The sequence below is a fragment of the Ranitomeya variabilis genome, chromosome 8, assembly GCF_051348905.1.
Source record: "Ranitomeya variabilis isolate aRanVar5 chromosome 8, aRanVar5.hap1, whole genome shotgun sequence".
NCBI classification, from domain to species: Eukaryota; Metazoa; Chordata; class Amphibia; order Anura; family Dendrobatidae; genus Ranitomeya; species Ranitomeya variabilis.
The window spans coordinates 171,051,289-171,264,628 of record NC_135239.1 but is presented as its reverse complement, the minus strand read 5'-3'; the positions used below and the strand labels follow the sequence as shown (position 1 = coordinate 171,264,628).

General features: G+C 43.7%; 3 protein-coding genes across 8 annotated transcripts; 1 reads left to right on the top strand and 2 right to left on the bottom strand.

Moving 5' to 3' along the window:
* The first annotated feature begins 11,924 nt into the window (after positions 1 to 11,924).
* TMPRSS6 (transmembrane serine protease 6) lies at positions 11,925 to 118,680 on the top strand. Of its 3 annotated transcripts, XM_077277727.1 has the most exons (19): positions 11,925 to 12,111; positions 44,048 to 44,171; positions 48,226 to 48,365; positions 49,179 to 49,246; positions 50,412 to 50,593; positions 51,955 to 51,996; positions 55,178 to 55,382; positions 73,405 to 73,541; positions 92,207 to 92,319; positions 93,897 to 94,006; positions 96,628 to 96,770; positions 96,855 to 96,953; positions 97,044 to 97,154; positions 101,558 to 101,674; positions 102,977 to 103,145; positions 111,962 to 112,236; positions 112,733 to 112,869; positions 115,765 to 115,827; positions 116,362 to 118,680. In XM_077277727.1, the coding sequence occupies exons 1-19, from the start codon at positions 12,040 to 12,042 to the stop codon at positions 116,413 to 116,415; spliced, it is 2,361 nt and encodes a 786-aa protein (XP_077133842.1). In that variant the 5' UTR covers positions 11,925 to 12,039; the 3' UTR covers positions 116,416 to 118,680. The 3 variants fall into 3 exon arrangements, with proteins under 3 accessions (XP_077133842.1, XP_077133840.1, XP_077133841.1); XM_077277725.1 differs by lacking the exon at positions 116,362 to 118,680 and having other exon boundaries at positions 115,765 to 116,244; XM_077277726.1 differs by lacking the exons at positions 51,955 to 51,996; positions 116,362 to 118,680 and having other exon boundaries at positions 115,765 to 116,244.
* A 1-nt stretch (position 118,681) lies between these two features.
* KCTD17 (potassium channel tetramerization domain containing 17) lies at positions 118,682 to 141,012 on the bottom strand. Of its 2 annotated transcripts, XM_077277729.1 has the most exons (7): positions 140,474 to 141,012; positions 140,197 to 140,305; positions 132,221 to 132,306; positions 121,714 to 121,809; positions 120,761 to 120,886; positions 119,121 to 119,212; positions 118,682 to 118,752 (listed from the first exon to the last, which is right to left on the bottom strand). In XM_077277729.1, exons 1-6 carry the CDS (start codon positions 140,660 to 140,662, stop codon positions 119,126 to 119,128), a joined length of 693 nt encoding a protein of 230 aa, XP_077133844.1. In that variant the 5' UTR covers positions 140,663 to 141,012; the 3' UTR covers positions 118,682 to 118,752; positions 119,121 to 119,125. The 2 variants fall into 2 exon arrangements, with proteins under 2 accessions (XP_077133844.1, XP_077133843.1); XM_077277728.1 differs by having other exon boundaries at positions 118,682 to 119,212; positions 140,474 to 141,009.
* Positions 141,013 to 172,232: 31,220 nt separating this feature from the next.
* MPST (mercaptopyruvate sulfurtransferase) lies at positions 172,233 to 199,168 on the bottom strand. Of its 3 annotated transcripts, none has more exons than XM_077277352.1 (3): positions 199,027 to 199,168; positions 175,180 to 175,790; positions 172,233 to 173,059 (listed from the first exon to the last, which is right to left on the bottom strand). In XM_077277352.1, exons 2-3 carry the CDS (start codon positions 175,778 to 175,780, stop codon positions 172,761 to 172,763), a joined length of 900 nt encoding a protein of 299 aa, XP_077133467.1. In that variant the 5' UTR covers positions 175,781 to 175,790; positions 199,027 to 199,168; the 3' UTR covers positions 172,233 to 172,760. The 3 variants fall into 3 exon arrangements, with proteins under 3 accessions (XP_077133467.1, XP_077133466.1, XP_077133465.1); XM_077277351.1 differs by having other exon boundaries at positions 199,058 to 199,153; XM_077277350.1 differs by lacking the exon at positions 199,027 to 199,168 and adding an exon at positions 192,980 to 193,143.
* Between the last annotated feature and the right edge of the window lie 14,172 nt (positions 199,169 to 213,340).

Sequence of the window (213,340 nt, the reverse complement as noted above, 5' to 3'; positions counted from 1 at the left end):
AAATGCTGCCTATGACCCAAAGAACACCATCCCCATTGTCAAGCATGGAGGTGGAAACATTATGCTTTGGGGGTGTTTCTCTGCTAAGGGCACAGGACTACTTCACCGCATCAATGGGAGAATGGATGGAGCCATGTACCTGCCTCGTTGCCAGGCCTCTGTCAGGATCCCACCCCTGACAGGGACCCTACCGAATCTTCCCCCACAACACCCTCTGCCACAAGGTGTTGCGTGGTTCCAACCCAGTCAGATTTCCTCTCTAACTTCCTGCCTGACCCCCAGTTTTACCAGTGTGTGAGGAGTGGCCTAATGAATAGTACCCTTAGCTCCCCCTGGAGGCCCGACTGTGAAATGTATTGGTGTATGTGATACCTGGTCAGATGAACTCCTTCAGTGCCATCAGACGTACCATAGCCCCCCTTAGCGGCAGAGCATCAGTACTGCAACGACCAGGACTCTGGGGCGCTGCACTCCCCCCCGGTTAAATCTAGTACTCCTGGACTGGGAAGAAAACAACAATACATGTCAGCAAAAAGACATACAATTTTGAAAATGCAATAACAATAAGCAAGTTTGAACAGAGCTTCCCTTTATGGGAGGTGAGGACACTTGAACGTTACAAACATGGTTGAATATTATAAGCAACATGCTATAAATAACTTTTCTTACCCAACCGGGTATTCTACTTAGTGCAAACTTCTGAACAATAATTTAACACTGCCTTTAAGGACGTACACGCTTAATCCACTAAAGACCTGCTTATAAAACATTATAATACTAAGCAACTTTTCTGCATTCTCCTACTTTATGTCTGCAGGACCGCCTGTCCTAACCGCTCCAGACCTACTGCCTCTCCTTTCTATGCAGGACCGCCCCTTTCCGCCCGGGTCTACTGCCCTTCCACTACTATACACAGTATAGAACGTATCATACATCTTTCAATTCAGGATCACTGAGCCATTCTTGTATGGCTCCAAGGAGGACTCACTAACTAACCCCGTACGGGTTTTAGCAGCAACATAGCAGAAAACAAACAGTTTGAAGAACTATTTACAAGTAATGCAGTAGGATCTTACTCAGTTTCTGGCAGCCTTGGTCCCTGATCTCCGGCTGATGCGGTGTCTGTACCGGTGGCTGGTCTCTCAGGTGCCGTCAGATCACCCGGTGTCTGGATTTGAAGGCTAACCCTGCTTGCAAGTTCAGTAGCCGCTATAAGGCGTACAGTGGTGATAGTAACAAGATCTGGCAAATCTGGATCAGTCATGATCGGGGCAATAGGGGACGCTCCCTCAGGCTCACATTGATGGACATTCCGAGCGCACCATCCCTGTGCGTTCCGACGACGGGTGTAGGTCACCTGATCCCCCCTTCGCAATGGGTCGCCATCTCGGTTGCAGCAGGGAGTTTTCACGTTGTAGCTAGTAACAAAGACGTCAGTTGGTAGCCCCGGTTCTTGTATGGAGCCCCATCCCCTCTTCGGGTGGAAGGCCAGCACAGTTCCCCGCTTTACCACGTCTTTCCTGCTGTGCGCAGACTTTCTGCGTTGCATATCATGTTGTTCAGCCTCGTCTCGATTTTTCCAATGTTGGATTAAACATTGTTTATACTGTTCCCAAGTGAGTACAGCAAGGGTGAGGCCTTCCCCCTGAGCTCCATCCGGCTCAATACAGGGGGTGTCCCACCGGAGAATCACCCCATCTGGGCCCACGTCTATGGGTTCTCCCATCCTGGTCGGCAGTGGAGGTACCAGCTTCCCCATCATGTCGGGGGTGAGGACCACTTGCTCAACCGTGTAGAGGCGATTACTGTTGGGGTGAGGGTCGGTCACGGGAGCGGGATCGAGCGGGGGAGCAGGGGCGCCTTCCATACCTGCATCTGATGTGATTCCACCGATGTCGATCCGGTCCGTTGACGAGGACGCTGGAATCGGCTGCAGCCCGGACCGTGGCTCCTCCTCGGTGGCCTCCAGATGCGGCTCCGCTCCCCATGGCTCCTCCTCTGCTGGCTCCGAGGTCGGGATAGGTGGGCTCAGCTCCCCTGCTGCCGGCTCCAAGGAGTTCAGATTCTCCCGCTGCGGCGGACGCGGGTCCGCCTCTGGTGGGTGAGGGCAAGCCGGGATCACTTCGTCGTCCCTCGGGCACTTGCTGTCCGACATTCGGTGGCAATGCATGCACCTGGCTCCGCCATTCCTCCGAGGTCGAGCTCCTTCTTCACCTCGTTCCCGCGGTTGCAAATCAGGGGGCAGTTCTCCTCCACTGCTGGGCAGGTCGTCATCTCGCAGCAGGAGTCGGAGGGGGCGGTCGCTACTTTTGGCGCCGCTTTGGTAGTCTCATCCCATGGTACGCCCTCCTTCTTCCTCTGCGCTCCCTCTGGTGCTGCAATGGCGGCGGTTTTTGGCGGGAACTTCTGGCGGCAAGTGGCAATACACAGTCTTTCCAATAAAGCACAGTCCAAGCACTATAAATCACAGTTCCAAGGCACACATGACCTGATTCTTCAGGCTTAAGTAGATCCTGTTCGTGACACCAAGTTTCTGCAGCGCCCCCCCACCGCCGCAGGGCCGAGGGGCACACGGTACCGGGCCTCTGTTCTGAGGGTTGGTTGTCACGGTGGCTAGACCCGATCCGTGGCCCTGCCTGCGCGGGGGAGTCCAGATGGGAAGAGTAGTGAATGGTGGTGTGGTTGTGAAGTGCCGGTCGCAGTAAATAACGAGGACACCAGGTTGCAGTCTCTTTACCTCTTTACTGAAGGTCTCTGGGTCCTCAGTCCGGAATACGGTTAACCAGGCTGCGCAAGTCCGGCCGGTCCAATGGCACCTCCAGAGTTCCCTTTGCAGGTGGAAATCTGTGCCTTCCTGCTAGCGCTATGTGTTGTGGTCCTCCCCTGCTGAGCTTACGGGATAGTCCCCACAACTGTTGTGTCTGTTTCTCGTGTTCCCTCACAACTCGATTAGATGATGTTCTGCTAATCCTCCGTCCCTCCCTGATGTTATGGTTGGGACGCACCCGTATGACGGGTAGGCTCGGAGCTCTTCCGGGACCCTAGAGTCGCCCCTCTCCAAAGGTTGCCCCCTATGTCTGCGTAGGTGATTTAGGTGAGACAGCCCGCCTGTGACTGACTGTCCTGCCGTTGGTTTGAAGTATTGCCTGGAGCTTTATACTTCCTCAGCGTTCCGGTCGCCGGCTGTGCGCCTCAGTAGGATGTTGCCTCGGTCTAACAGCACGACTCCTACTGGTCTGGTATTCTCCTTCTTGCTTTGATCTCGTTTCTCACTCAGCACAATAAATCTCGCTTCTGATCCTTCCTTAGGGCACCGCCGCTATACTGTGCAGGCACGGTCCCGTAACGTTCTCTCTCGTTGCCAGGCCTCTGTCAGGATCCCACCCCTGACAGAGACCCTACCGAATCTTCCCCCACAACACCCTCTGCCACAAGGTGTTGCCTGGTTCCAACCCAGTCAGCTTTCCTCTCTAACTTCCTGCCTGACCCCCAGTTTTACCAGTGTGTGAGGAGTGGCCTAATGAATAGTACCCTTAGCTCCCCCTGGAGGCCCGACTGTGAAATGTATTGGTGTATGTGATACCTGGTCAGATGAACTCCTTCAGTGCCATCAGACGTACCATAGCCCCCCTTAGCGGCAGAGCATCAGTACTGCAACGACCAGGACTCTGGGGCGCTGCATACCATAAAATACTGAGTGACAACCTCCTTCCCTCCAACAGGACAATAAAAATGGGTCGTGGCTGGGTCTTCCAGCAAGACAATGACCCAAAACATACAGCCAAGGCAACAAAGGAGTACCTCAAAAAGAAGCACATTAATGCCATGGAGTGACTTTGCCAGTCTCCAGACCTTAACCCCATAGAAAACTTATAGAGGGAGTTGAAGCTCCGAGTTGTCAAGCTACAGCCTCAAAATCTTAAGGATTTAGAGATGATCTGCAAAGAGGAGTGGACCAAAATTCCTCCTGACATGTGCATAAACTTCATCATCAACTACAAAAAACTGACTGCTGTGCTTGCCAACAAGGGTTTTGCCACCCAGTATTAAGTCTTGTTTGCCAGAGGGATGAAATACTTAGTTCTCACTGCAAAATGCAAATACATTTATATAATTTATACAATGTGATTTTCTGGATTTTATTTTTGATATTCTATTTCTCAATGTTAAAATTAACCTACCCTTAAAATCATAGACTGTTCATGTCTTTGTCAGTGGGCAAACTTACAAAATCAGAAAGGGATCAAATACTTATTTCCCCCACTGTATTTGCCATCGGACTGCACAGGTCTAATCCCTGTCTACAGACTGGATTCTTTCATTCTTCCTGCTCCTGTGACTCTCTCTCCCTCCCTATATGCTAATTGCAGATTGTATGTGATATAAACAGCAAAGCAAACAATTATCCCTCAGAAGAGCTGGTAGTGTGATGGCTCAGCTTCAGCACCAGTATCAGCACTACTGGCCTCTGATTCGTTATAATGTGCACATGTAAGGAGCCAGACCGGGCTGCGGGTACCTGTATTGAGTCAGGTCTGGAACTATCGAGGCTGCGTCCCATGTTGCCTGGGGGAAGGAATAGGGGACCAGTCAGGTCCCATGACCCGGAAGGAGGGGGCCTGTTATGATCCTTAGTGGCTGAGGATCACAGAACTGACCAGCTAAGTAACTGAACATAGGACGAGCTCTAGGGAGGTGGTAACTGGACTGACCGCAATCCTGATCCTAACCGCACACACTAAAGGTAGCCGGTGAACGTGCCTAGAATTCTTAGACGTCTCGACACAGCCTGAGAAACTAGCTACCCCTAGAGAGAAAGTAAAGACCTCACTTGCCTCAGAGAAATAACCCCAAAGATATAGAAATCCCCCCACAAATAATAATGGTGAGGTAAGGGGAAAACACAAACGTAGAAATGAAACAGATTTAGCAAATGAGGCCCGCTAATAACTAGATAGTAGAAGATAGATAGGAAGCTGTGCGGTCAGTAGAAAACCCTATACAAAATATCCACGCTGAGAGTTCAAGAACCCCCACACCAACTAACGGTGTGAGGGGAGAAACCCAGCCTCCCAGAGCTACCAGCAAGCGAGGAAATCACATATTAGCAAGCTGGACAAAACTCATCATTAACAAGAAACATATTGAACACTGATGAGCAAAAAATGAACAAACAGAAACTTAGCTTCTCTTGGAGAGACTGATAACGAATGTAGTCAGGAGAGATCAGAATAGCACTGAATACATCGACAGCAGGCAACAACTGAAGGTCCAGGTGAGCTAAATAGGAAACCAGCTAGCAGATAACGAGACAGCTGATCCCAGCCACAGACCCGCAGAATGACAAAAAGAGCCACCAGAGGGAGCCCAAAGATAGCACTCACACAGTACCACTTGTGACCACAAGAGGGAGCCCAAGAACAGAGTTCACAACAGTACCCCCCCCTTGAGGAGGGGTCACCGAACCCTCATCAAAACCCCCATGGCGATCAGGATGAGCCACATGGAAGGCATGAACCAAATCGGCCGCATGAACATCAGAGGCAACAACCCAGGAATTATCCTCCTGACCATAGCCCTTCCACTTAACCAAATACTGAAGCCTCCGTCTAGAAATACGAGAATCCAAGATCTTCTCCACCACGTACTCCAATTCGCCCTCAACCAGCACCGGAGCAGGAGGCTCAACAGAAGGAACCACAGGCACCACATACCTCCGCAACAAAGACCTATAGAACACATTATGAATGGCAAACGACGTTGGGAGGTCCAAACAAAATGACACAGGGTTAAGGATTTCCAAAATCTTATAAGGACCGATGAAGCGAGGCTTGAGGAGAGGAGACCTTCATAGGAACATAACGAGAAGACAGCCATACCAAATCCCCAACACGAAGTCAGGGACCCACACCGCGACGGCGGTTGGCAAAACTCTGAGCCTTCTCCTGTGACAACTTCAAATTGTCCACCACATGGTTCCAAATCTGCTGCAACCTATCCACCACAGAATCCACCCCAGGACAGTCAGAAGGCTCCACCTGACCCGAGGAAAAATGAGGATGAAAACCAGAATTACAAAAAAAAGGCGAAACCAAGGTAGCAGAACTAGCCCGATTATTAAGGGCAAACTCGGCCAATGGTAAAAAAGTAACCCAATCATCCTGATCAGCAGAAACAAAACATCTTAAATAAGTTTCCAAAGTCTGATTTGGACTCGCTCGGTTTGGCCATTCGTCTGAGGATGGAAGGCCGACGAAAAAGACAAATCAATGCCCATCTTAGCACAAAAGATCCGCCAAAATCTGGACACAAACTGGGATCCTCTGTCAGACACAATGTTTTCAGGGATGCCATGCAAACGAACCACATTCTGAAAAAACAGAGGAACCAAATCAGAGGAGGAAGGCAACTTAGGCAAGGGCACCAAATGGACCATTTTAGAAAAACGATTACACACCACCCAGATGACAGACATTCTCTGAGAGACTGGAAGATCCGAAATAAAATCCATGGAAATGTGCGTCCAAGGCCTCTTCTGGACAGGCAAAGGCAAAAGCAATCCACTGGCACGAGAACAGCAAGGCTTAGCCCGAGCACAAATCCCACAGGACTGCACAAAGGAACGCACATCCCGTGACAAGGAAGGCCACCAGAAGGACCTAGCCACCAAATCTCTGGTACCAAAAATCCCAGGATGACCTGCTAACACCGAAGAATGAACCTCGGAAATAACTCTGCTGGTCCATCTATCTGGGACAAACAGTCTCTTTGGTGGACAACGATCAGGTCTATTGGCCTGAAATTCCTGCAGCACTCGTCGCAAATCTGGGGAAATGGCAGACAAAATCACCCCCTCTCTGAGGATACCAGCCGGCTCTGAAACTCCAGGAGAGTCAGGCACAAAACTCCTAGAAAGAGCATCAGCCTTCACGTTCTTCGAACCAGGCAGGTATGAGACCACGAAGTTGAAACGGGAGAAAAACAACGACCAACGAGCCTGTCTAGGATTCAGCCGCTTGGCAGACTCGAGATAAATCAGATTTTTGTGATCAGTCAAGACCACCACACGATGCTTAGCTCCCTCGAGCCAATGTCGCCACTCCTCAAATGCCCACTTCATAGCCAACAACTCCCGATTACCAACATCATAATTCCCTCGGCAGGCGAAAACTTTCTTGAAAAGAAAGCACAAGTCTTCATCACAGAGCCATCAGAGCTTCTCTGCAACAAAACAGCCCCTGCTCCAATCTCAGAAGCATCAACCTCGACCTGAAAAGGAAAGAGAGATATCTGGCTGACATAAGACTGGAGCCGAAGAAAACCGGCGCTTCAGCTCCCGAAAGGCTTCCATGGCCGTAGGAGACCAATTAGTCACATCAGAACCCTTCTTGGTCAAATCCGTCAAGGGTTTAACCACGCCAGAAAAATTAGCGATGAAGCGACGGTAAAAATTAGCAAAACCCAAGAACTTCTGAAGACTCTTAACAGATGTAGGCTGAGTCCAGTCATGAATAGCCTGGACCTTGACTGGGTCCATCTCAATAGTAGAAGGAGAAAAAATAAAACCCAAAAAGGAAACCTTCTGTACTCCGAAGAGACATTTTGAGCCCTTCACAAATAAGGCATTGGCACGCAGGACCTGAAATACCATCCTGACCTGCTTCACGTGGGACTCCCAATCATCAGAAAAGACCAAAATGTCATCCAGATAAACAATCATAAATTTATCCAGATATTCTCGGAAAAATGTCATGCATGAAGGACTGAAACACAGAAGGAGCATTAGAAAGTCCAAAAGGCATCACCAAGTACTCAAAATGGCCTTCGGGCGTATTAAATGCTGTTTTCCATTCATCACCCTGCTTAATACGCACAAGGTTATACGTACCACGAAGATCTATCTTGGTGAACCAACTGGACCCCTTAATCCGAGCAAACAGATCAGACAATAATAGCAAAGGATACTGAAATTTGACCGTGATTTTATTTAGAAGACGATAATCTATACAAAGTCTCAGAGAACCATCCTTCTTGGCCACAAAAAAGAATCCTGCACCAAGAGGGGAGGAAGACGGGCGAATATGTCCCTTCTCCAAAGACTCCTTTATATAACTCCGCATAGCGGCATGTTCTGGTATAGACAAATTAAAAAGTCGTCCCTTAGGGAACTTACTACCAGGAATCAAATTTATAGCACAATCACAATCCCTATGAGGAGGTAGGGCACTGGATCTGGGCTCATCAAATACATCCTGATAGTCCGACAAAAACTCAGGGATTTCAGAAGGAGTGGAAGAAGCAATCGACACCAAAGGAGCGTCGCAATGAACTCCCTGGCAACCCCAACTTGACACAGACATAGCTTTCCAATCCAGGACTGGATTGTGAGTCTGCAACCATGGCAGACCCAACACGACAACGTCATGCAAATTATGCAGCACAAGAAAGCGAATCACCTCCTGATGTACAGGAGTCATGCACATGGTCACTTGAGTCCAATACTGAGGCTTATTCTCAGCCAATGGCGTAGCATCAATTCCCCTCAGTGGAATAGGGAATTTTAAAGGCTCCAAGATAAAACCACAGCGCCTGGCAAACTTCAAATCCATCAGATTCAGGGCAGCACCTGAATCCACAAAAGCCATAACCGAGTAGGATGACAGAGAGCAAATTAAAGTAACAGACAAAATGAATTTAGGCTGTATAGTACCAACGGTGACAGATTTAGCGATCTTTTTTAAGCGCTTAGAGCATGCTGAGATAACATGAGCAGAATCACCACAGTAAAAGCACAACCCATTTTGACGTCAATGATTTTGCCGTTCAATTCTGGTCAGAATTCTGTCACATTGCATAGACTCAGGTTTCTGTTCAGAAAACACCGCCAGATGGTGCGCAGGTTTGCTCACCCGCAAACGCCGATCAATCTGAATGGCCAAAGCCATTGAGTCATTCAGACCTGCAGGCGTGGGGAACCCCACCATAACATTCTTAATGGCTTCAGAAAGACCTTCTCTGAAATTTGCAGCCAGGGCACACTCATTCCATTGAGTAAGCACCGACCATTTCCTAAATTTTTGACAATACACCTCTGCTTCATCCTGACCCTGAGAGAGGGCCAGCAAAGCCTTTTCTGCCTGGTTCTCAAGATTAGGTTCCTCATAAAGCAGTCCAAGCGCCAGAAAAAACGCATCCACATTCAGCAATGCAGGATCTCCTGGCGCCAGGGAGAATGCCCAATCCCGAGGGTTACCACGCAACAAGGAGATAACAATTTTAACTTGCTGAGCGGAATCACCAGAGGAACGAGGTCTCAAAGAAAGAAATAATTTACAATTATTCTTAAAATTCAGAAACCTAGATCTATCTCCAGAAAACAACTCAGGAATAGGTATTTTTGGCTCTGACATAGGACTGTGAACAACAAAATCCTGAATGCTTTGTACCCTTGCAGCAAGATGATCCATACTAGAAGTCAAACTCTGAATATCCATGTCTGCAGCTGAACTCAAAACCACCCAGAGATTAAGGGGAGAAGAGAAGCTGGACAGACTGCAGCAAAGGAAAAAAAATTGCACTCAGGACTTCTCTTATCCCACTTCTGCGATGCATTAAACACTTTTTGGCCTGCTGTACTGTTATGATCCTTAGTGGCTGAAGATCACAGAACTGACCAGCTAAGTAACTGAACATAGGACGAGCTCTAGGGAGGTGGTAACTGGACTGACCGCAATCCTGATCCTAACCGCACACACTAAAGGTAGCCGGTGAACGTGCCTAGAATTCTTAGACGTCTCGACACAGCCTGAGAAACTAGCTACCCCTAGAGAGAAAGTAAAGACCTCACTTGCCTCAGAGAAATAACCCCAAAGATATAGAAAGCCCCCCACAAATAATAAAGGTGAGGTAAGGGGAAAACACAAACGTAGAAATGAAACAGATTTAGCAAATGAGGCCCGCTAATAACTAGATAGTAGAAGATAGATAGGAAGCTGTGCGGTCAGTAGAAAACCCTATACAAAATATCCACGCTGAGAGTTCAAGAACCCCCACACCAACTAACGGTGTGAGGGGAGAAACCCAGCCTCCTAGAGCTACCAGCAAGCGAGGAAATCACATATTAGCAAGCTGGACAAAACTCATCATTAACAAGAAACATATTGAACACTGATGAGGAAAAAATGAACAAACAGAAACTTAGCTTCTCTTGGAGAGACTGATAACGAATGTAGTCAGGAGAGATCAGAATAGCACTGAATACATCGACAGCAGGCAACAACTGAAGGTCCAGGTGAGCTAAATAGGAAACCAACTAGCAGATAACGAGACAGCTGATCCCAGCCACAGACCCGCAGAATGACAAAAAGAGCCACCAGAGGGAGCCCAAAGATAGCACTCACACAGTACCACTTGTGACCACAAGAGGGAGCCCAAGAACAGAGTTCACAACAGGGGCCCAGATGAACCGGAAGCTAAGGGGAAAGCGCGCAAAATAGCAGAGAATTTCCCGCTGTCATGGAGAGTGCAGGAGGGTGAGCAGTGCGCTTTGCACCCCGAGCCCTGGCGTTGCGACAGACTTCAGCTGACATCTCCTGGTACCACTAGAGGGACAGTGAGTGTAGAGAGAGCCGCGTGCACAGTGACAGTTAATACCGCGCATGTATAGAGAAGCGAGTGTCGGTGACTGGACAGTAGGCCGCAGTCCTTTCTGCCGGACAGTGCATATCAGCCCACGTTTAACCCCTGGATTGCTGCAGCTCTTGTTACTTTAGCTGCACAGGCTCATGGACTAGGGGCTCAACGGATAAAACCGGAGACCACCCTTGCTGCCAGAAGTTGGTCCATTGTCTGTGGGACCCCATCTGTGGATACTACCCTGGCCATCGCCGGTACTACAACCCCCAACGGAACATCTGCGGTGGAGGAACATAAGGACAGGATAAGTTTGATAATCTTTTCAATTTAACTGTTTATCTCCCTGCCAGGAGTTTCTCTTTTGTGTCAGTTAAAGTGTTATATTGTTAACCCCTGCTCTGCCTCCCTTGCGTCACTGAATCCCGCAACCTGCTTACACACACACAGGCCTAAACAAGCACTCTCTCCATCCAATACGAAGTGTCACAGAGCTGTGCAATGGCGTCAGTGTGCCGAGCCAGTCGTCTGCTTTCCTTTTATAACCCCTGATGATGTCACACTGCCAGCCAATCACAGCAATGCCACAACCAATATGGCTACAGCATTATAGTGATGCTCAGGCAATCGTTATTGGTTGAGTAATAGGCTCCAAAGATGCGGGGCAGGGATTTGAGTTTTACATCGAGCACCGCCCATTACTCGCCGAGTAACTAGCACATCCAAGTGTCATCGAGCATGTTCGCTCATCGTTAGTTTGTAGGTTTCAGAAAACCAGCTCCCACCAGCTGCAGTTTAATTTAAAAAAGCAAGCAAAGTTTTACCCACCCTCCCTGGGTCCAGCACTGAGTCTCTGCCACTCCTCCCTGTGTCTGTTATTGTCTTAGTGGCTCATGCAGTCAACTCTGATGAGCTCACTGATTGCCTGCAGCGCTGTCAATATGATGTCAGCACTTCAGAAAATAATAAAAACTTGGGAGAAGTAGTGGAGACTCATCTCTGGACCTGGTGAGGGTGAGTAAAGCTCAATTGTTGTTGTTTTTTTGTTAGTTTTTTTTTTGGGGGGGGGAGGGAGTGAATTTTCTAAAACCGGGCCACCCCTTTAATAATGATCTCTGGTCCTTGTGCTCTTGTCTGTGTTTCATACATTGATTCTGGTGTTCTCTGTGTGTGTTTTGTGCCATGATTGCAGCCTGTTTTGCATGCTGAGTATTCATGTCCCACGGGATTCCTGCTCTTTTCCAAAACAGCCAGAGGGGCAGAGAAGGATTGATCTGTGGGGAGCTTGGGGACGTGTCAACAGCAGCCTCGTGTGTGAGGTGGTGTAAGGTTCGTGTCACTGGCACATAATGTCCCAGCAGCACAACGGTCAGCCGTGTGTCCAGGTGAACTGGAGAAACAAAGAAAATGTCACTAGATCTTCCCCCTCCTGATTGCACCAATGACGTCTCAGAAAAGCCCCCTAATGATCTAAGCCAGGTAAGCAACAGAACAGGTACATGCCGGCTGCAGGATCTGACATGTAACGTATGAGCTGTTGTTACAGATGAACAGACAAAACTGAGTTTGTCGTAAACCTTCAGAATTAGGTGAACGTACTATAGTAAAGTAACGTATAGGTTGTGGTGAATGACAAGATCAGCTCTTCTGTATGGGGACATTTCGGTCAAAGATTCTTGGTTGATATCGAGAAGACCTGTAACAACATGTCCGTAATCTGGTGTTGTGCAACTACATGTTCCAGAATATTCATTTTTACTGACAACCAAAAATAATCCTAAAGCCTAAATAGGTACAATAACAGCCTTGTATCCGGGAATCAGACCTAATATAATATTATTCAGTGTAGTGCAATGTATTGTTTATTGTGTAATAGTCAGTGATAACCAAAGACACCACGGGGCCATGGTCTGGATAAATCACCGGTGAGATTCTAGACCGTTCGAGTGTATTTCCACCTTCACGTGAACAGACCGTCAGCAGTTTCCTCATTTGCTTTAGCGATACAAATCTACAGTAAAAGGAGAGGACACTCACATAGCGAGAGAAATGGCAGTGAGGGTCCCCAAAGTGGTGACAGGTGAACAGTATTGGACTGGCGTGCCAAGGGCCCACCAGTAAAACATCCCCATGGTCCCACTTTTCAGCGACATGCAAATGTGACCAGGCTCGGACTGGCCCACAGGGTAACAGGGCAATCCCCCGGTGGGCCCCCAACCCCACTGTATGTACAGTACTTGGCATAATTCACTTGATTCACTCTGTACAGAAAAAAGCAGCATCTCATCATTCATTAACCACGCTACCCAGTTTATTATTATACAGAGATATAAGTAAATTTGTGAACGAAGGTAGTATAATATTTGTATGCAGGTGAAAAGTGGACCCCCCAAAGTCAGTGTTATTGGTGGGCCCTTATCACCCCAGTCCGACACTGAATGTGACATTATCCTCAATCACAAATTTATATAACAATGAACTGGGTAAATGGTGAAATGAATAATATGCCGCCTTTATCTGTACAGAGTGATTCAAGTATATTGTGCTCATATAATAGAGTGGAGGCTCACTCTTCCACAGGGGCCCACCGGAGGATTTTCCTGCTCTCCCGTGGGCCAGTCCAAGCCTGCAAGTGAAGAGCTGTTCTTGCACTTCCAGTGTTCTCTTTCGCTCACCTTGCCATCATGTGTTCAGAACAAAACACCTCTAAATCTTCTATTTGGTATCCTAAAGTTTCTGACCTGTGCCGAAAATGGGATAGCCACGGATAGTCAAGAGCTGCTAGGAATAAAAAAAAAAAACAGGTCTTCTTTCATAAGGTTCTGTAGAATTTTAGATTTTATTGGTAAGAAATACAACACGTTTTAGGGCCCCTTTGATGGCTCAATACAGCACATACAAATATTACCTGTAGTATGATCCACCAAAAACAGCTTGAAAACAATTCAGCAACATAATCATATATAAAAATCTACAAATAAGCTTAAAAAAAAATCACACTTCATTATGAAAATATGCACTTTATTAATAAACAAGTATTGTACACCCAAATTTATCCAATAGGCAAAACGGACCCCACAAGGCAATACATAAAAAAACATTAAACATCTCTGAGGGTTCCCACAAAAAAACACGTGTTCAGAAAATGCAGCTAAACCTCCACAGGAATCACAAGGTATGGACTATATAGGAATATCACAAAGAATCTATTCTCCTATCAAATAATAACAGAAATCAATGGACAGTAAGATCAATATCTGTGGACGTGACGAGCCAAGTAAACATTGGGGTCACCATAGCAAATACCCCGAAGATACATCTAAACTGAGTATTAAAATACTTAAATACTAGATTTGTATTTACTTGATGAAGGGGCTGGGAAGGTCCTGAAATGCGTTGTATATAATCATTATCTGTTTATGAAGAGTTAGGAAATCTGTCACCAGGTTTTTGCCACCTAATGTAGATACAGAAACCCTGACTCCAGTGATGTGTCTATTATCAGGCTGCTTGCCCTGTTTGCTGTGGTTTTGATAAAATCACAGTTTTATCAGCAGATTATTATGAGAGGACTAGTAAATCTGCTGCCATGTAGTCCTCTTCATGAGCTCTGTATAACTCCGCCCCCACCACTGATTGGCACAGCATACACAGAAAGCTGCCAATCAGTGGTGTGGGCGGGGTTATAGAGAGCTCAGCATTCAGAGAACTGCTAGATCTGCAGCAAATAAAACTGTGATTTTATCAAAACTGATGTGAACAGCCCAGTGAGTGATACATCGCTGGAATCAGGAATTTCTGTCTGTACAGCATGCTGCTCTCCAAGGAGATGGCAAAAACCTTCCAATGGATTCCTTTTAAATAAGTTATATACACCTGTGATATCATGATTACACCCGCTCAGATATGATGCAACAAATGTTAGACTGTGGGGTTTGATTATGTCAGTTAATATATTATGCAGTAATTATGCGAGATGTAATTCTGTTGGTTGATACTTAACATAGTTGTGATTATGCATAATTTGCATAATTTGAATGTAATTTAATATAGTGTGTAGTTATCTTTACATCATTTAATAATTTACCTATTTAAGCAACATGGGCAATTAGTTATTATTCTACCTAGTGAGGTCGTAGTAAATATACTATTTAACGTAATTAATTTTCAGATATTTTATTTTCTGACCATCAGGCACTAAGTCTTCCACATAAAAGATTATATCTAATATGGGCCTTCATGGCTAATTTTAGTAGGCCAGTATTATTGAATTATCATTCTATTCTCATATTTAAAGCTTAAAGGGGTTGTCTCTAGGAGTGAAATTCAAACGTTTAACAGTGTGTGAGTAAGTGAAACCATGTATTTTTTTCAACGATGCCATTTCTGCAAACCTCACCAGGTTACATGCCCCTACCTCTCCCATAAAATTGAAGTTATGGTAACAAAAATTAAACACATGCATATATTTCTAAAGGGAGTGTAATAGATGTTCCTTGCAGTCCTATGTAACACCGGACATAATGCACAGAAATAACTCTTTGAGTACTCATAATGTAGAAGTTGTTATACAAAGATGTCATGATATTATAAAATCTGCACAGATTACAAAGCACACCAAGATAAAATACCCATATTTCTTCATTCCCTTTAAAATGTCAAAAGTTTAAAGCCCCAAACGTAAAGACAGATGCAATCCTTAGCTGTTAATATGGCATAAGATTTTATTAACATAGCCATCTAGTTAAGTATTACTAGATGTGTACAGCACCAGAACCTTCCATCAGTGCCTAAATGCATCACAGAAATCGTCATCAGTAGATGAAAACAAAACTCTAAATGAACATCAGTATAGGTGTTGTGAACTCTGTTTTTGGGCTCCCTCTAGTGGTCACAAGGGGTACTGTGTAGTGTTGTCTTTCTGCAGGTTGGCAGCATCAGCTGGTTCGTTATCCTTGGTTGGGTTTCCTATTTAGTTCACCTGGATACTCAGTTCCTTGCCTGCTCTCAATGTATTCAGTGCTCTTCAGATTCCTTGTGACTACCTTGCTCCCAGTCTCTCCAAGACAAGCTAAGTTTTTGTTTGATCATTTTTTGATTATCAGCATTTATTATGTTTTTAGTCCAGCTCGCTAAAATGTGATTTCCTCGCTTGCTGGTTGCTCTAGGGGACTGAGTTTCTCCCCCCCACACCGTTAGTTGGTGCGGGGGTTCTTGAAATCTCAGTGTGGATATTTTGTAAGGGTTTTTTACTGACCGCACAGACCCTTTACTATTTTCTGCTATCTAGTATTAGTGGGCCTCATTTGCTAAATCTGTTTTCACCCCTGTGTATGTGCCTTCCTCTTACCTCACCGTTATTATATGTTGGGGGCTTATATTTCTTTGGGGATTATTTCTCTGGAGGCAAGAGAGGTCTTTCTTTCTCTCTAGGGGTAGTTAGTTCCTCAGGCTGGCTCGAGACGTCTAGGATTTTTAGGCACGTTCACCGGCTACTTCTAGTGTGTTTGGATAGGTTCAGATTTGCGGTCAGTCCAGTTTGCCACCTCCCTAGAGCTTGTCCTATGTATGTTACTTAGCTGGAGAAATTTGTGATCCTCAACCACTAAGGATCATAACAGTAGAGCAGGCCAACAAAAGTGTTTAATGCATCGCAGAAGTGGGATAAAAAGAAGACCTGAGTACATTTTTTTTTTTTTCCTCCCGCTTTTCCTTTGCTGCAGTCTGTTTAGCTTCTTTCATCCCCTTGAACTCTGGGTGGTTTTGAGCTCAGCTGCAGACATGAATTTTCAGACTCTGACTTCTAGTGTGGATCATCTGACTGCACGGGTGCAAAGTATTCAGGATTTTGTTATTCATAGCCCTATGTCAGAACCAAAGATACCCATTCCTGAATTGTTTTCTGGTGATAGATCTAGGTTTCTAAACTTTAAGAATAATTGTAAGTTATTTCTATCTCTGAGACCTCGTTCCTCTGGTGATTCCGCTCAGCAAGTTAAAATTGTTATCTCCTTGTTGCATGGCGACCCTCAAGATTGGGCTTTCTCTCTGGAACCATCATCAGCACATAAATACAGGACAAAGCTTTATACGGCCATCAATTGCAGTGTCAAGTCAGCTCCAGCCATAAACACGCTTCTCTGACTAGCGTTGTTCTCATCTCTTTCTTCTCCATCTCGTCTAGATGCCATAATGACTTTTCAGATCCACAGCTCATCCATGCAGACTTCCAACTTCTGCAGCACATCTTGACTTATTGACCATAAAAATAATTTGTCATCATAATGCCCCTTAATAAAAATACCCACTCATGATGTAGCCCTGAATAAATAATTGCCACTCTCTGTGCTCCCTGCATAAAAAATTATCCACCCCCACATGGATCCTATTATTATAATATGTGGCCTCCACAATGTCTTCTCCTATCAGATATTGCTTCCACACCATCATCCCTCGTGAACTATAACCTGCACACTGTACTTTATGTTGGATAATAGAATTACATAATGAAACCAGTAGAGACCAATACATTTAAAAAAATGTTCATGTTACATTAAAGTAGGGCCCCACTGGCTCGTGAGACCTTGATATGTGGCTCCTGGCTATCTGCCAGCTTGGAGCATTAGTACCAGGTCTACTAAAAAGCTATCAAACATGTCTACAAATAGTGACTTTTGTGAGTAACCAGAGCAGATCAAGATGCACATATACTGCCCATGGGGGGGTAATAAGGTAAAATTTTAAGCTGAGCATAACATGGTACTGTTATTTAGAGGGGTACTTGAAGCTGGATGCAATAGCGTGGACGGAGTGTCTGATGTGAGAATACTGGATGGAGCACGGTGGTAACCCATAGATGTAAGTAGACTGGGAAGAGCTACACTGCTGTATAACTCGGGCTTGGATCACAACACAATACTCGGACTGTCCATCTGCTCTCCCGATCAGAGCGTGACAGCATGCATTTTTATGCAGCTGTCACATTTGGGTGGGAATAGCTGATGGCCAGTCCGAGCATTGCATTGAGATCCTCATCCAAGTTATACAGCCGTGTGACTTCTCCTTATGGGACAAGGCCACAAGGTATCGGTGCGCTTTCTGCAAGGAAGCTTTAGCTGTCATTATACCGGTAATAGAGGGTTCTGAATGTGACTCATGACCATTTTTCAGTGCTGAATATGACTCTTAAGGCAAGAAAGGTTGGGGACCACTGTATTACTGGACGACGGCCGTTTTATGCACATGCGCTTCTACAGGACCCGAAGAATCGTATTTGCGTGAAACGGTCGTCGTCCTTCACAAGCCACATGGAACCCTCCTGCCTTGAATGTTTTAAATTGCATCAATAAAGTGGACGGTGAGTGCCACCCTTGTTCTTCTATTTTTACATGGATACATATTTTGTTTTTCATTTGGGTTGGCACCCGAGAGCCCGGGCATGGATGCTTACAGCGTTATTGACACCACAGCCAGGTGCATGAACATTGGTGCTGCAGTGGCGTGGATTATTTTGGTGGTGGAGAATGAAAGTGGAGTCTGACTTGTCTACATTGCAGTCCAAAGGTCTCTTCACTTGTAGAGAAAATGGTCAGAATACCTGAATAAGGATGTTTGCTTACTTACTTTCTTATATAGCGCCATTAATTTTCACTTTCCATCATGTTTCTCACTGAAGTCCTATTCCTACCAGTTTCTACATACATGGTTGCTTCATGAAGGAAAGCATAGCTGTGTATGCCCGACACAAGGGTGGTTTAGCTCATATTGCACGGAGCCAGTTGGGTAAAAATTGAAGTGCCCTGACTCAGGAGCAGGTTGCGCACATCTGTCCTCTATTTCTGTCCTAAATATCATCACTTACTATTGCTCATCATCTAGAAATATCTGAACATAACAATACAGGCAAATGTGATTTCATGTGGAGTCCGACATTTGTCAGGTTGTCATGTGTTTGTGCTGAGCAAGCAATCCTTAATCCTTGCTCAACCTTTGTATGGCTCTGGTTAATCATTTTCCACTGTTTAGGAATCGGATCGCAGATATGAATTGGATCCGAAATCTAGGAAACTGGGTTTACACAGTAGCAGCCTTCCACAGATCGTACAGGAAAAACATGATCCTTGAACAATTCGTAAAAACCTAAATATCTATGATACCTGACTGGCAAACCCAAGATTTGAGCACCATAAAAAAAAAACTGTTATACAAGACATTGTATGGTGGTGGTATCATAAGGATATTCTACTGCTTTATATTTTGTAGGGCCATCTCCTTGTTTACGGGGGCCTTTGGTTGACAGAGTTCCTTATCCTTACCTTCCAAGAGCTATGGCTTTTTTATTTTTCAGCTGGGCTTTTTTTTGGCAGCATGAACTGTAGGTTTTATCATTAGCATTTTGGGCAACATATCGCTTTCTGATCTTTTTTTTTCCTTTTTGAAAGGCATAAATATAAATATGAAGGTATTTCTTAGTGGTAATGTCCTCAGATGGGGTCCTTTAAGCTATGGTCCGTCTTCTGGAGGCAGTGGTCTGTCTCCGGTACGGTACCTTCTGCTGAGCCCCTAGTCCATAAGAACGTGCGGCCGAAACAAACAAGGCCGTAGCACTCTCAGACTCAAACGTAAATAGAAGAGAAGCAAGTGGCAGGTTAGGCTGCAAAACTCTGTCCGGTACTCGGCTTTCTCTCCTCTGCATGTATGCGGTACTCACAGTCACTGAGCTCACGGCACTTCTCTCTGCAGCGGTCCTACTGAAGGCGATGGGGACGAAACCAGTCAGCCGTCGCGGCGCCGGTGCTCAGAGGACGGAGCACGCTGCTCACCCATCTGCGCGCTGCTGCCGATTCGCGCCAAACTGCCTGCGGCTGTGCTCGTTTTGCTTTTTATATCCGCCCTCCTACCCAGGTCATGAGGTCGGTCTGGCTCCTCATTCCTTTCCCCAGGCAACAAGGGAGGCAGCCTCAACAATTCCAGACCTGGCTCGGTCCAGGTACCCGCAGCCCCGTCTTCCTCTTTACAGTAATTCCAAATGTATTTATTTTTTAGATTTTTTTTCACATTCCAGGAAAACCAGGGTGCTTTGAATGTTTATATTTTTTATTGTTGAAAAATATTTTTCTTTTTTTTAGTTTTACATCTTTTTTTTGGTCTCCCTGAGGGACTTGACCCTGCGATCCCTTGTACAATGCACTGCAATACTGTAATATTGTAGTGTATGTTCAATTTACTGATCTCTTATGAAGGCCACTGTAGGGTTCACTGGTATACAAATATGGTAGACACAAGAGCCTGTAGTAATGCCATAGGCTACCTTGACAATGCCATCGGCACCCCTGAGCCCACATCATACATGCGGTGAGCACAACCACTCACGGTACATGTAACCTGGGCAAAGTGTTCACAGGGTGCTGCCACTGGACCTAACTGTGTCATTTTCCTGTAATAGTTCTTGAGTTTGTTAAGTATATGGCAGCATTATTAAGGGCACCTGATGGTATTATGGTTTTATATTTGGGCTCTATTTAGCTTATTATAGCTTGCTAATTTGTGCCTTATATGTTGGTATTAATTGGACTATTATGAACAGTGCTGTTGTAAGAGGCACATGGGTCGAAAAACACTTGGGTGACTATTAGTACTAGTGAAAGAGGTCCCTGGATGTGGGTTAGTGATATTACCTTCTTTAAAGGGAATCTGTCACCTACTTTTTTGCATATAAGATGCGGCCACCGCCATTAGGGGCTTATCTACAGCATTCTGTAATGCTGTAGATAAGCCCCTAAAGGCGGTGGCCGCAGCTTACATGCGAAAAATGAGGTGAAAGATTCCCTTTAAACCTCTTTCCCAATGGATGCACATTGGTAGGTGACCCATCTTGTAAAGAAGGAAGGAGACACTCAAGTACAGAAGTTGGTTGACATATCTTCTTTGTTGAAGAGAGGCACACACTTTTAGGTTTCATGTTGGCAGCACATTTCTCATATATTATCTGATGATTACATGGCCAAGCTGGCTTTGGCCCTCCATCTTATAAGTTATTTTTCATCTCTTTTGCTCAGAGCCTACTGCCAGTGCAATTGAAGGAATGGCCAGGGGATGCTAAAGTGGTAGCCATGGCCAACAGTAATCCTTGTATGGCTCCCTGGCCCCTTCCTCATAAAAGTTCACAATTCTTCGCTACATTACCTCTGTGCTGGCTTTCTGCATCTTCTGGACTTGCCCGGTATGGGGATAGTTTCCTCACTTATGGCTCCGGAATAAAAGAGACACACTTCGGATTCACTTCAACGATAACTTCTTTACTTAACACAGCTTGATCAATTACAGGCACTTCGGGTAACGCATACAACACATTCTTCTCTGTCCCTGCTCTGTCCTTTCCTTCTTTGCATTCAGCCCCAGGTCGGACCGCTTCTGACGGAATCGATTCTGTCCGGAATTCTTGCCTCACATGGGGAGTCCTACACTGTTTTGCCCCGGTTCTAAGTACTGCCGCCCAGGCAAAGATCTGCCACATCTCGTGTGCAGTGACCGTGCTGACCTGTCTTCTTGCTCTATAAGGACAGATTTCCTTCAATTGCATCTTCAGCACTTCTGTTCTCTTTTCCTCCTAGAGGAATCGGTTCTTTGTAACTGTTCTATGCTGGGCCCCTTCTTAAACGTTTCGGGGCACAGCAACTTCTGGCTGGGCAGCCCTGTGAGCTGTACGGGCGCTCAGGCCCCGACTCCAACTATCTAATAGCAGGAAGCTGCAATATACTTATGCACTGTGCCCTTCCTACTCTAACTATGTACTATAGTGCCCCCTCTAGTGGCCAACTGTGGACACTATGCCCATATCACTAAGCTAGACCTGGGGACAAACTTTCCCTAACATAAAGCGTGCATGGCAAACATATATATAAATACAGAGCAATACACATGCATTGTGTAGCAGTACTCTTATACACAGTGACAATACACTTTATGTGTAGCAGTGCCACTGTGTACAAACACATTGATCAAATACACATCATATTATACATACTTAAAGGGGTTGGGGAGAAGAGGGAACAATATACGCATTTGCATCCCCTACATTTCCCCCTTTCTTTAATAATGGTTGTCCTCAACCATGGCAACCTGTAATGTAAAAACATAATAACATATTAGAATAAGACTCTATATGAGTCATGTCCTTTACTTTCTTCAAAGGGGAGACAACCCACTTCCTTTAAACATGGTACTCCTGTACCGGGTAACACAGTTCACTGGCGAGTCCTACTTCTCCAGCAGAATGGGCACAACGGGTGCAGCAATAAAGCAAAAAAGAGTCCATAGGCTCTATATGTGGGTTGTTTTGTTGTTTTTTTTATCCGGCTCGCAGTCCTCCAGAACACAACAGACAAACAACAATGTATACAAGTCCTTGTGACCTCCTTTGGTCACCTTACTCTCTTTTCACTGGGAAAACAACAGGGGACTTCTCTTCTGCCCCGACAGGATGCGGAACAGTCCCTTTAATACACGGTGCAACGGCGCCACAAACGTACAGTTCAGTTGCTTCAATTGCACGCCCCTCGCGCCACACCAATTACATCAGGTACCCTTTCTCGGCTTCGGCCTTGCTTCCGGTGTAGGCCCTCATGGACGTACAGCCTCCAGTGGAGGTGAAGGCTTCATCATCCTGGCTGTAGGCCACGCTCCTGTAGGATGGCCCAATCTCGGACCTGGAATCTTCGGTCGGACCACCGCTTGCTCCGCTGGGGCTTGCCGCTGGTCTGTCTTAGGAAGGCACATGGTCTCAAGCAGACATCGAGGTTCTCTGGGTACAGGAAGGGACTCCACTCCCCAAGCAACATTTTTCTGCTGCAAGGACCGGGCCCGCTCTTTCTCCTGCCGCCATTGCCACTCGAAACGGCTCACTCCTCCACCACCACAGGACCGATGCATGTCTGCCGGTGCCAAATCGCATAATGACACCGCGCAGCCACACCCATGATGTTCTTCTGGAACCCACCCGTTCCAAGGTGGGGTCACTTCCAGTCACTCCTCCCAACTAACTAAAAGCATTAAGCTGCACTATTCTTATGCACTGTGCCCCTGCTACTCAAACTATCTACTATAGTGCCCAACTATGGACACTATGCCCTTATCACTACGTTAGACTTGGGGACAAACTTTCCCTAACATAAAGCGTGCATGGCAAACATATATATATAAATACAGAGCAATACACATGCAGTGTGTAGCAGTACTCTTGTACACGGTGACAATACACTTTATGTGTAGCAGTGCCACCGTGTACGAACACATTAATCAAATGCACATCATATTATACATACTTAAAGGGGTTGGGGCGAAGAGGGAACAATTTATGCATTTGCATCCCCTACACAATAACTATGTTTCGCCTGGCAGCCTAAAATTCTTCCTATAACACTCCAAGTACGGCTTACACGTGGCCTCTGTCACCATTGCCTGCCATTCTAGGGTCCCCACTAACCTAAGTCTAACTTTGGCACCTCCACCTCATACCACTGATGTTGGCTCCACTTCTCTTACTCAGCTCCTGTATTCTTCTTTCCCTGTATATATACAATATATATCAATAGATATACACACACTCCTAAGTGGACTGATATGATCTCACACCGCAGATTTAACAAATTTCTATGACTATTTCATTCTACTGGGCAGGTTTTGCAGAAAACTATGCACATGCTGTGTAAACAAACCCTACATAAGTGTATGGAACTGATTTTAAGGGCTTGCTCATACGGACATATATTCTCTCTTGCGAAAATTGGGCTGATTATGCTAATGACACTCAGATCAAACTCTATCTGAGTTTGACCAAGTGTCATCTGAGTGTGAGCAGATTCTCTCCCATGAGAGAATCACAGCACTGGTGCGTAGAAGACAGAGAACTTCATTTCTCCATCTACTCCATTGTCTCTGGGTGCGTACATCGGACTGCACTCAGATGACATCTGAGTACAGTCGGGTGCATAGCAAGCACCCATAGACTTGAATGCGTGCACATGATCAGATTATAGGAAGCACTCGCAGCATGCTGCGATTATTTTCTGATGCCGAATCCGCATGAGAAAATAAATGCAGATCTGCACTGCCCAATAGTATAACATTGGGCCAAGTGCTATCCAATAAAACATCATATAGCATTCGGCTGTGTTATATGACAGTGTGAGCGAACCCTGAGTCTCAGAAATTTCTGAAATAAATCTGCCAGGTGGGAACATACCCCACGTCATAGGAGTCAAACTTAAGACCGGTGGGCTAAATCCGGCCTGCCATATTATTCTATGTGGCCCAAAATGTCAGGACAAACTTCAACACTGCTCCAACCAGCTCTCCTAATGGGAAAAGTGGAGAGCCGGTTGGAGCAGTTTTCAAGTGTGCACCGGAGCTCCCAGGGACAGCTCTGTTAGCCCTACTACCCAAGGACAGCTCTCTTAGCCCCACTACCCAGGGACAGCTCTCTTAGTCCTACTACACAGGAATAGCTTTATTAGCTTTACTACTCAGGGACAGGTCTGTTAGACCCACTACCCAGGGACAGCTCTCTTAGCCCTACTTCTCAGGGACAGTGCTCTTAGCCCGACTAAACAGAAACAGCTCTTTTAGCCCTTCTACCCAGCGGAAGCATTATTAGCCCTACCACTCAGAGACAATGCTCTTAGCCCTACTGCCCAGGAACAGCTTTATTATCGCTACTACCCAGGGACAGATCTATTAGCCCTAATATCCAGGGGCAGCGCTCTTAGCCCTACTACCCAGGCACATCTGTCTTAGCTGTATTACCCAGGAACAGCTCTCTTACCCTACTACTCAGTGACAATGCTATTAGCCCAACTATGCAGGAACAACTCGCTTAGCCATACTACACAGAGACAAATGTCTTATAGCTCTACTGCCAAGGGACTGCTGTCTCGTAGTCCTACTACCCAAGGACAGCTGTTTTATAGCTCTACTACACAGAGAAAGCTCTGTGCATTGCAGTCTATGCTCGAACCATGTTGCACGGTCGTTTGCGTGAACCTCACAATTACAAGTGGCCCTTTCAAGTCAACCTTAATAATGATGTGTCCCTTGCTGAAAATGAGTGACACCCCTGCCCTAAGTGGTAATGTTTCCTAGCTATACCGTCCCCACTCCATATTTGATCTTAGGTAATCTGACAACTTGTCTAAATTCTGAATTTTTCACTCAGTTTTTCTCAAAAAGGTGAGCTTTACATTAACATCCCATTTAAAGGGAGCCATGACCATTGTGCCTGCTCCATTTTCAATCAGCTATTGATGAGTCAGGATGGACCACGTTGACTCATACTATGGCACGTTAAGACTCATGTATTTTTGATGGCACAGAAGCCCAGACAGCTGTTGAAAAACATTAGTGTTAACACCAGAACTTACATCTGAGGCTTTCTGACTGCAAAATGAATTGCTTGTTCTTGACCAGGACTGATACGAAGTGAACTGGAAGAATAGATAATTTGTTTTTGTAATTCATTATTTAATCAAAAGTTTCAGAAGCTTTTATTGACCATATGGGGTGACTTTTCTGGAGGAAATCCCTGAGAACGTCAGAGTAACACTGTATTAGGTCAATTCCCAGTTGCACAATCCATGACAAAAGTGATAGTTTAATAACACGCACAGTTCCAGGAGCAGCTGCCTATTGCCTCAGGGAACAATATGAGAATGAAGAGCAGATCTTAATGCTGAATGCACAGATGAGTGAGCGGATCTGATTCACAATAACAATGTCATTTGGTTTGCAACATGTCATAGAGATTACAAGTATTACTCATAGATTCAGTCAAAATAATATTCTTGCCTTTAAGGAGGATAATCTATAAAAAAATGTATCTGTGTCATTGGTAACAAGTATAATTAGAAGCAGCAATTTATTCAATAAACTTCATGGCCTTGGAGACTACAGAGGTTTAATATGACTCGATGTGAAGAGGCAGAAGGTATTGGTCCAATATACTCTGTTACTGGGGTTTGCTAGCCTCCAGTTAGTGCTATTGGAGTGTTGTAGAGATGATTGAATTTTTCAAAATGTGAACTCAATAGGTTTGACGACGTTTTAAAAAACATTTGCTGCATAGCTAATCAATTTTTCTTGATTCACAATACTGCAAATCCTCCAATTGCCGTGAAATTATGTTTTTAACACTCTGAGATATCAAAGGACTGTCCCAAACCCCTTTCAAGTTCTTTAACACAAACACAGCCTTAGTAATGTCAGTGACCTTACCATAGAAATGGATGGTAACCAAGAGATAATTAATAGCAATGTGCACTGACAGACTATTCATTATTTTTTTTTAAAGTAAAAATGGTCCAAAAATGATCCCTCTTACTCATTTGTAAGCAGGCAGACTTTGCAGGACACAGTGTCAAACAGATGGTGTCACTGTCAGAGGTAACATCATTCTGCTATGACTGAGGCAAATAATGTGCCTCATATTTCACAACTTCTCTACTAACTCCCCACAAATTTTCTTCCGAAGGCAAAAGACGGCCTGTGCTTGGTAGTACTATTTCCTAAACAGCTAGTACTAATAGTGGTGGTGTTGGTACTTCCGCTACTGCTCTTGGCTCATACATTCTTAGCTTTACGTTTTTTTTTCTTTTACACTTCCCCAACCATCTCCATTGACACTTTTTCTTGTACTATACATTTTGTACAATGCTATAATTAAATGTTGACAATCTTTTTAACCATAATTATTCAATCTTTGCCTAAAAGGATGTAAAAAGAAATGCTTGGTAGGTACACATATAGAAAGCAGAATGTGGCTGCAGGGGACCGATGGAGGTAAGAATTTTTCTCACAAGGATGCTGGCCTCTTGGGAAAATTATTCTTACAACCATCGGTTCCATGATGAACCATGAGATTAACAGGGGGAAACATGTCGGGATGAGGGAATAACATACAGTGCCTTGCGAAAGTATTCGGCTCCCTGGAACTTTTCAACCTTTTCCCACATATCATGCTTCAAACATAAAGATACCAATTGTAAATTTTTGGTGATGAATCAACAACAAGTGGAACACAATTCTGAAGTTGAATTAAATTTATTGGTTATTTTTAATTTTTGTGGAAAATCAAAAACTGAAAAGTAGGGCGTGCAATATTATTCTGCCCCTTTAACTTAATACTTTGTTGCGCCACCTTTTGCTGCAATTACATCTTCAAGTCGCTTGGGGTATGTTTCTATCAGTTTTGTACATCGAGAGACTGAAATTCTTGCCCATTCTTCCTTGGCAAACAGCTCGAGCTCAGTGAGGTTTGATGGAGATCGTTTGTGAACAGTAGTTTTCAGCTCTTTCCACAGATTCTCGATTGGATTGAGGTCGGGACTTTGACTTGCCATTCTAACTCCTGGATACGTTTATTTGTGGATCATTCCATTGTAGATTTTGCTTTATGTTTGGGATCATTGTCTTGTTGGAAGACAAATCTCCGTCCCAGTCTAAGGTCTTTTGCAGACTCCAACAGGTTTTCTTCAAGAATGGTCCTGTATTTGGCTCCATCCATCTTCCCATCAATTTTAACCATCTTCCCTGTCCCTGCTGAAGAAAACCAGGCCCAAACCATGATACTTCCACCACCATGTTTGACAGTGGGGATGGTGTGTTCAAGGTGATGAGCTGTGTTGCCTTTACGCCAAACATATCGTTTGGCATTGTTGACAACAAGTTCGATTTTGGTTTCATCTGACCAGAGCACCTTCTTCCACATGTTTGGTGTGTCTCCCAGGTGGCTTGTTGCAAACTTTAAACGACACTTTTTATGGATATCTTTGAGAAATGGCTTTCTTCTTGCCACTCTTCCATAAAGGCCAGATTTGTGCAGTGTGCGACTGATTGTTGTCCTATGGACAGACTGTCCCACCTCAGCTGTAGATCTCTGCAGTTCATCCAGAGTGATCATGGGCCTCTTGGCTGCATCTCTGATCAGTCTTCTCCTTGTTTGAGATGAAAGTTTAGAGGGACAGCCGGGTCTTGGTAGATTTGCAGTGGTATGATACTCCTTCCATTTCAATATGATCGCTTGCACAGTGCTCCTTGGGATGTTTAAAGTTTTGGAAATCATTTTGTATCCAAATCTGGCTTTAAACTTCTCCACAACAGTATGACGGACCTGCCTGTTGTGTTCCTTGGTCTTCATGATGCTCTCTGTGCTTCAAACAGAACCCTGAGACTATCACAGAGCAGGTGCATTTATACGGAGACTCGATTACACACAGGTGGATTATATTTATCATCATTAGGCATTTAGGACAACATTGGATCATTCAGAGATCCACAATGAACTTCTGGAGTGAGTTTGCTGCACTGAAAGTAAAGGGGCTGAATAATATTGCAAGCCCCACTTTTCAGTTTTTGATTTTCCACAAAAATTTAAAATAACCAATAAATTTCGTTCAACTTCACAATTGTGTTCCACTTGTTGTTGATTCTTCACCAAAAATTTACATTTGCTATCTTTATGTTTGAAGCATGATATGTGGGAAAAGGTTGAAAAGTTCCAGGGAGCCGAATACTTTCACAAGGCACTGTATGTGAATCATCTTGGCTGACAAATATCATATTGTGTAATCTATTCCATACTGATGTTTTTTTCTGATATGTGTTCCACATGGTGGGATATGAGTGGTCTTTATATTTTTTCTGATTGTGGTACATGACTAGCTCTTCATATGTTTATAGGTTGGTATTTGGAAGGGTGTATTTAATTATATGCTGTTGTTAGCAAAATATATGTTGTTTAAAATTGTGCTTATTGTGGAATCCCAGCTAAGCCAGTGATTGGAGAGGGATAATTTTTGTGATATTATGCTATGTATACAGCTCTAGCAAAAATTAAGAGACCACCACATCAAAACCCTGTCGTGGGCAGCCCAATCTCCAGACCTGAACCCCATTGAAAACCTCTGGAATATAATCAAGAGGATGATGGATAGTCACAAGCCATAAAACAAAGAAGAACTGCTTAGATTTATGCACCAGAAGCAGTGTGAAAGACTGGAGGAAAGCATGCCAAGACGCATGAAAGCTGTGATTAACAATCATGGTTATTCCACAAAATATTGATTCCTGAACTCTTCCTGAGTTAAAACATTAGTATTGTTGTTTCTAAATTATTATGAACTTGTTTTCTTTGCATTATTTGAGGTCTGAAAGCACTGGTTATTTTGTAATTTTGACCCGTTCTCTTTTTCAGAAAAAAAATACAAAATGTATTGCTTGGAAATTCGGAGACATGTCAGAAGTTTATAGAATAAAAGAACAATTTACATTTTACTCAAAAATATACCTATAAAGAGAAAACTCAGACAAACTGAACATTTTGCAGTGGTCTCTTAATTTTTCCCAGAGCTGTAGTTGCGAACATGTAATAGAGATTGGTGGAAAAAGTAGACAGCACATAAGTGCAGAATGGGCTGTCTAATATCCCGACGTCATAATTCCAGTGAAAGCCTCAGGATTATTGTTTTTGTCTTTTGTACGTTACTGATACAGTAAGGTCTTGGCAGACCCCTGAGATGCATACTGTATATCATGTGTATATATATATATATATATATATATATATATATATATATATATATATATATTGTTACCAATGTCCAGTATTCATGTCAAATGGCAGAAACAAACCGCAGTCAGCAATATACAAGGATTATTCTGCATTGCTAATTCAATCTTGTCATATTCTCTTCTCAAACCAGGCTTATCATTATAATAAGCTTTCATCAAATGTGAACCTATTTTAGGCAATTTTCATGATTGCAATTAAAATAGTCACATAATGCGTCTCATCAAGTCACAATCACTGTTGATTTATGATGCTCAATATTTACATTTTCCCGAGCGCTATTTCCTCCATGCTGAGTGATCAGGAAATTAGACAGTTGTTGTAAACGGGGCATTTTGGGGAAAAGTCATTTTTGTACAATAGTCCTGATCAGAAGTTGTTTAGCTGTTAGGAAAATGTTGATAAAAGTTTTCGGGTCTGATTCATCATGAAGTTTTTGCCAGTATTCTGCTGTAATACTGCTTGAAATGTTACCAATTTTTTATGCAGCTTCATTGCTTCTCTTTTGGCATTTTTACGCTAGTTCCGGACAATTTTTAGAAAAGAAGCTGCAGCTGTGGTGGGTCATGGAATGGCCAAGCTCCCATTATAAATTTTTCTAACCAAACAGGAAAAAGAGCAGTAATTCCCGGGTGCTGTCACAGAGTGAAGACATGAGTGTATGTTCTCTGGATCTTTATTCATTCATACAACGTGTTTTGAAGTCAAGTTGGCTCCTTCATCATAAAAAGTATGTAGGGAAGAGAGAACCCTAACTGTGAAGTTCGGGGTTCGTACCGGACACCAAGTGTCTGGTACCGAACTCCAAACACAGACTTTTTCCCTGAAGTCCATTTTGATGTTCAAGTTCGGTGCCAAATAAAGTTTGTTGAAAGGCTGCAATGCAGCCAATCAACAAGCTTTTAGACTGTGGACACTTCCGAAGCCATCACAGCCTTGGCAATTATTAGCATAGTTGTGATTGGCCAATGCAACACCAGACTCGACATGGATAAAACACAGAATTACAGTGGTGCCACCATTGTGCTCTGACTAGAGTAGGGACAGTGCTAAATAAATGAAAAAAACTTTGTGGGGTCCCTCTATATTTAGTAACCATCCAAGGGAAAGCAGAGAGTTATGAGCTGGACTTATTAAGCTAGGTAAGTGCCAATTTCCGTGGACCTTCTCAGCCTATAAATATCAGCCCCCAGTTGTCTGCTTTGCCTTTGTTGGTTATAAAAATGGGGGGACCCCAAAAAAATGATGTGGGGTACCCTTAATTTTATTAAGCAGCTAAGGAAAAGCAAACAACTGGGGGCTGGTATTAATCGGCTGGGAAGGTCTTCCCAGCCTAATAAGACCTGCCATCAGCCGTTCCAGAAATGGCTCATCCAATAGATAAGCCAAGTCTGTCGTCTAGCCTCTGCTCTTCCCGATTGCCCTGGTGCGGTGGCAATTGGGGTAATAGTTTTTTGGGTTGAGGTCAGCTGTGTAATGTGAGGTGGCACCAAGGCCAGGCATTAGTATCAGAGTTGTCCATCAGACACCCCCTTTACTAATCCCGTATTTTAAAAAAAACACAGGATAAAAATAAAGTTTATTTGATTGAAAACTCATCGACCCTGGTCCACCCATTTATTATTAAAAAATAATCCCAGCAGCTTCGGCGTAATCCATGGTAGTAACAAAGATGTCCAGTGATTCTCCCCTGCAACCTATAGAGCGTAATTCTGAACTTCATAAGTTACTCGCTGTTATGTCTCACGAGCGATGACATCAGTAACGTCATCGCCCATGAAACATGACCTGGGGTGACCTATGGAGCTTCATTCTCGAGGCTGCATAGGTCACTCGCGGTCATGTCTCATGGAGTATGATGTTACTGACATCATCACTTGTGAGACATGACTGTTATGAACTATACTTTTGGGCTCCCTCTTGTGGTCACTCGCGGTATGGCTCTTGTATACTTTTTCCCCAGGTTGGTAGTCACCTGGTTCGTTAACACTCTGGGTGTTTCTATTTAAACTTCCTGGAGTCTTAGTCCATTGCCTGGCATCCATGTAATCAGTCCTTGTCTGGTTGCTCTTGTCTACTGGTCCTGATTTTTGCAACATAAGCTAAGTCCTGCTTTCTTGTTTATTTTGTTATTTGTATTATTCTGTTTTTTGTCCAGCTTGTTCATAATGTGATTCCTGATTTTGCTGGAAGCTCTAAGGGGGCTGATATTCTCCCCCCATACCGTTAGTCGGTACGGGGGTTCTTGGATATTCAGCATGGATATTTTTGTAGGGTTTTTCGCTGACCACATAAGTCCGCTTTCTATATTTCTGCTATTATTTAGTGGGCCTCTCTTTGCTGAATCTAGTTCATACTTACGTTTGTCCTTTCCTCTTACCTCACCGTTATTATTTGTTGGGGGCCTGTATCTACTTTGGGGTACCTTTCTCTGGAGGCAAGTGAGGTCTGTATTTTCTCTGAAAGGGTTAGTTAGATCTCCGGCTGGCGCGAGACGTCTAGAAGCAACGTAGGTACGTTCCCCGGCTGCTATTAGTTGTGGGCTAGGATCAGGTATGTGGTCAGCTCAGTTACCACCTCCCTAAGAGCTAGTTTTTATGTTTGCAGACTTTGCTGAAGACCCTGAGATCCTCTGCCATTAGGATCACAACAGTATGCCAGGCCAGTGAATAGTTAATGCATTGCAGAAGTGGGATTAAAAGAAAAGAAGTTCTGAGTTTTTTTTTGTTTTTTTTTCTTCCTTCCCCTTTATCTCTGAATGGCTTGAAACTCTGCTGCAGACATGAATGTGCAAACTCTGATTACTAGTGTGGATCAGCTTGCTGCTCGTGTGCAGGGCATTCAGGATTTTGTTACTAGCAGTCCTATGTCAGAACCTAAGATTCCTATTCCTGAGCTGTTCTCTGGAGATCGATTTATATTTAGGAATTTTAGGAATAATTGTAAATTGTTTCTGTCTTTGAGACCTCGTTCGTCTGGAGACTCAGCTCAGCAAGTTAAAATTGTTATCTCCTTCTTGCGGGGCGACCCTCAGGATTGGGCTTTCTCATTGGCGCCAGGAGATCCGGCATTGGCGAATATTGATGCGTTTTTTCTGGCGCTCGGATTGCTTTATGAGGAGCCCAATCTTGAAATTCAGGCAGAGAAGGCTTTGCTGGCTATTTCTCAGGGCCAGGATGAAGCCGAAGTGTATTGCCAAAAATTTCGGAAATGGTCCGTGCTTACTCAGTGGAATGAGTGTGCTCTGGCCGCAAATTTCAGAAATGGCCTTTCTGAAACCATTAAGAATGTGAAGGTGGGCTTTCCCATTCCTACAAGTCTGAATGATTCTATGACGCTGGCCATTCAGATTGATCGGCGTTTGCGGGAGCGCAAATCCGCTAATCCTTTGGCGGTGTTGTCTGAACAGACGCCCGATTTAATGCAATGTGATAGAATTCAGACTAGAACTGAACGGCAAAATCATAGACGTCAGAATGGGTTGTGTTTTTACTGTGGTGATTCTACACATGTTATATCAGCATGCTCTAAACGCCTAACAAAGTTTGTTAGTCCTGTCGCCGTTGGTAACTTGCAGCCTAAATTTATTTTGTCTGTGACTTTGATTTGCTCATTGTCTTCCTACCCTGTTATGGCGTTTGTGGACTCAGGCGCTGCCCTGAGTCTTATGGACTTGACGTTTGCCAGGCGCTGTGGTTTTGTCCTGGAGCCTTTAGAAAATCCTATTCCTCTTAGAGGAATTGATGCTACGCCATTGGTGGAGAATAAACCGCAGTATTGGACACAAGTGACCATGTGCATGACTCCTGAACATCGGGAGGTGATTCCTTTTCTTGTTCTGCATAAGATGCATGATTTGGTCGTTTTGGGTCTGCCATGGTTACAGGCTCATAATCCTGTTCTGGATTGGAGGGCTATGTCTGTGTCAAGTTGGGGTTGTCAGGGAATTCATTGCGATTCCCCGTCGGTGTCTATTGCTTCCTCCACTCCTTCAGAAGTTCCTGAGTATTTGCTTGACTATCAGGATGTGTTCAGTGAGTCCAGGTCCAGTGCTCTTCCTCCTCATAGGGACTGTGACTGCGCTATAGATTTGATTCCTGGTAGTAAGTTTCCTAAGGGACGATTATTTAATCTGTCGGTACCTGAGCATGCTGCGATGCGTTCTTATATAAAGGAGTCTTTGGAGAAAGGACATATTCATCCATCCTCTTCCCCTCTTGGTGCAGGATTCTTTTTTGTGGCCAAGAAAGACGGATCTTTGAGACCTTGTATAGACTATCGGCTTCTGAATAAAATCACGGTTAAATTTCAATACCCTCTGCCATTATTGTCGGACTTGTTTGCTCGGATTAAGGGTGCCTGTTGGTTCACCAAGATAGATCTTCGTGGTGCGTACAACCTTGTGCGCATTAGGCAGGGAGATGAATGGAAAACTGCATTTAATACGCCCGAAGGTCATTTTGAGTACTTGGTGATGCCTTTTGGGCTCTCTAATGCTCCTTCAGTGTTTCAATCCTTTATGCATGACATCTTCCGGAAGTATCTAGATAAATTTGTGATTGTTTATCTGGATGACATTTTAGTTTTTTCAGATGATTGGGTGACCTTCTTGCCATTGGCTGAGTTTGCCCTCAATAATCGGGCTAGTTCCGCTACTTTGGTTTCGCCATTTTTCTGCAACTCTGGTTTTCATCCTCGTTTCTCCTCGGGTCATGTTGAGCCTTCTGACTGTCCTGGGGTGGATTCCGTGGTTGATAGGTTGCAGCGGACTTGGAATCATGTGGTGGACAACTTGAAGTTGTCACAGGAGAAGGCTCAGCGTTTTGCCAACCGCCGCCGCGGTGTGGGTCCCCGACTTCGTGTTGGGGAGTTTCCTCTCCTAAGTTTAAGCCTCGCTTTATTGGTCCTTATAGAATTTTGGAGGTCCTTTGGAGGTCTTTTCGTTTGGATCTTCCTGTGTCGTTTGCCATTCACAATGTGTTCCATAGGTCTTTGTTGCGGCGGTACATTGTGCCTGTGGTTCCTGCTGTTGACCCTCCTGCTCCAGTCTTGGTTGAGGGCGAGTTGGAGTATGTGGTGGAGAAGATCTTAGATTCTCGTCTTTCTAGACGGAGGCTTCAGTATCTGGTCAAATGGAAGGGCTATGGTCAGGAGGATAATTCCTGGGTGGTCGCCTCTGATGTTCATGCGGCCGATTTGGTTCGTGCCTTTCACGCTGCCCATCCTGATCGCCCTGGTGGTCGTAGTGAGGGTTCGGTGACCCCTCCTTAAAGGGGGGGTTGTTGTGAATTTGGATTCTGGGCTCCCCCGGTGGCTACTGGTGGAATTGAACTTGTGTCATCATCTTCCCTGTTCACCTGTTCTCATCAGATCTGGGTGTCGCTATATAACCTGGCTTCTCTGTTAGTTGCTTGCCGGTCAACAATGTTATCAGAAGCCTCTCTGTGCTTGTTCCTGCTCCCAGACATCTCCTAGATAAGTTGGACCTTCGTCCATGTTTGTTTTTGTGTTTTGGTTCCAGTTCACAGCTGCAGTTTCGTTACTGTGTCTGGAAAGCTCTTGTTGATCAGGAATTGCCACTCTGGTATTATGAGTTAATGCCAGAGTCCTAAAGTAATTTCTGGATGGTGTTTTGTTAGGGTTTTCTACTGACCATGAAAGTGTGCTTTCTGTCTTCTGCTATCTAGAAAGCGGACCTCAAATTTGCTAAAATCTATTTTCCTGCTGCGTTTGTTATTTCTTCTAAAATCACCGCCAATATATGTGGGGGGCCTCTGTCTCCTTTTTGGGCATTTCTCTAGAGGTGAGTCAGGTCTTATATTTCCCTCTGCTAGCATTATTTAGTTCTCCGGCCGGCGCTGGGCATATAGGGATAAAAAGTAGGACATGCTACCTGGCTACTTCTAGTTGTGCGGTAGGTTTAGTTCATGGTCAGTACAGTTACCATCTTCCAAGAGCTTGTTCCTATATAGGCTTATGCTATGTTCTCTGGCCATGGAGATCATGACAGTTTGACCGGCCCGTAAAGGGTTAAAATCCTTGGCTGAGAAAGGAGAGAAATAAGAAGTCTGCTGAGAGTTTTTTTTTTTTTTTTTTTTTTTTTGTGCTCTTGATTGGATCACTTGCCAGTCTGTCTATGCTGCAGTCTTTCTTTTTTTTTCTCTCTCCTTCTAATCTTTGAATGGCTCTGTGTTCACCTGTTTATAATGGATCTTCAGAGTGTAACTGCAGGTTTGAATAATCTCGCCACGAAAGTACAAAGTTTGCAAGATTTTGTTGTTCATGCTCCGGTATCTGAGCCGAGAATTCCTTTGCCGGAATTTTTCTCGGGGAATAGATCTGGCTTTCAGAATTTTAGAAATAATTGTAAGTTATTTTTGTCCCTGAAATCTCGTTCTGCTGGAGACCCTGCACAGCAGGTTGGGATTGTGATTTCCTTGCTCCGTGGCGACCCTCAAGACTGGGCTTTTTCATTGGCACCAGGGGATCCTGCGTTGCGCAATGTGGATGCGTTTTTTCTGGCCTTGGGGCTGCTCTATGAGGAACCTCATTTGGAACTTCAGGCAGAAAAAACTTTGATGTCCCTATCGCAGGGGCAAGATGAAGCTGAAATTTACTGCCAAAGATTCCGTAAATGGTCTGTGCTTACTCAGTGGAATGAGTGTGCCTTGGCGGCTACTTTCAGAGAGGGTCTCTCTGATGCCATTAAGGATGTTATGGTGGGGTTCCCTGTGCCTGCGGGTCTGAATGAGTCCATGACAATGGCCATTCAGATCGATAGGCGCCTGCGGGAGCGCAAACCAGTGCACCATCTGGCGGTGTCCACTGAGAAGACGCCAGAAAGCATGCAGTGTGATAGAATTCTGTCCAGAAGCGAGCGGCAGAATTTTAGACGGAAAAATGGGTTGTGTTTCTATTGTGGGGATTCTACTCATGTTATATCAGCATGCTCTAAGCGTACTAAAAAGCTTGATAAATCTGTTTCCATTGGCACTTTACAGTCTAAATTTATTTTGTCTGTGACCCTGATTTGCTCTTTGTCATCTATTACCACGGACGCCTATATCGACTCTGGCGCCGCTTTGAGTCTTATGGATTGGTCATTTGCCAATCGTTGTGGGTATGATTTAGAGCCTTTGGAGACTCCTATTCCTCTGAAGGGGATTGACTCCACCCCATTGGCTAATAATAAACCACAATACTGGACACAAGTAACTATGCGTATTAATCCGGATCACCAGGAGATTATTCGTTTTCTGGTGCTGTATAATCTACATGATGATTTGGTGCTAGGATTGCCATGGCTGCAGTCTCACAACCCAGTCCTTGACTGGAGAGCTATGTCTGTGTTGAGCTGGGGATGTAGGGGGACTCATGGGGACGTACCTTTGGTTTCCATTTCATCATCTATTCCCTCTGAAATCCCTGAGTTCCTGTCTGAGTATCGTGACGTCTTTGAAGAACCCAAGCTGGGTTCACTACCTCCGCACCGTGAGTGCGATTGTGCTATAGATTTAATTCCGGGTAGTAAATATCCAAAGGGTCGTTTATTTAATCTGTCTGTGCCTGAACATGCTGCTATGCGAGAATATATAAAGGAGTCCTTGGAAAAGGGACATATTCGTCCATCGTCATCTCCCTTAGGAGCCGGTTTTTTCTTTGTGTCAAAAAAAGACGGCTCTTTGAGACCATGTATTGATTATCGGCTTTTGAATAAAATCACGGTTAAATATCAATACCCATTGCCGTTGCTGACTGATTTGTTTGCTCGCATAAAGGGGGCCAAGTGGTTCTCTAAGATTGATCTCCGTGGGGCGTATAATTTGGTGCGGATCAGGCAGGGGGATGAGTGGAAAACCGCATTTAATACGCCCGAGGGCCACTTTGAGTATTTGGTGATGCCTTTTGGTCTTTCTAATGCCCCTTCAGTCTTCCAGTCCTTTATGCATGATATTTTCCGCGATTTTTTGGATAAATTTATGATAGTGTATCTGGATGATATTCTGATTTTTTCGGATGACTGGGACTCTCATGTCCAGCAAGTCAAGAGGGTTTTTCAGGTTTTGCGGTCTAATTCTCTGTGTGTCAAGGGTTCTAAGTGCGTTTTTGGGGTTCAGAGAATTTCCTTTTTGGGATATATTTTTTCTCCCTCTTCCATTGAGATGGATCCTGTCAAGGTTCAAGCTATTTGTGATTGGACGCAGCCCTCTTCTCTTAAAAGTCTTCAGAAATTTTTGGGCTTTGCCAACTTTTATCGTCGATTTATTTCTGGTTTTTCGGATGTCGTTAAGCCATTGACCGATTTGACTAGACAGGGTGCTGATGTTGCTAATTGGTCTCCTGATGCTGTGGAGGCCTTTCAGGAGCTTAAGCGCCGTTTTTCTTCTGCCCCTGTGTTGCGTCAGCCTGATGTGGCTCTTCCTTTTCAGGTTGAGGTCGACGCTTCTGAGATCGGAGCTGGGGCAGTGTTGTCGCAGAAAAGTTCTGACTGCTCCGTGATGAGGCCTTGTGCCTTCTTTTCCCGTAAATTTTCGCCCGCTGAGCGGAATTATGATGTTGGGAATCGGGAGCTTTTGGCCATGAAGTGGGCGTTTGAGGAATGGCGCCATTGGCTTGAGGGGGCCAGACATCAGGTGGTGGTATTGACTGACCACAAAAATTTGATTTATCTTGAGACCGCCAGGCGCCTGAATCCTAGACAGGCGCGCTGGTCATTATTTTTTTCTCGCTTTAATTTTGTGGTGTCATACCTACCGGGTTCTAAGAATGTTAAGGCGGATGCCCTTTCTAGGAGTTTTGAGCCTGATTCACCCGGCAACTCTGAGGCCACAGGTATCCTTAAGGATGGAGTTATTTTGTCAGCCGTTTCTCCAGACCTGCGGCGGGCCTTGCAGGAGTTTCAGGCGGATAGACCGGAGCGTTGTCCGCCTGATAGGCTGTTTGTTCCTGATGATTGGACCAGTAGAGTCATCTCTGAGGTGCATTCTTCTGCATTGGCAGGTCATCCTGGAATTTTTGGTACCAGGGATTTGGTGGCAAGATCCTTCTGGTGGCCTTCCCTGTCACGTGATGTGCGAGGCTTTGTGCAGTCTTGTGACGTTTGTGCTCGGGCCAAGCCTTGTTGTTCTCGGGCTAGTGGATTGTTGTTGCCCTTGCCTATTCCTAAGAGGCCTTGGACGCACATCTCGATGGATTTTATTTCAGATCTGCCTGTTTCCCAGAAGATGTCTGTCATCTGGGTGGTGTGTGACCGTTTTTCTAAGATGGTCCATTTGGTTCCCCTGCCCAAATTGCCTTCTTCTTCCGAGTTGGTTCCCCTGTTTTTTCAAAATGTTGTTCGTTTGCATGGTATTCCTGAGAATATCGTTTCTGACAGAGGAACCCAATTTGTGTCTAGATTTTGGCGGGCATTCTGTGCTAGGATGGGCATAGATTTGTCTTTTTCGTCTGCTTTTCACCCTCAGACTAATGGCCAGACCGAGCGGACTAATCAGACCCTGGAGACATATCTGAGGTGTTTTGTGTCTGCTGACCAGGATGATTGGGTTGCTTTTTTGCCATTGGCGGAGTTCGCCCTCAATAATCGGGCCAGCTCTGCCACCTTGGTGTCCCCGTTTTTCTGTAATTCGGGGTTCCATCCTCGATTTTCCTCCGGTCAGGTGGAATCCTCGGATTGTCCTGGAGTGGATGCGGTGGTGGAGAGATTGCATCATATCTGGGGGCAGGTGATGGACAATTTGAAGTTGTCCCAGGAGAAGACTCAGCTTTTTGCCAACCGTCACCGTCGTGTTGGTCCTCGGCTTTGTGTTGGAGATTTGGTGTGGTTGTCTTCTCGTTTTGTCCCTATGAGGGTCTCTTCTCCTAAGTTTAAGCCTCGGTTCATCGGTCCGTATAAAATATTGGAGATTCTTAACCCTGTTTCCTTCCGTTTAGATCTCCCTGCATCCTTTTCTATTCATAACGTTTTTCATCGGTCGTTATTGCGCAGGTATGAGGCACCGGTTGTGCCTTCCGTTGAGCCCCCTGCTCCGGTGTTGGTGGAGGGTGAGTTGGAGTATGTTGTGGAGAAAATCCTAGACTCCCGTGTTTCCAGACGGAGACTCCAGTATCTGGTCAAGTGGAAGGGATACGGCCAGGAGGATAATTCTTGGGTCACTGCATCTGATGTTCATGCCTCCGATCTGGTTCGTGCCTTTCATAGGGCCCATCCTGATCGCCCTGGTGGTTCTGGTGAGGGTTCGGTGCCCCCTCCTTGAGGGGGGGGTACTGTTGTGAATTTGGATTCTGGGCTCCCCCGGTGGCTACTGGTGGAATTGAACTTGTGTCATCATCTTCCCTGTTCACCTGTTCTCATCAGATCTGGGTGTCGCTATATAACCTGGCTTCTCTGTTAGTTGCTTGCCGGTCAACAATGTTATCAGAAGCCTCTCTGTGCTTGTTCCTGCTCCCAGACATCTCCTAGATAAGTTGGACCTTCGTCCATGTTTGTTTTTGTGTTTTGGTTCCAGTTCACAGCTGCAGTTTCGTTACTGTGTCTGGAAAGCTCTTGTTGATCAGGAATTGCCACTCTGGTATTATGAGTTAATGCCAGAGTCCTAAAGTAATTTCTGGATGGTGTTTTGTTAGGGTTTTCTACTGACCATGAAAGTGTGCTTTCTGTCTTCTGCTATCTAGAAAGCGGACCTCAAATTTGCTAAAATCTATTTTCCTGCTGCGTTTGTTATTTCTTCTAAAATCACCGCCAATATATGTGGGGGGCCTCTGTCTCCTTTTTGGGCATTTCTCTAGAGGTGAGTCAGGTCTTATATTTCCCTCTGCTAGCATTATTTAGTTCTCCGGCCGGCGCTGGGCATATAGGGATAAAAAGTAGGACATGCTACCTGGCTACTTCTAGTTGTGCGGTAGGTTTAGTTCATGGTCAGTACAGTTACCATCTTCCAAGAGCTTGTTCCTATATAGGCTTATGCTATGTTCTCTGGCCATGGAGATCATGACAGGGGGTACTGTTATGAACTATACTTTTGGGCTCCCTCTTGTGGTCACTCGCGGTATGGCTCTTGTATACTCTTTCCCCAGGTTGGTAGTCACCTGGTTCGTTAACACTCTGGGTGTTTCTATTTAAACTTCCTGGAGTCTTAGTCCATTGCCTGGCATCCATGTAATCAGTCCTTGTCTGGTTGCTCTTGTCTACTGGTCCTGATTTTTGCAACATAAGCTAAGTCCTGCTTTCTTGTTTTTTTTGTTATTTGTATTATTCTGTTTTTTGTCCAGCTTGTTCATAATGTGATTCCTGATTTTGCTGGAAGCTCTAAGGGGGCTGATATTCTCCCCCCATACCGTTAGTCGGTACGGGGGTTCTTGGATATTCAGCGTGGATATTTTTGTAGGGTTTTTCGCTGACCACATAAGACCGCTTTCTATATTTCTGCTATTATTTAGTGGGCCTCTCTTTTGCTGAATCTAGTTCATACTTACGTTTGTCCTTTCCTCTTACCTCACCGTTATTATTTGTTGGGGGCCTGTATCTACTTTGGGGTACCTTTCTCTGGAGGCAAGTGAGGTCTGTATTTTCTCTGAAAGGGTTAGTTAGATCTCCGGCTGGCGCGAGACGTCTAGAAGCAACGTAGGTACGTTCCCCGGCTGCTATTAGTTGTGGGCTAGGATCAGGTATGTGGTCAGCTCAGTTACCACCTCCCTAAGAGCTAGTTTTTATGTTTGCAGACTTTGCTGAAGACCCTGAGATCCTCTGCCATTAGGATCACAACACATGACCCTGAGTAACCTACCGGCGCTCCATAGGTTGCAGGAGAGAATCGTTGGATGTCACGGGAAACACAATGGATTACTTCGCAGCTGCTCGGATAATTTTTTAATATTAAATGGATAAACTAAGCAATGTGTGGGGGAGTCTTATTCAAATAAACTTTTTTTTCCTGTGTGTGATTTTTCTTATTTTTAAATACGTTTTATTAGAAATATTACCAGAAAATTCCCACCTGAATAAAGTGAATGAAGTGCTATAGAAGATAGTTTATGCTTAGTTAATATCACAAACAAATCTAATGATATAAATAAGGTCAACTTATTGTGAAAAAACAACTGAAAAAGACCCTTTAAAAATGAACTTTTAATGTAATTCACTAAAAAAAGTGTTTAGTAGTTAGCTGAAACCCATTAAAAAGGGGAACTTGACTACAAGGACAAATAATTGACATGCAAGTGGGGACGAAACTGGCATGCTGAACTTAGGTTGTCAATCTCTACGGACAGGAAGGGTGAGATTAGGGGACTTTAAGAACAATTTTTTTCCTCTATTTACTTGGGTATTTGTTATATGGTTCCGACAGTGGTAGTAACTAAGCATAAACTATGTTCTATAGCACTTTATTCACTATATTTAGGTGGGAATTTTCTGATTGAGAACTATTTTAATAATATTTCTAATAAAATGTAATTTTAGGGGGTTAAGTGTGTAAATTGTTAGGTCTATACCATGCTCTATATTTAATTCTTTAAGCAGCTTCTAGAAATGGCGCCACACCAGTGCAATCGGGAAAAGCCGAGGCTAAGCATCAGAATTGGCGCATCTAATTGGTGCGCCATTTCTGGAGCAGCTGAGGGCTGGACTTATTAGGCTGGGAAGGGATGAATAGCCATGGACTTTCCCAGCCTATTAATATTAACCTACAGCAGTCTGCTTTGCCTTAACTGGTTATTAAAAATAGGTGTGATTCCCACATAATGTTTGAGAGGTCCCCCCATTTTTTAATAACCAGCAAAGGCAAAAAAGACAGCTGGGGGCTGATATTTATAGGCTGGGAAGGTTCATGGAAATTGGCCCTTTCCAGCATCAGACCAGCTAACAGCTGCCTGCTTTCCTTTGGCTGGCTATTAAATATAGGAGGGACTCCACATCACTTTTTCATTTATTTATTTAACAAGTACAGTAAACTAGACACACAAAGCACTGCTCCACTCCTCCATTTGGACTTCCACCACAAGGAGGCAGAGGTCCAAGTGGAGCAGTGCCTTGGGTGTGTAGTTTGCTTTACTTGTTAATAAATAAATTTAAACAAATTTAAACAGAAAGCAGCAGTGGTCGGTCTCCTAGGCAACGAGCTGTAAATAAAACAAAAGAAAAGTGTTGAAGGTAATCTGCTATGAAGTTTTTGCTACCTAATCTGATAGGAGCATGACATAGGGCCAGAGAGCCTGATTTCAGTGATTTGTCACTTATTGGACTGCTTGCTATAGTTTTAATAAAATTACTGTATTATTAGCAGTGGGCTAGTAAACCTGCTTCCATGCAGTCCTCCATATTTGTGAGCTCTCTATAGCCCTGCTACTATCACTTCTTGTCAGATTTCTGCCTATTCATAGTGGACAGAGAAAGCTGACAATCAGGGGTATGAACCGGGTTAACAGAGCTCATTATGTAGATAACTGCGAGATCTGCAGCAAATAAAACAGCTTTTATCAAAACTGAAGCAAGTAGCCCAGTAAGTGATACATTGCTCAAATCAGGGTCATTGCCCCTACATCAATCATGCTGCTCTTAGCTGGTGGGGCAAAAACCTTGTGTCAGATTCTTTTAATATCTCAAGAACAGCTGCAATTTTTAATGAGCAGTAAATTGCAAAAGTGCTTGTTTTTACAAACACTATTCAACAATATCCATCTATGAAGAGGGGAACAATCCTTTAATAAAGCAATGTGTGGAACTATTATGTGTGCATTCTGCAGCAAAATACTATACAGCACTACGTGTTGGTACTATTGAGACAATATACTGTATGATAAAAAGTATTGGAGCATGGTATTGAGCGATGATGTGACCAATGTATGGAATATTTATTGAGCCATTCATTTTATTGTAGTTCTAAGTGGACATTGGATGTTAGGAATCGGATTACGGTAATCTGTTATTATGATATTATTTTATATATGTCATTTAGAGGACACAAGCTAGCATGTGGAAGAAGGTGCTGTGGTCAGAAGAGACCACAGATTTTTGGGGCTAAATGCAAAACGTGTGGCAGAAAATTAACACTGCACATCACCCTGAAAACACCATCCCCACAGTCAAACATGGTGGTGGCAACATCATGCTGTGAGGATGCCTTTCTTCAACAGGCACAAGGAAGCTGGTCAGAGTTGATGGAAAGATGAATGGAGCTAAATACAGTGCAATCCTGGAGGAAAACCTGTTAGAGGATTCAAAACACTTGCGAATGGGGCATAGGTTAATCTTACAGCACGACAATGACCCTAAAGATACTGTCAGAGCTATGATGAAATGGTTTAGATAAAAGTCATTCATGCGTGTGAATGGCCCATTCAAGGTCCATTCAATCTCACTGAGCTAGAGCGAGTGCACAAAGGAGAATGGGCAAAAATGTCAGCCTCTAGATGTGCAGCTGATGGACTCATACCTCAAAAAGACCACAAAGCTAGTCCTACAAAGTGTTGACTCAGGGGGCTGAATACAAATGCATGTCACAATTTTCAGATTTATATTTTTAAAATATTTAGAAAACCATATTTCATTTATATTACACCTCAGAAAAACTTGTTGTTTTCTGCACATAAATTCCAATAAAATATATTTAAGTTTTTAAGTGTAACATGAAAAAATGTGGAAAAGTTCACGAGGTATGAATACTTTTTCAAGGAAGTGTATGTCTTATTTGAAGATATAGCAGAATATGTTGCGGATTTTCTCATAAATGACTTTTTTTCTAATTTTAGGTTTATCGCATCTATTGGAACTTACTCAGTTTTGTATCTTTCTGGCAGGATTCAGAGTCTCTGGTCGAGAATCAGAAGACTTCATGGACATCCTGGGACTGGCTGAGATGTGCTCCTCTCTGGTTGATTGTGATTGTATTTGCTGCAGCTGGAATTACATGGTTCCTTTTAGGTACCATAGTTATATCTGTCACCTAGATTAATATCTACAGGAAAATATACTCATTAGTTATATTATTGTTCCATTATTGCACAACCAGCTATTTTAGTGCATTCTTCTACATCTTGACCTGTCAATGCTGACTCGGCAAATTACAGAAAAACTGACAATTTTTCTCAGCACTCTAATTAACGTTTTATAGAAGTAATACTTTGCTTTTTTTAATGGCAGTAAGAGTTTCTGTCATACCAAATGATCACTCTATCTGTATCTAATTACTAGTCTACTTTTGTAATAGAGAGAGCAGTACATATGTTTTCCCATAAAAAAATTTCGCTAAGTATAGTACAGCTTTCCTGTATCCCCATGTTAATTATACAGGCACAGATAGTACTTGCTTGCTACAGTATCTCCATGTAATTTATATAGGCACAGATAGTACTTTCTTACTTCACCTCCCTGTAAATTTTATAGGCACAGATAGAACTTACTTACTATATCTCCATATAATTTATATAGGCACAGATAGTACTTTCTTACTTCATCTCCCTGTAAATTTTATAGGCACAGCACAGATAGTACTTTCTTACTATATCTCCATGTAATTTATATAGGCACAGATAGTACTTTCTTACTTCATCTCCCTGTAAATTTTATAGGCACAGATAGTACTTTCTAACTTCATCTCCCTGTAAATTTTATAGGCACAGATAGTACTTTCTTACTCCATCTCCCTGTAAATTTTATAGGCACAGATAGTACTTTCTTACTTCATCTCCCTGTAAATTTTATAGGCACAGATAGTACTTTCTTACTTCATCTCCCTGTAAATTTTATAGGCACAGATAGTACTTTCTTACTCCATCTCCCTGTAAATTTTATAGGCACAGATAGTACTTTCTTACTTCATCTCCCTGTAAATTTTATAGGCACAGATAGTACTTTCTTACTTCATCTCCCTGTATATTTTATAGGCACAGATAGTACTTTCTTACTATATCTCCATATAATTTATATAGGCACAGATAGTACTTTCTTACTTTAGCTCCTTGTAAATTTTATAGGCACAGATAGTACTTTCTTACTATATCTCCATATAATTTATATAGGCACAGATAGTACTTTCTTACTTTAGCTCCTTGTAAATTTTATAGGCACAGATAGTACTTTCTTACTATATCTCCATATAATTTATATAGGCACAGATAGTACTTTCTTACTTCATCTCCCTGTAAATTTTATAGGCACAGATATTACTTTCTAACTCCATCTCCCTGTAAATTTTATAGGCACAGATAGTACTTTCTTACTATATCTCCATGTAATTTATATAGGCACAGATAGTACTTTCTTACTTCATCTCCCTGTAAATTTTATAAGCACAGATAGTATTTTCTTACTTCATCTCCCTGTAAATTTTATAGGCACAGATAGTACTTTCTTACTATATCTCTATGTAATTTATATAGGCACAGATAGTACTTTCTTACTTCATCTCCCTGTACATTTTATAGGCACAGATAGTACTTTCTTACTATATCTCTATGTAATTTATATAGGCACAGATAGTACTTTCTTACTTCATCTCCCTGTAAATTTTATAGGCACAGATAGTACTTTCTTACTCCATCTCCCTGTAAATTTTATAGGCACAGATAGTACTTTCTTACTTCATCTCCCTGTAAATTTTATAGGCACAGATAGTACTTTCTTACTTTAGCTCCTTGTAAATTTTATAGGCACAGATAGTACTTGCTTAGCGTATTTCCATGTAAATCATGAAAGCAGAGATAATACTGACTCCCATTCTCCCCTTGTAAGTAGTGGAAATATCTATCTATCTATCTATCTATCTATCTATCTATCTATTTCTAAATATAAATGCATGGAATGTACTGGCTTCTTGATTTGTTTTTTTTTGTCAATGTACATTATATAGGCACACATAGTACTTCCTCCAGGTATCTACATGAAAATAATATGAGCACAGATAGTACTAATTGCATGTTAATCTTCTTTATTTCTGAAAAAGCTCCTGGTGTATATGTTCAACATATCCATAAGGCTTTTTTTACCTGATGGAGACCAAACAGAGTCGTTTTGGCCTTCATCAGTCAACTATGTATTGCCATTTTTTTTTCTTTTCATTTTATAGAAAAGCAAAGTAAACTGCACTTAACTTTATGGAGGGCCACAACTAAACAAGTACCGGTATACTTATTCTAACAATAAGTCACACTAGAGGATGCCATACATCAGCGTTAACTGTCGGAGGGATAGATTAGGAAATCTGCCCAATATATACCTCTGCATTCAAACTCAAGTTAAGTCAAACAAATATATACCTGCAGCTCCAAGGCCCATAAAGATCTGCGATGCTTAGATTCATTAGATCTCAGTTGGGTCCATATGATGTTCCACTCAATTTGGGTGCCATGTAAAAAGATCCTTTGGCCGTGTTCAGACGCAGCGAATACACTGGAACTTTTCCACCCTGATTTTTAGGGCAGAAATTCTGTAGTGTATTATAGTAACAAAAAATATTTAATTAGAAAATATTAGTAGAGAAAAAATTAAAATAAAAAAGTAGAAACTGACTTGTGATGTTAAATGTAATATACACTCACCGGCCACTTTATTAGGTACACCATGCTAGTAACGGGTTGGACCCCCTTTTGCCTTCAGAACTGCCTCAATTCTTCGTGGCATAGATTCAACAAGGTGCTGGAAGCATTCCTCAGAGATTTTGGTCCATATTGACATGATGGCATCACACAGTTGCCGCAGATTTGTCGGCTGCACATCCCAAAGATGCTCCATACAAGGCAGGATGGATCCATGCTTTCATGTTGTTTACGCCAAATTCTGACCCTACCATCCGAATGTCGCAGCAGAAATCGAGACTCATCAGACCAAGCAACGTTTTTCCAATCTTCTACTGTCCAATTTTGATGAGCTTGTACAAATTGTAGCCTCAGTTTCCTGTTCTTAGCTGAAAGGAGTGGTACCCGGTGTGGTCTTCTGCTGCTGTAGCCCATCTGCCTCAAAGTTCGACGCACTGTGCGTTCAGAGATGCTCTTAGGCCTACCTTGGTTGTAACGGGTGACGATTTGAGTCACTGTTGCCTTTCTATCAGCTCGAACCAGTCTGCCCATTCTCCTCTGACCTCTGGCATCAACAAGGCATTTCCACCCACAGAACTGCCGCTCACTGGATTTTTTTTCTTTTTCGGACCATTCTCTGTAAACCCTAGAGATGGTTGTGCGTGAAAATCCCAGTAGATCAGCAGTTTCTGAAATACTCAGACCAGCCCTTCTGGCACCAACAACCATGCCACGTTCAAAGGCACTCAAATCACCTTTCTTCCCCATACTGATGCTCGGTTTGAACTGCAGGAGATTGTCTTGACCATGTCTACATGCCTAAATGCACTGAGTTGCCGCCATGTGATTGGCTGATTAGAAATTAAGTGTTAACAAGAAGTTGGACAGGTGTACCTAATAAAGTGGCCGGTGAGTGTACGTTGTAGGTCAGTTGTGGATTTGCTGTTCATTAAACTCAGTAGGGAAGTCGAAATTCGCAACAAACTCCATTTTTTCAATCTTTTGCTGTGAATTATATCTAGATCAAAATTCAAAACTGCTAAAAAAGAACTTTGCAAATTTTAAAATAAAAAAATAAAATGCTGTACTCCCTTTTCCTTATACATATGCAATTCTTTTCCTACTCTTCCAGTTTCTCTAAAACCAAATAACATTTTTTTTTCTCTGCGATGACATAGTAGGAGGCTGACAAAGGAAAGATAGCTCGGAAAGAGGAGATTAAAGTGTTTGTTTTTTTAGTTTTGCTGTATTCATAAAGGACAAATCGGCACCAAAATCTACCGAGTTTGGTGTTTATTTGTCGCTGCGATTGTCTAAGCATTTCAGGCAAAATTACCGCTGAAATTTTCAACAATTGCGCCTCTTGTCAACATACCCCAATGCATTGCTTTGTTTTCCATTGTGACTGTTGTTATTGTCACCATTTTCCTTTCTCACAAATATATGTCTCTTTCTTACTGCAGAAGTGGACTTCACACCAGAAATGACAACCAATAAAATATTTGCCTGTAACCTGCGAATTGTGAGCCATGAATTTACAAGGGAACTCGGCCAGCCTGAAAGCAATATATTTAAGAGGGAAGCATCTCACCTGAATAAACTGGTAAAGTGTTATCTGTCCTGTGGAAAATCTATTTTTTTAATCATACAGAGGAGCAGTTTTTTATTGCACAATAATATCGGGTGTTACGTCCTAGGGCATTTTTGTAATTACTAGTGATGAGCGAACGTGCCCAAAAAATGTCTTATCCGAGCATGCTTGGGTGTTATCCGAGTATCTTGGGTGTGCTCGTATATTATGTTCGAGTCCCTGCGGCTGCATGATTTGAGGCTGTTAGACAGACACAACACATGGGGGATTTCCTGTCTGTTAGGCATTCCCTCCATGTGTTGCAGCTGTCTAACACCCGAAAAATAATATTCAAGCATGCCCATATACTATTCGTCTTTTTCTGAGCTCCTCTGAGCTGATTTATGACTACAGACCACATCAAAGATACATGTGTATTGAAACAAAGGGCCTGACCAAAGAGCAATCCGATGCCAAAAAATTTTAAGAAACCCAATTGCATGAATGATACTTTTAACCACAAATGCATGCTGTACTAATATGTACTAGCGCAGCTGTAGCATGCAAAAACAAATAATAACCATACATTTTAGCAAAATAGCAACACCCCCTAAGAGCTATTGTGGCCCACGACAAGCAACTTCTTGATCACCACTGCAGTCCTATGCATTTGTTGCTGTCAATATAGCTATTACTCTGCCCTATACTGTCTGATTTGCACATTTAGTTTAACAGAACATCAGGCTAGAGAATTTTGAATGGGTTTATGTTCAGATTTTTTTGTCTTATATTATGTTTTTTAGATTCTATATTTGTAATTCTCTTACCATTGCTTTCTGTCTTTAGGTAACTGCTCTTGTCTTGGCTTCAGAATTGGCTGCATATCACAACTCCAGCATGGTCTATACTTTTGGGTGAGATAAACAGAAGGAGATTGATTTTTGACAAATAAATAAAAGGGTTGTGCACAGTGGTGTAACTAGTGTCCGATGGGCCCAATTGCAAAATTTGGACCTGTGACCCCTGCACACACCCACGCCCGCAAGCCCAATCCACCTCCACTTGCCCAGATACGAGTGCATTTGTTTCAGCAAATTTCTAAAAATTGTACATTTTCCTAGTTCTGCACAACCCTTGTATACAGTGGCATAACTAGAGTCCGATGGGCCGAGGTGCAAAATTTGGACTTAGGCCCCCACCTGCATGTTTGTCATCGGTATGGGACCTTGTAGCATTCTACATCCTATAAAGACATACGTGTTTACCCTTCATTCAATAGTGTCCCCATCCTGACACCTTCCTGTAATAATGTACACCATCCTGTCCCCTTCTTGCAATAATGTCATCCATTCTGGTCCCCATCCTGGTATAATGTCCATAATCCTGTGCCTTTTCTTGTTATAATGTCGTCTGTCCTGGATTTCTTCCTGGACCCCCTCTTGGTGTAATATACCCTTCCTGGTATAATGTTCCCCGTCCTGGGCCCCTTGCTTTAATAATGTTCCCCTTTCTGCCCCCCAAAAAATAAATGATTCTTCATAACTTCCTCCACTTTCATGTATCCTCTTCTACAGCCTGCAGCTGACTTAACTGTGCTGGCCATGGGCAGAGCATGACATCACTGCAATGCACCGCCCTTCACAAATAGGCTGATGCCAGTTCAGTTGCCGGCCTCTGATTGGCCGGCGGTATGTACTGAAGTGCAGGGAGCCACCGGATAATACACTTCAGATGAAAGTGCATCATCAGTTGCACATCCAGTTGAAGTAGGCATTGGCATTTGTGGGCCTCTCTCCTGCATGCGCCTGGTCGTGCTTGTAATTTCTATAACAGCAATTGTTCCGCCACTGCTTGTATAGATTCTTAACAATTTGGGTCAATCTACCCTATATTCTAAGCCCTGAGACCCTAGTTAGGCAACGTTTGTATTTTTTTCATAGTGTTGTTGTATGTGCCATGAGTATACACTGGGGTGCTATATTTTCTTTAGGCTTTAATTTCCGAATGCTATTATTATATATGTTGAGTCAATGTTGGCCAGTGTCTTATGCTGTACTTACCATTTATCTTTTTCTTTAGAGAGGGCAGCTTGAAAGTTTATTTTTGGGTTATCCTGGATGTGCCTAATTCTCATAGCAAAGATGTTACTGTGGACTCAGTGAAGGCAGCACTCACTAGTGTCATGCAACGTAAGTCTAAAGCCACGGGGACCTACATATATGATCAGTACCATGTGGATCCAAATTCAATGGATATATTAGGTAAGTACGTGATTTAGATTATACGGTGGCCTGAAAACGTTTGGGCACCTCCGGTCAAAATTACTGTTATTGTGAACAATTAAGCAAGTTGAAGATTAAATTATCTCTAAAAGGCCTAAAGTTAATTAAAGATGACACATTTCCTTTGTATTTTAGGCAACACAATTATATATTGTCATCTTTAACATTTAAAAAATTACAAAAAAGGAAAATGGGCTGATGCTAAAGTTTGGACAAAACCTTGGAGATTTGTGGGCTCAGATAACTTTGACCAAGGTTTCAGAGCTTAATCAGCCCAGTAGGGTTATGGCTTGCTCACTATATTAGTTAGGAAAGGCCTGGTGATACAAGTTTGCAGCTTAATATAAACCCAGCCTCCTCTAACCTTGTGCCACAACACAGCGCCATGGGTTCTTCTAAGCAGCTGCCTAGCATTCTGGAAATGGTGAAGGCTCACATGCAGGAGAAGACTATATGAAGATAGCTAAGCGTTTTCAAGCTGCCCTTTCCTCAGTTCGAAATGTAATTAAGAAATGTCAGTTAACAGGAACAGTGGAGGTCAAGATAAGGTCTGGTAGACCAAGCAAAATTTTAGTAAGATCTGCTCATAGGATGGACAGAGAAACAAATCAGAACCCCCACTTTACTGCAAAAACCTTCAGAAAGAATTAGCACACTCTGCAAAGCCCCATAGAATAACATTGGTCCGAGTGTGATACTATTTTTTGTTGGATGGCATGCAGACCGAAAATACAGTCGTTCACAAGATCTCTTACCTATATTTTCCTAAGTATGGCGTATTCACTTCTGAAAAAGTAATGTACATTGCAAAATGTTCCCCACTATACGCTATTTTGTTCAACTTTGGGGACAAGTTTATATTTTTACGTAAATGTACTTATTTGGGGCTAAAAGTCATTTTAACAATTAGGTTTTATAAAAAAAAAAAATTGCATCATTTGGCTTTTACAGGCTCTTTATTTTTCTGAACATTCATTTTTGTGTGGTCTTTGGTCATAAATCAGCTGAGAGAAGCCCAGAAAAAGACAGATAAAAGTTACAAACTCTCTCATCAGAATGTCATAAGGAGCTCAATGACAGATTCTGAGATAACTTAGAATGAGTTATCTCGTTCTGCATCCACCAATAGATAAGTACAACACAGAGATTATAGAAGGCAAATAGTGCGCAATTTGTAACGAAACCCAATTGCGAAAATGATTTTTTAGCCCTGTTCCCATGGACAACCTATGCAGCTTTCATAGGAAGCATGCCAGTGTTTCGTTCTTTACTTTGTATATTCCTTTTGGTTGGTTATAGATGTTTCACCTTATTTTATTTCCTTTGATTTATGTTTCCAGAAGGCACAATACAGAACAAGCAGCTGCTCTCCTCCAGCACTGGTAGGGTTGTCCGCCTCATCTGCTGCTTACAAAGGGTTTCCATTAATGAATATAAAATGAAACATCGTAAAAATAAAAATCATTAAGTGTCTGCTGGGAAATTACTTTGTTCATGAAAGCTCCTCCTGTTCTTTCAACATTTGTGACTGTCACAATTTCCACTCAAAACCACTATAACCACTTCCACACTACTTTTAAAGAGGTTCTCTAGTTAGCTGATGTTGGCAAAGTTTTACTTAAGTTTCAAATATACTTCTAGTGAATCCGAAGAGAACCATGGAGAAAGCATGATCTACTAGTACAAGCAGCTGGATTCTCTTCTGCGCTCTTGCGTAAAACAATATGTGCAGAATTATTAGGCAATTAGTATTTTAGATGATTAATTTTATTATTGACCAACTACAACGCTGGTGGTCAATCCAAAAGGATAATAAACCTGAAACCTGAATTTCTAAGAAAGTAAAAGTGAGGTTTCGTCTCTCTTAGGAGAACATCTATGTGTGCGGAATTATTGGGCAACCAAATGAAAAATCTAAATTTTACTATCTCAATTGTTTATTTTCATCTGTTAATTAAAGTAACAATAATAACCAAACTACTCAAAATGTACAAAAATATATTTCGGATATTGAAAAAAAAAATATCAGTGACCCATATTTCCTCCCCTTTTTTTCGAAAACAGTCCTAAGCCTTACATTGATGGAGTCAATCGGTTTCTTAATCTGTTGATGATTAAGTTTTTGGGCAGCACCAACCACATTCTCCCTGACATTGATCAGATAGGTAACAGTTCACGTTCACTGTAAATCTCCTGTTTAAGAAAGGCTCCCAAGTTCTCAGTAGGGTTTAGGTCCGGTGAGGAAGGGGCAGTGCCATTATTCTATCATCTTTAAGGCTTTTACTGGCAGTCGAGCAGTGGAGACTTCAATGCTACGATGGAGCATTGTCCTGCAGAAAAAGCATGGTTTTCTTGAAAGATGCAGACTTTTTCTCTCTGGCATTTACTAAGCCTCACCATCAGGCTATGATGTCATATCACTAGCTGGACCGGATCAATACAGAGAAAATCTTTTTGTCAACTCCAGTTTATACCCCTACCTGCACATTTAGACAGTTTTAAAGCCCTCTTCCATGTCCTCTTGGACCCGACTTCTACTAACATTGTGACCTTTTCACTTAATTTCTGGTTTAATTTGCCCCAATTTCTTTTTTAATTTTTTTTTTCATTAATTAGTTATTTTATTAATTAATTTGCTTTGCCTGCTTCTTGTACAGCATTGTTACAAATGTACAGCTTATTGCCTTGGGAATGATTATATACAGAAGGAAGCTACGTTGTACATTTCAATGTGTATGAGCCATGCCGGGTATGGACACATAATCTATCCTTTAGGTGAGATAACTTATAATATTAAAGAAAAGATTTCATAAAATGGGTAGTAAATATTTGAGATAGATTTTTATTTCAGGGGCATACAGTAAAGGAAATAAATATTTGATCCATTGCTGATTTTGTACGTTTGCTCACTGACAATATATTGACCTATAATTTTAAGGGTAAGTTAATTTTAATATTGAAATATAGAATATCAAAAATAAAATCCAGAAAATCACATTGTATAAATTTTGCATTTTGCAGTGAGAAATAAGTATTTGATCCATCTGGCAAACAAGAATTAATACTTGGTGGCAAAACCCTTCTTGGCAAGCACAGCAGTTTTCTATGGGAATAAGGTCTGTAGACTGGCTATGTCACTCCATGAGCTTAATGTGCTTCTTTTTGAGCCACTCCTTTGTTGCCTTGGCTGTATGTTTTGGGTCATTGTCTTGCTGGAAGACCCAGCCACGACCCATTTTTAATGTCCTGGCGGAAGAAAGGCGGTTGTCACTCAGGATTTTACGGTACATGGCTCCATCCATTCTCATTGATGCAGTGAAGTAGTCCTATGCCCATAGCAGAGAAACACCCCCAAAACATAATGTTTCCACCTCCATGCTTGGCAGTGGGGATGGTGATCTTTGGGTCATAGGCAGCATTTCTCCTCCTCCAAATACGGCGAGTTGAGTTAATGCCAAAGACCTCAATTTTTGTCTCATCTGACCACAACATCTTCTCCCAGTTACTCACAGAATCATACAGGTGTTCATTGGCAAACTTCAGATGGCCTGCACATGTGCCTTTTTGAGCAGGGGACCTTGCGGGCATTGCAGGATTTTAAACCTTCACAGAGTAATGTGTTAGCAATGGTTTTCTTGGTGACTGTGGTCCCAGCTGCCTTGAGATCATTAACAAGTTACCCCTGTGTAGTTTTAGGCTGATCTCTCATCTTCCTCATGATCATGGATACCCCACGAGGTGAGATTTTGCATGGTGCCCCAGATCGATGTGGATTGACAGTCATTTTGTATTTCTTCCATTTTCTTACTATTGCACCAACAGTTGTCTCCTTCTCACTCTTCTGGTTTTGTAGCCCATTCCACCTTTGTGTAGGTCTATGACCTTGTCCCTGACATCCTTAGAAAGCTCTTTGGTCTTGCCCATGTTGTAGAGGTTAGAGTCTGACTGATTGATTGAGTCTGTGGACAGGAGTCTTTTATAAAGGTGACTATGTAAGACAGCTGTCTTTAATGCAGGTAACGAGTTGATTAGGAGCATCTATCTGGTCTGTAGGAGCCAGAACTCTTAATGGTTGGTAGGGGATCAAATACTCATTTCTCACTGCAAAATGCAAATACATTTATATAATTTATACAATGTGATTTTCTGGATGTTATTATTGATATTCTATCTCTCAATGTTAAAATTAACCCACCCTTAAAATTATAGACTGTTCATGTCTTTGTCAGTAGACAAACTTACAAAATCAGCAAGGGATCAAATACTTATTTCCTTCAGTGTAGTATGGCAGAGTCTGACTGGGGCACTAACAAACCCCTTTACCTTTACCCCTTTACCCTTTACTTTGGCCATGGTATTTAGATACAGGACCAACATTTCGGTAATTTGAATCTTTGCTCTGGAAGAAAAACTCAGATTCAAAATTGTTATTTGTATGCACCACTTCTGTTAAAGTTGGTTGTTAAACTTCTTATTTTTGTACTATTATATGTTGACTCTGTTTTATTCCTTTCTCCTATTCTTCTGTCATTGTATTGTCCTCTCTGCATCCATATCCTGCAGCCTGCTACAGGTACAGCTATGTACGGGCTGGCCAAGAATTACGATTATCAGGTCCTGATTACATCTCTCCGACCTGTGTATGGCAAATACAGGGTCCTCCTGGTTACCTGTTGAAACTTCGACTCAAGTGGACACGTCCCGACTGCAGGGACCGTCTGGCCATGTATGATGCAGCTGCCCCACTTGACACTCACATCATCACTTCGTAAGTTTTGCTTTATACAAATGTTGGTAATGTCCGTGGTAATGTTTATAATTCAATGTATTACTTTTACCCCTTTAACCTTAATTGGACCAAGAATAATCAGTTAGATAATGGGCCATAGCTGATGATCTCTTGTTATGGCTGTAAAGATAAAACATTTATATTTGCTCAATATTAAATGTGAATCAGTCAGTAGTTTTTTTCTATGCAATCTGAGAGCAGGACGATGTAGAAATAGAGACACTGATTCCAGTGACGTGTCACTTAGTTTACTGGGTGCAGCAGTTGTGACAGCATCACACTTTCATCTGCTGCAGATCTAGCAGAGCTCTGAATGCTGAGCTGTGTATAACCCCGCTTTCTGTATACATTGTATAGTGACAGAAAGCGGCTAATCAGTTCCAGGGACATGGATGGACCACGAGGCACGAAGCTAGTTGTCCTGTAGTGATAAACTCCTGGTGATAAAATACTTTATTTAAACTGAAAAACTGAGCCTGGTAAGTGACACATCGCTGGAATCAGGATCTCTGCTACTACATTGTGCTGCTTTCATATTACATAGCAAAATCCTAATTTTTAAAGATGAAGGTAGACTTGAGTCCATCGAGTGCAAATTATAGCCCAATATGTTGATCCAGGGGAAGGCAAAATCCTCATGAAGCAAACACTAATAGCTCCATATTAGGGGAAAAATTCCTTTCCGACTCCACAGACGGCAGTCAGACGAGTTCACTGGATCAACGCCCCATCACAGAATCCAGTGCCCAGAACCTGTAATATTATGTTTTTCAAGAAAGGCGTCCAGGCCCTCCGTGAAATTTAGTAGTGAATCAGCCATTAGAGAATCATGTGGCAGGGAGATCAAGTCACAGCCATAAGATAGGTCATCATCAATATAAGATTGTGGGGGTACGATCAGTTATTCAGGACATACCTATACTGTGGAAAACACCTGAGCAGAGTACCCCACTGATCAACAACCACCAGATGTATGCATGTATTGGAAAGCATAAATGAAAAATCTCAGTGATGTAGTTAACAGGCCCTATATATGCAGCAGACGTGGCAAACAATACTGACATTTTCAGTAGGCACCAATGACTGTTCGATTCCCTACTGAAGACCATCACAGCCTAGACATTACAGCTAGGCAACACGAGATCTTACCGACTGAAAGGTGGATGAGTATAGTGATTAATAGGCAAAAACTATTATAAAGTGAATTTCCCTTTAAAGGAAATTGTTCAGCACATATCTATATTTTGGAAGACACCCGAGCAGCGTTTGGTAAGAAAACTGAACTTTACATCTATAAAGCGGTTCAGAGGAAACTACGTTGGTGTGAGAAATGAAATTTTCTTAACCACAATTGCCGTGACAAAGAAAGTTCCTAAAGTAAAACCTAAGAACTTTCTGTTCACCAGAAACATGAATGTAAAGTGGAATTGATGTTACATTACTAACTATACTCACCTAATTGTTCATGTAGCATCGCTGCTTACAATATTATTTCACTATTATTCTTATTTCTTAGCAAATCCAATAGGTTTCTAATGCATACATTTTTATCTTTCTCTAATTACTAATTTGCAAGTTCTTTCTTCAAAGTCTGTTGCAGTTTTCTGATGCTGGTAGAATATTTATTTCTTTTTTATCTCCTAATTTGTTATATTTATTATACTTGCTTTCTGCTATGTTGTATCTAGTGGCGTAACTTGTAAAATCTCCAATAGGGCTCCAACAATCAAGTATTGGTCTTGAGTTAAAGGGATGTTTCGGGCCCCTCCAACTTTCAAATCTACTGCAACCTGCACTGCTTATAGTTACACTCGTGGGCCTAACAGCTTTTGCTTTCTATATTTGCCAGGACAATTAGCCTGGTGATTGACTGCAGCAGTCATGTGCATTTTGACTGTTGCCTCACCGGAAGCAGTGGCAAATATTGCAAAGTCATTCCTTTCCCTAAAAGTTTATTAATCATTAAAAACCCAATTTCCACTGAATTTCAGTCCTATCACAAAATGGCCTGCTTGCATTGTTTCATTGATCTTCTGACTAGCTCAGGAGAAAGTGTTAATGAGGACAAGGCAGCGGATATTACTATGTCATGCTGATTGAATTATAAGACCAGACTTGTAGCTTTAAAATCGGAAATTGGGCTTGAAATTGTTGTCTTCTTCTATTAACCATGGTTACCTCCAAAGAAATATGAGCAGTCATCATTGTTTTGCACCAAAAGGGCTTCACAAGCAAGGACATTGCTGTTTGTAAGATTTGCCCTAAATAAACCATTTATGGGATCTTCAAGAACTTCAAAGAAAAAGGTTAAATTGTTGTGAAGAAGGCTTTAGGACTCCAAAGAAAGTCCAGCAAGCGCTAGCACCTTATCCTGAGAGGATTCAGCTATGGGATCAGTTCAACACCAGTTCACAGTTTACTCAAAAATATCATCAGGCAGGTGTCAGTGCATATTATTATTATTTATCATTATTATTTATTATTATTTATTATTATAGCACCATTTCTTCCATGGCGTTTTACATGTGAGGAGGGGTATATATAATAAAAACAAGTACAATAATCTTGAACAATACAAGTCACAACTGGTACAAGAGGAGAGAGGACCCTGCCCGCGAGGGCTCACAATCTACAAGGGAAGGGTGAGGACACAGTAGGTGAGGATAGAGCTAGTCGTGCAGTGGTTTGGTCGATCAGTGGTTACTGCAGGTTCTAGGCTTACCGGAAGAGGTAGGTGTTCAGGTTCTTTTTGAAGGTTTCGTTGGTAGGCGAGTCTGATATGTTGTGGTAGAGAGTTCCAGAGTAGGGGTGATGCGCGAGAGAAATCTTGTATGCGATTGTGGGAAGGAGAGATAAGGGGGAGTAGAGAAGGAGATCTTGTGAGGATCGGAGGTTGCGTGCAGGAAAGTACCGGGACACGAGGTCACAGATGTATGGAGGAGACAGGTTGTGGATGGCTTTGTATGTCATGGTTAGGCTTTTGTACTGGAGTCTCTGGGTAATGGGGAGCCAGTGAAGGGTTGACAGAGGGGAGAGGCCAGGGAATAGCGGGGGGACAGGTGGATTTGTCAGGCAGCTGAGTTTAGAATAGATTGGAGGGGTGCGAGAGTGTTAGAGGGGAGGCCACAGAGCAGGAGGTTACAGTAGTCGAGGCGGGAGATGATGAGGGCATGGACTAGGGTTTTTGCAGATTTTTGGTTTAGGAATGTACGGATCCATGAAATATTTCTGAGTTGAAGGCGGCAGGAAGAGGAAAGGGCTTGGATATGCGGTTTGAAGGAGAGATCAGTGTCAAGGATTACCCCGAGACAGTGAGCTTGTGGGACTGGGGAGAGTGGGCAGCCATTTACTGTAATGGATAGGTTCGTTGGGGGGATCGCGTGAGATGGGGGAAAGACGATGAATTCAGTTTTGTTCATGTTAAGTTTTAGAAATCTAGCGGAGAAGAAGGATGAAATAGCGGATAGATATTGATTCTGGTTAGTATGGTGGTGATATCTGGTCCAGAGATGTAGATTTGTGTGTCATCAGCATAGAGATGATACTGAAAACCGTGAGATTCTATGAGCTGTCCCAGGCCAAAAGTGTAAATGGAGAAGAGCAGGGGCCCTAGAACTGAACCTTGCGGGGCTCCGACAGATAGGTGGCGAGGTGAGGAGGTGGTTTGTGAGTGGGAGACGCTGAATGACTGGTCAATTAGGTATGACGAGATCCAGGATAGGGCCAAGTCTGTGATGCCAAGGGATGAGAGGGTCCGCAGCAACAGGGAATGGTCCACTGTGTCAAAGGCAGAGGACAGGTCCAGGAGGAGGAGGATAGAGTAGTGTCGCTTGCTCTTGGCGGTTAATAGGTCATTGGTGACCTTAGTTAGGGCAGTTTCAGTGGAGTGGTGTGACCGGAAGCCTGATTGTAAGCGGTCGAAGAGGGAGCAGGAAGATAGCTGTGAGGACAGTTCAAGATGGACGTGTTGTTCCAGTAGTTTTGAGACATAGGGGAGAAGTGATATAGGGCGATAGCTCAATACAGAGGATTGGTCAAGAGAGGGCTTTTTGAGGATAGGTGTGATTGAGATGAAAGCTTGAGGGAAAAACACCAGTTGTTAGTGATAGGTTGAAGAGATGGGTTAGGGTTGGGATGAAGACTGTGGCAAGGTTTGGGATGAAGCGGGAAAGGATCGGGTCAAGTGCACAGGTGGTGAGATGCGATCTTGAGAGTAGAGTGGAGAGTCGATCTTCTGTAATGGTGGAGAAGTTGGTTTTGGAGGTGGAGGGCTGGGTAGTTCGGAGGAAGGGCTCTGGGGGTTGTCTGCTAAACCCGTCTCTGATGTCCTCAATCTTCTGCTTGAAAAATGAGGCAAAGTCTTCAGCTGAGATGAGTGGGGAGGGAGGAGGTGCTGGGGGATGGAGGAGAGAGTTGAAGGTGTTGAATAACTGTTTAGGGTTGTGAGACAGGGAGGATATGAGAGATGAGAAGTAGGTTTGTTTTGCTGTGGCGAGTGTGGCCTTGAAAGTAGTGAGGGACTGTTTGAATGCGATGAAGTGCTCGTTGGAGTGGGATATTTTCCATCTCCGCTCAGCAGCCCTGGAAGCTCACTTCCGTTCTTTGGTCAGGCTGGTGTGCCAGGGCTGTCTGTTGATTTTGCGAGCTTTGGTATGTGTGAGAGGAGCAAGAGATTCCAAAGCTACAGCTATTGTGGTGTTATATAGAGCGGCAGCGTCATCCGCATTGTGTAGGGAACTTATGTCAGTGAGAGGGAGGAGGCATTCAGAGAGTGAGTGTAGATCAAGGTGTTTAAGATTTCTGCAAGGGTGTGCAAGTTTGTGGGGTGGGGATTGTAGACAAGGAGTGGAGAGGGAAGAGAATGTGAGTAGATTGTGGTCAGAAAGAGGAAGAGGTGAGTTAGAGAGGTTAGATAGGGAGCAGAGGTAGGTGAAGATGAGGTCCAGTGTCTGACCATCTTTGTGAGTGGCTGCAGAAAACCATTGAGTGAGGCCGAAGCAGGAAATGAGAGATAGAAGTTTAGTGGCAGCTGAGAGGGAAGTGTCAATGGGTATGTTGAAGTCGCCCATGATGATAGTGGGGATGTCCGCAGAAAGGAAATGAAGTAGCCAGGTGGTGAAGTGGTCAAAGACGGTGGTGGCTGGCCCTGGGGGGTGGTAAATGACAGCCAGTTGGAGGTTGGAGGGGGAGTAGATGCGCGCAGAGTGGACCTCAAAGGAAGGGAGGGTAACAGCGGGTGGAAGTGGGTTTGGGGTGAAGGAGCAGTTATCTGACAGGAGAAAACCAACTCCTCCGCCATGCTTGCTGCTGGGGCAGGGTGTGTGAGAAAGGTGGAAGCCACCATACGAAAGTGCAGCAGGAGAGGCTGTGTCAGAAGGGGTGAGCCAGGTCTCGGTGATGGCGAGGAAGGAAAGTTTGTGAGTAATAAAAATATCATGGATGTAGGAAAGCTTGTTGCAGACAGAGCGAGCATTCCATAGAGCTCCTGTTAGTGGGACCGGGGAAGTGGGGGCTGGGCGAAAGGGTATAAGGTTAGAGAGGTTACCGAAATTTGTGATGGAGCGTGGATGGGAGGTAGAACTGACTGTGGGGATGTGGTGAGGAGGACCAGGATTTGGAGAGATATCACCAACAGTGAGAAGGAACAGAGAAAGTATTAGCAGGTGGGAGCAGGAGAGGGCGTGAGGTGGCTGTCTGTGCTTGGAGACAGGATTGTATGTTGAGGAACAGTTCTGAGGAGGAGGTGAGATGGATGGGGAGGATTGAGGAAGAGATGAACAGTTCCTTACTAGGTGTAGGGATTAGGGGAGTTAGCAGAAAATGAAGGATTATAGGGGTGAAAGTGAAAATAAACAGAAACATTGTTTACAGTGCCTGGCCAGTTACCTTCAGTTCCCTTCTGGTTCTATTCTGGTTTTAATTCTACATAATCTTCACACTTCTAGGACACACTTATAGGAATCACACTGCAGACTAAAGGAATTGCAGACTTGTGCTATGCAATATATGTACTACTGAGTGCAATTCAGGTGTGAAGCAGAGAGGAGTGGTCTCTGTTCATCTTGGTCATAGAATTAAGAGTGGACCAGATGCATACAATCAAGCCAAAGTAAACAAGATCATAAATGACACTGGGGTAAGCTGGGGTTATGCATTTCATAGACAGACAAGGCAGGAGAGCAGGCTGGAGAGCTGAGTGCATGAATATACCATGTGAATGCTAGGAGCAGAGGAAAGTCTGTGTGGAGAGTTGGGTGGTGTACTATATGCACTTCATAGACAGACAAGGCAGGAGAGCAGGCTGGAGAGCTGGGTGCATGAACATACCATGTGAATGCTAGGAGCAGAGGAAAGTCTGTGTGGAGAGCTGGGTGGTGTACTATATGCACTTCATAGACAGACAAGGCAGGAGAGCAGGCTGGAGAGCTGGGTGCTCAAATATCATGGCAAACGCTTTTGGGGGCTGGCCTAGTGTCAAGAAGTGCAGCATAGAAGCCACTTCTTTCCAAGAAAAATATCAAAAACAGGCAAACATTCTGCAGGAAGTACAGGGATTGGGCTGCAGAGGACTGGGATAAAGATATTTTCTTTGGTGAGGCCCCTTTCGGACTGTTTGGGACATCTGAAAGAATGATTGTCTGGAGAACAGTGAGCACTACCGTGAGTCATATGTCGTGCCAACAGTAATGCCTTCTGAGACCATTCATGTAGAGGCTTTTCATCCATGGAGGAGGCTCATTTACAATTTTTCTTAAGAACAAAGCCATGAATAAAGAATGGGATCTAAACATTATCCAAGAACAACATCTACTGTACAGCTTGATGGGCCACCATGTCACAAGCCAAACGTGATAAGTGGTTTGTTGACCAAAACACTTACATTTTAGGTCTGTGGTTTCAAACTCTCCAAATCTTAATCCCATCAATAAAAGTTTTAAAATTTATGAAATGCTCATAATTGTACTGTACTGTAGTGACCATAGAAACATCTGACTAAAAAATCTAAAGACACTGAAGCAGTGTAGGAAGATGGACCGGTAATACCTCTCTTGTGTTGGTTCCGGAACTATCGGGGCTGTCACCATTGTTGCTGGGGCGAAAGCTTTCTGACCTAGACAGACCTTTGCACTCTACTGTAGAGGGCGTGTCAGGGATAAAAGGGACGGTGTGCGGGAAAGCGAAAGACTTGGTGGGAAGATAAAGTGCGCAGCAGGAGAAGGTTGATTCACTCTCTGTGGGGCGACGCGATTATCCAGTCCTGCGCTGCAGCTCCCCAGCCCATGCGCACACTGACTGTGTGGAACTTATATCTGAGTGCCCGCTAACCCCTGTGACTGAGAATCCGTCCCGCACTGTTCTGCTGACTGCCTAAAGCTTACCAGGTGAATGATACAGAGCCGGGTAGCTTAACCCTCGCCTCCGCCACTGAACTGAGTCACACTCCGGTGGTACCACAGACTACTTTTCAGTAGAGCAGACTAGGAGAGCCGGGATACGCCGCTTCCGTCAGGAGACAGTGCATCAACTTTCTTCAGGCTCAGGCCAGAGACTTCAGGCGTCACTGGCGACGCCACCGTGGGATTTCAAGCTTCCACAGCCCGGAAACCATCAGACTGATAAGTTTACTTGTTTCATAAACATTTGTTCTTACCCTGATACAAGATTCAGTTTAACTCCCCTCATAACCCTTTCTTTCCCTGCATGGAGTATCCCCTGGAATAAACCCTTTAACTCTTGTTCTGCCTCCTGCTCGTCACTCCATCCCACGTCCCTGCAATTCTACAGCAGCAAACTTCGTGAAAAACTAAATTTTAGTCAGTCTCAAAACATTTTGACCAAGACTGTATACCTGCCAAACAATCCTGGAAAATTAGGGTATGTCCAAGGCTAAAAGAAGGACAGGAATAACATAAACCCAGCCAAAAAGTGGATCATAAATCACGGACAGCTAAAAATATTTAATGAAGGTATCCACAATAATGAAAAAAGAGTTTCACAGGGAAATCCACCTCACTAAAAGGGTGTAATACAAAGGAAGGTATTAATATCGGAGTATAATCATTATATACATACAATAAGTTCCTTACAGTGGAGCATCAGGTCAGCAAAATAGGGCTCAGTAAACATATTTGAATGAAAAGTCATGTGGGGCTTTAAAGAGCCCCTTTAAAGAATGGTCAATCTGCATTTATGTTGGTTATGCACAAGTTAAAAGGGTTGTCTGGTCTAAAACGAAAAGTCTGCAGTCTCACAGAGTGTGAATCCTCCGTTCGAAAACACTGGGATTCAATATCCTTACTCCCAGGTAGAACCCGCCTAGTGAGTGCGGCCTTGCTGAAACGCTAATTTTGGACCTGACAACCCCTTTAAGCCTTGACATGCCCAGTGAGAATCTGTGTCAGTAATATACAGGGTAAACCTTGATCCATCTCATCATAGACACAGATTATAAGAGGGGCGGACATGTCATTGGTGCAACCTGTGCAGACGCACAGGGGCCCAAGAGGTCAGAGGGCACATTTCAACGTCCAAAGCTGGTGAAAGTGTGCATTATGATGAGCAGTTGGGCTGCAAAGGACCCATGTACTGTTCTTACACAGGAGCCTTCCCTAGTATATACTTTGTCAGTCTTCCCAAATGTTTGCAGCTCAGATGCAATGTACACCACTTACAGAGGAGACCATGAGTGAGCCTCTAATCAGAGTGCTTCTTGGATTCCCTGTGGATCCCACTGAAACAGATAGACCTAAATATTATGGGCCTAATACATCAACGCATTCACGCAAGAAATCTGGCATAAAAGCTTTCAAAAGTCAGAAAATGTAGGCGCAACTCAGATTGGCCAGTATAAATGCCCCTTTATAGTATTACTGTCATCATTCATTCCTTTGTGCATGCTGATCCCCATCATGTCATCACTGGAGAATACGTGTTTTCTACGTAGGGCTTTCATTGAGCTTTCATTTAAGATCATTCAGAATATCCTTTATTTTCTGCAATGTTCAGATCTTCTCTTGTGACTCATCTGCTCAAACCTTTTAAAGTCATAGTCGTCCATTTTATACAAATGAAGAGAGTGGTATGAAATGAGGGGATGAGATTGCGGCTCGGTTGGCTATATATAACCATTGTATGGCCACACAATGCGCGGCCCATTACGCATCCTTCCATTATCTATTGTGAAGTGGTCGTAGGCTCGCTAATTGTATTCATAAACTGAACGAAAACTTCTTACTAACAAGACTGATTTGATTCTGTACTTAAAGGAATATTCACATCCCCAATATCCTATCCCAATATGTAGTAGGTGTAGAAATAATATTATTAGCAAATACCTGCAATTAGAAATGTAGTATAGTTTTTCTGATTCGCTATGTCACTTTCCTTATGTGCAGGCATTGCAGGACCTTCAGTATCCATGGTTATGACCGCTAGCAACTAGCTAAGTGTCACTGTATCAGTGGTCGTAATTATTGATGAGCGAGTATACTCGTTGCTCGGGTTTTCCCAAGCACGCTCGGGTGATCTCCGAGTATTTGTTAGTGTTCGGAGATTTCGTTTTCATCACCACAGCTGAATGATTTACAGCTATTAGCCAGGCTGAGTACATGTGGGGGTTGCCTGGTTGCTAGGGAATCCCCACATGTAATCAAGCTGGCTAATATCTGTAAATCATTCAGCTGCGGCGATGATGTCCGAACACTAACAAATACTCAGAGACCAGCCGAGCGTGAAACCCGAGCAACGAGTATATTCGCTCATCACTAGTTGTAACCATGGATACCTAAGGTCCTGCAATGCCTGCACATGAAGATCGGAAGAACTATACTACATTTCTAATTGGAGGAATTTGCTAATAGCATTATTATTACACCTACCATATATTGTAATAGGATCTTGTAAATGGAAATACCCTTTTAATTCAGAAAATGTTGACACATCCCTGATGGCGAGAGGCAGCTTCACTACCCACTAGCCATAATCCAAGTTACACTATGTGGGCAAAAGTCCTGGGACTCGTCATAATTATTGAATTCAGAGGTTTCATCCATTCCTATTGCCGCCTGTGTATTATAATTAGTCCTGTAATAGGACGCCCCATAGTACATGATGCTCAGGGTTGACAACTCCAGATTTTTTACGGACAGATTGAAAAACCATAACAAATCATTAAGAGTATAATTCGTGCGCGTCTACAGCCCATAATTGTCGGGTGAAATGATTCATGGATGGACATTTGTTGCCGATCACATTGATACTCTAGAACGATCGCATTAACAATCATTCTGTGCCAATAAATGTGCGGTTGGCCTTTCTTTTGGCCTTCAATGTGGCTGATCGGCATTACCGTGGGTCAGACAGTCAAAATGCACCCCTAGACAGAAGGAAGGGAGTACAATTGCAGGCTCGGGCTAATATATTCTGTAATCATGGAGATACACAAGACAATGTTAATGAAGACTGCAAAAAATGTTTTACTTTTCAAGTGCAATGCAGATTCATTGCAAAGATTAAAATATAATTTAAAGGCCACGAATGCACAAAGTTTTATTCATTATTTTATTCTATTATTATTTTATACTGTTTAGACTGACAACTTTACAGAAATGTATTCCATTCGATTTTTATCCATTTATATTATTTAAATGAAATTCAATTGATTCACCACCTTAAAAAGCCACATTTAGAACATTGTGAATGTAAAAGCGACATTATGTTTTAATGACTAATAGAAGAATTGTAAAATAATTGCAAACAACAGGCAGCGCAGGCGTCCTGGGAGGAGGCCCACCTGTATGTAGCTATATGACACACACGCTCAGAATTCCCGGCACACGCTGTTCTTGTCTTTGATGATATTCATGACTATAATAGAACAAGGTTACATATGTAATGGCCGCAGTAACAATACGTGACGTTCCCACTCTTATAGAATTAGGTGACACTCTTGCTCCCCCTACTGTACACAATAAAATAAGCCCAGGATGGCCCAATTTACCGTAGAGCCGTCCATCATGAACAGACAACTGCAGCGTTCGTTTTATAAATTCATTTGTTGCTTTTTTGTGTGTTGCATCAGGAAGTCAGAAAATCTTAAAGTCAGAGTGAAGCTGAAATTGGACTAATTTTTTCATGCATTTATAATATTATTAATATTATTATTATTATTATTACAAACACTCACCTGCCACCCAGAGTTACCCTATAAGGGTATGTCTACAAGTGGCAGATTTGTTCCCGAAATGCCTCTGACTGCTCCATAAGTCTGAATACATCTTGTAAAAACTCAGGCAAGTGGTGCAGAAATAAACCCATTTGGATACAAACAGCAGTTTTTTCTGGTATTTCTGCAGCAAATTTGTTTTGTGTTAATATATTCTAAGGTTATGCTCACTTTTTTTTCCTCAGGCAAAACCTGTTCTCTAGGCAGTAAAGAAGCTGCTTACAAAAGTCAGGTTTTGCTGCCTTTTTATTGCGACTTTTATGTTGTCTCTTGTGCATGTTGATAAAGTTTAGTCGCCAAAAAAAACATGATTTAACTTGCTTAGCAGTAATGGGTGAGCTCAAACACCTAGTGTCTGTGCACGGACCCCGAACACGGACTTCTCCATGAAGTATGGGGTTAGTAATGGGGGTGTCATATAGACTGCACTGGTTATCAAAAATGGAGGGGACCCACTCCATTTTTTTTATTTGTTTATTTACCTATTGCACAGACGATAGCTGATGAATACTCTCATTACCTTCACCTGCTCTCCCTGCTATCAGTGAGAGCAGGTGTAGGATGATGAGAGTAGTATTCTCAGCAGTTGATGCCTGTGACCAGCGGTAACCTTTTTACTGCTGGTCACTGCTGCTGGCTCAAACAGTCACTGCCCATTGTTTGCACTCTGTCAGATGACAAATAGAATGGTATTTGACTGGAAGAAATACAAGATTCTATATCTGGGCAAGAAAAATGAAAATTACATCTACAGAATGGGAGGAATAGAACTAAGCAACAGCACATGTGAAAAATACTTGGATATACTAATAGATCACAGACTGCACATGAGTCAACAGTGAGATGCAGCAGCCAAAAAGGCAAACACAGTTCTAGGATGTCTTAAGATCACGTGAAGTATTTATCCCACACTACTCCTCCTTGGTCAGGCCTCATCTGGAATACTGTGTCCAGTTCTGGGCTCCACATTTTAAAAAAGACATTGCAAAACTGGATCAAGTTCAGAGAAGAGCTACCAGAATGGTGAGCGGACTTCAAAGTATGTCCTACAAGGAACGGTTAAAGGATCTGGGAATGTTTAGCTGGTAAAAAAAAGAAGGCTAAGAGGAGACTTAATAGCTGTCTCCAAATATCTGAAGTGATGTCACAGTGTAGAGGGATCATCATTATTCTCATTTGCACATGGAAACAAGAGAAGCAATGGAATGAAACTGAAAGAAAGAAGATATAGATTAGATATTAGAATAAACTTTTTGACAGTTAGGGTGATCAATGAGTGGAACAGGCTGACACGAGAGGTGGTGAGTTCTCCTTCAATGGAAGACTTCACACAGAGGCTGGACAGGCATCTGTCTGGGATGGTTTAGTGAATCCTGCATTGAGCGGGGGGGTTGAATATGATGACCCCGGAGGTGTCTCCCAACTCTAACATTCTATGATTTTATGAACCGCAGCCCTCTAATGAATTTGTCACCAATCAGAGTCACCGGTGTTTCTCACTCTATCATACAGATGACAGTGTGGGAAACATTGGATGTTCAGGCCCCCATTCATCTGAATGGGGTTTGGGTTTGAGTTCAGATACCATTTTGATAAATAAAACAAACTTTTCTTCTACACGCCAGACCCAAACATCCACACATTCACCCATCACTATTCCTTTTCCGCCAAAAACAAAGCAAAAACTGATATCTGTGATTTTTGCACTTACCCATTGTTTCCTATGGATGAAAAAACACTGAAAGAAGTGACGTGCTGCAGTTTACAAAATAGCAGCAGTTTTCCAAATCAGTCAGGAAAATTAACTAATGTGTGTGCATGAGTTTTCTGAAATCTCATAGACTTTGCTGGTACTGCAAAACGCAGCTTAAAATTTGCATTAAAAAACGCTATGTGTGAACATAGCCTTAAAATTCCTGCAATTTCCTCCAGCCCCAGAAATGCCAGCATGAACAATACAAAATTGCCACAAATATTATATGCAGAGATTTAAAAAAAATGTGGGATTTTCATCACTTTGTAATATCTCAGTATTGAGCCACAGTTCCGCGTGCGTTGCTATATGGTGCCAGTGCCATACATACTATTTCTATGCTATGAAATTGAAAGTGAGAAATATCGCCTTTATGACTAACAAATTGTTTTACTAAACCAGAATAACTAGTATTTCCATACTAATGTTGGGTAAATGTTGATCGCAAATTGCAGGTTTTACACACAATACAATAACCACAATACGGTGCCCCGATGGGATCAAAATTTTCCCCACCTTTAGCAACTTTGTTTATGGCATTGCAGGAGAAGGCTTTTAATTTCAGCACTAGAAATCCTTTCTTTCCCATATATTCCGGTCCCATGATTCTTTGCACATCCTATGATTACACCAGAAACGCGTCGGGATTCAATTTGTACAGAGGGTCCCTCTGCTGTCAAAGATTTTTTTAATGATTCTTTAATAAAGACTCTTTGTTATCGATTGGATGGAAGTGCCGTTTTCCTTTTTTCATAGCAATTTCTTTACTGGCTGTTCTACACCAGCAGGATCGGCACCCATTCACCATCGGTCCGGCGTGTTTTGAATGTTGACAGCATGGTGAGCTTGTTTTCCTCTTTTTTTCCGTAAAAAAAGTGTACTCAATGGAACAGCGGGAATTAAATAAGTTCAAAAACTGGTGACTTTTGACCGTGTCACAGGTCCTCCTTAAATCTATAACCATGTCTAAAGTAAAGGAGTGTAAGATGCGCAAGCGAGGTAGTCATGGGTGAGCTTCAGTCCCCATTCGCTTTGGCATCCTACAGACAACTCGTGTCCCAGTCCTGGTGTGCTGCTATGTGTGACACTTACTTTGGGGCTGCAGGCCTCTTCTTCTCCTGAGTCCAGGCATCACTCTTCTGGAATCAGGGCAGCAATTAAACAAGGAGATATGAGGTTCATAAAAACAACCAAACTTTTACTTGGTGAATGGATATGTAAGTACAGTATTTACAGTCAGATGTAGTCAGATGTAGAGGATAAGGCCCAATATGTTGTCATTTTTCCCAGATACAATTTCAGCCTTCTCGGTATAGGTAGAATGTCCCTCTCACTGGCTTTTCTAGCACTAGGGAGTCTTCTCCACCACTGGCAGTATATTCGGATTGCAATACCTTCTGCCCCATGTAGTCTGAGTCCATCTTTCCCTGTAGCCCCAGGCCCCCAACGTCCATCTCTAGGTTGCCTCAGGCCATTACACGGAATTACATGGAAGGGTATTTTCAGCAATCCACTGCCCTGAGTATTATGCCCACGCTGTCCCTAGCAGCCTCTTGTCCTAGGCATGCTGCTTCACTCACTGCTGTCACTTCCTGGACCTGCTACCAACTCTCAGTTCCCCCTTCTAAACTGAGCCATCCACTACAGTTAACCCTGTCTCAGCTGACTGCAGCCCAAGTGTGTATCATCCTGTCATAACATTCATGAACATCAGGGGTGGATTAAGGGTAGCCAGGGCCCCGGGCTGTTCAGAAACTGTGGGCCCCCCGGTCATGTGACGGGGTCATCATATACCTGAACCAGATTATTCCAGAAAAAGAGTTGCTGTGTGAAACTATAACCTGTCAAACTTCCATTGGTCTAGTCAATTTACCCTTCAGTTAGGAACAAAGAAAAAAACACAATACTATCAACTTAAGTGCCAGTATTCACAGGAGATCTGTACTTAGTATGCAGTGTCTGTGTAAAGGTAATACAGTGATCACTGGTGACTTTATACACAGGAGCTCTGTATATAGTATACAGTGTATAGTGTCAGTGTATAGGTAACACTGACTCACCAGTGACGTCTCTAGGTGAAGTCCTTCATCTTTCATCCAGCACAGTCCGCCATCACTTCATCCAGCCAGGACTCGTCTCTGCAGGAAATAACAGTTATCTCGAGCTCCGCTTGCAGAACACATTACTTAATTTTTCCCAACTTCTACATTACACCACATGAAGAAAAAGAGGCGACATAGTGTCACTCTACACAGTAACAGGAATGCCCCCCCATTTAAAACAGTGTCCTCAAAAAATAAAATAAATACATCACTGCAGTAATAATATCCCTTAATTAGCCCCTATGGTAATAATATCCCCCATCCTGGCCCATGTATCTCATTCCTGGCTTCAGCCATATGTTCTCCCATCCTGCCCTCATGAGTATCCATTCTGCCCCATATGACCTCCCCATCCTGCCCCATCAGTCTCCATCGTATCCATCCTGCCAAATGATCCTGCACGATCTGTCTCCAATCCTGCCCCATGTCTTTCATTCTGCCCCATGTCTCCAATCCTGCCCCATCTGTCTCCAGTCCTGCCCCCAGTGTGTCCAGCATCTCTGCCCCCAATGTCCAGCATCTCTGCCCCCAGTGTCCAGCATCTCTGCCCCCAGTGTCAAGCATCTCTGCCCCCAGTGTCCAGCATCTCTGCCCCCAGTGTCCAGCATCTCTGCCCCCAGTGTCCAGCATCTCTGCCCCCAATGTGTCCAGCATCCTGCCCCCAGTGTGTCCAGCATCTTGCCCCCAGTGTGTCCAGCATCTCTGCCCCCAGTGTCCAGCATCTCTGCCCCCAGTGTCCAGCATCTCTGCCCCCAGTGTCCCGCATCTCTGCCCCCAATGTCCAGCATCTCTGCCCCAGTGTGTCCAGCATCCTGCCCCCAGTGTGTCCAGCATCCTGCCCCCAGTGTGTCCAGCATATTGCCCCCAGTTTGTCCAGCATATTGCACCCAGTGTGTCCAGCATCTCTGCCCCAGTGTGTCCAGCATATTGCCCCAGTGTGTCCAGCATATTGCCCATAGTGTATCCAGCATCTCTGCCCCAGTGTGTCCAGCATATTGCCCCCAGTATGTCCAGCATATTGCCTCCAGTGTGTCCAGCATCTCTGCCCCCAGTGTGTCCAGCATATTGCCCCCAGAGTGTCCAGCATATTGCCCCCAGTGTGTCCAGCATATTGCCCCCAGTGTGTTCAGCATCTCTGCCCCCAGTGTGTCCAGCATATTGCCCCCAGTGTGTCCAGTGTTGTGAACTCTATTTTTGGGCTCCCTCTAGTGGTCACAAGCGGTACTGTGTAGTGTTGTCTTTCTGCAGGTTGGCTTCATCACCTGGTTCGTTATCCTTGGTTGGTTTCCTATTTAGCTCACCTGGATACTCAGTTCCTTGCCTGCTATCAATGTATTCAGTGCTCTTCAGATTCCTGGTGACTACCTTGCTCCCAGTCTCTCCAAGACAAGCTAAGTTTTTGTTTGTTCAGTTTCTGATTATTAGCGTTCATCATGTTTTTTGTCCAGCTTGTTAAAATGTGATTTCTTACTTGCTGGTTGCTCTAGGGGACTGAGTTTCTCCCCTGACACCGTTAGTTGGTGTGGGGGTTCTTGAAATCTCAGTGTGGATATTTTGTAAGGGTTTTTTACTGACCGCATAGACCCCTTTTCTATTTTCTGCTATCTAGAATTAGTGGGCCTCTTTTGCTGAATCTGCTTTCACCCCTGTGTATGTGCGTTCCTCTTACCTCACCGTTATTATCTGTTGGGGGCTTCTATATCTTTTGGGGATTATTTCTCTGGAGGCAAGAGAGGTCTTTCTTTCTCTCTAGGGGTAGTTAGTTCCTCAGGCTGGCTCGAGACGTCTAGGATTTTAGACACGTTCACCGGCTGCCTCTAGTGTGGTTGGATAGGTTCAGTTTTGCGGTCAGTCCAGTTTTCCACCTCCCTAGAGCTTGTCCTATGTTTAGTCACCTTGCTGGAGTAATTTGTGATCCTCAACCACTAAGGATCATAACAGTCCAGCATCTCTGCCCCCAGTGTGTCCAGCATATTGCCCCCAGTGTGTCCAGTATTCTGGCCCGGGCCCCCCGGATTGCCGTTCACAATAAAAAAAAACAAAACCTAGTTCTCCTCACCTGTCTGCGCTCCTTTGGCGATGCTCCCTCCAGCAGCGCGCACTTGCTGGCGACTGACAATGACATCAGATGCCGGCGACGTGCGCGCTGCGGCTGACTTCAGCTGCCAGCCTCCAATTGGCTGGTGGCTGTCAACTATTGACATGCGGGCGCGCGCCCGCTTGTCAATAGCGTTAAACTGCCGCAGTGCCGGTAGGGGCCCGGTGAGCAGATGAGGGCCCCCTCTGCCCACCGGGCCCTTATGCCAGTCAGGGCAGTAATGCCCTTATGACGGCGGTCAATTTGAGCGGTTGCCCAGGGCCCCCCACACCACTGGGCCCTGAGCTACCGCCCAGATTGACCTCATTATAATCTGCCACTGATGAACATCAAATGCATTTAACCCTTGGAGTGCCAGGGAGCAATCCATCAGCCCCACCACTGACAAAAATTGGTGGCTTTTGACTCTGTCACAGGTTCTCCTTAAATCTATAACCTTGTCTAAAGTAATGGAGTATAAAGTAAAAAATAATTAAATTGAAAGTAAAGGAAAAGTACAACTAGCCTTGCAAAAAAAAACAAAGGTTCTTATAACTAAGTTGAGGAAATAAAAAAAAATAATAACTTTTTGGGATGGTCTCAAGGGGTTCAAAACTATCAAACATAAGTTGGTAACATCATTAGTGTTTAAGTTACTAATTATTGTGTATGATTTCACGTTAGTTTTACTATTTAGAGTTGTGTCTGTTTTAGCTCCTTTTATTCTGTCATCCACTTGTTATTGTAGCATTGTTTTCTTGCGATGGGTTTTATCCACTGGCGTGATATGAAATGAGTAGTGACATGGAAAATGTGACATGTGCTTCTCTGCTCCTCTCTTACAGACACTACGGCTGCAGTCGACAGGAGCCTGTGTCTGAAGTGTTGTCATCTGGGAGTGCGATGCTGGTTGTCTGGAGGCAGGGAATGTACAGTTACTATGATCCGTTTATGCTCACGGTGCTGCCTCTGCCGATCACAAGTGAGGAAGACCGGGGAGTATATACTGGTGGGAGGACGAGTAAAAATGAAACGTTATACTGGGAAACTGTTATTGAGTTACATGTGAAACCTAGGCTTATCGAGACCAGTGGATAGAAGGAAACGTAATGATGACTAAAGTAACAACATCCCCCAGTGCAGCCGAAGATGGCTGACAATTAAACGAGCGGACGGAGGGCACAATTTCATAATTAAAACACTGCCAGGCATATTTAAAATTCATCATGTCCTGCTTTGCATTTGATAAACAGATGCTCGGTGAAGGCCACATCGCCCGCCCCATGCCGGCCAAAAATGTCATCAATAGATTGTGCAATGCAAGAGAAAGCTCCAGGGCAGCTGGGGCAATTTGTGAAAACTAGAGCATTAAGAAGAGATGATGCCCGGAGCAAGAAGTCAGGGAAATGATTCCATTTCGAGATGAGATGCTCATTCTGATTGTTTGCAGCAAATTTATTTTTGTGTGCTCCTGTGTATCAAAGACAAGCAGCATTACTAGTTCTGGTAACCAGGGATGGAGAATTACAAGATCTCAAATAGTTCTAGTCTCAAAATTAGGTCACGCTCACACGAGCGTAGATTCTCTCCTCCGACAGGATTGGATTGATTAACTTAATGACATTCTGATCTAACTCTGTCAGAGTTCTCTGTGTCAGTTTAATGTGATCCGATTCTCTCGCATGATAAGATAATAAGAGCACACTATGAGGATAAGAAGAACAAAATTTCTCCATTAGGTGAGTCGGCGGAAATCAGACTGTACTCGTATGTCATCCCAGTGCACTCCAATGTTTTCCACGCCCCCATAGACTTCCAATGTTTTGAACGCACCCACAGACTCCCAGTGTTTTCCACACACCCATAGACTTCCAATGTTTTCCACACACTCATAGATTTCCAATGTTTTCCACACACCCATAGACTTCCAATGTTTTCCGTGCACCCATAGACTCCCAATGTTTTCCATGCACCCATAGACTTCCAATGTTTTCCACACACTCATAGATTTCCAATGTTTTCCACGCACCCATAGACTTCCAATGTTTTCCACACACTCATAGATTTCCAATGTTTTCCACACACCCATAGACTTCCAATGTTTTCCGTGCACCCATAGACTCCCAATGTTTTCCATGCACCCATAGACTTCCAATGTTTTCCACACACTCATAGATTTCCAATGTTTTCCATGCACCCATAGACTTCCAATGTTTTCCACACACCCATAGACTCCCAATGTTTTCCACACACCCATAGACTCCCAATGTTTTCCATGCACCCATAGACTTCCAATGTTTTCCACGCACCCATAGACTTCCAATGTTTTCCACGCACCCATAGACTTCCAATGTTTTCCACGCACCCATAGACTTCCAATGTTTTCACGCATCCATAGACTTCCAATGTTTTCCATGCACCCATTGACTTCCAATGTTTTCCACGCACCCATAGACTTCCAATGTTTTCCATGCACCCATAGACTTCCAATGTTTTCCACGCACCCATAGACTTCCAATGTTTTCACGCATCCATAGACTTCCAATGTTTTCCATGCACCCATTGACTTCCAATGTTTTCCACGCACCCATAGACTTCCAATGTTTTCACGCATCCATAGACTTCCAATGTTTTCCATGCACCCATTGACTTCCAATGTTTTCCACGCACCCATAGACTTCCAATGTTTTCCACGCATCCATAGACTTCCAATGTTTTCCACGCACCCATAGACTTCCAATGTTTTCCACGCACCCATTGACTTCCAATGTTTTCCATGCACCCATAGACTTCCAATGTTTTCCACGCACCCATTGACTTCCAATGTTTTCCACGCACCCATAGACTTCCAATGTTTTCCATGCATCCATAGACTTCCAATGTTTTCCACGCACCCATAGACTTCCAATGTTTTCCACGAACCCATTGACTTCCAATGTTTTCCACACACCCATAGACTTCCAATGTTTTCCACGCACCCATAGACTTCCAATGTTTTCCACGCACCCATAGACTCCCAATGTTTTCCACGCACCCATTGACTTGAATTGATGAGTGGCATCCTATTTTTGCCGCAGGTAACACCATGCTGTGATTTTTGTTCTCATGTCTAATCAGTATGACTCTGATCAGCGCTACCCCGCAGTATAACATTGGTCCGAGTGCTAGCTGATAAGAGATTGCATAGCACTCGTTCAATGTATTTGGAGCGCCCCCAGATGCAAGGCCGCGGGGTACTCAGTACCGGGCCTCTCAGTCTCAGTCCTGGGGTTGTCACGGTGGCTAGACCCGGTCCGTGACCCTGCTAAGGGGCGTCCAATGAAAGGTGATGAGGTGTGGTGCGAGGCGCGATGAATAACGAAGACACAGGGTTGCAGTCTCTTTACCTCTTTACTGAAGGCTTCGGGATCCACAACCCAGAATACTGCTAACAGGGCTGGCTGAGACCGGCCGGTCCGAAGGCACATCCAGAGTTCCCTTTGCAGGTGGAAATCAGTGCCTACCTACTAGCGCCTGTGTGTTGTAGTACTTCCCTGCTGAGCACCACGGGATAGTCCTCACAACTGTTGTGTCTGTTTCTGATGTTCTTTCTCTGATGTTCTTTCTCACAACTATTCTGATGTTCTTCTCCGTCCCCCAGATGATATGGCTAGGATGCACCCGTATGACGGGTAGGCCTGGAGTTATTCTGGGACCCTAGAGACGCCCCTCTCCCACAGTTGCCCCCTATGTCTGCTTAGGTGATTTAGGTGAGACAGTCAACCTATAATCAACTGTCCTGCCGCTGTTTGAAGTAAATGCTTGGCGCTCAATACTTCCTCGGCGTTCCGGCCACCGGCTACGCGCCTCAGTAGGATGTTGCTGATCTCGGGGCACGACTCCTACTGGCTTTATCTCCTTTTTGCTGCGATCTCGTTTCTCACTTCTCCACAATATATCTTGCTTCGTTTCCTCTCTTAAGATGCCGCTGCATTCAAGTGCAGGCGCGGCTCCGCAACGTTCTGTTCACTAGGTCACTGCCAGGATCCCACCCCTGACAGAGACCCCCTGAATCTTCCCCCACAACACCCTCTGCCACAGGGTGCTGCCTGGATCGAACCCAGTCAGATTCTCCCTAACTTCCTCCCCAGCCCCCAGTTTTACCAGATTGTGAGGAGTGGCCTAATACATAGAACCCTTTGCTCCCCCTGGTGGCTGGAGTGTGAAATGTAGTGTGTGACTGTGATACCTGGTCAGGTGAACTCCTTAAGTGCCATCAGACGTAACATCACTCCCCTTAGTGGCGGAGCGTCAGTACTGCAACGACCAGGACTCTGGGGCGCTGCATATACGTTCGTGTGAGCGAGCCCTTACTAGAAGTATTGTCACAGAATGTCACCTTTGTTAATTATTGTGTTGGAGGTACAAACTGATCAATAAGTAAAGATTGCATTGGCATTTGTGTGTTTCTGCTGCAGAAGCGCATTAAAAATGAATGTATTCCGCACATGATGGTATCAATAAAATGTTATCAAAATGCAAATGCCAGGAAGTATCAAAACCAAAGCAGCTTTATTTAAAATGGAACATGCCAACAAGAAACAAAAAATGCTTAATACACGCAAACGTAATAGAGATGCATGTAAAAAAACGCACACAAAAACACAATGAAAAAACTCAAGTAACCTAATTTACATAATAGGTGTCAAAATGGTGCAGAAAATCTGAATCTTAATGGGGTATTCCCATCTTTAAGATTCTCTCACAATATGTAGTAGGTGTAATAATAATGTTAGCAAATTCCTCCAATTATAAATGTATTATAGTTCTTCTGATTCGCTATGTCTCTTTTCTCATGTGCAGGGATTGCAGGACATTAGGTATCCAAGGTTACGACTACTAGTAGAGTGACAGTTAGATAGTTGCTAGTGGTCGTAACCATAGACACCTAAGGCCCTGCAATGCCTGCACATGAGAAAAGAGACATAGCGAATCAGAAGAACTATACTACATTTCTAATTGGAGGTAGTTGCTAATATTATTATTATTACACCTACTACACATTGGGATAGGATCTTGGAGATGGGACTATCCCTGTACGGTCTAGATCCTCATACACTAAAAGGTGCCATTCCATGCCTCATAGCAGTGCCTACTACTCATGGGGGAAGGAGTTACCAGACTGACCATCAATGATAAAGGCTCTCCCAAAAGCTCAGCTGCAAAGTCATATACACATAAAGGAGTACAAGCCAAATTGTAAAAATTATTATCTTTATTAAACAATTATCAAACAAATAATCAAAAGAGTTTTGTTTAAAAGGAGAGTATGAGACATATGCAAATGGAGCGCCCCCACACCGCCGCAGGGCCGAGGGGTACCCGGAGCCGGGCCTCTGGGTCTCAGTCCTGGGGTTATCACGGTGGCTAGACCCGGTCCGTGGCCCTGTCTGTCAGTGGGGGACGTCCGGTGCAGTAAGTGGTGTTGTAACGGTGCAGTTGTGGGGTGCAGGTCGCGGTAAATAACGAGGACACCAGGTTGCAGTCTCTTTACCTCTTTACTGGAGATCTCTGAGTCCTCAGTCCAGAATACGGTTCTCCAGGCTGCGCAAGTCCGACCGGTCCAATGGCACCACCAGAGTTCACTTCACAGGTGGAAATCGGTGCCTTCTGTCATGATTCTCAATGGCGAGAGAACATAGCCCAGCATATATGAGAACTAGCTCTTGGAAGATGGAAACTATACTGACCATGAACTAAACCTGCCGCACAACTAGAAGTGGCTGGGTAGCATGCCTACGTTTTTTAACCCTAGATGCCCAGCGCCAGCCGGAGAACTACCTAATCCTAGCAGAGGAAAAGACAGTCCTGGCTCACCTCTAGAGAAATTTTCCCAAAAGGCAGACAGAGGACCCCACATATATTGGCGGTGATATTAGATGAAATGACAAACGTAGTATGAAAATAGGTTTAGCAAAATCGAGGTCCGCTTTCTAGATAGCAGGAAGACAGAAAGGACACTTTCATGGTCAGCAGAAAACCCTATCAAAACACCATCCAGAAATTCCTTTAAGACTCTAGCATTAACTCATAACACCAGAGTGGCAATTTCCGATCACAAGAGCTTTCCAGACACAGTAACGAAACAGCAGCTGTGAACAGGAACAAAATGCAAAAACACACAAGGACAAAAGTCCAACTTAGCTGGGAGTTGTCTAGTAGCAGGAACAAGCACAGAAGGCTTCTGATTACATTGTTGACCGGCAAGAAACTGACAGAGGAGCAAGGTTATATAGCGACTCCCACATCCTGATAGGAGCAGGTGAACAGAGGGGATGATGCACACAAGTTCAATTCCACAAGTGGCCACCGGGGGAGCCCAGAATCCAATTTCACAACAGTACCCCCCCCTCAAGGAGGGGGCACCGAACCCTCACCAGAACCACCAGGGCGATCAGGATGAGCCCTATGAAAGGCACGGACAAGATCGGAGGCATGAACATCAGAGGCAGTGACCCAAGAATTATCCTCCTGACCGTATCCCTTCCATTTGACCAGATACTGGAGTCTCCGTCTGGAAACACGAGAGTCTAAGATCTTTTCCACAACGTACTCCAACTCACCCTCAACCAACACCGGAGCAGGAGGCTCAACGGAAGGCACAACCGGTACCTCATACCTGCGCAACAATGACCGATGAAAAACATTATGAATCGAAAAGGATGCAGGGAGGTCCAAACGGAAGGACACAGGGTTAAGAATCTCCAATATCTTGTACGGGCCGATGAACCGAGGCTTAAACTTAGGAGAAGAAACCCTCATAGGGACAAAACGAGAAGACAACCACACCAAGTCCCCAACACAAAGCCGAGGACCAACACGACGACGGGGTTGGCAAAAAGCTGAGTCTTCTCCTGGGACAACTTCAAATTGTCCACCACCTGCCCCCAAATCTGATGCAACCTCTCCACCACAGCATCCACCTTGAGCAACGCAGGATCCCCTGGTGCCAATGCAAAAGCCCAGTCTTGAGGGTCGCCCCGGAGCAAGGAAATTACAATCCTGACCTGCTGTGCAGGGTCTCCGGCAGAGCGAGACTTCAGGGACAAAAACAATTTGCAATTATTTTTAAAATTTTGAAAGTGAGATCTATTCCCCGAGAAGAATTCAGGCAAAGGAATTCTAGGCTCAGACATAGGTGCATGAACAACAAAATCTTGCAAATTTTGTACCTTTGTGGCGAGATTATTCAAACCTGTAGCTACACTCTGAAGATCCATTTGAAACAGGTGAACACAGAGCCATTCAAGGATTAGAAGGAGAGAAAGAGAGGAAGGCTGCAGTATAGGCAGACTAGCAAGTGATTCAATTAAGAGCACACTCAGAACTAGAGGAAAAAAAAAAAAAAAAAAAAAAATTGTAGCAGACTTCTTTTTTCTCTCCTTTCTCAGCCAGTAATTTAACCCTTTTTTGGGCCGGTCAAACTGTCATGATTCTCAATGGCGAGAGAACATAGCCCAGCATATATGAGAACTAGCTCTTGGAAGATGGAAACTATACTGACCATGAACTAAACCTGCCGCACAACTAGAAGTGGCCGGGTAGCATGCCTACGTTTTTTAACCCTAGATGCCCAGCGCCAGCCGGAGAACTACCTAATCCTAGCAGAGGAAAAGACAGTCCTGGCTCACCTCTAGAGAAATTTTCCCAAAAGGCAGACAGAGGACCCCACATATATTGGCGGTGATATTAGATGAAATGACAAACGTAGTATGAAAATAGGTTTAGCAAAATCGAGGTCCGCTTTCTAGATAGCAGGAAGACAGAAAGGACACTTTCATGGTCAGCAGAAAACCCTATCAAAACACCATCCAGAAATTCCTTTAAGACTCTAGCATTAACTCATAACACCAGAGTGGCAATTTCCGATCACAAGAGCTTTCCAGACACAGTAACGAAACAGCAGCTGTGAACAGGAACAAAATGCAAAAACACACAAGGACAAAAGTCCAACTTAGCTGGGAGTTGTCTAGTAGCAGGAACAAACACAGAAGGCTTCTGATTACATTGTTGACCGGCAAGAAACTGACAGAGGAGCAAGGTTATATAGCGACTCCCACATCCTGATAGGAGCAGGTGAACAGAGGGGATGATGCACACAAGTTCAATTCCACAAGTGGCCACCGGGGGAGCCCAGAATCCAATTTCACAACAGCCTTCCTTCTTAGCGCTATGTGTTGTAGTCCTCCCCTGCTGTGCTTACGGAAAGTACCCCACAACCGTTGTGTCTGTTTCTTAAGTTCCCTCACAACTCGATTAAATGATGTTCTTCTAATCTTCCGTCCCTTCCTGATGTTACAGTTAGAACGGCACCCGTTTGTCAGATAGGCCTGGAGTTCTTCCGGGACCCTAGAGACGCCCCTCTCCCGCAATTGCCTCCCAAGACTTCATAGGTGATATGTGTTAGACAGCCCGCCTTAAACTGACTGTCCTGCCGCTGTTTAGAGTATTGCTTGAAGCTGAATCTTATAATACTCCCTCGGCGTTCCGGCCACCGGTAGTGCGCCTCAGTAGGGTGTTGCTCCGGTCTTACAGCACGACCCCTACTGGAATTCTCCTATTGCTTGATCTCGTTTCTCACTCAGCACAATCTATCTCGCTTCTAGTCCTTTCTTGGGTCCCGCCGCTTCCCGGAGCTGGCGCGGACCCGTTACGTTCTCTTCAATGCCAAGCCTCTGTCAGGATCCCACCCCTGACAGAGACCCTACTGTCTCTTCCCCTACAACACCCTCTGCCACAAGGTGTTGCCTGGTTCCGACCCAGTCAGCTTCTGATCTAACTTCCTGCCTGACCCCCAGTTTACCCACTATGGTGGGGAGTGGCCTAATGAATAGAACCCTTAGCTCCCCCCGGAGGCCCGGCTGTGAAATGTATTGGTGTCTGTGATACCTGGTCAGATGAACTCCTTCAGTGCCATCAGACGCACCATGGCTCCCCATAGTGGCGGAGCCACAGTACTGCAACGACCAGGACTCTGGGGCGCTGCACTCCCCCCTGGTTAAACACAGTACTCCGGGACTGGGAAGAAAACTACAATACAAGTTAGCAAAAAGACATACAATTTTGTTGAGTGCAATGACAATAAGTATACTTGAACAGGTTTCCCTTTATGGGAGGTGAGGACACTTGAACGTTACAAACATGGCAAAAATATCATAGCAACATGCTATAATTAACTTTTCTTACCCAACCGGGTATTCTACTAAGTGCAAACATTACTGAACAATAATTTAACTTTGCCTTTAAGGACATACACTCTTTATCCACTAAAGACCTTCCTATAATCACATTATAAGGCATTTTAACTTTCTCATTCTCCTACTTTGGATCTGCAGGACCGCCTGTCCTATTGGCACCAGACCTACTGCCTCTCCTTTCTGCTACAGGACCGTCCCGTTCAGCCAGGACCTACTGCATTTTCAACTGCTATACATGGTATAGAACATAACATACTTTCTGTTTAAGAGCACTGAGCCATCTACGTATAGCTCCTATGAGGACTCACTACCTAACCCCTACGGGTTCACTTTCTGTCCTCTGTAACACATTACTAACTCTTTCTCTACATCAACTGACTTACTATGGAGGACTCAGGGTTTACCTTCTATCCCCATTTCTTATCAACATTATTAACTATTTCCTTATATCATCAACCTTCATTAATACTTTCTTACTTCCGACTATGCAGGACACTCTGTCTACCCCTACGGGCCTACTGCATCTTTCTTCTAGCTCTCACACTTTCTTCTAAGGAACATTATCAACATTTCTTTCTACAGTTAACCATTTCAATACACATAACTTTTACATGTAAGCATTATCATTTTTACTTTAGGCATTGTCATCGCATTACTGTTCTGAAACAGTATCACTCATAAGTACACTTTCGACATCCCCTTTAAGAGGGGATCAAATCTTTCTGAGGTAGTTCGTCTTCTCAGACTACCAGTCCATACTCAGCAAAAGCTCCGGTACGGTATCTTCGCAAAGAGTCTTTAAGTAAAACCAGTAGGAAAGGTATCTTCGCAAAGAGTCTTTAAGTAAGTAGGAAACACCCTTAAGAAGGTGTAAACTATATACAAAAGAGTTCGGATCATGCACTGTTCATGATTCAGCAGTTTTTAAAACTTGTGGAACAAAAAAGCAAAAATGAAAGTGAAAGCAAAAATAAAAAGCAATAGGGATCCCGGGTAAACAAAGGGATCCCTTTAAGAGTTAACCCAGGACGGGTTTTAGCAGCAAAACAGCAAGGAAATAAACAGTTAACTATTTACAGTTTCAGGTTTCCGAGGCTTAGTTGAACGGCTTCCAGGGCTGCACCTGGCACTTAACCCCTCTTGGCCCGGGAAGGGTGAAGTCCAGGGTTGCACCTAGTGCTGGACACACGCCGTTAATCCGTCTCTCATGTACAGTTAAATCATGCGCAGCGATGGAGGTCTGCGCAGCTTGAGTATGGGCATTTGCTGCAGCAGAGGTAGCGGCTGCTGCAAGATCAGTCACTGGAACGGAGTCAGCAGCTGTGGCACTAGCAGTCGCTGGAGTGGTGTCGGTCGTCAGGGCAGGGTCGTCCTTCATACCTGCTTCAGATGCGGTCCCTCCGGTGCCGGTCTGCTCCGCCTCCGCTGGGGTCTGGAACGCTGGTTGCGGGGCCTTGTGCTGCAGCGTTGTCATCTCTGCTTGCAGCATCTCGCTTTCCGGCAGGGCCCTGCTTTCTGGCTTCGGAGCGCTGGAACTTCTTTCTTGCTCCGGACCAGACGAGGCTGCCGACAGACGTCTGGCGAGGCTCCCGATGATGGTCTTCTTCCACCCGGCCTCAGTGCTCAGCTGCATCCGCCGGGGTTGGTGGATCAGCTCGTCCGCTCCGGTCTGCAGGAGGTCAGCGTCAACTGTGGAGGTCTGGCTGCGGTGCCTCTCCGGGTAGCTGGGGGAGTCCTCGGCTCCGACCCCACACTCTGGCTCCGGGCGGCTGGCCATGGCGTCCTCCATGTTGCTCGCTTCTTCTTCCTGGTCCTTTTCCCGCTCTCTCCTTCGTGGGCGGTTCCGTTTTCTCGGTCTCTGCCCACCATTGAGGATCAGGAGGCGGATCTCGGCTGCTGACGGACACGTCCTCAAGGGGCCGAGATATTTAGACTGGGCGGCCATTGTCTTTCGCGCTCTTCAGCTTGTTCACGCCCACTTCCACGCCCTTCTTCTTCTCCTGCGCTCTCCTTAGCGCTGTAATGGCGGCGGTTTTGGCGGGAACTTCTGGCGGCAAGCGGCAATACACGGCCCTTCTAATAAAGTACAGTCCAAGCACTATAAATCACAGTTCCAAGGCACACATGACCTGATTCTTCAGGCTTAAGTAGATCCTGTTCGTGACGCCAAGTTTGGAGCGCCCCCACACCGCCGCAGGGCCGAGGGGTACCCGGAGCCGGGCCGAGGGGTACCCGGAGCCGGGCCTCTAGGTCTCAGTCCTGGGGTTATCACGGTGGCTAGACCCGGTCCGTGGCCCTGTCTGTCAGTGGGGGACGTCCGGTGCAGTAAGTGGTGTTGTAACGGTGCAGTTGTGGGGTGCAGGTCGCGGTAAATAACGAGGACACCAGGTTGCAGTCTCTTTACCTCTTTACTGGAGATCTCTGAGTCCTCAGTCCAGAATACGGTTCTCCAGGCTGCGCAAGTCCGGTCGGTCCAATGGCACCTCCAGAGTTCACTTCACAGGTGGAAAACGGTGCCTTCCTTCTTAGCGCTATGTGTTCTAGTCCTCCCCTGCTGTGCTTACGGAAAGTACCCCACAACCGTTGTGTCTGTTTCTTAAGTTCCCTCACAACTCGATTAAATGATGTTCTTCTAATCTTCCGTCCCTTCCTGATGTTACAGTTAGAACGGCACCCGTTTGTCGGATAGGCCTGGAGTTCTTCCGGGACCCTAGAGACGCCCCTCTCCCGCAATTGCCTCCCAAGACTTCATAGGTGATATGTGTTAGACAGCCCGCCTTAAACTGACTGTCCTGCCGCTGTTTAGAGTATTGCTTGAAGCTGAATCTTATAATACTCCCTCGGCGTTCCGGCCACCGGTAGTGCGCCTCAGTAGGGTGTTGCTCCGGTCTTACAGCAAGACCCCTACTGGAATTCTCCTATTGCTTGATCTCGTTTCTCACTCAGCACAATCTATCTCGCTTCTAGTCCTTTCTTGGGTCCCGCCGCTTCCCGGAGCTGGCGCGGACCCGTTACGTTCTCTTCAATGCCAAGCCTCTGTCAGGATCCCACCCCTGACAGAGACCCTACTGTCTCTTCCCCTACAACACCCTCTGCCACAAGGTGTTGCCTGGTTCCGACCCAGTCAGCTTCTGATCTAACTTCCTGCCTGACCCCCAGTTTACCCACTATGGTGGGGAGTGGCCTAATGAATAGAACCCTTAGCTCCCCCCGGAGGCCCGGCTGTGAAATGTATTGGTGTCTGTGATACCTGGTCAGATGAACTCCTTCAGTGCCATCGGACGCACCATGGCTCCCCATAGTGGCGGAGCCACAGTACTGCAACGACCAGGACTCTGGGGCGCTGCACAAAACCACAGCAGAAAAAACTTTCCTTCATGAACAAAAAAAGTTCATAATTCATTGGAGGTAAAAACTTCGTTAAAAAGATTTCCATATTTCCTAGAGGCATGTATCATAGAAATAGAACACACAATGGAACAAAGTCCTGCCAAATTCTACCAGGTGCAAAAAACGCTACATCAACCTCAGTATACTTTTTTTCAAGAATTATATATTAATAAACAAAAGTAAGAATGGTGGAATAAAGTGCATTCCGATTGGCACACAATAATCCAAATAAAAAAATAAAGGGGAATCTCTTATATGTCTACTAGATGATACTGATCATATGCCAAATAAAAGGCTACTGCACCTGGGATCAATGTGGACCCATGCACATGATTGTAAGGATCCAGCCAAAATAAGGCATGTAAATGATCCTAATAAAGGAAGGTATAAAGACAAGGGGTATATACCTAGAATTCCCAAAATATAAAAATTAAATATAGTAAGGTAGAATAAACCTATGTGGCCATCAAAAGGAGTACCCCGACGCGCGTTTCGCATATGGCTTCCTACCATGGGGGAAAAGTATTGGCAGCTAGCATTCCTCATGCCATTTAGTAGTTGCAATAGCTCATTGTAAGATTCCCTATTTTGTTTTTTTGTTTTTTCTAATCTGATTTGTATTCCATGATTGTAGATTTTGTTATTCTATTACCTGTACAGAATTATAGGGAAGACATCTTGCCATATCTACTGTTAACAGCATTTAGAGACATGCGTCACAGCAGCTGCATAGGGCAAAGAAAGTAATCGTGGGCACGGAGTTACAGGGAAAGGGCCACAAGTCATAAAATTAGTAGTGTTCACCCATGCTCGTTGTCCTCCCCCTCTTGTTTCAATTGTTTCCCAGTAATAGACCAATCAGGAAGGAGTTTTGGCCGTTCCCAGTCATACCTAGACACTTTTCATAATCTCACAGAATGACCCCTTTTCCTTTCCCTACGGATCTGGGGTGGTTGGTTCCTGGAGTCTCCGCAGTATAATCAGATTCTCAAGGTATGACTTCTATAAGAGAGTTTTCTAGGCATGATCCATGATCTGTGCAGAGGTCATTGTGCAGAGAAGAGGAGGAGATAATCTTACATTACCTATTGTGAATGATGAATCCTGTGTCATCTATACTGTTTATAGGTGATATCTGCCATTATAATTCTGTCTGTGATAATAATGAGACCGCTGAAAAGTGACCTCTACAGCACAGGAAGTATCGGACTAATACTAAATTGGTGACTAGACTGAAAATTGCAATATTTTAAGATTTTTTCATATAGAAGGTAATGTGAAAAAATAAAAAAAATTGCCCCAAATTTTTTACAAAACAATTTATTATAAAAACTTGATTTAAACAATGACATATTTCATTTTAAAGAGGTGTTCTCAAGTTACTAAATTGCTTTAGTTAGTTAAATAATAAAAATAAGCAAGTTTGCAAGGGACTTGATTTTCCTATCTGCTGTCATTCTCCTGCAAAGAGATCTTTTATCTTTTCTGGTGTACAGCTAGTTTCTATGGAGCTCAGCCACTTGTGCCTGCCCTGACCATGGCCAACAGTGCACAGTAGCTACATTCCAGGAGAGGAATTAACTTCTAGCATCCCAGTCAGCTCTCCAGCCCATTGATTTCTATATAGCAGATAGCTATTAATCTCTCTCCCAGTCCCTCTCAGCTCCTGACAAGCTGCTGTTATAAATCTTTCAAAATCACCAATCTGCAGAATCATTTTTTCCCAATACAGGTTTCCTAATTGCTGTTCCCATTTCCTGAGCCATGTGTTTATTCAAATGCCCAGAGATCTCAATTTGAAAATAAAGTGGTAAAAGTGTAGACTCAGAAGAAACACTGATAGCTGAATGTGTTACAGCAGAATTTGTGATGAGCTTTATAATACTCCTAAAATTACAACTCTGCTCCTCACAGATCTCACTGTCCTAAGCTGCATGCTTGTTCAAATGTCCTTTTATATGTGTATGCTAATACAGTTATAACAGTGTAGACTCCAGAACAAATCACTAAATGTTTTACAGCAGAACGTCTGCCAAGCTTTATAATACTACTAAAACTACAACTCTGCTCCTCACAGATCTCAGTGTCCTAAGCCGTGTGCTTGTTCAAGTGTCCTTTTCTATGTGTATGCAAATATAGTGATAACAGTGTAGATTCCCGAACAAATCACTAAATGTGTTACAGCAGAACTTGTGCCGAGCTTTATAATACTACTAAAACTACAACTCTGCTCCTCAAGGATCTCACTGTCCTAAGCTGTGAGCTTGTTCAAATGTCCTTCTCTATGTGTATGCAAATACAGTGATAACAGTGTAGACTCCCGAACAAATCACTAAATGTGTTACAGCAGAACTTGCGCCGAGCTTTATAATACTACTGAAACTACAACTCTGCTCCTTATAAATCTCACTGTCCTAAGCTATGTGCTTGTGTGCTTGTTCAAATGTCTTTTTATATGTGTATGCAAATACAGTTAAAACAGTGTAGACTCCAGAACAAACCACTAAATGTGTTACAGCAGATTTTGTGCTGAGCTTTATAGTTCTACTAATAACATAGCTCTGCTAATCACCAGAATTGTCACTCAATGAGTAGAGGCCTCCCTTCCAGAAACCAGTAAGTAAGGAGACTGTATTGATCTGAAGTGTTCATGATACAACTTAAGAATACCTCTTTAAGGAACCAACATATTGTGTGTAAGGCAGAATTTTGTTTTCAGCATTTAGGACATTGCTACATGTGCAGCATTTTGATTGCTAATGCTCAGTAAATAAAACAATTTAGTGAAAAGGAATAGCTGGATTTTTTAGCTGATGTTTTTATTGCCATGCTATTGATCCCTATTAAAAAAAAGAACCTTTCCAGGTATGAAAAGTGCCAAGAACATTTCCTGGAAGGCAGTGAAATATGATAACAATGTATTACGGAATCTTAAACAGTGGACTGGCTTCTATTCAGGCAAAGAAATAACAGAAGTGTAGAAAGTAATTGCAATTGTCCCCTGTATACATGATATTCAATGCAAAACAATACAACACGACGTCGCACCTCGATGTAACGGATGAAGGGGTAATTAGGAAGCGTTCTTGTGATTCCTGATGGCTGCACTCTGAGATTCTTTGAGGATACAAATAGTTTATTCACCTTACGTTTACAAAAGGCCGTTATGGAAGACAATATTGCATCTGTTAGCGGCAACCATGAAATATTGCCATCCTAGCCTTTCAATCAATGATATATTAACGTTTTCAATATTCTGTTACATGGATACTTTTGGGTTTGGACATTCAGTTTATCTTTTTCATTTTAGGAACAAACAAAAGGAATTAATGTCCAAAACGGATGCGAACAGAATCAGGAGGACCCCATAAATCATTATATATCAGTTTTTGGAAAAAGAAAGTGAATAAAAAGCACACAATGCCAAAATGTTTCTTCCGTTCTAAAAACGGACATTTAACAGACCCCATAATAATCAGTGGGGACCCTCTGCTTCCGTTTACATCAGTTATACACCAGATCAGTTTTTGGACATTTATTTCTTTTTGTTTGTTGCTAAAATAGAAGAGACAAATAGAACTTCAAAACAGCCGTGTGAACAGAGCTTTAAAGCCCCCATACACATTAGACTACTGGCAGCCAAACCCATCGATATCGGCGGGCTCAGACAACAGCTGTCTACTGTATATGGGGCCCCTTACCGTTCAGGCATATTGGGTATTCTTCAGCAATTGCAGAAATGTATGCGAGGGCCACCATGTGTACCTCCTATGGCATGTTTCCCGGTATAGAACCTGCAAGAAGCGGAGAGACATTGAAAAAGGGATAGTCCATGTTAAACATTACATTTAGATTTGTTCCTAACATAACAATATAGAACTTAAAGGGAACTTGTCTCTTTGGAAAATGCTTTTTTCCTGCTGATATAGGGTTAATCTGCAGGTAAATGGCGTTACATTGCTGCCCAGCCACCGCAGTGAATGTGGGCTACCAGTAAAAAAATTATCCTATTTGCCACCGGGAGCCGCCGGCTTTCAGTCATGGGGGCGTGCATGCACAATCACCGCACACAGAACCACTCACTATCCTGTGAGCACCGGTTGGCACTTTGACTGACAGCCGGCTCTGCAGTGCATCTGTGTAGAGCGAGCTGTCAATCAAATCATGACTGAAAGCCAGAGAGGAACCTGCCAATATCTGCAGTGCATCTGTGTAGAGCAAGCTGTCAATCAAATAATGACTGAAAGCCAGAGAGGAACCTGCCGATATCAATGGGATCAGACAGTCTAATGTGCATAGGGGCCCCAAGCTGATGATTTGTAAGCGAAGGAACAGCACTAGGGATGAGCGGACCCGGGTTCTGGTGCTTGACCCAAACTTTACTCCAAAATCGAACCCCATTGAAAACAATGGGGACCCAATCTTTTGAGTCAGTCTGTCTATGTATAGAGAGTTTTTCGTCTTGGCACCTGATTAGTACTATGTGTAAAGGGGGCTGGCTGACTGCTCATTAGAATAACCCAGCCCCATTTTATGTCTATACATCCACGTGACATAAAAGGGGTGTGGCTTAGCAACTCAAGTAACTCGAGCCAATCAGCCAGCTTCTTTTACGCACAGCACAGGTCACATGAAGAGTGAGTCAGAAGTGGAACTGCTGAGACCTAGAACCGTATTGATACAGATAAAATGAAAACTAGTACATCCTATATCATTGTATTAGGAACACATCTAAAGTAAAAAAAAAAAATCACAAGTATAACCTATTTATACTATATGTGAAATAAAAAAAATAACCCTACTCTATAGAAATATATCATAAAATAATTCAGCATAGAATTTGGGCCAGAAAAACATTAACTTTTAGACATGCTTAGGGCAGGTGCAGACGGCAAGAGATTCTCTCATGAGCGTGAATTGGGCTAATTATTCAAAGAACACTCTGATCAACGTTCGATCAGAGTGTGATCATAGTGTGATCCGATTCTCTCAGATGAGGAGAAGATGGAGAAAAAAAATCTCCATTTTCTCCATTGTGTCAGTGCATGGAAATCGAACTGCACTCAGACGTCATCCGAGTGCTGTCCGATGTTTCTCATGCACTCATTGACTTGAATGGTCAAGTGCGATCCGAATATCACATTACACTCAGGCATGCTGATATTTTTTTCCTCGGACAGGATCTGCCCCAGGAAAAAATGTGGTCAAGTGCGTGAGACGTTGTGTTTTTTGCAAAGCAAAAATATGCAGCGTCAAAAACTCAGCAAAATCCCATTATGTGTACTTAACTTAATAGGGCGTTAGGAGTTCTGTGCTTACCCTCTCAGAAGAGCTGGAAGGAACATACATAGCATACACTTGTAGTCTAGGAACACAGATGTAAGGGACACATTTATACCAAATCCAGAACAGGTTCTTTTAACAAGATTTCAGATTGTAAAGCGCAATCCACTGCCCGTCAGGTGGGTAAAGTGTGCCCCAGAAGAACCTGTTCAGCTCACACTATGTGACCCCTTATAAAACAAGGCTATTCCTGCTGAACCGGTCTAGTTTTGCCCTTTCACAACTAATGTTCCAGTCGATTGCCTTTAAAATCATCAATAAAATGTATATATGACCTTTAACGAGACCAATCTGCGTTCTTCATCGAGACATTCCATGTCTGACACTGGTTAACTTCATGTAAAAAGCCGTCTATTCCATTGCACCTTGCAAAGCAGAAAAATACCTGAAATTACGCTAACGTGTGGTCTCATCCCATCTACTGTATTAGATGCAGTAAAAGTATATTTGGGGTATGTCCATCTGTAAACACCGTTTTATAGCCCGTGCACACGTATTTTGCATATTTAATAATATTGGACCAATATTGATGTCGCCTCCATTATACTCTAGCCTCGGTTTTGATGGATAATTCTGAAGCCTGAGGAATTGCGAATTCCGCTCTAAATTATAATACTCATCATCAGTCAACTTTGTGTTAATTAATATATTAGCAAAGATGCTACTAATAATCTGATTGTCCCCATAATCAGCTAATATCTGCTCCGGCAGTGACTATATTCGGATAGGAGTATTTAGGCTCACCTTGGAGAGATGAATCCTCTAAGCCACTGGTCTGGGTGGGCACACGGACCTTTGGCGTGTGTGCGGCAAGCAGGTGGTAAGCGAGGTCTTGGCACACTCAGGGATTTTGGGAGCAGCAGGATGGATGATGTGGAACCCAGTGGGAATAGAAGCAAGTTAAAGCACGGTGTAAAAGGGCAAAAGACAAAGTTGCATGTCCTCATGGGCTTTAAATAAAATTAGAGAGATGTCGTCATTGAGCCAAAGCCGGGCAACCTGTAAAATATGATGTGGAGCACAGCAGAGGGCAGCAGACCGAGGAGAAGGAAGCAGAGCCTGAGATATCAGGGACAGGTGTGTAATAAAGAGTAAACTTGCAGTATTTGGCAGTGGCCACTAAACAATATACAGAGCTGCTGTGTTATACTCCATACATTGCTTACATTCAGCCACTGCTAGAACAGATATCAGCTGATCGGTGGAGATGACAGGTGACAAAACCCCACCAATCTCATATTGATGACTTTTCCTATGGATGGATCACCATTGTCCCTGACAGCCCCTTCAATTTTATAAGCGAGCGCATAGATCTGCATAAGAGCTGTAGACACAAAAGTAGTCTTTGTGTAACAAAAACTGATCAAAAAATTGCTTAGATTTTTAATTTTTAATTAATTGAAGCAATTAAAAATAAGTTCCCTAAATGCATACCCGGTATCAGGGAGTACTTTATGCCTTTTAAACATTTCACCCTCTCCACCTCCGCCTTTTCTGTTTAATAGTACTACTGTATGGTGATATTACCAAGTTACATGAAACTTATGTCCAGGCAAATTTTTCATTTCATTATTCTAACCTGATTTTATCGCAGAGGAAAGTACTTTTTGGTTTTATTAAATTTCTGAATAAGTTCTGTTCTGTAATGGTAAATTCGGACATTTATTTTTGCTAACAGCCTGTGAAAAGGGCGTTGTATTGAAGGAAGGATTCCATGTCCAGGGTCACCTGAGGACACCGTATTACCCCTTCTACTACCCACCTTATCCATACTGCACCTGGAACATAACAGTGAGTATAGGACTTACAGCGGTATTACTTTTCCTGCAGGGAACAGTAAGCGCGTTTTTACCTGTTACATGAGTTGGTATTGTTTCTTTCTGATCATTTATTCTTAGAAGGGAAAATTTATTTTCATACCTAAAGAAAATAATAAAGACCTGGTCAAACTTGACGGACTTGTGTCTTTTTTCCACTTTCCCAGCTGTAAACTAGAATATTTACAAGAGATTATTTTTTCCATACTGTCAAATACAAAACCATGGAGAATGTTTCTTCCCAACGAAAGGAGTGATCCCATCTGGCAACTTCTCAATGTAGCCATATCATTGGTTCTATCAATAACTGTATTCAAGTTTTGTTTTCCGGTTTCAAAAATAAAAACAAACTGCATTTTACTCACTGTCCACGGGTTCAGCGCAAGTCTCTGATACTGCTCCTGGTCTCTCTTATTGCTTTCAACACTGACATCGTGTCAACAGCACAGCAATCAGTTAGTAAGCTCAACAGCTCATAATGTCAATTCAGACAGATCGGCTAAGCTCACCGATTGGCTGCAGTGTTGCCAATGTGATGTCAGACAATGACAGATACTGGGAAAAGTGGTGAAGACTCAGCACTGGTGTCACGAGCCTGTTGCCTGGTGTCCCATGACCAGGGGCTCCTGCCCTGTCCCTAAAGCTAGGGGTGCCCTACCTCGCCCTGTTCCCCGGATTACTTCTGATGGTGAAGATGTCGGGGCCACGTTCTTTGCCTTAGCTCCTGAATCTGCCATCAGTCTGTACTCCTCCCCCACCCAGGGAAGAGGGGAATAGTAGCATACCGTTATACACCAACCAGACTAACAAGTCAATAGGAGCAGGGGTAATGAAAAATACCAAACATACAAATATAGACTCACATATAACAGAGGAATGCACCAGGGAGTGGAGGATGGGGTTAAACCAAAGTAGGAGAAGAAAGGGAATTATCACACGCTCAAAACCTAACAGCAGTCACAGATAAATCCACCAAATCCACCTTCTCCAATAACCACCAACAACCACTAGCCATGCAGCATAAGCTAACTTTGACAATGAGTGCTAGCCATGGTCAGGATTATATAGGAGATGGGAGTGGAGTGGCTAACAGTGCACATCTGGGAGCCTTAAGGCTCCAGGAGCTCTCAACAAAGCAGATTAACCCCTGCACTGGCAAAAGAAATTTACACTGTTTAATAAGAAGGTTAAGTGCTTCTAATCAGTACAGGAATAGGAGAAATCAGATGCTGCGGTCTTCTGGCTCCTCTCTGTCGCGGTAACCCGTGACAGGTGAACAAAGGGAGGGTGAGTATAGCTCAGTAAGTTTTTTTTTTAAACAAACTGCCACTGTAGAAAAAGAGTTTTCTGGAATGCGAAAACCCCTTTAAAGTACCAAATAGATCTCAAAAAATTAGTTAAAGGGAACTTGTCACATGAAAAAACGATCTCAGTGGACTGATCTCCCTATAAGATGGTATGATATACTGTATATCAGACATTATGACCTTTTTGCCCTCTACTCTTTGATTAATATATATGCTATAATTTGGTCTCCTATTATCATGACAGGTCCCCTCTTCAGAGTATGGGGTTGCTCTGAGGTTCGAAGGCTATAAGCTTACAGGACAGTACACATTTGCCCCTTGTATGCAAGGACAGTGGACCATCCAAAATCGGAGGTACGACTTCTTTTACTACTTTTAGTTTGTATTTAATGTACACATAAGCAACATAGTTGTAAGGCTGTCGCTAATCAGTAAAAGCAGCATCTTAGCTTAAATCCAGTGAAATAAGAGCATTACAGTTAAAGGGGTTCTACAGTAAAAGGAAAAAATAGAGAAATACGAATGAGTTGCCCAACAGGGCCATAGGGTACCCGGTACCGGGTCCGGTGTTCACAGGGGGATGTCACGGTGGCGACCCGGTCCGTGGCCCTGGGCGCCCATGTAATAGGGGAAAATGAATAAAGTTTATGTTTGTGATGCCACCTGTGGTATTCGGTCAGTGGTGACCGACGCTGCTTTAAGGGGTCCTCTGGGGTGATGTTATGGCAGCTAGATGATATAACTTCCCACAGGTGAAATGTATCCCCAGGGCTTCCGGTGTGTAGATGGAAGATGGTGAATGGTGCAGTAAAGAACGAAGACACAGGTTTGCAGTCTCTTTACCTGGTTTACTGAAGGCTTCAGGCAGCCACAGTCCAGGGCACCATATCACAGGGCAGGCAGGGTCCGGCCGGCTTGGAAGAAAATCCAGAGTCCCCTTTACCAGGTGAAGTTAAAAGCCTTCCTCTAGTGTGGTGGTGTTGTAGTCCCTTACTGCCTATGGCTTCAGATAAGGTCCTCACAGTTCTTCTCTCTGTCTCCCATATAGTATAGGACAATACCTGCATGACAGGTAACTCGAGCCTTTTTACGGGGACTCTATCACGCCCCAGGCTCTATGTGTTACTGTGTCTTAGGTGTGTGTGACGAACAGGTAACTTGCAGTTCAGCTGTCCTGCCGGTCTCTGCTGTAAGTTGTAGAGTCCCTTACAACCTCAGTGGTCCGGCTACCGGTTATCTGCGCCTCAGAGGGAGGTAGCCTTCTCTTAGCTGGTCTCCCCTGATGTTACTCTCCTGTGCTTCGCTCTCCTTCATGCTCACCGAACAATGTTCGACTTTCTGTATGTCTCTTTCCAGGAGCTGTAGTACTTCAGACTACACGACCCCTTCAGACCTTCTGGCACTCTATGTCGGTCTGCTCTCTTCTTTGTTTGTAACTTTCTGAACCCTTTCCCTCCAGATCAGAATGTATTTATAGGGGAGTTCACCCTATACTAGGCTTAGAGCTCCCCCTTCTGGCCTGGAGTGTGAATATGTTGTATGCATTGTGATTACCTGATAAAACATATCCTTCATCGCTTCCAAATGTAACATCACTCTCCCCGTGAGGAAAGCAATGCTACTGTGAAGACCAGGACCCTGGGGCGCCACACAAATATGTTATTATAAATATATTCCAAAATACCTATAATTAGCAAATCACATTTGTTTTGTCCAGGTAGGTCGTCACTGTAGAACATTATTGCTGACACTTTTTACACTTGAGAGAAGCCTGACCTAGAATGTTAATAGGCATCTGTGACCATGTGCAGTAGGAAGTACCACTACTACTTTGACCTGGAGATAAATTATACCATCAAATGTCAAGCTGTCGAGGCTTAAAACTTGGCTCTAAGGGTAAGGTTTCTTCTTTTGGAGAGTGACATACCACGCCTGGCATGTCCGAGTGAGAAGACATATATGCTATGCATGCGCCTCTGGGAAATTAAATATGCAAATTGCCTCTTCATAGAGGAAGAGGACTTGAACTCTAGTGCCACCTATTGGTTTGTCCCTCTCCACAAGGAGAAACCTTACCCCTTAGATCCAAGTCTTAAGCCTCTCACCTAGGCAAATCAAATCTCATACTTTGCACTGAGGAGCGGTAGCACCACGAAACACCGTGTCTGCAAATTGAGATTTTGGTTTGGCTTTTTATCCTAAATCCTATGCCAAGGCTCGATAAAGGGTCGATAGTGACTTTTAGAATTGGCTCTAGAGTTCTAGTCCTCTTCCTCTCTGAAGAGACAATTTGCATATTAATTTCCCAGAGAAGCATGCATAGTGTATACAGTAAGTCTTCTCACTCTAACATGCCAGGTCTGGCTTGTCACTCTCCACTAGGAAAAACCTTACCCCTTAGATACGACTCTTAAGCCTCTCACCCAGCCAAATCAAATCTCATACTTTGCACTGAGAAACGGTAGCACCACGAAACAACGTGCCTGCAAATTGAGATTTTGGGGTTTGGCTTTTATCCTAATCATATGCCAAGGCTCTTTAAAGGGTCGATAGAGACTTTTAGGATTGCTGCTTCCAATAGTTGGCACTACAGAGTTCTAGTCCTCTTCCTCTCTGAAGAGACAGTTTGCATATTTAATTTCCCAGAGGAGCATGCATGGCGTATACAGTAAGTCTTCTCACCCTGACAGGCCAGATCTGGCCTGTCACTCTCCACTAGGAGAAACCTTACTCCTTAGATGCCAAAATTTTAAGGAAACCCAAATGCAAATAAGATTTTTAAGCCCAAATATATTCAAGTAATAAAAAAAAAATGTCTCTAAAGGTACAACACAACCCTTTAAGTTACCAAATCATTTTTTATACTTCATAAATCTTGAACTACTCCATCTCCACTAAATTGTAGATGATATGTAGATTGTATACACATAGCATATAGCATGATCAGAGTTATTATGACATGTTACTTCCTACAGGATGTGTGGATTGAGGATGCTCCAACCTTACACGGAGAGAGTAGAAGGAGTAACTAATAACATCACCATTACATTTTCCTGTCCCCGATCACTAACTGGACCAGGGATCCAAGTTTCTTACCGCCTCTACAACAAGACAGATCGTGAGTTACATAATTAAGCATTTTCTCTAAAACATAACAAACGTATTCTTTCCTGAACATCTCTAAAGTTATATTTTTTTACAGCCTGTCCTGGAGAATTCTTGTGCATGCTAGATGGGATGTGTGTCCCACTATGTGATGGGATTAAGGACTGCCCCAATGGCTTGGACGAGAGGAACTGTGGTCGGTATAATTACGGCAATCACTTTAGACATTCTTTTATTTGGCAGTTAGTATACCAGCCTCTGTAAGATATTAATTTATTTACCCTAGTTTGTCCTGCTGAATACCAGTGCCCAGGAGGGCAGTGTATCCCCGCCAAGCAGATCTGTGATGGCAACAATGACTGTGTGAACGGTACAGATGAAGAGCAATGCCATGAAGGTAACATCTCTACCATACTATCACCTAGGGGGCCTCAAAGTATCTTCTGTTCTCCGTCCTATGGTTTTGTTTTTGTTTGTTTTTTTTAAAACACATGAGTATTTTCGGTCTGCTTGAAAAAATGGCCGAGTCGCCATGGCTGTATGTCTCGCGGCAGTTCAACAGCCACAACACATGCAGGGATAGATAGACTACCAAACAGACATCCCTGCATGTGTTGCGGCTGTCAAACAGCCGTGAGACATGCAGTCTGGTGACTTAAGGCTACTTTCACACTAGCGTCGCTTGCTGAACGTCGCAATGCGTCGTTTTGGAGAAAAAACGCATCCTGCAAAGTTGCCCGCAGGATGCGTTTTTTCTCCATAGGCTTGCATTAGCGACGCATTATGACGTATGGCCACACGTCGCATCCGTCGTGCGACGGATGCGTCGTGTTTTGGTGGACCGTCGGCACAAAAAAGTTACATATAACTTTTTTTGTGCCTCGTGTCCGCCATTTCCGACCGCGCATGAGTGGCGGAACTCCGCCCCCTCCTCCCCGGACATTACAATGGGGCAGCGGATGCGTTGAAAACCTGCATCCGCTGCCTCCGTTGTGCTACTTAACACACTGTCCGTCGGTACGTCTGGCCGACGGTTTGCGACGGCCCGTACCGATGGACTAGTGTGAAAGTAGCCTAAGTTTATTTTTCAAGCAAGCGGAAATACTCGATTAGGACAATGGCCTGCTCAGATAACACCTTATCTGAGCACGCTCGCTCATTACTAAAATCTACATAAACCCATTTATGCCCAAAAAAAGACAATAATCCTTTTATTGGATAACCCAAAAAAATAAATTTGCAGGCTTTCAGATGAAATATACTTTTTCTGCTAAGTCAATAAAAGTATCCCTTTTATAATAGTTTTGTGTTGTTTGGGCTTAAAAGTATTTACATCAATTTTCCTGCCTAAAATGGTAACACAATGACATTTTTATTGTATGCCATAATACCACAAGGAAATACATGAAATATCTTTAATTTAGTTGGTTTGTAATTGACATCCCTCTTCAATTGGGCATAGTCATACAGTGGGTATGGAAAGTATTCATACCCCTTTTAATTTTTCACTCTTTGTTTCATTGCAGCCCTTTAGTAATTTCAAAAAAGTTATTTTTTTCCTCATTAATATACACTCTGCACCCCATCTTGACTGAAAAATAAACAGAAATGTAGAAATTGCAGGTTTGACACTTCAAGCAACAGGCCCTGCAATTGTTTGGCAAGGACTGCAATGGGATCCAAACCAACGTACAAAATGTGGGGCAGTGAAAATGTCACACTGTGATGGTCTTAGGTAGAGGAGTAGGTCCTCAAAGTGTCCCTGGAACTGGGACCCTAACTTTCCCTGTCCCGGGGGTACTCTTGATGGTAGAGAGGCCCGAGTCTCCAACTTCACTATGCTCCTGTTAATCCATGGTCTGTCCCCCCCCACCCCATGGAGCTTGGGACAGAAATGTAATGTGAACAAGATACAGAAGATAATGTGTGCAAACTGTAAAGCGCTGCGGAATATGTTAGCGCTATATATAAAAAAAAGATTATTATAATTATAAGACAAAACAGGGATATCAGAAACCCTCTATCATACAAAAGCACCCACCAATAATAGGAAGGAGGAAAGAGACAGGGAGGATTAAACTAAGCAGGAAAAGGGACCAGTAGATAAACACACACGTAAAACAGAACACCTCTACAACAACTTCTCTACAAAACACTTAGCTTAAGCATACAACACAACAAGAGGAATCTCCAATAGCAACAACGAACACCTATTCAGCACAGCGTCTCCTAAAAGCAAGGACGCAAAGACTTCCCTGGCAGGACAGAGAAGGTCTGGCCAGGTTTTATGGGAAGAGTTAACAACCAGATCAGACGTAGCTGAAATGGAGCTGCATGTTTCTGACAAGCATAGAAGGGGTCATTACCCTCTTCAGTACCACACGAAACCAAACTCATTTAATATGGGATCCAAATACTCAGGCTAAATGGAAGATCTACGATTCACAATCTGCCCCCAGATCTCCCAGGTTGACGTATCACACTTGTGACACAAACCCTTTAGTTCCTGAAAATAATCTGGTAAAAAAAACACACCCGTCAATTCACAAAAAAGCTTGGTCCTGTCATGTAACTTTTCAAGGATGAGGCGTAGATTTATTGTGCCTTGGTGACAGATATTTGGATGAAGTTGCAAAAGAATGATTTGGGTAAAAGTAATAGTTTAAAAAAATGTCAAAAACTGCTTCATAAAATGTATTAGAACTGGAAACCGTGTTGTATAACAATATGGATTTTTTATGTAAATTCATGATTATACCCTTAGACAAAAATATGTATGGAAAATCACAGTTTTTGAAACTGTTAGATAATAAAAAATGAGAAGAAACTGATGCAGTCATTGGAAACCAAAATTCTAAATCTCTCCAAAAATCTAAATAAATAATTTACATCACAGGTAGACCCAGTTTGGGTACATTTTATCATGGCAACTCACAATGTGACTCAGTAGTATGTTTGCCTATAAGCAGTCCTGGGAAGGCCTGAGCATGCTACTGATGAGATAACAACAAATGGCGTCCTGTGGTCTCCTCCCAGATCTGGATAAAGGCACCAGTGAGCTTCTGGACACTCTTGGCACTACTTGGTGGCATCAAGTGTATTAATACATGAACTGCCAGAAGTTCTCAATAGGCCTCAGGTATTGGGACTGTGAGGGCCAGTTAATGGCTTCAATGCTTTCCTAGCTGCCCACATACTCTGGCCATGTGAGACGAGGCACTGTCCTGCACAAACAGGAATCCAGGACTCATTGCACCAGTGTAAGGTCAGACACTGGCTACCAAACATCAGTCAAAGTGACAGTGGCTATCATATGGAGGATTATGTGAGCCTGCAAGGCACATTCCTCTACAGACTGATCCACCGCTAAACTGGTTATGCTGGTTGATGTTACAGGTAGTATAATGTTCACCACAGCGACTCCAGTCTCCTTCACTTGTTCAGCATAAACCTGCTCTCATCTGTGAAGAGAATGGGGCGCCAAGGGCGGAGCAGGGAAGCTGCATGGTGCTGGGTTGTGAACAAAAGTCCCAACACAGGACATTCAGTCCTCATGCCTGAAACATAAACACTAGTAACCTGCTGGAGGTCAATTTGTACGTGTCTAGCATTGTAAATCCTATTTCTCCTTGCACAAATGAGAAATTAACAGTTAATGGTTGATACCATCCTATGTCCCTGTCCAACTCTTTGTGTAAAGACCAATGTTCTGGTGTCTGTTCCATGCTCTTGAGACTGTGCCAGAAGACACAAAAAACCTTCTTGTGATGGCACTTTTTTCTGTGCTGTCCAGGAGGAGCTGGACTATCTGTGCAACCTGAATGGGCTGCAGGAATCACCTCATTCTACCAGTAGTGACACCAGCAAAACACAAAACTAGAGAAGAATGAGTCAGGAAACATAAGGAAAGAGTGATTGTCGGAGGCCACCACCTGCACAACCATTCTCTTTTTGGGGGTGTATTGCTGTTCCTCTCCAGTGCTCGTGTTGTCACTTTCACTTGCAACAAAGCAGATAAAAGATATTCACAGTCGTTGGTGTTTTCTAACTGGACAGATTGTGATACCTCTGAAGTTTCATTGATTTGAAGTTATTCTGTCACATGCAAGTGTTCCCTTCATTTGTTGGAGCAGTATGAATACTATTAATAATAATAATAGTAAGAGGAAAAGCAATAATAATAGTAATAATAATAGTAATAATAATAATAGTAATAATAATAGTAATAATAGTAGTAATAATAATAACAATTAACAATAATAATAGTAATAATAATAATAAAAGTAATAATAATAGCAATAATAATAGTAATAATAATAGTAATAATAATAGCACTAATAGTAATAATAATAATAATAGTAATAATAATAGAAATAATAATAATAGTAGTAATAATGATAGCAATTAACAATAATAATAGTAATAATAGTAATAAAAGTTATAATAATAGCAATAATAATAATAGTAATAATGATAATTAGTAATAATATAATAATTATTATTATTATTATGTGCCAAAAGTTTTGATACAGTTTTGAACAGACCAAAACTAATATAAGGAATAATGGTTGGAAACATTGTGCAGTATCTTGGCTCCACATCAACACATCCACATTCTCAGCATATGGACTCTTTACTTAAGTGTGTAGACCTGTTTGCTCTACTTTACGACACTTCTTTGCTCTCCTTTATGGTCAGTTTGGTTATATTCTGTGGCGTTGATGCTCAAACATTAGCGAGCACTTAGGATGCCCATGTGATTCTGATTTGCAGTGTTATTTTTTTCCGCCTCTTACATAGCTGTTCCTTGTGGCGCCTTCAACTACAGATGTGCGGATGGGAGCTGTGTGAAAAAGACTAATCCACAATGTGACTCTGTAATGGACTGTGCGGACCACTCTGACGAACAGAACTGTGGTGAGAACTCATCAAGAACGAAGACCTATAACAGAATCCTCCGACATATTAACTTATGAATCCCAGGCTTATTACAGTGTAGGGCTGATTTATTCAGTATTTCGTTACATTTACTTATTTATTTCTTTTTTCAAGATGAGGTGGTCTTTTAATCACTTGCCATTTCTGAGCCAAAAGTAGCCAGAAAAGTTAATTTTTAACAACATCCTTGTCATGCTGCAGAGTTTAATTAAAAACAGATCTAAATGTAGCAAATGACAAATTAACTCTTCATAATAAAATAACAAAGCATGAATGGCGGTAAGTGACCCAATGACAGAGTAGGCCCCAGTGCTTTAACTGTAAGTGAGCTCATTGTTGTCTCCAACCCCTCAAAGATGAAAGGATACCTTACTAATGACCTCCCTTACAATCCCCATACAAACTAGTCTGAGGTCAGCTGAATTCTCCCAAATCGGCAATCTCGGCCAACACTCTGATGTGTATGGGGGCCTACAGGCTCTACTATGACAGATGGGGAGATAAGGATCCGGCTTGTACAATTTGGAATTGCTGATTCTTCTATTCTCGGTCTGCCAAAGGATGCAGTAGAGGTTGGGCGATTGAGTGCTCTTGTATATGGAAGAGTCGCTATTCATAGGTGTCGGCCGAACAGCAGTCTACAGTGTATGGTGGTCTTTATAATGGAGCAACAATGGTTGCAGTAGGATGTCAGTGGATCAAGGACAGTAAGCTTGCTTGTGCCTTTAATGACCTGTTTTATATGGTCATACATAGTACAATCTTTTCGAGAAATCGATACCCTAAAGCTGAAGAACCACAGAACTCTAAAATGATGCTACACAAGTAATATGTCTGTCCTAGACTACTGGTTTTAATGGACTTATTAATCTCGTAAAGAAATGACAACAGGTTCCATTAGTAATTAAAGAGGACAGGCGGTCACATAACAGTTTGCTGCAAATATATTATTTGGTCTCATTTTTTTTCCCAGTGTTTTCCTGAATCTGAAATTGTCTATCGTTTTTTCTTGTGCTTCTCCATTCCTGAGATATAGTCCCCTATTCCCTATATATAAATCTAGTCTTTTTAGCCAAGTGGGTCCGATCGTCAATTCTTCTGTGTGAGTGTCCATGAGTGTCATCAATATTACCTCTGAGGTTCCAAACTAATAAAGAGGATTGTGCTCAGGAGATCTGCAGAGCCCCTCATTCTACAGTGAAGTCCAAAGTCATACAAATCTGCAGAAAACATGAGTTTGTAAAAGCCCACGTGACATTGACCTCCTATTTCCCTCCTTAGACTGCGGTTTACAGGTCCTGCAGAACCGTATTATTGGAGGAACTTGGGCATCAGAAGGAGAATGGCCATGGCAGGCGAGTTTACAAGTAGGAGGATCACATATTTGTGGAGGATCCTTAGTGGCAGACCAGTGGATCCTGACTGCGGCTCATTGCTTTGCTCTCGAGAGGTAATATACAGAGTGTTTGTTGTGTTCCCATAAGAGGAAGCATTACGGACTGGTTATTGTCGCAACTCATCTCAAGGTTTACAATTACAATATAGATCTTTTATGGGTGGGTTAGTATTGGCTTGTACCAGAATAACATATTTATCCATCTCTCAGTGGCAAAACGACCTTGAACTTTACTCAGTGGAGCTCTGTTTCCAGCTTTATCGGTTATTTCCATTGTTGTAGTCCATCAGAGGAGCAGAAACTGGAATATAACCTAAACCTTACTGTGTATGAAGGACAGTCATGTTTCAAATATTAGAGCTCAGCAAAAAAAAGCCTGCAAAGAAGTTTTTAACCTTGGCTCCTAATGGCGGCTCAAATTTACAGTCATGGACAAAAACTAGACTGACGGAAATTTTCATTTTCACACAGTTTGCTGCTTTGATGTTGATGTTTTTAGATCTATTAGTTGGATATTTCTATGGTTACTGAAGTACAATTTTCAGCGTTTTTAAACTTTTATTGACAAATATCTTAAGTTTATTGCAAGCCTCAATATTACCAGTGTAGACCCTTATTTTTCAAGACTTCTGCCCTTCGTCCTGGCAGCTCCATATAAGCTTCTGAGCCAAACTCTGACTTATGACCACCCATTCTTGGCTTATCAGTGCATGCAGTTTTTCACAATTTATGTGTTCTTTTTTGTCCACCTACTTTTTGAGAATTGACCACAGGTTCTCAATAGAATTGAGATCAGGGCAATTTCCTGGCCATTGAATAAAAATGTACGCTTTGTTCACCGAGCCACTTATTTATAACTTTTGCCTTGTGACGTTGCCTCCATCATGTTAGAAATAGCAATGTTCATCATCAAATTTCTCCTGGATGTTGGGACAATTTGCTCTTGGAGGATGTTTAGATCCCATTCTTTATTCCTGACAGTGATCTTAGGAAAAAATTGTGGGAAAGTCCTCTCCAAAGATGAAAAGCTGCCACACAGGAATGGTCTCAGGAGGCTTTACTGTTGGCAGACACAGGACTCCTGGTAACCCTCAACTTTTCTTCTCCGGACAATCATTCTTCCAGATGTCCCAAACAGTCTGAAGGAAGCTTCATCAGTGAAAATAACTTTGTAGAAAGTAAAGGGATTCAACTGCAGAAGAATTGGGTAAAGCTATTTTCTCTGATGAAGCCCGTCAAACTATTTGGAAGGAAGATAATGTGAGCACTACCATGGGTCCTATGTCTGCCTATAGTAAAGCATCATGTGTGGGGGCTTCACATCCATGGAGGAGGCTCACTCACAATTTTGCCTAAGATCACTACCATGAATAAAGAATGGAATCTAAACATCCTCCAAGACCAACTTCTCCCAACCATCCAGGAGAAATCTTGTGATAGTAATAGACTACATATTTATAAAAAAAAATGATAGCAGCTCATTTTCTGATCACAAATTCCACTTTAATCATTTGCAGATTTTGCCTTTTATTTCATTTTTTTTGCTGCATTTAAATGTAGAAAGAGAAAGGTCTAATTTAAAGATTCAATGCATTGTAATGATCATGAAATGGACACATTCATAACATTTTGGCTTTACTATCCAGCTCCGAGCTGTGTCTCATAATCAGGGTGACATTTTAGAAAAATAGAAACGGATAACTGAATACAGATGATAGCAAAAGACATTCTTTCCCTCAGACCATGTTTTCTTGTGGCTAAAGGTGAAGTCCAATTTCTATTCAGTAGAATATTTAATGTAACGACCTAGGAACTTTCTGATGACAGTTATCAAAAATGAATGAACGTGTTAAATATTTATAAGATAGACAGTAACTAAAAAGTCAAAAGTCATGAACTGCATCGTCACATAAAGTACCACCCAAGAACACGGTGATGAAGACTGAGGACTACCAATTATCACAGATAGCTCGCACACCGGGCGTCATACATTTGACTTGGCATAGAAGTGTTTTCAACATTAGAAAGTGGAAAGGACAACCAAACGTCTAGCTGCAAGTCATAACTAATGAGGGAAAAGGTTCAGATCCTGGTATTTCAACAGATCCAATATTTTTCTTCTATCAGAAAAGTTGTCTGGCAGCATCTTAACCTCCCATTGCATAAAAGCAGTTTTGTGCACTTGACCACCCTAATAAAACTGCTAACCATTACCAATTGGCTAAATGTATTCCCTTACTGCATCACTCAACACCATCCATCAACATGTCCTACAATACTGGAGGTAGAATATAACGTTGTGCTCAAAAGTTTACATACCCCAGCAGAATTTTTGCTTTCTTGGCCTTTTATAAGAGAATAACAATGATGATAAAAACTTTTTCTCCACTCATGATTAGTGGTTGGGTGAAGCCATTTATTGTCAAACTACTGGGTTTTCTCTTTTTAAATGATAATGACAACCCAAAACACCCAAATGACCCTGATCAAAAGTTCACATACTCTGGTGATTGTGGCCTGATAACATGCACAGATGTTGACACAAATGGGTTTGAATGGCTACTAAAGGTAACATCCTCACCTGTGACCTGTTTGCTTGTAATCAGTGTGTGCATAAAAGCTGAGTGACTTTCTGGGATCCAGACAGACTCTTGCATCTTTCATCTAGCCACTGATGTTTCTGGATTGTGAGTCATGGGGAAAGCAAAAGAATTGTCAATGGATCTATGGGTACCGTCACACAGTGAAATTTTCATCGCTACGACGGCACGATTCGTGACGTTCTAGCGATATCATTACGATATCGCTGTGTCTGACACGCTACTGCGATCAGACACCACGCTGAGAATCGTACGTCGTAGCAGATCGTTTGGAACTTTCTTTCGTCGCTTGATCACCCGCTGACATCGCTGGATCGTTGTGTGTGACAGCGATCCAGCGATGCGTTCGCTTGTAACCAGGGTAAACATCGGGTAACTAAGCGCAGGGCCGCGCTTAGTAACCCGATGTTTACCCTGGTTACCAGCGTAAACGTAAAAAAACCAAACAGTACATACTCACATTCCGGTGTCTGTCCTCCGGCGTCTCAGCTTCTCTGCACTGTGAGCGCCTGCCGGCCGGAAAGCGAGCACAGCGGTGACGTCACCGCTCTGCTTTCCGGCTATGGTGCTTACACAGTGCAGAGAAGCAGAACGCTGGGGGACAGACACTGGAATGTGAGTATGTACTGTTTGTTTTTTTTACGTTTACGCTGGTAACCAGGGTAAACATCGGGTTACTAAGCGCGGCCCTGCGCTTAGTAACCCGATGTTTACCCTGGTTACCCGGGGACTTCGGCATCGCTCCAGCGCCGTGATTGCAAAGTGTGACCGCAGTCTACGACGCTGGAGCGATAATCATACGACGCTGCGACATCACGGATCGTGCCGTCGTAGCGATGAAAATGGCACTGTGTGATGGTACCCTATGGGAAAAGGTAGTTGAACTGTATAAAACAGAAAAGGGATACAAAAAGATATTCAAGGAATTGATAATGCCAATCAGGAGCATTCAGACTGTGATTAACAAATGGAAAATCAGGGGCTTTGTAAAAGCAAAAACACGGTCAGGTAGACCAACAAAAGTGTCATCCACAACTGCCAGGAAAATTGTTCTGGATGTCAAGAAAAACCAACAAATAACATCAGCTGAAATACTGGACTCTCTGAAAACTAGCGATGTGCCTGTTTCAAGAAGCACAATAAGAAGGAACTTGAAGAAAAATGGGCTGCATGGTCGAGTTGCCAGAAGAAAGCGATTACTGCACAAATTCCACAAAGTATCTCGCCTACAATACACAAAACAGCACAGAGACAAGACTTAACACTTCTGGAACAAGGTAATTTGGAGTGATGAGACCAAAATTGAACTTTTTGGCCACAACCATAAACGTTTCATTTGGAGAGAAGTCAACAAGGCCTATGATGAAGGGAGCACCATTCCTACTGTAAAGCATGGAGGTGGATCGCTGATGTTTCGGGGATGTGTGAGCTACAAAGGCACAGGAAACTTGGTCAAAGTAGAAGGAAAGATGAATGCAGCATGTTATTAGCAAATACTGGAGGAAAATTTGCACTCATCAGCCCAGAAGCTGCGCATGGGACGTACTTGAACATTCCAAAATGACAATGATCCAAAACACAAGGCCAAGTCGACCTGTCATTGGCTACAGCAGAACAAAGTGAAGGTTCTGGAGTGGCCATCTCAGTCTCCTGACCTCAATATCATTGAGCCACTCTGGGGAGATCTCAAGCATGCAGTTCATGCAAGACAGCCCAGGAATTTACAGGAACTGGAGGCTTTTTGCCAAGAAGAGTGGACAAATTTACCATCGGAGAAAATAAAGAACCTCATCCACAAATACCACAAAAGACTTCAAGCTGTCATTGATGTTAGAGGGGGCAATACACGGTATTAAGAAATGGGGTATGTAAACTTTTGATCAGCGTCATTTGGATCTTTTCGATTGCATTATAATTTAAAAAGAGAAAACACAGTAGTTTGACAATAAATGATTTCACGCAACCACTAACCATGAGTGGAGAAAAAGTTTTTGTGTTATTGTTCATATTCTCTGAAAAAAGGCCAAGAAAGCAAAAATTCTGCCGGGTTATGTAAACTTTTAAATGCAACTGTATTTACTTAGAACAGAAGTAAACTTTTCAATATTTTTCATATGTTTTTGAAATTAATATAGTAGTGCTGGTTAACTGGGGTCTTTGTGCTCTATTTTATGCCTGACAAAGAGTAAAGTGGAGTATGGGTTCAACTAAAAGTGCATCTGTACATTGCTCACTAATATAAGGTGAGCGCTTCTGCCCCTTGTTGTGAGTGAAAAGTGGTGGTCTCAGAGCCCAGATCCCCATGATCAACACTACTATAGAGGGGCTATAGCATATCAAATGATTTAGTTACCTTTCAGTTGTAGTGATTACAGATTATCATTGCTGGATTTGAAGACAATCCGCCATTGGTTGCAGTGTAATCATTTTTAGGACTTTTGATCTCTATGCACTTAGATACAAGTTCTGTTCATCTAATTATTGTTGTTCAGTTGTCATCCTTTTGTAAAAAATCCAGCATGAATACAAAAAAGCTGGATCCGTTAAAATCAGAGCAAAAACAGATGCACACTTAGGTTTCGTTTTGCATCCGTTTTTGATCCGTTTGTAATGATCCTTTCCACTAAAAGAATCTCTGAATATATGTAGCGCCCGATTTATAATTTGCATTTTTAAAGTCACTTTACTTTTTTTTTTCTCGGTGGTATTAGCTGCTGTGTTGGAGGAAAATTCTTCAACATTTCGCACATAGTTCACGAATTTTGTGCAAAGTTTTTTCTGTTTTGTACTGTGTTTGCTACTTTTTTGGTGAAGAAAGTCACATGTATGCCAAAACATTGGCATACTGAAAAACACATCGGGAGGATGTGGGGCTGACTGGAGTGGAGTTGCACCAAATTTTGCAACTTTTGAGAAAGTCATAAATGATGAATCAGCTGAAAACATCTGGAATCACTAAACGCTGTCCACAAAATGGGAAGAAAAAACAGGCAAGCACATATAAAAGTTAAGGCCATGTGCACACTTCAGGATTTTTCACGTTTTTTCCGCGTTTTTTCGCTATAATAACGTGATAAAAACGTGAAAAAAACGTGAAAAAAACGCTAACAAATGCCTCCTACTATTTACAGGGTATTCCGCATTTTTTGTGCAAATGTTGCATTTTTTTCCGCTAAAAAATCGCATCGCGGAAAAAAAAGCAACATGTTCATTAAATTTGCAGAATTGCGGGGATTCCGCACACCTAGAAGCGCATTGATCTGCTTACTTCCCGCACGGGGCTGTGCACACCATGCGGCAAGTAAGCAGATTATGTGCGGTTGGTACCCAGGGTGGAGGTGAGGAGACTCTCCTCCACGGACTGGGCACCATATAATTGTTAAAAAAAAAGAATTAAAATAAAAAATAGTGATATACTCACCTTCGATGGCCCCGGAGGCATGCTGCCGCTTCCGTTCCTTTAGATGGTCTGTGTGAAGGACCTGCGATGACGTCGCGGTCTTGTGATTGGTCGCGTGACCGCTCATGTGACCGCTCACGCGACCAATCACAAGCCGCGACGTCATCGAAGGTCCTGCACACACACAGCATCTATAGGAATGGACGCCGCTGAGGAGATCGTCTGTCTGCAGGTGAGTATAACCTTTTTTTTTTCTTTTTTTTAATTATTTTTAAACATTCTATCTTTTACTATTGATGCTGCATAGGCAGCATCTATAGTAAAAAGTTGGTCACACTTGTCAAACACTATGTTTGACAAGTGTGACCAACCTGTCAATCAGTTTTCCAAGCGATGCTACAGATCGCTTGGGAAACTTTAGCATTCTGCAAGCTAATTACGCTTGCAAAATGCTAAAAAAAAAACGCGAAAAAAACGCAAAAAAAATGCGGATTTCTTGCAGAAAATTTCCGGTTTTCTTCAGGAAATTTCTGCAAGAAATCCTGACGTGTGCACATACCCTAAAAAGGCCCAAATACAGTACAATAATGATTTGGGTAAAAACACAAAAACACACAAAGTCAGACAAAAATGGGCGCAAAGGCAATGATGAATCGGGGGTATGGTGTCCTTGGGCACAGGGCCGTATTTGGCTTTCATGCTGCCCTTTCGTGATCACACCCCTTACTGATGTCACACACTGAGTCTCTGCACACAACATCTACTGTATATAAGGTAGATCTACTCTGTAAAATGCTTTAAAAAGCACAAATTAAACACTAAAAGAATGAGCGTCTGCACTTGCTGCGTACAGGTTCATTCTTTTGAGCGTGTTTTTAACACCTTCAGCTTTTGAAAGTCATTAAGAGATTAAAATAGGTGACCTAACCATTGCTTCAGTGAGGAGAGGCCTAGTGATATAGAGACATGCTGCAGTCTTCTCATTCACCCTCCTCTTTACTGAAGGTGTTCAAAAGGAAGCCAAGAGCAGACAGGTAGCAGGCAGAGCGAACCTGCAGCCACATTGTGTGCACCCACACTGACACCTGGAGCGCGCTGCTGCACTCATCCAGTGTCGCTGGTTTAACACTAGAGTTTTTTTTTTCAAATCAGGCAAAATCCGTTATTTCAGCCAAATTCTGATCCTTTCAGGATCCAGTTTTTGCCCATTAACTTTAATGGTGTCAGGTAGAATCCAGTTACTTCAGGTTGCTTCCTGACACCATTAAACTGAATGGACAAAAACCTGATTTTGCCTGACTTGAAAAAAACACAAGTGTGAAACCAGCCTCAGTGAGTAAGAGCAGACTTGCAAGCTGATATTAGACAGCACTTACTTTTACTAACGGAGCACTGACAATAAAGACAAGCTTTAGTATACAAATATGAGAGTGCTGTGAAACTTCCTCATTTGCATATTAAATAAAGTAGATTTAAATTTATAGTGCCAATAAAATTACTCTATAGGAATATGCCCCCTAATCCCCATTCTAAAGCACCAGCCTCCCCTGTTCACCAGTATACAGCAGCACCAGCCTCCCTTGTCACCACTATACAGCAGCACCAACCTCCCGTCACCAGTATACAGCAGCACCAGCCTCCCCTGTTCACCAGTGTATAGCAGCACCAGCCTACCCTGTTCACCAGTATATAGCAGCACCATCCTCCACTGTCACCAGTATATAGCAGCTCCAGCCTCCCCTGTTCACCAGTATACAGCAGCACCAGCCTCCCCTGTTCACCAGTATACAGCAGCACCAACCTCCCGTCACCAGTATACAGCAGCACCAACCTCCCCTGTTCACCAGTGTATAGCAGCACCAGCCTACCCTGTTCACCAGTATATAGCAGCACCATCCTCCACTGTCACCAGTATATAGCAGCTCCAGCCTCCCCTGTTCACCAGTATACAGCAGCACCAGCCTCCCCTGTTCACCAGTGTATAGCAGCACCAGCCTCCCCTGTTCACCAGTATACAGCAGCTCCAGCCTCCCTTGTTCAACAGTAAACAGCAGCACCAGCCTCCCCTGTTCACCAGTATACAGCAGCACCAGCCTCACCTGTTCACTATTATACAGCAGCACAAGCCTCCCCTGTTCACCATTATACAGCAGCACCAGCCTCCCCTGTTCACTATTATACAGCAGCCTCCCCCCCATCTTCAGCTCTATGAGCGCTCACCTGCTTTTGTGTCCTCCTCACATGCACAGATGCTGCAGCACCTCAGATGCAGGGACCTCTCTGACCTCGGAAGTTGCGGTTCCACTACTTCCTGGGTCAGTCAGCTCCCTGCATCGAGTTGAATATGGAGGTGCGCTCTTGCCCCCTCCTCCCCCGAAAAGACAACAACAGATTTCCTGGATTGTGAAATGGAGGGGAAGGGAGTTTAAAAAAGAATTAAAAAAAAAAGAAGTTCTTCCCTGTCTTGGTGCTGATCCCTGCAGCCGACGCCCTAGGCACGTGCCATCCAGTGCCTAGTGTTTAAAACACGGATCCATTACCGGATGACATGGTTTCCCATAGACAATTTAAAAAAGAAAACTTATCCAGTTGCTATCCTTTTTTTTGGTGGAGGGTGGCAGACAAAAAGGTTGTGCAGACTACTTTTTTTGAACCAGCTAAAAACGGATTGTAGACAAACGGGACACATTTTATGACTTTCGTCCCAACAAATGGATGGATCTGGTACTGGAACAGGTTATTTCTGTTTGCCATCCCAAAAAAGATTCAACACTGGAAATAACTATTGGATTTGTGAAAATAGACTTATTCTCACGCTATATGTCTAATTTATATATCTCTTTATTGTCTACGTTGTCTGAACATTTCAGTCTTTCCACTCCGGAAGTTTGGACGGTCATTTTGGGAAAAGTACGCCTTAGTAGAAGAACCGGGAAGGAGATGGCATTCAAAGTTAGACAGCTGATCATCCATCCTTACCACGATCAGGACACGCATGACTACGACATAGCCCTTGTCCGGCTGGACCATCCTGTTCCCCTCATCTCTTCGCATGTCCAACCAGTTTGTCTTCCTGCCAGTACCCACCATTTCCCTACTGGTTCAACATGTTGGGTGGCAGGTTGGGGAGCAATACGTGAGTACGGTAAGTCTTGGATGTTTTAACCTCTTCAATCAGTTTCCAATTTTTAATTTTTTGCACTTTCCTTCCCTTCTTCGAAGAACCTTAACTCATTTCATTTTTCATCAACGTATGAGTATGGGGGATTTTTTTTAGCAGTCTTAAATTACACCATTAATTTTACCATATAACTGAAAAATGGGAAAAAACGTTCAACTGGACTGTCTGGCACGTGACACCTAGTCTTGTAGTAGTGATAATCTGCTGCTGATAAAACACTGATTGTATTGAAACTATGACACAGCCTAATATGTGAGAGATCTCTGGAATCAGGCTCTGTGGCCCTACAGCATGTTGCTCTCAGATTAAATAGCAAAAACCTGCTTACAGATTCCCTATAAAAGCAACTGTCAGAGATTGACAGTAATGTTATAGCATCTGACCAGCCAAATACCGCAGTATAAAGCAGAGCATGATATCAGTGCATCTGTACCTATCTGAACCATACTTTGTATTTTAGGTCCTGCTAGTGACTATCTTCTGATGGTTGACCTTAAGTTAATTTCCCAAGATATCTGCTCCGACCTCTACCACTATCAGATAAGTCCACGGATGTTCTGCGCAGGGTATTTTGATGGGACTAAAGATGCGTGTATGGTACGTCATTACGCAATGGCTTTAAATGTTAGTTCACCATTTAATTAGACCTTAGATATTTGTATCTGTGGATCTGAGTACTGACTAAAATCCCTTAAACAGATATTTCATGATTGAATATATTAATTAATGAATGTAATTTAGAATTTAGGAAATCAGGCCATTTATTACTTACCAGGTTAAAAACCTGCTCACATCCCATTGTTATACCAGAGCTGTCTGTTTGATAAATGGCATAGACCAGAGCGTCTCAGCTTTGTCTACTGGGACCAGAACCTGGTAATCCCCGGTCATCATCCGTGGTCAAAGTCAATGCCAGTGCTATAGTGAATGCTAATTTATCTCCTAGACCCAGAATACTGTTGAAATAAGCAGTAATATTGCAGTATCTGATTGCTGCAGTCAGAGTCTGTGCTGCAGGCGTAATGACCGCTCTTGTGGAAATAAACTCTAGCCTCACAATTTGAGAAGCTCTGGTTTAGATCAAGGATAAGTCCCGTGTAATGCATCCATGAGGAACGGAATAATACTAAGCATTGTGTCATATCATCCATTTAGCAGCAGCAACATAAGATGTGTGCCGGCCTGCCGGGTCATATGAAGCATGATAATCAGGGTCAGTCCCAAAATAGCAAGTTATCCCCTATCCAAAAACTGCGAGAACTTGCTGATCACAAGAGCACCACTCGCACTCGCTAGTACTGCCATCTAGTGAACAGACCTCTGGTGCCCCGCGAAGAAGCTCTGCAGCTCCATCTTGAATGGAAGGAGGAGTGCATGCTCATGTTCTTCTCTATTACAGCAGGACTGGGCAATTCATTTTCCCGAGGGGCCACATGAGGAACAGTGACTGTTGCAGAAGGCCGAATGAATGCGTTGAAATTAGATCTGCTCATTATTAAACTTATTATTATTTTACATTAATTTTATGTCAAATCAAATTTACTGATTTTGTTAAAGTTTATTAAAAGCAGTAAATCATACTGCTCCTGTTATTCAGACCATGTACTATGATGAATACTATGTACTATGATGAATAGTATGATGTCCCCAAAGCCCCCACACACAGTATGATGGCCCCACAGCTCCCCACACACAGTATAATGGACCCCATAACCTCCAGTACACAATATGATGTCCCCAAAGCCCCCACACACAGTATGATGGCCCCACAGCTCCCCACACACAGTATAATGGACCCCATAACCTCCAGTACACAATATGATGTCCCCAAAGCCCCCACACACAGTATGATGGTCCCACAGCTCCCCACACACAGTATAATGGACCCCATAACCTCCAGTACACAATATGATGTCCCCAAAGCCCCCACACACAGTATGATGGTCCCACAGTTCCCCACACACAGTATAATGGACCCCATAACCTCCAGTACACAATATGATGTCCCCAAAGCCCCCACACACAGTATGATAGTCCACAGCCCCCAATACACAGTATGATGCCCCTTACAGCCCCAGCACAGTATGATGACCCCCACAACCCTACACACAATATGAAATCCCACAGCCAACCAAAAAGTAGGATACAAGACACGTGGTCTCCTCAAAGTATGATCGCCCACACAGTATCAATCTCCCACAAAGTATAATCACGCCACAGTATTATCTGCGATAGCCCCCCAACAAAGTATGATGGCTCCCATAGCTCTCCAAACAGTATTATGACCAAACACAGTTTGAACCCCTACAACTCCCTATATACAGAATGATGACCGGCACAGTATTATCCCACATATCACGCAACACATTATTATGTTCACCACAGCCTCCAGACCTTATTATTGTCCCCACAACGTCTTATACACAGCCCTCAAACACAGAATGATGACCCCCCATAGTATGATCCCCCTCAGCTCCCAAACACGATACGATCCCCAACAACTCCCAGACACTGAACGATGACCTCCTCAGTATGATACCACACAGGGCCCAACTCAGTATGATTGCTCCACAACCCACCCAACCGTAACGCAGTATGATGACCTCCCATAGTCCCCCACACAGTATGATCCCCCACAGTCCCGAAACGTAAAGTAAAGGATGGACTTCACAGTATAATCGCCACAGACACCATCAACATAATGATGGCCCCATGTACTCCCACCACAAGTCAATGAAAAAACCCAAGCAAACGCTACTCACCTCACCCCTGCTCCCTGGAGCACTGCTCTGGTCTGTGTACTGACTAAGAGACAAACATACACATCTGACCTAATTAAGATTGGACTCTGCAGAGCCGTGTTCTTGGGGTTAGGTGGTTATCTTTGAAATAAGAATTTCAGCTTTGGGGTCTGCCCACTTGAGTCTGCCAAGGGAATCATAAACACACATATACTCAACATACAGTACGTCTAAAGAGTTTGAATGGAATGCATGGTTGCACATCTTCAGGGTTTGCATTCATGGCACAAAAATAACCTATAACCCATAAACATAAGTCATAAACATATTAAATATGTTTATTATTTTTCTGAATGCCTTTATTTTTAATGTACACATTTTTATGTTTTTTTTTTATATTTAAACACATTTTTATATTCCTTTATTAGTCCAATTTAGTGAATCCATGATGTACTACACAGGATACATCTATGGGCCATAATAATCTAGTGCACTAGCAAGAGCCGGTTCAAAGGATCAGCGGAGGTCTATCCCAATGCAGTGGAGGACCTGGAGAGCCATAGCTCAGACCTTCTAAAACATTCCCCATGTGATTGCGATGGCCATTTTGGACTCTTATAAAGGTGTCCCTGAACATGTGAATGGCGACACTCATCAGCATGATGCAATCTTCTTTTATTACACTTTTAGCAGTTACTCAATAATACCATAGATTGTAGGGGAGCTTACTAACCAACTTCTTCTATTGCAGGGTGACTCTGGCAGTCCTCTTGTATGTCAAGAACCAGGGGGGCGCTGGTTCCAGGTTGGACTGGTAAGCTGGGGCGCAGGCTGTGCCATTCCGAAATTTTATGGTGTATACAGTCGAATTACTAAATTTGTTGGGTGGATCAACAATGTCACAGGCTAAGCGAACAAGTAATACTCCAATAGTAACGTTAACTTGATGTCAAGAATTTCCTCCTACTACTGAAGACTGTCAAAGATCGAGAAGTGCATATACACCCAGGACTGTAGAGAATAACAGCGAAAGTTATCATTATCAATGCTAACATTTTGTTCCACTCATTGAAAAAATAACAACGCATTTTCCAAGAAATCTGAACAGTGATAGATGAAAGCCGACATGAGTCAAGTCCTGCAATTTGAAATTAATCAAACAGTCTGCCCAAAAAGGATTATAAGGATATTCCACATTAATGAAGAATAGGAACAGATTTAATTAAAACAACATGGGTGTCATGAGTTTATTTGGCGGATGGTAAAGTTTTTTACTGAAGTGAAAAAAAGGCAATCTCTTATTAAATGGAGAAAATCAATTTATGATGATATTTTTGGGGGGTTACAGGAGAAATCACCACTGTATTTTTATGTTGGCCTCTTCTATCAACATACTGTGTAACCCTCATCTCTCTTCTCCTGAACACGCTTCTAAGGTAAGGTACGACCATGAAGGTTGAACTTTGATGTGGTCAAATCAGTTTAGAAGACTGTTCAGGGGAAGAGAGATAAGGCTCTACCCTCAGAGGAGCTTCCAGACTGATTTGCTGGTAACACATTCTGTAGTCTGCAATGTACTTTCATACTTTGAAGCTGGTCAAGTAGACAGTATAACATTTAAAAAAAAAAACATGGTGTTCTCTTGTGGATAATAAAGGGAGATTCACTAAAAAGAGGCCTCAAATATTCTAAACCAAATCTAAACAAAAAAAAACCATTACATCTCGTGACGTATGGGATGCGGAGAAGTGATCTCCGTTTTCAGACATATTTTGACCCACGGCGCTCCATGTTCCTGAGCATATCGGCAAGCAGATCAGAGGGAATAGTAGCAATTTCAAGTTGGATGTTTGTCTTCAAATCTTCCACAGTGGGAGTCTTGGTCCAATAGACTTTTGCTTTGAGCCATACCTCAAAAGGAAGAAGTTTGGTGTTGTCAGATCCAGCCCCAAGCCCCTTTAAAATTATCCTGTTGCCAAAAGAGGACAGAATTTGTGCCTTGCTCCTTGCCATTACATGACACATTGTCCCATTTTTGCTGGAAGTAAACTTTCCTTGACTCATAATCATCCAGTTGATTCACAAACTGTTCAAAAATGTCCAGGTACACATCAATGTTCACAGTGGTGTCAAAGACATTTGGGCCTAAGATGTACAACTGAGACATTGCACGTCATACACCGAATTGTTCATCGTGGAGTGTGTTTTTTAGCGAGTAACTAGGAGATTTTCAGCGGCCTATACATGAGTGTCTGGCGCCTACCTCATCACTCCTGTCTTGTTCTCAGCTCCATATACTGTGGAGCTCAGTGCTTGTCACTTCGTTCAGATTTCTTCATTCTAGCGAGAGTAATCAGAGAATATTCGGGGCCTCTTTCAAGTGAATCGTCCTGTAAATGCATTAAAGTAAAAAATGTCCCCATCGGTGGTAAACATTGTTGGCCTGGCCTGAATGGTGCGGACCAACCTCTGAAGTCAGTCATTTCAAAGGGCCATGATGCTCTGGCAAGTGGAATACCATGTCATTGTTTGCACAGGAATAATTGCTTATGAGAAGGGACTGCATGGGTTAGTATTGTAATTCAGTCTCATTTACTTGGCCCCCTCGTTTTTCTAAACAGCAGTGGTCTCGGTCGTACGGATTAGCCATCAATGTTTAAGTTCCGGAAACCCCTTTAAAGGGAATCTGTCAGTGGGTTTAACCCTCCTAAGCTGTCTATGTGGGCATGAACGTCATCGGAATTTGAATAAAGTGATACCTTGATATCTGTGATCTTAATTTGTAAAAGCTGTTAAGATCTATGGGTGTTACCAGTGTGAGACATGTAATGACTGACAGTCTGCTCTCCTGATCTACATGTCTCACACTGGTAACTCCCTCTTTCATTTTATAATAATCTCTGGAGGCAGATTCTAAGGAAGATCTATGTCCGGCCCATAGATCTTAGAAAGTAATTTACATATTGAGAAAAATATGAATTACTCTGGAATAAGGCAACAGCATGCAGATATCAAAGTATCATTTTATTCAATTTCCTATTACCTACATACCCATATAGGTGGCTTAAGAAGGTTGATCCCACTGACAGAATCTTTTCAAACGAGAACTATGCAAAAAAAATCCATTATTTGAATAAATTATTTTTTTTCTAAATATGTGGCTTTATAAAAATGAATAAAACTACTGAATCAAGGGCTTTAATGGATCTGATTCCCCAGCAGGAATCCGGTGAGAACGATCCCAGCATGCCTAATGGCTTCCCACTATTGTATAGGGCAATACTTACAGTCAGAACATAAGATCTGGACTCTATGAGAAGATGCTGGAAAGCAAATGATCCATATGCTCTTCCTAAACAGGACTGCTCTGTAGTCTATGTCCGTCCCACTCCGCACAATTCACTTTATGTCCAATACATCACAATATAAAACTGATCAAGTCCTTTCAGCCAAAAAAAGTTTATTCTTTATCCTTACTTATAAAAAGATGGTAAAATAAAATTCACCCAAGATAAGACATGCACTTCATATGAGTGAATTATTTTTAAGAGTATAAGATACTAATTTCTTGATTGTTCGCCTTTCGGAAGGGCTACTAGGTGTAACGTAGTGAACACTGTGTATTGTGGGCTTGCATGAGCGCATATCAATAAACAATGAGACACGCTGGTGTGAAAAAGTCTGCTTTATTTGAGGTATTGATTGATAAAAGAAGACTGTACAGCAATGACCATAATGTCTGGAAAAAAAGAGGGAGAAAGATGGATATGCAGGTGAGAAAGGGTTAAAATGACCCAAGACACAACACAAGAGTGAACCGTTTTGAAGATGATGGCCAAATCGAGTGGAGACATCACTTTAATATTAAGAAGCTAATAGATGAAAGGACGAGACGATAGAGGCTGAAATGGAAAGACACATCGGTCCTCGTGGTCTTATATAGGGGAAGTCTAGAGCATACGCCAATTATCGAAATACCTGTAGCGCCAGTTTACACAATGGTGATAGAGGAATGATAGATGGAGGAGGAGATAGATGTTATGGAAGAGACAGAGCAATGCATGTAATATATGGGGTCGGGTGCACATGTCCATGTGGGAGACTCACTGGAGTTAATGTCCGCTTTCTCTGTCCCTTTCCTGGAAGACGATACAGTCAGGGCTTAGCACATTCTCTTCATCCTTTTCGGCATCTAAACTCTGCAATGAGAAGAGATCTACAGTGAGAAAAATATTTGAACCTGTCATCAGGTTTGACCGATAAGAGATGCGGCCACCACATTTCAGGCCTGATATACAGCATTCTATAATGCTGTATATCCGCCCCGAACCCGACCTGAAAGATAAGAAAAAGACCTTTTATTAAACTCACCGGCAGAGTGGTCCGCTCCTAGGGGTGTCGCTGGTTTTAGTCCACCGCCTCCCTTCTTCTTGCGAGGCCGTCCTCCTTATTGCTTCAAGTGGATGACACTTCCCTCCATTATCCACACAGTCTCCCTGGCATCGGGCTCCTGCGGAGGCGTACTTCTCTACTGACTAGGACAGAGTAAAGTACTGCAGTGCGCATGTGCCGGGGCTCTTTGACCCTTCATGGCGCCTGCGCACTGTAGTACTTTGCTCTTCCTCAACAGGGCGGAGAAGTACGCCTGTGCAGGAGCGCGATGGCGGGGAGACTGTGTGGATGATGTAAGGACGTGTCATCCACATGAAGCAAGGAGGAGGACGGCATCACAAGAAGAAGGGAGACACCAGACCAAGACCAGCGACACCCCTCAGATGGACCTCCCCGCAGGGGAGTATAATACAAGGTATTTTTCTTATCTCTCAGGCCAGGTTGAGGGCAGATATAATGCTGTATATCAGGTCTGAAAGGTGATGCCCTTACCTCAGATCGGCCAAACCTGGTGACAGGTTCACTTTAAAGGAGCCCTCCAACTGTGGACTTTATGACAGCCAGTGCCCGTCTGGTGTAAACCACCCCTTATAAATTTAGCTCTGCACCATTTTACAATTTAAAAGATGTAATGTATCAGGTTACATCATTTTCAGTACAGCTTAAAGGGAATCTGTCAGCAGGTTTTTGCTATATAATCTGAAAACCGCATGATGTAGTTGTTAAAAAACACAGATTTCAGGGATGCCTCTCTTATCAAGCTCTGTGGTTTGGTTTACTTGCAATGATTATTTTAGCACCAGTTGCTTATTATTGCTCTGACACAGCAGCGCTGTGCCTCCTGGTCCGACTGTCTACAGTTATGTACACGGAGAGCCTGCTGTGGGCAGGGTTAGCTGTGATGTGGGCGGGGTTAGCTGTGATGTGGGTGGGGTTAGCTGTGGTGTGGGCGGGCTTAGCTGTGGTGTGGGCAGGGTTAACTTTCTCAGCTCTGCTTCATGTTAAATTTAAAAGCTCTGATTGTGTCAGAACGGCTAACGGTTAACCAAGTAAACTAAATGACACATCGTTGGACTCAGGGTCTCTTTGCCTACATCATGCTGATCTCATATGAGGTAGCAGAAAACCTGGTGATAGATTCCCTTTAAGTGGGATTATATCCTGTAAGAATTTTATGGCCATTTACAGCTTGTAGCTATTATGTAGTCTATTAAAATATACACAATATATATTAGTATTGAGATATAATATATTGTAAAGAATTTAAATATTGCAATTTAAAAAGAAAAAAATGTTGCCCTAACGATGTGACAAGAATCTATGTGAAGCATACAGCAATTATCATGATTGTGTACCTGTGCCGTACTGCACGCCTCGCTTCCACATATTTTCAGCTTGCTCTGGAGCTCTCTGGATACCACACAAAGAAATTCTGATTGTCCTTCACTACTGTAACTGTATGGAGACCCCAAGTTCACCAGCTTGTAGAAAAGAAGAAAAAAAAGCATATATGCATCATACTTTTACCATTGTTTCCATTTATATATAAATCTTAAAGACGTTTTTTGCTGGTGTAAAATATGCTTAATAGGGTCTAGACTGGTTAAAAATAATTAAGAGGTTGTATTCACCAGTACTGATCCTCCGAAAATCCCTCTCTCCGGTGTCCGCTCAGTCCCTACTCATCTGTGCCTCCTGGTCCTGTTCTCAAAACACCGTGACTGACCAGAAAATGCCTGCTCAGCCGAGCACAAGCTGCAGCCGTGAGCTGCATCAGTCACAGATGGGATGGGCAGGTATTTGCAGCAATATTTAGTGTGTCAAGTGAGTCAGGAAAAAGAGACAAGCAGGGGTGAGTGTCACTTTTATTACCTTTAAAGGGAACCTATAACGCTATTAACCTGAAGCAATGTAGTTGCCACATCAAAAAACTGGATGCTGGGAGAAAATTAACTTTATTCCTGCAAGCTGCCTCTGGCTTGCAGTCATAGAGGCACAGCCGGCAAAGCTTCAGTCACCGCTCAGTACATAGTGAGCGGAGTCTGTAACTACATCCCGTCACTGACTGACAGCCAACTCCACAGTGCATCAAAAACAGCGCAATATAAAAAGCAGATTGTGAGCACAGTGACAGCACATCTACAGGGTGCTGTCACTGTGCTCAGTCTGCTTTTTTATATTGCGCCGTTTTTGAAAATGAGAAATTCCGACAAAATAAATATAGAGTTAATTTATAGTTACTACATATAATAAAGTGGGTTGTAAACTTTCATGTTTGTTGGTTGAATTTTAGGGTGATGGCCTTTACCTGCTCAAATTTCCAGCTGTCAGACATGGTGGAAACCATCTGAGCCAACTCGGCTTCTTGACACTGTAATACCCGGTAGACATGTTTCTGTTGGGACTGGATAGAGTTGTTTGAGGTTAGAAAAATAGATTAGGGGTTTAGATAAGACTTTAGATATGTAGCCTGATCAGAGAAGTAAAATCTAGCCTATGGACACATCCTGAGTAATGCACTCAGTGGTTAAAGGGGTTGTCCACAACCCCTTCTGATTCTGAATGTTTTCCTCTTGTAAAATAATAACACTTAGGGCTCATACCCATCACTGTAAAAAAAAAAGGTCCGATATTCTTCCTGAAGAGTTGAACGAGTGTCATGTGATGTTCATGAGTACAATCTGATTTTTATTATCTAGCATCTGATTGACTATCAAATAACATGCGAATACCATCCATATGCAATGCAATTTTATCATGAGCTTATACATAGAGGAATTCTCTATGTCATTTAAAGGAAATATTCATCGATAGATAGGTAGATGTGAGTGATATATATAATCAGTGCTTTGCATGTGTAGATTTTTATACATGTAATTTAGCAATGAATAATTCAATTTCAGAAAAAAAAATGGATGGGATCCCTCAAAATTTTAATAACCAGCAGAGAGAAAGCAAACAGCTTGGGGCAGATGTTTACAGCCAGGGAAGGGTCTTATACTCATGTAGCTTCCCAGGCTATTAATATCAGCTCACAGCTGTATACTTAGCATTTACTAGTTTTTAAAATGTGGAATCCCCCAAAAAAAAGATGTGGTCACCCCCTATAACTAATAACCAGCAAAGGCTAGGCAGACAGCTGCGGGCTGATATTAATAGGCTAGGAAGGGGCATTAGAAATTGGCCCCATCCCAGACTAAAAACATCAGCTCTCAGCTGCCTCAGAAATGATGCATCGATAAGATGCGCCAAATCTGGCACTTAGCCTCACTCTTCCCACTTGCCCTTGTCAAGAGACATCAAGCCGAAGGGTTAATAATGGAGAGTCATCTATAAGGCACCCCCATTTCTAAGACACGGTTGTGCAGCTCAGTGTCTTGTGGTGATGAGAAAAAGGTGAGCTGTGTTAATGTCCAAAGAACACTATTCACCTCAATGATGTCAACGCGAGCACCATGTGAAATTTTTCATAGCGTTCGCGCTGACATCATTGGGGTGAAAGGAGTTCATTGGCTCTGAGCTCTGATGACTTTTCTGATGGCACCGCGAGTGTGAGATGTTTCTCACGCTTGTGGTGACATCAGTGAGGTGAATGGAGTTCATTGGCTGTGAGCCCCGCTCACCTTTTTGCCGTCACCGCGAGGCACTGGGGTGCACAAGCATGCTCATCTCTGTGTCTCTGCTTCCTAACATTCTGAACTCTTGCATCATGCCAGCGTTCAGTGTGCCAAGTAGATATAGCAGACATAGAGTCGGCTATGGACAAATGGATTATTATTTTCTCAGAGAAGTGAGGAATATATGGTAGTTGGTTATGTTTTTAACTCTTGTACAGGGGACGTGGGCTTCAATGGATTGGGCGTACAGGTGAGTATACGTGTTTTTTGCATTTTTAATTCAATAAAAGGAGTCTGTGTCATTATTTCAAATAAAGGACTTTATTCTGTTTTTTTTTAACACTTTCACTAAGGTGTTAGTAACGGGAGCGTCTTATAGACACCTCTCCATTACTAACCCCTGGGTTTGATGTCACCTGACAATACAAAGGTGACATCAACCCCAACCCTATCACCCAACTTGCTACCGCTACAGGGCAAGCAGGAAGAGCGAGGCTAAGTGCCAGATTTGGCGTAACTTACGGATGAGGAGAGGGGGCCAATATCCATGGTCCCTTCCTAGCCTATTAATATCAGCCCGCAGCTGTCTGCCTAGCCCTTGTTGGTTATTAATTATATTGGGACCCCACGTAATATTTTCTTTAGAGGTCTCTCATTTTAAAAATCAATAAAGGCTAAGTAAAAGGCTGTGAGATGATATTAATAGCACCCTAGGGACACTACATGGGTATTACCACCTACCCTGGCTATAAGCATCAGCCCCCAGCTATCCGCATTCCCTCTGATGGTTATTAAAATGTTTGGGTTCCCAGGCATTTTTTTCTGAAAATGATTAATTTATTCATTAAAAACATGTGCAATAAGCTACACAATCACTGTAACAATTATACAGTATATGTCACTGACATTGTTATATCTATCTATTCTATGTATATATACTGTATCTATTCTATCTATTCTATTTTGACTTGTCACGCTGTGATTTTACAGTACTCGGCAGAGGAAATGTCGGGTTTTCAAGGGCATAGGTGTGTAAAAATTAGACGGCACTTGCATGGTCCGAGTGCCGTGCTATTTTATTATCACACCCATTGACTTGCATTGGCGAATCTCCTCTGATATATGTGAACCACTCGCAGCATGCTGCAATTTTTTTCTCAGTCCGATCTGAGCTGAAAAAAAAATTGCAGAGACTCATAGGGTAATGGTACCGTCACACAGTGCCATTTTCATCGCTACGACGGCACGATCCGTGACGTCGCAGCGTCGTATGATTATCGCTCCAGCGTCGTAGACTGCGGTCACACTTTGCAATCACGGCGCTGGAGCGATGCCGAAGTCCCCGGGTAACCAGGGTAAACATCGGGTTACTAAGCGCAGGGCCGCGCTTAGAAACCCGATGTTTACCCTGGTTACCAGCGTAAACGTAAAAAAACCAAACAGTACATACTCACATTCCGGTGTCTGTCCCCCGGCGTTCTGCTTCTCTGCACTGTGTAAGCACCATAGCCGGAAAGCAGAGCGGTGACGTCACCGCTGTGCTCGCTTTCCAGCCGGCAGGCGCTCACAGCGCAGAGAAGCTGAGACGCAGGAGGACAGACACCGGAATGTGAGTATGTACTGTTTGTTTTTTTTACGTTTACGCTGGTAACCAGGGTAAACATTGGGTTACTAAGCGCGGCCCTGCGCTTAGTTACCCGATGTTTACCCTGGTTACAAGCGAACACATTGCTGGATAGGTGTCACACACAACGATCCAGCGATGTCAGCGGGTGATCAAGCGACGAAAGAAAGTTCCAAACGATCTGCTACGACGTACGATTCTCAGCGTGATGTCTGATCGCAGTAGCGTGTCAGACACAGCGATATCGTAACGATATCGCTAGAACGTCATGAATCGTGCCGTCGTAGCGATGAAAATTTCACTGTGTGACGGTACCCTAACATTGGTCAGAGTGCAATCTGATTTTTTATTGGAATGAACTTGTTCTTTTTTCTCACAGATGAGCATGAGACCTTTTACTGACTTCCGGTGATGGCACTATTTCAGTGGTATACTGTCCACACTTGCTCTCTCACTTCATCCAGACGTATGTGATACGTCCTGAGGAGGGGTGAGTGATACAGCAGCTGATTGATAGCAGGGATTGTGTGTCGTAACAATGTTTTGCGATCCCTGGGAGAGCCAGTGACAACACCATTGGAATGGCGCTGCCACCGGAAGTGAGTATAAGTGTTATTATTTTATAAGGGGGAAACATACGGATTGAGAAGGGGTTGTCTGAGTAGTGGACAACCCCTTTAAGGAATGTACACCTTAATAAACCAATTAAATACATTATAACAATAAAACTAACATAGAAAACAAAGCAACTTTGCAAAATGTGGGAAGATACCCTGTATAGTCTGATCCTGCCATTTTACCACTACCCTATTTCTTGCTAACTAATGTTTTGGGGACAGATTGGAGGTAGTATGATTGCAGGATGAGACTACAAATAGCTTGTCTGTAGTCGGTTACCATGGAAACACAGGCCTCCATAATGGGCTTTCTTGACAATATGACACAGGGTAACTATACAGCAGAGAGTCGGTATCATAGAATCATAGAATGTTAGAGTTGGAAGGGATCTCCAGGGTCATCGTGTCCAACCCCCTGCTCAATGCAGGATCCACTAAACCATCTCAGACAGCCTCTGTATGAAGACTTCCATTGAAGGAGAATTCACCACCTCTCGTGGCAGCCTGTTCCACTCTTGATCACCCTCACTGTCAAAAAGTTTTTTCAAATATCAAATCTGTATCTTCTCCCTTTCACTTTCAGGTATGCAAGCACAGCTCCTGACTCGTCGTACCTGGGTCAACCATACATTATACAGCCAGGCAATGATTTCAATGCCTGCACGTACTGCTTACACACTGTATATATGCAGTGAATGCGGCAGAAGAAATATAGATTCATATGTGACTTCTCCCTTCGATATCAGCTAATTATCAGGTCTTTGGGTATTTTCAAATACCTTGACTTCTGTTTCTCATGTGCTTGCAAAAGGCTCCTACAACATACATTAAATGGACAGACCCCCAATTTGGCCTCTTTCCTCCGGTATAGATCAAGGCTTCAATCATTTATGGCAGGCTGTGTTATTCCATACAGTAATGTCTAGTAAACCCTATATTTCTTTATAATAATGACAGCATATCATACTTCACAACTTTCTTTTAAAAGGAATCCAACAGCTTCCCTGAGGCCCCCAAACGGCCACCATGTATTTATTGCTATCTTTGTACCCTTGCTAACAAGCCCTTTTAAAGGGAACTTTAAAATAATGCTATTAAGCTGCAGATACAGGGTTAATCTGCAGGTTAATAGCGTTCTGACACCATGCACTGCCTGGACTGAGAGCCCCACTGCCAGGAGGAAATGAACTTTATTCCTCCTGGCAGGGTCGCTCTTTCAGTCATAGGGATGGCGCCAGCTGGATTTCAGTCTCCGCTCTGTGCATAGTGACCGGCAACTGTAACCGCCCCCGACATGGACTGACAGCTGGATTAGCATTAGGACTGGCTGTCAGTCAGTGCTAGAAACCTCCTTAGAGAAGCTAAAGAAAACCTAATATGAAAGATTTTTCAGGCAGCAATTATATGGTTCATTTTTTCATGGATGCTTTATATAATATGATGAAGAGGCTACTGGCCACTTATGACACTGCTCATCTCAAGGGGACACATCCGACATCATGAGAAAAGAAACAACCTAAATTATTTTTCATTACATGCACAATATATATTTATTTTATCATTTATATATTATGAATGCAGCGGCGGCCCGTTGCGGGTTTTTCTCATATCTAGTCTTTTATGCCTTATTTTGCAGTTTCCTGCAGTCACATTACGCTAACCCGGTTATTTTGCTGCCTGATAAAAGCAGAATGTTTTGGATTGTTCGGTGAACTGTGTAATGTGTTCCCTATGATTTATTCAGATCTAAGCAGCTGCTCGGTGACAGTCACAAGGATGCACTGCTTTAGCTAGAAGACTACATAAGAGCACCAAGGAGGCGGATGCTCTCATTATCTATATTGCGTCCATCACAGACACTTTTTCCAAATTAATATGTTCTGGACAAGTCCTGGATATCAATGATGAGATCAAAAGACCACAGAACTCCAAAACTCAAACCTCAGCAAAAGACAATTCAGACATTTTTGATGAAACACAATTAGGAAAAGAAAGTCTAGACGTCATGGTTGGTTTACAGAGTTGGTGCAAATCGATTCGCAAGACCCGGTCCATTGGTCACATCAGTAATCTGTGGTCGCTGGGCTGGAGTCCTAAAAAAAGCCTCCTAACACCCATGGCTCTTTTTTTTGATTAGCCTGAAGTAACATCACATGTGGGTCACGCTGCAATGCTGAAATTGCGTCTGGCCGGCTAATCAAAAGAAGAGCCATGGATGCCGGAGAGGTAGGAAGCGGCTCTCAAGCCTCCCATCCAGCGGTCACAGATTACTGATGTGGCTGTTAGACCAAGTCTTACAAGTCGTTTCGCACCAACTCTGTTGTGCCAAGGAGATGTTTGAAAAACACCCAATTGATTCATTTTTTCCCGTACAATGAAAATAGATGACGCACTGACCGTAAATACATAAAAACAGAACGTGTATGGATAAGAGCGGACTGAGATGTGGATTGAAAAAAATTGAATAAATAAGGCCTTAAAGTGTAATAATCCTACTAAATTATCTTATTTTGATCACAAGCAAAATGAGTCCAACATAAGTCACATCCTGTGTCTTTGTGACCACACTTCCTCTTTGTGCCTCGATTTAACCCCTTCATGACCGGAGCTTTTTTCGGTTTTGCGTTTTCATTTTTTGCTCCCCACATTCCCAGAGCCATAACTTTTTTATTTTTTCATCTATGGCCATGTGAGGGCTTATTTTTTTGTGGGACGAGTTGTACTTATGAACGATACCGTTGGTTTTACCATGTCATATACTAGAAAACGGGAAAAAAAATTCCAAGTGAAGCGAAATTGCAAATAAAAAAAGTGCTATTCTACACTTCTTTTTTGTTTGGCTTTTTTGCTAAACTCACTAATTGCTAAAACTGACCTGATATTATGATTCTCCAGGTCATTATGAGTTCATAGACACCAAACATGTCTAGGTTCTTTTTTATGTAAGAGGTGAAAGAAATTTCAAAGTTTGCTAAAAAAAAACAAAAAAACAATTGTGCCATTTTCCGATACCCAGAGCGTCTCCATTTTTCGTGATCTGAGGTTGGGTGAGAGCTTATTTTTTGCGTGCCGAGCTGATGTTTTTAATGATACAATTTTGGTGCAGATACAATCTTTTGATCGCCCGTTATTGCATTTTAATTCAATGTCGCGGTGACCAAAAAACATAATTCTGGCATTTTTATTTTTTTTCTCGCTACGCCATTTAGCGATCAGGTTAAGCCTTTTTTTTATAGATCAGGCAATTCTGAATGCAGTGATACCAAATATGTCTATGTTTGATTTTATTTTCATTGTTTTATTTTGAATGGGGCGAAAGGGGGGTGATTTGAACTTTTATGTTTTTTTTTTATTTTTTCATATTTTTAATCACATTTTTTTTTTCACTTTTGGTATGCTTCAATAGCCTCCATGGGAGACTAGAAGCAGCCATAACTTGATCGGCTCTGCTACATAGAGGCGATGCTCAGATCGCCCCTATGTAGCAGAATTACTGCATTGCTATGAGCGCCGACCACAGGGACCTCAAGGAGACCTCTGGTTGTCATGCTGATGCACCGCTGACCCCCGATCACCTGACGGGTGTGCTTATTTCCGGCCTGATGGCCGAAAGCACGCACTAAATGCCAATATCAGAGTTTGACAGTGGCATTTAACTAGTTAATAGGTGCGGGCGGATTGCGATTCTGCCTGCACCTATTATGGGCACATGTCAGCTGTTGAAAAATGTTGTAGCTTTGAGGTGGGCTCACCGCCGGAGCCCACCTCAAAGCAGGACTTCTGATGTTAGATGTACTATCCCGTCTGATGTCAGAAAGGGGTTAAAGTCGCTGACAACTTCTAGGGCAACCCCTTCTCCATTCTCATATTTCAAAATAATAACACAAGTGCCGTTAAAATTTTTCCCACGGCGCTCGTGCTGATGTTAGTGAGTTGAACTAAGTTCATTGGCTGTGAACTCACAGGGCCTTTCTGACAGCACCGTGAGCGTGTGAACTTTCCCATGCTCGCAGTGATGTCAGTGAGCTGAAAGGAGTTCACCGAGAGGTGCTGAGCTGAGCAATCACGCACAGATCGGTGCCTCTGCTGGATGGCAGGCTTTATAGTTGCATCATGCAACAATGCGGCCTGCCACCTTGATATAGCAGAGCTAGACCCATTGTGAGACAAAATGGATTATTATCTTCTTGGCGAACAGGTGAGGAATATGGTTGTTTATTATTTTAATTGTGTTACAGGGGATATTGGCTTTAGTGGACTGGACGATGACGTGAGTATGGCTTAATTTAGATTAATTAAAGAAGTCTGTGTCAGTCTTTCAATGACTTTATTCTGGTTGTGTGCTTATTTACAAAATAAGTATGGAGTTAGTAATGGGGTCATCTTATAGACACCTCTCCACTACTGACCTCTGGGCTTGATGTCACCTGACAATACAAAGGTGACATCAACCCTCCAAACTATCAACCCACTTGCCACAGCTACAGGGCAACTGGGAAGAGCGAGCCTAAGTGCGCATCTTATGGACGCGCCCTTGCTGGGGCAGCAGAAAGCTTAATTCTTAGTCTGGGAAGGGGCCAATATTCATGGCCCCTTCTTAGGCTATTAATATCAGCCTGAAGCTGTCTGCCTAGCCTTTGTTTGTTATTAAATATAGGGAGACCCTACATCATTTTTGGGAGGGATTTCCCCATTTTAATAACCAGGAAAGGCTAAGTATACAGCTGTAAGCTGATATTAATAGCCTGGGAAGCTCCATGGATATTACTCCTTTCTCTGGCTATAAACATCTACCCCGCTGTCTGCTTTCCCTCTGAAGGTTACTAAAATGTTGGGGGATCCCAAGCAATTTTTTTTCCTAAAATAATTTATTCCGTAATAAAATGCATGTACAGTAAGCTGCACAAGCACTGTACTAATCATATATGTCACTGACATCTGTGTAGCTATCTATTCGATGTAAAAATATATATTCTATCTATTCTATTTTGTCAGGCCATGCTGTGATTTTACTGTATGCGGCAGATGAATTGCTGGCTATTCAAAGGACATCAGTGTGTAAAAATCAGACGGCACTCGCATAGTCCGATTACCATGCGATTTCTTTTCTCACACCCATTAACTTGTATTAGCAAGTCTCGTCCAAGATACGAGGACAATTGCAGCATGCTTCAATTTTTTTTCTCAGTCTGATGTCAGCTGAGAAAAAAATCACAGATGAGCCATTATTCATGTCTTAATATTGGTAAGAGTGTAATCTGATTTTTTTTTTATCGGATTGCACTTGTCCGTTTTCCTCGCAGATGAGTATGAGCCCTTAGGTTGGTGCTGTGAATACTTTCTACCAAATCACTTCCTCACTCAGTCACCATGATCTAGCAAGCAGTTTTTTAGAGTCAATGCCCCTGAAGAAGCTGTGATGGTGAAACTCAGGGTCAGGCAGTTAATTGACATGCCCTATGAAAACGGTTTGGTGTGTTTAGTGTTCCAAGTGATCTGTACTTGATAGGTCTGCAAAAAACAATGGTTTCGACACAGACTTCATGAACACACTTTCTGGTGTCTATTTGGTGAAGGCTAAACGAGAATAGAATATTATTATGTTTGACACTGAGCCGTAAGAATGGATTTTAACGCTACACTGAAGGTGATTTGGACACTATTTTATCTTACCTGTGACTCTGAAAGTATATTTTGCCAGAAACACTGTTTATAAGATACATATCTATAGTGGTTGCAGGGTTTGAATCAAACCTGAGTCCTGAAGCCTAAGGGGGCCAAAAGGTCAGTCTGAGCCATATAAGAAAACCAATACTAATAAGGACTAATAAAGATGCATGGCGACTTCCTTGGAGCTTTTACATTGGGGCTCATTACATTCAAGTTACACCACTGCTATCTACGGTACATATACAGCTCTGGCAAAAATTAAGAGACCACTGCAAAATGTTCAGTTTGTCTGATTTTTCTCTTTCTAGGTATATTTTTGAGTAAAATGTAAATTGTTCTTTTATTCTATAAACTACTGACAACATGTCAAAACAACAACAAGATGCATTGATTGCAGACTTCAAATAATAAAAAAAAAACCAAGTTCATAATCATTTAGAAACAACAATACTAATGTTTTAACTCAGGAAGAGTTCAGGAATCAATATTTTGTGGAATAACCATGATTTTTAATCACAGCTTTCATGCGTCTTGGCATGCTTTCCACCAGTCTTTCACACTGATTTTGGGTGACCTTATGCCACTCCTGGTACAAAAATGTAAGCAGGTCTTTCTTTGATGGCTTGTGACTATCCATCTTCCTCTTGATTACATTCCAGAGGTTTTCAATGGGGTTCAGGTCTGGAGATTGGGCTGCCCATGACGGGGTTTTGATGTGGTGGTCCTTCATCCACACCTTGATTGACCTAGCTGTGTGACATGGCACATTGTTATGCTGGAAAAACCAGTCCTCAGAGTTGGGGAACATTGCCTGAGCAGAAGGAATCAACTGTTTTTCCAGGATAACCTTGTATGCTGCTTGATTCATACGTCCTTCGCTAAGAACAACCTGCCCAATTCCAGCCTTGCTGAAGCATCCCCAGATCATCCCCGATCCTCCACCAAATTTCACAGTGGGTGCAAGACACTGTGGCTTGTACGCCTCTGCGGGTCACCGTCTAACCATTAGACGACCAGGTGGGGGTTGCCTGGTTGCTAGGGAATCCCCACATGTAATCAAGCTGGCTAACAGATGTAAATAAATACAAAATTCATTGCTTGGAACTTCAGAGACATGTTGTCAGTAGTTTATAGAATAAAATAACAATTTACATTTTACTAAAAAAATATACCTATAAAAAGAGAAAAATCAGACAAACTTGAACATCTTGCAGTGGTTTGCCTGAGCTGTAATTTTTCTAAGAATTAACTACTGGGATAGTGTACTATTATATTGCTCTGAATTACCTTATTGATTTCAGCCTCCTCCAATTTCCCATGTATTATTTTCACCAAAGAAGCAATGTTGTAGAACTCGGCCTCTTCTAACACTCCTGCAACGGATACAGCACCATAAACGAGGGATAAACATAAAAAAATGAAGAATATTTATTAAAAACAAACACAAATTTGTTCAACAGTAGGAAAATTCCTTTTTTTTTTGTAAATGTTATCAACATCCTAACCATGATAGAAAAATTTGAGACTTTACAAAAGGATACATACTAAGCCCCCCTTCACATGTCAGTGTCTCCAGTAGGTATGGTGACAATTTTCACTTGTACTGGAGACTCTTACATACGTAGACCCTTTCAAATCTACAGGTCTGCGCACATGTCAGTGTGTTTCCACAGACCGTGTGGAAAATACTTAGACATATCCGTTTTTTGCCTACAACATAGTCCGTAATACGTATCCCACACGTGCAGACCGATGACACACGAATGACATCAGTGTCATCAATGTGACACGTACCCACATCTGGGAAAAGCTTTACAGTTAGGACTGTTCCCAGGCGCCTAGTCTCCATGTGATCAGCGCTACCAGGCGAGAGAGTTGTGGTCAGCACCCGCCATCTGGGTATCACGGTTATTAAACAAATACCTTTAAAAAAAATTTGCATGGGGTCCCCCATCATTTTCCTAACCAGCTGAGGGAAAGCAGACAGCTGGGGGCTGGTGATAATATTATGGGAAGGGGCCAAAAGCCATAAAGGTCCTCAGTCTATTAATAACAGCTCACAGCTGTTTGCTTAGCCTTTACTGTTATTAAAAGGGGGACCCAAATAAAAAGTGATGTTGCGTCCCACCTATTTTTACTAACCAGCAAAGGCTAAACAGACAGCTGTGAGCTGATGGCTGAGAAAGATCCATGGATATGGTCCCTTTGCAGAGAAACAGCCCCAAAGTATGATGTTGCCATGCTTCACAGTAGGTTTGGTGTTCTTTGGCTGCAACTCAGCAGTCTGTCTCCTCCAAACACGACGAGTTTTGTTTCTATCAAACAGTTCTACTTTGGTTTCATCAGAACATATGACATTCTCACAATACTCTTCTGGATAATCCAAATGCTCTCTAGCAAACTTCAGATGGGCCTGGACATGTACTGGCTTAAGCAGGGGGACATGTCTAGTACTGCAGGATCTGAGTCCCTGGCGGCGTAGTGTGTTACTGGTGGTGACCTTTGTTACGGTGATCCCAGCTTTATGCAGGTCATTCACTAGGTTCCTTCGTGTGGTTCTGGGATTTCTGCTCACCGTTCTTGTGATCATTTTGACCCCACGGGGTGAGATCTTGCATGGAGCCCCAGATCGAGGGAGATTATCAGTGGTCTTGTATGTCTTCCATTTTCTTATTATTGCTCCCACAGTTGATTTCATCACACCAAGCTGCTTGCCTATTGCAGATTCAGTCTTCCCAGCCTGGTGCAGGGCTACAATTTTGCTTCTGGTGACCTTTCGACAGCTCTTTGGTCTTCACTATAGTGGAGTTTGGAGTCAGACTGTTTGAGATTATGGACGGTGTCTTTTATACTGATAGCAGGTTCAAACAGATGCCATTACTACATGTAATGAGTAGAGGACAGAGGAGCCTCTTAGGCTACTTTCACACTAGCGTTAACTGCAATACGTCGCAAATGCGTCGTTTTGCCGAAACTACGCATCCAGCAAAAGTTCTTGCTGGATACGTTTTTTCGTCATAGACTAACATTAGCGACGCATTTGCGACGCATTGCCAAACGGTGCGTCCGTTTTGCGACGCTTGGGCGTGTGGTAGCGGACCGTCGGGAGAAAAAAACGTTACATGTAACGTTTTTTGCTCCCGACGGTCCGCTTTTTCCGACCGCGCATGCGCGGCCGGAACTCCGCCCCCACCTCCCCGCACCTCACAATGGGGCAGCGGATGCGTGGGAAAAATGCATCCGCTGCCCCCGTTGTGCGGCGGAGACCACGCTAGCGTCGGGAACGTCGGCCCGACGCACGGCGACGGGTTGTTCCCGACGCTAGTGTGAAAGTAGCCTTAAAGAAGAAGCTACTGGTCTTTGAGAGGCAGAAATCTTGCATGTTTAGGTGACCAAATGCTTATTTCCACCATATTTTGCAAAATAAATCTTACCAAATCAGACAAGGTGATTTTCTGGATTTGTTTTTTCATTTTCATTCTCATAGTTGTGGTCTATCTATGATGTCTATTACAGGCCTCTCTCATCTTTTTAAGTGGGAGAACTTGCACAATTGGTCACTGAGTAAATACTTTTTTCCCCACTGTATGTCCCCATCCTGGTATATGTCCCCCATTCTTGCATATGCTCCTCCAATCCATGTGTATGCTTCCCCATACTTGTATCTGCCCCCAGTCCACATATATACCTGATATATGACCCTCTTCCTGGTAGATATGTCTCCATCCTGGAATATGGCCCTCATTCTTGTATATATGTCCCCATCCTGGTATATGTCCCCCATTCTGGTATATGACCCTCATCCTTGTAGATATGTCCCCATCTTGGTATATGTCCCCTATTTATATATGTCCCCATCCTGGTATATGTCACCCATATATGACCCTCATACCAAGATGGGGACATATCTACCAGGATGAGGGTCATATACCAGGAAGGGGGACATATACCAGGATGGGGACATATACAACCAGGATATGTCCCCCATCCATGTATATATGTCCCCATCTTGGTATATGTCCCCCATCCATGTATATATATATGTCCCCATCCTGTATATGTCCCCCATCCTGTCGGTGCTACGTTGTTCAACGTATAGAAAAAAGAACACAATAAACACTCTACTCACCTTTCTTCCTCTCCCCCGCCGTGCCACGTCACCTTCTAAAGCCAGCAGCTGACTTCAGTGTCCAAGCGACAGGTGCACATGACGTCACTGCCATGCGCCCAGTCTCGTGTATGCTGACGTCAGCCTCTGATTGGCCAGCAGCATTTATTGCTGCGCATGAACACCACGGCCAGTTCGTGCGCTACAATACACTTCAGCTGGATATGAGTCCGAGGACGCAGATCCAGCTGAAGTAGGGGCTGGACAGGGAGGGCTCTGCGCGCCATGGGTTCGCCGCCACTGCCGTAGTTTATAGACCATGGCACGTAAGGGGTTAAACAGCTGAGATCAGCCTTATTGCTTATGTTTTGCATTGCAGCAGGAGCCCCTTATTCTGCTGTGTATGGAGCAAGTTTAGTTCCTGAGCCCACCCTCAACAACGCCATTTAACTTCCACGGTACAGCAGAGGTCATGACGCAGTTCCTTGGACTTACTAGTTGGCCACAAGACTGCTATGTAGCAATTGTTTAAACTGTAAATATGTTTTTTGGATGCACTTATTTTGCATGTGGTCCAGACAATGGATGGCAATGCCCTGCAGCGTTTCCATGACTGGCTGCATTGTCTGGTGGAGGGGAATGATGATGTTCTTGACTGTCAACTAATAAGGAAGGAGGGAGATGCAGATGGTGAGTAGGGAGAGCCCGACCCTCATAAGAAGGCTGAGTATGTGGTAACATGGATGGTCTTCACCACCACAATGTTATACGGGATCGCTAGGAGCAGTTTGGCGGTGCAGACAAAGAGGTGGGCTTGGTGCCAAGAAGAGGACGGGGGTATAGTCACTGTGCAGAGTCTATAGCAGTGTTCCACAACTCCGGTCCTCAAGAGCCACCAACGGGTCATGTTTTCAGGATTCCCAGATTCAGTATGGCCCAGATGGTGGAATTATTGCCTGTGCAGGTGATGCAATTATCACCTGGGCCATACTATGGAAATCCTGAAAACATGACCTGTTGTGGCTCTTGAAGACCGTACTTGAGGAACATTGGTCTATAGGAACCACTATTGGTCTGTATGACAGGTCGGCGAGAAGCATGGCTTGCTAAGAGCCTCCACAGCCTAAACTTCTACAAAGGTGGAGTAAGCAAGGACATGTGATTATGGCCCTCAAAGGCCTGCAAAGAGGGGTGGTCAGCAGAGGAAGGGAACTTCTTAAAGACTAACCGTTGTTTTCATTTTTATTCAATAAATCAATAGTACCCATTACAATAAGAAGTTTTGTAATCTATCTTATTTATCAGAGAAATTAGTTTTCTTCCTCCTGATTGATATTTCACTCTCAATTCATGGGTAAAATCTGTGTTTAGTGAAGACAGATTTTCCCATTACTAATATAGGAGATGACCGTTGGTGCTCATAAAGTTCTATGGAGGGAGGAGCTAGAGGCAGAACCAGATATTCTTCTGCTCGTTTTCCTAAATTGACAGTTCTAGGTTCTCTATAGAACTTGATGAGCACAAACTGTTATCTCCTATCTGAAAATCTGATGTGCCCAGGAGGAGAAAGAAGCGTAACACGGCCTTAACATATGCACAATATAATATCCATCTGTAATGTTCACTCTTTCCTTTAGATTTTTGTGAGTCATAATTTTCTTTGCTTATTGTAGAAAGAATTGTAGTTTTCATTGACATTATTTGGTTTATCATACGATGTACTGAACAATAGGAAAAATATATACAAGTGCATTGAAAAGGTGGAAAAATTGCAATTGTAAGAATTACGTCCTTATTGTATTTATTGAGCAGCAAAAATGACCCGATAGTATGATTCTTCAGATCTCTGATTACTGCATTACCAAATTACATATATTGTATATATGTATATATATATTTACTATATAATTGTCTAAGGGTCACTTCCGTCTGTCCTTCTGTCTGTCTGTCTGTCACGGATATTCATTGGTCGTGGCCTCTGTCTGTCATGGAAATCCAAGTCGCTGATTGGTCGCGGCAAAACGGCCACGAACAATCAGCGGCGGGCACAGTCTGGCGGCAAAATGGCCGCTCCTTACTCCCTGCAGTCAGTGCCCGGCGCCTGCATACTCCCCTCCAGTCACCGCTCACACAGGGTTAATAACAGCGGTAACAGACCGGGTTATGCCGCGGGTAACGCACTCCGTTACCGCTGCTATTAACCCTATGTGTCCCCAACTTTTTACTGCTGCCTATGCAGCATCAATAGTAAAAAAAATGTAATGTTAAAAATAATTTAAAAAAACAAAAAACCTGCTATTCTCACCCTCCGTAGTACGCCGAGCCGCACGCAGCTGCCGCCATCTTCCATTCCCAGAGATGCATTGCAAAATTACCCAGAAGACTTAGCGGTCTCGCAAGACCGCTAAGTCTTCTGGGTAATTTCGCAATGCATCCTGGGAACGGAAGATGGCGACAGCCGCGCGCACATCGCCAGAGCTTCGGTGGATCCTGGTGGGTGAGTATATCACTATTTTTTATTTTAATTATTTTTTTAACAGGGATATGGTGCCCACACTGCTAAATACTACGTGGGCCGTGCGTGGCTGCTATATACTACATGGGCAGTGTGATATACTGCGTGGGCTGTGTGATATACTGAGGGGACTGTGCTATATACTTCATGGGCTGTGTTATATACTGCGTGGGCTGTGTGATATACTGCGAGGGCTGTGCTGTATACTACATGGGCAGTGTGATATACTGCATGGGCAGGGTGATATACTGCGTGGGCTGTGCTATATACTACGTGCCCTGTGTTATATACTGCATGGCCTGTGTTATATACTACGTCGCCTGTGTTATATACTGTGTGGCTGCTATATACTGTTTGTGCTGTGTTATATAGTACGTGGGCTGTGTTATGTACTGCGTGGCCTGTATTAACGCATCGGGTATTCTAGAATATGTATGTATATAGCAGCCACATAGTATATAGCACAGGCCACGTAGTATTTGTCTCCTATATACTACATGCCTCCTATATACTACGTGGCCTGTGCTATATACTATGTGGCTGCTATATACATGCATACATACATATTCTATAATACCTGATGCGTTAGAATCGGGCCACCATCTAGTACATATATATATATATATGTATATATATATATATATTGTTTTTTAAATATATTTTAGTATTTAAAAAGTAAAGAACTTTCTAAAAAAAATGGTGGTTTGCATTCCAATTTTCTGAGAGCCATATATATTTTTTATTTTTGCTGCTGACGGAATTCTATGAGCACTTGTTTTTTGTGTGCGCTAAACTATTAAAATTATTTAATAATTAGTATTAATAAACTATTAATGTCATATTTTTTGTGTTTTCAGCATTTAAGCTACAGTTGAAATATATTTATTTATATTTTGACTAGACTCTTACAGACACGATGATACCAAAAGCCGTATATTTTTTTATTTCATTATTTTTTTAACTGGAAAAAGGGGGGATGATTTAAACTTTCATATATTTCGTTTAGAACATTTATTTTTATTTTTACACCTTCCCAGTGGACTTGAACCTGCAGTGATTTGATTGTTTATACTATATACTGCAAGTCTACAGAGAGTTTATAAGAGGGCCAACATGGCAGCGAACTCATTGATACCAGCGCGGTCCTGTAATAGGACGTCAGCGGTTTAATAAGTCAGTTTGTGAAATGTCTCCCATTCTAAATATTCTACCATCTTCTGAGAATGGAATTATTGAAAAGAGGAGGGAACCGCATGCAACTCTTTAAAGGGGCAAACCACGTAAAGTTACACATTGAGACGTTGAGTGCTGAGGAGCATTGGGCATAAAAGTTGCCAATACTCCGCTGAATCCATAACTGTACAGTCCTCTGGAATTAAGATCAACTCAAAAACTGATCCAAAACCTTAATAACTTGGATTTCCATTGCAGAGTAGTGGCATGCAGCCTTTCATCACCAATCACAATGCCAATCACCAGGTGGAGTGGTGTAAAACAGCCAAACCTGGAATCTGGAGCAGTGGAAATGTGTTTTGTGAGTGATCGGTCACACTTCTCTATCTGGCATCTGATGAACGAGTCTGGGTTTGGTGAGAACATTACCCACCATACTTTATTGTACCAGCTGTTGGTGGAGCAGGGATAATGCCATTGAGTAGTTTTTCAGGGTTCGGCCTCTGCCCCTTAGTTCCAATGAAGAGAGATCTTAATAATTCAGCATACAAGATATTTTGGACAATTATTATAGTCCAATATTGTGGAAACCGTTTGGGGAATCCCCGTTTCTGTTCCCGTGCCCAGTGCACATGATCCATAAAGACGTCGTTGGAGGAGTTTGGTGTGGAAGAACATGACCGGCCAGACACAGCCCTGACCTCAACCCCATCCGACACCTTTGGGATGAACTAGATATTGTGTGCCTGGTCCTCTCCTCTAACATCAGTGTCCGACCTCACAAATGCTCGTCTGGCGTAATGGTTAAAAAATTCCAAGAAACACCTTCAAATTCTTGTACAAAGCCTTTCCAAAACAGTGGACATAGCTGCAAAGTCGTGAAGAAAAGCAAATGTAGTGCCCAATACTTTGCCCATATAGTTTACTTTCCAGGTATTCTCCTTACTCTCCGCAATATAGTAATTAGATAAGAACGTAGCAGGTCACCTTTGCAGCAATCGTGGTGCAGAATAATTCTATATAATTTGGCAGGTATCTTTATATACTATCGCGGCACAGCACTTTTTTAGCACCTGAAATGGACGCGAGACAAGAGCACATAGGGTGCAATAAGGGATACATGAGGGTGGGTGGGTGCTCACTTGGTGGAATTGTGATTTGTCACAACCCCAATAAAATCCTGGGATTTAATAAGACCGTAGAGTCGCGCCAACAGGTAGAAGATCCCCTTCTTCTGTATAAAAATGGATAAAGTAGAGGACAGGCGTTCAGAGATGACGGCGCGGCTTATAGAAGACTGTGGATCCATTGATCTTCTAGGAGAAGTGCAGTCATCTCTAAACGCCTATCCTATACTTTATCCTCTAATTTTCACATGGTATGTTTTTTCTGAGTATGTTTTTGGAGCCAATGTCCAAAAAATAAAGTTTCATACGAAACCGTAAACCGTAAATAAAATATTTTTACCTTCGATGGATATATTCTTATCTATGACCAGTTTACCATATCGCAAGTACCGTAAGATTGCACCAAAGTACGATGGATCCCGGTCAATGAGAAACGCCCCAGTCTCATCCTAAAAACATAAAAGAGGAGATAAAAGCAAATAAAAAGAGAAGGAATGTTAAAAAAATATACAAACGTCCGAGATGATGAAACATTAGCTAAACATTGAGGGTGATGTTAACAACATGATGAGGCCGGAATGATCAGATAGTAGAACGATGAAGCTTGAATGTCTCACCGTCTCAGACAACAACTGGGACTCCTGGCAGAGACGGCAAAGAAAAGAGTTGGGCTCCTGGCAGAGGGTTTGTTTTGTAGTAAGGAACACTGTGCCTCCGACGTTCAGACGCACCCACTTTCCTCCATCAGAAGCAGTTCTCTGTGTGGCAAGGTCATCCGGAACCTCAGGTGGTGGTGACCTCTCCATCTTCTTATTTCATTTGCTTGTATCATGCACACGTTTCTAGTAACTGCAAATCCAAATTATTTCCAAAACAGAGTCCGGGATCTATTCAGGCAACTACGGTAATTCCAGTTCTTACAGAACTCGTTGCCCCTGTCTGATTCCAGCGCAGCTATCGCTGATGTTCATGATTCACTCTTCGCTTGCTTCGCTCCAACAATGCGTTCACTAATTACTCTTTAACCATGACATCTTTTCCTTTTTACTCCTGTCGCGTCTCTTGTTCCCCGGTCGTCGTCCCGATCACCACACCCTCTCTCATGGGATAGGTTGCCACCACAGGTGTGCTTTGCTCAGATACCTATCTCATTGACTCTCTGAGTCCCATCTGTCATTGGATCATGTTTCTCGCTTCCACAACAAGCTGTCAGCAGCGACTCTCACCCTGCCAGTGCTGTTCCCTGATTTTCATTTCTCAATGTGAAACCCCTTCAATGCCAAATGAAATTTGCCTCGTTCTAGAATTGCAAAACGACAATGAATATAACAAGATTAAGAGAAAAAAAAGTCTTGGAAATGTTATGCAATACATAGCCTGCAGGAGCGTGGCTTCTGCAATATTCATGCACAAGTGAAGTTAGTTGACCTCCGGAGTTGTCCCACACCTGTCCAGCAGCAGAGCCTTCACTTCACACTGGTCCATCTGTAGATAGCTTCCCAGGATCAGTTCCTCAATTTATGTTACAATGACCACAGAAATCATTTCTACCCATAAGAACAGGTGCAGATGAGCATATTTTCAGTCTGAGTGCAATCTAACAAAACATTGGATCGCACTCGGACCCATGTTATTCCATGGGGCCGTGCACATGTCCGATTTTTTCCTTGAACAGAACCTGTCCGGGGGAAAAAAAGTTGCAGCATTTTCGGAGTTTGATCCGATATTTGGATCGCACTCAGCCATGTAAGTCAATGAGTCTATGGAAAACCTAGGACTGGATTTGGATGACATCTGATTGTAGTTCGATTTCCATGCACTGACACAATGGAGAAGATGGAGACTTTTTTCTCCATCTTATCCTCATCCAAGAGAATTGAATCACACTCTGAGCAGAGTTTGACCACAGTGTGATTTGTATAAATCGGCCCAATTCTCACGAATAGAACATACGTTTGTCAGCACCTGCCCTAATATGAAAATAATATTATTATTTATTTATATAGCACCATTAATTCCATGGTGCTGTACATGAGAAAGGGGTTACATACAGGGTTATAGATATCGTTTACAGTAAACAAATTTACAGTGACGGACTGGTACAGAGGGGAGAGGACCCTGTCCTTGCGGACTTACATTCTACGGGGTCATGGGGAAGAGACAGAAGGTCGAGGATTGCTGCAGCTCGGGTGGTTGGTGAGGCGGCAGCTCGGATGGTGATGTGGCAGCAGCTCGGGTGGTTGGTGAGGCGGCAGCTCGGGTGGTTGGTGAGGCGGCGGCGGCTCTGGCGGTGGTGAGGCAGCGGAATGGTTATTGCAGGCTGTAGGCTTTCCTGAAGAGATGGGTTTTCAGGTTCCGTCTGATGGATCGGAGGGTGGTGGATAATCGGATGTGTTGAGGCATGGAATTCCAGAGGACGAGGATATTCAGGAGAAATAATAGTCATTATATTAAAAAAAAAAAAAAAGAACACATCGAATACTGTCCATTGACATCCATGAGAATATGGCAACACGTGACAATGTAAGATTGCAAAATATTTTTTTCCACGTTAAAAGTGTCAAAGTGTGCCAGTGATTACCTTGAGCTAATACCAGTTTTAGGTTGCAATCTTCATTCATTTATTCAGTGATTTACAGACCCCTTGAGAAGTACAGTTATATGAAAAAGTTTGGGCACCCCTATTAATCTTAAGCTTAATGTTTTATAAAAATTGTTTTTTTTTGCAACAGCTATTTCAGTTTCATATATCTAATAACTGTTGGACACAGTAATGTTTCTGCCTTGAAATGAGGTTTATTGTACTAACAGAAAATGTGCAATCTGCATTCAAACAAAATTTGACAGGTGCATAAGTATGGGCACCTCACCAGAAAAGTGACATTAATATTTAGTAGATCCTCCTTTTGCAAAAATAACAGCCTCTAGTCGCTTCCTGTAGCTTTTAATGAGTTCCTGGATCCTGGATGGAGGTATTTTTGACCATTCCTCTTTACAAAACAATTCCAGTTCAGTTAAGTTTGATGGTCGCCGAGCATGGACAGCCCTCTTCAAATAATCCCACAGATGTTCAATGATATTCAGGTCTGGGGACTGGGATGGCCATTCCAGAACAGTGTAATTGTTCCTCTGCATTAATGCCTGAGTAGATTTGGAGCGGTGTTTTGGATCATTGTCTTGCTGAAAGATCCATCCCCTGCGTAACTTCAACTTTGTCACTGATTCATGAACATTATTGTCAAGAATCTGCTGATACTGAGAGGAATCCATGCGTCCCTCAACTTTAACAAGATTCCCGGTGCTGGCATTGGCCACACAGCCCCAAAGCGTAATGGAACCTCCACCAAATTTTACTGTGGGTAACAAGTGTTTTTCTTGGAATGCTGTGTTTTTTTGCCGCCATGCATAACGCCTTTTTGTATGACCAAACAACTCAATCTTGGTTTCATCAGTCCACAGGACCTTCTTCCAAAAAGAAATTGGCTTCTCCAAATGTGCTTTTGCATACCTCAGCCGACTCTGTTTGTGGCGTGCTTGCAGAAACGGCTTCTTTCGCATCACTCTCCCATACAGCTTCTCCTTGTGCAAAGTGCGTTGTATAGTTGACCGATGCACAGTGACACCATCTGCAACAAGTTGATGCTGCAGCTCTCTGGGGGTGGTCTGAGGATTGTCCTTGACTGATCTCACCATTCTTCTCTGCCTTTCTGATGTTCTTCTTGGCCTGCCACTTCTGGCCTTAACAAGAACTGTACCTGTGTTCTTCCATTTCCTTACTATGTTCCTCACAGTGGAAATTGACAGGTTAAATCTCTGAGTCAGCTTTTTGTATCCTTCCCCTGAACAACTATGTTGAATAATCTTTGTTTTCAGATCATTTGACAATTGTTTTGAGGAGCCCATGATGCCACTCTTCAGAGGAGATTCAAACAGAAGAACAACTTGCAAGTGGCCACTTTAAGTAGCTTTTCTCATGATTGCATACACCTGGCTATGAAGTTCAAAGCTCAATGAGGTTACAAAACCAAAAAAAGTGCTTTAGTAAGTCAGTAAAAAGTAGCTAGGAGTATTTAAAACAAGAAAATGATAAGGGTGCCCATACTTATGCACCTGTCAAATTTTGTTTGAATGCAGATTGCACATTTTCTGTTAGTACAATAAACCTCATTTCAACGCAGAAACATTACTGTGTCCAACAGTTATTAGATATATGAAACTGAAATAGCTGTTGCAAAAAAAAAAAGTTTTATAAAACATTAAGCTTAAGATTAATAGGGGTGCCCAAACTTTTTCATATAACTGTAGTTTGCAAACCTTGATAACTGAAGAAAGGAAACGACTGAGTGCAATCCTTACACAACAAGTGGAGCAATCATATGCCGCGCATGCATGTCCATCACGCTAATCGAATGGATGACTACAATGTCCAATTTTCAGGATCTGTGGGGGCCTCTGCAGTCAGAACCCAGACAATCTGCAACTTATCACCAATCCTGTTAATAGCTTATACGATGTTAAGAAAAAAGAAAGAAAAAAATACATTCCCTGACGAAGGACTTGATCCGAAACGCGCGTCGGGGCACGTTCCTGCATTCATCTGCATGACCATATAGGTAACCGTTTCACTCAGGTACCCTCATTTATTTGTCCACATTTTGTGCCTGCCATTTTTTACGTTCTGCTTTTCTTCCAATGTGCACTCGGGACAGTCTGCCCGTTTTTGTGTATGTAACAGCTGGCATTTCACACAGTGGCACTGTGTACACAAAGATGACTATATACAGTTCCTTTACACCCATTGTGGTTTTACAGCTATATATGCACCTCATCCCCGTCTTTGACTTTTTCTGTGCCATGCCATTCCTACAAAATTTATTGTGACCACGGCATCTAGGGGGTAGATGTTACATTATTAACTGGGCTTTCATCACTGCCCAATACGATCACAGTGACATACAGGTAAGTTATGATGCCTTAATAAAAGGTATTCCATGATGTACCTGTAAGTCATGTTGACTGGTGATGATGAGCACAAGTACCAGTCACTCGAGTTTGCCGAGGGTGCTCGGATATGCACCGAGTACCGTGAATGTTCGAGTGACATGTTCAAGCCTCCGCGGCCACATGTTTTGGAGCTGTTAGACACCCACAAAACATGCAGGGATTGCCCGTGTATGTCAGGTATGTTTTGTGGCTACAGCCATGAAACATGTGGGGACACAGGGACCTGAGCATGTCACCCGAGCACCCTCGGCAAACTCGAATAATGGATACTTGCGCTTATCACTAATGGTGACTTATGGGGTTAATTTTAATAACCTGTGCTATACAATGAAAAATAAGTCCTGGACAACCCTATTAATGGTCAGACTCTGTTCACACCTGTATTTTAGGTTCTATTTCTTTGCAAAAATGTATCTATTATAAAATTATGCAAATCCGAAACAAAAAGGCTCCACTGACTATAAAGTTGTCCTTCTCATTCCCATTTTGTATCCCCTTTTTTAGCAGAACAAAAAGTTCTGCATTCTGTTTCAGTTGACATCTATTTTAGAACAAATCCTTTTTTGACAGTAATTTTTTTTCTTGGTTCATAAAAAAAAAAAATCAGAACTAAAAGCCCACATGTGAACGTAGCCTTACAAACTCGGAGAAAACAGAACAGGAGCAGAATAACTGCACGGAGCCAGAAATCTTCCAGGAAGTCAGGTTGCGCCAAAGAAAGCTGGCAGATCTTACCTGGATCAATTGTTCTTTCATGGGGTTCTTCCTATAGAGAAGCCTATGGGAAAATATGGAAAAAGCCAGATATAAAGCATGTGCTTATTAAGACAAAAACAGAAATTAAAGTATCATTTTGCACTCTGGAGTGGGGGGTTCAATGCAGATATGTGTAGGGGATGTACATGCATACTGTTCCTTCTTCTCCCCAACACCCTTTAAACTTGTACAGTGTTGATTGTTAATGTGTTCATACACGGTGGCACTGTTACACATAAAGTGTATTGTCACCGTCTACAAGAGTACTGCTACACCTTATGCGTATTACTGTGCATATTTACATATTGCTCCAATTGTACTTTGCACACACATGTTGGTTAGGGAAAGTAAGTGCCCCCGGCCCGTATAGTGTTAGGGGGAGTAGTACCCCAAGTTGGCCATTAGATGGGGCATTATAGAGCATAGACATAGTGATAGGTATAGTTAGAATAGGAGGGGCATGATGGGGATAAGTATAGTGTAGCTTCCTGGTTTAGTCAGTTGGGGCCTGGGCGCCCATGCAGCTCATACCGGGGTTAGTTAGCCCAGGGCGAAGTGCCCCATAACGTACCTAAGGAAGGATTAGGCCCGGCAAAGATATCCAGGGGGCCAGAACTAGAGAGAGGAAGAACACAGCAACCACAGAATCAGCAGTGCGGCATTAGCGGGACTGCTGCTACTGAACAGAAGGCTGAGCCATTTCGGAGAAAGTGCACCAAGATGTGGGAGATTTTTGTGTGGGCTGCCATTCTCAGAAATGGGGCGAAACGGCAGGGAATGCCCCCACGAAAGGCAGAAATACTGGACATTGAGGACACTGTGAAACCGTATAGTACGGACCGCCCCGAAACGCAGGCTAAGCGACAGGCAAGAGACAAAGACACTGATGCCCGATGCTGTAACAATGTGTGCCCTGGATGACAAGTTGCTGAGTAAAGATGTTGAAGTTGAAGTGAAACCGGACTGTGGTTCTCTATTCTTGGAATCGTCTGCACAGGTAACTGACCCAAACCGGGAAGGCCCTGACGGTGTAGAGAAGCAGCACCGAGGTACTTTAAGGGAAGGGGTCCAGGGAGTGATACAGGGTCTGATGTCGGCCACGGCTACCACTCTAGCACTCCCTGGCCCTTCCTTTATATGAACCTAGTGCAGCGCCCCCACTGCCGCAGGGCCGAGGGGTACCCGGTACCGGGCCTCTGAGTCTCTGCTCTGGGGTTGTCACGGTGGCTAGACCCGGTCCGTGACCCTGCTGAGGGGCGCCCAAATAATAGATGTGGATGGCGGTGGTAGTGCGGTGCAGTGAAGTGCCGGTCGCAGCAAATAACGAGGACACCAGGTTGCAGTCTCTTTACCTCTTTACTGAAGGCTTCAGGGTCCTCAGTCCGGAATACGGTTAACCAGGCTGTGCAAGTCCGGCCGGTCCGATGGCACCTCCAGAGTTCCCTTTGCAGGTGGAAATCTGTGCCTACCTTCTAGCGCTTGTGTGTTGTGGTCCTCCCCTGCTGTGCTTACGGGATAGTACCCCACAACTGTTGTGTCTGTTTCTCGTGTTCCCTCACAACTCGATTCTGATGTTCTTCCACGTCCCCCAGATCTTATGGTTAGGACGCACCCGTATGACGGGGAGGCTCGGAGCTCTTCCGGGACTCTAGCGTCGTCCCACTCCTGTTGTTACCCCCGTGTCTTCCTAGGTCAATTGGGTGAGACAGCTCGTCTATAACTGACTGTCCTGCCGTAGGTTTGAAGTTTGGCTTGGAGCTCTATACTTCCTCGGCGTTCCGGCCACCGGTTATGCGCCTCAGTAGGATGTTGCCTCGTCTTACAGCACGACTCCTACTGGTATTCTCCTTGTTGCGTTGATCTCGTTTCTCACTCAGCACAATAAACCTCGCTTCTTATCCTTTCTTAGGGTACCGCCGCTATATCGTGCAGGCGCGGTCCCGTAACGTTCTTTCTGGTTGCTAGGCCTCTGTCAGGATCCCACCCCTGACAGGGACCCCTCTGAATCTTCCCCCTACAACACCCTCTGCCACAAGGTGTTGCCTGGTTCCAACCCAGTCAGCTTTCTGATCTAACTTCCTATCCAACCCCCAGTTATACCAGACTGTGAGGAGTGGCCTAATGTATAGTGCCCTTAGCTCCCCCTGGAGGCCAGACTGTGAAATGTATTGGTGTCTGTGATACCTGGTCAGATGAACTCCTTCAGTTCCATCAGACGTACCATAGCCCCCCTTAGCGGCGGAGCTCCAGTACTGCAACGACCAGGACTCTGGGGCGCTGCACTCCCCCCCGGTTAAATCCAGTACTCCTGGACTGGGAAGAAAACAACAATACATGTCAGCAAAAAGACATACAATTTTGAAAATGCAAGTACAAGTAAACTTTTTAACAGAGCTTCCCTTTATGGGAGGTGAGGACACTTGAACGTTACAAACATAGTTAAATACCTTAAATAACTTTGCTATGAATAACTTTTCTTACCCAACCAGGTATTCTACTAAGTGCAAATTCTTTGAACAATAATTTAACTTTGCCTTTAAGGACATACTCGCTAAATCCAATAAAGACCTTCTTATAACACATTATAAGGCTAATCAACTTTTATGCATTCTCCTTCTTTACGTCTGCAGGACCGCCTGTTCTAACTGCTCCAGGCCTACTGCCTCTCCTTTCTGTTACAGGACCGCCCCTTTCTGCCCGGGCCTACTGTCTTTCTACTACTATACACAGTATAGAACATATCATCCATCTTTCAGTTCAGGATTATTGAGCCATCTCTGTATGGCTCCTAAGAGGACTCACTGACTAACCCCGTACGGGTTCACTTTCTGTCCTCATTCTTCTATCAACATTATTAAACATTTCTCAGAATCAGTCAAGTAACTACTCATAACTTTTCCGGGAAAGCATTATTACTATTTCTTCTCTTTAAGGCATCATTATACTTTAAGTACTATAGGTGAACATTCCCTTTAAGAGGGGACCAAGTCTCTATGAGGTAGTGCAACTTCTCAAGCTGCAAGTCCGTATGCAGCAAGGACTCCTGTACTGTTTCCAGGAACAGTTTCTTAAAAAGAGACCTTTCTTTTGTAAAACCAGTAGAGGGCGCCTTTAAGAAGGTGCAAACTATTTACAGTGAGTTTGTAATCATGCAGTGTTCATGATCCAGTAGTCTTTATAACATGGGTGAACAGGGAGCAAAAAGGAAAATAAAAGCAATAGGGATCCCGGGTAAACGAAGGGATCCCTTTAAGAATAACCCTAGTCGGGTTTAAAGCAGCAAAAAGCAGGGAAACAAACAGTTAACTATTTACATATCCATGGCATCGAGGTTTACTCTCGCTCTGGCGGCCGTAGCTCCGCATAGACCTCGCTCGGCAAGGTGATCGGCGAGATCGGGGCCTTTAAGAAGTGCTCCATACCCGTGGCCCGATCCCAGGGTGTAAGGCGCCGGAGTCTATAGGTCCCAGGGAGAGGGGGTGCCGCGACGGGGCCTATCAGCAGGTCCTCTGCTGGCGGGGCAGGGTCGTTCTTCATACCTGCTTCAGATGCGGTCCCTCCGGTGCCGTTCTGCTCTGCCTCCGCTGGGGTCTGGAACGCTGGTTGCGGGGCCTTGCGCTGTGGCGTTGTCATCTCCGTTTGCAGCATCTCGCTTTCCGGCAGGGCCTTGCCTTCTGGCCTCGGAGCGCTGGAACTTCTTTCTTGCTCCGGACCAGACGAGGCTGCCGACAGACGTCTGGTGAGGCTCCCGATGAAGGTCTTCTTCCACCCGGCTTCAGTGCTCAGCTGCGTCCGCAGGAGTTGGTCGCTGAGCTCATCCACTCCGGCCGGCAGGAAGTCAGTATCAGCGGTGGAGGCCTGGTCACGGTGTCCCTCCGGGTAGCTGGGGGAGTCCTCTGCTCCGACCCCACGCTCCGGTTCCGGGCAGCTCGCCATGGCGTCCTCCACGTCGCTGACGACTCCTTCCTCGTCCTTTTCCCGCTCTCTCCTTCGTGGGCGGTTTCGCTTTCTTTGTCTCCGCCCTCCATTGAGGATTAGGAGGCGGATCTCGGCTGCTGACGGACACGTCCTCAAGGGGCAGAAATACTTAGACTGGGCGGCCATTGTCTTTCGCGCTTTTCAGCTTGCCTACGCCCGCTCCACGCCCTTCTTCTCCTGCGCTCCCCTTAGCGCTGTAATGGCGGCGGTTTTGGCGGGAACTTCTGACGGCAAGTGGCAATACACAGTCTTTGCAATAAGTCACAGTCCAAGCACAATAAATCACAGTTCCAAGGCACACATGACCTGATTCTTCAGGCTTAAGTAGATCCTGTTCGTGACGCCAAGTTTGCAGCGCCCCCACTGCCGCAGGGCCGAGGGGTACCCGGTACCGGGCCTCTAAGTCTCTGCTCTGGGGTTGTCATGGTGGCTAGACCCGGTCCGTGACCCTGCTGAGGGGCGCCCAAATAATAGATGTGGATGGTGGTGGTAGTGCGGTGCAGTGAAGTGCCGGTCGCAGCAAATAACGAGGACACCAGGTTGCAGTCTCTTTACCTCTTTACTGAAGGCTTCAGGGTCCTCAGTCCGGAATACGGTTAACCAGGCTGCGCAAGTCCGGCCGGTCCGATGGCACCTCCAGAGTTCCCTTTGCAGGTGGAAATCTGTGCCTACCTTCTAGCGCTTGTGTGTTGTGGTCCTCCCCTGCTGTGCTTACGGGATAGTACCCCACAACTGTTGTGTCTGTTTCTCGTGTTCCCTCACAACTCGATTCTGATGTTCTTCCACGTCCCCCAGATCTTATGGTTAGGACGCACCCGTATGACGGGGAGGCTCGGAGCTCTTCCGGGACTCTAGCATCGCCCCACTCCTGTTGTTACCCCCCTGTGTCTTCCTAGGTCAATTGGGTGAGACAGCCCGTCTATAACTGACTGTCCTGCCGTAGGTTTGAGGTTTGGCTTGGAGCTCTATACTTCCTCGGCGTTCCGGCCACCGGTTATGCGCCTCAGTAGGATGTTGCCTCGTCTTACAGCACGACTCCTACTGGTATTTTCCTTGTTGCGTTGATCTCGTTTCTCACTCAGCACAATAAACCTCGCTTCTTATCCTTTCTTAGGGTACCGCCGCTATATCGTGCAGGCGCGGTCCCGTAACGTTCTTTCTGGTTGCTAGGCCTCTGTCAGGATCCCACCCCTGACAGGGACCCCTCTGAATCTTCCCCCTACAACACCCTCTGCCACAAGGTGTTGCCTGGTTCCAACCCAGTCAGCTTTCTGATCTAACTTCCTATCCAACCCCCAGTTTTACCAGACTGTGAGGAGTGGCCTAATGCATAGTGCCCTTAGCTCCCCCTGGAGGCCAGACTGTGAAATGTATTGGTGTCTGTGATACCTGGTCAGATGAACTCCTTCAGTGCCATCAGACGTACCATAGCCCCCCTTAGCGGCGGAGCTCCAGTACTGCAAGGACCAGGACTCTGGGGTGCTGCACTAGCATTAGGGAATATCAGCCTACCATATACTATAAATGGAGTATATTCTACTGCAGCAACTTTGCAGTACATGAAAAAATACAAGCAACATTGCAACTTATAAATTATTCTGTTTTTAAGGACAGATTTTTAATTTTATAATTAAGGCACCACTCCAGTAGGGAGGGGGTGTCAGCGCTGGAGTGGTGCTTCTAATCTACGGTCCCCGATTCTAGTCTTATACTCAACAGCCACCTTCTTCACTTTTTGTCTGCGCCACTCCAGTCCTTTGGCGCCATCTAGTGACTGCAACTTCTGACTGGCTCGGAAGTCAGAAAAGAAGGGTCAGAAGCTCTCAATGCAAGTCTATGAGAGACAGAACGAGGCTTTCATTGATTTGCACTGAAAAATTACCTCCGGCTCGCCCAGCGATCCGGCAGCTCACGGAGGTGAGGGCGATAAAAGGTGAAGATGGCGGCAGGTGAGGATAATACTCGAGTCAGGCACCTTAAACTAGAAGCACCACACCGGCGCTACAATAAAAATAAAAAAACATGCTGGAGTGGTGTTTTAATAATCAGTGCAAAGGCTACCAGCCACCTCTGTAGTCTATCAGAGGTGTCCTGTCTCCTTGGCAAGAGGTGATTGCAAGTAGCGATGAGTGAACTGTAAAGTTCGGGGTTCCAGAGTCTGAGGAGGAGAGGGACAGAGAGCAAGAGAGACAGAAAGGTCGGGATCACTCTTCCGAGAAACTCACATGAGTCTTGCATCTCCATACCCGGCACTCAGGACCGGAGTGTGCGGCTGCATGTATTTCTGTGCAGCTGAACACTCCTGTCTGAGTGCCAGGTATTGAGACGCGAGACTCGTGCCAGTTTCTCGCAAGTGTAACCCCGGCCAAAGAGGGAGAGAGAGAGAGAGATTTTCCAGCTTCAAAGTTCAGGTCCCCATTGATTTCAATGGGGTTTGGGTTCAAGTTCAAGCACAGTTCTGGTACACAAAATGAATTTTGGACTAAAGTTCGGTTGGGTACTAGAACTCGAACTTCCATGGATCCGCTCATCCCTAATTGCAGTGACCCTGCGCTCCTCCCATGCTGCAGAGGTAAAGATGCTTCTGCTTGTATAACGGGAGAGAGAACCGCTACTGTCAGTCAGCAACCAGAAGGTTGGGAGGTAGAGGAGCAGGGCACTGCTATAAACACATAATGTGACTGCCCCTTTAACCCCTTAGTGACAGAGCCAATTTGGTACTTAATGACCGAGCCAATTTTTACAATTCTGACCACTGTCCCTTTATGAGGTTATAACTCTGGAACGCTTTAACCGATCCTGCTGATTCTGAGATCGTTTTTTCGTGACATATTCTACTTCATGTTAGTGGTATTATTTCTTCGATATTACTTGCGATTATTTATGAAAAAAACAAATATGGCAAAAAAATTAAAATTTTGCAATTTTCAAACTTTGTATTTTTATGCCCTTAAATCAGAGAGATATGTCACGAAAAATAGTTAATAAATAACATTTCCCACATGTCTACTTTACATCAGCACAATTTTGGAAACAACATTTTTTTGTTAGGGAGTTATAAGGGTTAAAAGTTGACCAGCAATTTCTCATTTTTACAACAACATGTTTTTTTTAGGGACCACATCACATTTGAAGTCATTTTGCGGGGTCAATATGATAGAAAATAACCAAGTGTGACACCATTCTAAAAACTGCACCCCTCAAGGTGCTCAAAACCACATTAAAAAAGTTTATTAACCCTTTACGTGCTTCACAGGAACTGAAACAATGTGGAAGGCAAAAATGAACATTTAACTTTTTTTTGCAAACATTTTACTTCAGAACCATTTTTTTTTATTTTCACAAGTGTAAAATCAGAAATTTAGCCATAAATGTTGTTGCCCAATTTCTCCTGAATACGCCAATACCCCATATGTGGGGGTAAACCACTGTTTGGGCGCACCGCAGAGCTTGGAAGAGAAGGAGCGCCGTTTGACTTTTTCAATGCAGAATTGGCTGGAATTGAGATCGGATGCCATGTCACGTTTAGAGAGCCCCTAATGTGCCTAAACAGTGGAAACCCCCCACAAGTGCCACCATTTTGGAAACTAGACCCCTTAAGGAACTTATCTAGATGTGTGGTGAGCACTTTGAGCCCCCAAGTGCTTCACAGAAGTTTATAAAGTAGAGCCGTGAAAATAAAAAATCGCATTTGTTTACACCAAAATGATCTTTTCGCCCACAAATTCTTATTTTTACAAGGGTAACAGGAGAAATTAGACCACAAAAGTTCATGTGCAATTTCTCCTGAGTACGTCAATACCCCATATGTGGGGGTAAACCACTGTTTGGGCACACCGCAGAGCTTGGAAGAGAAGGAGTGCCGTTTTACTTTTTCGATGTAGAATTGGCTGGAATTGAGATCGGACACCATGTCGCGTTTGGAGAGCCCCTGATGTGCCTAAACAGTGGAAACCCCCAAGTGACACCATTTTGGAAACTAGACCCCTTAAGGAACTTAACTAGATGTGTGGTGAGCACTTTAAACCCCCAGGTGCTTCACGGAAGTTTATAGCGTAGAGCCGTGAAAATAAAAAGTCGCATTTTTTCTACAAAAATGATCTTTTTGCCCCCAAATTTTTATTTTGACAAGGGAAACAGGAGAAATTAGACCATAAAAGTTGTTGTGCAATTTCTCCTGAGTACGTCGATACCCCATATGTGGGGGTAAACCACTGTTTGGGCGCACCGCAGAGCTTGGAAGAGAAGGAGTGCTGTTTTACTTTTTCAATGTAGAATTGGCTGGAATTGAGATCGGACACCATGTCGCGTTTGGAGAGCCCCTGATGTGCCTAAACAGTAGAAACCCCCCACAAGTGACCCCATTTTGGAAACTAGACCCCTTAAGGAACTTATCTAGATGTGTGGTGAGCACTTTAAACCCCCAAGTGCTTCACAGAAACTTATAAAGTAGAGCCGTGAAAATAAAAAATCCTTTTTTTTTCCTCAAAAATGATTTTTTAGCCTGCAATTTTTTATTTTCTCAAGGATAACAGGAGACATTGGACCCCAAAATCTGTTATCCAGTTTGTCCTGAGTACGCTGATACCCCATATGTGGGTGGGGGCACTGTTTGGGCACCCATCGGGGCTCGGAAGTGAAGGAGCGCCGCTTGGAATGCAGACTTTGATAGGATGGTCTGCGGGCTTCATGTTGCATTTGCAGAGCTCCTGATGTACCTAAACAGTAGAAACCCCCCACAAGTGACCCCATTTTGGAAACTAGACCCCCCAAAGAGCTTATCTAGATGTGTGATGAGCACAATGAACCCCCAACTGCTTCACAGAAGTTTATAATGTAGAGCCATGAAAATAAAAAAAATCATATTTTTTTCCACAAAAATGATTTTTCACCCCCAAATTTTTGCTTTCACAAGCGTAACAGGAGAAATTGGACCCCAAAATTTATTGTGCAATTTATGCTGAGTAGGCTGATACCCCATATGTTGGGGTAAATCACTGTTTGGGCGCATGGCAGAGCTCGGAAGGGAAGGAGCGCCGTTTTGGAATGCAGACTTTGATAGAATGGTCTGCGGTCGTTATGTTGCATTTGCAGAGCCCTTGATGTGCCTAAACAGTAGAAACCCCCCACAAGTGACCCCATTTTGGAAATTAGACCCCCCAAGGAACTTATCTAGATGTGTGGTGAGAACTTTGAATGCCCAAGTGCTTCACAGAAGTTTATAATGCAGAGTCTTGAAAATAAAAATAAACATTTTTTACCACAAAAAAAGATTTTTAAGCCCCCAAATTTTTATTTTGACAAGGGTAACAAGAGAAACTGGACCCCAAAAGTTGTTGTCCAATTTGTCCTGAGTACACTGATACCCCCCCAAGTGTGGGGGGGACCACTGTTTGAGCGCATGGCAGAGCTCGGAAGGGAAGGAACGCCATTTTGGAATGCAGACTTTGATAGAATGGTCTGCGGGCATTATGTTGCGTTTGCAGAGACCCTGATGTACCTAAACAGTAGAAACCCCCACAAGTGACCCCATTTTGGAAACTAGAGCCCCCAAGGAACTTATCTAGATGAGTTGTGAGAACTTTGAATGCCCAAGTGCTTCACAGAAGTTTATAATGCAGAGTTGTGAAAATAAAACATATTTTTTTTTCCACAAAAAAGATTTTTTAGCCCCCAAGTTTTTATTTTCACAAGGGTAACAGGAGAAATTGGACCCCAAAAGTTGTTGTCCAATTTATCCCGAGTACGCTGATGCCTCATATGTGGGGTTAAACCACTGTTTGGGTGCAAGGGAGAGCTCGGAAGGGAGGAAGCACCATTTGACTTTTTGAGCGCAAAATTGGCTGTGGCGTTTAGAGACCCCCTGATGTACCTACACAGTGGAAACCCCCAAATCTAACTCCAACCCTAACCCCAACACACCCCTAACCCTAATGCCAACCCGATCCATAATCCTAATCACAACCCTAAGGATAATCGCAACCCTAACCCCAAAACAACCATAACCCTAATCAGAACCCTAAATCCAACACACCCCTAATCCTAATCTCAACCCTAACCTCAATCCTAACCCTAATCCCAATACACCCCTAATCCCAACCCTAACCTTAACCCTAATCCCAAACCTAACCCTAATCCCAAACGTAACCCTAATGCCAACCCTAATCCCAACTCTAACCCTAACTTTAGCCGCAACCCTAGTCCTAACTTTAGCCCCAACCCTAGCCCTAACTTTAGCCCGAACCCTAACCCTAACTTTAGCCCCAACCCTAACCCTAAATTTAGCCCCAACTCTAACTCTAGCCCTAACTTTAGCCCCAACCCTAACCCTAGCCCTAAATTTAGCCCCAGCCCTAACCCTAAATTTAGCCCCAACCCTAACCCTAAATTTAGCCCCAACCCTAAATTTAGCCCCAACCCTAACCCTAGCCCTAGCCCTAAATTTAGCTCCATCTCCTCTAGCTGCCGGCCGGCAGATAATGGCGGGCGCACTGCGCATGCGCCCGCCATTTTCTTGCAGAAGGAAGAAGCCGGCGGCCAGAAGAGGACACAGGAGGACCCAGGGACACTGGTAAGTATGATAGGGTCCCCGAATCCCCTTACTTCTCTGTTCTCTGATGTGCAATCACATCAGAGGACAGAGAATTACACATCGCTTTTTTTTTTTTTTTTACGGTCGCCGGTAAACAGTTAATTACCGGCGATCGCAAAACAGGGGTCGGTAAAAACCGACCCTGATCATGTTCTTTGGGGTCTCGGCTACCCCCGGCAGCCGAGACCCCAAAGATCTCCCGGGTGCCGGCCGGCGGGCGCACTGCGCATGCGCCCGCCATTTTTTTGCCGGAAGATGGCGGAGCCCATCGGGAGCCACGAGGAGCACCGGGGGAGACAGGTAAGTATCGGGGGGCTATCAGGGACCCCATTTCTCTGTCCTCTGATGTGCGATCACATCGGAGGACAGAGAAATTAAATGGGAAATCGCGGTTTTGTTTTTTTTTTGCGAGCGCCGGTAAACGGTTAATTACCGGCGATCGCAACTCGGGGGTCGGTAAAAACCCCCCGAATCATGTTTTCTGGGGTCTCGGCTACCCCCGGTAACCGAGACACCAGAGAAAATCCGACTCTGGGGGGGCGCTATTCACTTTTTCCACAGCGCCGTTAATTAACGGCGCTGTGGTTTAAGTACCCTTAACTGCCGCCGTTAAAAGGCGTATCGGCGGTCGTTAAAGGGTTAAAAATATGTATCTGTATTTTTCTGTTTTCATTAATTCCAACTATTAAATTTCAGTTATGTTGTATAGAAGAAGTGTACAGAGAATACTCACAATATGGGGGTCAAGTTTCCAACTTACATACATAAATATAGAAGAAAAAAATATATACAACTACTAAAGTATCTAAAAAAAAGTTTAGGGTTTTCTATTTTAATTCACATTAGATAATGAGCTCAGGCAACAAAGGATACATAAATATTAAAGTAAATGCGTGCATGAATTATATGTCTTGTTAAGGTAATTTTAATATTTTCATGCAAAATCTCATTTGTGTTTACAGTGACTGCATAAGTAATCCATATTGAAGGTGATTTTCTTTATATGAAGCCAAAAAACTCATGGAGGATTTATAATGCAACTTTTCACTTCTGGTAATGCTGCAGTGGAATTAAAGGGGCATTCTGGGTAGAGAAAATAATACATTTCAATCTACATTTTGTCAAAAGCTATAAAGGCCAATATCCCTCTGCTTGTTATATGTAACTTCATGTAATAACTTTACTACTTCTCACTAAGACTTCACATCACAGCACTGCTGCTGCTCCTGAGTGCGCCTCCTTCTGGGACACTTCACAGATCGGTCAGTGTGGCTTCTGTCCTGCTGTTCATGCATATTAGCCCTCTGACCAAGGCTTATCACAGTCAGTGATGTCCCTCCACACTCTCGTTCTGCACCCCCAACTTTTTTATGATGTATTAAGCAGCGTGTAGTGAGAACTGGAAAAGAGGGAAATGACAGGTCATACGCAAGCTGTGAATGTGCAGGCAGGAAGTGCCCTGGAAAGGGGACTGGTTTGCATGAGCAAGACATAAGCCATGTCCCCTGATCTGTGACATGGAGTGTAACAAGGGAATGGGAGCATTCAGCAGCAGCAGTGCTGTGACGTAAAGGTCATAGCAAAACATAGTAAAATCACAAACGTATAACAACTGGCAAAGGATTGTGAGCCGATGTAGATAGAATTCTGAATAAAATGTACCCCTTTAAAAGCTACTGGCCAGGTTTCCCGAAATAGCTAATCTCTTGTTTTCTTAACAAAGAGACACCCTGTGATCCTATTGTTTGGGACCAAATTCTAATAGTTTGTTTAACCACTTAATTATGAGGCCTATTTTCAACTTTAGTTTTTTTCATATTCTTTATCTAAGAGATATAACTGAAAGTTTTAATGGTACCATTTTGGGGTATAGATGATAATTTGATCGCTTTCTGTTGCACTTTTGGGGCGAGTTGCAAAGCCAAAGAAAAAAAACAGCAATTCTGGTGTTTCCCTTTTTTTCTGCTTTATGGTGTTTACCATATTAGTTACAAAGGTTGAAAAAAGACTTAGGGTCTTAAAGTTCAATCTTTCTCCACTAATTGTTCATTTTGTAACTAACATCTCACAAAATTAGAATATCATCAAACATTTAATTTATTTCAGTTCTTGAATACAAAAAGTGAAACTCATTACAAAGAGTGATCTATTTCAAGTGTTTATTTCTGTTAATGTTGATGATTATGACTTCCAGCCAATGAAAACCCAAAAGTAATTATCTCAGTAAATTACAATACTTTATAACACCAGCTTGAAAAATTATTTTAAAATCTGAAGTGTTGGCCTCCTGAAATGTATGCTCAGTAAATGCGCTCAATACTTTGTTACACCTCCTTTTGCATCAATAACTGCATCAATGCGGAGTGGCATGGAGGCGATCAGCCTGTGGCACTGCTGAGGGGTTATGGAAGCCCAGGTTGCTTTGATTTCAGCCTTCAGCTCGTCGGCATTGTTGGGTCTGGTGTCTCTCATCTTCGTCTTGACAATACCCCGTAGATTCTCTATGGGGTTAAGGTGAGGCGAGTTTGCTGCCAATCAAGCACAGTGATACTGTTGTTTGTAAACCAGGTATTGGTACTTTTGGCAGTGTGGACAGGTGCCAAGTCCTGCTGGAGAATGAAATGTCCACATCCAAATAGCTTGTCGGCAGAGGGAAGCATGAAGTGCTCTAAAATTTCCTGGTAGACGGCTGCGCTGACTTTGGTCTTGATAAAACACAGTGGACCTACACCAGCAGATGACATGGCTCCCCAAACCATCACTGATTGTGGAAACTTCACACTAGACCTCCAGCAGCTTGGATTGTGGCCTCTCCACTCTTCCTCCAGACTCTGGGACCTTGATTTCCAAGGTCTACCTCTTGTGGTAGGACATTCCACAGACTGGCTGCTCTAACTATAAAGAATCCTTTCCTATTTAGCTGCCGGAATCTCCTTTCTTCCACCAGTAATGAGTGCCCCCTGGTCCTTAGTACGGTCTTTGGAAGGAATAAGTCACGTACCGTCTTTTGTACTGGCCACACATATATTTATACATGTAAATGCATTATCCTCTGAGGCGTCTTTTTTCTAAGCCAAACAAGTCCAACTTTTCCAACCTTTCAGTATATAAGCGGTCTCCATCCCTTGCAATAATCTAGTTACCCGCCTTTCAACTGACTCTAATTACTGAATGTCGTTTTTTAAATGTGGAGACCAAAACAAAACTGGATCCTATATTCTAGAAGTGGTCTCACCAGTGATTTATAAAGTGGTAATAATAGGTTGGAATCGCGGGATTTTATTTTTACACCCCAAAAAATCTTGTTTGCTTTTGCAGCTGCTGTCTGACATTGAGTACTGCTGCTCAACTTACTTGTAACGAGAATACCTAAGTTCTCCTGTTCTGTAGTCCCGAGTATACTCCCATCTACTATATAATTGTCTAAGGGTCACTTCCTTCTGTCTGTCCTTCTGTCTGTCTTTCTTTCTGTCACGGATATTCATTGGTCGCGGCCTCTGTCTGTCATGGAATCCAAGTCGCTGATTGGTCTCGCCAGCTGCCTGTCATGGCTGCCGCGACCAATCAGCGACGGGCACAGTCCGATTAGTCCCTCCCTACTCCCCTGCAGTCAGTGCCCAGCGCCCGCTCCATAGTCCCCGCAGTCACGGCTCACACAGGGTTAATGCCAGCGGTAAAGGACCACATTATGCCACGGGTAACTCACTCCGTTACAGTTCCTTACCCATCTGCATATAGTATCCCCCAGTCCTTGCTTCTGGAGCTTCAGTATAAAGCTGGAGTCACACCAGCGTATCACATCCGATGCTAATGACCCTCAGCTCCTGTTCCTCTGTGAGCGGGAGCCGAGTATCATGCTACTGTGCTCCGAGCCTCTCGCACAGCTGTGGAGGAGGCGGAGAAATTAATTTCTTCATCTCCTCTGCTGCTGGCGTCGGCGTATATCGCACCGCACTCGGATATCTGTGCATTGTTATTCGCACCCACAGACTTATATGGGTGCGGGTGATCCAAGTCCCTCTGCCAGATCTGAGATTCCCCATGGAGTAACAGTCTGTCAATTACGGAGCTCAATTACCTCAGCATCTCAGTGTCTGATAAATACGATTACTGGGAGGTACCTACTAGCTACCTTTTGCACCTTAATTTGCACTATGCACTTTTTAAAATAGATTTCACATGGATAGATCTGTAAGGTGAATCATATGTATAGGTATGTGAGTTATCCCACCTTCTGCAACTACAGTGTTGATTGTCCTTCACACATGAGCTCTGGATGTACCTTGTTCTTATGTTCTGTACATTACTTGATGTTTATATTTTGGAAATTTTATTAGGAGTCTTGTAGCAAACTCCAATTAGCAGCTTTCCATTAGCGCCATCCCCATGTACATTTACCCATACTGACTCTACCATTGTCGCAGCTCCCCCCAATGTCGTCATTGAGCACTGGTCTTTAGTTCGATGTAATAAAAATACACCCCTCCCCACCTCTTCTGTCTCGTCCTTTCTAAATGTAGTGTAACCCTCTATATTTGTCATCCATGGCTTTTGTCCAGCCACGTTTTCGTAATGCCCACCACATCGTATTCTGTGGCTGACATAAGAGTCTCCATTGCATTCATTTTGTTTGCAAGACTTCTTGCATTTGCCAGTAGACATTTAATACTATTAGCACATTACTCCTTCTCACCTTCCTATGTTCCTTGCATGTCCCAGTCCCCCCCTAAATCCTCATTGACCCCTACTGTCTCACTCTGTCTACCTATTGCCTTTTTAGCACAACTACCCTCCCTCCCCCCAGATCCTAGTTTAAAAGCTTGACCATCCGTCAGAACATTTTTTCCCCCAAGCACAGCTGCACCCTTCCCATTGAGGTGCAATCTGTTCCTATTGTAGAGCCTGTAGCCAACAGAAGTCGGCCCAGTTCCCCATAAACCCAAACCCTTTCTTCCTGCACCAATTTCTAAGACATTTATTTCCCTAAGCTCCTGCTGTCTTTCTAGTGACGCTTGTGGCACTGGCGGTATTTCTGAAAACACCATCTTGGAGGTTCTGGCTTCAGCTTCTCTCCTTGTTCCCTGTAATCATTCTTAAGGACCTTCCACCTCCCTCTCACTTTGTCATTGGTACCGATGTGTACCATGACTGCTGGGTTTTTCCAAGCAATGTCTATCCGATCCGGAATATGAGGAACCCGAGCACCCGGCAGACAACACACAGTTTGGCATTCATGGTCTCGGCGGCAGATGACCCTGTCTGCTGTCTGTCCTAATAATTCTAGAGTCCCCTACCACCAACATCTGTCAAGCCTTTGCTGCACTCCTATCTCCCTTCTTCCTACAGAAATCGTTTTTCTAGTTGCTAGGAGCAATGTCCTGCTGTAGTGATCCCAGTACTGGGCTTGCATTCCTAATATCAGCACAAACAGGCATATTTACTAGGTTGTGCCAGATCAGGACTGAGCTAACTAGCACTTTTCCCCCTACCCCTTCTTGTCACTGTTATCCAGCTACATACTTCAGAGTCCTGATCTTCCCCACCTCCACACTCCTCTCGAGGTTTGCAATGCTCCTCAGTGTTGCCAGCTGCACATTTAGATCCATAACCTGGGCTTCCAAACATGCAACTCGCTGACATCGAGTGCAGACATATTCACCCTCAAACAGCTGTTGAAGGCATGTGTAAATCTCACAAGACGCACACCAGGTAGCATTGTCCATGGAGCACATACTAATGGGGATAAACAGTAAAGATAAAAAGCAGAAAAATGCCAAACTATGAGATTGTGTTTAACTATGCACTTACCTGCAGCCCTGTACTTAAAGGCAGCCCTCTCTCCGCTCAGCAGCCCTCGCTTAAAGTATATGGCATTGGTAGTCCTCCAACCACAGACATGGTTTAATAATTTCATATTGAGACATATGAACTTTTACAGATGAAGCCAAAATACTTTTTTTTCGTTTATTTTTGAAAGAGGAAAAGAGGGACAAAAAAACCCTTAAACATTTGAATTAACTTTTTTTTTTATTAGTAATCACCTTACTTCCCCCAGGGAACGTATAACTGTGTTTGCTTGTTCTGCAGTGTATAGTACATATATCACTTTCCAGACTTTTTCTGGGCATGCAGCATTACTTTAGCAACCCATTGGCATTGCACAATTACTTCTCAGCAGGCTGGAACAGGCACCCCACCAGGATTGCACCACTTAGCGTATTTTTCAGACTATAAGACGCACTTGTTTCCTCCCAAAATGTGGAGAAAATGGGGGGGGGGGGTCTTATAGTCTAGATATATTGGCTCTGGCTGTGGTGGGTGAGCGGTATCGGAGGAGCAGCGGGTCACAGAGGCAGGAGCCAGCGGCTCTGGCTATCTCCTGTGTCCGCTGCTAAAGAGAAATGAATATGCACTGCATTCCATGCCCATGGGCATGGAGGGCAATGAATATATCCTGGTATGATTGATTGGCCCCATCCCCTTGCTGGTATGATTGGCCCCATCCCAGTCCTGGTATCCATGGCCCCATCAGAAAAGATTAAAAAAAAAACCTTTAATCTTACCTTCCTCCGCTCCCTCGCAGTCACAGCGTCCTGTCCTGTTCCAGTAGCTGCTTAATGCTTGTAAGCAGCGCATGGCAGGGACATCATGCGCTGCCCACAAGCAGAGCACAGCGGCCAGAATACTCACCGGGAGTTCAGAGATCGTGGTGGGTATCCATTCCTCTTCAGTAGTGCACGATGTCAGCCGCTTGCTTCCTGCCGCTGCCGGCGGTCACGTGTGCTGATACTTAAGAGAAATAAATATTCAGAATCATACCAGTAACTGGATGGGGCAATCAATCATACCAGAATAAGAATGGAACGTGCATACCAGGACTGGGATGGGGCTGAGGGGACCATATTTACCCGGATAAGTGATCTTAAGTACAGAATTGACCACATTTTTTTGCTTGTTTTTTTTCTCCTAATTTCCTCCTCTAAAACCTGGGTGCATCTTATGGTCCGGTGCATCTTATGGTTCGAGAAGTACAGTACCTGTTTCTGTTAGAGACATACAGGTGCTTTTTACTAAATTAGAATATAACTTTTTTATGAATTTATTTCAGTTCTTCAATACAAAAAGTGAAACTCATCCATTATATAGTCATTACAAACAAAGTGCTCTATTTCATGTGTTTACTTCTGTTAATGTTGATGATTATGGCTTACAGCCAATGAAAACCCAGAAATCATTATCTCAGTAACTTAGAATACTTTATAACACCAGCTTGAAAAATTATTTTAAAATCCGAAATGTTGGCCTACTGAAATGTATCACTCACCGGGCATCCGAGTCAAAAGAGCTTTATTCCACACACGTTAAAACATCTTCACGGCCGGGGGTGTACTGTGACAGAGAGTGCAGCGGGCCTGACGACGGCCGTTTCGCGCCTGCTGGGCGCTTCCACGGGTCAGTAAGTGAATGTCAGGAACGCCAAAGGATGTAGACGGTCGGAGTATAACTCCTCCCCTCACTACCACCCTTAATCGACCAACACACACCCACTGCGTGACGAAAATACTAAAAACACTTAAAAACAAATAAGCTACATTAATCACATTAGTATAAGCACTATAAATCCATATATGACATAATATTGTCAATGCTCAGAAAAATGCCACCATTTCTTTAAAGACCGCAATCGCTCACTACCCGATATTTCAATGTTGTTCTCTCACCAATTTAGAAGGTAAGTTTAAGATGATAAATATGGCAATTCATTTATTTCTTTGCCTTATTTTTTATTTATTTGTTGTTTATTATTTTTTGTTTTTAACTCTTTAGAGACTAATGTCTTATTAATGGGGATTTATACAAACGCAGCACTAGTCTGAGAGACGTTTTAGTACGTAACCGTATATCCACTGATAAGACTAATTGGTTAGACTCTAGTGTACCGAAGGGTAATTTTCGTTGTGGGCATTGTGCGCAATGTAAGAGTCACCTTATTGGTCAAACATACTGTGAATACCTTTATATCCTGCAGAACAAAGTATGTCGTATACGTCGTATACTGTCCATGTGGACGTTTTTATATTCGCAAAACCATTCGAAGTTTGAATATACGCTTTCGCGAACACTGTAGATCAATCATTACAGGGAAAGGTGTGCCGAGGTTGATCGATCATGTTCAAGAAACACATGGAGGTGATCCTAACATTTTGACTTTTGCAGGAATAGAAAAGGTAGTTTTGCCCAGGAGGGGAGGAGATCTACATAATATACTATTAAGGAGAGAAGCCCGATGGATTATGCGAACGAACGCAATGGGCCCTCTGGGCCTAAACGACAGGGTCGATATGTCCATTTTCATATAAAATGTAAATAGTTAGTTGTAATAAATTTATTTTTCCAGTGTAATATATCCAGTATAAATCCCCATTAATAAGACATTAGTCTCTAAAGAGTTAAAAACAAAAAATAATAAACAACAAATAAATAAATTAAAAATAAGGCAAAGAAATAAATGAATTGCCATATTTATCATCTTAAACTTACCTTCTAAATTGGTGAGAGAACAACATTGAAATATTGGGTAGTGAGCGATTGCGGTCTTTAAAGAAATGGTGGCATTTTTCTGAGCATTGGCAATATTATGTCATATATGGATTTATAGTGCTTATACTAATGTGATTAATGTAGCTTATATGTTTTTAGGTGTTTTTAGTATTTTCGTCACGCAGTGGGTGTGTGTTGGTCGATTAAGGGTGGTAGTGAGGGGAGGAGTTATACTCCGACCGTCTACATCCTTTGGCGTTCCTGACATTCACTTACTGACCCGTGGAAGCGCCCAGCAGGTGCGAAACGGCCGTCGTCAGGCCCGCTGCACTCTCTGTCACAGTACACCCCCGGCCGTGAAGATGTTTTAACGTGTGTGGAATAAAGCTCTTTTGACTCGGATGCCCGGTGAGTGCTGCCTTTCTTTTCTATTTTGGCTTGGACATATTCATCAGTGAATTCGGCATTAGCACCCAGGACCCGAGGACGGACCTCCGTTGCAGGTGAGCAGTTTTTCCTACTTCATAGTGGAAGCCAGTGGTGCGGTCTAGCTGTTTCCTTCTATATATACTACTGAAATGTATGTTCAGTAAATGCACTCAATACTTGGTCGGAGCTCCTTTTGCATCAATTACTGCATCAATGCGGCGTGGCATGGAGGCGATCAGCCTGTGGCACTGCTGAGGTGTTATGGAAGCCCAGGTTGCCTTGATAGCAGCCTTCAGCTCATCTGCATTGTTGGGTCAGGTGTCTCATCTTCCTCATGACAATACCCGATAGATTCTCTATGGGGTTAAGGTGAGGCGAGTTTGCTGCCAATCAAGCACAGTGATACTGTTGTTTGTAAACCAGGCATTGCTACTTTTGGCAGTGTGGACAGGGGCCAAGTCCTGCTGGAGAATGACATTTCCATCTCCAAAAAGCTTGTCGGCAGAGGGAAGCATGAAGTGCTCTAAAATTTCCTGGTAGACGGCTGTGCTGACTTTGGTCTTGATAAAACACAGTGGACCTACACCAGCAGATGACATGGCTCCCCAAACCATCACTGATTGTGGAAACTTCACACTAGACCTCAAGCAGATTGGATTGTGGCCTCTCCACACTTCCTCCAGACTCTGGGACCTTGATTTCTACATGAACTGCAAAATTTACTTTCATCTGAAAACAACACCTTGGACCTCTGAGCAGCAGTCCACTCCTTTTACTCCTTGGCCCAGGTAAGATGCTTCTGGCGTTGTCTATTGGTCATGAGTAGCTTGACACAAGGAATGTGACACTTGTAGCCCATGTCCTGGATACGTCTGTGTGTGGTGGCTCTTGAAGCCATGACTCCAGCAGCAGTCCACTCCTTCTGAATCTCCCCCAAATATTTGAATGGCCTTTTGTTAAGGCTTCTTTCACACATCAGGTTTTTTGTTTCAGGCACAATCCTCCAAGTTTTGAAAAACACAGATCCGTTTTTTTTTTTACGCCGAATCGATTTTTTTCTCATAGAGTTGTATTAGCGCCGTATTGCGCCTGATGGGCAGACGTTTCATCCGTTTTTTTCCGGATCCGTCCAAATAGTCGTTTCCGGCGGACGGAGAAAACGTCCAGAGGATCATTTTTATGTGTGGCGAAAAAAGCACACAGTGACGGAACCGGCCAAAACCGCATGAAACGGATATGTGAAACGATGATTCCGGATCCGGTTTTCAAAGCATTTTCCATACAAATCATGCAGATTTTCCGTTCTGGTCTCTCCCTTTCCCTCTCTCTCTTTTTTTCCAGGAAGGAACTCACTGTAAACTCCATGTTAAAAATAAAAACGGATCCGGCACAAAAATGCATCAGTTTTTTCACTATTTGCAACGGATCCGTTTTTTTCAACATTAGCCAGATTATGCCTGAAACAGAAAACCTGATGTGTGAAAGTAGCCTTACAATCCTTTCAAGGCTGCGGTTATCCCGGTTGCTTGTGTGCCTTTTTCTACCACAATTTTTCCTTCCACTCAACTTTCCATTAATATACTTGGATACAGCACTCTGTGAACAGCCAGCTTCTTTAGCAGTGACCTTTTATGGCTTACCATCCTTGTGGACTGTGTCAATGACTGCCCTTTTAGATAACTGTCAAGTCAGCAGTCTTCCCCATGATTGTGGAGCTACTGAAACAGACTAAGGGACCTTTTTAAAGGTTTAGGAAGCCTTTGAAGGTGTTTTTTGTTAATTATTCTCATTTACAGAGATAATGACTTTTGGGTTTTCATGGCCTGTAAGGCATAATCAACATTAACAGAAATAAACATTTGAAATACATCACTCTGTTTGTAATGATTCTATATAATATATGAGTTTCACGTTTTGTATTGAAGAACTGAAATTAACTTTTTGATGATATTCTAATTTTGTGAGAAGCACCTATATAGTCATGGCCAAAAGTGTTGCCTTCTCCCAACAGCAATTTTAATATCTCTCCAGTGGTGTTCAATGGGATTTAGATCCAAACTCATAGCTGCCACTTCAGAACTCTCCAGCGCTTTGTTTCCATCCATTTCTGGGGGCTTCCTGAAGTATGTTTGGGGTCACTGCCTGCTGGAAGACCCATGATCTAGAATGCAAACCCAGTCTTCTGACACTGGGCACAACATTGTGACCCAAAATCTGTTCATTGTTACGGAGTTATGCATACATGATGCTGCACTAGATCCACTAATCAGAAGAAGCACTGGGTATGGCAGAATATAGGAAGAGGCTTGCAGAGTTCCCGCCGGCCTCCAGGGTCTTCTGCTGTGGCCACCAAAATCCTGAGAATCGATTCATCTCTCTATTGTGAGCTGCTCCTATAGAACCGGAGATAAAGATCATTTTGGATGGAGTCGTAGTTTGTAGAACCGTACCAGTCCCATCTTTAAAAAAAAAATACCTATTATATATAATTTCATTACGCAAGAAATGATAGAGTATCGTATTTTTTTCTTTCAAATAAATGCGTAAACTTTTAGAAATGTTAATACATTTTATGTTTCAAGTATATTTTACCACAATATAAAACTCCAATTTATACATAAAAAAGTGATACTGTGGTGTTATTTTACTACAGTAATTACACTGTGGGGCAGGATCTCGGGTCGCGGTACACGCAGGCGCGAGAGTAAAGACATCATGTGATGTGAGTCGAAGGGCAGCACAAACTGCGCATGTCCGAAAAAAAACCAACCAAAAAAAAACAAACAAAAAAAAAAACTTACAGCGCAGGCGACAGGGATGTAAATGAATGCTGAGAAGGCGGCGCCCGGAGGAAATGAGTGATGGCTGGGAGGCGTTTGTGGCCGGAGGGAAAAGACATGGCCCGGGACAGACTACAGGTACGGCGGGCAAACTATAAAAACGAATATTTCTGCGTTGGAAGGGAGCCCAAATAAAAGAGCCACCCTGTCAGAATGCAGCATTAGTGCTGCACAATGTGGCTCTTTTAGTTAAAACCGCCTGGTGGGGGTGATAGGTTCCCTTTAACTTTCAGGATGTGAGGGCCATCAGTAATGGTGGGTGCTGGTATGACTAAAAGAAGAGGAGGAGTTGGAAAAATAAAGAAAGATGGATTCTCTCGCTCATTGTCAGTGTTGGAGGCAAGAAAAGAGTATGCCTCCTAGATCCTACACTGAATAGCAGGTTTGGGACGCGCAGGACATTTTTTCTCATATGTTGTGCTTGTGCGTACCAAATTTTATTTAGGTGTGGGCACTTGGTGTAAACTTTTTTTTTTAGGAAAGAAAAATATAGAATAAATATAAAGAAAAATGTGGCAAAATAAAAAAAATCTTACTAAACAGGGGTCACTAAAAAACAACTTACTTAGCGGCGTCAATCGACACTAAACCGGACTCAATTCAGCAAAAAATACTGTACTAATCAACGATTACTACAGCTTATTTTTACTGTCCGATTTTTTTTCTCAAAAAAATAAAAAGCAACAACCAGAGGCAGTTCACTGATCTGCGTCAGATCGGCAGCTGTAGGACGCACACACGGATGTTGTGCAAAAAGGGGAATTAAAAAAAAAAACAAAAAAAAAAAAAAAATGAGCATGGGTGCTAATAAGTTAGTGAAAAAAAAAAAGTTGTGGAAAACAGCGAGCACGGACGAGTGATTTGCATCACTTATCAATGTTAAGCAGCTGCAGGTTGCATGCAAGGAGTTGGTGCAAAGGGAAGGGGGTGGAGGAGTATTTGGAATGGATAAGGACAAAAAAAAAAAGAAAATACTGGAAAACAGCAAGCATGAGTGCAGATCAGTGATTTGCGTCACTGAGCAACACTCCGCAGCTGCAGGACCCACGAAAAAAAAAAACCTGACAAAAATCTAGCAATCAAGAATGGAACAGCGTCCGGCAACAGAGGGGGAAGGGTTTGGGATGGATTAGGGAAGATCAGGGATGCTTTTATCTTCAGAAGGAGCAGCGATGCACAGGCTTCTGTGGCACCACAAGGCCCAGCACGGCAACACAGTAAAAGCCCTGTACAAATCCACAGCTAGAATGAGAAAGTACAGGGTCGTCGCTGTGTCTGTGCAGTCTATGTGATTGTTGATTACACCAGAGCTGGCCCTGGTGATGCCGATGCGGTTAGGCTCCAGTCTATGAGTGTCACAGATATTGTAGTTGGGGGGGGGGGGACGGGACCTCACCACCCCCTGAAATGAAGCCACCATGTTCTCTGCTGTGAAAAACAGCAGGAAGAATCATGCAATTACCATGTCACAGAGATCCAATGCATGACATTATATACACATACTACTTCGGTCGGGAATGCAGTTGAGCGAATATGTTCAGGTTCCCTCTTAAGCTTCTTTCACACTAGCGTCGGCACGACCCGACGTGCGTTGTGAAAGTGATGCCCGACGTGGGCAGCGGATGCAGTGTTACGACGCTTCCGCTGCCCCATTGTAAGGTCTGGGGAGGAGGGGGTGGAGTTTCTGGCCGCACATGCACGGTCAAAAATGGCGGACACGACGCGCAAAAAAAGTTACATGTAACTTTTTTTTTGTGCCGACGGTCCCCAAAACACGACGCAACCGTCGCACGATGGTTGCGACGTGTGGCCATACGTCGCAATGCATCGCTAATGTAAATTTATGGGGAAAAAAAAAAGCATCCTGCGGGCAACCTTGCAGGATGCATTTTTTCTCCTAAACGACGTATGCAAAACAACGCTAGTGTGAAAGTAGCCTTATTCGGCAAGCTCTAGCGCTTAACGAATAAGCTGCAGAGGGAACCCGGCTTCCTGGATCGTGCCGGCAGAGCAGCTGATCGGCGCCACGGCTGTGTGACCATCACAGCACATGCATGGGGAGCCCAACAAACAGGCTCTCCGTGCATGTGCTATGGCAAAGCCGCAACAGATGCAGCTGTGGCGCCCGGCACGATCCAGGAGAGTATGCTTATAAGCGGCTGCCAATCAAGGACTAGTTTCACATGACATTTCTGTCAGTCTGCTGAGCTATTATGTCTGGTATAAACGATGGATGCTGATTATATTGATGAGCGAACTCGCTGCGACAAAGTGTTATCCGAGCATGCTCAGGTGCTAACCAAGTGTCTTTGGCGTGCTCAAATAATATGCTCGAGTCCCCGCACCTGCATGTCTCATGGCTGTTCAAGCAATCCCTGCATGTGCTGCGGCTGTCAAATAGCCATGAGACATGCAGCCCTGGGGACTCTAGCACATTTTTTCGAAGACCCTGAAGTCACTTGGTTAGCACATGAGCGTGCTCCGATAACGCCTTATCCCAGCACATTCACTCATCACTAGTGGCCACACAACACCTACAAGAGCCTTAAAATCCACAGAGATCTTCCATATAAATCTAAAAGGTTTATATTCAACCAAAGCGTTTCAGTGCCAGACAGGAGCCTTTTCAAAATAAACAACAAAAGGTGAAGGTTCTTATTTTTATCATTGAAAAAGGCACCAGTCTGGCGCCAAAACACGTTGGTTGAATATAAACCTTAGTTTTATACCATTGAGGACTCTTCATAGCTGCAGGCAGAGCCCAGGTACAATGACGTGAAGATCTATTGCCCGGATATAGATCGCCCTAAAAATCTGCCCCCAAAGCCAATTTTAAATTAAAGGGAATGTTACCAGTGTGAGACATGTAGAGCAGGAGCAGACTGTCAGTCATTACGTCTCACACTGGTAATATCCACTTTCATGTAAAATAATCTCTGGAGGCAGATTCTCATGGAGATCTATGTCCGGCCCATAGATTTTAACAGCTCATTTACATATTAACCCCTTAACGGCTGCCGATACACCTTTTAACGGCGGCAGTTAGGGGTACTTATGCCTCAGCGCCGCTTTTTAACTCGGCGCCACTGAGGAATAAGTGTAAAGCGCCCCCCAGAGTCAGAGGTAGCCGACACCCCAGAGAACATGATTCAGGTCGGTTTTTACCGACCCCAATGTTGCGATCGCTGTTATTAACAGAACAACGGCGAGCGCAAAAATAAGAAAAAACGATTTCCCTTTTAATTTCTCTCTCCTCTGATCGCACATTGTGCTGATGTAAAGTAGACATTTGGGAAATGTTATGTATTATTTTGTGTGACACCACTCTCTAATTTAAGAGTACAAAAATTAAAAACTTGAAAATTGCAAAAGTTTCAACATTTTTGCCAAATGTCCATTTTTTCATAAATAAACGCATGTAATATCGAAGAAATTTTACCACTAACATGAAGGTCAATATGTCACCATATCCGTTCAAATGTTCCAGAGTTATAGCCTCATAAAGCGACAGTGGTCAGAATTGTAAAAATTGGCCCAGTCATTAAGTACCAAATTGGCTCTGTCATTAAGGGGTTAAGATAATCATCTATTTCTCTGGAATAAGACATCAAATTGCAGATATTTTATTCAGCTTTGGAGGTGCGAAAACTAGGAGACAGAAGAGCGCAGATGTGTCTTATCTGATGACGGAAAATAAAAAAAATAAATGTTTGTACATGTCCCCGCTTAATTGTAAAGTGCTGCGGAATATGTTGGCGCTATATAAATAAAAATTATTATTATTAAATGTAAAGGGGCTGAGTGGTGAAACCAAGTTACCATCAATCCAAAAGGATAGCTTGTTGATCCTTGATGGCTTGGTGTCCGACTACTAAAACCAGCACCAATAGGCAAAACAGGGAAGTTTTATCGGATCGAGCAGAGCGGCGGAGTGCATTCTTTCCCAGCCATTGAGTGGCGGTTGGGCGTCTGACCTACCTCTCCATTTTACAATGTCAATATAAAATTCTGCGCTTTCCAGTTGGTACAGATCCAAGACAGCCACCGATCAGCACCTAGCCGCAGACAGACGGAGGTAAGAAAGAGGAAAAAAAACAAACAAACAAAAAAAAAAAACCACAGACAGGAACATGTATTTTTCATAAAACATATCCAATATAGGCCACGGGCTATAACCTTCATAACACCACTGTTTATACACTGAATTGAAATATTTAATAGAAATATCGACCAACATTCATGATTCAGGTCTTTATAATCGCTTCATTCCAACAAACACTGTTACAACCAATAATAAAATAACCGTGGCAATGTAATTGAAAAAGGTTGATTTTTTCCCCCACCAAAAACGAAGAATAACTCCCATCACCCGATGCATCGGCGTGTAATCCACTTTTCCATTGAAAATCATCGACTCACACGTTACCCCAGAGAGGATTCAGACAGAAGATGGCAATCAGACGAGACAAAGTTCAGACTGATCACATTCTGGAGAATTATAGGGGACAACTCCTTGCGCTGCCTTTGGATGATGACTGTACAGAGGTGTTTTTGCTTGTGCCCATAGTCACTAAGATGTGGCAAGTCTTGTGTGATCGTCAGGTGGTCACTGCAGAGGACGACCACTATGACCAGACACCTACACCCGTAGTATGTAAGAGACTTAAGGCACTGACGGATACGCTGTCTACACATTGCAAGACCGAACAAGCTAGTGGACAAAAAAACCATCACAGGTCAGACAAAAATAGGCAATCATGTTAATTACAGGGTTTTTCCTCTGCCCTCTGAAACCACATCTTCTGGCTTTGCCCTCATGTACCACTCCACCCAGGATCCATCATATATGGCAGTGTCTTCTTTACCGCAGAGAAACGCAGCCAGGGCGATGTGGCAGGCGGTGACTCCGGAGCCACACGTGGCTATCAGAGGACGGGACAGATCAACGCCTTTTGCTTGGAACAGACTTCGCAGCTCTTCCAGGGATTTCTCATTGCCGTCTGGTGTAAGTAAGCTTGGGAAAGGGAGATTTATTGATCCGGGGATGTGTCCAGGTTCAATCCCTACAAGATGGAGGCAAAGGGGTAATAAAAGGATAAATATGGATGAAATATGCAGAATACAGTAGAGGAAGCACAGGCACAGACCGTACATGAGACAATCAAATGTAAATGTTACCTGGATGTTTCACTTACTGAGTGTGGTGGACAATGTAAAAAAGAGGGGGAAAAAAAATATATACAGCTCTGGCAAAAATTAAGAGACCACCACATCAAAACCCTGTCATGGCCAGCCCAATCTCCAGACCTGAACCCCATTGAAAACCTCTGGAATGTAATCAAGAGGATGATGGATAGTCACAAGCCATCAAACAAAGAAGAACTTCTTACATTTTTGTGCCAGGAGCAGTGTGAAAGACTGGTGGAAAGCATGCCAAGGCGCATGAAAGCTGTGATTAAAAATCATGGTTATTCCACAAAATATTGATTTCTGAACTCTTCCTGAGTTAGAACATTAGTATTGCTGTTTCTAAAGGATTATGAACTTGTTTTCTTTGCATTATTTGGAGGTCTGAAAGCACTGTGGTTTTTTTTAAATTTTGACCATTTCTCCTTTTCAGAAAAAAAATACAAAATTTATTGCTTGGAAATTTGGAGACATGTTGTCAGAAGTTTATAGAATAAAACAACAATTTACATTTTACTAAAAAATATACCGTATTTTTCACTTTATAAGATGCACCCCCAAATTAGGTGGAGAAAAATAGAAAAAAAATATAGTTAAATGGGGGGGGGGGGGGGGTCTGTTTTATAATGCAAGTGTCAGTCTCACAAGTTATATATATATATATATATATATATATATATATATATATATATATATATATATATATATATATCCCTCATCCTGGTATCTATATAACCCCCATCCTGGCACCTTGCCCCCCCTGTGCTGCTGGCACACTGCCCCCCCCATCCCATCATGAATATGCCCCCCGCTGGCACGCACATGACTTCCCCTGGTCACTCTATATGCCCCCTACTGGCACGCACATGATAAAATAAACACTTAACTCACTTTCTGATGATGGCTCCGTGCTCCCAGCTCCTCGGTAGCACTTCCTGTTTCCTGGGCATCCGATCATGTGACCTGGGCACACAGTGATGACATCACTGTGCTGATCACGTGATCAGATGTTGGCACAGACACAGGAAGAGCCACGGGGGAACAAGGAGGACGGAGCCATCATCGGAAGGTGAGTTAAGCGTTTGTTATCTTATCATGTGCGTGCCAGCAGGGGGCATATAGAGTGACCGAGGGGGGGGGGGGGGGTAATGTGCGTTCTAGCAGGGGGCATATGGAGTGACCCCTTGGGGGTGCAGGCACATGTAATATGCACAGCTCCCCTGTCAACCAACTCAGCGCGGCTTCAGCACCGAGGTGATGGACAGCGGGTGCCGTGAATATTACATGAGGCTAATGAGAGGGAGCATGTGACCTGGAATGGACACTGGAATGTCATCACCCTGGGTGGCTCTTGAGGTCAGACGGGCCCCACAACATGATGACAGGTGCCACAAAATTATCCAGTTGTCACAGACAAAAGGGTGCATACATGTATGTATATTTTATCTCCCCCATATGCAGATACCCCTTTCAGTTTTATTAATTTGATAGTGGGGCCCTGCACTAGGAAAGGGAAAAGAATCAAAGAACATAAGAGGTGGAAGGGACCTCCAGGGTCATCGTGTCCAACCCCATCCCTGCTCAATGCAAGATTCACTAAACCATCTCAGACAGATGTCTGTCCAGCCTTTGAAGACTTCCACTGAAGGAGAACCCACCACCTCTCGTGGCAGCCTGTTCCACTCATTGACCACCCTCACTGTCAAAGTTTTTTCTAATATCTAATCTGTATCTTCTCCCAGTTATTTAGAAAATTAAAACTTGATTTACGAACATTTAACACTTCAGTGAATGGCCAAAAACAGAAAGATGACCAAAGGGTGGATACTGGACTTCACAAGATAAAGCAAAGGAAAAACTAAGGGGAACGCAATCTACACCTTGCCATTTCTCAGAAAGTCTCATTTTTATCATACCAGGTGGTGGAGAGCAAAAATATCAGATATATAACTAATTGATACAACAAAGTCATGATATAGCCACATCCCAACCTCACCTTCTCTGGGCTCAGGCTCCAGTCCTCTGAATCTTCCCTCCACTCTGGCATCCACCATTTGAATTGTCTTCTTTTCCACGTTCTCTTCCATTTCCTCGTGCCCCACAACTTGGGATGTGTCCAGCTTTGCTTGGAACTCCGTTATCTGTGGACGTGGCTCCTTTCCGGAGTTTACTGGATGTCCTTCTCTGAGCCAGGCTTTAAGGCCACCATCCAGCACAGAGACTCGTTGATGTCCAAATACCCTAAACATCCACCACAGCCGAGGAGCACTGTAAGAGCCAAAATCACTTGCATCGTAGACGACTACATGACTGTTGTTGGATACACCGAGCCGTCCTGTGTATTCAGCAAACTGGTCTGCGCTGGGCAGCATATGGTCATAAGGAGAGGTACGATCACTACAAGCATCAATGTCAAAGAAGTAAGCGCCGGGAATATGGCGCTCCTTGTACTCACGCCATCCGTCACGTCCAGTTTTGGGAAGATGCCATGAAGCATCAAGAATACGAAGTGTTCCTTGCAGAGATGAGCCAGGTCGTATGGATTCCCACAGCCATCGAGGAGATACCAGGGCACGGGGTAGTAGTTGGTGGGTCATGATGATAACACTACGGCACAAAACAGATAAATGAAGAGCAGTTAATAAACTAGTGACAAGCGTAAGCCAGTGAAAAACTATTTTAGGTGGTGGTCAGCATTTTTGCTTCTTATTTTTTTGCAGCCAAAACGCGTGCTCAAAACACCCATTTTATGGTGTTCTCGCTGTTGATTCCATGAGTTCTTTTTCTACAGTACATGTTTAATAAAGTTAGTTTTATTCATCAAAAAACATTAAGCCTTTTTCACTTTCTTATTTCTTTATATGGGTGGGGAAAAACAAAAAACAAAAATTCAAAATGTTGCAAATAAGATGACCATAGGTCCTTGTAATGCTCCTTTATAAAAAAAAAGTGTCAGACTAGCTGGGGTGCTACTCTCTGTGCTGGGCTCTTGGACAGCAGTTTGTCAGCTTGATTCAGGAAACCCAAATATCAGATCCCAGCCTCATGTCACAAGCATAATACAGAATAAATAAATTTATTAATTTATTATAGGTTATTTATATAATGGCAACAAATTCTGCAGCACTTCACAATTAAGAAGGGGCATGTAGAGACAAAAAGGCTAAGTTCATACAAGGTGTTTTGGCAGTGTTTGGTAATGAAAATTTTCAGCGGCATTTTACATTACGATAGAGCCAGCAGACAGACAATCCCTAGTACTTTGTATTAAAGGGGTTGTCCAGGCTTTCTGTATAATATGTGTGTATCTAGGCTGCAGAGTGCTGACGGTTTGTAATATACTCCCTGTCAGCACTCTGCATGGTGTCCTAGATATCACACTTAGGGCCCCTTCACACTGTGCAATCAAAGTCTGAACGAGCGTTCGATTTGTGACGTTTATCCGTCCTCGTTCCGAGGTTGCAAAGTGTGACATGGCGTTACGATTTGCGACGCAGCCCAGCATCGTACGATGTGAAAGAAAGAGCAGAACTTTCTTTCGTCGTAAATGTCCCGCTGTGGCGGTCGAAATCGTAGTATGTGACGGCGGTCATACGAGCTCGTAATGCGACTACGTGGGTTGGGCTTCCGCATACCTGTCTCCTGATTGGGCGTGACGTTTTAGCACGCCCATGCTGGTAATACGTCACGCTCGGAGTCGTAGGACTATGGCGGTGTGAAGGGTAGCGTACGATTGCGACGCGTGACGTTCACATCGCAACTACGTCAGAAAAAGCGTTAACATCGTAGAGTGTGACCGCTGGCTACGAGCTCGTACTGCGATGTCGAATATGACGCAAATGCGTCGTAATCGTAGCAGAATCGACCAGTGTGAAGGTACCCTTAGTCATGTGAACAGCTCTCTCCAGATTCTTGAGAAGCTGCTGACTCCCCGACTAGAGTTTTTCTGTCTGGCAGAGACTAGTGATGGGTTTTTCGCAAACGAACCGAGAGAAAGAGGTGTCTCCCTGCTGGGAAAGATGGGAACTGGCACCCCAGTGAGCCACTAAATTCTAGGAATGGCTCTCACTGAGCATGAAATTCCGGTGTTTGACTGACGTAACTTCACCCTAGGCAGGGTTTCGGACGCATTAACGTCATTAATAGGGATCCACAATAGCTGGCTCTTTTTGGGGAGCGGAGCCTAATCAGCAAAAAGAGTGTTGAACTTACAGGAGAAATCCACTTTATTCTTCGCCATTCAACCTCAGGAAAGTCTGAAGTTCCTGCCAGTACCTTTGGGTCACATGACAGCCTCATGACTGGAAGACAGAAGTAAGAAGGTGCCGAACACCTTCTATTCACTGAAGCTGTTTTTGCAGCCGGCCTAAACTGCTGTGACTTCAGGACCGGCGGAAAATGCCAGGGATGAGGTCACAGCAGTTCATGCCGACAGTGAGAAAAGCTTCAGTGAATAGAGGTGATGTCACAGATGCTGCGCTCCCTCACAGCCTGACACACACTGAACTCTTGAGCGTGGGAAAATCAGCTGGCATTTTCCCACGCTCAAGAGTTCATCCGAGTTCAGGCTGTGAGGGAGCGCAGACTCAGTGACGGCACCGCTAGTCACTGAAGCTGGGCTGGCAGCATTTCATTCAGTCCCCAGTAGTTTACAGCCAGGGCAGTCGCATTAGACATGGATTACGGCGTGGGACTGAACGGGTATGGGTATTTGGGTTTTTTTTTTTTTTTTTTTTTTTTACACAGGAGATCGAGGGCGTCGCATGGATTAGGAGAACAATAAAGATGGCCAACTGTGTTTATTGTTTTATTTTATTAAGAGACTTTATTCTGTCTGTCTTTTTAACCCATTAACTATAGGATTAGTAATGGATAGGTGTCTTATTGACACCTCTCCATTACTAAGCCAGCTTGATGTCACCTTACAATACAAAGGTGACATTAACCCCCTATTACCCCATATACCACCACTACAGGGCAGTGGGAAAAGAGAGGCCAAGTGCCGGAATTGGCTCATCTTACAGATGCACCATTTCTAGGGTGGCTGTAAGCTGGTGTTTGTATCATGAGGGGGCATAACCATGGCCCTTTCCTAGGCTATGAATATCAGTCGGCAGCTGTCTGCATGGCCTTTTCTGGCTATTAATTATAGGGGGACCCCACATCATTTTTTTGAGGGGGTCCCCTATTTTCATAGCCTGGGAAGATCCATGGGTATTAACCCCTTCCTAAATCGCTGGCTTTCCCTCTCTGGCGCAGAAAATTGCGCGGGAGCCCACGCCATTTTTTCCCCCGAAAAGATTATATTATTAAATACAGACAAGTCCCATAATTTGCACACACACACACACACACACACACACACACACACACACACTATACTAATTGTATTGATCACACACACATCAACAAATAAAAGTATTCTGCATGGATTTACTGTATGTAATCCATGTCTTCTATCCTGTCGGCTCCTGCATTGATTTTACAAAAGCCGACAAATGAATAACTGGCTATTGCGATTTTAACATGAGCTTTTACATACAGAGAACTGCTTATATAAAAGCTCATGTTAAAGTCGCATTGCATATGGATGTGACACGGTTACTTGATGGGAGGAAATCGCATAGCAAACGGATTACACACAGATCACCGTTCGGAGAACATTGGTGCGATTCTCGTCCGTCAAAAATCAGACCAATTTTTTTTATATGCTAAGTGTGACTCCAGCCTAATCAGTATAACGGCTCCAACCTGACACTGTCTGTAGGTTACTATGCACAATCCAGCTGACAGGTTCCCTTTAATACAAATCTGGACAATAAGCTCCACATGCCAGGCACTAAAGGGTGTAATTTTATAATGTCTTGTGTGGTTGTGAAGGTATACATCTGTCAGATCTTATCTTTGAACATGTTTAACAGAAAAAAATCAATAATTTCTTGAATGCATTTTATTCCAGTATTTGGCACACAAATAGTAAAAATGGACAGCACCAAACTGTCACATCTAAAAATAAAGGCCTAAGATGTATTGTAAGGTTCTGCAGTAGCTGAGGTATGAATTATAAGGTTCTGCAGCAGCTGGGGTGTGTATTTCAAGATTCTGTAGCAGCTGAGGTGTGAATTATCTAGTTTAAACTACCAACGCTGATCTACAAAGCCATCCATAACCTGTCTCCTCCATATGTTTCAGAACTAGTTTCTCAATATCTTCCCTCACGTAAAGGTACCGTCACATTAAGCGACGCTGCAGCGATATAGACAACGATGCCGACCGCTGCAGCGTCGCTGTTTCGTCGTTGTGTGGTCGCTGGAGAGCTGTCACACAGACAGCTCTCCAGCGACCAACAATGCCGAAGTCCCCGGGTAACCAGGGTAAACATCGGGTTACTAAGCGCAGGGCCGCGCTTAGTAACCCGATGTTTACCCTGGTTACCAGTGTAAATGTAAAAAAAACAAACACTACATACTTACATTCCGGTGTCTGTCGCGTCCCCCGGCGTCCGCTTCCCTGCACTGTGTAAGCGCCGGCCGTAAAGCAGAGCGGTGACGTCACCGCTGTGCTCTGCTTTACGGCCGGCCGGCGCTGACACAGTGCAGGGAAGCGGACGCCGGGGGACGCGACAGACACCGGAATGTAAGTATGTAGTGTTTGGTTCTTTTTACATTTACACTGGTAACCAGGGTAAACATCGGGTTACTAAGCGCGGCCCTGCACTTAGTAACCCGATGTTTACCCTGGTTACCAGTGAAGACATCGCTGAATCGGCGTCACACACGCCGACTCAGCGATGTCAGCGGGTGAGCCAGCGACGAAATAAGGTGCTGGCCTTCTAGCTCCGACCAACGATGTCACAGCAGGATCCTGATCACTGCTGCATGTCAAACACAACGATATCGCTATCCAGGACACTGCAACGTCACGGATCGCTATCATTGTTAAGTTGTTCAGTGTGAAGGTACCTTAATCTCCGGTTCTCCCAAGACCTCCTCCTCTCCTCCACGCTTATTCGCTCCCCACCCAACAGCCTCCAAGACTTCTCCTGAATATCCCCCATCCTCTGGAATTCTGTGCCCCAACACGTCCGGTTATCCACCACATTTGGATCCTTTAAAAGAAACCGGAAAACACATCTCTTCAAAGAAGCTTACAGCCTGTAATGATCACACGGCCACCTCAACACCATCGGAGCTCCTGCAACCCCCGACCTACTGTCTCCTTCCCCATAATCCTGTAGAATGTAAGCCCGCAAGGGCAGCGTCCCTTTTCCCTCTGTATCAGTCTGTCATTGTTAGTTTTGTTTACTGTAAGTGATATCTGAATTTTGATGTAACCCCCTTCTCATGTACAGCACCATGGAATTAATGGTGCTATATAAATAAATAATAATTGTAAGGTTCTCAAGCAGCTGAAGTGTATTAGGAGGTATATTTGTAGATATACGGTACATACACACACACACACACACACACACACCACTAAGGCCGGCCTCACACTAGCGAGTTTTACGGACGTATGAGCGCATAAACTACGTCCGTAAAATTTGCATTACACACGGCCCAATGAATCTCTATGGCCCAGCTCATAGCTGCCGTATATTACGCATCCGTAATACACGGTCTTGTACGGCTGTAGAAAATCGCAGCATGCTGCGTTTGTCACAGTATTATATATAATATAGTATAAAAAAAAAATTAATCGCCAATGAAAGGCTATGGGGGCGAGAAAAATACGGATTACACACGGACCAGCAGTGTGACTTGCGAGAAATACGCAGCGGTGTTAGTGAAAAGAGTGATCTGTACTTAAATTGAGTCGCGGTGAGGCGCCCTCTGCTGGATGTCCTCATGAACTGGAGCCTTGGAAAAGTTCCCACGCTCGAGTTCATATGAGTTCATCCAGCAGAGGGCGCCTCACCGCAACTCAAGGTAACTACAGATCACCCAGCTTTCCTTTCAGCACCCGGGGTTTACAGGCACGAGCGAGTGCTTTAGCACAGCTCCTGCCTGTAAAATGATTTAACCCCTTCAGATGGATTTACTTCGTGGGACGTGACAGATCAACAGAAGGTATGTATATTGTTGGTTTATTATTTTGCCAAGCGAGGGTCTTCAGGTGGATTGAGAGAGCAATAAAATATTAAAACAATCTGTGTGTTTATTTCATTAAAATACTTTTTAATAATGTGTGTGTGTGTTTTTTTAACCCTTTCATACAATTGGATTAATAATGGATAGGTGACATAATTGACGCCTCTCCATTATTAATCTGGCTTAATGTCACCTTACAATAGCAAGGTGACATTAACCCTTCATTACCCCATATCCCACCGCTACACGGGAGTGAGAAGAGAGTGGCCAAGTGCCAGAATAGGCGCATCTTCCAGATGTGCCTTTTCTGGGGTGGCTGGGGGCAGATGTTTGTAGCCAGGGGGGGCCAATAACCATGGACCCTCTCTAGGCTATTAATATCTGCCCTCAGTCACTGGCTTTACCATTCTGGCGGAGAAAATTGCGCGGGAGCCCACGCCATTTTTTTCCGCCATTTAACCCTTTATTTTAGCAGCTACAGCGCCCAAATTTTGCACATACACACTACTAACATTAGTAGTGTGGAATATGCAAAAAAAAAGGGGATATGAGATAGTTTACTGTATGTAAACCATGTCTCATATCATGTCGGGTTTGGGAAGGAGAAATGAGAAGCCGGCAATTGAATTACCGGCTTTTCACATATATCGCGCTGAATTAAATATAAATACAGAATATATATATATATATATATGTGTCTCAATGACATTATATATATACTGTATATATGTTTTAACGAACATTTGAGCACATAAATCCATTAGATGTCAGTTTTGCAAGCCTGCGAGAAAATATCGCAGTACGGATGCCATACGGATTACATACGGAGGATGCCATGCGCAAAATACGCTGACACACCTGTTATGATCTGGTGGCCTAGGAGCAGCATTAGACTTACTCTGGAGAAGGTGGTACCTGTACTGACCGCAGACCCTGAACTTAACACCGCAACTAGAAGTAGCCGTGGAATGTACCTTTCACTCCCTAGACATCTCGACACAGCCAGAGGACTAATTACCCCTAGATATAGAAAAGGGAAAACTATCTTGCCTCAGAGAAAATCCCCAAAGGATAGACAGCCCCCCACAAATATTGACTGTGAGAGGAGAGGGAAAAAACATACACAGACTGAAATCAGAATTTAGCAAAGGAGGCCACTTCTAGCTAAATAGAAAGGATAGGACAGAGTACTATGCGGTCAGTATTAAAACACTAGAAAATATCCACCACAGAAAATACAAAATCTCCACATCTAACTAAAGATATGGAGGGTATATCTGCATCTCCAGAGATACCAGCTTGGCTAAACAAATCCTTATACAGACCAAGCTGGACAAGACAAAAACATGGAAAAGAACTGAACAATAAGGCCCACAGCATGTGGACTGCAAAAATCAAAGGCCAGAACTTATCTTTGTTGAAATGATCAGCAAAGCAGGAGAGACCAGGCAGGGATGTGAATCCTCCAGGAACAATGGACAACTGGCACTGACTAAAGGGTCAAGCAAGACTAAATAGTCCAGTCCGAATTGCAAAAAGTGGACACACCTGATGAATGCTGCGATCGAGACAGCAGCGCTACCACTTATAACCACCGGAGGGAGCCCAAGAGCAGAATTCACAACAGTACCCCACCTTGAGGAGGGGTCACCGAACCCTCACCAGAGCCCCCAGGCCGATCCGGACGAGCCAAATGAAAGGCACGAACCAAATCGTCAGCATGAACATCGGAGGCAACAACCCAAGAATTATCCTTCTGGCCATAACCCTTCCATTTGACAAGATACTGAAGCTTCCGCCTCGAAAAACGAGAATCCAAAATCTTCTCAACCACATACTCCAACTCCCCATCAATCAACACCGGGGCAGGAGGATCAACAGAGGGAACAACGGGCACCACATATTTCCGCAACAAAGATCTATGAAAAACATTATGGATGGAAAAAGTGGCTGGAAGGGCCAAACGAAAAGACACTGGATTGATAATCTCAGAAATCCTATAAGGGCCAATAAACCGAGGCTTGAACTTAGGAGAAGAAACCTTCATAGGAACATGACAGGAAGACAACCAGACCAAATCCCCAACCCGAAGCCGGGAACCAACACACCGACGACGGTTAGCAAAACGCTGAGCCCCCTCCTGAGACAACACCAAATTGTCAACAACATGAGCCCAAATTTGCTGCAACCTGTCAACCACAGAGTCCACCCCAGGACAATCAGAAGGCTCAACCTGCCCTGAAGAAAAACGAGGATGAAAACCAGAGTTACAAAAGAAGGGTGAAACCAAGGTAGCAGAACTAGCCCGATTATTAAGGGCAAACTCGGCCAATGGCAAGAAAGCCACCCAATCATCCTGATCAACAGACACAAAGCATCTCAAATAAGTTTCCAAAGTCTGATTAGTTCGCTCGGTTTGACCATTTGTCTGAGGATGAAATGCGGAAGAAAAAGACAAATCAATGCCCAGCCTAGCACAAAAGGCCCGCCAAAACCTAGAAACAAACTGGGAACCTCTATCGGACACAATATTCTCCGGAATGCCATGCAAACCAACCACATGCTGAAAAAACAACGGAACCAAATCAGAAGAGGAAGGCAATTTAGGCAAAGGTACCAAATGAACCATTTTAGAAAACCGGTCACAAACCACCCAGATAACCGACATCCTCTGGGAAACCGGAAGATCCGAAATAAAATCCATAGAAATGCGTCCAAGGCCTCTCAGGGACCGGCAAAGGCAAAAGCAACCCACTAGCGCGGGAACAGCAAGGCTTGGCCCACGCACAAGTCCCACAGGACTGCACAAAAGAACGCACATCCCGTGACAAAGAAGGCCACCAAAAGGACCTACCAACCAAATCTCTGGTACCAAAAATCCCAGGATGACCAGACAACACAGAACAATGAACCTCAGAAATCACTTTACTAGTCCATCTGTCAGGAACAAACAGTTTCCCCACTGGACAGCGGTCAGGTTTATCAGCCTGAAATTCCTGAAGAACCCGTCGTAAATCAGGGGAGATGGCAGAAAGAATCACCCCCTCCTTCAGAATGCCGACCGGCTCAAGGACCCCAGGAGAAATCAGGCAAAAAACTCCTAGAGAGGGCATCAGCCTTAACATTCTTAGAACCCGGAAGATACGAGACCACAAAATCAAAACGGGAGAAAAACAGGGACCATCGGGCCTGTCTAGGATTCAGCCGTTTGGCAGACTCGAGGTAAATCAGATTCTTATGATCGGTCAAGACCACAATACGGTGCTTGGCCCCCTCAAGCCAATGTCGCCACTCCTCAAATGCCCACTTCATAGCCAACAACTCACGATTGCCGACATCATAATTGCGTTCCGCAGGCGAAAACTTTCGAGAAAAGAAGGCTCACGGTTTCATCAAAGAAGCATCAGAACTCCTCTGAGACAAAACGGCCCCTGCCCCAATCTCAGAAGCGTCAACCTCAACCTGAAAAGGAAGAGAAACATCCGGCTGACGCAACACAGGGGCAGAAGTAAATCGGCGTTTAACCCCTTCATGACCCAGCCTATTTTGGCCTTAATGACCTTGCCATTTTTTGCAATTCTGACCAGTGTCCCTTTATGAGGTAATAACTCAGGAACGCTTCAACGGATCCTTGCGGTTCTGAGATTGTTTTTTCGTGACATATTGGGCTTCATGTTAGTGGTAAATTTAGGTCGATAATTTCTGAGTTTATTTGTGAAAAAAACGGAAATTTGGCGAAAAATTTGAAAATTTTGCAATTTTCACATTTTGAATTTTTATTCTGTTAACTCTCTGGTTTATGTGACACAAAATAGTTAATAAATAACATTTCCCACATGTCTACTTTACATCAGCACAATTTTGGAAACAAATTTTTATTTTGCTAGGAAGTTATAAGGGTTAAAATTTGACCAGTGATTTCTCATTTTTACAACAAAATTTACAAAACCATTTTTTTTAGGGACCACCTCACATTTGAAGTCAGTTTGAGGGTTCTATATGGCTGAAAATACCCAAAAGTGACACCATTCCTAAAACTGCACCCCTCAAGGTGCTCAAAACCACATTCAAGAAGTTTATTAACCCTTCAGGTGTTTCACAGCAGCAGAAGCAACATGGAGGGGAAAAATTAACATTTAACTTTTTAGTCACAAAAATGATCTTTTCGCAACAATTTTTTTATTTTCCCAAGGGTAAAAGGAGAAACTGGACCACGAATGTTGTTGTCCAATTTGTCCTGAGTACGCTGATACCTCATATGTGGGGGTAAACCACTGTTTGGGCGCACGGCAGGGCTCGGAAGGGAAGGAGCGCCATTTGACTTTTTGAATGAAAAATTGGCTCCAATCTTTAGCGGACACCATGTCAGGTTTGGAGAGGCCCTGTGTGCCTAAACATTGGAGCTCCCCCACAAGTGACCCCATTTTGGAAACTAGACCCCCCAAGGAACTTATCTAGATGCATAGTGAGCACTTTAAACCCTCAGGTGCTTCACAAATTGATCCGTAAAAATGAAAAAGTACTTTAATTTCACACAAAATTTCTTTTAGCCTCAATTTTTTCATTTTCACATGGGCAACAGGATAAAATGGATCCTAAAATTTGTTGGGCAATTTCTCCTGAGTACGCCGATACCTCATATGTGGGGGTAAACCACTGTTTGGGTGCACGGCAAGGCTCGGAAGGGAAGGCGCGCCATTTGACTTTTTGAATGGAAAATTAGCTTCAATCATTAGCGGACACCATGTCGCGTTTGGAGAGCCCCTGTGTGCCTAAACATTGGAGCTCCTGCACAAGTGACCCCATTTTGGAAACTAGACCTCCCAAGGAACTAATCTAGATGTGTGGTGAGCACTTTGAACCCCAAAGTGCTTCACAGAAGTTTATAACGCAGAGCCATGAAAATAAAAAATTATTTTTCTTTCCTCAAAAATGATTTTTTTAACCCACAATTTTTTATTTTCCCAAGGGTAACAGGAGAAATTGGACCCCAAAAGTTGTTGTCCAGTTTCTCCTGAGTACGCTGATACCCCAAATGTGGGGGTAAACCACTGTTTGGGCACATGCCGGGGCTCGGAAGGGAAGTAGTGACAATTTGGAATGCAGACTTTGATGGAATGGTCTGCGGGAATCATGTTACGTTTGCAGAGCCCCTGATGTGCCTAAACAGTAGAAACCCCCCACAAGTGACCCCATTTTGGAAACTAGACCCCCCAAAGAACTTATCTAGATGTGTGGTGAGCACGTTCAACCCCCAAGTGCTTCACAGAAGTTTACAACGCAGAGCCGTGAAAATTAAAAATCATTTTTCTGTCCTCAAAAAAGATGTTTTAGCAAGCAATTTTTTTTTCACAAGGGTAGCAGGAGAAATTTGACCCCAATATTTGTTGCCCAGTTTGTTGTGAGTATGCTGGTACCCCATATGTGGGGGTAAACCACTGTTTGGGCGCACGTCGGGGCTTGGAAGGGAGGGCGCACCATTTGACTTTTTGAACGCAAGATTGGCTGGAATCAATGGTGGCGCCATGTTGCGTTTGGAGACCCCTGATGTGCCTAAACAGTGGAAACCCCTCAATTCTAACTTCAACACTAACCCCAACACACCCCTAACCCTAATCCCAACTGTAGCCATAACCCTAATCACAACCCTAACCCCAACACACCCCTAACCACAACCCTAACCCCAACACACCCCTAACCACAACCCTAACCCCAACACACCCGTAACCCTAAATCCAACCCTAACCCTAATCCCAACCCTACCCACAACTGTAACCCCAACACAACCCTAACCCTATCCTTAACCCTAACCACAAGCCTAATCTTAACCCTATTTCCAACCCTAGCCCTAATTCCAACCCTAAGGGTACCGTCTCACATAACGATTTACCAACGTTCACGACCAGCGATACGACCTGGCCGTGATCGTTGGAAAGTCGTTGTGTGGTCGCTGGGGAGCTGTCACACAGACCGCTCTCCAGCGACCAACGATGCCAAGGTCCCGGGTAACCAGGGTAAACATCGGGTTACTAAGCGCAGGGCCGCGCTTAGTAACCCGATGTTTACCGTGGTTACCAGCGTAAAAGTAAAAAAAAAAAACCGTACTGAGTGCCGCCGTACAGTGAGAGCAGAGCGCAGCGGTGACGTCACTGCTGTGCTGTGCTCTTACTTTCCGGCCGGCAGACAGTCAGAGCGGGAAGCAGACGGCAAGGGACCTGTAGGACACCGAAATGTGAGTATGTACGGTTTTATTTTTTTTACTTTTACGCTGGTAACCACGGTAAACATCGGGTTACTAAGCGCGGCCCTTTTTTGGAAGATGGCGGCGCCCAGCGAGGAGACGTACGGACACCGGGAGGATCGGTAAGTATGAAGGGGTGGTGGGGGGGGTGGATTGGAGCACAGGGGGGGTGAATTCAAACAAGGAGGGAGCGGACAGGAGGACGGGGGAGCCGGCAGGCGGACGGAGGGGACCGGACCCCATAACGGAGGACTGAGGGGGCGATCGGTGGGTGTGGGGGGGGGGGGTCACTTAATATTTCCAGCCATGGCCGATGATATTGCAGCATCGGCCATGGCTGGATTGTAATATTTCACCATTTTTTTAGGTGAAATATTACAAATCGCTCTGATTGGCTGTTGAAAGTGAAACTGCCAATCAGAGCGATCGTAGCCACGGGGGGGTGAAGCCACCCCCCCTGGGCTGAAGCACCACTCCCCCTGTCTCTGCAGATCGGGTAAAATGGGAGTTAACCCCTTCACCCGATCTGCAGGGACGCGATCATTCCATGACGCATACGCTGCGTCATAGGTCGGATTGGCACAGACTTTCATGACGCAGCGTATGCGTCAAAGGTCGGGAAGGGGTTAAGCTCCTGAAAGGCAGAAACAGCCGCAGAGGACCAATTCGTCACATCAGCGCCTTTCTTCGTCAAATCGGTCAGGGGTTTAACCACACTGGAGAAGTTGGCAATGAAACGGCGATAAAAATTAGCAAAGCCCAAAAATTTCTGAAGGCTCTTCACGGATGTGGGCTGGATCCAATCATGAATGGCCTGAACCTTCACCGGATCCATTTCTATAGATGAGGGAGAAAAAAAATGAAGCCCAAAAAAGAAACCTTCTGTACTCCAAAGAGGCACTTAGACCCCTTCACAAACAAGGCATTATCACGAAGGATCTGAAATACCATCCTGACTTGTTTCACATGAGACTCCCAATCATCTGAAAAAAAATCAAAATATCATCCAAATATATTTCGGAATTATCTTGATAAATTCATGATTGTATATCATGCATGAAGGACTGAAACACAGATGGAGCATTAGAGAGTCCGAATGGCATCACAAGGTATTCAAAATGGCTTTCGGGCGTATTAAACGCAGTTTTCCATTCGTCACCCTGCTTAATACGAACAAGATTATATGCCCCTCGAAGTTCAATCTTAGTAAACCAACTAGCCCCCTTAATCCTAGCAAACAGATCAGAAAGCAAAGGCAAAGGGTATTGGAATTTGACCGTGATCTTATTCAAGAGGCAATAATCAATACAGGGTCTCAAGGAGCCATCCTTCTTGGCAACAAAAAAAAAACCTGCTCCCAATGGTGAAGAAGATGGCCGAATATGCCCCTTCTCCAAAGACTCCTTAACATAGCTCCGCATGGCGGTATGTTCTGGCACAGACAGGTTGAAAAGTCGGCCCTTAGGGAACTTACAGCCTGGAATCAAGTGAATAGCACAATCACAGTCCCTATGCGGTGGAAGGGAACTGGACTTGGGCTCATTGAATACATCCTGGAAATCTGACAAAAACCTCAGGAATTTCAGAAGAGGGGGAGGAGGCAATTGACATCAAAGGAACGTCACCATGAACCCCCTGACAACCCCAACTAGTCACAGACATAGATTTCCAATCTAATACCGGATTATGCACCTGTAACCATGGGAAACCCAACACAATAGCATCATGCAAATTATGCAACACCAGAAAACGACAATCTTCCTGATGGGCTGGCGCCATGCACATGGTCAGCTGTGTCCAAAACTGAGGTTTATTTTTAGCCAACCGTGTAGCATCAATGCCCCTTAAAGGAATAGGACTCTGCAAAGGCTGCAAGGGGAAACCACAACGTCTGGCAAATTCTAAGTCCATTAAGTTTAGAGCGGCGCCTGAATCCACAAATGCCATGACAGAAAATGACGATAATGAGCAGATCAGTGTCACAGATAACAGAAATTTAGGTTGTACAGTACTGATGGTAACAGAACTAGCGATTCTCTTGGTACGCTTAGGGCAATCAGAAATAACATGAGCATAATCGCCGCAGTAAAAACACAACCTATTCTGACATCTGAATCCTTGTCGTTCAGCTCTAGACACAATCCTATCACACTGCATAGGCTCAGGACTCCGCTCGGAAGACAATGCCATAGTGTGCACAACTCTGCGCTCGCGCAAGCGCCGATCAATCTGAATGGCCAGAGACATAGAATCACTCAGACCAGCAGGCGTGGGGAACCCCACCATAACATCTTTAACGGATTCAGAAAGACCCTTTCTGAAAATTGCCGCCAAAGCATCCTCATTCCATTTAGTCAGCACAGACCATTTTCTAAATTTCTGGCAATATGATTCTGACGCTTCTTGACCCTGACACAGGGCCAACAAGGTCTTCTCAGCATGATCCACTGAATTAGGTTCATCATACAATAACCCAAGCGCCTGGAAAAAGGTGTCTACATTAAGCAAAGCCGGATTCCCAGGTTCCAGGGCAAATGCCCAATCCTGGGGGTCACCACGCAGCAGAGATATAACAATTTTAACCTGCTGGATGGGATCACCAGAGGAACGGGGTTCAGAGCAAAAAACAGTTTACAGTTATTTTTAAAGCTCAAAAATTTGGACCTGTCCCCAAAAAACAAATCAGGAGTTGGAATTCTAGGCTCTAAAACCGGAGTCTGAACGATATAATCGGAAATACCCTGTACTCTAGCAGCAAGTTGATCCACACGAGAAGCCAATCCCTGAACATCCATGCCAGCGCCAAACTCCTGAGCCACCCAGAGGTAAAGAGGGAAAAAAAAAACACAACAGACTACAGAAAAAAAAAAATGGCTCAGCACTTTCCTTCCCTTCTTCTGAGATGCGGTTAACTCATTGTTGGCCAGTTGTACTGTTATGATCTGGTGGCCTAGGAGCAGCATTAGACGTACTCTGGAGAAGGTGGTACCTGTACTGACCGCAGACCCTGAACTTAACACCGCAACTAGAAGTAGCCGTGGAATGTACCTTTCACTCCCTAGACATCTCGACACAGCCAGAGGACTAATTACCCCTAGATATAGAAAAGGGAAAACTATCTTGCCTCAGAGAAAATCCCCAAAGGATAGACAGCCCCCCACAAATATTGACTGTGAGAGGAGAGGGAAAAAACATACACAGACTGAAATCAGAATTTAGCAAAGGAGGCCACTTCTAGCTAAATAGAAAGGATAGGACAGAGTACTATGCGGTCAGTATTAAAACACTAGAAAATATCCACCACAGAAAATACAAAATCTCCACATCTAACTAAAGATATGGAGGGTATATCTGCATCTCCAGAGATACCAGCTTGGCTAAACAAATCCTTATACAGACCAAGCTGGACAAGACAAAAACATGGAAAAGAACTGAACAATAAGGCCCACAGCATGTGGACTGCAAAAATCAAGGCCAGAACTTATCTTTGTTGAAATGATCAGCAAAGCAGGAGAGACCAGGCAGGGATGTGAATCCTCCAGGAACAATGGACAACTGGCACTGACTAAAGGGTCAAGCAAGACTAAATAGCCCAGTCCGAATTGCAAAAAGTGGACACACCTGATGAATTCTGCGATCCAGAGACAGCAGCGCTACCACTTATAACCACCGGAGGGAGCCCAAGAGCAGAATTCACAACACACACCCTGCCTACGGATGACATACGGACCACTATTTTGGGGACTTTTCTGCGTATTATGGCCGTAAAAAACGGACTGTATTTACATACGCTGAGTGTGAGGCCGGCCTAAGACTGAGGTTCTCAAGCAGCTGAAGAGTGTTAAGCAGTATATACGTAGATATAGACAAACATTTATACTCTTGCGTACACACACACACACACACACACACATAGTATGCATATTGTATACATGTATATTTTTCTTCACAGTACTCATATGGTGTGATGTGAAGACATGTGAAGCTCTATCACCCCTGTGGATGTGGTGTGGAGTGGAGTGTCAGGGCTGTGGAGTCAGAGTCCATTTTGGTGGAGTCGGTATAAAATGAACCAACTCTGAAAATATATAATAAATTGGGTTTAGTAGTTGAGGGCAGGATGTGCTGTAAACATTTTTCATAATAATTTGGGAAAGTCATGAAATGTCCTATAAATGTCTGTTCTGTTCCTGATCTAAGGATCTGGGCTTTTAGTTGAGATAAATCTGTGCTGCACTTTATGCACATGCTCAGTAGTGACCAGGGCTGTGGAGTCGGAGTGGAGATGAATCTGTGCTGTGCTTAAGGCTACTTTCACACTAGCGTCGTGCACTGCACGTTGCTATGCGTCGTTTTGTAGAAAAAACGCATCCTGCAAAAGTGCTTGCAGGATGCGTTTTTTCTCCATTGACTTGCATTAGCGACGCGGTGCGACGCACTGCCACACGTCGCTACCGTCGTGCGACGGTTGCGTCGTGTTGAGTCGTTCCGTCGCCACCAAAAAACTTTGCATGTAACTTTTTTTGGTGCGTCGAGACCGTCTTTTCTGACCGCGCATGCGAGGCCGGAACTCCGCCCCCTCCTCCCCGCACCTCACAATGGGGCAGCGGATGCGTTGAAAAACAGCATCAGTTGCCCCCGTTGTGCGGCGCATTCACTGCTAGCGTCGGTACGTCGCAATTCGTTGTGCGTTGTCTGACGCTAGTGTGAAAGTAGCCTTAGGCTACTTTCACACTAGCGTCGGTACGGGGCCGTCGCGCTGCGTCGGCCCAACGTACCGACGCATACTGTGCAAGCGCCGCACAACGGGGGCAGCGGATGCTGTTTTTCCACGCATCCGCTGCCCCATTGTGAGGTGCGGGGAGGTGGGGGCGGAGTAAGGGCCGCGCATGCGCGGTCGGAAATGGCGGACCGTCGGCACAAAAAAAGTTACATGTAACGTTTTTTGCTGCCGGCGGTCCGCCACAACACAACGGTTGTGACGTGTGTCAATACGTCGCAATGCTTCGCTAATGTTAGTCTATGGGGAAAAAACGCATCCTGCAGACCACTTTGCAGGATGCATTTTTTCGCCAAAACGACGCATTGCGACGTATGCAAAAAAACGTTAAGTGTGAAAGTAGCCTTATGAACATGCTCAGTAGTGACCAGTGCTGTGGGGTCGTAGATGAGATGAATCTGTGCTGCACTTTATGCACATGCGTGCACATAGTGACCAGGGCTGTGGAGTCGGAGTCGTTGAGAAGACAGAGGTTTGGCTTACCGACTCCACAGGCCTGGTAATGATTGTGCTGCTTTCCACAGATGAGGGACACAGGATCACTGCTCTGTTATTTCCAATACTGGAGTGGCCGGCCATCACGGACACAAGACAGAGAAGGGCCTATGTGCAGCAACAGTATAGGCAAACAGCTCATCACAATGCATAATTCTGCCTGCTTTGGAAATAGCAGTGGCCCCCTTACCTCTTGGGTCCCTGTGCGGCAATGATAAGTTGCACCAATGATAAGTCTGGACCTGCAGTAAAGGTGGCTTTATCCAGATTTTGAAGTCACCCTGCAGACACCTAATGAATTCACGCCGTCAGCAATTCCGGTTCATCAGCTTGTGAATCCTTGAAGATGTTTACACCGATTATGCTAGGACAAAGTTCATTTCATCTTAGGTGGAGCTTTATTCTCTGGGCTTCCGGCAGTAAAACAGATCATGCGGTGCGGGGATGAGAAGCAGTGCTTCATTCGCTTGAGGCACAAACCGATTTTAAGTGCTGCTGGTGTTTCTCCGTGGTGGGGGGTATGAGTTATAACTATGGGTAAAAGCAGTGGTCCCATCTATCTGTTCAGCTTTCCCTACGAGGGCATTCTAAAACAGCAAAGCTTAACAGGAATTGACAACTTCGTACTATCAGATCAAATGGACAGTGTGAAGAAGGTCCCAAACACCACAACCATCGGTGAGGAACTGTCCACAGCGGCAGAGGTTATGGAGGTTGGGGAAACCTGATGCGACATCATTACACAGAGCAAGCTACAGGGACAAAGCTGGTGGCGGAGAACCGACCGGGGGAGCACTTCAACAAAAAAGGTTTTCCCAATAAGAGGGCTTCATCTATGCCTTCCAAAGTGTTGAGTTCAGGACTGAAATCAGTCCGTGTTCCGTCTGGAATGGGTATGTGTAGATTATAGAACACTGGAAAAAAACAGACATATCTCTGCGAGTTTTGCACCATCACGCAGTCCGTGGAAAAAACAGACATGTGGGGCTGTTCACGTCTGTTTTTCCCACGGACTGCGTGCCGATGCAAAACTCGTGGAGATATGTCTGTCTTTTCCAGTGTCAGAAAACATGTACAGCACATAGATCGTACATCAGCATACAGTTTATGCGCTGACTGGATTTTACATTGCAAAGAACAAAAGAAGTGCATGTAATTAAAATAAATATATACGATATATATATATATATATATATATATATATATATATATATATATATATATATATATATATATATATATATATCTCTATATATCTCTCTCTCTATCTATCTTTTTGTGTTTTGTTTTTTTTTTTAAACACGGTGTCGCTGCATTCAGAAAAGTCCGGTTGTGAAAATGTAACAATAATTACCCAATCGGTAAACACCGTAAACTTAAAAAAATAAATAAAATTTAATAACACTAAAATTAAAGTGTTTTTTTTGTGGATCGCTGCAATAAGCAATCAAAACATCATATCTATTCCAAAATTATATATCATCAATATAAATGTCGTCTTGCCACTCAAAAAAAATAAGCCATTACACAGCTCCAATGATTGAAAAATAAAATATTTACAGGTCTCGGAAAATGGCAACCTAACCACCCAACAAAAAAATGTTTGTTGCAAACATTATTGATGAGCAATTTCTCCCAGTTTCCAGTACACTGCAATGTAAAATGAATGGGGCGATTCAAGAAGTAAAACTTTTCCGGCAGAAAACAGGTCCTCATATGCCTATGTGGACAGAAAAAAAATAATAAGTTATAGCTCTGGGCAGAAGTCATCTCTTGGAAATTGGCCACATCATGAAGGTGTTAAACACCATTCAACAATGAAAATACCACTGGTGATTTTTTAAACAAAAATTCTCTAATGCCCCCTTCACACGCCCACGTGAGACTGACGTTTACTGTTGGCTGTGAGTGTACCATCTGTGTGCCACATCCTGGAAGAAAATGCAGAATAGAAGTTACTAATTTTTAGGTGTTAAAGATGTGCAAACAAAATAGACATTGTTGAGATATTAGTGTCTTGTGTGTAGATTACTGTACTATAAATGCATTAACCTAAATAAATAAATCTATGTGGTCCACCCCTATTTTATGAAATCAGCAAAGGTAAAGCAGACAGCTGTGAGCTGATGATATCAGGCTGGGAAGGGCCCTGGTTACTGGTCCCTTCCCAGCCTGTGTGTGCTTTTGTTTTTCATTACTGGGTTAGTAATAGGAGAGTCTGACAGTCACCTCTCCATTACTAACAATAGGGCTTGTGAAATCAACCCCAAGCACCATTACCACCACACCAGGGCGATCGAGAAGAGTGAAGGTGAAGCACCAGAATTGCAGCATCTCATGTGATGCGCCACTTTTGTGTGGGCTGGGATTTTTAGGCTGGGAAGAGCCCAATAACCAGGGACCTTTCCAGCCTGATAATATCAGCTCTCAGCTTTACCTTTGCTGGTTACAAAAAATGAGGGGACCCCACACCATTTTTTTTCATTGATTTAGTAGTTTAATACATGTACAGCAAGCTACGTTCACAAGGCACAAGTTATATATCTATCTTTACCACCTAAAAATCTTTCATTTCTATTCCGATACATTTCACATGGTTTTTTTTGCCTTCCTCTGGATCAACATGTTAGGGCATGTTAGGTTAGGTTATGGGTTGAAGTAGATGGACTTAGAGTCTTCCTTCAACCTTAATAACCATGTTACTATGTTACATAGATGGCACACTTTGTCATCCTTGTGCCTGGACGTATTGACATCTGTGCTGTCAGAAAAAAAAAATTTAAGGGTCTACATCTGGATCACACGATCAATATACACAGACCTGTGCGCAGCCCCATAAATTATAATGGGTGTACAGGTGTATGTTTCTCTGGTACGTGTGAAAACAGGCACCACAAATAAGTTTCATCTGCACCCAAAGACTTGTATGGGTGCGCATGATCCGAATCAGCATGAGAAAATAATGGCAGATCTGAGGCGCCCCATAGTATAACAATTGGCCGAGTAGTAGCCGATGAAACATCAGAAACACTCGGCCATGTTACACGCCATTGTGAGAGACCTCAGAATGCTCTGCTCACTTCTTTTAACCACTTGGCCTTTTTGGGAACCTGACGTTCAAAAGGCTGAACTTACAGGGGCGTGTTAAAGTTTGGGTACTCCTGGTAAACTTTAGGCCTTTCAGAGATTATTTCATCTTCAACTTGTTAAACTCTTCACAATAACATAATTTTCACTTTTACATATCACTGTATTTATATAGAAATGTATGTGTTATGCATGCGTTCACTTTTTTGGAGCATTTTCTGAGCAGATTCACCTGAAAAAGATATAGTGTGCACATACCCTTAGAAAGAACCAGGGGTCACCTATCTATTTAACCATTAAAAGTCCAAAACCAATTTCATTCTTCCTCAGTGTTCGAGTCTTTTGTAGTAATTGGATTAAACATCCATTTGGAAGATCATAAAGCGTCTAGAGCCGTTATGAAATCTGCACACATGGAGACTTAGTGCGATCACTGAGGAGCAGTGTCCTGTCCATAAAAACAAAGCATCATCCAGACAACCTTTATGGACTTTATCAGGGACTGTGTACATTGGCATCAGCAACTAATGGAGTGCTAAAGTGCAAGGGAGCTCATACAAAGCGTTGATAAAGCCATTAATCGGCCGTGATTGGAGACATTTATGTACGTGGATGAATAGAGCAAGACGGGGACCTGCAATCACACCAAGGACCCCATGAATAAAAGTCTAACGGAGCGGAGCTGCTCACTGCAGCAGCCAATCAGATAAAGTATTTTATGCACGAAGCACCGTATGACGGTGTGCCAGCCTCTGCCCCCGTGCACCAAGCAGTTTATAAATCTGTTCTTGCTTAGGTCCAATTGAAAATTGTTTTGGGACATTTTTCTAGTTAAAGCCACCTTGGATGAGACACTAAGGATCCGGCCGTATGTCAAAACACATTGGGAAAGATTCATCGGGACTGGCATGGCGTGCACTCATGTCGCTGGAGTACAAGGCACCAAATTCATTAGGAGGTTCACACTACTTAATTCATTCGGTGCATCTTCTGCGGGGCATGCACCATGTCAGAAATGCTACTCCAGTCAATGACTAGAGTAGCAATTCTGCCGTTCAAAACTCTCGAAACTTTGGACGGGGTGTGTGATAACACCGCATCTCCTCCCCAGCTGTGATCCATAACGCCAAAAGCTGCAAAATCTCTTTATTACCGAGTGCAGAACTTTGCAACAGACGGGGATAAACGTGAAATTATTATTTTTTTTTTGTTCCATAATCCAGCAGCAGAAATTTAAGGGGGTGCTCTTTTTACTTAAAAAAAAAAAAAAAAAAAAAAATCCAGTGAAAGGTGTTTTTTTTTTTTTTTATTATTTCAGCGCTGGAGTGGTGGCACTATTCTAAGCTCTCTGTCCCTAGCATTATACTTACCAGCTGCCATCCTCCGCTGTTCCATCCCGGAGCCGCCATCTTGTGACAGCAGCTTCTGACTGACCGGAGGTCGAAGGTTACAGTCACAAGCTCTCAGTGTCAGTCTATGATGGCCTCGTTCTGGCTTCCATGGACTTACATTGAGTTGTGACTTTCGGCTCACCCAGCAAACACCGGAGCGATCTGGAAGGTCATAACCTGCAGAAGACGACTGTAGCGGCACTGAGAAGAGATGAAGACTGCGGTTGAAAAGTTTAAAAGTAGGGGCAGGGTATAGTGATGAGAAAGTATGCTTGGATAAGGTGTTATCTGAGCATGCTTGTGTCCTAATCAAGTATTTTCGGCGTGCTGGAAAAAAATTCTCAAGTCGTATGTCTCGTGGCGGTTAGGCAATCCTTGCATGCGTAGGGACTGTCAAACAGCCACAGTGACTCAGTACGCCGAAAACACTCGATTAAGACACGAGCGTGCACCTTATACAAGCACGCTCGCTCATCACTAGCAGAGAATCTACACTGGTAGCAACACTCCAGCCTTCAATAGAAGAAAAGCTGGAGTGGCGCTTTAAGATGTTGGAGATAGGGGAAGGCGTCTCTTACAGCGCTCACGAAGTGCATTGTACAAGTAAATGAAGGTTATAAAATCTAAAAATTATTAACAATCCAAATAAAATATTACACATATGTAGTAAGAGACTAAAAAAAAAAAAATTCTCTTTTTTCCCCCCAAAGTAAATAAAAAGTAATAATTTACTTATAAAGCCCAAAATGGTTAATAAAATAAAAAGGTGAAGTGCCGCCCTGCCCACGACTAAGGCAATGTCCCCACAATGTGCTGTTGCTGACTTTTTCTGTCTCTACTAACTTACTTGCATTTTTTCTAAAATACGCAGCAAAACAAAAAAAAAAAAAACCTCCACAGAAAACTATTCATGTGAACACAGTCCAGCACGGCACACGGAGGGCGGTGTAAGACCCAACACGTTTATTGCTCATTTCCCACAGATTCTGCAAATTAGCTGCACAAAGTGCAGAATAAAAACCCCGGGTGTCCCAAAAAATGGTGGCGACTGGGGTAACTGCGCCCCAGTGTATGAGTATGGAAGCCTGAGAAGATCTGGTGTGCCCCAGACCTAACACCTGTGTACATGCACTGCCCTCCTGTGCCAGCAGCTCTGTAGAACTACAAGTCCCAGGACACATACACTGCCCTCCTGTGCCAGCAGCTCTGTAGCACTACAAGTCCCAGGACACATACACTGCCCTCTTGTGCCAGCAGCTCTGTAGCACTACAAGTCCCAGGACTCATGCACAGCCCTCCTGTGCCAGCAGCTCTGTAGGACTACAAGTCCCAGGACACATACACAGCCCTCCTGTGCCAGCAGCTCTGTAGCACTACAAGTCCCAGGACTCATGCACAACCCTCCTGTACCAGCAGCTCTGAAGGACTACAAGTCCCAGGACACATACACAGCCCTCCTGTGCCAGCAGCTCTGTAGCACTACAAGTCCCAGGACACATACACTGCCCTCTTGTGCCAGCAGCTCTGTAGCACTACAAGTCCCAGGATTCATGCACAGCCCTCCTGTGCCAGCAGCTCTGTAGAACTACAAGTCCCAGGACACAAGCACAGCCCTCTCGTGCCAGCAGCTCTGTAGGACTACAGGTCCCAGGACACATGGACAGCCCTCCTGTACCAGCAGCCCTGTAGCACTACAAGTCCCAGGTAACACGCACAGCATAGATGCACAGCAGGAGTGTAGCAGACACTGTGGCCTCACCTGCACGTCCCGTCCTCCTGGCGTCTCTCACCTCTGCCAGCTGTCGTCCTTCCTGTCACATTCCCGGGCCCCGCCCCCTTAGGCCGCAGGCAGTAGCCACGCCCAGTCCGGTTATACCCGCCCACCTCCTGCAGCACCTCACGTCCGCCCGCCGCTGTCACCACTCCGGACCCAACCACCCGGGAGGGGGGGACAGTGGATGAGATAGAAGTACACGGCACGGACACAGAGGACACGCTCACTGCCGTAATAAAAGAGGTCATAGTGATTTCACTGAAAGAGAAATAACTCCTAATTAAAGACACCAAGTAATAATAACGATACAAGCACCCCCATCATGCATCAGTGGTATGATCCGGGGAGATCAGGGAAGGAGGCTGGACCACGTGACAATCAGTGAGACGAGCGAGTGTGGGACTGTCACTGGGCTCTGAGGAGCGAGCAGAGGTTGAGGCTGCTGTGCTGAGATGAGGGGCTTAGAGTCTAGTTATGCTGTGGCACACAGAGCACAATGGCCTCCACCACAATGTGCTGCAGCTGTGAAATGTGCATTACTATAGGGATGGGATTCATTCCACAGGATAGAACATGGCAATACACAGCAGATCTGGGGTAGCACTTTGTGCCATCATTATGGTGCCCTCCCAGTTACCACAGCTCTCCCTGTATACCTCCATATTAGTGATGAGCGAGTATACTCGTTGCTCGGGTTTTCCAGAGCACGCTCGGGTGGTCTCCCGAGTATTTTTTAGTGCTCGGAGATTTAGTTTTTGTTGACACAGCTGAATTATTTACAGCTATTAGCCAGCCTGAGTACATGTGGGGGTTGCCTGGTTGCTAGGGAATCCCCACATGTAATCAAGCTGGCTAACAGCTACAAATCATGCGGTGAAAACGAAATCTCCGACCAGTCATAAATACTCAGAGATCACCCGAGTATACTCGCTCATTACAACGCCTTATCACTCCACATTGTATAACATACACAGTCGGTCCCTTTCCAGCTAAAACAGTTCCCAGTTTTCTGGGAATTAATTTCTACAAGATTTTGGAAGTGAGAATTGTTTGGGAATCGAGAAGGACATTAGTGAAGTCAGACTGATGTTGGAGGAGACCGGGCTCATAATCTGCATTCTAGTTCATCCCAAAGTTGTTGGATGGGGTCGAGGTCCGGGTCTGTGCGGCCGGTCATGTTCTTCCACACCATCTCCCCCAGCCATGACTTAATGGCCCATGTGCACTGGGCACAGAAAAGAGCCTTCCCCAAACACAAAGCTGGAAGCTACAATTAGCCAAAGTGTCTTGTATGCTAAAGCATTCAAATTTCCCTTCACTAGAACTAAGGGGTCTAGGTGACCCCTGAAAAGGAACCTCTCAGGTCTTGCCCACCACACAATCATCATCATCCCTGACTCAGCTGACCGTTGTCTGAGCTCCATTTCCAACTTCTTCCGACTACTAGATTGATCTGATTGTCACTGCCTTCTCAGCTGCTAGTTCCCCTACCACAATGGCTGACCCGCCAACACAGCTTGATTTTTGAATTGTGTCCTCCATCTTCTCAGATCCCCCATGTCATTCGAGTACTCTTCATCTCATCCAGTAAATCAACTGGATCAAGTTTTGTGAATTGTCGTCCTTAGTCTCCGGAGTGCTGTTGCTTAGGAGTAGTGATGAGCGAGTGAGCTCATTACTCAGGTTGTCCCGAGTATTTTGGGCGTGCTCGTATATCATGTTTGAGTCCCCGCAGCTGCATGATTTGTGGCTGCTTGACAGCCTGAATATATGTGAGGATTCTCTAACACACACGCAATCCCTGCATGTGTTCAGGTTGTCTAACAGCCGCAAATCATGCAGTTGCAGGAATATAAACATAATCTACGACCACGCCCAAAATACTCGAGAACAGCCGAGCATGCTCGGAAAACCTGAGTAACGAGCACAATCGCTCATCACTACTTAGGAGGCTAAGGAACAGATAAGGATGCTATTGATTGAAAGTTCAAAATGTAAAGATTAATTGTTACGGCTGTGGAGGAAGACTACTATATGGGGCACTTCCACAAACTGATGGTGTCGCTGTCAGAGGTAACATATCCAGTTGTGACTCTGACAAGAGTTGCTCCATATATTTCATAACACACGCCACTTCCTCTCCAGTAATATGCTTTTCCTAGAGAAAAGGAAGCCAATTATGACCTGAATTTTCTGCCAGCGTCTCCCATGTTCCTAGCCAAGGTAGTTTTTGTGGGGGGTTTTCTTTACTCTGTCCGTTACTATTGCCACTTTTACTTTTATCATTTATACAACACTCTAATTAACCTTTGACAATCTCATCTCTGTCTATCGCCCTACACGTGCCATCCGTTCTACAAATGACCTAAGACTAACATCCCCCATAATCCGAACCTCGCACCTCTGTCTCCAAGACTTCTCTCGTGCTGCGCCAGCTCTCTGGAATGCACTTCCCCAGACGATCAGACTGATACCTAGCCCCGACCTATTCAAGAGCGCTTTAAAAACCCATCTCTTCAATCAAGCCTACCACACCAACTACTCAGTAAACTAACTTTGCCCTGTTCCCTCCTTCCAAATATTATTCTGAATCTGCACCCTACTATTCATCTGTCTCCACACCCTCCATGCACATGATAACTGCACTTGATACTTGACTATCGCACTTAAACACAGGGGCTGATGACCGGATCATGCAGCTTTATATGAAAATCCCTATTTATTATAATTGCCAGACCTGAAATAACGAGCACTTTTCACCTATTGTGTCCCCCCATTTCCTTGTAGATTGTAAGCTTGCGCACTGTTTAAATGGTCTCAACTTGACCGAATTTATTGTCTGTACATGTCCCCGCAAATTGTAAAGTGCTGCGGAATATGTTGGTGCTATATAAATAAAAATTATTATTATTATATTATTATTTCCGAACACAATTATTCGACCTTATCAAAAAGAACTGAACATGTCATGCTAGTTAGGCACATACCACAAAGACTAATGCAACAACAGGTATTGGTGTGCCAATTTGAACAATTATAAACCATGTGCAAACGCAGACATGAACACTTAGATGTCTAGATTTTTTTTATTTATTTTTCAACAGAATTTAATCCACATTCCCAAAAATGACATAACGTAAAGTGATAGGCAGGAAGGTACATGTACAGGCGTGTACAGGTGTCAAATTGGGCCTATAAAACAGGTCTACAAAAATAGACATATACAGTTTCGGTAAATATCTAGATTATTATTTTTTTTTTACAAAATTCAAATCCCTTCCCCAAAAGAGGACGTAATAAAAAATACCAGGTAGGTACAGGACGCTATTCATGAAGCATGATAAATATAAAATTTGCACACAAAAAATATTTATTACAGGCACACTTTGTATGGCAGACAGTCACCATTAAAAAGACCTATACCTTCAACAAGCTTTGCATAAATCAAGAACTCCATGCGATGATAAGAAACTATGGAGAGGAGCGAGCAGCACGGAAGGGAACAGAATATCATCATGCAGAACTCTGTAACAAGTGTTTTACCCGACATCACAGGTGATAGCTTGTCTCTGCGAGCTAAAAAGTGAAAGAAAAGCAGGCAGTCCACTCTCTCTGCTGTCTATGGAAGAGAACACTGCAACTCGTCCCCTCCATCCAGCAAACGGTGGATTGCAAGGTACAGATAGAGCCTGCAGAGGAGAAAACTGCTGAGAATGCAGGATATAAGTCACATAATGGCCCCAAATAGTGTTAATCCCCATGTACACACACAGGACTCCTTATTCTGAAAAGTTTCTTGAAAGCACAATTACCCTTTAAATGTCATTAAGTAATTTTATGTTGTATTTTAATATAATGATTCCCTCTTCCTAAAAAGGATTGCACAAGAAATGCAAAACTCAGCACCTATGACCGACCTTGATTTAATTTTCCTTATGTTTTTTTTAGATATTGTGCTGCATTGCTGCTGCTCTCTAGTGCATAAATAGAGAAGAATATATGTATTTAAAATGCAGCAGGACAAATGGCAGCTATACTGTATCACTGATCCATTACTTTTGATTTTGGACTACCGATCGCATTGTTCTCCCTGAGATCAGCTGCCGGTAGACGTGTCAGTAGACGGCTTCGTCATAGAGAACACGGTAGTGCTTGGCTGTGCATGGCCAGCCTTTTTTTTTTTTTTTACTTGAAAGGGATTAAGCCAGATAAACTCTTACCATCTGAGAGACTAGATTAGTTTTATAGCTCTGGATGATTAAAATATACAGTGGCATGTAAAAGTTTGGGCACCCCTGGTCAAAATTACTGTTATTGTGAGCAGTTTAGCAAGTTAAAGATGAAATGATCTCTAAAAGGAATACAGTTAAAGGGTTATTCCCTTCTACAAGATCCTATCCCAATATGTAATTGGTGTAATAATAATATTAGCAAATACCTCCAACTAGAAATTAGTTATAGTTTTTCTGATTCACTAGGTCTCTTTCCTCATGTGCAGGCATTGCAGGACCTTAGGTATCCATGGTTATGACCACTGATATAGTGACAGCCAGTTGCTAGTGGTCGTAACCATGGATACCTAAGATCCTGCAGTGCCTGCACATGAGGAAAGAGAGCTAGTAAATCAGAAAAACTTATATTATTATTACATCAACTACATATTGTGATAGGATCTTGGAGATGGGAACACCCCTTAAAGATAACACATTTCCTTTGTATTTTAGGCAAATATATATATTTTAATCTTTAATATTTTAAAAATTACAAAAAGGAAAATGGGCCAATGCAAAAGTTTGGGCACCCTTGGAGATTTGTGTTCTCAGATAACTTTGACCAAGGTTTCAGACCTTAAATTAGCTTGTTAAGGCTTGTTCACTATCATTGTTTGGAAAGGCCAGGTGATGCAAATTTCTCAGCTTTATAAAAACCCAGCCTACCACTCTGAAAAATGGTGAAAGCCCGCAAAGCAGGAGAAGGCTGTAAGAAGACAGCAAATCGCTTTCAAGTTGCCCTTTTTTAAGTTTGAAATGTAGTTAAGAAATGGCAGTTGCCAGGAACAGTGGGGGTCAATATAAGGTTTGGAAGACCAAGCAAAATTTTAATGAGAGCTGCCCGTAGGATTGCTAGAGGGGAAAATGAGAACCCCCGCTTGACTGCAAAAGACCTTTAGAAAGATTTAGCAGACTCTGGAGTTGCGGTACATTATTCTACTGTTCAGAAACACCTGCACAAATATGGCCTTCATGGAAGAGTCATCAGAAGAAAACCTCTCCTGCGTCCTGACCATAAAATTCAGCATCCTATATTTCGATACCTTGTTTGGGGGAAGAAACAGCCAAGAATTAGGATGGAATTGCTTCAGAGGCCTAAAGATGGGGGGATTGGCCCTTCCGAATCCCTGGATCTACTTTTTGGCAGCGCAGAGTCAGCAGATGAGAGTTTGGAGAGAGGTGAATGGACTGGGTTTGGTTCAGCTGATTCTGGTCTGGTTAGTGGGAAGGGACCCATTGGTTCAGGGATTGGAGGCAGGGGGATTTGGGAAGTTTGGAACGGCCTATCCTACTTTGATACTGGTTCAAAAAGTATGGGAGGCAATTAAAAAGACAAGAGAAGTGTGACTTTTAACAACTCTCTCCCCAATATGGCATAATGAAATACTACCCGAATTTATTAAAATGGGGGAATTCAAAAATTGGACATCATTGGGTATTCAATATGTGGCTCAGATCCAGGACGCACAAGGACTGTTATCCTTTGAGGCACTGCAGGAGAGTTACGGGTGGCAGGAGGCCTGTAGGTTTCAAAATGGACAGTTGAGACATGCCTATCTTGCGCAGAGTAAAATGATGGATACAGGAATTTATAGAGACATTCTGGTGGACCATGTCTGTGCGACGGGAGGAACGAAAGGGGTAGTCTCGGATATTTATAGGGATTTGTTATATACCTTTCTTAATAGATTCCCTATTAAGGCAAAAGAGAAATGGGAGGAAGAGTTGAGAAGGATAGAGGAGGATAAATGGGAGGATATCATGGAATATATTCCCCAATTATCATTAAGTGAGCTGGGTAGACTTTCGCAATTATATGTGCTTCACAGAGTATATAGAACTCCAGATAGTCTATATAAGTCTACGTTCACATTTGCGGTCTGCGCCGCAGCGTCGACGCATGCGTCATGCGCCCCTATATTTAACATGGGGGCGCATGGACATGCGTCGCACTTGCGTTTTGCGTCACATGCGTCACTGCGGCGCACGCATCCGGGCGCAGAGGACGCAGCAAGTTGCATTTTTGCTGCATCCAAAATCAATGAAAAAAAGGACGCATGCGGCGCAAAACGCAGCGTTGTGCATGCGTTTTGCTGCGTTTTTGTTTGCGTTGTGCGTTGCGGCGCCGACGCTGCGGCGCACAACGCAAATGTGAACGTAGCCTAAGGCAGGGCGAGACAGACCTCCGAGTGTCCTAGGTGCCAGTCCGAGGGGGCAGGGATTCTACACATGTTATGGCAATGTACGAGATTGAAATCATATTGGTTGGAGGTGGGAGAAGCAATTGGGAAATCGTATGGCTGTACAATCGCAAGCAATCCTGTGATATATATTTTGAGATATGTGGAAGAGATCCGAGTTCCAAAACAACATAAAGTGGCCATAGCTAGATTATTGTATGTTGCGCGAAAGCTAATTGCCAGGCACTGGTTGAGTGAGGTACCGCCGACTCTGCAGGAATTTTATAGACGGTCTGATATGGTTATTAATATGGAAAAGGGTATTTCTGAAAAAAGGAAAAGTATGAAAACTTTTGAAACACTTTGGAAACCTTGGATGGAGAGGAACTGATTCCAGTGGGGGGATGTTTTATTATGTTAGCAATGTATGCTATTGCCCTATTCTTGTTTATAAAGGCTTTAAGGGAGGGGGGGAGGGAGGGGGGGGGAACTGGGGGATTGTATCAAAATGTTTGTAAACATGTCTATTCTCCTTTGCTGACAAAATTGTGTGTAGTTGTCAATTTGAATATTGTTAATAAAAATCTGATTTAAAAAAAAAATAAAATTCAGCATCAGAAGACACCTCTCCATTACTAACCTATGGGTTTGATGTCAGCTGACATTCCAAAGCTGATATTGACCCCACAAATATTAGCCCACGTGCCACCACACAAGGGCAAGTGGGAATAGTGAGGCAAAGCGCCAGAATTGGTGCATCTGATAGATGTGCCATTCCTGGGCCAGCTGCCGGCTGCTATTTTAAGGCTGGGGGGACAATATCCATGACCTTTTCCCAGTCTGAGAATATCAGCCCCTAGCTGTCTGCTTCAGCTTGGCTGGTTGTCAAAAATGGGCAGGACTCTACGCCATGTTTTTAAAATTATTAATTTAAATAAATAAAAAATAATTGGGAGGACCCCTCTATTTTTGATAACCAGCCAATATAAAGCTGACTGATGTGGGTTGCAGCACACAACTGTCGGTTTTGCATGCTCTGGTTGTCAAGAATAGAAAAGACCCCCACATCATGAATACTTTCATCAGCCCTGCCGGCTCTTGCTGCGATCAGCGTGATCAGGTGTAGAATGATGAGTAGTACTCTCATCAGCTGACGCCTGTGACCAGCGGTAACCTTTTACCTGCTGATCAGAGCTGCTGGCTCACATGCTGTCATCTGAAAGCGTGGGAACTGCATCGCTCTGACCTGTGGTAAAGAACTTACCGTCGATCAGAGCCACCAGTGTTTCTTGCGCTGTCACACAGATGACAGCGTGGGAAACAGCCGGTGTTCAGGGTGCCAAACCTGAACAGTAACTTCCTTGAGAAGTCCATATACGGACACTAGGTGTTACTTTACAGTTCTGGTTCGCCCATCCCTAATCCTCTCCATCAGAGACTCCTTTGAAGACCAGGTAATCACTTAGTTCACTCCAGGGTACGGCCAGCCAGTGGCGCACTGGGTCCATACCCACCGTTGTCACACACTGATCTATGAAGGTTGCGTTCAAACTGTCCAATATCCAAAAGCGAGAAATCCTAGCAATCTAATAGTCATATGGCACGTTCAACACTAGTATGATGTGAAAGGGGGCCAATAAATAAATAATCTTAGTAATACAAGTGTATTGCTTCAAGAAAGTATCCAAACTCCTCTGCTTCAACTCTTTCCTGATATAACGTAGGATAAAATCAGTGAGCAAATACCCTGCAGTAAATGCATATGTTCCCTGTTATTTATTTGTACTATTGCTATTTGCTTACTGCAGGGTATATGCTCGTTGTATTTTATCCTAACTTTTGTCTGTTAATACTCTCAGCTTGTGTCTTGCACAGGTGTGCGGCCCATTTCTTTGCTTTTTCTGCAGTTCCTGATATAGACAAATCCTGTTTGACCCTTTTTTTTCTTCTGGTTCAGTTTTTGGCTTTTTAGTCTTTAAAAATGATCATCAGAAAATGGCCTATTGTTTAAAACAAAGTTTTTGTGTTACATGCATGTTTTAAACATTTTTTGCAATTAGTTATATATACACAGTCATGCCCGAAAGTGTTGGCACCCTTGAAATTGACTCAGACTTTTTCCCAAATGTCAGTTGCGTCCAAACAAAGTGAGTGAGAGAGAAGCGTCCGCTGATTGACTCTAGGGCTTACATGATATAACATCACAGGAGACCCGACATCACTGGAACGTCGGAGGTAAGTACAACCTGTTTTCATTTTACATTGCAACATATAGTAATTTAAAGGGGATGTCCGAGTAGTAGACAACCCCTTTAAGAGCTCTATACACAGCTGATAAAAAAAAAGATACTTCAATCAAAGTAAGCAATGTCACGGTTGACACTGCTCCCTTTCACTTCACGATGACCTTCGCACACGCTCATTAGATGCTTCATTTCAAAAGTTTTTTTAGTAAGTGGTAATATTTCATTTAGCCATTGTGTGGAAATCCATTCATTCTTGCATATTGTTAACCATTTGGTGCCATGCAGGAATGCTTGAATAAATGCTTGATAATGAGGGAGAGAGTAGCAGTCACCAAACCCTTATCTTCTGGTTAGTCTACATTCGAACCCTCAGCACCAATTGGACAAGAATATGGCTTTGTTGTGTATCCAGGACACTTTCATGGATGGGTTTAGCTTGGTTCCAGACCCTAAGTACAGTCGCCCATAGCACAGGATTTTAGTAACAGCAGTTTGCAAGACCCTGTGTTCAGTGGTGCCGAGGCTCCGCCGACATTTTGTGAAAGCCCAAGACTCCCGCACTTCCATGGTTTACATTGTGGTGGACTCCAGGAGCAGCGCATTCACAGATGGAGATCTCAGCGCCAAGATCTCCATTTGCGCATGCGCTGCCCCCGGCAGCCATTTTCCCAAAGTCCACCACAAAGTAAACCAAGGAAGTACGGGGGTTCTGGGCTTTCACAAAATGTCGGCGGAGCCCTCGCACCACCAAACACCCACAGCGTTGCACATCTGAACACCCCTTTCTCCCAGTCTTGGGTTCGCAGCATCGCTCCACTCCTGCCTCCGCCAGCAGCGACCCTGGAACGTCGCTTCCATGCAGCCAATGCATGGATTCTAAGAAGCACCACCATTTTATTTAAAAAAAAAATTATTTTTCCTCTTTTTCTCCTCAAAATTTAGGGAGCGTCTTATAATCTGGTGCATCTTATAAACCGCAAAATATGGTAATTTAAAAAACTGATATGGGGTTCCCCCTATTTTTTGATAGCCAGCAAAGGTAAAGCAGACAGCTGTGGGCTGATATTATCAGGTTGGGAAGTTCCATGGTTATTGGGCCCTTCCCAGCCTTAAAATACAAGCCCACCGCCGCCCCAGAATTGGTGCTTCACATGAGAAGCCCGGCGACGATGATGAGCATTAACGAGTGCATACAAAATGGTTCAAAATTTCATCCAGAAAATTTTGGATGACTTTTCTCACTTGTGCCGGCCGTATACAATCCGTTTTTTTTTCTGCAGCTATTAATCATTTACTATGCCGTGGTGGATGACATATATGCAGTATATATATTTATTCTGGCCGAGTGATATCTATGGAATAAACTGACATCACACAGACCACTGGAGGATGAGCATACAGATCACAAACGCTTGTGTGAACTTAGCCATAAGCTGAGCTCCTCATCATGTTGACAATTGTGTCTGGTAAAACTAATTTTTGTGATAACTTATCTTCCACAGTTCTGGAGAGTGGACATAAAGAATGGCTTTTATTTATTTTACCTCAAATGTTTAACCAGGAGAGACTTTGTCTAATCTTGTGTGTAATTGTAGGAGGGAAGAAAGAGACCCTGAACCATGAGATGTTTTAGAGTAGATCATGGCATCAGTTTGCTTCAGTGCTGACAATTTCGAAAAGAAAATACATAAGTTTACATAATGATGTATTTGAGTATACAGAATGCAAATGCATGTTGTTATTTTGGTGTTTTTGTATAGAGCTGCAGTGTTTTTTTGTTATATTTGTTATATTTCTTGGGCCTGAAGCTCCAGCGAAGTCTTTAAAGATGCCCTCCAGTGAAAATTGTTTTCATTGAATCTGTGTGTATGTGCATGTAATGTAGAGTGTGTGTATTACCATATTTTTTGGACTATAAGGGTACCGTCACACAGTACCATTTTAATCGCTACGACGGCACGATTCGGCCGTTAAACGTTACCAGCGTAAACGTAAAAAAACCAAACAGTACATACTTACATTCCGGTGTCTGTCCCCGGCGTTCTGCTTCTCTCCACTGTGTAAGCGCCATAGCCGGAAAGCACAGCGGTGACGTCAGACGTCACCGCTGTGCTCGCTTTCCGGCTGGCAGACGCTCACACAGTGCAGAGAAGCTGAGACGCCGGAGGACTGACACCGGAATGTAAGTATGTACTGTTTGGTTTTTTTACGTTTACGCTGGTAACCACGGTAAACATCGGGTTACTAAGCGCGGCCCTGCGCTTAGTTACCCGATGTTTACCCTGGTTACAAGCGAACACATCGCTGGATCGGTGTCACACACAACGATCCAGCGATGTCAGCGGGTGATCAAGCGACGAAAGAAAGTTCCATACGATCTGCTACGACGTACGATTCTCAGCAGGATCCCTGATCGCTGCTGCGTGTCAGACACTGCGATATCGTAACGATGTCGCTAGAACGTCACGAATCGTACCGTCGTAGCGATCAAAATGGTACTGTGTGACGGTACCCTAAGATGCACTTTTTTTCCTCCCCAAGTGTGGGAGGAAAAGGGGGTGCGTCTTATAGTCCAAATTTACGGTAGCTTACCGGGGGGGTGGCATAAATGGAGCAGAGTCACAGGAAAGCCAGCGGCGGCAGGAATGGGGCGATGCTGCAGGCCTTGGGCTGGGAGTAGGGGATATCATGGTAGTGTAAGACTACGGGCCATGGGCTCCCAGAAAATATCGGCAGTGAGCTGAGTCCCCGCTCTGCCCACTGATGTCCTGGTGGTGGGCTTAAGGATCTCAGGAGGCAGGATCTCTGCTACCAACATCTCAATCTGCATATGTGCTGCCTCCGGCGGCTATTTTCCTGAAGTTCACCACTGGGAAATCAGTGGACGCCAGCATTTTCTGGAAGCCCGGAACCCACAGCTTTACACCGCCAGGACACCTTCTCCTTCCATCCCAGGGTCTGCAGTATCACCCTACGACCCTGCTTCATGTGACACCGTTCCACCCCTGGTAATCTTCCATAAATTTGGATTTATGGAAGACGGACCACCATTTTGTTAAAAAATATTTTTTCCTAGTTTCTGCCCCAAAATGTGAAGTGCGTCTTATAGTCTGAAAAATACAATAATCTACTCACCTACCGCTGTTCTCTCCAGGATCCAGACCTTTTCTTCTCTTCTCAGTGACTTCACCGCTTACACTACTCTGTGCATGACCTGGAAGTGGCTTTTGCACTGTAAGTCTATGGAGCGTCAGAACAAGGCATAGAGTGATCCGGAGAGTCTCAAGGGCATTGAGAAGAGAAGAACAGCTCTGGATCCTGGAGAAGGCGTCGGTAGGCGAATATATTAAGGCATACACATATACACAGATTTAATGAAAAAAATTCTTTGTTGGAAGGCTTCTTTAAAGGGAGTACATCAGTTGGATCAACCCTGCTAAGCCGTCCATATAGGCATGGTCATAAGATGCCGAATAAAATGATACCTTGAAGTCTATAATCTGATGCTTTATTCCAGATAAATTCAAGTTTTTCTTATTATGTAAATGAGGTGTAAAGATCTAAGGGCCGGACACAGATCTCCCTGAGACTCCACCTCTAGAGCTTATCCTAAATAGAAGGGGTAGTTACCTATATGATGTTTAATGGGTACCCGGGCTACCATTGTGATATGGAAGCTGTCTGCTCTCCTGATCTCACTGCAGAGCTGTGTGTGATTATACCAGACACATCTGCAGGTTCCTCTTAGCTTCCATCTCACAGGCAGACAGAGTTACAATATTGTTGCACTACAACAGAGCTGTGAGAGCTGCAGAAAATGTGTTAGAAGACAAAGTTCAGTTCTACTGCTCCTTGTTAGTTTCATGTTTCACACTGGTAACACCCCTTCATTTAACCCCTTCCCAACATCTGACGTACTAGTTCGTCAGATGTCCCCTCTCCCTCTTTGGTGTGGGCACCGGCACTAAGCCCGCACCTTTTTCGGCACGACAGCTGATCTGATCAGCTGGCATGTGCCCCTAACAGCCGCGGGTGGAATCGCGGTCCACCCGCAGCTGTTAACATGTTAAATGCCGCTGTTAAACTCCGGCAGCGGCATTTAACATGCTCGTGCTGGAAGCGCGTCACAAGCCCCGCCCATCGGTGCCCATGTCACATGACCACGGGTCGCCAATGGGTTGGCATGAAGACCCAGGTTCTGCAGCAGACCCCTGTGGTTGTCATTGACAGATCACCCGGTAGTCGGTGCTCATAGCTAGTGATCATTTTAGCTACATAGAGCGGGGCTGCTGCCCTGCTCTGTGTACCACAAGCGATCAGATGATTGCAGCTTGTAGTCTCCCATAGAGACTATTGAAGCCAGTGTAAAGTAAAAAAAGTTTTAAAAAATATAAAAAAAAGTTTAAATCACCCCCATTCAAAATAAAACAATTAAAAAATATATTAAAAAAATACACATTTTTGGTATCGCTGCGTTCATAATCATGCAATCTATCAATATCTGTTCAGTAAACGGCGTAACGAGAAAAAAAATCAAAACACCAGAATTACTTTTTTTTGGTTGCCGCAACATCTTAATAAAATGCAATAACGGGCGATCAAAAGAACGTATCTGCACCAAAATGGTATAAATAAAACATCAGCTCGGCACATAAAAAATAAGCCCTCACCCGACTCCAGATCACGAAAAATAGAGACGCTACGGGTCTCTGAAAATAGCACAATTTATTTATTTAATTTTTCGTAGCAAATTTTGGATTTCTTTTTCACCACGTAAAAAAAAAAGAACCTATACAAATTTAGTATCTACGAACTCGTAATGATCTGGAGAATCATAATGGCAGGTCAGTTTTACAATTTGGTGAAGATGGTAATAAAAACTAAAAAACAATTGTGGAATTGCACTTTCTTTGCAATTTCCCTCACTTGGAATTTTTTTTCCTATTTTCCAGTACATTATATGATAAAACAATGATGTTGTTCAAAACTACAACTCGGCCTGCAAAAAACAAGCCCTCACACGGCCATATTGATGGAAAAATAAAAAAGTTATGGCTCTGTGATGAATGGGAGCAAAAAACGGAAAGTGGCCCGGGGTGAAGGGGTTTAAGGGAATCTGTCATCGGAGTTTTCCTACCTCATCTGCGAGCCGCATAATGTAGAGAAAGAGTTCCTGATTCCAGCGTTGTATCACTTAGTTTACTGGGTGCACAGTTGTGATACAATCAGAATTTAAAGATGTAGCGTAACAGAGCTCAGAAAGCTTACCCTGCCTACAGCAGGCTCTCTATCTACATTGTCTACTGACACTGACAGTCAGCTGCTTATTAGAGGAGGGGGTGTGGTTGGACCAGGGCTCACATGAGCTGTAGTCCAGGCAGTGATAACTTCCTGGTGATAAAACACTCACTGTATGGAAACAACAGCACACAGCCTAATAAGTGACACATCACTAAAGTCTGTGTCTGAACCCCTACTTCACACTGCTCTCAGATTACATAGATAATAACATGCTGAACAATTCCATTTAAAATAGGCTCTTGGGGCAGATTGCAGATATCAATGTCTCATTTTATCCAGCTCCATATGACCTACTTGCCCA

What these genes read in the sequence shown, in the direction of transcription:
- TMPRSS6 (XM_077277725.1), top strand. Translation starts at nt 12,040, where the DNA reads ATGTCACTAGATCTTCCCCCTCCTGATTGCACCAATGACGTCTCAGAA. An exon ending in CTTGGACGAGAGGAACTGTG is followed by an intron (nt 96,954 to 97,043) that starts GTCGGTATAATT and finishes TATTTACCCTAG; the next exon opens with TTTGTCCTGCTGAATACCAG. An exon ending in TGAAGAGCAATGCCATGAAG is followed by an intron (nt 97,155 to 101,557) that starts GTAACATCTCTA and finishes CCTCTTACATAG; the next exon opens with CTGTTCCTTGTGGCGCCTTC.
- KCTD17 (XM_077277729.1), bottom strand. Translation starts at nt 140,662, where the DNA reads ATGGAGAGGTCACCACCACCTGAGGTTCCGGATGACCTTGCCACACAG. An exon ending in TAAGAATATATCCATCGAAG is followed by an intron (nt 132,307 to 140,196) that starts GTAAAAATATTT and finishes TATCCGTTGCAG; the next exon opens with GAGTGTTAGAAGAGGCCGAG. An exon ending in AGGAGGCTGAAATCAATAAG is followed by an intron (nt 121,810 to 132,220) that starts GTAATTCAGAGC and finishes AACTCTATCCAG; the next exon opens with TCCCAACAGAAACATGTCTA.
- MPST (XM_077277352.1), bottom strand. Translation starts at nt 175,780, where the DNA reads ATGACCCACCAACTACTACCCCGTGCCCTGGTATCTCCTCGATGGCTG. An exon ending in GGAGCCTGAGCCCAGAGAAG is followed by an intron (nt 173,060 to 175,179) that starts GTGAGGTTGGGA and finishes TCCATCTTGTAG; the next exon opens with GGATTGAACCTGGACACATC.